General features: G+C 45.3%; 1 protein-coding gene and 2 pseudogenes across 1 annotated transcript; 2 read left to right on the forward strand and 1 right to left on the reverse strand.

The window, feature by feature from the left end:
- Positions 1-42,889: 42,889 nt before the first annotated feature.
- Positions 42,890-239,754, reverse strand: STARD4 (StAR related lipid transfer domain containing 4). The gene is made up of 6 exons (XM_086961013.1): positions 239,420-239,754; positions 200,399-200,514; positions 128,899-128,948; positions 106,375-106,501; positions 65,266-65,380; positions 42,890-48,297 (listed from the first exon to the last, which is right to left on the reverse strand). The coding sequence occupies exons 2-6, from the start codon at positions 200,501-200,503 to the stop codon at positions 48,071-48,073; spliced, it is 624 nt and encodes a 207-aa protein (XP_086817139.1). The 5' UTR covers positions 200,504-200,514; positions 239,420-239,754; the 3' UTR covers positions 42,890-48,070.
- LOC147726950 (5.8S ribosomal RNA) lies at positions 156,840-156,993 on the forward strand (annotated as a pseudogene).
- On the forward strand, positions 165,982-168,577 carry LOC147726951 (28S ribosomal RNA; annotated as a pseudogene).
- Positions 239,755-288,358: the final 48,604 nt, after the last annotated feature.

Genomic DNA, 288,358 nt, shown 5'->3' on the forward strand with positions numbered 1-288,358 from the left:
GACCAAGTGCCCTCTTGCTCTTACACTCATGGTCCTCCATGTGGTGTCTGGTGGGATAAATTCTAGTGTTCAGAAGAGAGTGGTTGTTCCACACTTTACACCCACCCATCATAGGCGTCATAATTCAGGTGATCGTGCTAATAAAAGGGTCCGGGGACACCTGCCCTGGGCCAGTAATCAGAACCCTACTACTGTGTACTGTTGGCCTGTAAGGCATGCCCCTGCAGTCACATGCTGTGGGCTTGCACATGATTGGCCAGAGGAAAAAAGGGCCTTCCCAACACCGAGTGACCGCCTCAGCACCTATGTCGCTTGCACGGGACAAGGAGACTGTGCCCCAGTACCCACAGCAACAAACCCGGAGCGAGTAGCCCCAGTTCTCCATCAGAGTGAGAAAAGTGCAGCGCGCCGACTACCAGGTGAACCCGCCAGTAGGTGAGTAAGATTAAGCTTGTACCAGTACTGAAAACCCCCCGGGGACTGAAGGCACCCACACCTACATCAGCAGCTCCTGCCCGTGCAAACACATGATGATGGAATGAGCTGCTGCCCTAGCTCGAGGGGGGGGAGACAATAGAGATCGGTTGCCCACCGTGCCTTCAACTGCCATCCGTCTGCAGAGCGCTCTTAGCCCGACTGAAATACCCAGTAGACAGGACATCATGGAGCCATGACACCACTAAAAGGACAAGGTACAGTCAAGACGTGCAGCGTACACAGTGCCAAGTATGGCAGAAACAAGCCCATGTGCCTTCCGTGGCACCTACGCTGCACCAGTGTTGCCCTGGTCCCAGAACAGAAGCCGAGAGGCGCTCCTCAGCCAATAGCAGCACCCTGCCAGCTTGTGAGGCAATCCGCAGCTGAGACAGCCCCCACCAGCAAGCAAGCCGCTCTGTTGATAAGGCAGTACTCAATGTTAAAAAACACGCTGCACCTTGCAGGGACTTTCCACCCCCCATGGCATTAGAAGTGACGCATACCTGCTGTCACGCCCGCAGTTTCACCATCTTGAAAAGGGGAGATGGGGTCCTGCAGCGAGTCCAGTGTGGCACCTCAACACAGCAGGCAGGCCTGAGCTTTTATAGGCCACCTGCAGCCATTGCCGGGAGCGCCACTTTAGACCTGTGCTGACCTCTACGGAATCCTGTGGCATCAGAATGCCTGGTATGATGGAGCAAGAGCGAGGCTCGAATCAAGACCCTCAGAGGACTGGATCAGTCCTGCTTTTGTACTGGTGTGTTGGGCCGTGGCCCTGTTGGGAGTTACGCAGTGACCCCTCAGCGCAGCCTACAAGAGGCCCGAACAGCCCACGCAGTTATGTAGCAATCCAGGGGCAAGGGCCTCAAGGGAATTCCGGTGAGAGTGAGAGGGAGAACCCAACAAGAGAAATGTGTCAGCAACAGCTCCTTGAAAGGCACTGGAAAGCAACCTCCACTCCAAGGAAGGCCCTTGTCCACCAAGGTCATCTTCCGCATTTGCAGGTTTGCCGTCCACTGGAGCCTGAGCATCTTCAAGAAGTTCTCCAAAGTGGACTCCACCACCACTCCAGATGCACCGCTATCTGAACTGGGTAAATAGACTCCAACACCGCGAGACCAGGCCGGTCTGAACTACATTGCTGAGGTGGACTAAAACCTTGCAGTGCGATCCAGATACCCAATGCTGCCCGGCATATGGCTAGAAGAGACTCCATGGTGCTGTGTATTGTTGTTTGGTTTCCCCATAAGTTAGACTTTTGTTTGGTTTCGTTTTCAATAAAGTTTGGAAGTGATGTAGTGCCCGGTGGGTCACGTTCTAGTGTTCAGCAGATGGATGTTGCACACTTTACACTCACCCATCACAGGTGTCACCAGCCAAGTGACCCTGGTAATAAAAGGGGCCGGGTGCACGTGCCCTGAGCCAGTTATCAGTACCCCACTAATATGTGTGCGAGCATTATTCCACAAGTATGTGGGCCTAGCACACACTACTTCACACCCCGCATCCCTGCCAAATCATGGGGGCCTTTCCCGACTGCCCACTGACTGCGGGGGACTGAACGCGTCAGAGCCAAGTCAGAGCCGCATCACAGCTGCTGTGCTTAAGAGCTTCTGGTTCGGCTCCACGGCCCCTCCTCTAGACTGGTCCTGGCATGAGGGAGCTGCACCGGCTATAGGGCCCCCTCCCTCAAGGTAAGCTGGGTCCAGGCAAAGGGGAAAGCAGGTGCAGTCAGGGCTGTTGGTGCCAAGTGTTGGGGGAGCGTGGTTGCCATTTTCGAGGGAGATATTGGTGAGTTGTAGAAGCGGGCACTCCAGTCGGTGGTGCGGCTTGATGCCCCACTCTCACCCCATGGTGCCTCTCCATTATATAAATGACCTCTCTGTAGCGCCCCAGTGAATCATTGAATGTACAGAGGTCCCCAAAACGTAAGCCTTCCAGCCCCTAGCACCACTGCACTGCAAGCAGCAATTGGGCAGACACAGAGGTACTGAGAGTCTTGGATAGAGTAGGACCAAGGTATTCATAGAAAGTCCGGGACTCAAAGTAAACACTTGACACAGCCCTTTATCACACACTGCAGGTGTGCTGGTGCCCCTCCTCCTCCATATGTAGCTCAGGGGAGGCGAGGCAGCACCCCACAGTCTATGACCCAGTCAATAGCCAAGGCATTGGGATAAAAGCCAACTGCGCCAAAGAGATCTTGGATACCTTGGGCCTCACAACTTACTCAATGATTCTTCAATCAGTGAGCTCGAAAGGTACTTAAGAAGTGACCATGCACAAGTACCTTAGGGCTCATTCGTACAGGAGTGTGTGGACGAGAACCCAGTGGAGAGCCCATGCTAATGAGCCAGCGACAAGGAGCAAATTGTACGACAGCCCAGTATTACATGGCATCAGGTAAAGTCTAACAAAGCACACTCCTCATACCAGCTTTACTGCACAGTCAAAGAAAGACAAAGCCATCAGTGCCGCCAGGGACCCAAGGAAAGTCAAGACCAACAGGTCTGCCAGGGTGCTCCCCCCCCAGACTCTGGAAACTCTCCTATAAAATCTTTGCCCAAAAGGGCCCTCTCACAGTGCTCAGAAAGAGGTCTCAGAAAGCAGCAACAAAGACAAAGGTGATTAAGGAAAAGGCAAAGTGAAGGCTGAAGCTGCAGCCAGGCACGACCCCACCTCCTCCCCACCCAAGTGACAACACAGGTTAGAACGAGCAGGACAGGAAGGGGTAATATGCTTAAAAGGTCAAATCTTCAAGCAGCCCAAGCAATAACGGAATACAAGATGTTGACATCATGGCCTACTTTAAGAAATTTCACAAGGTCCAACAAGCTGCGTGGAATGCCGAGCAACTGGGATTGCAGTCCTATGCCTCACATTCTACACAGTCGACCTTAAAGTGCCCTAACGAGGCTGGCCACTCCTGGGGCAGAAAAATGTCAACCTCCTGGCCAAAGCTTCAGGACGTCAATGGGTCACTTTCAATCATTGATCTATCTTCAACTTTAACTGACCCGCATTCAACATCGCAGTTGGGAAAGGAAGTTGCCAATGTACCCACGCACCAATCAGAATTTCAACTGAGCAACCTAGCCTATCGTAGGGAACTCACCACAGTGAAAATTCCTCACATGCCTCCAGGGCAGGATGACGAGGATGTTATGATGGTGACAGCTCCCCCAGATGAAGGGGTTCCCGTCAAAAAGCTAGAGGCAAGCCGGGTCCACCGAAAAGATGGACACTTACTACCAGGGACTCAAGTCAGTCCCAAAACTCTCCAATATCTTCAACTTTTGCGCCCTTTGAACTCTATGATTATTAAAATCTGCTGCAGTTTACCAATGCCTCCCTGCCAGTGGCCACAAATGCCCTCAATTGGCAATCACAAAAATTTGTAATACGAATGGAAACAATTCAAGTAATGGCCTTGGACATGATAAGAAAAATCGACACACTCTACGAAGCAACTGTGAACCTTTGTTTCTAATAGTATGATTGGTAAGATGCCACAACTCCGTGGTCACGTGGGGTATGTAGTCCCACTCTGAAGTGTAGAATGCAAGAAAACTGCACAATGCCACTATGTTGAGTGTGACAGATGCAACAATTTTATCCCTGCCAAAGCAAACCAAAGTTCTTAGGGTCAGATGCACAACATACTACCGTTCACTCCAGCCTCACTGAAGGAAGTCTATTAGCAGAGGTGTAGAGCGGGTCGACTTGCACCAGGGTGCGGTCATCGCACGGGCAACACAGCAGGTAGCTGCTGTCAGACTAGGGTGCTTGCGGGCTAGGAGGACAGGCTATGTAGCAGAGCCAATGCTAAGGATCCCCCCTCCACCACTGGACTGTCTGAGTATGTGAGTGCTGTGGGATTTGCAGTGTTACAGGTATTTTCCTGCCCATACATGGGCATAAGGGTACATTGCAGGAATCTGCATAAATAGAGTGGGGCCAAGACCTATAGAGCATCAAGGGTCACAGCTGGTTAGCAGGTACGTGGGTATATATGGTCGAGCTTTAGTTAAGCAAGCCTGGTTGTTGGCGTAAGTTGTCACTCCATATGGTTGCTGTGACTGCAATAGTGTGCGCTATGCGAGCAGTCTTGTCGCCATGGTTTATTAATCGCAAATGTCTGTGCACATGTCTGGTAAACCTCAACAAAGTAGGTGCACTCTGCTCCCAGGGCAGGTTACGGGTTGCTCAGTGATGCATGAAATGCCCCATCCGCATAGCCAGAGTATATAGACCGGTTGTGGAGGCGGTCTTCTTAACAAGCGTGCTGCTGTTCCATAAATTGGGGAAACAGGCCTTATAGAGCACTAAATGCTAGAAGGGCTGCAACTACAGGTTGTAGGAGGTGGGAGCCTCGGTGCACAGACATAATATCGACTCAAAAATATCGACTGGACATAATATCGACTTTTAAATATAGACTGGACAAAATATTGACAGGACAGAATATAGATGACCAAAATATCGTTTTTAAGGTAAGTGATATAATATCGACTGTTAAAAATATAGATAGTAAAAAATATCGATTTTTTAATAATATCTAATTTTTTATAGTGTATTTTTATGGTATAATATGTGTGAAAAGTGTGTATTTATGTTATAATTAATTTTTATTAATGATTTTTGTTTTTATAATCATTGCGTAATTTAATTCTGTAGCGGGTTGTGGGTTTATAGGGGAATAGGGTGGGAAGTATTTTAATTATAATTAATTAAATATATAAATGTATTTATTGATAGTAAATTTAAATTAATACTTAATTAATTTATAATAGTTAATTAATTACATTTTAATTGGTAATACATTTTAATTAATTGATTAATTGGTAATTATGTAAATTTTACTAAATTATTTTTGTAGCAGGTTGTGAGTTTATAGGGGAATTGGGTGGGAAGTGATTAAATTATAAATAATTAATTAATAACATTTATTTATATTTATTTAATTTCAAATAATTGTTAAATACTTTTTCATTATTAAATAATTAAAAGTAAATATTTTTATTAATTAGTATTAATAGGTGATCAGTAGAAATAATTATTGTTAATTAGTAAATATCATATATTAATTAATAAATTGTATACAAATATTATTTATTTTTAATTAATTATTAATAGATATTCAATAATACATTTTATAATTATTTATGAAGTATTTACTTTCCCTAATGTTTATTCTCTGGAGTGGGAATAGTAATTTTAACCCCTAGGCTATCCAACTTTTTCCCTACTGTTGCACCCACTGGAGTGGGAATAGTAATTTTAACCCATACGCTATCCAACGCTTTCCCGACTGTTGCACCCACTGGAGTGGGAATAGTAATTTTTACCCCTACGCTATCCAACGCTTTCCCTACTGTTGCACCCACTGGAGTGGGAATAGTAATTTTTACCCCTACGCTATCCAACGCTTTCCCTACTGTTGCACTCTTTGGAGTGGGAATAGTAATTTTAACCCCTATGCTATCCAACGCTTTCCCTACTGTTGCACCCACTGGAGTGGGAATAGTAATTTTCACCCCTACGCTATCCAACGCTTTCCCTACTGTTGCACTCTTTGGAGTTGGAATAGTAATTTTAACCCCTACGCTATCCAACGCTTTCCCTACTGTTGCACCCACTGGAGTGGGAATGGTAATTTAAACCCCTACGCTATCCAACCCTTTCTCTACTGTGGCACTCACTGGAGTGGGAATAGAAATTTTAACTCCTACGCTATCCAACGCTTTCCCTACTGTTGCACCCACTGGAGTGGGAATAGTAATTTAAACCCCTACGCTATCCAACACTTTCCCTACTGTTGCACTCACTGGAGTGGGAATAGTAATTTTAACCCCTACGCTATCCAATGCTTTCCCTACGTTTGCACTCTTTGGAGTGGGAATAGTATTTTTTACACTTTTGCTATCGTACGGTAATATAATAGTATCTTATTTAATTATAGTATGTTACTATATATCTATGTTTTAACAAATATGATTGTAAAAATGTATTTTTATTAATTTCATTTATTATTTAATTATTATAAGTTAATTTAAGTATTTTTAAGTATATTTTAGTAATTAAATTTTAATATTAATTTAATTTAACACTGTTTTTAATAAAGTCGATATTTTTTACAACTATATTATTGTAAACGATATTTTGTACTCGATATTTTTGTACTTACCTGTTTGTAGATACAAACTCGATATTTTGTCTGTAGATATTTTGTCCACGATATTTTTGCAAGTCGATATTTTGTCCCTCGATATTATTTCAGTGATCCGGGAGCCTCATTCAGCTTGCAGGGTAATTTAGCGACGTTTAAGAGAGCTCCCTCCTGGGAAGCCATCACCTTCTTGCAGTTCATGTGAGGCACAGGTACATTCCCAGAGAAGGATAACCCGCTCCATGCGTAAATTCACAGAGCAAGGGGCTTTGGCTTCAGCAGGCATGGGCTATGCCGGGCGAACACCAAAGGTTATTTTGACAAAGTTGGAGTGCACCTGGCGCAGGTGGGCATGAAACTGTTCTTACTAGACATGAATGAGGCCCAGGCAATTGCAGGTGGCAAGTGAGAATATAGCTGCGTTGGTGGGGGGCTCTTTAGGTAACTGGGCCACCTCCAGAGCTGTGGCGGAGTTACAGAGCGATCTGGAAGCAGTTTGGGTACAGAAGGATACCTCTACAAGAGCACAAATGGGGTACCAGAGCCAAATCCCAGGAGCCTAAGGGGAGGGTCCGGGAACAATGACGTCAGCGCCCCGTTAATCCTTCGGGTGGTTGTGGGCCTAAACAACTGGGGGCTTGCCTTGCTACGCTCCACCATGAAAGGAGCGTGAGTAATAAGGGACCAATGTGTCACGTGATCCAGTAAGGGGATCTCCCCTATAAGGGTAGCGCTGATTGGGTTTTCCACAGTGCTTGGCTCATCAGGCGGGCAAGGCAGCATAGGTTGGTACAGCTGCCTACCCTTGGATCGCCCGTAAGATAACCCCCCGTATTTGCATACTTTTGTATTGAATAAACCTGCAGCAATGTTTTCTCCACACAAAAAGTTGTGTTGTGTGTTTATTCATGCATGCCTATTCTGCTGTGGTGTTGGTGGGGTCTTGCGCCTATAATGGAACTATGCGGCTGCCCTCGGCCCCCGCAAGGGGCCACCTCAGAGGACGGCCCCCCCTTAGTTGCATTTGGGCGCTTCCCCACACCCACTCTCTACTGCAGGACTCCAGGAGTAGTCCCCTCACAGGGCGTGCCAGACACGTCATGTCCGGCGTGCCGGGGGATGGGGAGGATATTAAGGCCTCCCCCCTCCATTTTAGAGCCTCTTTGTTGCCTGTCACAGCGTCTCCCACCCTACCGCGTACCCGGCATGGGACAGGCAGGCGAACTACAGAGGACGTTGTAATGTTTTCTTTGTCGTTGCAGGTGGAGTTACAGGGTGATCTAGAAGCAGTTTGGGTACAGAAGGATACCTCTGCAAGAGCACAAATGGGGTGCCAGAGCCAAATCCCAGGAGCCTCAGGGGAGGGTCTGGGAACAATGACTTTGGCGCCCTGTTAGTCTTTCGGGCGGTTGTGGGCCTGAACAACCGGGGGCTTGCCTTGCTACGCTCCGCCCTGAAAGGGGCGTGAGTAATAAGGGACCAATGTGTCACGTGATCCAGTAAGGGGATCACCCCTAAAGGGGTAGCGCTGATTGGGATTTCCACAGTGCTTGGCTCATCAGGTCTGCAGGACAGCATAGGTTGGTACAGCTGCCTGCACTTCGATCGCCCGTACGATAACCCACCGTATTTGCATACTTTTGTATGGAATAAACCTGCAGCAATATTTTCTCCAAACAAAAAGTTGTGTTGTGTATTCATTCATGCATGCCTATTCTGCCGTGGTGTGGGTGGGGTCTTGTCCCTATAATGGAACTATGTGCGTGCCTTGACATTGAATACAAATTAGGTTCACTTCTATCTGTCTTAGTAGCTGACTTGAAAACAAAAAACGACAGACGGCTCTGCTCTTATACCACAGGGTCCAACAGGGGAGGTGTCCGCAAGACAGACAAAGGTCACTCGCCACTGAACCTTACTCCAAAAACATGTTCATCTACACAAACGGGAAATGAAGAAAGAGAGTCAGCCTAACCTAGCCCAGCATCATCCGATCATCAAACAATCAGTGACCCCTGAGGTTAACAAAGTAGCACTAGACAGCGAAGGGACACTCAACACGGACAGTACAGCACAGAGCTATGAGGTGGAAGAGGCCTCTCCTACAGCATCGAACCCCCTTATTTGGAGAGAGAAAACACACTTAAGGAATTGTCAGAAGCAGGAAAAAAAAGCTAACAATGAGAATAGTCGCACTGTTAACCCAGGAGGAGGCCTGCCCTGACAACGCCCGGAAAGAAGTGCAGCCACCAAGCATCCTTGGGCCAACCGCTCAGTTATGCCCAATAATCAAAATGGGAGCACAGCACCATGGTGCCACAAAAGAAGCAAATATGGCCGACAAAGCGGCAACTGGCCAGATCCATTCATCAGCTGTTCAGGATCAGAATGGCCACCACTCCTTGCCCAGGGAAGAGGTAAACACTCCCCTTGCACTAACAACTCAGCCAACCGACACCCAGGCGGCCCAGACCGACCACGGGGCTATCACCCCTCGATGATTATTGGAGAACTCCCGGACTCTGCAGATTGTTCGTCTCTGGGGCAGTACAAGAACGGGAAGCCCATACCCGTCCCCTGAAGCAATATAAGGGAAGCAACACGAGGCCAATTCAGATCAGCAACCCGAGGGCTCCTCCAATGCCATCTTTGAACAGTACATGCTCAGCAACGCTCGCCCAGAAACGTGAAGCAGAACAAACCAGCTTGGGAACAATGAAAGTCAGTAGAAGAGACTATGCAGTATGACCTGATGCACCAGGGAAGGACTCTGAGGCCGGCGAGGTGGGAATAAGAAATTGGGATGCACTGGATACAAGGGACTTATCGCAAAGAACGTCAGAACCTCTCTCACTAACGCAATTCATGCCCTCCCCCCAGGAAGACAATCTGGGGAACCAACAAGACGCCCCACGATTTGTGCAACATCAAGTATTAGCGCCATTGACGGAGGCCCTCCCCAGAGAATAATGTTCATCCTGCACTATACATCTAGCTGCAACATGGACATTCTCAAAAGAACAAACATTCTTACACTGCTACAACACATTCCAACTCTCACCCCATTACGGGTAACAACATAACCCAGATACAGTTCGACAGAACTCTCTCTGATACAGGGAAAGAGCCCACCATCCTAAGCTGGCAGGATGCCAACACATTCATAAAGGTGCTGAAGGAGAAAGCACAGTTCACGGAATAGGGAAGTCACATGAGGGCGATGGAAGGAGAAAAATACCTGCATTTACTATGAGCCCCACACAAACCTAGTCCCATGAAGGGTCTCAGAGAAGGGACAAAAAGGTATGAGGCCCCAAGCAACTATGCAAACCTACACATCCAGTGCAGGTCAAATGACCAGGAAGTGGCCGTGCACGTTTCACCACCAATGGCAGTGCATCCCTACACACACCGGATGCCACCTACTGGGGCTGGGTCACAGCAAGTCTTGGCCAAAGGAAACCAGTCTATTCCTAGCACAGGGAGACTGAAACTTAACCACATGGCAGGTCAAATAAATGCCATCAACGTGGTATCATGAATGTGGCAGTAATTACCATGGGCCATATTATCAAGAAATGGCGATACATTATCGCCGCTTTTATCGGCAGGAAAATACCGCTAAAGCAGCGATAATGGGCTTGATAATATGCCCTTGTGAATTCCCATAGAAGCCCAGATTAACACCAGAACCTGGGCTTCTATGGAAATTTACAAGGGCATATTATCAAGCCCATTATCGCCGCTTTAGCGGCAGTTTCCTGCCGATAAAAGCGGCAATAATGTATCGCCCTTTCTCGATAATATGGCCGCAAATTCTTACAAAGTGGGTCTCTTGCACTTCTTGATACAGCGGACATTATCTGCTACAGGAGACATGGGCACTCTCTCCAAAGCTGCTAGGCGGCTAGGCAGAATTCTACCAACCTGTAAAAAAAACACATCTTTTTGGTAGGCCATTGAACGGGATCTCACCATACAAACTCAGTAAATCTGACATACACGGACCTAAACAGCCAGTCAGAAATGTTTCACACAGGCATTACAAAAGGGATCACAGGTACTGGCGGCCGCCCAACCATACTCATAACCAATGTCTATTTCTACACTCATGGAATGCACACTTTAGAAACAATTGGATCAAATTATCCAGCAGCTCAAAAACACTAAAAGAAACAGAACCCTGGTTCAAAAATTATGTTACTGGGGGACTTCAATATACACTGAATGGGGGCAGAAGATGCAGGTCTCAAAGAGAACAATAAATCAGCAATGTTTAATGACTTCCTGCAATCTTATAATCTTAAATTAGCTCAGAAAATAGCGGTAGCAATTCACCCATGGGTAATTTATGCTCCCTCCTACAATAACCAACCCACCATCGAACAGCTCTTCCTCAGTCAGTGCCTAAGTAACGGCATTACTACCCACAAGGTGATCCAACAAAAGGAGAGTGACCACGTCGCTCTGTGGGTAAGGCTAGATGCCTCGGCCAAAACACAACATCGCCAAGCCCTGCTGGGATCAATAATGGTGAAGAACAATATAAACTCATGTGGAGGATCAAATGGACAGCAGCATCTAAAGGGAAGTTTGAAAGCTGGAAATCAAGCTGGTCCGGGCTGTCCTTCTCCCTCTACGGTTAGCACTCACACTAGTTCCAGTATAGGAAATTAAGAACAGCGGGCATCGCGCAGCATCTAAGATCCATACAGGCGGCACAGAGGAAACTGAATACCACCAGCTCAAGGGAACAGCTATGCTCGGCTGCGAGAAAACGCGAACTATGGAAGCACAGAAGGAAAGTACAGAAGGCCAAGTGGACGAAAATCTTTGGTCTGATAGCGGTGAATAAATATGAGCAATTCTGGCAACATATCAATGTCATATGCCATGGGGACATAAGTAGTGGGAATTCTGTTCAAGCAGGGGAATGAATTAAACATGTTATATCTCTTTACTCCGAGCCTAGAGGCAAACGCCACCCTACTTACCAAGCTTCGATTAAGGATGAAGATGCAACCAACAAAGCCATGAAATCATCTACTGGGGAATCCCGACCACAGAGCGAACTGGTTATCCGCAAAGTCCTGAAGAAGATCTAAAAGGACGGTGCTCCTGGCCCTAATGGTCTTCCCAGGTCATTATTCAGAGAAGAAACTCAGTTTTGGGCCTTGATTCTAGTGCCACTGTATGCCGAATGCAGGCTCTCTGGAAAGGTTCCTGAGTCTCAGCCCATATTTAAGAAGGGTGCCAACACTGAGCCAAGAAACTAGCAATTTATAGCCCTGTTGGTCATCGAGGGTAAACGATACACCAGCATACAGCTCCAGGAGCTAACACAATGGGAAGACCCAGGCGGCTTATCCCTTCTACCAAACAGGGTTGTGTGCGCGAGGATCAACCGTGGATAACACAGTCGCCCTCTCCTATCTTGCCCCTCAAGCAGCAACTCAGGCATCACTCCCCGTGTTTGCATGTTTCATCGACTACTCAGCAGCTTTTGATGGAGCGGTCCGGAACGCCTAATGGGAGAAACTGGAGAAGTGGAACCTCTGCCCCAAGCTGCTCCGAGCAATTCTGTCTTTATACACGAGGACCTGGGTTCGACTGAAACTCACAGGATAGACAGCAGAACAAAGGTAGTGATTTTTGTGAAACATCCAAAGAAGAGGCTCACTAGATGATGGCTGGGGCTACTGAGGCTGGACTGTGTGCAAAACTGTACTTATCTGAGAGCTTGGCTAAGCAAAACTATGACATCGGCCCTGCACCTAAACAAAATGAAAAGCAAGGCAGGAATAGTCATGTACAGTTTGTGCAAACTAAATGCCACCACCCTCGATAGCCCAACGACCACTGCCATACGGAGGGGTGGTGTCTGCCAAACTGCTCCCCGCACCCAGCAAACATTTCCAGGCATGCTGGCAACCACGCTAGAAAAGATCCAGTGCACAGCCTTCAAGAAGCTATTCCATCTACCACAGTACATGAAAAAACCTTGATTGGGTTGGAATTCGGGCTAGTTCAACAAAACCTTGAAATTATTACTTCCAGGCAATGGCGGCCGGACAACACCATGAAGGCATCCATATAAACAACTTCCTCAAGTGCTAACAACCCTTGGTCCACTAATCAAGCCGCAACAATGGAACATCTGCAACTTGCAGTAAAAAACTGGGACACACATACAATCAGCTATACAAGCATTAAAACTGCAATAAGGAAACAACTGTATCAGCACTCACGAGAACTGGCCACGGAAGCTCTCCTAGCCAAAGCCCCACAAGAGTGTCTAACGGCGCCACAACTGAACAACTCAGCCAAACTCCAATTCACCAGGCAGAAGGTAAACACGCACTAAAACAATTTCTGTCAGCCAGACTAGTTCTGCTTCCAATCCAATTGGACCCAACCTGGACAACACTTGAAATTGTCACCTGTTTTCGTCTGTGTAACTACAGAACGGAAACTAGCACATTTATTACTCTGTTGTCCCGCGTTGTTACACGCCCGTCGAACTTTACTGAGGCCTAGATTTCGACCAATTACAACAAAGGGGGCCCAGGAGCGCATGGCGGTCCAGCATACATGCTCCAAAAAGTGCTAGTAGGCAACCTTTAGAGCCTAACAAGGCTGGCCTGTTAGAGCAAGGAAATAACAAGGTACAGACATGATACAACCAGAGGTTGAATGGCATTGTAGATGGTACTGCATCTTAAAATCAAGAAAAGCATGCACTTCTGGCAAGTTTAGCACCGTGTGAAACACTTGTTGTGGTGGTGTAACATACATACATGGGTGAGACATACAGATTACAAATAAACCATAATAATGGCCACAAACATTTGTTTCACACGTGCTAAGCATGCCAGAAGTGCATGCTTTACTTGATTTTAAGATGCATTACCTTCTGCAATGTCATTCAACGTCTGTTCTTATCATGTCTGTACCTTGGTCTTCCCTTGCTCTAACAGATCAGCCCTATTGGGCTTTAAAGATCAGCCTAATCAGGTTCTGATGGTGTATTTATTAAGGATACTCCACTTATTGGACCACGTGCTCTACACTTATGGTTCCAAGCATTGTGTAGATTGTCACAGATCTGCTTTTTTTATGCCAGGCAGGGGCAGTCCTACTGTTCTTGATAAGATGCAGTTGGAAAGGAATGTGGCTATGCCAGGGGGTTACATCACAGAGTATTGGTGTGGGATTGACTGCAAAGTTCTAAAGTGGAGCAGTTGCTTCCAGCTGCCTGTTCTGGTGGGTCGCCATCCTGGAACAAAATACTTTATACTGAGAACATTGGTGATGCTGTCATCCTTACAAGTGCTGGCGAGGTGTCGTGGGCAAGGATATGAACCTGTCGTCCAACCAGAGTACTTTAATTGAAGCAGTTAATGTATACTCTGGCTACAAAGCAAGCAGGCCACATTATACAACAAAAGGACAATTACACTCACCCGGTGAAGGACACTGCAAGAGTTCGAGAAGCAGAGTGGCCAGCGGTATGAAAGATGGATCAGCTGGAAGACATGCTATGTTCAAGGGCCCCGGAGGTTAGCTTCAGAGGGTCACTGGAGCATTGTGGGTACCTGAAGAGTGACACAGCACTGACCTATGTTGATGAGACACGTTTGTCGGGTCTATACAAGAGAGTGCCTAGCCTCTGCCACATGCAAATGAAGCAGTTCGTGGTGTTGTGTGCTGTCCCTTTGTGAGTAGGGTGACTGGTTGTCCAACGTTGTACAGGCCAGAGAACACAGCCATGTTGAGTTAGGAAAAGATTCTATGAAGTTAACAGAGCCAAAGGTGAAGCACATACAAAATGTACTCTGAAATTTCAACAGACAAGTTGGGCTTGAAGCAGATGGATAGATTGCACGTCATTGAAATATTGGTTTGTTTCTTCATACATGGGACAACATAACGAGGGCTGTCAAAGTTGATACGTATACCGGGTTTTGAAACACGTCCTGTAGAGCATGTGCACCCTTAATATCAAAGTCTGAATACCGATGGTACTAAATATCGAAGCTAGAGTATCATGAGTAACATTATATTGAGGTAAGTACTATCATTGAAAAGTAGATTGTTTTCCTCTTTTATACAATTATATTGGTTTTAAATATCAAAAACGTAAATGTTTTATAATAATATTGTTGTTAAGTGCTTTTAATGTATTTATTTGTTATATTTATATTGTTAGATTGAATGTTAAATCTGTTTATATATTTTTTAATATGTACGTTTTTAAACTACATTAATAATGCCATTTTTTAAGTAATGTGTTTTATTAGTTGCTTTAACTGTTTATTAAATATAACTAATATTTTTGTTCATCTGTTTGTGATTATATTGTTATTTTTTAGTTTAAGAGGGACGTTTAAATATTAAGGGCGAGGGGCATATTACCAACAACTAGCGATAATTTTTGTCTCTAACTTGTTTAGAGACAAAACTTATCGCCGCACATCGGCGATTTTTATCGCAGATAAACCTTGCTATTAGCAAGGTTTATCGCAAATGCGATAAAAAACGGCCGCAATGCATGAATATCGCTGAAAAGTCAGCGATATTCATGCATTATCGAGCAAATGCTCTTAGCCATGTTATCCACCTCCCATTGGATAACATGGCTAAGAACTGCTCAGGGCAGGTGTTAGCTTTTGGAGATATTCGCGCTTAGCGCGAATATCTCCAAAAGTTGGTAATAGGAGATAGCGATGTTAGGGACTGTTTCCAGTCGCTAACATCTTGGCACGCCCACTTTGCATGTCATTAGTGATAAATATCACTGACATGCAAAGCGGGGCCCAAAATGGTCGCTATCTCCTTTTAGCTGTCACTAACTGGTGTTAGCGACAGCTTGGTAATAGGGAGATAATTTTATCTCCGCTTTCTTGCCTTTTAAAGCCAAAAAAGCGGAGATAAACCCCCTTGATAATATGCCCCCAGATTTTCAAAAAAAGCACGCAACGCAGCACAAAGAGGCTGTGCAGCATTGCGTGACAGCAAGGGAGCAGGAGAGCTCCATATCTACAGAGATATGGCTCTCTCCTCCCCTTTCCCTTGCACGGGCTCTGAGGTGCGGGCCAGAGTCTAGCATAGGTTTTGTACACAAAGGGTACCTTTCCTCTACAAAATACTTAGCCCAGACAAGTTTAAACACTTTCTGCACTTTGTATGTGTGCTGCACACCTCAGCACCCATGCAAAGTAGGAAAAGAAAGGAGAAAGGAAAACATTTCTCCTCTTAATGCCTCCTTTCAAATGGTGTTAACTTTTGGCACTAAACCCACCCTACAATTGTTTGTAGATAGGGTTTTGCATCAAAAGCATGGTTGGTTGCATATGAACGCCCATTTAATACCCATGTAACACTCCCTTGGCACTAAGTAACGCAAAGCAATGCTTCGCACTGCTTCACATTACTTGTAGGGTACTTTCCAGCTTAAAACATGTTTTGTGCTGGAAAGTAAATTGGTAAAAAAAACATTTTATTATTTATTTATTTATTTATTTTTTCCATTTGTATGGCGCACAGCTACCCAAAAAGGGTTTCCCGGCGCCGACAACAGGTTTGCTGACCACAAAATTTCGCTTAAGGGTTACAGAGAGTTATTTGTTAAAGAGCCAGGTCTTAATGCTCTTTCTGAAACTAGCATAATTTTGTGCTGGTTAGTGTCACAAAAGTGACGCTTACCAGCACAAAATGTTTGAAAATCTACTGCCTAAATATGTGGGTGTTTTTTAGGTTTTATATGATGATTAATGGGTGTTGCATTGTTTTAATAATAACATTTTATGGTGCAGGAATGGGTATTACATGGATTAGTGATTATGTTTTGGCGCAGGGATGAGTATTACACTGAGGTACTGAATATTTATTAGGGCACAGGATGGGTGTTGCAGAGGATTACTGATTCGATTTTAGGTCACAAGGATGAGTATAGCATTGGACTCCTGACTGCTTTTTAGGGTACAAGGACAGATGTTGCATTAAGTTACTTATTAGTTTTTAGGGCACCACAGTGGATATTGCCACCCACTGTTTATAATAAATATTTTGGGAGCATGCATGATTATTGCACTGGGTTACTGGTACGTTTTTAGGGCACAGGAATGGATGTTGCACCATTTTTGTAATTAGTTTTAGGGTAAAGGTGTGGGTATTGATTAGTGGTAATAAGGAGTTTTTAGGGCTCAGGCATGGTTAGAGAATATTGATAGCAAGGGGTTTTTATGACTCAGGGATGAGTCTGCGGGGTGGGTGCACTGCAGCATTACAAAAGGGACACAGATGCTCGTGCGCCCCCCTTCTGCGATAAACATAGGGCTGGCTCGCATACAGCATCTTTGCTATCTTAAGGGGGTCTTCCCTCATTTGCATGGGGGCATATACCCGTGTAAATAAGGGAAATACTTTGCCTATGTGCACACACCATAGTATGGATGCAAGGGGCCATCAGGAGGCACACTGACGTGGCACCACAAAGAGGTTAAGCAGCCAGTGCATCCTTCGAAGGCATCCTTTGAATTGTAATTCAATTTTCTCTGCCTTTTGGTTGGTCAAGATTTTTGCGTAGTGCTTAATTTGAGGTGGTGGTTTTTGTAGATGGCAGCTGCACTTAATTGTCACTGGCGCTTGTGACAGTCTGCCACAAGGTGGCACTGTCTAGCTAATTTAGAGATGACCACAGCAACAGTTCTGACTATTACCTCCTGCCGAAGCCATTCTTATAATTTTGGGGGCCTGAAATAGACCGAATTGTTACTCCTGTAGGAGTCTGATGGTTAGTAGGTGTGCTGTCACTATCACTGGCAGCATAGCAGAGGCAGTGTGTGGTTCGAACTGCAGTGACTCCTGATGAGAGTCATGGCATTGATTGTTTTACAAATTAAGCACACCTTGCATAAGTAATTTCTCTATGTCTGAACTTAATCGTTAATGTTTTTTGCTTGACAATAACCATTGTTCGAATTTGGTAAGAATTCTACAGGCCATTGATTTAATTGCTCTGTTTAGTACTCAGTGCCTAATGTTGGGTACAGTAAAACCTTTCACTTTCTGTATATTGTATTGCACGTTTTTGCGATCCAATGAAGTGAGCGATGGAAGGGTTTCCCAAACTGTCGCCTTATGAGATAGAAGTTGACTATTATATCCACCAGAGGATGAACTTGTTCTGGATGGGGTGGACTGCTGTCTTACACAGTCAAAAATTCTGTTTACTAAGATTTTATCCAATATTTTACGTTTAGATCCAGCATCAACATCGAGCGATATGATGCTATGTGCATTGCCTCCTTACTGGACATGGGCAACATGGCTTTACACAAGGAGGTAGGAGGGCAACAAGTTGATTGGGTTGTTGTGCACAGTTGTATCTGAAAGAGACCCAGTATGTGTTTATATATATAATAAAATAGGAGGCTATCAGAGCCAATGGTCTTTTCTTTGTCCAAAATCGCAACAACTACATCAAAGACTATTAGACATATTTATGACATTTGTGGCACGGGCAGAGTAGTGCTACTCCAGATTTATGAGTCCGCTCAGAGCCATGCAAAGTGGTTTTGCGTGGCTTCATAAATCTGACTTAGAGGATTGTATTGTGCATGTACCACATTGCATAGTGCAAACGCGATGCAAGGCTCCCATAAATATGCCTCCATGTTACTCTTCTCAAGCGCTCAGGAGGGTTTGAAGATGGAGATGGAAGGTCTCTCACTGGACAAGTGAACTGAGATAACACAGACTCAAGTACGGAGGCTGAGACTTATGAAAGAGCTGCCCAGTGTCAGTGACGGTACTCTGGAGAAAATATTGTTCTAATTTCTACCTAGGACTCAGCCAGTGAAGCACTGTCAGTCATAACTGTGGTCATTTCTGACATCATGCCAATGCAATAAAGGAGACGTTTCAGCAGCCAGCCTCATTCCTCCCCCCTCATTCTCTGCTGTCTTATAGGCCACAATTGATAAAATAAGAGGAGCAGTCTAGATTCTGCTATGATGTAGGCAATCTTATTTCAGATCTGTTATACAGTCAGGGACAGGTACATGTCCTACTCTCAAGCCCTTGATGCTGTTTTAAGGTTTATTTAAATCAGGGATTTTGATTTATGAGCCTCACTGCTACCTGCCAGTCTTCATCGTCCAACTCAAGCCCGACCCCCACCCACTTGTCCCTCAGTGCCCCAAGAGAGTCGAACCTATGATTGATCAATTTCATATAAATGAGAGAGATCGTCTTATCAGGCAAGTGCCCATCGAGTATCCTATCTTCCAGGGGAGAAGGCTCTGAGGGTTCAGCACCACCGGGTAGTGCTTACAGGAGAGCATGCCGAATCTGCGCGTATCGAAAATATTCAGCGGGTGCAAGCTTATATTCTTTCTGCATCTCTTCAAATGATTTAATATCCCCCTTCCCTCAGATATCCTTGACAGAGGAGATTCCAATGAGATCCCACCTGTCGAAGCCTTTTGTCTTCCAGAGCCTACCAAGGCTCCCAGAGTCCCACAGCGGGGTAGCCATAGTCACTCTATCTCTCCAGCCCACGGAGTTTGTTGCGACATGCCACACATGTACCAAATGTTTGGTAGGCCCTGTTAACTGCATTTTATTAGGCCGAGAATATAAGGCTCTATTTTAATTATTACCGGGAAGCAACCACCTGTCCATGGCGTATCGGGGATCGTCAATCCGGCCATACGTACCGTGGTTAATTGCAGCCAAATGTGCCGACCAGTAATAGCGTTTAATATTCGGCAGGGCGATTCCACCATCATACCATGAAAGAGTAAGCTTGTGCAATGCAATGCGTGGCCGCCCCTCCCAGAGCAAACTTCGCTGTAGCCCCTCAATCTCACGGAAATAGCTTGAGGGCACTACATCTAAGGAATTCTGTAAGGCGTATAGAAAGCATGGGAGAGCCATCATTTTAAACAATGTTGCCCTGCCTAATAATGACAGAGGAAGCTTCTTCCAATTAGATACGTCTCTCCCGAGCCGCTCAAGAGGAGGAAGAAGGTTAGGGGAATACCGAACCGACGGATCCAGACACACAAAAATTCCCAGATATTTGAAGCCGTCTTCACTAAGTTGTACAGGACAGCTCCTAGGGGGTACCATAGAGTCCCCGCTCAGCACAAATAAAACTGATTTGCTCCAATTAATAGAGAGACCAGAGTTGCGTCCAAATGAGGCAAGGACATCACAAACTACCATGAGAGACTTGCGCGGGGAGGTCAGATACAACAAAATATCATCCGCGTATAGGTAGTTACGATCCTCCCATTCAGGGGACCACCTCAGCCCCCTAATCGAGGGTTCCCAGCATATCCAGGCACCCAGAGGCTCTATTGCCAGCGCAAAAAGGGGAGGGGACAGCGGACAACCCTGCCGGGTACCACGCCCCAACAGAAAGGTGGCTGAAACTTTATTGTTCACTACTATTTGCGCCAAGGGTTCAGAATACAACAGGCGCAGACAGTCAATAAATCCAGGACCAAACCAAAACTTGGCCAACACCGCCCACAAATATGGCCATTCGACAGTGTCAAAAGCCATTGTTGCGTCTAGGGACGCAATTACAGCCGGCTCTCGTATCGTCCGTGCCCTGGCCAAAACCCCATGCAATCTGCGTAGATTCAGAGCTGTGTTTCTACGAGGCATAAAGCCAGATTGATCAGGGTGGACCAATTCAGTGATGACTTTTATCAGCCTGTTGGCCAATATCTTGGCCAGAATTTTGGGTTCTGCGTTCAGCAGGGAAATAGGCCTATATGAGGCACAGCTGGTCTTAACCTTACCCTCTTTATGTATCATAACTATTGAAGCCATCCTCTGGTGTCTCGGAAGGGTCCCCACCTCTCTGGACTCCAGAAACATTTCTCTTAAATAAGGTGCCAGGCGGTCTGGCCCAAGCTTATACAGTTCTATAGGGAGACCATTGGGGCCTGATGCCTTACCAGAGCGTATAGAACGGATAGCCATGGCGACCTCATCCACCGTAATGTCACTGTCCATGAAATTCTTATCTTCAGAGGAAAGATGTGGGAGCTGCAGATCACGGAGCAATCGGTGAGAGTCTGCCTCCAGTCTAGACGAGACCGAAGTATAGACAGTACAGAAGTGCTTGGCGAACTCGTCCGCTATACACTGAGGATCTATTACCTCCTCGCCCTCCTCAGTAATCAACTCAGGGACAAGACGGCAAGCCAGTTCCTTCCTATCCAGCCAAGTGATAAGTTTTCCTGCCTTGTCCCCTAGGTCATAGAGCCTACCTTGCTGTTCCCTACCAATGGCTCTCACCCTATCTGAGATTAGCGCCTTATAATCATGTTGTTTAAGGCTTAAATGATGGAGTCCGTCCTGCATCCCTTTTTGCTCCATTTCTCCTTCCAGTCGCTCTATCTCAGTCTCCACTTCCACCACCTCCCTCTGCTTCTCTCTCTTTATTCCTGCTATCAATGACACCGCCTGCCCCCTTACCACAGTCTTAAACGCCTCCCACAAGGATATGGATGAAGCAACAGACCCCTCATTTAGGACAAAGTATTCTTCTAGCTGGACCAGGAGTTCCTTACGAACCGTGGGGCACCGCAAATACCAAGGACTGATAGGGGCCACTCATCGTGCCGAGCCACGATGTACTATAACATGGACCCATAATGGAGAGTGGTCCGAAATCCCTCTGGCCAAATGGCTGACCTCCGCCACATACATGGATTCAGCTGCAGGGACTAGACAACAGTCCAGTCGCAACAGACTATTATGCGCCCCTGAATGGAATGTGTATTGCTTCTGGTTTGGGTGCCGCATCCTCCAACAGTTCACAAGACCCATTGCTTCCATAAAGTGAGGTAACCAGCACACCGCCCTCCCCTGAACTCAAGGGGGATATTTGTCCATATCTCCTGATACAACGGCGTTAAAGTCACCTCCCATCAGCAAAAGACCCACCGGGAGAGACAGGAGGACCGATCCCAGGTCTGCCAAAGTCAGGGCCTGAAGCCCAGGTGGAGCATATACGGAAAGAAAAGTGACTTGACGACCCTCCCATTGGCCCGATACCCCAACATATCTACCTCTTTCGTCCTCCCACACAGAGGTAACGGACAGCGGGAACGAGTTCCGCATCAACACACCCACTCCTCTCGACCCCGAGGTGAACCCCGAATGTGCGATCAATTTATAACCCATTCTGTGTATTGCCTTACATGAATTGCCAACCAAATGGGTTTCCTGGAGTAGTACCACATCAGGTGCCCGTCTCTTGAGAAACTGAAGGACTACACTACGTTTGATCTTGTCCCCAGCCCGTTAACATTCATGATCCTGATCGTCGGTAGAAGGGCGGATCTCTGGGGGGACAGGCGGTGGCCTTCGGAGCTTGGGTCGGCCCCTCTTCCGGTGACGGAATTAAAAAACCTGGGAGTGTGGATGGATCCCACTCTCTGTTTTGTGGGGCACACGAAGAAAATGGTTGCCTGTTGTTTTGGAATCCTCCGGGCTCTGCGACCAGTCCTGAAGTTCTTCGACCCTGCACCCGGCAGTTGGTAATACAGGCGACTGTTATATCGCGCCTGGATTATGCCAGCTCTCTCCTGATGGGGGCTAACCTGGCTGAAGTCACCCGCCTCCAACGCGTGCAGAACGCTGCCGCTAGAGCAATCGTTGGTCTTCCTAGATCCTGCCCCGTTTCCAGTACTTTGAAAGCGTTGCACTGGCTGCCAGTCAGGGCCAGAATTCAATTCAAGGTACTGTGCCTGGCCTTTAAGATTCTAAAGGGTACAGCTCCTCAAATTCTTACGGACCTCCTGTCCTGGTACGTCCCCACTCGGCCTCTGAGATCTTTGGGCCAAGCTCTTACTATCACCCCTCGATATAAGTTGTGCCGTGTTGGTGGTCGTTCCTTCCGGGTCAAAGCAGACGAACTGTGGAACTCTCTCCCGGTGGAAATTCGGCTGTTGGAGGATCTTTTCTCCTTCCGTAAGGCTATTAAAACCTTCTTATTTTAACCTGGTTCCTTCTCTTTAGCTGTTGTGTTTCCTGTGGCTGTTGCGTGTTACCTTGCCATGCGCCAGAACGCCCCTTAGCTGGGGCAGCTGTGCGCAGTACAAATTCACGTAACATAACATAACATAACTCAATACTCTTATTTCACTACCCCCCATCGCCTACCCAGCCCTGTTTACCTCCCCCCACTCGCTGCCCTTTTGACCAATACTTGATGCTGATGGAAACCATAAGTCTAACAACACTAAACATAAGCATGCCCCCCCAACTACCCCCCTCCCTGCTGCCCTGCCCACGGAACTCAAAACTGCCCGCTGAAAACTGCAGAGGGCCTGTCGCCACTAGCACTTCAAAGAAAGAAAAAAAAACTAGAGGAGGATCCCGTCCCTCCACCCCCGCCCAGAACCCCACCCAGCAACAATAAACCCCCTCCCCCGAGCCACGAATCCAACCATTCCGCAAAAGTCAGGATAGTCTCAGGTTCCACTCAGTCCTGGCTCAAGTTCCTGAGAAGGGCGTACAAGAGGTGCAAGAATATTCTCACTCCTGTTCCAGCCCCGTCTCCTCCTCTGCCCGACCCGACGACTCCGCTCCATCACCAGGGAGAGTGTCCAGTCAGTCAGGATTATCGAAAAACCATACCTTCCCACATGCCTCCACTCTCAAGCGCGCAGGAAACATCATGGCATATTTCAAGCCTCTATCACGTAGTTTCTTTTTAACTGCCAGAAAAGTCCGACGTTGCTTCTGTACTGTCTGCGTGAAGTCCAGGAAGAAGGTGATGGCAGCGTTTCAATCCGGACAGGACCACCAACTCTGGCTGTCTGCAGGATAAGGTCTCTGCCACGAAAGTTCAGTATCCTTGCGATCAGTGGGCGGGGCGGTGCCCCCGGCCTCGGCCGTCCCCCGGGCACCCTGTGCGCGCGCTCCACGGTGACAAGCTTACTCCACAAATAGGTCAGGTGTGGGCCCCTCTGATCTCTCCGGAACACCAATTATTCGTACGTTATTTCTGCGGGCCCTGCTTTCATACTCATCCAATTTGTGCTCTGCTTGCTCATGGGAGGTTCGGAACACTCGTACTTCCTGCTGGAGCTGGGTGACATCATCAACCAGACTAGATGTTTTAATGTCCAAGGCTTTGACCTTCTTATTGACCGTAGTCAGATCCGCCTGTATAAGATTAACTTCTATAGAGACCCTATCTAGCTTGGCATCCATAGTCTCCATTTGTTGACCCAAGGAGGACTTAACTCCGTCTATGGCACCCATAATGTCTTGTAGCGTGACTTCCCCTTCTTTGTAAGGTCTCGCCCCAGAGGCCACCATAGGGGACCCCGCTTTAGGCTGGGTATAGCGGTCCACCTTATTAGATTGTGTTAGTTCAGGGGCTCTCTGATCTCGAGGGGTTCTTCTCCCCATCCTGCCTGGCCGACATTTGATCTGCCGTTTACTTTCAGTTCAGCCAACCCATCAGGGGCTCCTCTGCAGACTCTCTCTGGATCTTCCGGGCGTCCCTGTGTACCAGGCCTAGCAGGGCCACTCCGCCACTAGTGCACTACAGGTCTGCGCAATTGACTCCGGGTCCCTCTTTATGTCGCCACTAGAAAGGGCAAGCTGAACAGCAGGATCCACCGAAGGGCTTATCAGGCACCCCCAGGTTCGCCTATTCCACCACAGAGCACAGGGATTCATTCAGGGGGGCTGCAGCCCTCGCAGCACACTACATCCACTGCCTCTATCGCGCTGCTATGCACCCTTCCCCAATGTCTTTCTCAGTAGATACCACTTCTGAGACCTCCCGACCGGCGGTCACTCAGCACAGGGGAGGGGCGGGGGGGAAAGCATCGGACCGCCTCACCCGCCAGTTAGTCCACAGCCTCAGCCAGCCTTCACGCCATTCCAGATTGGACACTTCTGTTTTCGGGTCCCTGGTGTTATTCAACTCCGGGGCGGCCGGCCTTTCAACTCCGGTCCCCGGTCTTTGCTGGTGGTAGGCCCCGAATTTCGAGCGGGCACAACTCCCGAACGGCGCCTCACCGAAGCTTCGGCCGAAGCCCCACCCGCACCGCTCCACCTCTGCCGCACTTTCCGAGGCTCGGGAGGCAAGATGGCATTCAGGATTTCGGGGCCGGCGGTCGCACCCGGTGGAGCCGAGAGTCTATGCGACCATCTTGTGCAGGCCCTTAGCTCCTCCCTGTTTTCACTGTTTTAATGTTTGATGTGTTGCACAAATACTTTACACATTGCTCTAAATTCAGCTTGACTGTCTTGTACCAAGCTACTCGGGGGAGCACAAGTTATTGGGGTTTGCTTGTGCCTTACACTGACTAAGATTGTGGTTACTGCTTGACCAGGGCTCATACTTAAGTCAACTATGAAATCAATTTCTAACAGTAATAAACATTAGTAGCACCAGATGGTAAAAAGCCTCAATGGCCCAGGCAGCAATGAACAACAATGGCCACAGGTAGTAATGAAGATCAGTGACTACATGCACTTACTTACTTATGCCTACTATTCTCCTGGGCCATCAACCAGGACTCACCAACCATCTCTGCCCTGGGCTTTTCTTTCAAGCTGACTCCAGGTGTAACCCATTTCCTTGCAGTCAGCCTTGAGGCCTCTAGGCCAGGTGTTTCTTGGCCTTCCTCTTTTCCTTTTCCCTTGAGGGTTCCAGGTCAGGGCTTGCCTGGTGGTGTTTGATGCAGGCTTGCAAAGGGTGTGGGCTGTCCAGCCTCAGTGTCTTTTCAGGATTTTTTCATGGGCAGGGAGCTGGAATGTCTGCTGCCATAGATCGTTGTTGCTGATGGTATTTGGCCAGCGGATTTGGAGGAATTATCTCAGACAGGTGTTGAAGAAGGTCCGGACTTTGTAAGTGGTGGTCACTGTTGTCTTCCAAGTTTCTACTCCATATAGGAGGGCCGATTTTACATTGGTGTTAAAAAGCCTGATCTTGGTTTGCAGCATTAGGTCCTTGGAGCTCCCGATCTTCTTTGGTCTGTGCCGCCCTGCTTATCTATGACACCGCACAGTTAGGTGAAGCCTCTACCTCTTCCAGTGCATCGCCTTCAAGAGTGAAGGCAATTGTGCTTGCCGTGTTGGCCTTCAGGATCTTGGTTTTTCGCCTATGAATAGTGAGACCAAGGTATCTTGTCTTGCATCTGCCGATGGGTATGTGAGAGTAGAGACAGGTCATCAGCAAAGTCCAGGTCGTCAAGCTGCGTCCAAGGTGTCCACTGGATCCCTTTTCTTCTGCTTGCTGTGAATGTCTTTATGATCTAGTCAATGGCCAGCAGGATGAGAAAAGGCGAGAGAAAACAACCCTGGTAGACACTGGCCCTCACTTGAAAGACTTCAGTGAGTTTTCCTCCGTAGACTATCTTGCGGGTCGTTTCCCGTAAAAATTCCTGGTGATTCTTGCAAGTTTATCTGGCACATCGTAGTGGCAGAGGAGTTTCCAAACAGTCTCTCCATCGATTGCTCAATGATGATGCGTAGTGTTGTAATTTGCTCTGTGCAAGAGCTATCTTTGCGGAGCTAGCTTGCTGGTCTCACAACAGAGCCTTGACTTATACCTTCATTCTGTTCAGGATGACTCTGTTGAACACTTTGCCTGTGGTTGATAGAAAAGTTATCGCTCTGTAGATTGTGCAGTTACTAAGGACATCCTTTCCTTCCAGTCTGAAGGCACCTTTTACTCTTCCTAGATCTTTCCAAACATGGGGTACAGCATGTCTACTAATGTTTCAATGTCCCTCTGCAGGAATTTTGTCAGGTCCTGCTGTCTTCACATTTCTCAGGTTTTTGATGGCTTGCCAAATTTCCTCTTTGGTTGGTCTGCTAAAGTCGAGTCGATTGGTAAGTCCTTGTCAGCAGTGCAGCAGGGGCCGGTTCAGCAGCTTTCACTTTGACATAGGGCAGCGCATCAAGTTGCCGTGCTCTGCTGCCCCATGCCAAAATGAGGCCCTGGATTTTAAAAACTACATTGCATGGTGCTTGCGAAATTTCTTTGGGCTTTATTCGAAGCAATTAATACACTGTGCACTGTTATACTTGTCTAGCACTTGCATGAGGGAGGAATGTGGAATCTTGTGTTGGCTTCCAGATTTCTGGGAGTGCGGTGTAGCTCCAGTGAAGTCAGATGAGGCTTGGCTGGCAGACACAACTACCGGATGTCGCAAGGGGAAAACCTATATAGTGAATAAAGCATATTCATCATTTTACCTGCAGTGCTGTCTCTTCTTCATCCACCTGCTTCAAGTATATGGCGATGAGTTGTACCAGCCACCTCTGCGACGAGCCGATAGCTACAAATTTGGCGTGCAGTCGATTCTACATCTACATGCTGAATTTTCACTCCTCAGACCAAAAATATTCAGCAGAAGTTCGCAACAGGAAGGACTTACATATCTAATGCAAGATTTGGGCATTTTGGGGACTGCAGTAAAACTGAACCACATGTGCAAGCCACAGGCTAGAGGGTGACCAATGAAGCAAAGCGCGAGCTCCCAGCGGAACGAGCAACCACTCCACTACATGCGACGCTGTCATCACGCTAACACATTTTATAAGCATACCTTCATCCCCCATCGAAATTCACATTTGGCAGCCCAACATGCAGGCCATTTTGTAAACTTTCCCAACCTCTGGAATTCCGGCATTACAACCTGCAGCCATTTTTCGTTGGTATACCCCAATCAATACTCTATTACAAGTGATCGTTCAGTGACTGGCACACTTACCCATCTGGTCACTTGTTCATTTTCAGGAATTCACACACCTGTTTCCGAGATCAACATTTCAGCATTAGACAGCTGACCTACACTTAAAGGAGCACAGTTATTATGCGAGTTGCAAATTACTCCTCAGTGATTCGCACACAGTAATTTGAAATTTTGCAAAATACAGCTTATCATTCTTGAGCACAAGCCTAATCTACATTGCAAGTTGTTACCTACCACTCGGTGACTCGCACACCATGCTCTAAGTTTAGGGTTAGTCACATTGAACCAGTGATTTGCACACTTACTTTTCGGGTAACTTCTTCATCAGTGACACACACTCACACCTATTCATTTTCAGTCATGCAATCACATGGTGCCTTTGTATCTCCCCCGATCTTTTAGTCCTGACCAGGACCTCTTTCCATTAAGTGGGAAGCCTGGCTAACCATGTTCCAAACATATCTAGAAGCCTTGGACGGAGAGAGATTTAGTGCTTCTCTGAAGGCAGCATTGCTTCTGAATAACTTAGGGAAAGAGGGCCAACACGTATGTAAGTATCTAGCACTTGCCTCTCAACCGAATGGTGACCCCATTAAGGATGTCTATGCAGAAGCAAAGAAAAAACAAGATTGCAGGTTTGCTAAGGAGGTAAATTTTGTTATGAACCGCTATAAATTCTTCACTCAGCAGCAAGTAGAGGGTCAATCGCTAGATGACTTTGTCTCCAAACTGAGAACTTTCACTGAAGTGTAAGTTTGAAGCCATGACAAACGAAATGGTTCGTAACCAGTTGATTATCCATTGTAGGTGCAAAAGGACCCAAGAACATCTGTGGGCAGCCAAAAATCCTTCTATCAATGATGCAATAGAATTGCCAAAGTAGTTGAGCAATCTCAGCTTTGCATGTGTGAATTGGAGAGATAAGAGAGTACAAGTATAGATGTTGCTACAGTCCCCAGGGATGATTCGGATGTGGTTGCAGTACTTAAATCTAAAATCAATGTGGAAAGATTCAAACTATCGTCTAGGTCATGTTATAGATGTGGTACAGCCTTTCATACTGCTGATTATCGCAAATGTGTGGCCTTAGATAAAACCTGTATAAAATGTGGTTGCAAAGGGCATTTTGCAGCAATATGCAAACAAGTAGGAAAATCGACAGTAGCCATTGTGAAGGATAGCAATTTTTCTGTAGGAAAAGAAGACAGTATTCTAAGTGTAGGTGGATCTGGAGATGAACTGGGAAGGAAAAATAGACCCAAGGGGAATTTTATGATCAATGGGAGAATAATACAGTTGATGGTAGACTCAGGTTCTATGTATACCATCATTCCTAAAGTGGAGTTTGACAAGCAGTGGTGGTTTGGAGTGGAGTTATCTCTGAAAGATTTTAATCCAGGGGGTACCAAGGGGATGTCATAGACCTTATGGGTTACATGGAAGCAACTATAGAATTCGGTGGGAGGACAATACAAGGAAAGGTTTATGTGGCAGTGGATGGTCCACCCATTTTTGGATGGATGCACCAATATGACCTATGTATAGTGGTCCCATTCAGGTGATGGTTGTTGAAGACTTTGGGTTAGGAAATATACTAGAAGAAGCTAAGGAAGCACTCAGGGAAGAGTTAGGATGTTTGGAAGGGTACATTCACAAAATAGTACTGAAACCTGGTGCAGTACCTGTGCAACACAAGGTGCATAGAATCCCTTTGGTGGCTCGAGAGGCTGTTAAAAAACTACAAAAATATATGGTATCATCTGGGGCAATAGAACCTATTGAAAGCTCAATGTGGGTATCTCCTGTTGTCATTACTGAAAACCCAGATGGCAAAGTTAGGTTTTGCAGTTACTTAAGGTCACTCAATTAAAATGTGGTGATGGCCACATATCCTTTACCAAATATAAATAAACTGATGTTGGCCTTGAATTTTGGGAAGTATTTCCTTAAATTAGACTTGAAGCACGCATATCACTAAATCAAACTGCATGAACAATCCAAGCCACAAACAGCGTTTATCACTATGGAGGGAGTTTTCCAGTGCACCATAATGCCTTTTGGACTGTGTTCCACAGCAAGCGTCTTTCAACACATGCTGAGTGTACTGTTTCAGGACATTTTTTTTTGTTTACATTTATATACCCGCGCACAGCTAGTGCTACCCACAAGGGTTTCCCGGTGCCATCAAGAAAACAGCAACGGGAGGAGGGACCTGTTAGCTGAAGAGCCATGTTTTAAGGGATCTGCGGAAAGAGAGAAGGTCTGGTTGCATGCGAAGGGACAATGGCAGGGCGTTCCATAAGGTGGGGCCGAGGTACGAATAGGGTCGCCCTTACATACGAGAAAGTCTAACTTTCGGAATTAGGAATTTCTCTTGGGTGGCGGATCTGAGAGTGCGAGAGGGAACATAAGGGCAAGCCAGATACTGCAAATAACGGGGGGACTTAGCATGCTTAATACGGAACATGTAAGTAAGGGCCTTGAACTTAACCCGTTTCTCCACTGGAAGCCAGTGGAGATCTACCAGCAGCCCGGATGTTGATGCAGTTTTGGGTGCTCGGCAGAGCAATCTAGCAGCAGAGTTGACATGACCAATATAGTTTATTTTCAAGATGACATTCTTGTGTTTGGAAGTACAGTTGAACAACATAATTTTATTCTGAGGCAAGCCCTGCATAAGATAAAAGAGGCGGGTTGTCACTTAGACGTGGGAAATGTAAATTCTTGGTTGACAGAGTGGAATATCTGGGTTATGACATATCCGCAGAAGGGGTTAGACCTAAGGAAAATTTGTTAGATGCCATCAAGTTAGCTCCTGCACCTAGTGACAAAGACCAGTTAAGAACTTTTTTAGGTCTCATCGAATATTATTCAAAATTTGTGCAGAGATTCTCTCAGAAAACTGAGATTATAAGGCTACTCTTAAAGAAAGGAACTGTCTTTGATTGGGGGAAGAGTCAACAATCTTGCTGTGATATGATTAAATTTGTGAAGCTGGTATTCTCACACATTTTGACACTAAGTTGAAATCTATTCTTACTGTGGGCGCCAATGCCACGGGTCGCTAGTTCTTGTAAGGCGCCACTCTGTACCACGTTTACTGCTTTTACCATTCATAATGTAACTCAGCATTTTTAAATTGAAATTTTAAAATTACTATTTGCCCTACCTACCTCCACTGAGCTCTTCACTATCCGGTCCGCCACGGTGTTCACGATTGAGCAGAGATAGCGTTTCTTTTTTCCTGTGATTGCGCTGTGACAGTCGCTGGCTTTGTGGTGCTGGTTGGTGGTCCAGCTCTATTCAGCACTTCCGGGGGAGCATATATATTGTATGGGAAACTGGATGCGCAGCGGACGCAAGTTCTTGTAAGGTTGTCACTCTGTACTACGTTTACTACTTTTACCATGTTTAATGTAACTCAGTATTTTGAAATTGAAATTTTAACATTACTATTTGCACTTTGCCCTACCTACCTGCATTGTGCTCTTCACTCTCCGGTCCGCCACAGTGCTCCTGATTGAGCAGAGTGTTTATTTTTTCTTGTGATTGCACTGTGACGGTCGCCGTCTTTGTGGTGGTGGTGGGCGGTCCAGCTTTATTCAGCACTTCCGGGGGAGAGCATATATATCATATAGGAAACCGGACGTGCAGTAGGCACAAGTTCTTGTAAGGTGCTGCTCTGTACTACGTTTACTGCTTTTACCATTTTTAATGTAACTCAGCATTTTTAAATAAAAATTTTAACATTATTATTTGCACTTTGCCTTACCTACCTGCACTGAGCTCTTCACTCTCTGGTCCGCCACGGTGCTCCTGATTGAGCGGAGAGAGTGTCTCTTTTTTCTTGTGATTGCGCTGTGACGGTCGCCGTCTTTCTGGTGGTGGTTGGCGGTCCAGCTCTATTGAGTACTTCCCGGGGGGAGCATATATATCGGATAGGAAACCGGACGCGTATTGCGTGCAAGTTCTTCTAAAGTGCTGCTCTGTATTACGTTTACTGCTTTTACCATTTTTAATGTAACTCAGCATTTTTAAATTGAACTTTGAACATTACTATTTGCACTTTGCCCTACCTACCTGCACTGAGCTCTTCACTCTCCGGTGCACCACGGTGCTCCCGATTGAGCAGAGAGAGTGTTTCTTTTTTCTTGTCACTGCACTGTGACAGTTGCCAGCTTTGTGGTGGTGGGTGGCTGTCCAGGTCTATTCAGCACTTCCGGGCGGAGCATATATATCGTATGGGAAAACGGATGCTCAGCAGACACAAGTTCTTGTAAGGCGCCGCTCTGTACTTCATTTACTGCTCTTACCATTTTTAATGTAACTCAGCATTTTTTAATTGAAATTTTAACATTACTATTTGCACTTTGCTTTACCTACCTACACTGAGCTCTTCACTCTCCGGTCCGCCGCGGTGCTCCCGATTGAGCGGAGAGAGTCTTTCTTTTTTCTTCTGATTGCGCCGTGATGGTCGCCATCTATGTGGTGGTGATTGGTGGTCCAGCTCTATTGAGCACTTCCCGGTGGGAGCATTTATGGCGTATGGGAAACTGGATGGGTAGTGGAAGCAAGTTCTTGAAAGGTGCCGCTCTGTACTACGTTTACTGCTTTTAGCAATTTTAATGTAACTCAGTATTTTTAAATTGAAATTTTAACATTACAATTTGCACTGTGCCCTATCTGCAATGAGCTCTTCACTCTCCAGTCCGCCACGGTGCTCACGATTGAGCAGAGATAGCGTTTCTTTTTTCCTGTGATTGCGCTGTGACAGTCGCTGGCTTTGTGGTGGTGGTTGGCGGTCCAGCTCTATTCAGCACTTCCGGGGGGGAGCATATATATTGTATGGGAAACCGGACGCGCAGCATACACAAGTTCTTGTAAGGCGCCGTTCTGTACTACATTTACTGCTTTTTACCATTTTTATTGTAACTCAGCATTTTTAAATTGAAATTTTAACATTACTATCTGTAATTTGCCCTACCTACCTACACTGAGCTCTTCACTCTCCGGTCCGCCACGGTGCTCCCCATTGAGCAGAGAAAGTGTTTCTTTTTTCTTGTGATTGCGCTGTGACGTCGCCGACTTTGTGATGGTGGTTGGCGGTCCAGCTCTATTCAGCACTTTCGGGGGGGGGGGGGGCATATATATCGTTTAGTAAACCGTATGCGCAGCGTACGCAAGTTTTTGTAAGGCGCCGCTCTGTACAACATTTACTGCTTATACCATTTTTAATGTAACTCACCATTTTTAAATTTAAATTTTAACATTACTATTTGAACTTTGCCCTACCTACCTGCACTGAGCTCTTCACTCTATGGTCCACCACGGTGCTCCTGATTGAGAGGAGAGAATTTTTCTTTTTTCTTGTGATTGCGTGGTGACGGTTGCCGTCTTTCTGGTGGTGGTCCAGCTCTATTCAGCACTTCCGGGTGGAGCATATGTATCGTATGGGAAACCAGACGCGTAGCGGACGCAAGTTCTTGTAAGGCGCCGCTCTGTACTATGTTTACTGCTTTTACAATTTTTAATCTAACTCAGCATTTTTAAATTGAAATTTTAACATTACGGTTTGCACTTTGCCCTACCTACCTGCACTGAGCTCTTCACTCTCCAGTCCGCCACAGTGCTCTCGATTGAGTGGAGAGAGTGTTTCTTTTTTCTTGTGATTGAGCTGTGACGGTCACTGTCTTTGTAGTGGTGGTTGGCGGTCCAGCTCTATTCAGCACTTCGGAGGGAATATATAAACATATAGATCATATGGGAAACCGGACGCGTACAGCTAGCGCACCGTGGCCGCACCAATGGTAAGCCCTTCTGCGCCCGTCCCGCTAAGGGATGCCGCCCAAATTTCCACTTATCCTAGGGAACGCCAGCATTACTGTGGTAGGGACCTGCATAAGCTAAATTTCTTTCGGACAAACAGGCACAAATATTGTATATGCCTAGATTTTAGCCAACTACCCTCAAAGACAGCGGAAAAATGCCCTATCTGTTGCTTCGTATTACAGCCGGACCTAGTACCCCATGTATCTTTCCCCTCCAACTCGCCACCAAAGCTAAAAGCGTTTAGAATAACTTGCTTCGCTCTCATTAACTCCCGGTCTCTCCCTAATCATAGGCTAGATATCGCTGGTTGATTGAGGCTCAGCGATTAGGTTTACTCTATATTACCGAAACTTTGGGTGACAAGACGGCAGGCCCGGATTTCTGCCTGGCTGTTCCTCAAGGTTTTATGGTATTTAGGAATGACAGGACGGAGAAAGAAGGGGGTAGAACTGCAATGATTTACCATGACACCTTAAAAGCATCCTTCCTGCAAGCCCATACCTAACCCAGACCGTGAAGCATTCTCTTTTAATTTAAAAATAGTTAACCACTTTGTTTTTATAGGGATCTTACTTTATCAGCCACCACGAAGTTAAATAGGATTTTTAAATACAATTATATCTCTGCTTGAATCGTGCGTGATGGAGAACTCAATACATCTCTTAGGTGAATTTAATTTTCATCTCGAAGATAGCTCGGACCCAAACACTGTCACCCTAATTGAACTCATGACTATGGCAGGTTTAAAACAAATAGTTACAGGCCCTACACATCAGGCCAGGCACACCCTTGGTGGCATTTTTACTAATAATGAGTTCATTTCAATCAAAGAGATTTTGCCTTTAACGTGGACGGATCCCTCAGCTATTTTTTTTGAGCAGCATAATCCTTCCATGGACAAAGTCGCCTGTCCGAAGCAACTTACTAGGACCTACTGTAGATGGAAACTTGTTGACAGTAATATGCTTAATGGTCAACTGTATAAAAGTCCAAATAAGCTTTCGGAAGATGTGGAAGTAGCCTCATTACAATTCTATAACTGTCTCTCACACGCGGCCGACAATTTAGCCCCTTATAAAAAACACAGCGAAAAGAAAAACACTTACCGCTCCATGGCTTTCGGAAACCCTCAGGGCTAAGAAACAAGAATGTAGATGACAGGAAAGACGCTGGAGACACTACAACCCCAGCAAATTCTCCACCTACAAATCTCTATTGGCTGAATATAAAAGCCTGATAAAGACAGAAAAGCGCTCCTACTTCACTAAACAAATTAAGGAGGCGAAAAACTCTACTAGGGAACTCTTTCAAGTAGTTTCGAAATTATCAGGACCTCTAGAAATAAACACAATTAAGCCATTACAAGAGTTTTGTGATTCCTTAGCGCAACACTTTTTGAAGAAAGTGGAGCAAATATATGTCATATTTGACCCTAATACTCACCCAAATGTATTTCAGCCAATGTTGCTTCTGCTGAGGCCTCGACCTTCTCCAAATTTGAACTAATCACAAACGAAAAGATCACCACCCTTATTCAGCAGGCCAAATCAGGCTCTCCCCTCCACATTTTCAACCAAGCTCCTGAGATGCTGGATCCCAGTCTTACCATCATCTTTAATACGATGTTTGCTCAGGGTATATTTCCCACCATTTGGAAAAGGGCATCCATTTGACCACTACTGAAAAAACCCAACCTTGATCCCACTGAACATAATAATAACAGATCTATTTCCTGTCTATCTGCAAAATTACTGGAGAAAGTTATGACTGAACAGCTAAGTCACTATCTTCAGAGTAACAACTGTCTAGATGAAACACAGTTTGGATTTAGGGCAGAACATAGTGCTGAATCAGCCGTAATTAAACCCACAGACGAAATCAGAACAACTCTGGATACGGGGGAGCTGCTGCTCTGATTTTGCTCGATTTATCGGCAGCTTTTGACACTGTCGACCACAATCTCTTACTAAATCGTCTAAATTCCATTTGCCTCTCTGACAAAGCGCTTACATTGGTTTTGTCCTTCCTATCAGCTCTGGGCTGCTACGAGTCTCCTCCCTTTGGCCTCCCATGCGGAGTCCCACAGGGCTCATCTTTGAGCCCCACACTCTTTAATATTTATGTATCTGAACTGGCGAAACTTATAAGATTCTACGGACTGGCTCTGACATCTTATGCAGATGATACACAAATTCTCCTGTTGGTATCAAAAAATACTTTACCACCAATGCAAAACTTCAAGGACTGCATGTCAGAGGTCAGCTCTTGGATGAGCTCTCATTGTCTGAGACTGAATTCAGACAAAACGAAAGTAGTCCTTTTTGGCAATTTTTCGCCAAACTGGTAACAGAGTTGGTGGCCTGATGAACTTGGGACGGCACCTATTCCAGCTAACAAGGCTAAGAACCTTGGTGTGATTATTGATAATAAACGGAACTTCGAGAAACAGGTTAATGCCGTCTCCTCATCGAGCTTTTTTTCTGCTTAAAACAATCCAAAAAATACTACCTTTTATTCCCACGGATAGTGGGAAAATGGTAATTTCTTCTTTGATTCTTGTAAAATTAGACTACTGTAATGAGCTCAAAATGGTCACCAAAAAAGTAGTACTTTTAAATCTCCGTGGTACACCACAGAACTTAGAGATCTTAGAAAATCCTGTAAAAGGTTGGAACGTATCTGGAGGAAAGACTGGTCAGTCAACAGCAAAGCCTTCTATCAGTCTGCCCTGAGACTATATAAAGCTGCAAGGCAGAAAACTAAGGCCACATTCTTTGAGAAAAAAATTAACTTATCTGCCAATTCCTCGAAGGAAACTTTTAAAATCGTTAAGCAACTTCTTAAAGTCCCAGCTCCAATGATTGATCAAGAATGTACTGAAGCAAGGTGTAACCAGTTAGCGGAGGTCTTTGACATCAAGATACAAGGAATTCTCAATAGTCTACCACAGACTGCCACCACAATAGGTGAAGACATCTCCCCAGCCCCGACCACTGGCCCCCGGTTGGACGCTCTCAGACGCATTACCAGGAGGATATTTGTAAGACGCTATCCTCCCTGAATAGTGGTTCTCCATCTGACCCAGCGCCTATGTACATCCTTAAACAAATTGCAGACACCATCGCCCCTCTCGCAACAGAGTTGTTAAACTCCTCATTCACCAACGGCGTGGTTCCACTCAGCTGCAAACAGGCTAGAATTAAGACACTCCTAAAGAAACCGGGGCTTGACACAGCTGATTTAGCCAATTTTCGCCCGATTTCTCGGTTACCTAGTCTGGGCAAAATTGCTGAAAAAAATAGTTAACCAACAGCTCTCAGGGTTCTTGGAAAGTAATGGGCTGCTGAGCGACTCTCAAACGGGCTTCCGCCCAAGACAGGGCACCGACACAGCCCTCACAGTGGTGGCTGAGGAGGCAAGGTGCATCTTAGATTCAGGGGGATCGGCAGTTCTGATCCTCCTGGATCTGAGCGCTGCATTTGATACGGTGGACCATGAAATAGTAGTCCACCGTCTTGCCAGACTGGGCATTGCAGGATCAGCCCTGAGATGGCTGGAATCCTTTTTGAATAAACGAGCATTCAGGATTTGGGAAAATTGTGTCATGTCCAAATCTACTCCCCTCCAGTGTGGAGTTCCCCAGGGCTCGTCTCTGAGCCCTACCTTGTTTAATGTTTATATGGCCCCACTGGAGGAGGTGGTAGCCCCTTTTGGGATTAAATCCGTCACCTACGCAGACGACACCCAATTAGTCTTCTTGTTGACGCAACAAGTGGGATGTTCGGATAACCTTTCGGCCTGCCTCACCGGAATCTGCTCCTGGATGACTGGCTCAAAGCTCAAATTGAACGGAGCTAAAACCGAGATCTTGATCCTGGGCCACCAATTTGCATCCCTGCCCAAAGCCTTTTGGCCGACCTGTATGGGCGAGCTGCCTCTACCAAAAGAGAAGATCAAAAGCCTAGGGGTCTGGTTTGAGCCCGAACTAACCTTTAGGACGCATGCCCAGAAAGTCGCGGGCGTGTGCTTCGGGCAGTACGGAAAGTTCTCCCTCTCCTGCCTTTTCAGTCCAGGAAACTACTAATCCAGGGATTAATTTTATCCAGACGGGATTACAGCAACGCCTTACTCTTGGCAGTGCCAGAAGCCACCATTAATATCTTGCAGCCGGTGCAGAACGCTGCAGCCAGGATGCTCGTGGGGGCTCCAAGAAGAGCGTCTGCCAAACCTGGCTTCCAGTTTGTGAGCGAATCGCATTCAAATCATCTTGCGTTGTCCACAAGACACTTCAAGGCAAAGGTCCCACGGCCCTAAGGAGCCTGATTTGTCCCTACAGACCCTCCCGGGCCCTCCGATCGGACTTTTCTGTAAATGTGGCAAAAAACTGGAACACTCTCCCTAGACATATTCGGACTGAACAATGCTATCTTAACTTCCGTAAGTCGCTTAAAACTTTTCTTTTCCCTAAAACTCCTTAACTTCTGGTCCCTTTTCAGTTTTCTGTTATCAGTTAGGTAGCGCTGGGACGCTCCAGGGCAGCCATGCGCTTTACAAATCTAATTTCATTTCATTCATTCATTTCTATCTTGACATGCCTGAGAAGCAACTCAACAAGTTGAAAATGATAAAAAAATGCGGCCGCTAGGCTTCTGTTTGGAATCCCCAGGCATCTTTCAGTTTGAAAACATTTGCATAAGTTGCATTGGCTCCCAGTTAAGAAGTGTATCATCTTTCAGGCCCTCTGCATTAAATGTTAAATGTTAAAATGGCGTATACTTGTAAAGCGCACAGCTGCCTCAGCAAAGGGGCGTCCCGGCACTGTATACCGCTGGAGAACCCATCCTGGCTTTCCCTGTGAGATGGTCCCTCCTGGGCATCTCCAAGGTGAAGACAAGCATCCCCAGCACTGTTGGGGCCGTTAGTAGAGATTAAGCAAGCTATTGCCCAGAGTTGCTGAGTGGGACCCATGGTTGGAATAGGCACCGAGGCGAGAATTATCGAGTCTGCTGACCGTGGCCCAAGACCCTGCCGCGTCAGGAATCGAACCCTGGTCCCGGGCCGACCTTTGCTTCTGGGTCTGCTGTCTCTAACCAGTGAGCCACACCATTACCTACAGAGCACTTAACAATTCCGGCCCCAAGTTCCTGAGACACCCACTCAATTGGTACATCTCCCAAAAAGGCATCTGCGATCTGAAGGAGCTATACTGCTAGCAATTCCGAGATTTTTCAAATCTAGCTGCGGTGGCAGAAACTTTAGGGCGGCAGCCCCCAAGCTCTGGAATTCATTCCCTTTCTCCATTAGAACACTTCCAACCTTATTTGCCTTCAGGAAGGCCTTGAAAACGTGGCTGTTTAAGAAATAGAGACCCATGCCTTACATGAACCTGCCTACTCCAACCCTCAGCGCCAAGACACCTTTAGATATTCGTGCGCTTAATAAATATATAAATATATTACATAACATAACATAATGGGTCTGGGAGCAGTGTTGGCACAAATGCATGGGAGTCACAAGAGGACCATAGCTTTTGCATCCTGAACTTCGACTAGTTCTGAGAGGAACTATTCTGTAATTGAGCGGGAGACTTTGGCAGCAGCATGGGCTTGTGAATATTTTAGGACTGATCTACGGGGTACAAATTTGTGTTACTATCAGATCATAAACCTCTGTTGAAACTGTTATTGCCAGGAGGCATGAGTAAATGCTCTGTCAGACTTGCCAGGTTAGTTGCTCAGTTACAAGAATACTGTTACAAACTAGAGCACATTCAGGAACGGAGACACATCCAAGCGGACTGTTTGTCCAGACTATCTCTGGAATGGCAAAAGGGGTATGGGCCCCTTGTCTTGCCTAAGGAGAGTGATGGTGCAGTGGCTGCAGTCCAGGCTGTTTTAAGTGCTATAGGTGCTCATGCTATCACAAAGCAAGAATGGATTTAAGAAATGGAATCGGATCTTACCCTGCAGGAGGTGAAGAAGTTGGTGATGCAAGGAAGCAGGAGAGAGAGCACTGTGTCTCGTGGGGTTAGGCTTTACGTAAAACTCTTGGATGAGTTGCCTGTGGTTGGTGATGCTGTGATAATGAGAGGTGAACATTTTGGGCCCCATTAGGATGGCGGGCGGATTGCCCCGGCCGGCCCGGCTGTGGTCACCACCGGCCCGGCAGGGGAAATATTCCCACCATCCTTGTAGTAAAGACCCCCGCCATATTATTATGGCTGGGGGGTCCGCGGCGGACGGAAAGGAAAAGGCTGCAATATGGTGGCAGTGTCTGTTTGACACCGTCAGCCATATTACTATGTGCAATTAGGAATGACTTTCCGTGGCGGCATTGCGAAGTCTGCTGGGGGGCTCGTTGTGGGCCCCCAAGGACTCCAGGGGGTGGGGGGTGAACATGGGGGGTACCTAAGGTACCCCCCTGCAGTTTTATGCTCAACATGGCAGGCACCGAGCTGTGCCTGCCATGTTGTGCAAGGAAGTGCACAACATGCCTCCCTAACATTGTGGCTGGCGGTGCTGAGTGCCGCTGTGGCGGGCGCATCCTAATAGCACCCACAGGACCCCCGCCCTTAGGGCGGGCGGTCCATTTTCACGACGGGATGGCGGGTGGACTTTGTCTAATGGGGCCCTTTGTTCCTCCCCAAGGATTGAGGAGTAAACTTATTGAGATAACACGAGGTGCATTTGGGACAAACCGAAAAAAAGAAAAGATTACGTGTAGATTGATAGATTACGAAGTGCAGTATGTGAAAAGAAAGTGAAAAACATTTCAAAGTAGGGGCGTAAGCAGATGTAGGGCGCATAGTGGACCGAGTGAAGCCGTTGTATACCATCTGCATGAATTGTATTGGTCCAATGTATGAGTTGAGGGAAGATTGTAGATTTGCCATGGCGGTTGTGGATGTGTACACCAATTGGCTAATTGTGAAATTTATGAAAAAGGTTACCATCAGAGCAACTGTAAGCACGTTGAAAGAGATTTTGGTATGAGAAAGGTGTGCCATCTGTGATCATTACAGATAATGGCACGCAACTTACCTTTCAAGAGATGCACGAATTTCTGGAGGCTTCTGAAGTTAAGCACAACCTTACCTCTCTTTTCACTCCCCAAGGGCAGGGCATGGTCAAAGGGGCCATGCATATGGTGTTAGTTAGCGGAAGAGATGTTGGCATTTTGGTTTCTGAGATGGTATGGGCCTATCGCACATGTGTACATGGGTGACAAGTAAAGTACCCTTTGAATTGATGCATGTGGAGAACACCAACTACAAAGTTGGTTCCCACGTGGATGAATGAAATAGTTCATGGGATAGATCATCAGGTCCCTGTTCAGGAGGATAGACTTGCTCTGCGCATTTGTTGATGTGATTGGATAAAACTGAGGAGTGGTAGGTGTGGGGGTGGCCTGTCTAAGTTTAGTGGTCCGTTCAGGGTAGCACAGGCTTTACGTCATGTAGTGGTGTTAAAGAATGGTGAGAGAAGGAACTATAGGAGGGTGGCGTTGTATCAAAAAAAGGGGAGTTGTGATACAGTTGTGGAAAACAATACTCATCCTTCTATAATGATCAGATCATGATGTCAGATGAGGAAATGATCCTTCCCTCCCTAATGAGCTGGGGCGCTAGTGCATTCCCTTTGGATAGGGGAGATACCAATGACAATGGGGGTCACAATGAAACCATAGTAGAGAGAACAAGAGGTGGCAGAGTTAGCCACCTTCCAGAATATTATGTTCTTACTTAAAATCCAGTCCTTACCTGTAATTTCAGGTTATTGTTTGGATTTTCCAATTTTTCATGCTTATGTTTCATGTGTTATTTAACTATTTATTTTTGTTTACTTGTATCATTTTTATCAATTTGGTTGTGATAAAGATAGGAGATGTGTTATACTTGTCTAGCACTTGTATCCAAGAGTAATGTGGAATCCGGTGTTAGGTTCCAGATTCCTGGGAGCGCTGTGTAGTTCCATTAAAGGCTTGGCTGGCAGAGGAACAACTACCGGATGTTGCAAGGGGAAAACCTATGAAGTGAATAAAGCATATTCACCATCTTACCAGCAGTGCTGTCTCTTCTTCATCTACTCGCTTCAAGATGAACCATGCAACTGTTCCAGAATTGAGAATAACTATTACTCCCAAATACACTTATGGAAATCTGTATAATTAAAAAGAGTAACACACTTTGCCTCGCCTTTATGGAAGGTTGCTTTCAGAAGTGTAATCCACTATCAGAGATGGTAAATTGTGGACACAAGATGTTTGGACCTGTTGTTTGGTGCTCCAACTGGCCCAGTGGGTTCTTCAGCACCAGAATACTAGTAATGCTGTACAGGTGTTTTACAAAACTGAAGCTTATTTTTCATTCACTGTTCAAGACCAAGCCGGATATTTAAAAATATCTTCTCTATCCCAGGTGCCAGAGATACGGGGCCCCCCTTAATAGGATTGTTGTCAAATATGCAGATGAGTTTTGGACACATGCGTCAAATTGATCTAAGTCTGACTGATTTTGACTAGGAAGAAACATTTGTGCACCTCAAGCCGTACTGATTTAGGAATGATAATTTCACAGTGGTATGTCTTACTCTCTTCTTAAATCAACATTGTAGTTCAAAGGAGGAGAAATCATTTGGATTTTTGAACGGATACAGTGAGTCATGGACACAGCTCCACTTCACAAACCATTTTGTGGGAACAAGCTAACTGACAGATGCAAAAAGATGAATTTAGAAATGAAATCGAAAATCTGGATTCATTCAGGATGTGAGGAATATTTCGAGCCCAAATTTAATTTGCAATGAAAAATCTACAGGTATGGCACATTTTCGGCTTCGGTAATTATTGCGTTAGGGAGGGAATTACAGATATTCAAAAAGGTGCCTATTGTGAATGTGGAGACTAACCCAAAACGTGTACCTTTGTGGGAACTAAGCAACATCCCCAATGCCTTTCACACCCCATTTACAAAAGATATGAAACGTTAATGCTAAAAAGCTACAGTACGTATGTAAATTAGATGTAACCATATTCCTCCATACCCTCTTCTGCGGGTTCTGGGCGTTGATTAAAGATTTCCTTTAACATAGAAAACTATTTCTGTGTTAAAAAAGTAAAATCTGCAAGCGTAGATTCCTGCCACACTGACTTTGCAGTGCTGACCATTTGGAGGAGTAAGTCAGAATTAGTATGACTCACAGATTTACAAAACTTTATAAAGAAGTAAGAAATGTATGAAAATCATAGGCAGAAATCTAAAATGCATACACGTACTCCTTTTTTGCTAATTTAGTCATTGCAACTAAGGATGTGAGCATATTGTAATGGATTTAAATATGATTATGCTTTGATGAAGGGAAAAATGCAATACAGCAACGATGGAGGCAGCGAATCATCTTAGCCGGGTCTGGTGGCTTAGTGGACTAAAGTATCCACTGTGGGGGCCTGTGTTTGTTCTCATGGTCATACGTTCAAATTCAGGAAGGCCCACCTAGCCCATTATCCTTCTGAGGTCGATAAAATGAGCACCGTTAGGCAACAATACAAATCTGTTATTCAGCAGCAATATAGCCTTGGGTGAACGTGCGCTTTCCACATTTATATTATATAGCACTTCTTGCACTGACAAAAGAAAAGAATGATATTTCAACTCACAGAACTGTCAAAATCAATGATGTATTTATTTTAGATAATGTGATTACATTTGTCATGAATTGAACAAAAACCTCTAAAGCCATAATAAATTAAATAAGTGCTGGTCTAGAGGGAAAATGCAGTACTGGTATTGTCTTACATAAAAGACGAAAGAGCACCCCCCCCCCCCCCCCCACACACACGCACAATACTGCCTCTTTAGTGGTATATAATGGGTGGAGCAGAAAACGTTGTGTAATCCGCAGATTTAGTAATATCCTTGTTACCCTGACATCTGCATCCTGGATTTAAACAATCACATGTTCGATAAAACCTCGAGTGACCTAACAAGAGGCTGAAGATACAAATGTTTTGTATAAATCCCCAGAACACAACATTACCAGGCCCTCATACATACAGTGCTCATTGCATATTTATTCATTTATTGATGTGGACCCATGTGCACAGTCACATATGCAAACGTTTGTGAACTGGTGCAAAGTGGAGGCTCTGATTTCTGTAGTGATGACGTAGAGGCTTGCAATGATTGTCACAGTTCATCATCAATCCACACCGACGTCATTACAATTGTAAAAAGGGGAGGATTTCACTCCTTGTCTGCAGGCCGCAGTCACGGAAACGGAAATATGGGAGGTTCAACAGAGCAAGGAGTGTGTCAGTTATCTGTTGGCCTGAAAGAGAGGGGGGAGGTACTGGTAGAGGAGAATAAGGTCCACTAATACGGTTGAAGTGCATTCCAATGGCACTTTCTTGTACTGGACTCTCAAATCCACAGATCTTCCTCCATCGCTCACACACACATACACAAATCTAAACGCACATACACACACCATCAAGCTCAGCTATTTACTTTCTTCTCTCTGTCACACATGGAGACACACAAACATATTTTCGTTCTCTCTTGCCCCTTCATTCCTCTCTGACACACAAGCACACACACAAGGTCCCTCTCATAAACTCTCTTCTGTCTCCACTCTCTTCTCCATCTCGCTCACACACATACACAAACTCGAGCTCCCTTGCATACTCCTCTCTCTCTCCAACACACAGATACATGCTCCCTCTGTAGCGCCTCTTTTTATCCATCATTCTCTCTCTCTCTTGCTACACTTAGCACCGATCACGTTCAGCCCTCAATACCTGAGAGCAAAAAGCACACCGACTAATTTGAATTAGCATATTAGATGAAACACGACTTGCCCCACATTACATGTCTGGTACCTGGTAATTGGGAATAATGTCCTGCCTGTGCATTTTATTACCCATTAGAGTGTGCACAACTAGAGAATTGATGGTGGTCAGGGCCTGAGCATTCAAATACTGCTCAGGGTATCTTCTGGCAAGGTACACCATTTGCTGCTATGGAAAATCATGAACTTTAACCAGCAAATCTGAATAAATGCCCAAAAGACAAAAAGGAAAACGAATATAAGAACCATGCGCTCATTACATCTAGCTAATTAATGATTGCATATTTACTTGGTCAGAAAGCAAAACGTGCAAGACGGGAGCCCAGACCTTACACAAATGCACTTCTAACAAACAATTACATACATTTTTCAAAACAGAAAAAAACGTGAGCCACTTATTTTGCATAAAAATGCAAGGCGAAACATGTGATGCTTTGCACGCAGAATCAAAACTGTCTCTCATTTGGGTACAGCACCAGGGAGTATTACTATTTTAAAAACTAATTACACAAAAAAGGTGATTTCAAATAGCATCCCTGCATCAGGGGGTTCGATTGAGATTTGGGTCACAATTTTAATAAACAGTACATTGCACTAAAGAAAGTACAGCTGGCCACGAGTGCTTACATGGGCAGCAAACCCAGAGGACACCCCAACCAGGGTGAACAAAACACACGTGTATCATAAAAGTAGGCCTGCGGCTAGGACAAAATTAAGGGATTAGATACACTACGGTGTGTTAAAAAAAATAGTGCAGGAGTGTTAATCTGGGTGTCGATGCTTGTGACATTTCTCTGGCCCTACGAATGTGTAAAGTTTGTTCCAGTGAGGTAAAACTCCAGAAGTAAACTAAACCTCAAACGGTAGTCACATGCTAGAATGTGGAGTGTTAATGTGGGATCAAGAATGTTGCGCTCAAAATATTCAACTTAACTTTAAATTGAAAACAGGTCGTCTTGTTGATATTTTTATACCAACTGCTTTGGTTATTTTCAGTTGCAGTGTGAAGTGAATGCTTCAAGAAAAGAGAAGATTTGGGGTGGGTGGTGCAGGTGGCAGTAAACATATGCACTATTGATGCTAAAGGCCCAACTTTAATCCAGTTAACCACCTCTGATAAAACTGAGACAAAAAAAAACTACAGAGACACCGGCTAACCTGGAAATGTGGCAAGTCCAGGCCTGCATTAGTTATCCTGCGTTTTGTAAACAACTGACATTAAATGGTGGAGTTGAAGGAAATGTGGGTAAGTGTACAAACTTGACTATGTCCTGTCATTTTGTACCAATTGTAATAAGTGTGATCAAGCGGAATGTACCCTTTGACGGTTTTTAGCCCTAGTGTAAAGGTCATATGTGGACAGATTTTTTTAGAGTAAAAATAAACAGGAATCTTTGTTGTCAGTTAACAAGGCTGTTCAAAGTGCGTGGAGAAGACATCCCTGTAAATGGGGTGTGTGCACTGGAGTGTAATGGAGTAGAGCACACACACATGTGACAGATGGGAAGGACAAATGGCAAGGCATTGCAATAAATGATGGACCTTCTGTTTTGGAAATTATACACAAGGAGTCTTGTAAAGTCAACAAGAGTTGGCGCATTTCTTTATATTCTGTAAAACAGAAAGTGTAGCACAGTAACTGTGACTGCACAACTAAGCCCATTTAGTGTGGGCTTTTCGGGGAAAAGCTTGTGCAAAATGACTCTAATAGTCTCTTGGTAGCACTTTGGTATCATCTCTTGTCTCTGAAACATCAGGAAGTAAGGAGATACTTCAGTTTATCAGTTCAAAAAGTTATGCATTTAGACCTGAATTATACCAGTATGGCGGGGGTCGATGAAACCCCCAGTGAACTACAAGTTAATCTGGGCAGGTTCGTCAGTTCTCCAGGAGTGCTTTATAGACACAATCTGACAGAAAACCCTTCAGAATGTATTTCGTTGTTGTTTTATGCATATTATAGTGCAGTAAGATAGTGATCTTGAAAAAAATAATGAATCTCAAACTAAAGCAGGTTTCCCAAGGAAAGGAAAACTTTCATGATTCTGATGGCTGCATCGTTTTAGATGATTGCTATCAATAAATAAACACGGATGGCATGTCCTTTGGACAGAAAAAATAAATACAAGATGTTAAAAAAAATCTACCATTGTCCTTTAAAGGAACTCATTTTCTTTCATTCTGTTCTCTTCCCTTTAAGCCCTTTATTCTTCTCGTCCCTTCTCTACAGTAGCCATTTCCTTCTGTTTGCTCCTCTTCCGTTTCCAAGTCGTTTCTTTATTTCCTTACCCTTTACTTTATTTTTTCTTCCTATCCTTTCCCCTTCCTTTTCTTCTCTTCCCTACCGTTCCCTCCAATTATGCATGAACGTAACTGAACGGGCCATGTCAATAGGACTTTGTAAAGGTGGTAAATTACCTGAGCTGTGGGCTGAGTCTGTAGGGTTGACGTAAGAAACATGTGTTGTGATAACTGAGAATATCATACTAAAATGGAATTAGATGCTTCAGAGTTGCATCACAACTCAAGACTATCTCCAAAGACAAGCCTTCAATGTATGCAATGAATAACCCCACTAGGGGGTGCAATGCAGCACCTTCCATTTTAGAAACAAAAATAGGTTCTTTGATTGTGTGCAAAATGTGTTAAAATTCTGTGAGAAGAAAGTTACCTGCTTTCTCCAATGCAACTCGAGAAATATGAACTTGATCATAGAAAATGTTAACAAAAATAAAAACATAAATTACAAACGGATTAAATAAACAATAAAATAACGTAGGTTATCCAAAATACGACCATTAAAAAACCTGGAATGACCACGATTTTCACAATACATTGGCATGCCGCAAATATTCAGGCGATTCTGAGTTGCAATAAGTTTCATCTAGATTTAGCCTCATTGCCTACATTTCCATATATTATGTTTTGAGAATCCCTTTTCACAGACAATCCCTCAATAAATTCAGATTGATTGCTGCACACAAATTTCCTAGTTACTCTAAAATATAATTGCATATGAAATGATAGACCGTTTAAATTATATTACATATACCACATAAGCTGCTTCCAGGGCAGAAGATGTGGGCTTTGACATCACAGGTTGTCAAACATTATCAGGGCATCTTTGCAGATGGATGAGAAGTGTGGCTCACTGGTTAGAGGAAGCAGACCTGGAAGCAGAGGTCAGCCTGGGAAGCAGAGGTCAGCCTGGGACCAGGGTTCAATTCCTGGCTCGGCGGGGTCTTGAGTCCTAAAATGTCCATGGACTCGACAATTCTCGCTCCGGTGCCTACTCGATTCACGGGTTTACACTCTGTGACTCTGGGCAATAGCTTGCTTAATCTCCACAACGGCCCCTCGCGGCGGGATGCCTGGCTTTCACCTTGCGGATACCCTGCCGGGGTTATCTCACAGGGAAATAACAGGACGGGTTCCCTAAGCAAGTGCTTAGAAACCGCTCGGTGATTTGCGCTATATAAATTCCTGTACATTTACATTTACAACCACCCAGACTCTGTCAAGGAAGGCAAGACTTAGTCAGATGTCTTCTTTAACAGTTATAAGTCAACACAGCTAATCACAACCTAGCTTCTGGGTAAGAGATTACACAAAATAGTTACTTTCATATTGCAAGCTTCACACTTTGGGTGAAATATTAGCTTTCGTGTGCAAACTATTTAAGTATCTTTTGTGTTCAGCCATGTTGAGCATATACCGTCAACAGCATACACTCCAGCTGAGAGTAGGTAAGTCTGTTTACCAGCAGCGTGAAGGAATGATCATAGAAAGTTCAACTTTCTGCATCTGCTAATACAAAAATATCATCTGTTACACACTAGTTTTCTGTGGAAATATTTTCGAATTCCACAAAAATAGCGGCAAGAGAGGACATTGAAGGCTTCCTAGTCCCCTGTAGCCCAAACTCCTTTAAGCTGCATCTGACTACTGGTAGGCAGTCCTGCAGGTGGCAGCAGTCGGAAATGCAGCCTGGTGTTGAGTTATGTCCTCAGACCCTTTCGTAGGTCGCAGAAGAAACTGACGAGAGAACTGGCCATAGCAGAATCGACGGCAGACTGAGGCAACATCCCGCGAAGGTCCGTCTGAATGTAACCGGTGAGTAGACTTTGATCTGGATTGCTTGCTAGTGGCACGCAGAACCAACCACAAGGATGATTGTATCCACGCACACAGTTAGGTTGCACAGTGCCGTATTCCACACTAATACCTGCAAAAAGAAAAACATGTATTACATTTAGATACTAAAAGAGAGGTGCTATTTGAAAGGTAGATCATGAACCAAAGAATATGTATACATGAATTTCATTAAAAACAATAAAACAATAGATTAATGCATGCATGCAAAATGGTTATCATATGATAGAGAAAAGGGGTGACATATCATTCTATCAATGTGAGCTGAACCCATGTATCTTGAATGTGATCATCAATAAAATGTAGAATAGTAGAGAGATGCATTTATTCAGTTACTTAATGCTACCTCTCTCCTAGGGCTTCTAATGGCTTAAAACAGGGATCTGCATAATTAGGATTGTACAAATGATGAACGTAAATTAGGCAAAGACCTAAAACTCCACCTATGCATTATTAAAAGCACCTTTTTTTACTTGGGCAATTTATAAACCAAGTATATTTCTTATTTGTGGCCAACTCCCAGGCACTACATGTAATTTGTGGAGAAGTGTGGCTCAATGATTAGAGCGGCAGACCCTGATGCAGAGATCTAGCCCGGGACCAGGGTTCAATTCCCCGCCTCGGCGGGTCTTGGGCTAAAAATTCCATGGACCTGATAATTCTGCCTCGGTGCCTATTCCAATCATGGAGTACCACTCTGCAACTCTGGGGAATAGCTTGCTTAATCTCCACAACGGGCCCCACAACGCTAAGGATGCCTGGCTTCCACCTTGGGGGTGCCCAGGAGTGGACACCTCACAGGGAAAGCCAGGATGGGTAGCAAAAGGTAGAGCTACACTGAGGGTATGTAATGTACGATTGCACGTCAGATAAACTAAGTGCTGAAAGTCAACAAAAAAGCAATTATGAAATAATAAATAAATACCTTTTGCTACACAGGTGAGAATAGACAAACATACCCACCATCAACAAGAAGGCGGGTATGTATACAAATGAGACTAAAGGGCAATGACATTAATACATGCAATGTAATACTACTTGATATATATTCTGGTCACTAAAAGAGATAATCTATCCTTTTTATTGATGAAAATTTGTCCTACAATTCATTAAAAACAGCCCTGAAGAAGACCTTAATAAAATCAAGAGTGAAGGTCCCACATCGACAAGGTCGAAACGCGTCGGCGATATTACATTGGTCATATAATTATAATTGAACGTTACAACAAGTTACGAATATCTGGTGGAAAAAAGATATATTCCCCGATACATGTACTATAAACTAAAAGCATAAGATACAGTTGTTGACTGCATTGCTTAAGGACCACGTATTAGACATGTGGATATGATCAAGAAAGCGGGTGATCTTGACAACACTAATTAAGTAGGACTATTTGTTTGTATATACATGAAGTAAGTTATGATCGAGAAAATGTGCGATCTTGCAAACCTCAGTTAAGTAAGATTTTGTGTTTGTATATACAAGAGTTGATTTCATATCACAATATTGACAACAAATGGATGTAGATATATGTACAGTATGAGTAATATGATGTAAATATTGTTAATGTATTGTATATAAGGTAAAAAAGGAAAAGTTGGTGTGTGATACAAAAATATATATACAAAAAAAAGTAGAAAAAATAGATTTGAATACACAGAGTCAATAAAAGGGACTTCTGTAAGAAAGATAATTGTGTAATTTATGGTGGCAGGGGTAACTCTTTTTGAAATACTTGCATATCTGATTCATGCCCCTGTTCTCCTTAAAGAATCATCCTCTTTAAATAGACAGGGTAACTATGACACCCTAAGTCTACTGACCGGGAATGTGCAAGGGCTCAATAACCCTCGCAAAACGCGACAGGTATTGGTCTACAGGCACAAATTAGAAATTTTCCTCTTGAAGGAGATACACATCGCAGCACTCACGCGTCCGGCAATGGCCTCCAAATAGAGCAGCCACCGCTCATTGTCTAATTATTCCATGCGTGTCTGTAGGAGGGCTGTTCTGCTTAGACACAGACGGCCCTTCAACTTTCCTACTTGGTTTGGACGGCATACTCTGCTCCGCTGGTGGAGTTTTTCACTCGATGCTCCTTTTGGAGAGCGGAGTTCAGCCAATTCCACCTACCGCCAGCGAGCCTGAGATTTTATGGGCGCTGCGCTCACTTGACCCTATGTGCTTCAGGTCCTTAATGCCTCTGCCATACAGTGGAACCATAGAGTTCTCATAAAGATTAAAGAACTGGACTGCTGACCTCTCTCGGACTGCCTCTGTCGGGTGCTCCTGCTGGAGGTCAGAGAGATTTTTTTTAATAGGCACTGTTGGAGCTCTGGGCAGAAGTGAGCACATCGTGGGGCACCGGAAATGGAGCAGGAAGCAGTGTGCTTCACGTCCTGTGCAGAGCAGGAGGGGACTGGGGCTTGCCCTGAGCCCTCAGACGCCAACATAAGGAACCGACTAGCACTGAGTCCCGGTGGCACTGAAAAACCAGACAATTGTGCGACAATGCCTGCCACATTACGTTCTCATTGGACGACGAGGCTAATGACGTTCTGAGGTCAGTGAAACCAGCGCTTGTGTCCATTTTATTATCATTTCCGATATAATTTTTTTCCTCGGCTGTCGAGGGGAGATGGGGGGCATAAGTGGGTTGGGGGTGAGGGTGGGCGGGGTTAAAAAAGGTTCATTGCACCACATTGGCAGGTCAAAATCACACGATAATGTATTTCCTTTGTTTAGATGTACAGACGTGAAGCTGACCTCTTTACTGTGCCAGTAATGAGTGTGTGCATCCCATTTGTTGGATTATGTTGAGCCTAAAATGTTAAATAATTAACATAAATGAATGCCACATCCTGCCCAGTGCGTGCACGGTGCACTTCGGCAATTACGCAGCTTTCCAAAATGTCGTTTTGTAATATAAGGGACATGGCTGGTTTGTTTTAATTTTCAGTAAGTTTCCAATAGTAGATAAGTAGGATAAAGAAAGACGAGTACCTGGAGGAGGAGGGCACGCAGAGTGTGGTGCTCTTGATCAGAGTTTGTTGTTCTCTTGGTGTCAGCGCTCTAAAGAAAGCTCCTACTCTGCATGGGGGAACGGTTCACAAGGTGCCTGAGAGCTGATGTAAACAGAGAGCATCATTTCTGGGTGATGTCAGTCTGGACGCAGCGTCAGAACTCATTACAAAGCAACAATACATTTGGGTAGGGCAGAGCAGAACTGCGTGGAATTCCACAGTTTTTATGCAACTCCGCGGAATTCTGCATAGTGCCACTCCATGAACTCCGCCCACCCCTACTTACTTCCTTCAATTATTAATAGGAGGCAAATGCATCATGCTATGATCCCAATATAGATGATCCAGATTTTACTGCATCCTTATGGAACAATACAATACTGTGGGAAACTTTAATCTGGTTCTAGAAAGCCACCTGCTCGAACACCGTGACACACACTCAGCCACGACTGCATCGGCCCACATAATAACTACCCAAGGTCTAAAAGACATCTGGAAAATGTGATCCCCTAATTCGAATGAGGGCACCCATGTCTCAACGGCACATGGAACATTGGCGAGATTGGACTACTGGCTAGATATACCAGACATATGTGGGTGAACAAAGGAAATTAAACACCACCAGTGCACACTCTCCGACCACTTGCCGACTAAGCTGATTATCACAACCTCCGCTCCAAAACACTTCGTATTCACATGATGGCTCCTGCCCCAATATCTCCTCAACACCACATTCGTTAAGGACGTAAAAAGCGAAATACTCAATTATTTCCAAACCAATGATGGGTCCATACAGTCATCTGGCAAACTGAGGGAAGCTTTTAAGGCTTACACAAGAGGAATCTGCATCACAAAGCAGCATGGCATCAACAATGCCACACGCAGCAGCTTTGTGCAACTTGAGGAAGAGTTTAAGGCTCTAGAGGGGCAATACATGATAGGGCCATAATCTGACAAACTTCACAAAATACAGACCAAACACTCGGAATACATCGAAACAGCAGAGTTAAAGGTAAAAAAATGCCCATAAATACACCAGGTCTAACACATACAGCGAGGCAGAGAGGCTGAGCAGTACTCTTGCTGTGATGTTATGGCCTGACAGACACATATCAACCATCATAAATGTGCGGAAGGAAGACGGTACTATGCTGTACTGCTCGGGCGCAATAATACCTGAACTAGCAGATTATTTATTACTCCATATTACACACATCACATGATGGTCTGATGCACATCGTCACACCCTAATATAACCTTTGATACACCCACTCTAAAATACAGACTATTTAAAACATAGGCACACCAATACCAGTTACTGCATACCCTCTCACGGATTCCAAGGTCTACACACACATCCACTCATTCGCCCTTACTGTCACTCATACATGCAATTACTCATCAGTACAGCACTATCATATGCACTCATACACCTATACAGACACTCACACACCGCCACTCATCGATAGAGTTACTCACAGACCTAGTCAATCATGCAAGGAATCAATCACACTCCCATTTACCCACCATAAAGTTATACACACACCACCTCACTTATTCATACAGATACTACCACATAATTAGTCCAGGAAGCGGACCCGCCAGAAGAGCAGCGCTCTAGTTGTTTGCTGGAGCTAACCAGGTCCCTCCCCCCCACCTCACTTTCTATATTAAGATCAAAATGGTGCCGGTTCCAGTGTTAGAGGACCGACATTAACGCTACTGAAAGGTGGGCTTCAAAGACCTGTAAACATTTTTAATTTTACCTGCCACTTGTTGTTTTTAAAGAAACCTCCATTTTAGGCTGCTCAGCATACTCGATCCAACTTTTGCGCTAACGCGGTGTCCAGGAAGCGGACCCGCCAGAAGAGTAGTGCTCTAGTTGTTTGCTGGAGCTAACCAGGTCCCCCCCCACCTCACTTCCTATATTAAGACAGATGCATCGTCCGCGCAGCGGGCGCGCCGGCAGTGCGCCAAAGGCGCGCCAAAGGCAAGCCCGTCTGTGCCTGTTCGCGCCCGGGCCGTGCCTACGGACAGAATTTCTGTGCAAACCACTAGGCACATATATACAAGAGAACAATTACTCAGTCTTAACCCTTCAGCATGTGCTCCGCACAATCTAATAGGTAATTCACAGGGCGCTTTAATTACTAAATGCAGCCGATGTGAATGGGCCACATCCCCATTAAACTCCATTCTTGTTGATGAGGCACAGGTTAGCAGAACGCCTTTAAAGTGTATTTTACTTAACACTAGATATATAGTAAAGCACAAATTCCAGCTCGAATGCATGATTCAAATGGAAAGACCTGATTTGGTCTTTCTTACTGAAACATGGGCCAACGAGAACAGTGATCCTGAATGGCAGATAACAGCTCCGACGGGTTATCTTGTAACCAATCATGATCGAGTAGGAGCCAAAGGTGGAGGAATTGCAATAATATATCGCAATGCTTTTTCGATTAAAATCAATCCTGAGACCATAGCTGATGCGGAGGCTATATCCTTCTCCATCAAACTGAATAAAGTAGAGATAGTCCCAGAACTACTCATTTATAGACCCCCTGGACCTAAAACAGTTTTTTTAAACGCTATATATAATTTTATGGAATCTTGTTTAGATACTGAGCACTTTACCATACTGGGGGACTTTAACTTCCATTTGGAGGATAAAAGCAACCCAGACACTATATGCTTGCTAGACAAATTAGCCAGCTTTGATTTCACTCAGATCATTAGCGAACCTACACGGACAGCAGGGCATACATTGGATGGGATATGCACTAATAATTCCGGCATATCAATTAGAAAAATCTGCATGTTACCATGGACTATTCATTCGGCGATTTACTTTGAGATACCACAAACAATACCCACTAAAAGACGTATCTCTTGCACTCCAGATAGTAAATACAGAATATGGAAGTCAGTGAGTGAAGCAAAGTTTGCACTAGCTCTCACAAAAAGACCTGAAATATCCAATGACTTTAAATCAAACCATTGATGATTTCTATAATTGGCTAACCACAGCAGCAAATAAAGTGGCACCTAAAGTGTCCAAGAAATCTACAGTTAAAAAGGATTCATCCCCATGGTATTCACCTACGTTAAAATCGATAAAAGATTAAATGCAGACAAAAAGAACGAATCTGGAGATCGAAAAACAACATTGACCATAAAAAAGAATATTGCGCAGCTTTGGAAGAATATAAAGCGGAAATCATTCAGGCAAAGGCCACATACTATACGATTAAAATCCAAGAAGCCGCAAATTCATCGAAATAATTATTTCAAACAGTTAATGCTCTGATGAGATGCCCACGGGACACTATGTTCATACCGGAACAAACATTTGTAGTAGAAATCACAATTTTCTTTCAAAATAAAGTGCAAACAGTATATGATAGCTTAGAAGAATCAACACACAACATAGGAGAACAAACTGCAGCCCAACCTGAAGCTAGGGTGGAACATGAAGGCTTACTATCCTTCTCCCCATTAACAGAAAAAAGGGTAGAGGAATTGCTATTAAGCATTATATTGGGCCCCCTTTGGACCCCTGTCCACCATATATATTGCATATGGCATCAGAAACCATCAGCTCTGCCTTAGCTCCATTAATGAATAATATTTTATCTGATGGAGTGTTCCCCACGACATGGAAGAAAGCGTGTATATGCCGACTTTTGAGAAAGACTAAATCGGACCCACGGGTTGAGTTGAACTACACACCTATTTCTTGTTTGCCTTTTGCAGAGAAAGTTCTGGAAAAGGCATCAAACATTGAATTGATGTCATTTTTGGAGATAAACAACCTGTTAGATACCACCCAACACGGTTTCCGCCCTAAACACGCTGCTGAAACTGCTCTAATCCTGGCAACAGAAGAAATACGTAGGGTAACCGATGAAGGGGGCAGTGCTGTACTGGTCCTGCTTGATTTAACAGCAGCCTTCGATACTGTTAACCATACTGTGCTTAAACAAAGGCTGCCGGATGCTGGTGTCAATGGTACAGCACTTTCTTTCCTATCATCCTTTTTGGCAGATAGGAAACAAATGATCCACTGGAATGGTCTTAGATCATAGGAATTCACCCCAACGGGAGGAGTCCCGCAGGGATCGGCTCTATCGCCAACATTATTCAATATATATGTTGCCCCTCTGGCCAGGATGGTAAAGAGCCATGGCTTTAAGTTGGTATTGTACGCTGACGATACACAACTTATACTATAGCTAGCTAAGGGTGCAGATTCACGAGCCATGGACTTCTGTAATTGCATTTCTTCCTTGATGAACAGGATGAATGTGAATTTTTTAAAGCTAAATGCTACTAAAACAGAAGTCCTGGAATTTGGCTCAAAAGATCAAATCTGGAACCAGGTATGGTGGCCTAGCACCGCTGGACTACCTCCGATACCAGTCTTAAAAGCCAGGAATTTAGGAGTAATGGTTGATAAAAATTTGACCTGGGCTCCAGAGATTAACCAGGTCACTTCAGCCTGCTTTTTCACTCTAAAAGGACTGAGGAAGATCCTTCCATATATTCCCTTTGCCTTTTAAGGAAAACGGTTGTTGTCTCAACCATATTGTCCAGAATTGATTACTGCAACGCCCTTTATCTTGGAATGGGTGTTGCTCAATTAAATAAACTTCAGGCTATTCAAAATGCTGCAGCCAGAGTGCTGCTTGGGTTGCCTAGACGCCACTTAACTTCAACAGCCATAAGAAATCTTCACTGGCTCCCAGTATGCAGACGAATAGAATTTAAGTCACTCTGTCTAGTTCATAAGGCCTTGTTTGGAGAGGGTGCTAAAGATGTACAAGCTCTCTTTTCGAATTATGTCCCGACTCGCACTTTAAGATCTTCTTCCCTTGGTCTTGTGCAAATTCCAAAGATAAAAAGAGCACGGTGTGGAGGAAAGCGTTTTTCATTTCTGGCGTCCAAACTCTGGAATACTCTTCTACCACATGAATCATTTTTCTCCCCAAGATAGAGAGTATTGTTAGAGTGGATCGGTCCTGAAGAATGCCTACATGGTTCTCATCTGAGGGTATAGAATAAGGCAGAAACCTGTGGAGCTCTAGTTTTGGGTTGAATAAACCATGGGGCACATTTTCAAAGGGATTGATTTACAGCTCTGACCCAAGTTCTGGTTTACAATCTGGTTTACTCAGCTCCTATAGGGTAGGACATATTGATAGAATATGGCTAGCATTTGTGACATTAGTAGCAAAGAAGAATCAGTCACTTAATCAGTGGGACATTGGGCTACATCTCCATATTACTTTCCTAGGAAGCAAATATTATAATAAATCCACAAGGATATGAGAGTATTGCATATGCATGAATTCTTAAATGGATGCAAAAGTATATTAGGCACAACTCTGCATACCATTGAAAGTGTATTCTTAAACTGCTCTCCAGTACATCTGATTTATAAGTGTGAAATTTAATTTAGTCTATAATTAATTGGCTCCAATAGGCAACATTGTGCTTCAAATTAAGGCATAGTTGCTGCAAATCATAACCCAATAACTGAAAACCAAATAACGCTGCACTGCATTCCTATTTATATCAGTAGTCTGGAAAACAATTATATAATGCTTATTGTAAGGATGCATGTGGGCTATTAACCACGCTACTTCCGATAAAACCTGGCTCAACAACATCACCCCGAATAACATCAACATGAATGGCTTCAACACCTAACTAGCAACCAATGGGAAGCCACATGGTTTACCCCTCAACAATTATTTCCCCCTAAAGAAACACCTTGCCATGAAGACCAAGATAACGTGGTATCAGCTCTACCTCTTGAAAAAAGTGAAAGCTTTCATCCCTCCAAGTGATTTCAGAACTGCTGTCAAAGCCTTTGAACTCTTATATTTGGAAAGAGGCAATGCCTTGCTCTATCACCTCGAAATGCCACACCAACCCCCCTGTAAGACATTCTGCATGCCATGGCGCTTCTCTTTGAAGATCTGAATATACTTTAACGAAACATCAAAAACATTATAAAACTCCCCTGGATTCCTTTTCAGGCTGTATCATCATCAGGACAAGCAGGATAATCTACAAAGCCTCTACAAATGGCATCCTACTTATCTCATTAAGAAACTAAACATCTCTGGTGGATCTTAACACACACTGAGCTAGGACATCAACAGGCTGGAGACAAAGAAATATAAGAAAGAAAAATAAACATGAAACAGACCATCTCTATCTATGCACTTGACCTGCTGGTAGGACGCATTCCCCCCCACACAGCTCCGCCTGTATGCCCTGACGATGCTAAAAGTTGAGGCCCTCCTCCACCCGCAGGTTACCACCTGCGCATCATCCTTGGTGGCCAGTGGAAGGCACTAGGTTTGTATCTTGTGCCCACTTTTGCCTCTGTCTCCCCCTCGCTGCCATTGTTTTGGCCACTGTTTTTACCTTCTGCTCGATTTGGTATCTTGTGCCCGTTTTGCCTTTTGTCTCCCCCTCACTGCCATTGTTTTGCCTGTTTTTTTCTTCTATTTAATTTTGCGTCTAGTGCCCGTTTTTCCCTTTGTCTCCCCCTCACTGCCATTGTTTGGCCCGCTTTTCTTCTGCTGATTTTTTGTAACTTGTGCCCATTTTTCTCCTCTGTCTCCCCCTCACTACCATTGTTTTGCCCGTTTTTCTTCGGTTTGATTTTTGCATCTTGTGCCCATTTTTTTGCTGTCTCCCCCTTTGCTGCCCCGTTCCCGCCGCTGCGTCCCCTGGGGTCCCGCCCCCTCTCTGCCATTCGCTGCTCCTGCCTCCCGCCTCCCAGCTGCTCCTCCCTCCCACATCCCTATATATGGTGGCCGCTATGCGGCCGAAGGCGCGAATAAGGCAAGCCCTTCTGCGCCCGTCCGTGCCCGGACCGCGCCCCTCGCCAGAACCCCTGCTCCCCGCACCGGCCACGATGACCACCAACGCTATGACGAAAGCACACGCCACGCTCTCAACCCCAAAGGACCCACACCTTCTTCAAGGCAGCCCCAAAACTCTCACACGGTCCCTTCACCTGTCGGTACTGCAGCTACACCAGCATCAGAGCCACCAAACAACCCGCCAAGAAAGACCTCAACCACCTCCGATGCAGCCTACTGAACACCCGCTCCGCACGCAAACACGCCATCGAGCTCTGGGACCTGCTTGATGCAACATCACCGGACGCCGCCTTCCTTACAGAGACCTGGATGAATGACTCCTCCGCACCCGACATAGCTATAGCCATCCCTGCCGGCTACAAGATCACCCGCAGAGACCGCACCAACGGAGTCGGAGGAGGAATCGCCATCGTCCACAAGAACAGCATCAGGGTCTCGCCCAGCACTGACGACACTTTCAGCTCCGCCGAACACCTGCATTTCAAGATCCACACAGACCCTAACACCACCCTCAGAGGCCCCCTCGTCTACAGACCCCCCGGACCCCGACCCCAGTTCAGCGGTTTCATAGCCGACTTCATCAGCACGCACGCCCTGACCTCCACCGACTACATCCTCTTCGGAGACCTGAACTTTCACCTGGAGAATAACAACGACAGCAACTCGACAACCCTGATCGATAACCTCGCCAACCACGGACTGAGACAACTCGTCACAATGCCCACCCACTCTGCAGGCCACACGCTTGACCCCATCTTCTCTGCAAGACCCCTGTCGCCTTCAGCCACACCACCAAACTCCTTTGGACCGACCACCTCTGCATCCACTTCTCTTTCCAGAAACCCACCATACACCACCTCACCCAACATATCCCCCGCTGTTGCTGGAGAAAAAATCACCGAAGACCAACTTCACGCAAACCTCTCTCTTAGCCCACCCACCGAACCCTCCAACACCGACGACGGTGCCCGCAACCTCAGACGCTGGATCGATGAATGCGCCAACACCATCGCCCCTCTGAAGAAACCCCCCCACCCCGCAGAGATACCAGCAAGAGGGCCAGCTGGTTCATCCCAGAACTCCTAGCCTCCAAGCGAGCCTGCCAAAAGCTAGAGAAGAAATGGCACAGCGAACAGACCCCCGAAATGCCACGCTGCCCACAAGTACACCACCCGCAACCACCACCACCTCATCAGGACAGCCAAGAGGACCTCCTTCAAGGACCGCCTCAACAACAACGCACACAATAGCAAGGAGCTCTTTAACATTGTGAAGAAACTCTCCAACCCCAGCTCCAACACCGACGACATCCCGCTGTCGCAAGCCCTGTGTGACTCCCTCGCCACTTTCTTCCATCGCAAGATAGCAGACATCCACGACAGCTTTAACACCCAGACAGCCCCAAATGACAGCAACACAACAATCTCTCCGCACACTATCGACAACAACCCCCTGCTAGCCTGGACCAGCGTGAGCAGCGATGAAACCATCAAGACCATGACCGCAATCCACTCCGGCTCCTCATCAGACCCATTTCCGCACCACATCTTCAACAAAGCCAGCAGCTCCATCGCACCCCACCTGCGCAACGTCATCCATCTCTCCCTCGAGACCGCAACCTTCCCAGAACGCTGGAAACACGCCGAGATCAACGCCCTACTCAAAAAACCCAAGGCTGACCCTAAAGACCTCAGGAACTTCCGGCCCATCTCTCTGCTCCGGTTCCCGGCCAAGGTCATCGAGAAGATCGTCAACAGACAGCTAATCCGATACCTCAAAGAAAACAGAATCCTGGACCCTTCCCAGTCAGGATTTCGCAGCAACCACAGCACCGAAACTGCCCTCATCGCTGCCACCGACAACATCAGGAAACTGCTGGACAACGGTGAGACCGCAGCCCTCATCCTCCTGGACCTCTCCACCGCCTTCGACACCGTCTGCCACCGCACACTACACACACGCCTCCACACCTTAGGGATCCGAGACAGAGTCCTGGAATGGACCACCTCCTTCCTCTCCGGCAGAACCCAGAGCGTCCGCTTACCCCCATTCCGATCTGAAGTCTCCGAGATCATCTGCGGCGTACCCCAGGGCTCCTCCTTCAGCCCGACACTGTTCAACATTTACATGGGCCCGCTCGCACATGGCGCCCGACAGCACGACCTCAACATAATCTCCTACGCCGACAACACTCAACTGATCCTCTCCCTCACCAAGGACCCCAACACCGCCAAAGGCAACCTCCACGAAGGAATGAAAGCCATCGCCGACTGAATGAAAACCAGCCGACTGTAGCTGAACACGGCCAAAACGGAAGTTCTCATCTTCGGCTCTAACCCCTCAGCCTGGGACGACTCCTGGTGGCCAACGGCACTTGGGGCAGCCCCGACACCCACCGACCACGCACGCAACCTAGGAATCATCCTCGACTCAACGCTCTCCATGACCAAGCAAGTCAAGGCCATCTCCTCCTCCTGTTTCAACACCCTCCCCATGCTCCACAAAATCTACAGGTGGATCTCAACAGAAACAAGAAGAACAGTCACCCAGGCCCTCGTCAGTAGTAGATTTGACTACGGAAACGCCCTCTACGCAGGAGCCCCGACCAAGCTCATCAAACGACTGCAACGCATCCACGCCACAGCCACATCACCCCCCCCACCTGAGAAACCTGCACTGGCTACCCGTCAACAAGACGATATCCTTCAAGCTCCTCATCCACGCACACAAGGCACTCCACAAGACCGGCCCAGCCTACCTCAACAAACGACTTTCCTTCTACATCCCCAATTGCCAGCTGCGCTCACCTCACACTCGCCACCATCCCGCGCTTCCGAAGGAAAACCACCTGCTGGAGGTCCTTCTCCCACCTCGCCGCCAAGACCTGGAACACCCTCCCACTGAACCTACGACAGACCCAAGACCTACTGACCTTCAGGAGGCTACTCATGACCTGGCTGGCTGTTCGATCAGTAGCACCCCCCCGCCCCAGCGCCCTGAGACCCTCACGGGTATGTAGTGCTCTCTACAAATGTTGTTGATTAATTGATGCACTCAGGATCTGGTACTATATCCCTATTACCTTCAGAACGCCTGACCTGCCTCCAATCCAGGAAAGAGCTGACGAATCACCACATCAAAGGATACCACTTTTCTCAACATTTTTGAAGACTCCTTTACATTTATTTTGGCAAAACTGGTGGAATAAAACCTGTAACATACTCTAAACATATATAGTGCGTATAGCTGTGATTAAATTACATATTGAAAATAATGCTAGAATTTATATTTATTATCAACATGTGTCTGTATTAAAGACAAAGAAGATATATGTGGCGTGTGGCAAACCTGTTTCAATCACGGTAAATGTGGTATATTTAATCCGTCTGGACTCTGAATGTTTATTTCTGGGTGCCAGTGGGTAGACCCCCTCAGACCCTGAGGGGTACGTACTTGAATCAACAAAAAGATGCAGTGTTGACCGAACAACACTGTTCCCTTAGTGGCACTCCTTGTGAGACCGTGTCTCTGATTGTAATTAATTGTATTCCATTTCGCTATAAACACAAGTTGTGGGTATTTAAAGTTAAATCATACGTTCTTTATTGTTCAAAAGTTCATAGTGGTTCGTTGAAATTCAAAGGATTCCTTTCATCCATGAGACAACAAATAATTATCGCTGGTTCATTTGATGAGGTATCAAATTGCGAAAGATACATCCCTATGTATTTCGGGACTCGTGCCCTTCATCAGGGGATTGGTGTACAATCTGAAAGTGGAAAAGGAAAAATGCTCAGGGGTGGGTACTCTGCCCCAAACTAGTACTGAAGTGAAGAAGTAAAAAGAACATGCAAAATAGTCATGAAGATCGTTGCTGTTGCGTGACCCATAACTGTGAATAGATCCGAAGTGCTCGTGAAACTCGCAGATTGTAAGTGATGGTTCTCACTAGGTTACAGGGTGAACAGTTAAATTGTAGACGAATGAAATGTTCAGTGCCGAAGGTGAAAAAAATGGTGTCGTACCTCACCAAGACTGGCGGTTAGCTAAAACGCTCGTACTCCGAAAATAAAAACGACCTTTCGTGATGTTAAGGATAGCTCGTGAACGGGATAAATAACGCATACAGATAAACAGTAGTTATGGCATGCGTGCACGGCGTGAAGCACAGATTCGGCTACAACAACCTCCAGCGTGTTATTAATCTTATCGCATGGATAGAAATGACGAGTCGATGAAAAAACTCCGGTATTCTCATTCAAACAAGTGTGCCGGGCATGGGCGTCTAAAATGTATGTAGCGTCGGTTTCATACAAAAATTCCCAATTTGATCAAAACACACACTATATTGAGAGCCTTTGGAACTGTTGGACGGATGAGGATGTTGAACTGGTCTCCCAGCAGCATAAACTGTTTTCCCCATCATGCCAAGGAAATTGTGAGAAGGCAAAAAGTGACAATAACATCATAAAACCTTTTCTTTGTGAGTAAAGCCTCAAACATAATGGTACAGTCTTGTGTCTCTCTCGCCCGAGGATAGGCTACCTATACACAATGGTGGAACCAACAATCTCTAATGGGGAGGTAGAACACACACTGGGCCTTATCACGATAAGGCTCAGAAAGCCTCCAAATACAGTTTCAAAACCGTCAGCCTCGCTACAATGAAGGCTGTCAGTTTTGAAACTGGCTGGACATTCCAGCTGGCTTCCGACAGGCTCAAGGAGCCAGTCGGCCAGTCAGAACCGGCACGCAATCCCTATGAATGGCGTTTCACGCCATCCGGATTACGATGTCGGTGTCCGGCAGGATTTCCATGCCCAGCTTTCTGACAGGGTTTGACTTTAAGGGCCCCTGGCAGGTGTCCTGTTTGCCAGCCGCCGCCGGTTGGGGGCCGAGGGGGCACCTAGGGTGCCCCCCTGTTCATACCTTCACCGTATGGCAGGCACCTCACGCGGTTCAGGGATGAACAATAACTCCCTTTTCTGTTTGGGAGCTTGTGCTGCGACTGGTTTCTGACCGCAGCACAAGCTCCCATCCAGAAAAGGGAGCTTGTGACCATAACATGTGGGGTCGCATCAAAATTCAGTGGTTGGGACCGCCGACCAGAGGTCGTCGGACCCGTATCTGGGACATTGAAATAAGGCCCAAAGTCTCTGGCTGATAAAGCAATAAGTAGCATATGAGAGTAAACTGCATAAGCTATTATATAGCAGCAAGTACTATGTTCTGGGGAACCTGGGCCTGCGGGAGTTGGATGCCAGAAGAGCCTGATGACTTAAAAGGGGAAAGCCAATGTGAACTCAGTCTACCTGTTGAAGAGGGACCCCAGATCCTGTACATCAACACCAAACTTAGGTGAACCATCAAGGGAAATATTTCACGGTTCCCCACAGCTCAAAATCAAAGGGATTGGTATTATGATACTTTATAAACACAGGTAAACTGAAGGCATGTACAGCTGTTTCAGAAAACTTCTGATGAAACTCTTTATCGTGTATTCGTTTTGAGCTCATAAAAAGATTAGGGATTGAGGACAAGCCACTGCATACTACATATTAATACATATATTGGTGTTGAGAGGCAGAGAAAACCTTTATGTAAAATCACGAAGAATCCCCAGAAACAAGCAAAAGCAAATGGCATTTAAGAGCAGAGCGGATACATTGCTCAGCTCCAGTAATTACCAACTTCTGAATGGGACCATATCAAGGGATTTGGACAGAGCCATATCCTCCAAGCTGTAGTATTTAGGTATACCCTGAACAAACTTTGGATTAATGGCGCTTGTTTCTGTGAAACTATTCCATGTCAGTACTTAGAAACTGGCTTAAGCACAAACACCAAACTGTAATAGTTTATATACTGTTTTATCCCCCTAAACAGGTATCAACTACAACCTGACACCTGAAACTTCTAAGTGATGTCCAATATTTCCCAAAGAATTGTTCCAATAACCTTGTTTAGAATTTGAAGACTGTTACTTAAGAAGGATTTTAATGCAATCTTGGCATGGAGAGAGTAGGAACTCGGCAAATGGTACGTCATCAGTGGACAGCGGATGAAGCCTGAGTGTAGTGCACAGGGTGTGTGATGGAAGAAAGAAAAAGAAAACAAATGAAAAGATTAACCAAAGAAAACAAAATGCTGCAGATTCAGGAGAGAGTTGAAAAATACCCATACACGAGCGTAATGATGAATACGGTCAAAGCAGTTAGGAGCAAAATGGGGAAAATAGTGAGGGCCATATATATCAAGGTTTTGCATCACCCTTGCAATACGCAAGGGGGCGAAGGGTAATGCACACCCTAAGTAAGATTTATCAGGCCACGCAAGGCTATCTTGCGTGACCCTGCATGGATTGATAAAAATGGAGTAACGCAAGCCAGTGCAAATCGCAGCCTTGTGTTACTTTGCCCCAGGGAGTTGTTCCATGGGTGGAGAGTGGGTGTTTCCAAACATCCACCCATCGATTTTGGCGCATTCCTATATTTACCTGGGAATGTATAACAAGGAAAGATATCTTTACTTCTCCCCATTTTTTCCCTCTTTCTATGAGTGCTGCATTCTGCAGCACACACAGAAAGAGAACAATACCTCAGGGGATTATTTTTGTGCAGGAAGGTGTCACTTCGTTCACAAAAACAATCCTGCCTTCAATACAGGCACCCTTGCACCATGATGCAAGCGTGCCAACGTTGGCGCCAGGCTGCTAATTGTGCACCAAGCAGGCAGAGGACAGGATAGATATGGAGCATTCCTGCCCTCCCTCTTTCACGCAGAGCAGCAAGGTGTCTTGCTGAGTTGCGCTGAGTGAAAGTTTGATAAATATGGCCCTGAGTATGTAACTAAGCGTGAGAGTGGTGGAACTGTGAATCTATACAATGTACCAGCTATACAAATCTTTGTTTTATTAACGCTTAATACACATTTTCCACTAATATATTCAGGTGATAGAATATCATTGGTTAGCAATAGTAGGGACTTAAAGGTTAAAGGAGTACTTGATTTAAAATGATTGAACTGCTGGTCACCTAACACAAAATAAGCTGCAGATAAACCAATCATTTAAAGGACTGCATGAAGGTAAACAATTCTCAATACTGAATAAGTACCGCATGATAAAAGGCCATCTTCATACTGCGTGGTGTAAGAGAAATCAATAAATTCTCGAGGGGAAATGATGTTCCAAAGCTGGCCAGCAGTAGTGTAACGCATCATGCAGCAACCCTGAATTGAAGAGAAGACAAAATGAGATGTAATATTTATTCAGTTTTATTGACGTTTTTAAGAACATTCATAACAAAAAGAAAATGTAGAACACACTTGCAAATTAAGTGTGTTTTTTCTTTATTTTCAACGAGATAAAAATCTTAACAAATATATGTCAACCATTGGTTATGTGTCTCATTTACATTTTGGATTAATAAAACCATTTTTTGTGTGTGTTTTTCATTTCCTTCCCTACAGAAAATCTTTTGCAAACCATAATGGTGATCTGCCAAGTTCGCTGTAATATTTCAATTTGAATAAAAATAATTCAAATCATAGCCCATCGTGGCGTTCTGTTGTTATCAGTGATGGAAGTATCTGGATGTAAATACGTCTGGGCATTTCATGAGCACCCCTGACAATCAGGTTGAATGCCAGCTGCACATATATATATATATATATATATGCAAAAAAGAGAATCTGAGAACTCCGGGTAGTTCTCAAGTTTAGGTGGAAAGCTGCTCCTGTATACAGCACCCTCAACACCAGCGACACTCTAGATCTACTCACCTCAAATGTCTGCTTTTCTATCAAAGTCTTTAAACATAGGATTAGCACAGTGCCATTCACGCAGAGATAGAAAGGGACAAAGTTGTTTGTCATTTCTACAGCAAAATCTTTAAGCATAGGACTAACACAGTGCTGTCCATATCAGGCTGTAAAATGACAAAGGCATTTTACCACTCCAGGCACAGTATTACAGCTTTGAATTGGTAAAATACCAACCAAGCCAACCTGAAATGTATAAAAGAAACCCCTGATGGGTTTCGCTCTCATTAGAGCCCTTCAGAGAGGTATAGCTTTGTCCAGACACAAGGGAGCACCCAGTATACGTCAAAACAATACCCTTTCAGGCATAGAGTGATGCATAAATTATGCAAAAAAGAAAAGCAGAGAACTCTGGGTAGTTCTCAAGTTTCTGTGGAAAGCAGCATCCTGTATAGGGCACCCTCAATACCAGCGACACTCTAGATCTGCTCACCTCAAATGTCTGCTTTCCTATAAAAGTCTTTAAGCATAGGATTAGCACAGTGCCCTCCACGGCAAGATAGAAAGGGACAAAGGGCCAGATGCATCAAAAGGTTTTGCCTATTCTGTGTCTATGGGAAAATGTGTTCATGCATATGGCCCAAAGTCTTTTGCCATTTCCACCTCAAAGTCTTTAAGCATAGGACTAGTACAGTGCTGTCCATGCCCAGCTGTAAAATGACAAAAACCTACTTACCTACTGGCGGTCACCAGTAGGTACTTACAGTTAGGATCATATTTCCATAGGAAAAGCGTTTTTTGACTTGCCTTTAATGCCAGTTGACAAATCTTCATTAAATTTTTCCAAAAAAGTGCGCCACTAATTCTAGTTCTATATAGAGAGGTGAATGAGAAAAAGAGGGGTCAAAAAAGTGTGTTTCCTATGTCAATTCCCATAGAGTCTTTAGACACGCCTGCCGCCTGAACCATTGGACGGAATTACACCGAATTCCGCAGAAAGGTCACTTTCAGGTTGAAGATTACGTTTTTTTGTTATCTGGTATAAATTTATTCAGTAGTTTGTGAGAAATTAAAAGATATTTACATTTGTATATCCACGATCGCGAAGCCTTCGCGAATAATGATGAGCTTGTGCAGAGATCTACAGAGCTCTGATTGGCTGCCAACATTTCAACCAGGAAGTGCTGACAGCTTTCTTCGGATTCAGCTACAGTCAAGCCCCAAAAAACACACAAAAAAATAGAAAAGGGGGCAGGGTAGGAATACTCTAACCCCCTGAGCCTTGGTCCTAGGGTCCCCAGGGGCCCAGCAGGGCAAAAAAGCATTTTTGATGTCATCAGTGATGTAATTTGATATGTCATCAGTGATGCGCTATGTGAAGTCATAAGCAGTACATTGCAGAAGCATAAGTTATTGTTAGCTCAGGGAACTATAACAGCTGAATTTAACTGTTTTCTTAAAACTAAAATCTGAGCCTAACTATAAAGTTTCTGTAACCTTTTGTTTTTTCAGTGAATTTCTAAGTTTGTTAATTCTATTTCCTAGCTATAACGTCCCTGTAAGCTTTGGTTTTATTCAGTGACTATATAGATATATATTACAGTTTACACAAATATATGCTCTCACAATTCATGTCATGATCTTCTGTTTAACAAGTGCAAGACACTGTACACTTGTAGTCTATAAAATTAAAGGTAAAACTAAAAAACTGTGAAGTACCTTTCTACTGTTTTATACATTTCACATGGCGCATATGACAAATGAACATACTGGGTCGAGGCACAAAGTTTTTTTATGTATTTAAGTGTGTGTTACACGGGAAGAAGAGTTTCTTACTTCTGTGCCAAGTGTGAATTACTCCTGAATATGTATTGACAAATTTCCTTGAATATTACATACATATTCATGAAAAAACATATCATAATTTCCAGGAATAAAACAAACTTTCACAAAGGAAACCAGCTTTGTGGTCTATGAACCTTCTATGGGTGAATGAGCAAGTCCCACCTCTAGCCCCACTGCGTTCATTGTTGAATTAAAACCTCACTTGCCTGCTTGCTACTGATTGTACAGATCTCTTTACCTTAGCTACCCCGTTAAATGAACATTTAGGGGGTTGCATCCTGGTCAGTTTGACTCTACACAAAAAGAAAACCCTGCAAGTATTCTTGGCCATGTTGCACAGTTTTCTGACTAAGTGTTTATAAACTAAACAAAGAAATTATTGAGGTCATCATACTAAATTCTCCCAATCAGAGATAATTAAAAAACGTGTTGTTAAGTCATTGAGGTTATTTGCAGCAAATGGTGTAGCATAAAATATATGTTTCCTTGAATACCTGCAGCACATACAATTCTGAAGTATTAAACAGTTCTATATCACATCTCCTGGCAAAATTATGATCTATGAGAAACCATTCTCATAACTGAGATTGGACAGTTCACTAATTTGGAATCACCCAACAAGGTGAATTTTTAAGTTCATGTAGCAGAAAGTATATCTCATGTGAAGTTCTCTACTAATGGCTCTGCTGGAATTAGTTCAAAATCTCAGAATTGAAAGAAATACTCAAATTCATCCGTTCAGCATAGAGGGGGAACCAAGCTTTGGTCCACGCAGAATTTCTGTATGCATCCTTCATATAACACCTTATTAAAGATTAATTACATTTATCCAGCTGAGTGAAGCTGTTAGTGGCAATCTGTTGGGCGCGGGAGGATCATTTCATACACACTCACACACACACACACCCCCCACACACACACAGTATTTTGTGTACATTAGGCGTAATACTGAGCAGGGCCATTGCTACTTTCACCAGGGGGTTGTGCTGGTAATTAAAGAACCCAAACTGGTCATTACCAGTAAGAAGCAGGCGTGTTTGTTTATTGATTCTGGTAGTTTGGCATATTGTTAAAGGTTAAAAAAAAAGCAAAACTGTCCACTTTAGGATAATTGAATAGATACATGAGATCACTATGCATCTATAAGAAAGCTATATAGCTGGTAGGTATATAGGCATTATAGTTAACGAATCATACATAATGAATGGCTTCATTAAATTTACCATTTTTCGCTAAATATAATTCGGCCTCAGAAACGAAAACAATTAAAAGAGTTTTACTTAGGATACTCTGTCTTTTATGTGTCCTAATACGATATATGGCACTTGGGTGTTTACACTTTGCACAGTTGCAACATTGAGGGTGTAAGGTACAATAGTAACTGCCTGAAAAGCAAATATTGCTTGAAATGTGGTCACTTGATGTCAGTCTTGTTTCCTATATGACCAACATTTAAAGGTGAGCTAAATGAGTGTGATAGCAGATCGACTCTTGGAGCCTGGGCCACTTTTATATTAGGGTCATTCACTCTCCATAGTCCACAAATCTATCTCTGCATAGGGAGTATAGTCCTCCAGCAGACATTTTCCCATTTCACATTTCACTGAGTGGTGTCTTGGAGAGATAAGAGTGACAAAGTAAACAAACGGCTGGAAGTTCCAACATACACATTCCTGCACATCATTTACATTGATTTTCAAATGATTCTTAGCATATTCCTAAGTGTTTTTTACAAGAACACTAAGAAATCCATAAGCGAAGAGGGGAACAGATCTATGCTAACAAGATAGCCTCATTGGAGTTTCTAAATGAAAGCAGTACGACTTACATGGACAACAATTAAAAAACAGATAATACAAACTACCACTAGAAAGTCCCCAATCTGTTATTTACAAAAGTGTCTGATGGGATATTAGGATGCAATTATCCTATAACATATTTACTTGCCCACTGAACATATAAAGGTATTTTGCATATTGCAACAACGTGTTACATTGGATTTGTCCTGTAGGTTCCAGACCATAAGGGTGAAGAAAACTACAGTAAGGTGGAGTATTATGTGTGGGCGTTAGACCTCACCATGTAATACTATCACAATACCCCAAAGAAGGCTCTTGGCTTCACACTAATAAAGCCATAGCTGAGGTGTTGTCTCGCCAGCAGCAAGATGGCTGCGCAGTAAGCGAGGTCCGCGGGCCGAGCCATCCCATCCATAAAAATCCGTCATCTGAGGGCACCATCTGGCTCCCTAAGCAGACGCCTGATACCACTTACCTGCACTGCTGCCTGAGGGGCCCTGAGCAGGGCCGGCCTTAGGCATGTGCAAGCTGTGCACCTGCACAGGGCCACCAAATCCCAGGGGCCACCACACCAATATATCTCCTTAATATATTTATCCTCTGAGGATGGATACATATTTGTGTGGCGGCCCCTGGCAGGGATTTGGCGGCCTCTGGCTCAGTTCCACTTCTAAACACCCTGACCCCCCCCCTCTTTACTGGCCTCCGCGCTCTGCCCCACCCGGACCCCCTCTTCCGGGCCCCCTACCTACGCTCCCTGCCCAGGGCCACCATGACCCTAGAGCCGCCCCTGCCCTGAGGCGTCTGTGTCCGGGTGTCCACCCCTCTGGCTGCCCTGGGCAGCTGTGTGGGCCTGGCCGGCGGGGCCTGCCCTGTCAATGCTGCTCCGGGCGACTTCTGGTGCGTTCCTGGGCTCAGTCGGGTCCGGCACGCCGAAAGGTCTTCTCTGCGCTCCGGACTGGGTGCGGCCCCCCTGACGTCGCGGGCCTGGTGCAGGCACGTTGGTCACGGCCTGGGTGTGTGTGTGGAATGGGGGCCTCCCGCTGCTTCGGCGCCCGACCGGGCCTTGGCTGGCCTGCAGTCCCGGTCCTGTGGCTGCGCGGGGCCTGGCTGTGGGCGCCCCTTTGGACATGGAGTTGGCAGCAGTGACGGGCCTCGCTCTTGGAGAAAAGGAATTGAAGTGGCTGCGCTCCCGTAGAGGCCTTCCTCGGACCTGCTGATCTGCTCCTCCCCCGCCTACTACTTGTGAGTGCTGGGCGATTGATGCATCTGGACATAAGCGGCCCGCCTCCCTGCGTCTGAGGCTCGAGAAAGGGGCAGTGAGCTGTGAGGCCACAGCAATATTTTCCTGCCTGCTTGATGGTGCCTGGTACAGGCCTGATCTGATTGCCTGTATTTTCCTGCTGCCTGCTCCCCTAAATCACACTTAATTTGGCCCGCATTCGAGGGGGCTCGCTCCTGGGACTTTCTTGTCCCCTTGCCTGATGCGGGGACGCCCCGGTATGGCCGGCCTCCCTGGTGACTTGGATTTGCATGAGCAATTGTTGCTCGGCTGGGGTGCGGCCTGTGCTTGGCCTATGGGAGTGCGGTGGGGTTCGCTCTACCCAGATTTTGACCATTTCCTCTTCTTGCCAGTGCCTTTTCTCTGCCCTTAGGCTGCTGGTCTCAGTCTCGCTAGTGATGCTCTCTGAGGCTCACCTGTGCAATTGTTAAGCTCCTCAGAGCATTGCTGCCTTTCACCCTTATCTGCTTTCCAGGACTGGTTCTCTCCCGGGCTGGGAGCCTCCTCCACTAGTGGTAGCCTATTAACCCTTCAGCCCTCTCTTCGTCTTGGGTGTCACTATGGGTTAAACCGACACCAGGCAGCCCAAGATCACCTTCACCGTGCGTGGTGCAGGCAGAGATGTTGAGGCCCCCCGACGCCGGTAGGCAGTCCACACAGACCGACCCCCTTGGTGCCATCCTTCTGGACATGCAATCAAGCTTGAAGTCAAAAGACGCAAACATTGACCACCTGACTTCCTGCCTGGACCAGGTAAAGCAGAGGGTGGACTCCCATGACACCTGCATAGTCCAGCTCGAGACTAGGGATTCGGATGTCGATGACGCCGGAGCCGAGGATGCGCAGAAACTCCTAAAGACGGACAAAATACTTGACATTATCCATGCTAAGAATTAGGACCTTGAAGCGCGCTCCCAAAGGAACAACATCCGGATCGTTGGCCTGCCGGAGTTCACTGCAAATGGTAAGATGGAGGACTATCTGGAGACTCTACTTCACAACCTTTTTAGCCCGGCCCTGTCCACTCATTTCATCGCGGAGTGTGCGCACAGGGCACTTGATCCCCGGCCCCCTCCAGGGCCCCCAGCGAGGCCTGTCATTGCCCGTTTTCTGAACTATCATGACTGTGACTCTATACTGCGCAGGGCCCGGGAGATGGAGAGATTAATCATCAAGGCAATGTCCTATCCTTTTACCCTGACTTTACCCTGTCTGTCCAGGCTGCTCACAGGGAAGTCCTCCCTGTCAAATGTATCCTGCAGCAGCTTCACAACCTACGCCATGCTCTACCCTGCTAAGCTTCGTAACGACTGTAGGGAAAAGCCAAGATTCTTCACTGATCCGAAAGCGGCCCTTACTTTTGACAAGCAACTACAGAAATCGCCTGCAGGTAACTGCTGTACCATCTCCGAGGACAGCCGCTTGAGCGACAGCAATTGACTCCTACTGTAGCAGGGTTTCCGTTCTCCCACAGAACTGTGCACAGAGATCTAGAACCTGGGTGAGTTAGGGTGACCCAAAACTCACCTTAGTATCAGAAATCCCCTTACCGAGCTAGCTACAGTGTCTCATTGGCTCTAATAAACTCCTAATGACTTAGACAATCCAGAACATGAACTTAGGGTACCTCAGGTATCGTGGAACACATGAAAACTCTTTCGTTATATAATCATTACAAACCAAAACTGGGAGTCAAAGAACACATGTGCAAGTTTGAAATGTTTATTTTTCAATGCAAGGTTCTTAAACGCAGTATCTTATATAATACCAGCATACATATTATAAAAACCAGAGTTATCAGCATAGTCACTAATCCATAGTAAGCAAAGGTGATAGCATATTATAATACAAACTCTATAGAAATCTGTATCACCTATATTTCGCGCACCCTATTAGCATACTAGATTATATCTAAGAAGGTCTCATTTGGGTTTTTACCAGGGCGGGCCCATACCTCTAAATGTCAGTAGGAGAAGATCACATCAACAGCTACCAGCTCTCTGCATGCGAAGCATCAAGTGTGTTTTTTCATTCCCCGTAACTCTATCTTAAACCCGCGTAGAGCCCAATGTTGGCAGCAACATTATTTGTGTTATGTCTAATGTGGTGCGAGGATCAGGCCTTCAGCAACCTTGTGTTAGGTTATTCTTAGAGGGTGCAGTTCTCAGTGTGCAGACAGTTGTACCAAGTGTACCAAGTGTACCAAGCACAACTGATATCAGAGCAATAACATATAATTCTCAAATAAATCACATCTTTCGTCTAGGTTGAAAGCTACAATAACAATTAGTTGTCGTGTGCAAACTGAAGCCGAAGGAAAATATGTTGTTTAAACATTTAATAAACTCATGCTAACTTAACACAATATATAGAAACGCAGTAACCATATGACACCCCCCCAATGATCCGAGGACGGTCAAAAAGGAAAAAAACAAGCCAATAATATAAGAAAGGCAAAACATGAAAGCAGAGTTCAACAATATTGAGCCACGCTAAATGTATGTAGATGTATATAAAAATCCATAATACAAAATATGTATGAATGCCTATAGTGGCCACACAAAAATATAAAAAATCTTGAACTTGAGGCCAATTATAAAATCATAGGCCCAGAACATATAAAAGCCGAATGTTCGTAACAGAAAAGGCACCATTCAGAATTATTAAAAAGTCACGTGCCATAATAGTAAAAGTCTCCAAAGCCACTCATGGGTGGATAGAACATGCAAATTAGGTAGCCACAGCTTCCAGCATGAAATCACTGTCATCATCCGAAAACAGTTCAGCCATCCAATTAAGCAATGGGAAAGAACATACGTGCTCCTCCAGCACCGAATCCTCTAGCAACATCAGAGGACAACTCAGTGGGTTCTCGAGAACGCTATGTGCCAGAAAGTCATGCGCCGCTGCGGGTATGTCCCACTGACCCATTAGTCCATGCATCGCTGCCACGGCCATAACCCTTTTGCCAGAACAAACCAACTCGTGAGCAACTACGGGGCTCATCAGCTGATCAAAATCGACGTCAGGAGAAGTCGTCAAGCAGAGACACAAATCAATGGCCCAGTCGAAATCACAGCTCAGGCAATGAAACACAGGCTGGACACATGTGAAATAGGAAAATCGAAATGATAATCCAAAAGCCGTGCTTAAAGTCGCATGCGGCAAGGTGCCATAGTAATCAAGCATCCGGTTGCGAAACAGTGTCAGAAGGGGCTGAGCGGCTTCTTGCGCAGGATGGGCACCATGTTTTATAAAGCAAAATATCACCAAAACGCCTGCAGCCAAAGCCAGCAAAACAGGGAATCCGCCAAACAAACTTGCGAATATAAAATGAAAGAACGCAGGGATAATACCAAATACTTTTTCAAACGTAGTCACGAGACCACTGCTAACCAATTTAAAAAAAATGTGCGAGTCCAGACGTGGAGGAGGCATTAAAGATTTGATGAACCAGCTCGCAGAAATGAAACGGCAAGTCAGTATTTAAAAGTGCCTGCACCTCTGTGCGTGTGTTAGCTATGTGAAGGACATAAGTTTCACGGCCCGAGCTCAGGGCCACTTCTTTTTGAGACAAAAGGGCTCTTATTCGGCTCAAACCGTTGAACTCCGCTCTCAAGGTTGGGATGCGCGGCCAGATGGAAACATCTGAATTCCCATGCGTGGGTGGATATAACACGTTCTTGCAACACACCACACGTTCTGATACAGTAACCACATAGGCGATACCGACCATTAACCCACAACACTCCTCGTTATTCAAAAGTAAATAACTACCGTTAGTCAATAAAGTGAATGTGGGAACTATTGCAGGAACCGGTGTGCCTTTTAAAACACAGGCTAAATTTGGCCGGTCCTGATTACAAGAACCATGCAACTGGATGTGTCTGCATATCAGTGAACGGTCAGGCAACTGAGTGCATTCTTCACCATTCAGATTCACTTCCTTCCCTTCCTTCAGACATCTGTATGTGTATGGTAAAGACCATGTCTCATGTAGGAAAGCACTTCCTAGTGGTTCATATCGCCCTATAGCAATATATCGCATACAATTCATAAATTTATACAGAGCAAATGGTAAAGTAATAATACCACGGATAAGCCATGTAGCAGCACCTGCCTCAGCTACAGAAAAGGGCAAAGATTCTAATTTTTCAATGTGTAACATAGAAAATGATGCATCTCGCATGGAAAGCATGCGCTGCTTGTCAGTCAAATTAAATGGGGCAAATAGTGATGAGACGTTCATGTAACTCCAAGGCACTCGACCAGCTTTCAGAGTCTGTAGTGTCCAAGCAAACTGCATAACAGAACGCAATTGATTTTGACCATGATACAATACGGACACTTCATCATGCACAATGTCAACAACAGAAGAAACAATATTGTTCAACGTGTAAATTCGGGAAGAAAGCATGTTAATACTGTTATTGACAACTGCAAGTACTTTTTCCAAATTTGCTTGGTCAATTGCCCTTAGGCGCTTAGCAGCCTCAATTTGAGAAACTTTCCAAATTTCATTGTAAACCGCATAAATCCACCGTTTAGATCTACCCTTAGCCGGGCCTTTTATAAAATCATTTAAATCCACATTTTCAGTTAATTGAGACAGATGTAGTTTAACTGCAGCTAACGTGGAATGTTGTAACCAATTCTGACACAGTTTCCCCACAGAGTAAGTGGTGACAGTATAATCAGTTTCAAAACGGGGATCTGGTCTGACTTGTGTGAACCCTTCAGCCAACCCCAGAAAGCGACGTTGGCAAGAATCAGCACTTCTTTGCCACAACAGCCAACCCTTTGGATCCAAACTGGATACATTAAAGGACGAATTGTGTAATAGAGACTGTATCTCACAAATAGACAAATCAGAAAAATTACCCCAACCTGAATATTCTTCTAATTCGGGGATAATTGGTGTATTTAATTTTTTAGAAGAAGCCAATTCAAAGCATGTTGTTTGGGAAATAGTAGAATTTAAAAACAACATGTGATTCGGGATGAGACATGCACGGTGCAAAGCCTCAGTGCCTTGTACCTGCCAATCTTTGGTACCCCAAACCGATTTAAGGTCAATTATTTCCTTCCAGAACTCGTAGCCATCTACAGCCAACTTGTCTAGAAAGGACTTCGAATACAGCAACTTTGTATCGGTAAGTCTAACTTTGGACATGGACTTTTGTGTCATTCTGAAGTAAAATGACTCAGGATTCGATTGATTAAAATCTGTAAAATAACTGTATTTTTTCAGAAATGTACTGGAGATTCCTATTAAAGGAGGTGGGCAGTGCTTCCACTGCGTGTAATTCACAGCAACCCTCCTGGAATTCGTCTTATGGAGAAAGTGATTACCATAATGTTGGAAGCAAAGCAAATCACCATAATTAACAGAATCTAAATATAAGTCTTCAGCATCAAAAGCTGCATTATATTTTAAATCAGAGAATAATGCTTCTACGGCCTGAATATCCCAATCATCAGAACGTATATTTTGTTTAATCACATCCCCCATGTTTACTCTAAGCACATTCGGAACATTAATCACTTCAGTGGGGCCATGTATTTGAAATCTAACCGCATCCCACACAATCCCATCATGGACAGGCCAAGCAGTAATGTTGACTGTATTCAATTCTCGTTTCAGTCTGTGTGCTGAATGTGAGGAGGAAAGAGGGGCCAATGTTCCATTAAGGTACCGAATTCCTGTTCTTTCTTTGACATAATGACCATCGATCAGGAGGAAAAAATAAAACACAAAACCAATTGACATTAAAAGATAAAACGAAAATAGGATCAACCAAATGTATGTCCAAGGGGGAATTAAAAAATGTTTTTTAAATAAAGTGGCATATTTCGCAATAGTTGAGGGTTTCTTTGAAAGTTCCGAAACAGAGTCAAAAGAGAATCTGGACTGGTCGGCCAAACGAGTCTGCAAATCAGGCATTGATAAATCAGCAGGATAGGTGTAGTTCAGCTCATCAATGTTAGTAACAGGAATAGTATTTAATAAAGGACTGGAAATTGCAGGCATCTCGAGGGACACCTCCGGTTCTGCACCAGAAGTAATAGCCAGCACAGAGTGCCTCACCATGGAAGGACAGGATACAGCCGGTGTCATGCTATGAAGAATCGGCCACCCTGTGTGTCTTGACATTGTCAATTGAGATACATCTGTTTTCCTTACGACCTGGAAGTGGTGGTAAAATGACTGTTCTTGTGCCCTTCACTCCAAGAACTCGAACCGGTGCACGATATGAGGGACCAAACTCTTTCTTGTTATCGATCTTCTCCCGAACCAGTTCTCCAACTTGGGGTAGCCAGCCAACTACCGGGATCTGCAACGCATCATCCGATGTGGAGGGCAAATGTTCCTTAGCTAGACTGTCTCTGGTCTTTTGTAGATCCTGTAAAACACTGCAATGTTCATCTACGTCAAAGGCCGCGGCCTGGGCCTTGCAGTCTAGACCGTCGAGGTCAGGTACATACATCTTGATACCAAAGAGCATTTCGTACGGGGTCCGCCCACCCAGAGACCTTCTAGGGAGATTATTAAGCGCACGCCATTGAGGTGGGCCAACCAGTTTCTGCCAGTGCCTATAACTCGAGCTGTCAAAGATTGCTTTAAGTCACGGTTCATTCGTTCCACTACACTATTACCCTCGGGTCTGTACGGACTCGAAAATTTGACTTGGACCCCCAACGAAACCATAGCACCTTATACGCCTTAGAGGCGAAAGCCGGACCCTGATCCGAATGGAAGGTACCACAGGCAAAAATCCCTATAAAGACTCGCAAATCCTTGATGACAGTCCGTGAATCAGCGCTCCGATGTGGCCATACCCACACAAAGCGTGTGCATGAATCAACTGCTACCAAGATGTACTTGTATGCAGTATCAGAAGAAAATGGACCGCAGTGATCCAAATAAACGCATCCAAGCGGTTTATTAGAGATGTACAACTGTGTCTGAGGCGGACGCGCAGCAGTTGAAGGTTTAATCTGCTGACAAATGTCACATTGAAGGACATAATCGCGCGTCTGTTTGTACAGTACCCGCCACCGGAACCTTTGTTGTAGCTGAGTTACAGTGGCTGAGACGCCCGCATGCGCAGACGCCACACCTTCATGAGCCGCTGTAATCAAAGCAGCCCTGCGATCCGAGTTGGGAACTAGACGTTCGCCAACATCAGGAATTTTCACATAAGGAACCTTATCGGGACTTAAGTGGTATGTGTATTTAGAAGGGAACCCCGCAGGATATTTACTTCCCTTCTCGGTGGCAGCAACAGCTGCCAAGATGTCATCATCTATCTTGCTCTTGGACCTTGTGACTGCTGCAACTAAGTATTTTGATACCGCTGACTTCGCTGCTTCATCAGCAAGTGAATTACCAACAGCGTGGACCCCCACGCGCTGATGGCCGAGAGTATGAATCACAAACACGAGTGGCAACTTCTCTTTAAGTTCCGCCACTCGGACCCAGATCATTTTATGTTTTATTGTGCTACCTTTGGAATCACGAAATTAATTCTGAATCCAAAAGAACAAGTTTTCATTGTAAGACTGGACACAGTAGTAAGAGTCACTTACGATCAAAGTCGTCACACTAGGATCCGCGTACTCCAATGCAAGCATCAGAGCACGAAGCTCTGCTAATTGTGCGGTGCAGTCCCCAAGCGTCTGCGTGTGCACGACACTGGACTTGAACTCATCGTTCATCATGGCATTGACCACAATGGCGCATGCGGAAACGTAGGCATGTTTAGAGCCATGCGCAACCTGCGCCGAACCATCAGTGTAAATGATGCAATGGAAATCCTCCAACGGCCGCATTGCTAAAGGAGCAGGATGAACAAATTCATACTGTAAATACTCCTGCGACCGTAAAGTGGCGTCAAAAATAAACGTGACATCCTGGGATGTCAAGGATGCGGCCCACTGAATCCACCTAAGGTGCAAAGCTTTGGAATTAGGTACACTGGCTTTCGTAACTGCCTCCAAGGCAGGACACGGGGTAACAACCAACATGCGTTTTCCTTGTGACAGGGCACGTTCCTTAAGGATTGCCATCTGTACAGCCGTTAAAACTTTCTCCACAGTGGAAAAACGTAGTTCAGCCGAAGTGTACAAGTGTGACTTGTAAGCAATAGGTACTGTATCCCCTTCATTAAAGGTCAGGTACGTGAAACCCACCGTCCCCGGGATAATTCTTATCACCAGGTTGGTCTGGTTATCACGAGTCTGTAAGTATTCAGAAGCGAGCAAATCAGCCTGCAATGACTGCAGAATGGCTGAATGCTGAGGCAGCCAGCATGATTTGGAAAAAGATGGTTGTATCAAAGCATACAAAGGCTTGATACGCTGGGCATATTCCGGAATGTAAGTCCTCCCGAAATTCAAAAAGCCCAGTAAAGATTGTAATTTTTTCAGTGTTGCCGGAGAACGCAACTGTGCGCATTTCTCCAGGAAGTGAGGTGCCAACCCCTTCCCCTCGTTGTTAAGCTCGGAGCCGAGAAACAACACTGTGTACTCTGCAATGTGTGATTTTGCAAAGTTAAACTTGTAACCTATGTCTGCAAAGATACAAATTATGCTATTAACTCGACACAGATGCTCCCAAAGATCGTCGTCTGTGAGATAAATGTCATCCACATACGAACAAGCAACTGGGTCGAATCCCTCCAAAAGAGAGACTATGCGGGCGGAGAATACTCCAGGACTATTCTTATAGCCCATCGGGAGACGACGAAACATTTTTTGCACACCGCCGCAAGTAAAGCTGGTCCATTGGGAACTTAGACCATCTAATCCATGGGCATAAAAACCATTGGAAATGTCAAGCGTGGTTTTGAACCGTTTACGCTCAAGACTATTCACTAAAGCAGAGCCATGAATATTCTGTACTGCGCAGTTACGGCAATGCGAGTTTAAATGCCTATAATCCGAAACCAAACGATATGAGCCGTCCGGCTTGTTCACAGTAAAAAGGGGGTTATTCATCGGTGACACACACGTTTCAATTACACCTTGATATTCCAATTGTTCAAGGATAGCCGCGACGGAAGCTTTGGCTTCACGCCGTATGGGATATTGAGGTTGAGGCTGCGGCTGAGACCGTAAAGGAATCTCGTGGCTTGGAGACAATTTATCCCAGCCACACTGATTGCGGTACACAGCCGGCGCAAGGGCCAGAGCCCATTCTTCTGCAAAATGCAGCGCTTCCACTCTTGATACAGTGTGCGCGAAACTGGGGAGGATCACCTCCTCCCCTCGCAGAGCTGCGAGAATAAAAGGTGGGGGCCAGTCAGCCTCCGAAAGCAAAATGTCATACGTAGACGAAAGATTTTCCCAAAATACCCCTTTTACAGTTCGCTGCATGTCACCTTCGATTGACAGGACAATTTCAAAAAGACGTTCAGGGGGAGCAACATGCGTATCAGCCGTTTCAATTACAACATAAGTGTCAGTCGCTGTCACCTTCAACAGTGGACGGAGGGCCTCTCTCAAAATGGTAATCTCCGCCGCGCTGTCCAGCAAGGTCAGAGCCCACGTCAGATTCCGAAGCCGCGTTCTCACTATCTGGGGCATATCGTTGCGCTGTCAAGGCGGCGACTTTCTTCGTGGCAAACTGTGGTCTCTTGGGCGTAGTGCCTTCCTGCCGGTCTCCACCGTTACGCGGGTGGGGCTGACCACGCCCTTGCTGGCGACCCCGGCCCCTGCCGCCCCCTCCACCACCGGTTGACGGAGCCGATGAGTCCTGAAAGGAACGAGGAGAGCGTTGGTCAGAAGCCTGAAACCTTTCAGGTGATTTAATCATCGCGCAATTGCGCAAATCATAAACTCGATCCGACTGCGCAGGCAACGGAGACGCAGGAGTAGAAACCTGTGTTTGTTGTTGTTGTTGCTTACCCTGATTCTGCTTTTTAGGCCAATTCTGTTTCTTGGACTTTGGTTGACCACTAGTTTCCGAAGACTGACCCTGGGGCTGCTTTTTCTCTTTATCAGAAAAAGTCTTAAGACCCTTTGCATTGCGGCCAACCGTTTTATAAGCCGCCACAATTATCCTTGCTAACTGACGGGGTTTCTCGGCCTCGGGAATTAACGCTAAAGCGTTAACAACCTGAAAGGTCACTGCATCCCCCTTGACATTCGCAAGGATCAGATCGCAAACTATATCAAAGGTGCCACACAGGCGCATACCCAACTCAACCGCCGACTCCGGTCCGTGATCATCTTGAACACGTTTAAGGACCGCAGACAGATTAGTCACAGACGGGGTGCCATAGCACCTCGAATAGACCGCTGCAAAAGTCTTACCCCAGGTCTCACAGTCAACAAGTTCAGGGGCCAAATCTTTCGGTAAACTAAGTGTAAGAATCCTGTGTTTTTCACCAGATTCGTATTAGGAAACACAGCTTCCAGCTGGCCGAATTTCTCCGCAAGCCAGAAAGGAAAATCATCCTTATCCTGGGGCTTCTTGCCCATTACGGAATTCACCATGACAGGATTGATTTTTAAACCAGCCTGCTCTGCTCGAAGCTGCGCAACCCTAGGGGCCGCGTCCTGAACATTACGGCTTGTGTAATGAACAAGCGCTCTAATCACTGACACTGCGACCTCATGAAGTCGCCGCAGATCAGCCACGTTACAAGTGGCGCGATTAGGGTGAGGAGTGAATCCAGCCAAAGCGGGCCAATTAGTGCCCGGAATGGACAAAGGACCCAACCTCGGACCGGTTAAAGCGTGTGGTAGGGCGCCACCAAACCAAACTCCATGCTGCCAAACATCAATAGGAACCTCCAGTGCCCTGTACGGAGCATACGCAGCCGGTACAGCTGAAGCAGTGTATGAATGGAACACACCAGAATTAGCGTCCACCGCCGGAAATGTCACCCAGGAATAAAATAGTTCGTACGGGTAAGCATGTTCCGCACTCACTACCAGAACCACAGCCAAGCCTTCCACAGGGACATTAAAAGCCCGCAAGTGGTCCCGCACCGCAACGCGACTATGCTGCGGGATGTCCACGGCTTGTGCCATGTCAGCACAGGAAAATGAAAAGAAACAAAGAATACTATGTAGCACAACTGGGTAGTAATTCAAGGAAACCGTTTTAGATGAATTCAAGCTTGAAAAGACCTATTTCAAAAATAGGTTGGTTGTCCGACACCACCGTTTTCCGGAAACGGGAATGAAGGGGTTAAGGTTTGAATGATATACTACTCGAGTGTCATGATATAAGGCCAACAACGTATGGGCGCCATGTAGCAGGGTTTCCGTTCTCCCACAGAACTGTGCACAGAGATCTAGAACCTGGGTGAGTTAGGGTGACCCAAAACTCACCTTAGTATCAGAAATCCCCTTACCGAGCTAGCTACAGTGTCTCATTTGTTCTAATAAACTCCTAATGACTTAGACAATCCAGAACATGAACTTAGGGTACCTCGGGTATCGTGGAACACATGAACACTCTTTCGTTATATAATCATTACAAACCAAAACTGGGAGTCAAAGAACACACGTGCAAGTTTGAAATGTTTATTTTTCAATGCAAGGTTCTCAAACGCAGTATCCTATATAATACCAGCATACATATTATAAAAATCAGAGTTATCAGCATAGTCACTAATCCATAGTAAGCAAAAGGTGATAGCATATTATAATACAAACTCTATAGAAATCTGTATCACCTATATTTCGCGCACCCTATTTAGCATACTAGATTATATCTAAGAAGGTCTCATTTAGGTTTTTACCAGGGCGGGCCCATACCTCTAAATGTCAGTAGGAGAAGATCACATCAACAGCTACCAGCTCTCTGCATGCGAAGCATCAAGTGTGTTTTTTCATTCCCCGTAACTCTATCTTAAACCCGCGTAGAGCCCAATGTTGGCAGCAACATTATTTGTGTTATGTCTAATGTGGTGCGAGGATCAGGCCTTCAGCAACCTTGTGTTAGGTTATTTTTAGAGGGTGCAGTTCTCAGTGTGCAGACAGTTGTACCAAGTGTACCAGGCACAACTGATATCAGAGCAATAACATATTATTCTCAAATAAATCACATCTTTCGTCTAGGTTGAAAGCTACAATAACAATTAGTTGTCGTGTGCAAACTGAAGCCGAAGGAAAATATGTCGTTTAAACATTTAATAAACTCATGCTAACTTAACACAATATATAGAAACGCAGTAACCATATGACACTACATGATACAACTTCACCCCTTACCTATGCATCACTCTTGGCACTCACTTCATGTACACTGCTAGATGTAGTGTTACGTGCATCCTATCTCATGTACCTATTTGCACATTGTATTGTGTTCGCAAGATGTATAATCATTTTTTATTTTTGCTGGGTAACATTTTCTACTGGAGCACTGGTCCCTCTTGGTATAACTCACTCACCCTGCCTTAACAGTGCGGCATGCACTCTGACACATGTACTGTTTCTAAGTTACCTCCCTCTAGTAAACCAAATAAGTCAATCATGGACACCAATCAATATATACACTTTTCACAGGGAGCACTTGCACTGTGGCACTGATTGGCAGTGGCACAGTCCCCTGAGCAGCTAACACCAGCAAAACACACGAGGCACATCAGCAAAAAGTGGAAGGGAGACTCACGCCAAGGTGCCAGGTCTAACAGGGAGTTGGAGTAGGTGGATGGTGGGTACAGGTTTCTTATTTTGGGGTTCGCATCAGATAACCTTTCCATGTACTCTGCTGCTTTGTTTTTCTTGTACTGTTTATGGCATGTCATCACACACACGCACTTTATGACAGCTCACACTGTAAGGCACAGGTTCTCCTTGGTCAGACTTTAGACCGCTGGCGCAGTCTCATCATTTCCCCCATGACTGCTCTATGGCTGATACCACCTTTGTGACATGGAATATTAGGGGCCTGAATGAATATCGCAAAGCATGTCTCATGCACGCACATCTCGACAGACACAAGGTGGACGTTTGCTCTTTTCAGGAGATGCATCTCCTTCCTGCTACCTCATCCAGGCTGCGCTCTCGCCATTGGGGGGAATCCTACAATGCTTTCTACTCTAACTACGCGTTAGGCACCACCATCCTCTTCAGGAGTGGCTCCCCAGGCAAGGCACCCACTCCTTCATAGACACTATCCTTGACAGTACCTTCTATAACCAGCCATTGATACTTGGGGCGCTCTATGGCCCCGATACTGATGACCCCAGCTTTCTCACTCAGGTCTGGGAAATCATATCGTCTCTGGGGCCTGATTCCCTGATTTGGGGGGTGATTTTAACATTGCACCTTCGCCGACCCGTAGGCCACTGCTACCCTCCATTCAATCCTGGAGGACAGCTCCCTGTCAAATGCCTGGCGGCATGCGTCCCCAGGTGTGCGCGAAGGCTCTAGTATCTCCGACTCGCATGGAACATGGTCCCGCATGGACCTATGGCTTACCACCCGAGACGTCGCATCCTGGACCACTTCAGTAGATCACCTGGCCCTTACATTGTTCGATCACGCCCTGTGCAACTGTGCCGGCGCTTTCCGCTCACCCTGCGTCGCATGGTGCCTGCTCCCCAACTCCCTCTGACACCGCGTTCCGGAAAGATATCCGGGGTGCCGTTATTGAATACATCAAGCGCAACACTGGCTCCGTTGAGTCACCCTCAACACACTGGGAGGCCTTCAAGGTCGTAATCAGGGGGTAATTCATTGCAAAACAGTACGGGGTGTTAAAATCCATTAGGGGCACCCTTGAGTGTCTGGAAAAAGACACAAAACCCTACACCTGATGCATTCCCAGGATCCCAACCCAGCCACTCTGGCCTCCATTAGGTTCAAGCTCACTGAGTTTCATGAGGAGGCGGACAGGGAGGTGGCATTCCTTGGTAGGGAGGCCTGCGCTCGCCGTTATGGGGAGGGCAATCGGTCCGGCAGCACCCTAGCGAATCTTCTCAGGCAGCCAAATGCATCCTCCTACATTAGGGCACTCTGCGACGAGTCCGCTGGGCGAACTACCTCCCCATGGACATTATCGAGAGGATCTCTGCTTTCTACTCAGACAGTTGTACCAAGTGTACCAAGTGTACCAAGCACAACTGATATCAGAGCAATAACATATAATTCTCAAATAAATCACATCTTTCGTCTAGGTTGAAAGCTACAATAACAATTAGTTGTCGTGTGCAAACTGAAGCCGAAGGAAAATATGTTGTTTAAACATTTAATAAACTCATGCTAACTTAACACAATATATAGAAACGCAGTAACCATATGACACCCCCCCAATGATCCGAGGACGGTCAAAAAGGAAAAAAACAAGCCAATAATATAAGAAAGGCAAAACATGAAAGCAGAGTTCAACAATATTGAGCCACGCTAAATGTATGTAGATGTATATAAAAATCCATAATACAAAATATGTATGAATGCCTATAGTGGCCACACAAAAATATAAAAAATCTTGAACTTGAGGCCAATTATAAAATCATAGGCCCAGAACATATAAAAGCCGAATGTTCGTAACAGAAAAGGCACCATTCAGAATTATTAAAAAGTCACGTGCCATAATAGTAAAAGTCTCCAAAGCCACTCATGGGTGGATAGAATATGCAAATTAGGTAGCCACAGCTTCCAGCATGAAATCACTGTCATCATCCGAAAACAGTTCAGCCATCCAATTAAGCAATGGGAAAGAACATACGTGCTCCTCCAGCACCGAATCCTCTAGCAACATCAGAGGACAACTCAGTGGGTTCTCGAGAACGCTATGTGCCAGAAAGTCATGCGCCGCTGCGGGTATGTCCCACTGACCCATTAGTCCATGCATCGCTGCCACGGCCATAACCCTTTCGCCAGAACAAACCAACTCGTGAGCAACTACGGGGCTCATCAGCTGATCAAAATCGACGTCAGGAGAAGTCGTCAAGCAGAGACACAAATCAATGGCCCAGTCGAAATCACAGCTCAGGCAATGAAACACAGGCTGGACACATGTGAAATAGGAAAATCGAAATGATAATCCAAAAGCCGTGCTTAAAGTCGCATGCGGCAAGGTGCCATAGTAATCAAGCATCCGGTTGCGAAACAGTGTCAGAAGGGGCTGAGCGGCTTCTTGCGCAGGATGGGCACCATGTTTTATAAAGCAAAATATCACCAAAACGCCTGCAGCCAAAGCCAGCAAAACAGGGAATCCGCCAAACAAACTTGCGAATATAAAATGAAAGAACGCAGGGATAATACCAAATACTTTTTCAAACGTAGTCACGAGACCACTGCTAACCAATTTAAAAAAAATGTGCGAGTCCAGACGTGGAGGAGGCATTAAAGATTTGATGAACCAGCTCGCAGAAATGAAACGGCAAGTCAGTATTTAAAAGTGCCTGCACCTCTGTGCGTGTGTTAGCTATGTGAAGGACATAAGTTTCACGGCCCGAGCTCAGGGCCACTTCTTTTTGAGACAAAAGGTCTCTTATTCGGCTCAAACCGTTGAACTCCGCTCTCAAGGTTGGGATGCGCGGCCAGATGGAAACATCTGAATTCCCATGCGTGGGTGGATATAACACGTTCTTGCAACACACCACACGTTCTGATACAGTAACCACATAGGCGATACCGACCATTAACCCACAACACTCCTCGTTATTCAAAAGTAAATAACTACCGTTAGTCAATAAAGTGAATGTGGGAACTATTGCAGGAACCGGTGTGCCTTTTAAAACACAGGCTAAATTTGGCCGGTCCTGATTACAAGAACCATGCAACTGGATGTGTCTGCATATCAGTGAACGGTCAGGCAACTGAGTGCATTCTTCACCATTCAGATTCACTTCCTTCCCTTCCTTCAGACATCTGTATGTGTATGGTAAAGACCATGTCTCATGTAGGAAAGCACTTCCTAGTGGTTCATATCGCCCTATAGCAATATATCGCATACAATTCATAAATTTATACAGAGCAAATGGTAAAGTAATAATACCATGGATAAGCCATGTAGCAGCACCTGCCTCAGCTACAGAAAAGGGCAAAGATTCTAATTTTTCAATGTGTAACATAGAAAATGATGCATCTCGCATGGAAAGCATGCGCTGCTTGTCAGTCAAATTAAATGGGGCAAATAGTGATGAGACGTTCATGTAACTCCAAGGCACTCGACCAGCTTTCAGAGTCTGTAGTGTCCAAGCAAACTGCATAACAGAACGCAATTGATTTTGACCATGATACAATACGGACACTTCATCATGCACAATGTCAACAACAGAAGAAACAATATTGTTCAACGTGTAAATTCGGGAAGAAAGCATGTTAATACTGTTATTGACAACTGCAAGTACTTTTTCCAAATTTGCTTGGTCAATTGCCCTTAGGCGCTTAGCAGCCTCAATTTGAGAAACTTTCCAAATTTCATTGTAAACCGCATAAATCCACCGTTTAGATCTACCCTTAGCCGGGCCTTTTATAAAATCATTTAAATCCACATTTTCAGTTAATTGAGACAGATGTAGTTTAACTGCAGCTAACGTGGAATGTTGTAACCAATTCTGACACAGTTTCCCCACAGAGTAAGTGGTGACAGTATAATCAGTTTCAAAACGGGGATCTGGTCTGACTTGTGTGAACCCTTCAGCCAACCCCAGAAAGCGACGTTGGCAAGAATCAGCACTTCTTTGCCACAACAGCCAACCCTTTGGATCCAAACTGGATACATTAAAGGACGAATTGTGTAATAGAGACTGTATCTCACAAATAGACAAATCAGAAAAATTACCCCAACCTGAATATTCTTCTAATTCGGGGATAATTGGTGTATTTAATTTTTTAGAAGAAGCCAATTCAAAGCATGTTGTTTGGGAAATAGTGGAATTTAAAAACAACATGTGATTCGGGATGAGACATGCACGGTGCAAAGCCTCAGTGCCTTGTACCTGCCAATCTTTGGTACCCCAAACCGATTTAAGGTCAATTATTTCCTTCCAGAACTCATAGCCATCTACAGCCAACTTGTCTAGAAAGGACTTCGAATACAGCAACTTTGTATCGGTAAGTCTAACTTTGGACATGGACTTTTGTGTCATTCTGAAGTAAAATGACTCAGGATTCGATTGATTAAAATCTGTAAAATAACTGTATTTTTTCAGAAATGTACTGGAGATTCCTATTAAAGGAGGTGGGCAGTGCTTCCACTGCGTGTAATTCACAGCAACCCTCCTGGAATTCGTCTTATGGAGAAAGTGATTACCATAATGTTGGAAGCAAAGCAAATCACCATAATTAACAGAATCTAAATATAAGTCTTCAGCATCAAAAGCTGCATTATATTTTAAATCAGAGAATAATGCTTCTACGGCCTGAATATCCCAATCATCAGAACGTATATTTTGTTTAATCACATCCCCCATGTTTACTCTAAGCACATTCGGAACATTAATCACTTCAGTGGGGCCATGTATTTGAAATCTAACCGCATCCCACACAATCCCATCATGGACAGGCCAAGCAGTAATGTTGACTGTATTCAATTCTCGTTTCAGTCTGTGTGCTGAATGTGAGGAGGAAAGAGGGGCCAATGTTCCATTAAGGTACCGAATTCCTGTTCTTTCTTTGACATAATGACCATCGATCAGGAGGAAAAAATAAAACACAAAACCAATTGACATTAAAAGATAAAACGAAAATAGGATCAACCAAATGTATGTCCAAGGGGGAATTAAAAAATGTTTTTTAAATAAAGTGGCATATTTCGCAATAGTTGAGGGTTTCTTTGAAAGTTCCGAAACAGAGTCAAAAGAGAATCTGGACTGGTCGGCCAAACGAGTCTGCAAATCAGGCATTGATAAATCAGCAGGATAGGTGTAGTTCAGCTCATCAATGTTAGTAACAGGAATAGTATTTAATAAAGGACTGGAAATTGCAGGCATCTCGAGGGACACCTCCGGTTCTGCACCAGAAGTAATAGCCAGCACAGAGTGCCTCACCATGGAAGGACAGGATACAGCCGGTGTCATGCTATGAAGAATCGGCCACCCTGTGTGTCTTGACATTGTCAATTGAGATACATCTGTTTTCCTTACGACCTGGAAGTGGTGGTAAAATGACTGTTCTTGTGCCCTTCACTCCAAGAACTCGAACCGGTGCACGATATGAGGGACCAAACTCTTTCTTGTTATCGATCTTCTCCCGAACCAGTTCTCCAACTTGGGGTAGCCAGCCAACTACCGGGATCTGCAACGCATCATCCGATGTGGAGGGCAAATGTTCCTTAGCTAGACTGTCTCTGGTCTTTTGTAGATCCTGTAAAACACTGCAATGTTCATCTACGTCAAAGGCCGCGGCCTGGGCCTTGCAGTCTAGACCGTCGAGGTCAGGTACATACATCTTGATACCAAAGAGCATTTCGTACGGGGTCCGCCCACCCAGAGACCTTCTAGGGAGATTATTAAGCGCACGCCATTGAGGTGGGCCAACCAGTTTCTGCCAGTGCCTATAACTCGAGCTGTCAAAGATTGCTTTAAGTCACGGTTCATTCGTTCCACTACACTATTACCCTCGGGTCTGTACGGACTCGAAAATTTGACTTGGACCCCCAACGAAACCATAGCACCTTATACGCCTTAGAGGCGAAAGCCGGACCCTGATCCGAATGGAAGGTACCACAGGCAAAAATCCCTATAAAGACTCGCAAATCCTTGATGACAGTCCGTGAATCAGCGCTCCGATGTGGCCATACCCACACAAAGCGTGTGCATGAATCAACTGCTACCAAGATGTACTTGTATGCAGTATCAGAAGAAAATGGACCGCAGTGATCCAAATAAACGCATCCAAGCGGTTTATTAGAGATGTACAACTGTGTCTGAGGCGGACGCGCAGCAGTTGAAGGTTTAATCTGCTGACAAATGTCACATTGAAGGACATAATCGCGCGTCTGTTTGTACAGTCCCCGCCACCGGAACCTTTGTTGTAGCTGAGTTACAGTGGCTGAGACGCCCGCATGCGCAGACGCCACACCTTCATGAGCCGCTGTAATCAAAGCAGCCCTGCGATCCGAGTTGGGAACTAGACGTTCGCCAACATCAGGAATTTTCACATAAGGAACCTTATCGGGACTTAAGTGGTATGTGTATTTAGAAGGGAACCCCGCAGGATATTTACTTCCCTTCTCGGTGGCAGCAACAGCTGCCAAGATGTCATCATCTATCTTGCTCTTGGACCTTGTGACTGCTGCAACTAAGTATTTTGATACCGCTGACTTCGCTGCTTCATCAGCAAGTGAATTACCAACAGCGTGGACCCCCACGCGCTGATGGCCGAGAGTATGAATCACAAACACGAGTGGCAACTTCTCTTTAAGTTCCGCCACTCGGACCCAGATCATTTTATGTTTTATTGTGCTACCTTTGGAATCACGAAATTAATTCTGAATCCAAAAGAACAAGTTTTCATTGTAAGACTGGACACAGTAGTAAGAGTCACTTACGATCAAAGTCGTCACACTAGGATCCGCGTACTCCAATGCAAGCATCAGAGCACGAAGCTCTGCTAATTGTGCGGTGCAGTCCCCAAGCGTCTGCGTGTGCACGACACTGGACTTGAACTCATCGTTCATCATGGCATTGACCACAATGGCGCATGCGGAAACGTAGGCATGTTTAGAGCCATGCGCAACCTGCGCCGAACCATCAGTGTAAATGATGCAATGGAAATCCTCCAACGGCCGCATTGCTAAAGGAGCAGGATGAACAAATTCATACTGTAAATACTCCTGCGACCGTAAAGTGGCGTCAAAAATAAACGTGACATCCTGGGATGTCAAGGATGCGGCCCACTGAATCCACCTAAGGTGCAAAGCTTTGGAATTAGGTACACTGGCTTTCGTAACTGCCTCCAAGGCAGGACACGGGGTAACAACCAACATGCGTTTTCCTTGTGACAGGGCACGTTCCTTAAGGATTGCCATCTGTACAGCCGTTAAAACTTTCTCCACAGTGGAAAAACGTAGTTCAGCCGAAGTGTACAAGTGTGACTTGTAAGCAATAGGTACTGTATCCCCTTCATTAAAGGTCAGGTACGTGAAACCCACCGTCCCCGGGATAATTCTTATCACCAGGTTGGTCTGGTTATCACGAGTCTGTAAGTATTCAGAAGCGAGCAAATCAGCCTGCAATGACTGCAGAATGGCTGAATGCTGAGGCAGCCAGCATGATTTGGAAAAAGATGGTTGTATCAAAGCATACAAAGGCTTGATACGCTGGGCATATTCCGGAATGTAAGTCCTCCCGAAATTCAAAAAGCCCAGTAAAGATTGTAATTTTTTCAGTGTTGCCGGAGAACGCAACTGTGCGCATTTCTCCAGGAAGTGAGGTGCCAACCCCTTCCCCTCGTTGTTAAGCTCGGAGCCGAGAAACAACACTGTGTACTCTGCAATGTGTGATTTTGCAAAGTTAAACTTGTAACCTATGTCTGCAAAGATACAAATTATGCTATTAACTGGACACAGATGCTCCCAAAGATCGTCGTCTGTGAGATAAATGTCATCCACATACGAACAAGCAACTGGGTCGAATCCCTCCAAAAGAGAGACTATGCGGGCGGAGAATACTCCAGGACTATTCTTATAGCCCATCGGGAGACGACGAAACATTTTTTGCACACCGCCGCAAGTAAAGCTGGTCCATTGGGAACTTAGGCCATCTAATCCATGGGCATAAAAACCATTGGAAATGTCAAGCGTGGTTTTGAACCGTTTACGCTCAAGACTATTCACTAAAGCAGAGCCATGAATATTCTGTACTGCGCAGTTACGGCAATGCGAGTTTAAATGCCTATAATCCGAAACCAAACGATATGAGCCGTCCGGCTTGTTCACAGTAAAAAGGGGGTTATTCATCGGTGACACACACGTTTCAATTACACCTTGATATTCCAATTGTTCAAGGATAGCCGCGACGGAAGCTTTGGCTTCACGCCGTATGGGATATTGAGGTTGAGGCTGCGGCTGAGACCGTAAAGGAATCTCGTGGCTTGGAGACAATTTATCCCAGCCACACTGATTGCGGTACACAGCCGGCGCAAGGGCCAGAGCCCACTCTTCTGCAAAATGCAGCGCTTCCACTCTTGATACAGTGTGCGCGAAACTGGGGAGGATCACCTCCTCCCCTCGCAGAGCTGCGAGAATAAAAGGTGGGGGCCAGTCAGCCTCCGAAAGCAAAATGTCATACGTAGACGAAAGATTTTCCCAAAATACCCCTTTTACAGTTCGCTGCATGTCACCTTCGATTGACAGGACAATTTCAAAAAGACGTTCAGGGGGAGCAACATGCGTATCAGCCGTTTCAATTACAACATAAGTGTCAGTCGCTGTCACCTTCAACAGTGGACGGAGGGCCTCTCTCAAAATGGTAATCTCCGCCGCGCTGTCCAGCAAGGTCAGAGCCCACGTCAGATTCCGAAGCCGCGTTCTCACTATCTGGGGCATATCGTTGCGCTGTCAAGGCGGCGACTTTCTTCGTGGCAAACTGTGGTCTCTTGGGCGTAGTGCCTTCCTGCCGGTCTCCACCGTTACGCGGGTGGGGCTGACCACGCCCTTGCTGGCGACCCCGGCCCCTGCCGCCCCCTCCACCACCGGTTGACGGAGCCGATTAGTCCTGAAAGGAACGAGGAGAGCGTTGGTCAGAAGCCTGAAACCTTTCAGGTGATTTAATCATCGCGCAATTGCGCAAATCATAAACTCGATCCGACTGCGCAGGCAACGGAGACGCAGGAGTAGAAACCTGTGTTTGTTGTTGTTGTTGCTTACCCTGATTCTGCTTTTTAGGCCAATTCTGTTTCTTGGACTTTGGTTGACCACTAGTTTCCGAAGACTGACCCTGGGGCTGCTTTTTCTCTTTATCAGAAAAAGTCTTAAGACCCTTTGCATTGCGGCCAACCGTTTTATAAGCCGCCACAATTATCCTTGCTAACTGACGGGGTTTCTCGGCCTCGGGAATTAACGCTAAAGCGTTAACAACCTGAAAGGTCACTGCATCCCCCTTGACATTCGCAAGGATCAGATCGCAAACTATATCAAAGGTGCCACACAGGCGCATACCCAACTCAACCGCCGACTCCGGTCCGTGATCATCTTGAACACGTTTAAGGACCGCAGACAGATTAGTCACAGACGGGGTGCCATAGCACCTCGAATAGACCGCTGCAAAAGTCTTACCCCAGGTCTCACAGTCAACAAGTTCAGGGGCCAAATCTTTCGGTAAACTAAGTGTAAGAATCCTGTGTTTTTCACCAGGATTCGTATTAGGAAACACAGCTTCCAGCTGGCCGAATTTCTCCGCAAGCCAGAAAGGAAAATCATCCTTATCCTGGGGCTTCTTGCCCATTACGGAATTCACCATGACAGGATTGATTTTTAAACCAGCCTGCTCTGCTCGAAGCTGCGCAACCCTAGGGGCAGCGTCCTGAACATTACGGCTTGTGTAATGAACAAGCGCTCTAATCACTGACACTGCGACCTCATGAAGTCGCCGCAGATCAGCCACGTTACAAGTGGCGCGATTAGGGTGAGGAGTGAATCCAGCCAAAGCGGGCCAATTAGTGCCCGGAATGGACAAAGGACCCAACCTCGGAGCGGTTAAAGCGTGTGGTAGGGCGCCACCAAACCAAACTCCATGCTGCCAAACATCAATAGGAACCTCCAGTGCCCTGTACGGAGCATACGCAGCCGGTACATCTGAAGCAGTGTATGAATGGAACACACCAGAATTAGCGTCCACCGCCGGAAATGTCACCCAGGAATAAAATAGTTCGTACGGGTAAGCATGTTCCGCACTCACTACCAGAACCACAGCCAAGCCTTCCACAGGGACATTAAAAGCCCGCAAGTGGTCCCGCACCGCAACGCGACTATGCTGCGGGATGTCCACGGCTTGTGCCATGTCAGCACAGGAAAATGAAAAGAAACAAAGAATACTATGTAGCACAACTGGGTACTAATTCAAGGAAACCGTTTTAGATGAATTCAAGCTTGAAAAGACCTATTTCAAAAATAGGTTGGTTGTCCGACACCACCGTTTTCCGGAAACGGGAATGAAGGGGTTAAGGTTTGAATGATATACTACTCGAGTGTCATGATATAAGGCCAACAACGTATGGGCGCCATGTAGCAGGGTTTCCGTTCTCCCACAGAACTGTGCACAGAGATCTAGAACCTGGGTGAGTTAGGGTGACCCAAAACTCACCTTAGTATCAGAAATCCCCTTACCGAGCTAGCTACAGTGTCTCATTTGTTCTAATAAACTCCTAATGACTTAGACAATCCAGAACATGAACTTAGGGTACCTCGGGTATCGTGGAACACATGAACACTCTTTCGTTATATAATCATTACAAACCAAAACTGGGAGTCAAAGAACACACGTGCAAGTTTGAAATGTTTATTTTTCAATGCAAGGTTCTCAAACGCAGTATCTTATATAATACCAGCATACATATTATAAAAATCAGAGTTATCAGCATAGTCACTAATCCATAGTAAGCAAAAGGTGATAGCATATTATAATACAAACTCTATAGAAATCTGTATCACCTATATTTCGCGCACCCTATTTAGCATACTAGATTATATCTAAGAAGGTCTCATTTAGGTTTTTACCAGGGCGGGCCCATACCTCTAAATGTCAGTAGGAGAAGATCACATCAACAGCTACCAGCTCTCTGCATGCGAAGCATCAAGTGTGTTTTTTCATTCCCCGTAACTCTATCTTAAACCCGCGTAGAGCCCAATGTTGGCAGCAACATTATTTGTGTTATGTCTAATGTGGTGCGAGGATCAGGCCTTCAGCAACCTTGTGTTAGGTTATTTTTAGAGGGTGCAGTTCTCAGTGTGCAGACAGTTGTACCAAGTGTACCAGGCACAACTGATATCAGAGCAATAACATATTATTCTCAAATAAATCACATCTTTCGTCTAGGTTGAAAGCTACAATAACAATTAGTTGTCGTGTGCAAACTGAAGCCGAAGGAAAATATGTCGTTTAAACATTTAATAAACTCATGCTAACTTAACACAATATATAGAAACGCAGTAACCATATGACACTACATGATACAACTTCACCCCTTACCTATGCATCACTCTTGGCACTCACTTCATGTACACTGCTAGATGTAGTGTTACTTGCATCCTATCTCATGTACCTATTTGCACATTGTATTGTGTTCGCAAGATGTATAATCATTTTTTATTTTTGCTGGGTAACATTTTCTACTGGAGCACTGGTCCCTCTTGGTATAACTCACTCACCCTGCCTTAACAGTGCGGCATGCACTCTGACACATGTACTGTTTCTAAGTTACCTCCCTCTAGTAAACCAAATAAGTCAATCATGGACACCAATCAATATATACACTTTTCACAGGGAGCACTTGCACTGTGGCACTGATTGGCAGTGGCACAGTCCCCTGAGCAGCTAACACCAGCAAAACACACGAGGCACATCAGCAAAAAGTGGAAGGGAGACTCACGCCAAGGTGCCAGGTCTAACAGGGAGTTGGAGTAGGTGGATGGTGGGTACGGGTTTCTTATTTTGGGGTTCGCATCAGATAACCTTTCCATGTAGTCTGCTGCTTTGTTTTTCTTGTACTGTTTATGGCATGTCATCACACACACGCACTTTATGACAGCTCACACTGTAAGGCACAGGTTCTCCTTGGTCAGACTTTAGACCGCTGGCGCAGTCTCATCATTTCCCCCATGACTGCTCTATGGCTGATACCACCTTTGTGACATGGAATATTAGGGGCCTGAATGAATATCGCAAAGCATGTCTCATGCACGCACATCTCGACAGACACAAGGTGGACGTTTGCTCTTTTCAGGAGATGCATCTCCTTCCTGCTACCTCATCCAGGCTGCGCTCTCGCCATTGGGGGGAATCCTACAATGCTTTCTACTCTAACTACGCGTTAGGCACCACCATCCTCTTCAGGAGTGGCTCCCCAGGCAAGGCACCCACTCCTTCATAGACACTATCCTTGACAGTACCTTCTATAACCAGCCATTGATACTTGGGGCGCTCTATGGCCCCGATACTGATGACCCCAGCTTTCTCACTCAGGTCTGGGAAATCATATCGTCTCTGGGGCCTGATTCCCTGATTTGGGGGGTGATTTTAACATTGCACCTTCGCCGACCCGTAGGCCACTGCTACCCTCCATTCAATCCTGGAGGACAGCTCCCTGTCAAATGCCTGGCGGCATGCGTCCCCAGGTGTGCGCGAAGGCTCTAGTATCTCCGACTCGCATGGAACATGGTCCCGCATGGACCTATGGCTTACCACCCGAGACGTCGCATCCTGGACCACTTCAGTAGATCACCTGGCCCTTACATTGTTCGATCACGCCCTGTGCAACTGTGCCGGCGCTTTCCGCTCACCCTGCGTCGCATGGTGCCTGCTCCCCAACTCCCTCTGACACCGCGTTCCGGAAAGATATCCGGGGTGCCGTTATTGAATACATCAAGCGCAACACTGGCTCCGTTGAGTCACCCTCAACACACTGGGAGGCCTTCAAGGTCGTAATCAGGGGGTAATTCATTGCAAAACAGTACGGGGTGTTAAAATCCATTAGGGGCACCCTTGAGTGTCTGGAAAAAGACACAAAACCCTACACCTGATGCATTCCCAGGATCCCAACCCAGCCACTCTGGCCTCCATTAGGTTCAAGCTCACTGAGTTTCATGAGGAGGCGGACAGGGAGGTGGCATTCCTTGGTAGGGAGGCCTGCGCTCGCCGTTATGGGGAGGGCAATCGGTCCGGCAGCACCCTAGCGAATCTTCTCAGGCAGCCAAATGCATCCTCCTACATTAGGGCACTCTGCGACGAGTCCGCTGGGCGAACTACCTCCCCATGGACATTATCGAGAGGATCTCTGCTTTCTACTCACAATTGTACAGTCTGCATCTAGGGAATCCGTTGATCAATATTTTGACTCCATTGAGCTGTTATGGCTTGGCAACAGTCACTGGGAATATTTGGATGAACCATTCACAACGAGGAAATGTCAAAGGTCATCTCAGGTCTCCCGGGCGACAAGGCCCCGGGCTCAGATGGGCTCACCCCACATTTTATAAAGAATACGCGTCCCTCCTTGTACCACACATGACTGAGATGTATAATGAGTCCCAGGACCTGAGTAGGTTTCCCCATCTCAACGCAAAGCCATGATCACTCTTTTATTAAAGCCGGATAAACTCCAGAGAGCTGTGATTCCTATTGTCTGTTATCTTTAATTAATACTGACAATAACGTTTATGCTAAACTTCTGGCCAATCGCCTCCTCCTGCTGATGCCCTTAATAGCTCGCCCTGATCAATCGGGGTTCATCCCGGGACATGCCACCTCACATAATTTGCACACCATTTTTTCAGTCCTTCACCATATCAATCCTTCTTTGCCTGCTGTGGCTGCCCCCTGGATGCCACTAAGGTTTTCAACACTCTTGAGTCGCATTTCCTTTTCTATCTTCCACCTTACCTGGGCTTTAGTCTCGGTTGTGTGCAAAAATTCAGCTCCTCTATACACTCCCAACGGCACGTATTAGGGTCAATGGGCAGGTGACTGATCCCATTGCAATCACAAGGGGCATCATACAGGGTTGTTCTCTGTCCCCCGTGTATTTTGCTATTGCAATGGAACCTCTGGCAGCATGCCTATGCCAACAGCACACTTAGCGTGGCATTGGCTTCATGCCTCGCGCTCTGGTCACATCCATGTATGCTGACGATGTTATGATATATATCCGCGAGCCATTAGAGAATCTGGCTACCATGACTAGGGAGGTTATCCGTTTCAGCTGCCTGTCCGGAGTTCCAGATCAATTGGGGCAAGTCCGTCCTGTTCCCACTTACAGATGCCACGCAACTGTTCCCCACGACGATCCATTTATTTGGGCTACTGGTCCTACCATATGCCTGGGCGAATGGCTGACCAGAGATATTGATGAATTGTGGAGATCCAACTTCGGTAAAGCAATGGAATGGCTGGAGACCAGGATGCAAACATGGCGAAAACTTCCTATCTCGTTGGCGGGGCGCATTGCCATTGCAAAAATGATTGTGCTTCCCAAATTCCTGCACTTGTTCATAAACATTACTATCCAACTCGCATCGCGATTATAAAAAAAACTGAAATCCAGCATTATTACCTTAATCTGGGCGGGATAACAGCCGTGCATCGCCTATGACGTCTTTACACTACGCCTAGTGAGGGGTGGAATGGGTGCCCCCAATCTCCGACTTTACGCGCTATGTGCCCAAGCTAGTTTCCTCCATCTTTGGATTCACCCAACACCTTTTCAGCCGCATGTCACGGTCGAAGAGGCAAGACAGACACGGTGGAGTGTGTACGCTGGGCTTGGGACGGGCTACGCAAATACACTGAATCAAAAACACTTTTCGCACCCTCAATGCAGCTCGCTAGCAACCCGGCATTACCCCCACTGCAGACACTGGGCATGGCTCGTCGAGCAGCAGATCTAGATATCCACACTAATGCTGACATCTACCCCAGTGTGAAAAAACTAATTCCCTCTGACATCATAGATCCAAACTTTCTTTTTCTCCAGTTGGATTTTTTATTTATCTCTGGACTATATTAAATATAGGAGACGGTTTTTGTGGCTTTTCAAAAAAACACATTCGCCCTTCGCAGGACAAACTAGACAACGTCGGGGCTTTAGCCTCACGTACTACCCGCCGTAAAGAAGTTCCACGTCTTGCTATGACCAGAAAATATTAAAATTGGTATCACAAGTCCCGGACTTGGACATGATAGAGCCTACTGTGCATGGCCCTATACCTAGGTTCAAGACAGTGGTGCAACCTCTCATTGGCGTAAAACACTAGGGTACCTTGAGTAGTCCCTGTACCTTGTTTATTAAGAAATGAGTAGGACTATCCTTTGCCTGGTGAAATGTACAGTTTCTGGTGCTTTGTAGTACCAATAGGTTTCATGTTTGTAAATTGTACAGATGTTTGTTTATTCTAAATCTTGTTCATATACAAAAAGTATGCTTTTTTGTTAACAATTCATATAAAAAATAAGGCAAGAAGGTAATTGTCTAGTTTGTCCTGCGAAGGGAGAATTTGTTTTGGGAAAAGCCACAAAAAATGTCTCCTATATTTAATTATAATCCAGAGATAAATACAAAATCCAACTGGAGAAAAAGAAAGTTTGGATCTATGGTGTCAGAGGTAATTTGGTTTTGCACATATGTTAGGATTCCCACCTCTGTTATTCCTGAACCGAATGACTCCCCTGTTTTTTACCTGACATCTACCCCAGTAACACCTTTCTCACACTGCCGGAGGATGCTTTACATCTAGATAAACTGCTCTATTACAAGATCAGGGCCACCTGCAAAAACGACAACCCAACCTTTCCAGTAGCTCCCCAGCCCAACACTGCGCTTGAACATCTACACTCCTCTAAGTCTCCGCGTAAAATAGTCACTAGGCTTTACGCCCTAACACTGGCTGCATCCCCCATAGACACTAAGCGCGCTCGCAACGCGTGGAGCATGGAACTGGCTAGTGAACTCTCAATACAGCTGTAGCCAAACCAAACAACTCTCTCTCCCAACTATCGCCTACAGCTTATTCACTTTTAATACATACATTGTTCTTACCGCACAGCCGTCAGGCTGCATAAGATGGGCCTGGTAGACTGCTCCAGGCGCGGACTTCGCGCACCTGGCCTGGATGTGTCCCAAGGTTTCAGACTTTTGGCTAGAGATATGATCCATAGTTAGCGATATCACTCAGGAACGCATCGTACCTGACCCCATGCTGTGCCTCCTGGGACATGTCAGAGACATTTCAGACGCTAATCTTAAGCTTGTCGCAATGCTACTGGTGCTCGCCAAGAGATGGCTGACAATTCATTGGGGCCGGAGTCCCCAGTCAGATCCATTTTACCTGTCCTGTGTAGTCTGGGTGCAGAGTTGTGCTGGTTGTCCGTGGTGCTGAACTGAAGATAGGGGGATGCTGGTTTTACTGCTTACACAGTGCTGCACGAACACAAAATGCAAAAACACTACAGATGCACAGCTGCTGACATCAGATTAAGGTTGCATGGTGTTCCCTGTAGATGGGCGTCAAGTGTGGGGGTTAATTGTCGGAATGGCAATGGTAAGCCAAATGAAAAGGTACTGGCACCTCACTGGGTCCTGGAGAGCAAGGTTGCGTCCTGAAATTTCGTGGCAGGCAAGACTACAACTCCCACAATGCACTCGACCCCCTGGATATGGGCTATCCTACAGAGGGCCTAATGACCAGCAATTCTTTGGATCCGGTGAGTGCTTTTAACTGCAGTTTGCAGGGGACTTGTGCCACTAGTCCATGGGAGTCTGAGGGTGTTTCTGGTTTCCACAGCAGTCCCTCTCTCTGGGAGTGGTGCGTTTTAGCCAAGAACGAGGCTCGATCACGCAGTCCCAAGTCTGTTGCCACAGGCACAGAGTATCTCTCTTTTGCTTTGGGGCTGTAAGGAAAGTCCAGTCATCGACGACATGGGTCTCCTCTTGGTCCTTCTTTGAAGTACGTTGTCTAGAACTAATGTTCTGGTGTCAGAGGGGGTGGTCACTTAAATCCTAGATTTAGGGGAGCTAGCAGTGTGGGAGCTAGTAGCTAATGGGCAGCTAGTCCATGCAGCTACTCCGACCCTGAGGTGACCACATCCGGGCTGTATGTCATCTTTTCTACCTAAAACCTTCTATCTATTCTGCCATACCTAATGATGAACAAAAGTCAAATTGTGGTGTGCAGACCAGGCTGCTCACCCTAGACGGGTGGCTAGCCTTCTGGGGTTGTACACCTTATTGCATAGTTAATTTCCCGCATGCCTGGGTGCAAATGTGCCTGGTGCTGAAGGAGGGCTGTTTCCTCCACTGGGAGTATGCCCTCGTGCATAACATGGGCGTTGCAGCCCTTGAAGCCCACTGCCTTGATGTGCCTTTTCACTAGCCTGCTTGGGAGGAGGGAGGTGTGACCTCCTTCCTGCCCAAGCTTTTGTTCTTGACTCCTGGGAGTGATCACACTGCCTGGCAGGAGGTCAGAATCCTGTCTTGGCGCATCAGGAGGCACGGGAAAGTGTGGGTCTACCAGTCAGAGCACAGAGAAACTGGGGAAACCAGGTGGGCAATCTCTAAAATTGCCACCAGGGTGCATTCCACGTCACCCAGGGCATGTGATTCATGGCACCGGTTTGATACCAAACATGACATATTTTGGCTGTACCATAATGGAGCTGCGAACCTTGAGAATGCCCGGGTGGCAGCCCATGTGAACCTATAGACAGCTAACACTTACAGTAGTTTCCAATGGGGATCACCATTATAGGCGTAACACAAAATGGTGCAGCTCCCAGAATGGTGACCTCAGTGCAGGGTACTTAGTTTGTGGATGTGGGCATCTCACAAAATGTGACTGACTAGTCTCACACACCACCTGGTGTCATGCTTCATCATTGACCAGTCCTTTCCCTCCAGAAACTCGGTTTGGTGAAGGGCGGGCATACACCTGACGACAGGGTTGCACTTCTAAACTGAGTGCGGGCCTGTGGAAAGTGAGTGAGGTTTAAAAACCATATAGTTACCCTATTCATTTTAATGTGGCAGGCTACTATACAGTATTAAAAAACAAGTGAACTGTGAAATCTGGAAATTATTATCCCCTCACCGTTGTAGGTGCAGTGGACATGTTTCTGCCGGGTGGCCCGAAAGGGCCAATGCTAAGCATAAAGTGGAATGTGGAATGAAGGGCTCCGTTCTTACCAACCTCTTGGTGATAAGATGCCACTGGGCGGGCTGACCTGTGTCACACTCCACTAAGTAAAAGGCTCACTTTGAGACCCTAGGACATGAAACTAATTGCCCCATGGAAGGAGGGCTAAAAGGGTAGACACCTGTAGTCAAACATACGTCAAGGTGCGACTCCCGTGGGTGCACTTATGCATGTACCTCTCTCCTCCACAACGTGATCACCATTATAGGATCATATAGGCTTGCACTTATTTGTCCTCACATTTAATATACTGCACCCTGACTCCTGAGCTGAGGAGGCCCGCCTTAGGGGTGCCTGAAATGTATTAAAGATAGTGCATTTAAATGATGGCACTATCTTGCTTTCTTTATGCTCTTCACAACACACCGTTCCCTCTGTCAGCGTCCTATTTTCGGGAAATCTAGAATACCATTGAAGCGTTGCTTTGGGATGGGGGCCTAACCCGAATAGCCACTAAAAAACTGACGAGAGGCAGCCATGATAGTGGACTAGCCTTCCCAGATATACAGAAGTACTATTGGATGGCACAGCTTACTAGTATTAATCAATAGGTCCATCTCCGGCTGGATTAGCCGGCACTTCGGTTGGACAGGCAGGCAATGTGGCTGGGGGGATTCCTCTGGGCGCTCTACGGGGGGATACGTACCGCCTTACTTCCTAATTCAACCTCCACTACAGTCGGTCTTTGGCATGCAGCGTCGAGGTCTTTGGGTTGGAGTGGGAGACTTACCCAAGCTACACCCTTGTGGAACACTGTGCAGCTAGGCACTGTAAGAGCCCAGATGGGCTTTTATAAAGAAAACCTAATTTGGCATTTCACGGGTGGGGGACCTGTGGAAGCAGGGCAGAGTAGTTTTGTTTGTTGACCTGCAAACCAACTACCAATTGGCACCGACTGAACTTACCATGACCTGCAAATCCGGCATATACTTAAGAAGGCATTGCCAAGGGGTGAGGATCTCCCTGATTCATCACCATTAGGGGATAGGTTATTAGCTGACCACATGCCTAAGCAGGTTACCTCCCTCACTTATTGTACACTAATTAATAATACTCCTGATATTCCTGACTCAGTTTAGGGAGTTGTGGGATCACAACCTCGAGGACTAAGAGGGCGATGAGTGGCCTGAGGCATCAGCATCCCCCTGGAAGGTGGCCATATAATCCAGATTTTGACAGGCTCGATTAAACATTTTGCACCAATGTTATTGTGCATATACCACTATGGTGAAGCTGGGTAGTGCAGTGGATGCACTGTCACAGGAAATGTGGTCAAAATTGCATGTTTTTTCACATGCTCTGGAACTGTCCTGCAATCCATAAATACTGGTTAGAAGTGACTGCGTGACTGCATGCATGAATGGCGTGTGTGGAAGTGACATGGAGGCTACTGCGACGTGATGCTGGCTGAATATTTGGGATGCAACTGACATTCCTCGAATGGATAAACTGTGGATAACATTGGGATTAGTGATGGCAAAGTGCAACATAGAGCGGTTGTGGAGGGCTGAACAAGCACGGCAGCTCAAGGACTGGAGGAGAGACACATGGATTGTAGCCTGCTAGCAGAGACGGTGGTTTATGAGGGTGGAGGGTGCCCAAAGAAATGGGGCAAAATTTGAGTACTGGGATGGGTTGCCCCCCCTGCACCCCCCCCCCCCAGAGCATTTTAGATATTATTCCTGTGTTTCAGGGACAACAAGATTCATCTGAGGCCTACTGTCAAGTTGGATGTGGGAGGGGATCAGTTGGGGAGGTGGCTGGAGACACACATCTGTATAAAGATGTAATGGAGCTGCAGTATGCTGTCTTTTCTTTATATTCATTGTCAATATTCTATGACATGCTTTTAAACAGTAAAATCCGTTTTTTTTCATTAGTGCATTTGACTGTTACACACATGGTGAGGGCACAGCTGTTTTCGAGCAGTTTGCACTGCTCTTCCTGTCTTCAATGGCAGGCCTGCTGTCATTAGTTTTCCTGGGTCACCCAGGGTGGCCAAAACTGTACTGCAACCCTGGGGACCTCTTTACCACCTATGCCCTGGGTACCCCTGGTACCATATACTATCGCCTTATAAGGGGGTAACATATTTATCAATTTGGAATTTACAAGTCGAACATAACAATTTTGGGAGGGAACACAGGCACTGGGGTCTGGGCAGCAGACTCCAATGCACTACCAGAGCCATAACCTACAGCTGTAGCCAGACCCATGGGCTAAGTTTGCAGGACTTGCCATGTTATATGTATAGAAAAAGCAGCATTGTTGAGGGCCGCTCACACAAGCCAGAGAGACATTTCCTGAGAGAGGAAAATGTAAGTGTAACTACAAGGAGGTCTTAAAAGGAGTTTGGTCCATATCTTTTGATGACTTCCAATGCCTAATGGAATGTAATACAATGAAGGAGTATGCACCAGCACAGGCGGATAGGGAAAAATTACTCTGCATACTATATACCATAGTTGGAGGGTGTGGAGGGGTGAAGCCTGCAAGTGCTGAGCATGAATGATAATGTTAAGACGCTGCCATAGATTGTCTTCACTCTCATTTAAGTTGTTTCTTTGTTGTAGGTCGGCATGACCAATTTTTTTCCTATATAATTGTGTTTCTCAGTTTAGGATGTACTCATTTACCGGCAGCGAGGTTTGGTGGGTCCCTGCTGGGTGCCAAGAATGAGTTAGCGTTTAGCTGCTGCTTCCGAGCGGATGTTTACCCCTTAAATGAAAATGTGATCAGACACCTTAAAACCCAGCTACATTTTTATTCTTGATACTTTTGCGCTCCACTCTGCAGAAATGTAGAGAAAACAGTTTAAATAAAATTGACTTCAACTTAAGCACGATAGAATAGCGCTTCTCTAAAGTGAAATTGAATTTTTTATCCTTACAAATGATCCTTCTCGTCCCAAAAATGTTCTATTTGTTTATTGAGTTTTTAAAAGAAAGTGACAAGCAATAATAGAAGCATCGCCAATCTCGGCGACAACAATTACATGGCACATTAAAAGTTTTATGCCACAGACACTCTAGCACAAGTCTTCAACATCACTTAATGTATCTGTCATAGAGTATATTCTAGTATTCCAAACTCAAGAGTCAACACAGCACACTGGGCTAATAGAAACAGGAGCTAATACTGAAGGCAACAATCGCCCTTTAGTGCTGCAGCAGTGCACCAGCTCCTTGCAAGAGTCAGACATTGTGTAATTGCGGCATCACAAGGCTATCAGATGGTGCCGGAGTCAGTGGTACCATCTCCCACCAGCCTATTCAGCTCCTGGTCCCACTCAGGACATTTGATCAGATACGCACTAAGGGTCAGATGTACTAAGGTTTTTTGCAGCCCCAATTGGGTTTTAGACCCTTATGCGCCCGTAAAAATCCTGTGGCCCATTTACTAATACTATTTTGCGAGTCGCAAATGCGACACAATTTGCTACTCTCAAATTGGTGGATCGTACATCTGGCCTTAATTGTCCCCCACATATCCCTCGTGCGGGATCTGATCAGCATTAGTGTCCAATATTCATCTCGCTGCCAGTAAGCAACATCTTTCAGCTAAGTTTCCACCAGAGGAGGAGTACCACAGCCCCAATGCATAGCCACATGGCGCTTGGCCAACAGCAACATCAAAGCAGTAGGTTTAGGCATACGAGGCGGGACATCCAACATATCCCAAAAGCACAACCAGGGGGCAATGCCAAAAGGTATAGCCTGTTACTTTGTCGATGCAAGTACAGACTAGTGCCCAGAATCCAGCCACAGCAGGACATGTCCAGGACAACTGCAAAAAGTTTACGTCAGTATCTCCAGAGTGCTCCAACATCATGAGTCATGCAACAAACCCAATTTACATAGCACTTCAGGGGTACACTACATTTTGTGGTGGTTTTTGGCAAGTATCAGGTGCAGCCTATAGTTTGGGACAAGGTTCCAGTCTGGGCACAGCAGAAACGCCACTGCTCATTGGAGAGTTCAGAGTCGAGGTCTGTCTGTCATGCACGTTTTGCCCCTGGACTGACCACTGGCACTTTCGCCTTCACAGTAGAGTACAAGCGAGTGATCATTCATTTGGGCGAGTCAGAGGAGAGGACAAGGTCCAGAGTATGCAGTAGGGGAGGTGGCTTTGGGAATGTGTTGTGCAGTTTCCTACACAGTGTCTCAGATGTTTACACACTTGTGGGTCTGTCGTGAGCAGCAGTATCGGGTTGCGAGCAAGGGATAAGTGGCTGGAATATAGAGTCCATTTCTGCCTGGCATCACAACCGATCCCAAGCCCATACCATGGTGCCAACAGTGTCGATCATCGCCTTGAGGCATTTCTGGGAGGAACCGATAACAGTGTTCACCGGGTGCGGGCTAGCAAAGTCACAACTACAATATGTGGTAGGAATGGCAACGGGTGGACCCAATGGTGCGGAACTGGGTCTGCGCGGAATAGAAATAGAGTTTAAAGTCAGGGGCACACAGTCTGACTCGCTCAAAATGCATGGGTGAGAACCTCCCAGGCAAGCCTCGGCAGATGTCCTACCCAAGCGAGACTGTACTGACCCATTTCTCCAGGTATTTGTCAGTATCAGCCCAACTTAGCAGCAATTCCATATCAACTTTAAACTTGCTAGAGGTCGAGGTCAAGGAGAAGTAGAAGTGGAACGTTACTTAATCAAACAAACAAATTTACAAAGATCGAAGGTTGTGTTTGCACTTAGATAAGATGTTACCTGTTCAAACTCTTCAACAATGTCCATTGTAGTCATTAAACTGTCCCACTCGAGTCGATATGGCCCTGGGCGAATGTAATCCACTATTTTGTTAGTGACATCATCCACTACTCCTTGAGTTTTGTAGCTGAATAAACAAAAACAATATTAAAAACTGCAACATAGTTGGCATATATAAGCATTCTACATACTGTCTAGTTGATTCCTACCATTAACCAAAGAAATAAGAATTAAACATCACAAACAATTCGGGAAAATTTGATAAATCCTTTTGATCCTCGAATACGGTTCTCACTTTATGTTCCACGATTTCAAATCAACTCATAATCTCTGTCCAAAACCTCAAAGCAGACGGCAAGTTATTCAGGGGTGTCCTACCATCCTGGCAACCACAGAATCTGGGTATGCAATACTTTCACTTTTCCTGCGTTAATGATAATAATTATGGTCTCGTGGTTACTAGATGACTCAGTGGACTGCCTATAAGTGTAGTGACCGGTTGGTCACATGCTAGTGTTTCTATGTAAGGTTTTTTTTAAAAATATATTTTTTATTTGCATTTTAAAATTGTATACATACCACATCAAGGCTTATATCCACATTATATATTATTGTACACATGTCATGTTTCGGCTTATACATAATAATGTTTCATGCCCATATAATTTCAGCCGACAACATCATAAGACATTATGTAATATCTCTCTGTAAGTTGCCAACAAATTTTGCTACATTTTATAGAGATAAATAGAAAACATCAACCAGTAAACACAACCCCCTCCCTCCCTCCTTCCCTTTCCTTTCAGATAGATCAAATCCACTTATTACGAGTATTATTGTTATCTATGTTATTCGGGAGTCAGAGCGTGGCTATCCTGAGTTCCACTAGGATCAACTACTTGATTGGTTTCTCTCACAGTGTTTTGTTGTGTGGTCTGTCCCTGATCTTTCTAAGATATGTTATCATGGATTCCAAAGATAGTCTGCAGTCTTCCGCTTTCTCGTCCTTCCCCACAAATTTCATCCGGACCAGCTCCGCTGTCGCCCACTCATTCGTATCCCGTAACCAGTCTGAATAGTTCGGAGGGCGTGGCTGCATCCAAGCGATCACAATACGTCTTTTGGCCAGCACCAGTCCCAGTTTCACAAAACTTCTGCTCTGCTTCTTATTTTTGGCCGTGGGTAGCAGGCCCAGCAATACTATTTTGATGTCTCGGGAGATGGTCCAGCCCGTGGCCTCCCCCAACAGTGCTAAAACCCGGTCCCAATAGAACTGCAGCGTGGGACAAAGCCAGTTCATATGGATGAAGTCCACCTCTCGTGTGTTACATTCAGGGCAACAGTCCGCCCATTTGGGGTATATTATATGTAGTCTACGAGGGGTTAAGTATACCTGATTTATAACGTTGTAGTGTAGTAATTTGAAGGGAGTGTTTGCACTAACCTTGTGCACCCCTGCGTGTATCTTACGCCAATCAGCCTCTGTCAGGGGCTCTTCCAGTAACGTCTCCCATTTCTGGTGTAGACCCAACGGTTCACTCGGGAGGTCCTCTCTAAGTGCCCTACACAAATGGGAAATGAGTCGTTTTCCCTGTGCCATCTCTATCATTGTCCTGAAGACATTTGTTACAGGTGGCTCATCCAGGAAATGACGCCATAGCTCCTGTGCGACACTTGATATTATACCATCTTGTAAAAATTGACCAGGCCCTAGCCCGAACTCGTTTTGTTCTTCTTCACGAGTTAAAAAGTGTCTTTCGGTATAGAGATCGCCCATCAGTTGGCATCCTCCGTCCCTCCAGCAGCCCACCGACATAGAGTCAGCAATCGCAGCAAATGGTCAGACTGCCCATAGGGGCATCTATGGATCATTTGAGGCATGCTGGACTATCCATCTTACCGCTTGTTCCCACAGTAATGCCACATGTCATATGTAAATGCCATTTGTAAAGCGCACAGCTACCTCCAACGGAGGTGTCCCGGCACTGTCCGTATACCACTTAGGAACCCTTCCTGGTTTTTCCCTGTGAAATGTCCACTCCTGGGCACCCCCAAGGTGAAGCCAGGCATCCCAGCGCTGTTGGGGCCGTTGTGGAGATTAAGCAAGCTATTGCCCAGAGTTGCAGAGTGGGACCCATGATTAGAATAGGCACCGAGGCGAGAATTATCAGGTCCGAGGAAATTGAGCCCAAGACCCGCTGAGGCGGGTATTGAACCCTGGTCCTGGACCAGACCTCTGCATCAGGGTCTGCCGCTCTAACCATTTGAGCCACACTTCTCCACTTATATCACATATCACATATGGATGTTTATTAGGGATCAATAATTTCATCATTAACAGATCCGTCAACATGTTCCCTCCATATGTCCCGGCCAGTAGGACTTTCTCCCAGTTATCTTCATCATCCAACCAATGAACAGCGTATTGAAGTTAGGATGCCATGTAGTACATCTCCAACCGTGGGACCTCCAGCCCTCCTCTTTCCCATGTTCTCTACAACGTCGTAAGTCGAACCCTCTGTTGTTTATTCCCCCACAAGAGAGTACCAAGTTGAGCCTCCAAAGTAGTAAAGTAGGATTTTGGTATCACATAGTATGAATGTTGCAATTTAAATAGGCCCCGTAGCAAAATAATCATTTTGATAATTGCTATACGACCCATTAGTGAGAGTGGTAAGTCAGCTCAGAAGCGGATCGAGCTCCTTAGTCCTCAAGGACACTACCTATATTGCCTGCATGGAATGCATCAGCAGAGTTGGCCAGACGTATACCTAGGTTTCTCTCTCCTTCCGCAGCCCATGGCAAGTCTATTACTGGTCTCAATTCTGGCATGAGCCCAGCCAGCCTGCCCATCGGTATCACCTTGGACTTACCGGGATTAATATGTAGCCCGAGACTTTACCAAACTGCTGCAATTCCTACAGTAGTACCGGAATGGAGCTTTCCGGCTGATGCAAGTGGACCAAAATGGCGTCTGCGAACAGGGAAATCGCATGATTGGTGTTACCTAGCTGTATTCCCCACTCGTCCATAACCGTTCTCACCCGAACCGCCAAAGGTTTCAACGTAATTGCAAAAAGCAAGGGCGAGAGCGAGCATCCCTGCCTTGTTCCTCTCCCCAGTTATATCTGTCTCGACACAGTCCTGCCCACTTGTATCCTGGCCAACGGGGCTGCATAGAGCAACTGAACCAATTTAAGATATTGTTTGTCCACTCCTATACGTTCAAGAGTCTGTCATATATAGGGCCATTCCACTGAGTCGAACGCTTGCTCGATATCAAGGGATTCTATCACTTTGTCAGAGTCCTCCAGGCAAGGGGCATGCCACTCATGTGCCAGGCGTTGTAAGTTATATGAAGTATTCTGTATGGGAATAAACCCTGCCTGGTGAATGGTGATCAAGCACCTCATCAGTGGAAGAAGGCGTTCTGCTGTGATTCCACTTAATAGTTTTACATCTATATTCAGTAAAGATATGGGTCTATATGAACCCAGTAAATCAGGGTCTTTGTCCTTTTTTGAGATCATAGCGACTAGGGCTTTGCTCATGGTAGTCGGAAGAGAACCCGTCTGCAGTGCTTCATTATAAACTTCCAACCATCAATCCCTTAGAAGTAGTGTAAAACATTTATAGAACAAAGGGGCATATTAGCAAGAACCTCGTTAAAATGATCACCATTTTAGTGGCAGGAAACTATTGCTTCTATTGGAATTCTATAACGCATATTAGCAAGCCCATTATCGCCGTTTTAGCGGCAGTTTCCTGCCGCTAAAACAGCGATAATTTTAACGAGGTTCTTCCTAATATGCCCCAAAGTGCCTTCAGACCCGTCCGGCGTGAGGTGAACTTGCAGGGTTGGAAGAGGAACAATGGGGACGATGCCTTCGTGATGAAATTAGATATAAAGTGCTGGGTCTGGTGCACGGGTATTGAGTGAGCGAGGCGCAATGCACAGATCCCCTGAACCCGAGTCCACCCCGCGTCTGAAGTGCCTGTGTGCAGCGAAGCGAGGTCACTGACACCGTGATCCCTGTGTAGCTGCAGTGAGGCATCCCCAATGGCAGGTAAGGTTCCGCAATTGAAGCCTGTTCGTGTCATGTGTATGACTGCACCGATCTGGGGCAGTAGGTAGCAGCAGAGGATGGCGGCCCGACGACGTTTGGAGGAGCTCTGCACGGCGTGAAAAATTAGGTGCTGCAATGAAGCGATGGTTTCCTGCGTGACGTGCGCTGGGTCGGACCACTGAGGAAGCCGAGCTGCAGGCGGTGGAGCAGCTCCTGCGAATCGAGCCTGACGGTGGCAGCTATAACACCGCAAGTAAGAAGTGTAGGGCTAGATGCAGGGCCATGCCAGCATGAAGTGAGGCCCCGGTGCGGCCTGTGAAGGTGGAGAGAGAGCCGCCAGAGAAGGAAAGAGCTCTGACAGCAGCACACTGAGACGGAGAGTGAAGAGTGGTGGCTGCTTGTTAAAAAATTAAACAAAAGGAGAAGAGTACACTAGAACGGACAGCAGCACAGGAACACCAGCTGCAGAGCACAGTTAATGGAGGAGATGCAACTGTGTTAGACTAAGGCCGGTGTCTGCAGCAGCGGGGGGAGAGAACGTGGATTGGCCCCGCTGCTTCCATGGTGAGTGTACCCCCTGCAGATGTTTGTACAGAGCAGGTCAGGAAAGGCAGCATGTCCTGCTGCATGAAAGGGACTGCCACGTAAGGTGCCTGCAGCACCACCTAGTGGCCGTCCCCACTACACTGCACCCAGCCTGTTCGCTGGACTAAAGAAAGACTGGGTCCCCTGAGGTACATGGCTCCTAAGAACACAGAACTCTAGATTGCACAAGACTATTTGTAGAGGATGTGCTGAACAACCATGGGGAAACACTGCTGGGGCCTCTAAATAGTGCGGCAGCACCACCTAATGGCCATAGGTGGCTACTGCATCAGACAGTTGTGAACAGTGTATGGAGGACCAGCACACAGAGCAGAGAAGGTGTCTGTGGCCTAGAGCTGAAGTGGTGGTGGCACCCAGGGACATGAACTGGTAGGGAGAGGCTATGTATCCCCATACCGAGAACCACTGTCAATGTAGCAAGAGATGGGTGTTTGTTCCCAGAGACTGCGCAGAGTGCATTTCGTTAGAGTACAGAGTCACCCATTGGTAAGGAAAGTCCCTGATGAAAGGAGACAGGTCCTAGTGATGAACACGCTCTAACACAAGTCGGGAGCATGGGATCGCAAGGCGTCAGTGGAGAGCACCCAAGAAAAGAAAGAAAGGGCATGAGGTCAGAGTGGCGTTGAGGTATGCGTTTGGAGATCGGACAGCACAGACATGAGGCTGGGAATGAGAGCCCAGCGAGGAAGAAAACCCATGTTGTCACAGGGTGTGACAGACTCTGCAAAGTTTGCCTAAGTGGAGGCAGGAGCGAGCGCTACTATAGAGTAGCCTTGAGGAGCAAGGAGTGCATCCGCAAGGGAAGAAGGGAACTGTGAGAGGTCCATGAGGAGGAGACCTGGGAGAGGTCAATGAAGAGTTGACCTGTGAGAGATCCATGAAGAGGAGACCTGGGAGAGGTCCACGAAGAGGAGACCAGTGAGAGGTCCATGAAGAGAAGACCTGTGTGAGGTCCATGGAAAGAGGCTAGTCCTACAGAGAGGACAGGACTCGACCAGGGAGGTCCCTGTGAAAAGAAGATCACAGCAAGAGGCCTGGTCAGGGAAGAAAGAAGAGAAGAGAGTCAGTCCTAGGGGGGTTGGACTCGACCAGGAAGGTCACGTCACATGGAGAGGTCTGGAGGAATAGGACAAGAAGGGAAGGAAAGAAGATGAAAGTGGAGAAGAAAGGTGTGGCATGTGGCCACAGCACTAGAGAGCAAAGAAAAGAAGAAGAATAGAATGGTGTGTAGTAGACACCTGACACACTGCAAAGTACAGAATAAGAACTGTGAGTGTTATCGCAATAAATGGCATCCCTAAGAACATCCAAGGAGCACTGGACATCTGGAGTGGAGCCCAATGCATATGGAACACCCAGAGGTCAATGAGGCATATTTGGTGCCTTGGGAGGCTGGCCACCCAGGAACCAGCTGTGCATCGTGTGCACTGGTGAACCTAACACCTACTGGTGTGAGCAATATCGACCATTGGAACATCCACACTTGGGATTGCACTTGAGGCTTGGACGTGGCCCTGTTGGGAGTTCTTGAGTGACCCCTTAGAGATGCCTATGAGAGGCCTTCACAGCCCACGCAGTTCCCTGGCAATCCAGGGGCAAGGGCCTCAAGGGATTCCTGTGAGAGGGGAGTTTCGCAAAGCGGGATGTCTCTGCAGCCGCTCCACGACAGGTATCAGGAAGCAACGCACAAAGACAGGGTCACCCGAAAGATTGTATCGTAGATACCTGTGCACCAGAGTCCAGATGACAGGAGTACACCGACCCTGGAAACATCAGTCCTTGAGGCAGAGCGAACCACTTGACGGTGGGACTGGTGGCGTTGGCTACATGACCTTATGGTGTGGCATGGGATGGATACCACGCAGTCCAAACAGTCCTGTGGAAGCCTGGTGAAGAGAACCTCAGGGGACTCCCGTGAGAGGGGAATCCTGGTAAGAGAAGGAAATCCAGGTGAGAGAGGGAAGCCGGAAGTTGTTCCACTATAGGACAGATGGAAGCACTGCAGCATCCGAGGAAAAATCTTTAACAGTCGCTGGACTTTATCTGTCTTTGGTGGCTTGCTATCCGTGGAGCCAGGGCACTTTTGAAGACGTAGCAGCCACAAACTTCACTGTTATTCCAAATATACCCTCACAGCGAACATTGTAAATAGACTTTCACACAGTGAGTCCAAGTGGTACAGGACCCACAGTACCCAGGTAGACTGTGACAACTTGGACTGGCAAGCAAGAAAACTGGACTTCAGTTAACACTACCATTCGTGCCCAGAGTAGGTTGTTTAAAACGACAGAGGCGTGCCGTGATGCCTGGTGGTCCCAGCGGCACCTGTCCACTTATCCTGTCCTGCAAGTAACCTGAATAGACTCAGTGAAGTTTTTGTTTTGTCATTTTTTTCTCTCCCACAGGTTGTTGTCCCATTTTTAATAAAGGCTGGGAGGGATGTAGTGACCGGTTGGGTACGTTCTAGTGTTTCTAAGTAATGTGCTTCCACCAGCCACTCCTAGAGGACTGGCTTCCACACTCACCCTACACCCATCCATCACAAGTGTCACGGGTCATGTGCCCTTGGCCAGTCCAGAATGTATGGCACTGTGTCTGCGTGGTCATTATGCCTGATTGGGGGCCTAGGGCCACAACCCTTACAATAAGAAAGAATCTGTTCTATGTCTTTCACTCGAAACCATGGTCTATCCATGGGCAAGTCCGCAATTTTTATTTTGGCTATATTAGCTCGCCTTTTCCCTGCACGTTTTTACTAAACCTCAAGTGTACTGTCCGAAAGGAAATCACATAAGATATTTAATGAGGGCGGGCAGGACTGGCCAATCCTATCTATCCTCATCCTGACCTGTTTTGCTAGAGACAGAAATCCGGAACCATTTCATTGTGAATTCACTTTTTCAGAGTCAACGAGTCATCTTTGGTAACTTTTATGAGGGTGAACTTAGTATTGGAATTCACACAGTTGAGCCAGTGAACTGAACCAGTTCTAGGTCAAGAGCCTGTAGTTATTTTACCTGTGTTAGCTATGGGTACTCGTTGGAAAATGCAAATGATAACAATGCACAGAAAATTATTTAGTGAGGCAACAAAACAGATATTAGTCCCAATCCGACATAATATTCTACTAGGCATTTTTTGAAGTCGAACATAATTTTCCTTACTAACAGCAGAATATTCTGTGCCCCTGGCTATTTTGCTATTGAACCATTAGATCTTGACATGGACAGGTTTCAGCACCGGTATGCGCTGCATAAAATGGCAGATGGACAGTAGTGCATCCCAACTTCTGTTGAGCAGGACTAACACGAAGCTGGGACACCAGGCCGACCCTGGAAACAATGGTTTCATTTAGAGTTCGGCTGACACAGTACTTTGGAAGCATATCGTGGAACAACCTGTGCATCAAAATGACGGTCTGTCGCGTTTATTTGAGTCGGTCAGACGGTCACATATGTTTTCGTTGGCAGAGGCCCCACTGGCTGCGCCGGCAGATATCTTACGCCAATGACCGACTTGATTTGGGGTCATCGGTGTAAGAACCTCAGACCGTTCACCATGGGCATCCGCAGAAATCTTTCCAGGGGGGGGCAAAATGTTAACGTCATCACCATCCTCCGACATGAGGTGTGCCAGGTGGGGCACAAGAAACACTGGGGCACAGGAGAAGCCATGAGGAGCAGTGAGCAGGCTGCATATGTTCTCATACACCATAGGGTTATTATGCCGCAGCCATCTCTTTCTTTTGTGGCTTTTGGTAGATATCATTCGCACCTTCTAGCAATTGGCATCAGAAAACGTACCGCATTACGCTGCAGCCCTATTTTTGCTGCATAATTTAGTTAATACTGTGACATAATTTTATCCTCCAATGCTGCATAATTCCGTGGCACCAAAGCAGACAGCACACATTAAAAGTGCTTGTGCATGAAGCAGAGACCCTAAAGCTTGCAAATTAAGTTTGGTGTGCGTGCAAATCCTGCATTGCCGATCCCTGGTGAGTTGCACTACTTCTGCAGAAACAAGGCCAACTGAGGTACCAATGGGTGAGGCGGACTAGCTCAGGGTCCTGTGACCTCAGTGATTCTGTCGCTCTAACGTGTGCTGCTTCGTAGGCCTGCCCAGAAGACTGAAGGTGAACTTTTGTATGGATTGTGGGGGACAGACCTTCAAGGTTAACCCACTCTTGCCACAGCTAGGGACATGCTGGTGCTAAGACACCAGGGCTTCTAAGGGCTAGCGGGGCCTACTAAGGTCTAGCATGGGAATGTGCTCCCTTAGGAGAGAAGGCTGAACCTGGATCCCCAGTTCCAAATTCGGCAGCTCTGGCCATAGTGCCACATCTTCTCCCCCACTGAACACCATACTCTTCCACTAAGAGAACCTTTAGATGCAATCCAATTATGTTGCGCTATAAACGCCTGGAAACAACTCAATTCAAATTATGCACTAGACAAGAGTAATATTCTGTCTGAAAAAAACTGTAACAACCTCCTGGAAAAAGCAAACACATACAGGGAATGCAGGACTGAGTAAAGTATGTGAAATATAAGCAGGAACAACATGCTTACCTTAATGCTTGTGCACTCGTTATTCAGAAATTAATGAGTGTTTTTGCCTGAAAAGCTAAGGACATGACTACAGGGCCCGGAGGGGACCCATTTCAATGTCCATTGCTTAAATCCTTACAAAACATAAGGAGTATGGTTTTAAAATACCACATTCGTGAACATAAAGCTGCAGTACACTACCAATTTCATAAACTAATAAAAGGAAAACTGCTGAAAAGGATCACATGAAACATTTTCTACACCATGCATCAATCTCTAAATCAGGCTGTGGGCTGCTGGGACATCAGAGTAAGAAGTGTTTGTGAGGCCTTGCTCCACCCTTTTCTTATTACTGACCAGGAAACTTCTAACACCCTCTTCTGCAGCAATCCTTCACTTTGTCATTCAGTGTTCTGTTTCTCGGTTTGCCACACCCTGCTCTCCCCTTTTGTTTACTTCCCTACCTTTTCCAAACTCTTGTTTCACCCTTCTTTCCAATTAGTTTGTCCTCACTTAATCTTTTCCTTTGTTGTTTCCCTCTCTTTCTCCTTCTCCCTTAATATGCTTATCTAGACTTATTTCCCTCCCCCTCCACTCTAGCCTCTTCTTCTCTTTTCTCTTGTCAATCATTTCTCCCTCTTTCCTCTTCCCCTCTACATCTGTCTCTACTCCCCACGCCGTCTCTTATTTCCTTTCTCTTTCTTTTTTCTTTCCTTTCCTCTCGCCTCTCTTTTTGCCCCAACATAGGTTAATTAATTATTTCACTGAAACTTTGTCAAAATCGAATTTTCCTTTTACCCATTTCTAGTCATATTTTTCTTCAAATGTAAAGTTATCTGATATAACTTTACATTTGAAAAAAAATGACCAGAAATGGATAAAAGGAAAATTCGATTTTGACAAAGTGTGTTTTATTTTTGAAGTTCCATTTGTCTTCGAGGTGCACAGCCCCCTCCCCATTTCATAAAGATATGGAATTTTACTAGAATGAAACTCCCAATCTACATATGGTATCTATAGCAGGTATGCCACTGCACAGTATTTTAAACCAAGACAGCTGGCATTAGCCCCCCGCCCCCCAAACTCCTCCTGCAGCTTTGCTACCGATCGTTGTGGCCTGCTGCGCGGGACTAAAGCCAACGTCCCCTGTACTGCTCAAAAGCATCAGCAGCTCCCCGAGGACTCCATCACCTCCTGAGACCTGGGGTGGGAGGAGATGCACCATGCTGTGCCTCCACTGTCGGTCCATTGTCATTCTGCCCATGACAATGGAACGCCCCGACTGTGGCTTGCTAAAAGTCACAGCCAATCTGTATCATTCGGATTGTGCGCCAGCAGGAAAGTCGGCGCCGGTATGTGGACCTGGTTTTCCACTTCTGGATGGCCTTGGGTGGGCCTGGCCTACCTTCTAGAACCGAGCCTGGATCCAGGGGGGGGGACAAGCGCCCCTCCTTGCCCCCCCTCCGGACGCCCATGCCGTTCACCCAGGTTAGGGCAGAAGCTCCGATGGACTTTTTTCAGTTCAAGACTGCAGAGAGCCATCCGGGCCTCTCTATACATTGTATCTATATTCACATGCATCCCCACACCCCCGGGGCGGGCTCGATCCGGGGTATATAATAAAGAAGCGGAAGACCACTCGGGGTCTTTCCGGCACCCTGCAACTGTGTGTACCTGCTGTCCTTTTGTCCTCCGATACTTCCACGTGCGAGGCCCAGCTCTCGCACCTCACATTGGCAACAAGGTCGGTACTGACCTCACGCGTGCCTTGCCTTGTCTCCTGCCTGGAGCACTGGCACGCCTCCTGCACCTGCATGTCGGCGCACTGCCTACGCCGAAAGGAGATCAATGCGGAGCCCACCCGCTTCGGCTGGAGGCCCATCTGATTCGTGACATCGCTCGCGCGACGGCTCGAGACCCGCCCAGGCGTCTCCCTCTAGGGAGCGCCTTCAGCTGGTGGGACTCCCCGCGCGCGCATGGTGGGTGAGTGACTCGTCTTGCAGCCCCGCCTGCACCGACAATCCGCAGCCTGCACGGCCTTGGCCCCGCGTGCTCCCTTCGGGACACACAGCCCCAGGCGTGCAAAACACGCACGCTGCCTCAAGAGGGAGACGTGAAGAAGAGCGACGATGCACGTCAGCTCAATACTAATTTCGGCCAGCCCCGTCTCTTTCCCAGCCAGCGTGAGACATCGCCCTTCGGCCCCCAGCCTCAGACACGGCAAACAACCATTGGCCACGGCAAAAGTGAATAGGGACTTCGTGCAAAAGCGGCTCGTTGAATCACCGGAGCTGCACCTCGTGGATGCACTGTAGTGCTGCACCACGTTCCTCTGGCCAAGCCCCGCCTGCACCAATTACCTGTAAACCTGCACGCTGGTAGAAAAAGGGGACAGAAGGCAGTCAAGAGAAGCCAGAGGCCTACACAAAAGGGAGAGCACTACTCGGCCTGCCACACTTCAGGAGACCGCAACACAACTTGCGAGGGGGAACAACATGACAGATCCAGGGCCAGGGGCGGCAGCGCCCGTACTACCACCACCTGGCCCTGCAGGAACCGCCCAGAACCAAGCCGCAGTTACAGGCCCCCAAATGGCCAGCCATGACCACACAGGCGTTGCACCTCGTCCTCCGTTCAGCGAGTCCGCTGACCCTGCGATGGCAGCGCCGAGGTGGAAAGCGTGGCTTGGGAGACTCAACCTATACTTCAAGGGAACCCGCGAAACAGACGGAACGGTCAAAAGATCCCTCCTCATCCTATGCGGAGGCCCTGAAATATACGACCTCTTCGAAGCACTCCCTAACACTGGACGGGAGGACGACTATGAGGCGGCAGTCGACGCGCTCAATGCTCACTTCGACCCCCAACTAAACAATGATTTTGAGAAGTTCAAGTTTAAGAGGGTGTGGCAAACAGAGTCTGAGTCGGTTGACATGTACTATGCAAGGCTGCGCCGGCTGGCCAGCAGCTGCCCATTCCTCAATCCTAGGGAAGAGATAAGAGACCAAATCATCGTGGGGTGTCGATCAAAACTGCTGAGGAAACTCATCCTCAGACAGTCTGGGATTACATTAGATGAAATACTCATTCTTGCCCGTTCGCACGAGCTGTCGGATGCGCGGGCCGAAGATATGGAGGCTGCACTACGCTCCCCGATGGCACTTCCCGCAGTGTCCAAAATGGCGCCAATCAAGGAAGAAAGAGTAGATGCGATACAAAGAAGACCACAGCCCAACCGTCCGCGACAATGGCCATCCAGAGGCACGCGGTGCGCCTACTGCGGGGAAGATCACCCGACGACCGCAACATGCAGTGCAAAAGGAAAAACCTGTCTAAAGTGTGGCCGACTGAACCACTTTGAAGCGGTGTGCCAAGGAGGGAAGTACAGGCCAAACGCTCCAAGATCCCGCGCAGGATATGGACCCATGCCACTAACACAGCGTGTCAGGCAACTGTATCTGGAGTCCGAACGTCCACCCCGACAACCAAGCTCAGGAAAGAAAGCCACGGTATGAGGATGACGATGATGATGAAGTGTATGCCATCTCATACGTTAGCCGGGTTTCCACGAAGAGGAGACCACCACCCATGTGCACCGTCTCCGTCGAAGGCACCGAAATGCGAGCACTCATAGACACAGGGGCGTCTGTAAACGTCATGGAGTCAGAACAATATGAACAAATGTCACCCAAACCTGCACCTGCACCCTCAAGTGCACGCATCTAAACTTAGGGAGGCACAGACCCGCTGCCACTGCAAGGAGTCATCAGCACCACCATTGTGAACGGGGAATACTCGACAGAAGCTCGCTTCCATATTACTGAAGGAAAGAAAGGCACTCTCCTGAGCTGCCACACAGCCGAAGACCTAGGGCTGGTATTCTTCACAAATCAAGTACATCAGTCACACGTGGACAATATGCTGCAAGAATTCCCAGCACTGTTCATCAGTTTGGGGAAACTGAAGGGAAAGAAAGTTTGTCTACACATAGACACCTACGTGCGCCCAGTCGCTCTCAGACACCGGCGAGTTCCATTCAACCTCCGGCCACAGGTGGAGGCTGAACTCAAAAGGCTAGAAGATCTCGGAGTCATAGAAAAGGTGTCAGGTCCGACCCCATGGGTGTCTCCGCTGGTTGTAGCACTTAAGCCCAAACAGCCAGGCGCGATCAGGCTGTGCGTCGATATGAGGCTCCCCAATGCCACCGTGAAGAGAGAACACCATATTACCCCGACTATGGATGGCATCGTTGCAGACCTGAATGGGGCGAAGTGGTTTTCCAAGTTGGACCTCAACTCGGGGTACCACCAACTGGAATTAGAACCCGAGAGTCGCTGTATAACCACTTTTTTGACCCATGTAGGGCTCCGACGATACCGGAGGCTGAGTTTCAGCGTATCCTCAGCCGCAGAAGTGTTCCAGAACGCAATACGGGAGGTGTTGTCAGGGCTGAGTGGGGTAATCAACCTGAGCAACGATATACTCATCTACTCCAACACTCTCGAGGAACACCACACCCATCTGAGAGCCAGGCTACAGAGGCTGGTGGAACATGGGCTGACCCTGCATCGGTCCACTTGTTCGTTTTACCAAGAATCCATCGACTTCTTTGGATACACGCTCACACGAGAAGGGCTGAAGGTTGACCAGAGGAAGGCATAAGCAATCCGGACCGCGAGCACCCCGCGAAACCCCTCCGAGGTGCGAAGCTTTCTTGGCATGGCCACTTACTGTGGCCGGTTTATTCCTAATTTAGCGGCTCTGGCAGAACCATTGAGGGCACTCACTCGACAAGATCACGAGTGGGAGTGGACCTGCACAGCTAACCAGGCGTTCCAGGACATTAAAGCAAGCCTTCTTGACAAGACGGTAATGGCATACTTCCAGCCACGCCGGAAAACAGAACTGATCGTGGATGCCAGCCCGGTGGGCCTGGGAGCCGTGCTGCTGCAAGAGTATGACGGAGATGAGTGGAAACCAGTTGCATACACGAGTAAAGCCCTGACTGACACGGGGACTCGGTATGCTCAGATCGAGCGAGAGGCCCTGGCGATAAAGTGGGCGTGCCAACACTTTCATTTATACCTATGTGGACAGGAGTTTACCGTAGTGACAGATCACAAGCCACTGCTGCCTCTATTCATGGGATCATCCAGACTCACGCCCCCACGGATAGAACGATTTGCCGTTCAATTGCAAGGATACAACTTCAAACTCTTGTTCTGACCGGGGGCACACAATCTTGCAGACTATCTCACCCGGCATCCGGACCTGACGAAGCAAGCTCTCCCCCTCGCCGATGGACCGGGGGTGGAGGAGTTTATCCACATGATATCACAAGCAGCCTGCCTGGACACAATGACGCTGCAGGAGATAGACGAGGCCACCGCCAATGATGAAACACTATCCCGGGTCAAGCGTGCTCTCGAGGAGAATCGCTGGACTCGTTTCCTAGACGGGATCCAGAGGCTGAGGCCGGAAGTCAGCCATGCCCGGCAACAAATCTGGCAAGTCTGAAATGAACTGAGCGTAGGAGTCGTAGGAGTCGTGCTCCGAGGGCATCTGATTGTCGTGCCCGAGAGCCTTCAACGACACATGTTGACAATCGCCCACACGGACCACCAGGGAATGGCCAAGACCAAGGCAAGGCTGAGGAACAAAGTCTGGTTCCCCGCCATGGACAACATGGTAGACGAGATGGTATGCTCCTGCCATGCCTGCACCATCACAGGAGGAGACCCGGCGCCAGCGCCGGTCATCACGTTCATCATAAAGAAGCAAGTGTCACCAGTCAGGATCCTGAACAAGATTACACTCAGGAATATATAATAAAGAAGCAGAAGACCGCTCGGGGTCTTTCCGACAACCTGCCACCCCCCCTCAACCCCCCCCCCACCACGTCCTGGAGAGAGAACTCTGAGTGTCAGAATCATTGGTATTTTTACTACTGCTTTGAGACTTTGTTTTGAAAAACAAACTAGTTTGCTGAGCAGCTGCATGAAGCCATGAACCATTGCAGGCAGATCTACAAACGTCTGCCCCCTGGCGGACAGCGGTCAACTTGCCACAACCGTTAAGGAGGCCCTATGAGCCTTCTATGTTATAGCCTGGGGCACTCACCTAGGTTCACAATAAATAATGTGCCCTGAATGTGCACACAGACAAAATACAAAGTGCACAGATGCATCCTATGAACAGAGGAATTCTTACATTCTAACGCAGCCAGTCTCCTTGACCACACTTACGTCATTTACATTGCAGCTGTGTCTTATTCAGTTTCCTGTGAAAGTGAGGGCAGGTCGATAAAGGACGTTCGGGTGCAAATCTACTTACCACCATCCCTCTCTAAAGCCATTGTTATGTTTAGAGGACCAATGCAAGCACGTTGATCTTTCTGCCTCTGATACACAGTAGACAACAGAGCACACACCCTCGGTTATTCACATGTGTCGTCTCTGCATTGATAATTAATTAAAATGTATAAATAATATTATGCAGCTGCCACAAGCCCATTAACTTAGCACACAAGCATAGTAATAAAACTATTAAAACATCTTTAAGTGTCTATATACTTGTAACTATTCTAGAAACAAATTCCATCTCAGAATTGTTCAGAACATGCACTGTCTTTATACAGTTGGCGGAAAACCACACCTGCGTGGCGTGGCACAGCTGGCATTGCCAAGCTCCCTCCCTATAACCTCCCATGAGAATTACACAGGTGCCCACGGCTTTGTCAGACGCTCTGGGAAAGCGGATGTTGACACAGAATGGTGGGTATGCAGATGGCCTCACACCCTCCTTACAACGCTGCGCCCCTCAAAAGAGCCGTCCCCCCTCCCAGCCACTAACCATGCTTCTATTTAAAGGCCCGTCCCCTCTGACCCAGGAGAAAGGATACCCTGCCCAACATGCATCAGTGAACCTGGCGCCTGCTTCTGCAAACCGTGACTGCAGTCGAGCATAACATGAGCCTGGCTCGGTGCACACGTGCAGCATTCAGCACTGCCTGGAGGAAATGCACGGCCCCGCAGTTCTACAGGGAATTATGCAGCCTCTTGTGTTTCGGTGCCCTTTTGTAACATGCACACAACACTTTGCCCTTGTAACACACGGTTGCTACCTCTCACATGTTTTTACCTTTGATACTTGCACGAGTGCCACCTTGCCTACGTAACGCCTGTTCTTGTGCCTAGCACTTATTGCAGTATCATACCTCAAATTATACTCTGTTTTCTCTTATAACTGCACACTTGTCACTTTTCCTCTTGTGCACTTTTGACTACCTCATGTATTTTTGGTTGTTCACAATTTTTACTACCTCAAGTATTTTGTTTGCTCACAATTGTCACTATTACCTTTACTACCTCATGTATTTTTGGTTGGTCACAATTTTTACTACCTCAAGTATTTTGTTTGCTCACAATTGTCACTATTACCTTTACTACCTCATGTATTTTTGGTTGCTCACAATTTTTACTACCTCATGTTTTTGTTTGCTCACAATTGTCACTATTACCTTATATAAGTAACGTATGTTTTAGTAATCTGCTCTTTTGTAATGTTTCTCATTATGTTTCATTTCTGTTCCTAATGTGAAGCGCTCTGACGCCTTCGGGTAAAGTCCGCGCTATATAAAAATGCATAAATAAATAAATAAATAAATAAAAAGTTAACCATTCCCTCTCCAGCCCATACATGGTCTTGCTGTGAAAAAACAGCACACGAGCCCGTTACTGAGCTACACTTCCCATGCAGACAGTGTACTTAATTGTTAGCATGGGAGTGAAGCGCTCTCTAGTAACAAGCCGGGATACTGCAATCTCTGCTCACATGCATAGTATTCCTTAGTTGCAACCCAGTGAAAACTAGCCACATTTGCTGGCCCGTCTTTCTGGACGCACCTGCTATGCAGTGTGTTGGTAATTGACCATTAAAGGTCTAAAAATGTTCGGGGAATTTTATGGTGTGACAGACATCAGCCCTGCCTATCAGATTTACAGAGAAAAACGGTGCATCAGAAAAATGCAGAATTAAGAGAATACATTAACCACTGCCTGTAGGACTGTACTAAACATGTAATACTTTATTTTCAGCAAATGTCTATTGGTGTGTTTTTAGTATCAGTAAATGGTGAATATAGGTGTGCTCTTTCTCCGTTACTTTTCATTTCACGATTTCTAGGGGACGATCCCCTGTCACAAGAGTAGGTCATTTTATATACATGGGGGAGGATTTACCACTTTTTCACGCAGCGCAGTGCAGCAGCCGCAAATGCTGTGCTGCGTGAAAAAGAGAGTGTCAAACCTACTGAAAAATAGCACTCCCCTCCCCTTTCCCTAGCACTGGCGCTGAAATCAGGTGCTGTGTGCAATTGAGACACCTTTGCGCCATGAGGCAGGGGTGTCTCCATGGGTCGAGCATTGATTGTGAACTGGAAGGGTGCCCTTCCATTACAAAATCCTATCCAGAGACCGACTTAAACCATTTTCCCTCTTTGTATGTGTGCTGTACAGTGCAGCACACATACAACATCTAATCAGGCTTCCAAACTTTGGAACTCACTGCCTGCTGAACTTCGCTCACAAGCCTCCAAACTGAGGTTCAGAAAAATCCCTGAAAACATGGCTGTTTTCCCTACCCTGATCTGCCTCACATCCCCTTCTAATCTACAGCGCCAAGACGCCGCGGCATTCGAGCGCTTAATAAAAACTTCAGTCAGTCAGTCAGTCGAAAGGAGAGGCGAAATTAAAGCATTTGTTCTTCCTTGCACCACTTCAAAAGGGCACAGTTTTCTGATGCCACACCCTGCCCACTTGAATTAGTAAATTGTGTTTAGCGTCAGAAACCTTGGGTGGTTGCATGGACACACCCATGCTCCACCCATCGTACGCCCCCTTAGTGCTAAGTAAGGCAAATTGCATTGTTTTCGCATTATTTACAACGCTAGGCAAGTTTGGCGCTGGAAAGTAAATCAGGAAAAAAAAAGATTTTGCGCCCTTTTTGCGTCACAACTCGAAATAAAATCTTAGTAAATCTCCCCAGAATGTACTGCACATAATTTATCTGGGTATAATGCCAACAAGCATCAATTATAGACGCAGTAGGGTAAAATAAGTAAATGAGCGTCCACACTGGAAGTAGATCACTGTTAGAAGCAGAAGAGGCCTTCCATACCTATGGATTGCAGTGAAAACAGTTTAAATGGGCGCCCTGGCTGCCAACGCCTTTGAAGTTAACACCCTAATTATAATCACATTAAAAATGATCACATTTGATAAGAACAGTGTTGCAGCCTGACACACTGCAGTGTCACACTCTAGTTCACAAAGACCTATTTCCAAATTGTCGAAATTGACATTATCCTGCATAAGTCCATAAACTATTCATATGTAACCATAGAGGGCAGTGTGTAATGCTACTGTTGCCTTACGATATCACAGTGTTGTCAGTTATTTACATTTCATCAAGTAAGCCCATTAAAAAATGTAACATAGGGATATGTACGTGAAGAGAATCACACAAGTTCTAGGTGAACCCCTGCTAGGATTGGAACCCAGGTTGACAAATGCTAAAAGCAACAACTTACCTCTGATTGTGAATGTGCGCTAAATCCGTTTCTGAGCATATGCAATGATCTGGGCGGTTCACTGATGATGTATCACATGCAGAGGAAAATGTCATTTGAGAAAGGGGGGCAAAGTACTGCTTCTGAAGAGATGATATTCAAGTATCTTCCAATGCTGTTGGGAATTTCACTGAAAAGCAAAAATCTAAATACCGGAACGCCCCTCTGTTGGCATGGTGAGAGAAAAACACCCATCTAGGGCCCTTAATTCCTATCCAGATCGCCTTCATTTACATAGGGCCACTTTAATTACAGGATTCAGTTCTCACTGTAATTTTTATATATTTGTAAATTTGCTGGATTTACCATAAAATCCTTCATCTGCTGCATAATCTTTTAAATTGCACAAACACATTTTGCAGCTCAAATATGTGATTCAATCCAGCTCCTACCAATCAGGAACTGGCCACTTGTTAATTGTTTTCATGCATTAAATCAGTCGAAGTGCCTTAAATTGGTGTTAGTATTCTTCATATACTGGGAAAACTTGATTACCAGCGTGATGAGTTTTTATGTTCTGTCCTTAGCAAGGAAGAACAACTTTGTATTTGCAACTCGGTCTAAAACATTATCACTTCTTTGTACTGATAAATGTATTGGCATTGCAGTGAAACTATATTGGCGTTGCTGATGATAATTCAAGTTCCCATCACAATGTTCTCAAAGCAGCAGCTATTTTGAGTCTTAAATGATTCACAATGAGATGCTGACAAAATAAAAAAGCAATACACAGCTGTCCCCCAAGGCTGTTTCTTGTAGAAAAAGAGTGTTTAGAAAACAGCGACTTGAGCACAGAAACACTGAGATATGAGAGTCAAGATCTGAAACAGGGTTGGCCAGCACAGGATTTGAGGACACCTTTTAGTGCAGAGAGTGTATACATGCAGGGCTGTGTTATACCTAGTGCAAAACTATTACGTTTTACACATACTACTTTACTGAGGTAGGCAGAGAGCACAGAATGTAATAAAATGGTATTTAAGAAAGTCCATGAAAGATCAGATCATTACATGTTGTTGAATATCATCTTCTGTGGCAACTGTTTATATTTTTCTTTCTTTAAGAACACATGAATATTTCAAGTATTTTCAGTGTACCAATAACCAAATGAGCTGAGATGGCATAACAGCTGGACAATAATATCAGAGAATGTGTAGAGCACTTTAATTGCCCTTGACCAATACGAACCCCCATTAATCAGAGGGGAAATACAAAAAAGATAAAACGAAAAAGAAAGACACAGCGCACCAGAGGGCACCTGACGCATCCCCTAATCCTATGATGACCACCACACTCCATTTGTTTAGTGTCATATGTTACAACAGATAGAAGCAAGGAAGTAAATGTAACGTAATGTATAAATATGTACTGACCCTCAAGTAGCCACCTAGCGGAGGCTGGGGGCATTGTATCAAAAGGCTAACCTGTGAAATCTATATGTTTCATGTATATGTGTTTGTGTGTATATGTTTAGAAAAAAGACCTAATATAAAAAAAATATATATAAAGAAAGTATGACATAGTTTTAGGTCATAAGTCAAGACAGAGCAGAAACATAGCTTGCAGGGATGTGAAAGGATGAGCAGTTTGTAAATATCTGGAAAGCCAAAGAGCGATTTGTATTAAATCCCCCATAGAGCAGGAGCCATTAAGTGGTTAATGATATGATAACTTTGATTTTTTGAATGTTTCTTGGGTTAAAAACATTAATTTAAATCAGAATAACCACAGTATGCTCTCTATGGTTGCAAGACTTCAACATTTTGTATGTATGCTTTATTGCTAAAGCACAAACTTAGCAGGCTACATGGGGAGGAGTGCAGGGGAAGGAGGTAAAGTTAGTGAACAGAGTGAGAATTCACCTTACTTGAGATAGCATGCTTGAACAGGTAACTTTTTAATGTCTTCCTGAATTGTAAAAAGATTGGTGTTATTCTGAAGTCGCAGGATATGTTGTTCAGATCCTTGGCACATAATCTGAGAAGGGGTTTCTTGTTTTCTCTTTCCTGCAGTGTTTAGTCTCTAATCTGGTGATGTCGAAGCTTCTCATATGGCGTGAACTATAGATATTGTTAGTTTGCTGACGAGTTTGGTGTAGAGGGCCTTGTAAGTGATGCAGCTGATCTTGAAGATGATTAGGACTTGCAGGGGGAGCCAGAGTAGGGCACACAGTGATGTGGTAGGATTTCTTTATCCCCTTGATGAAACAAGCTTCTGCGGGAGGGATACTTTTCAGAGCAACAAGGATAGCTTCTGGGATGTCACTGAGCAGGGCGTTGTCTCCATCTAAGCAGGAGAGGACTATAGCTAGAACTGTCATTCTGAAATCTTCTCTTCCGAGAAGGGGTTCATTTTTTCAAGAGTCAGGCTGTTTTGGTCTTTTTGTTAATGTGTAAGAGGTTTGAGTCAAAGGTGATTTCAAGGAATTTGGCCTATTCTGTTAGTGGGGCTGTGACGTCCAATAGATTTAAGAAGTAGAGCTATGACTGAATCCAAGAAAGTTTGACTTTTTGCAAACAGGAGGCATTTGATATTTGTGAGAGTTAGCATCAGGTAATTTGTTGCCATTCAGGGGGCTGGATGCTTTAGCGGTATGCTTTGAGTCTCTGCATGTCATTGGCTGAGGAGATATTGAGCCAGAGTTGGGTGTTGTCAGCAAACTACTGGATTTGAATGTTGCTGTCTGCAAGTTTGGCTCCCAAAGTTTCCATATGAAGGTCGAAAATGATGGGTGACAGGAAAGAGCCCCCGGACTCCAAAGATGACGGGAAGCCCGTGCACATTTTCAGGATGTGAATCAATGCTGGATGGTTGATGGTGTTGAAAGCTATGGATATGTCAAGCACGACCCGGAGGTAAAGATAATTTTTATAATTGCAGAAGACAATGTCATTGACTACCTGGAGTGGGCCCGTTTCAAAACTGCAGCATGGTCTGGAGCCTCATTGAGAGTCCTGAAGTAAGTTAATGTGCTCCTGTAGCTAGGTGGTGACTGCATTCTCAATGATTTTTTCCAACACATGGGAGGTGGATTTTAGCATGGCCGATAGCATGGTCAGATGGAACTATTGTAGCCTTTTTCAGCATGGGCAGGATGTGTCCAGTCTTGAGATCTTCGGGGATGGTGCCCTGGGTTAGCAAGATGTTGATAATGTGGAGAAACCCTTTAAATTATTAATGCTGTGTCAGCTGAGCTGCTCTTCCCTAAAACGTTTTTGTGCTTCCTTGTCCTAACTCCTATCCCACTACCCCCGGCTGAGGGGTGGCAACAAGCCATCATTAGAAAATTCCATTGTTTTTTATGTGATTATTTTAAGAGGTACTGATTTTAAAGAATTACCACTGCTTTAATAGTTTTTTCAGCATCACTCCAGCCAGCCAGGTACTGTTAACAAATATATACAAATACATTCGCAACTTTCTAGGATATTTACAATGGTCAGTTTAAAGCAAGATAGAAAATGCCTTTACAAGTTTGATTGGTCAAAAATACAATGCACTTTGCAGTCATGCATTTCTGCAATATTATAGAAGAAAACGACTTTAGCAATTTAATCAATTGCAAGCATTGACGACTGAGAAACGCCTTCAAATTATTCTTGATAGTCCAAAGGAATTAAACAAAAACACTTTGCAATTAATAGCACTTCGAAAAGAGGAAGCATTTACTTACAGGTAACCACTAAATTCTTCTGATGGCTTCCTCCAAACTGTTACATCACTCTAAAAATAGGACAATGTGAGATTAAAATGTCATAAATACACGTTGCTAACTCTACATTTGGGAGAACACAGGGGTACGTATTTAGTCACAACATTCTCACGTCCATTGAAAGAACAAGTAATAAAACAAAACACTTTTATACAGCCTAATAAAGGGCTAAAAATACTAACACGCTAGTACCTTTTGTTAGATCACTTTCCATTTCGTCTATATGCAGACGTCTTTTTAAGGCAAGGCGCAGCAACAAGTAAATTAGTCCACACGAGGCCGCATCTTGAGAATTAGGTCAAGTTATGTTCCTATTTACTATTTTCCAAGAAGCTCACGTCTAGTGATAGCTCACACTTTGGACTTTAGCACGAGATAAGAAATCGCCCGGTGTTCTGATAAGAAGCAGCACAGACTGTCTTGTTATTTTTCTCAAGTACTATTATGGACGAAGGTCAAGGAGAAACTTTCCCAAAACACCAATGATGATTTTTGTTCACAGGAATGTTAAATAAATCTGAGGAAAACTGAAAATGTGAATGTTTTTATTTGTGCACCAACTGATGAAGTATGTGAACAATGTTTGCTCGTAGAACAAAAGTTAATGTTTAATGTTCCTATGTTTGAACATGTCTCCAAACTAACAACACGCACTGGCAAAGCCAATAGGTCTTGCATTTGTTATCTATTAGATTTGCCAGTAGTTTTTAGTTCCACTGCACAGACAGCATCAGCGTCATGCTGCGCAGCATGGTTGAAGTAAAAATAAAAAGCACAAGCCTTTGACGCAGCTGCCAATGTTATTTTGCAGGTGTGCGCAACAAACAAGTGCATGCGTACAAAATGAATGGTGCTTTGTTTTTCTTTTTAGTTCCCGATTCAAGTTGAAAATGTAACTAAAAAGAAAATAAACATGAAAGTAGCAGGAAAGGATGGAAGGGGTTCAAGGAAAGTAACACTGAGTGTATGTGGGGGACGCAGGGCCGGACTGGCCGTAGCGGGCACAGGGCATTTCCCCGATGGGCCGTCAGGATAGGGGTTGGTTTTGGGCCCCGAGTGGGCCGTTTTTGTTACAGGGCCGTTTTTGCAGCATAGCAGCAATACAGCCCCTGTAACTAAATCACCCAAAACCGGCCCTGGCAAACAGCTCAGCCACACCCGCAACCCCCAAAGCTGAGCACTTTGCCAGGGCTAGTTTTGGTTCCCTGGGGGGAAAGCATTGATGGGGAAAATCACATGGCTGAGGACAATAGGAAAGAGGGCAGGGAGAATCAGCTAGGCAACAGACAGCAACACAGAGCAGGGGAAAAGCGTACTTGAGGGAGACAGCTCGAAATAACACACACTCCAATAAAGTGCTTCACACAAAAGAAAATAGTGATTGAAAAGCAAGCAGTGGAAGCAGTGATGCCAACAATCAAATGATGGATGGAGTGCTGAATAAATCATGCATTTACTCCGAGTGAAAAGATCTGGATTAAATCCTTAGTTCTTTTGCTCACCATGCCACCACACTTTAGACCAATCCATATGCAAATCAGTCTTGACCCTGGTCATCATGCGAACAGTCCAGCCAAACAGCCAAGCCAGGTCCTCCCTGGACCGGAAAAAAGCATCCTGGGACTGGTTTTGGGGTATTACCCCTCATCATACTGAATACAAAGGAGGCATAAGGAGTGACAAATGGTAAGCAATAGGCGGGCTCCAAGTTCTTTATGTTCTTGATAAGCCATAATATGCCTCACAACAGACAGTAGGCTCAACCTAAAAACAGACTTTCTTTTAACTACCCCTACTGAGAAACCTGAAAACTTGTATTATGTTACCAACTTCAGGCCAGAACTGCAATCTCTAGTCTTGTCTCCCCTAGACTGAGGAAATGTGGTATGTCTAAAAAACATAATGAACACGCCCTTGTTTAATATAATTGGTACTCATGCAAAGCGCTCCAATACCATTGGGTTGAGTATGTGCTATTTAAACAGCTGCGGCTGATCAGTACCTAGATTCGAGAAATCAGATCATATTACATTGGCTCCATCTGAAAATTAGAATTAAACAAAAAAAGACTTCGGAGGGCCCAGATTTATTATTCCCACTCCAACATACGCAGAAGAGGGTAAAGTGCTGGATTTTCCAGGGGGCAATTTACTATTCCCACTACAATGTGAGCAACAGCAGGGAACCTTTTGGGCGTTGGTGGTATTACATTTACTATTCCCATCCACCCTGAGCAATGGTAGAGAACACATTGGACTTTGGTGGAGCCTGATGTACTATTTCCACTTCAACCTGATCAACAGTATGCTAAGTGTTTGACTTTGGGGGGGTCTGATACACTATTCCCACTCCAACATGCGCAATGGTAAGTAAAGTTTGGGGCTTTTGAGGGGTTATATATGGTATTCCCATTCTGACATAAATTAAATACTACTACATTTAAGAAAACAATACCAAAGAACTAAAAATTATATTCTTGCCTGCTATATTGTGTCCCATGATAGTCTTGGCATCACAGTATTTTTGATACGATAGTTGCTTATTACGACATTTGATAAAATACCTTTTTTTTTAAAAACAAATTGTATTGCATTTAACAATCACACACTGTAAACATTAGTCAGGAAATTCTTCCTGATTAGTCGATGAACAAAAAAAAATTACATTGTGCAGGACAGCATGTATCAATACTTTCTGGTCTTGGTGCAGATGTATGGATATGACCATGGCAGCCGAAAAAACTACGTACATCCATAGAGGGTGCTCCAAAAAATGGGAAAGAATGTGGCGTGAGTGGAATAGCTTTAGGGGAGGTATATGCGCACCTCCGACCATACGTTCGGTATCAGACGAGGAGGAGTGATGGAGAAGTGGGTTATTCAGTACAAACTGTCTAAAGTACGTCAGATGAATAATGTATTTACGTTACTGAGAGAAAAGGATGGAAATTGTATCAGCATATTCGTGTTTAAATGTCGATATTGCAAGTCTATACTCAATAAAAATGTTTGAAAAAAAGAAAATACTTTCTGTTCTTGTCACCTCCTTTGTTAACTCTCCCCTCCTTCCCCCTTCTGCAGGTCGCCCTGTGCCTTAGGATTGTAACAGGATTACTCCTACTCTTACCCCGCATTCCCTCTTATTCGTAGCCACTCTCATCTCACAAGTTCAGCCTGATGGCTACCCTCAGTTCATCTGAATTTACACCCGACAGTCCACCCCCAGGTCCGTGAAGTATTGGCTCCCAGGTGGAGATCACATCAGTGGTGTGGATTCTCCGGATTCTGGCTCTGGGTCTTTCATACTATTCACCAGTGCCTCCAAGGGACAAACTACCTATTAATGCACTGCAGAGCTAGCAACTTCACACAACAAATGGAAAGCTTTTGGCGCCTTGACAAAAGGTCGTAATGATTGGAAAAAAACAAATTCTGCAGACCAATCAGTACAAAAATTAAATTTGCAATAAGGACCAGCAGAGCAATATTAAAGTACTTGAAAGCCCTTTCGCAACATGTTTTAAAGGCCACTTCACTACATAGTTTTACGTCAACTAACAGTTACAAGGATTTACAAATGCAACAGACTTTGTCTACCCCAACCCTCTCTCCGATACACTGTCTTTGGCAAACATATGACCTTGGTTCTGGATAAGCTAGGCAAACAGTCTTTATTTCCTAGCATCCATCTCCTCAGGAAGTGACTACACTGCATTTCCCAGCATCCATCGCTGTAGGAAATTACATCAATAGATTCCCTGCTAAACCCATCTTAAAAATCAAAAATTCACACAACTGGACTTCAATTCTCGGTAGTCGACTTCACAGGAAATGACATTACTACAATTCCTAGCACCCACATACTAATATCCATCTCTGCGGGAAGTAACATCAATTCCTGCATTCACTCTGCTTCAACCCACTGGTAAGAGCATTCTACCACCTGAGTGATACAAGATAAAGGAGGACACAGACTAAAGAGTTTCTGTTTGGGCATGTTAACCCCAGGAAGGGGCTTGGGCCTGCAACCATTATCCATTCCAACCTAAAAGGTAGGACCTCATCACTTGACACTTCCAATCCCCAATTCAAGGCTATCCTGAGCATGAAGTCAGAAGTATCAATGGTGTTCAACGACGTAAAGGAAAACAACAATATTTAATTACTTGGCTAGGATATGGACCTACTAATGATCTGCGGGAGCCAGGATTAGCAATCCACACCCCTAAATTAATTTATCATTTTCATCTTCTTCAGAGAACCGATTTCCAAACTATCCCTCGAAATGAGCTGTAGGGGGGTTTACTGTCATAAGCAGTTCTCTTGGGGTCCTTCTCAGTTGATTATGGACCTGGCTCATGGGAATACTGAACGTTTATGGCCATGCACATTTAGGCGAGTCACGCTTGTGGAAATGCCAAAAGGTGCAATGGAAGTAAGGCAAGGTTTGTTTTAGATGCATGCTTGTGAAATATAAAAGATAAGTCTTGCCAGAGTGGGATCAAATCTCAGCAACTATTTTGTTTTGGAGGCTGTAAAAAGAAACCACGCCCAACCCACACTGCTTATAATTCACAGTTTTTCTGCAAGCACAGAGCATTTTCTCTGTGCAGTGGAATCCCGCATATTCCTTAGAACCAAGGTGATGCCAATTGGCAGAAAGTGTATTTGAAGCATCCCAGACTTCCTCTTATGATGCAAGCTGAGGTGCTAAATTAAATCTTGGACTGAAATAAAGTTCTTCAGTCTAATGAACCCCTTCATCGTGAGGATAAATGATTTGTTTCTGCAGTATACAGACTGAGATCATGGCGGTATCTGCCTGACAAACTTTAGAACATTCTTTTGAGATTGGGAAGATTTTGAATACCATTTTATTATACGTTTTGTAAAGAACAATGCAACTGTGGTTCAGTTGAATAGTTGAAGCACTAGATTCTCTTTAGAAAGAAAGAGAGAGTAATCATAGCATTCAGAGACTTACCAAGATTCAAGTTTTGTTTGATAACATCAGATTCTTGCAAAATAACAAGTGATTATTACAGTATTATGAAGTCTTTGAAGAGGTTAAATGTGCTACTGTTACATGATAAAAGTCAAAGTTGATTGTTTCTTTGAAATGGGTAGGCAACCTTTTATTAAGTCCGCTCAGCAAAGTAATTAGGAAAAACTTGTATTTAATTCACAGGTAAAGACATTTTGTTGTGTTTTGTTGATTTCATAACAATATTCAATTCTCACTTTCTGGCCCTCTTTTTCTAAGTCTCATTCCCTGCATTACACTCATTCAAAAGCCCTACTCTTATCTGGCTATTCCAAACCTTTGTTATTTGTAAAGCAAAGTAAGAAGGTGGGCATTTTGAGGGCACTGCTCCCGGGGAATCAGAATTCTAGCAACGTGGTTCAGCATGTCACCCAATAAGTACAAACCAAACACCACATCCTGGACCTCTACTCGACATCACCAACCATCTATTGCAAATCTCCCATACCTGTGGATTGGACCAACCACCTAACCATCCCAATTATCCTGCTCAGCATTAAACCAATACATTCAACCAACACACCGATCAACAAAAAAGAGAAAAACTGTTCTCCAGATCCTTCAAAGACTTCCTCTATAGACAAACTAAATCTCAAATAATTTCTCAACCTGTCACCTTCTCATCTTTCATCAATATGCTTCTCCCCGATGTCAGTGCATTTCTGGGAAACATGTAAGAACCAATGGTACAATTAAAGCACAAATATGCAAGTCGAAAACGTTAGCACACGGATACTCCAAAGACCTTTCCACCTGCAAGTGCTTCATCCGCAGACAGGAAAGAAGGTGGAAGAAAAACATAACTCTTGAAGATCTCTCATCATTTAATTAATTCTGTGTAACACACAGACAGCTCATTAGATTGTCAAGGTGACACTAACCTGGCAACCTGGACCGAATAGTCCCTGAACTCACAGATGACCAAGCAAAGAATATCTATACCAGCCATCAGACCAGGAGAAGGAGAATGGGACAAGACAGAGAAACACATAGACAGTGGATATCTTCATGTTGCTTATTCTTACTGCCAGACTCAAAATGCGTTGTAGAGGCATGGATAACTACAACAAGAAATAATGATTGTAGTTTTTGATAAATATTGCAAGTTACTATTTCTACTATGTCATCTTATATACTTCATAAAAATCTTTGTATTGCCCACTCTCTGTAGTTGCTGACAACACTATGGATTTTTAGAGCTAAAAGAGATAATCTGTGTAAAAAATGTACAGAATAACCCGCACTGTAATGTGCATTTATATATCTATAACTACCTTCCACAAGATAGAAATCAAGTCTGTGATATGAGTGATTTTTAATTTACAAAGCTCATCATTGGTAGTAGAATCAAAATGTATTAATATTAGACTTTCTGCTCATGACCATTTGTGATCCAACTGACATAAACAAAGTCTGTACAAAGAAAAGATTCACTGGACCCCTCCCCGAATAGGTGCAACAGAGCTCATAGGATTGTAGAATCATGGGATGACTTCAGTAGTAAACTGCAAATCTAAGTCCAAAGCCTTGGTCTCTTTTTTCCAGAATACATCTCTAAGAAAATGGCCTTGATAACTCTGAATGACAGTACAAAGGTATTCAAACTCCTGGCAATAAGTTTCCATCTGTAGCAAAAAGGTACAATGACCGCCTAGCAAGGCACACTCTGAAAGATGTACTCAATAGTTTTAAAGTGGCAGCCACTATCCCAATTATCAAAGAAGTCCCATGGTGCTCTGGCAAAAGTATTAATTCCACTTGGGTGTTTCATGCAATGTAAGTGTTGCAGCTGAAAAGCCCCACACCAAGCGGTGCCCACACATTGCACACACTGCTAACCTCCTGTGTAGTGAAAGACTCAAACACCGATGAAGTTCGGAGGAGAGAGTTTTTTACGCCCGCCATACACAGGTGATCGCAGATCATGAGACACATAAGCCAAGTACTGTACACCGTACTCCATCACTGAAGCTACCAACAGAAGCAGAACACTTTTCAAAACAATGAAGCACTGTATCACCCCCCTGCCTGACCCGTTAATCCCACACTCCAATACATGTGTAATGCTATCAATCACTTCTTCAATGCTAATATACTGAAGATCCAAGCACATCAACAACAACAAACCTGCTTCTTGTTTGACATCCATTCTTCCTTGCTACATCCCACAATAGTAATCCTTCGAAAGACTCTCAAACAACTTGCTGAGATCCTTAACTCCCTCAAAGTCAACATCCAAGAAGATGATATGAAGACTGGCTGGTACTAGCTCTCTTTACTAAAGATAGTGAAACCTTACCTTCCAGAAAGCGAGAACCAAACTGCCATTCAACCCTTCAAACTCAGGCATCTGGATTGTGGCAATGGCAATGCCCTTCTCCACAATGCCCCAACTTAAGAGCATGCTTCATGCAGCAACATGCCTCATCAAGGAAGAATAAATATGACCACATCACCTCCAACCTGATGGAACTCCACTGGCTGTCCTGTTATCTGCGCCATTGTTAAAACCCGCTTTCATGGATGTCAGCTCACCAAAACACCAGGGGTAGCACTATTGTTCACATAAACACACTCTCACTGACCAGCACGCACACAACATACATTTAAAAACATTTTTTTATGTACCTCAGCTGCCATCGAGAGTCATATTCCAGCTAACTGTACTACATTTTCTATTACACTAATAGTGAATAATATATTATTATTCACTATTGCGTCATAGAAAAGTGACAGAAAACAAATAAAGTGGAACCCAACCAATGTCCATAAGGACGAGTTGCCACTATGTTACTAGCACTGATTTTGCCACCTTTGAGACCAGGGTCGCAAAGGAAGTGCCAGAAGTCACAAGAGCCAAGCCAGGGGTCGCAGCTGCAACCCCTGCCAACCCCTAAATGACATCCATGTCAGATTTATCTTCATCATCATCTACAATGGACCATATTTAGTACTCAGCTGTCCTCTATAAAAATATATATATAACGATTTTGGTAAATGTAGCATTAATAAATGTAACAGTTTATTACAGTTTCTTACTATAACGTCACTTTCAACTTTGTTTTATTAGTGAAAACATTATATATTATTTATATATATAATGTTTTCTCTAAGGAAATCAAAGGTTGTGCAGCCTACAAGTCGCCACGCCCACTGGGGCAGGTACATAAACTGTGATTTGAAGGCGCATGATGTCCCGCTTCACTTTGAGAAATGCCTATGATGAAGGGAGGGATTCCCGGAACGCGTCGGCTACATGAAATGATGAAAGATCATGATGCTGCTGCCTTCAATAACAAAATAAAACAATACAAAATTATCTACTTCTGTTGTTCTGACTTGTTATTTAGCGGCTGGCCCGGCCGCGGAAGAGCCCCGCCGCATGTATAACTGACCCGATGACGCTACATGGCTGCTTGCATCAAAAGGGAAGTAGACGTTTTATTGATGGCACAAGTGAGCAGCTCATTGTGAGTGGGACCTGACATCAACCCACATGGGATTTTCATTTTTAAACACAAGTGAACACGGACAACTCTCTGAAGTAATACTACTGGGCAACTACAGGTACCAGCAGGCTGCACAAGTTGCCACGCCCACTGGGGCAGGTACATAAACTGTGATTTGAAGGCGCAAGATGTCCCGCTTCACTTTGAGAAATGCCTATGATGAAGGGAGGGATTCCCGAAACGCGTCGGCTACATGAAATGATGAAAGACCCCCGCCCATGATGCTGCTGCCTTCAATAACGGAATAAAACAATACAAAATTATCTACCTGTTTTGGCTCTTCCATGGGGGCAACTCCTTTTTGACTTGATATATATATATATATAATATTGTTTAAAAAAAGCAAAGGTTAGACTGACGTTATAGTCAGGAATTGTAAAAAACATATTACTCACATGTTCACTGGATCTCCAGTACTGATTTCTTTTATAGAGTCGCATGCTTGAATCTTCCCCATCGTCATTGTGGAAGTTCCACGTTAACAGTAAAATAGCTGAATCAAAGTTTAACATTCAATTGCCATAGAAATTAAGTAGCCTTTAGCAACCTATTATCATTGTTTTAAAACATCCACATTTCAGCCAATCAGAGCATAGACCATAGAGTCAAATGGAGGGTGAACCTGAAAGGGGAGGTGGGTGGGCCGTGTGTGAATCTATAAAAGATATCAATACTGGAGAACCACAGTGTACTGGTAAGTAACTTGTTTTTTCTCCAGTATTATATTTCTTATAGATTAGCATGCTTGAATCAGAATAGTAAGCAGATATCAAATGTCAGCAGCGGCGGGTAAGGTGAACCATCACAAGATGTGACCCAAACCATAAAATGCAATCAATAGTCCTAAAATGCAGACATTATAAACCTATATAAACAAAAATACATATATACCTAAATCAGAAGGTATTCGAAAGGTACTAATCACTGATCATAAAACTATAGTATATGAAGAAATAGACACTATGAAGTTCATACATTATGCGACCAGATGTCGCATAGCAGCTTGTCCAACCGCTACATCCGCCTTCTGCCATGCATCCAGTCAGTAATGCTTTGTGAAGGTATGGACGTTCGTCTATGTCACTGCCCTGCAGATGTTGGGCAAGGGCTGAGGAAGCAGCTACCTTGCGTGTGAAATGAGCTGCGACCTTGGTGACCAGAGGGAGGCCAACCCTCTCATGACAGAAGAGTAAAGTCGATGAGACCCAGCGAGCAATCAATGCCCGCGTCAAAGCCAGACCAATCCTGGGGGCAGAGAAGGCAATGAGCAACTGAGTAGATTTTCAGAAAGACTGAGTACTTTGCAAGTAGAACTTTAAACAGCGTTTAATGTCCAGTGAATGAGGGCTCTTTCAACCGGTGAAGATGGAGCAGGAAAATAGGAGGGTAGAATCTCTGGTTCATTTAGATTAAATATGAAAGGTACCTTAGGAATAAAAGAAGGTACGAAGAATTAATCTATCCTGATGAAACTGCAGTTAAGGCTCTGGTGCCGGAAATACCTGGATTTCACTAATGGCTCTAGCTGACGTGATAGCCAACTGGAGAATGTTGGACTTGGCTCTTTTTGCAGGGTCATCCCTGAACTTTTTGCCTTCCTTCTGTATTTGGTCTGACCGGTTTTTGTTGGTTTTATGTCTCTGGGCACTTTACTACTGCTGATATGTGCTAAAGTGCATACGCTCTCCCTATTGTAAATTAATGTATGGATTAGTGATTCCATGATTGGCTGATTTGGTTAACTTGTCAGGCCCTAGTACAGTGCACTGAGTGTGCCCAGGGCTTGTAAACCAAATGCTGCTAGTGGGCTTGCAGCACTGGTTGTGCCACCCACAGAAGCAGCCTGTAAAAGTGTGTCTAATGCCTGCCATTGCAGAGCCTGTGTGCAGTCTGGTACTGCCATGCTGACTGGGCAATCCCTAAACCTTCCCTTTTCTTCATAACAGACACCCTTATGGTAGGCCCAAGGGCAGGGTGCATTGTAAGTATAAGGTAGGACATGCCCTGGTGTGTGTGGCATGTCCTAATAGTGAATTACAGCCATTTTCGTTTTTCACTATTGCAAAGCTACCTATTCTCCATAGGACAGAATAGGAAGTTAGATTACTACATCTTATAATCCTAACTGACTCAGGAAACATGATAGAAATTCGAGTTTAGTATGCCTGAACTCAGAATGATAAAATACATCTTTTAGTGAAGTTGATTTTAACATTCTGTGTTTGAAAATACCACTTTTAGAAAGTAGGTATTTTCTTGTTTCACTATCCAAGCCTGCCTCTGCTAGATTCTGTAGCTGTCGCATTGCACCGCATCACAAGATGCGCCTTGCATGCACTGAGAAGCGTGCTGCCGTCGAAGCCGCTGCAGCTGTCGCATCGAGTGGAAGCGTCTTGCATCGTTGGAGAAGAGTGTCGCCACCAAAGCCGTTGTCGTTGCATGATGGAACAAGGGTCGCCGCTGCAGCTGACGCATCGAGACGAGACCTCTCACAACATCGGAGGAGCATGTCGCATCGCGAAGGAAGTGCCAGCTTTATTTCTTTGCACCTGATCTTTGCCGCATCTCCATCTCTGCAACCCTTTCATTGTAGAAGCGTGACGCATCCTAAGGTACATTGACTCAAACTGTTGCATTTTAAGATCTGAAGGGAACTAAGCTAATTCTACCATTTTAAGTACAGTATTGTAGATTTTTGTCATTTGTGGTCTTGTGTTAAATCTATATAAAGAATACTTATTTTTAATATAAAACTTTTGTGGTGTCCATCTGTAGTGTTGTCACTTGATTACAGTATGTGTTCACAAATGCTTTACACACTGCCTCTGAGATAAGCCTGTCTGCTCGTGCCAAGCTACCAAGGGGGTGAGCAGGGGTTATTTTAGGAGTGTATCCCCTTACCCTGACTAGAGGCAAGGGTCCTTATTTGTCACAAGTACCTACCTGTGCCAACTAGGGACCCCCAAATCTAACAGAGAAGTATTGTAATTATACACAAAGCAGTCCACATGTGTAGCCTCGTCCCCAAAGACATCCCGGACTCTTTAAAATCGCGCTGGCAGCGAACTTCACTCTTTCCGGGCTACTTATCTACCACCCACCTGGTCCATCAAAAATCTTTAGAGAAGCCCTGGCTAATGCTATTACCGCATTAGACCTTCAGACAGCCAACTTTAATGTTACAGGTGACCTGAATCTCCATTTAGAGTTGCAGGAATCACCTGACAGTCTCAGTTTTCTCAGGGACATGGCCAAATGGTCCAATTGGTCCCAGGATCAACCCACATTGCAGGGCATCTCCTCGATCCGATTTTCTCAAATCACCAGTCTCTGGAGGTTCAGGCACCCCTTCCTATGCCCTGGAGAGATCACTTTCCCATCTCCAGGTGGCTAGCGCCAGCCGGCCCCAAACCACAGTCATACCACAACCCGTGACTCAAGCGCCCCTGGCATAAACTGGACTAGGCCGCTGTCTTTGAGCACTCAGCCTACGGAAAAGTCAGTGAATATGGACGAGGCAAATGTGCTATTTCAGGGGTGGGTTACCCAAGCCCCTGGACACCTGTATCCTGTTAAAATTTACACACTCAAAAAGGGCACAAGCTAACGTCTGGTTTAATCAGTCTCTGACAGTAGCCAGCAAGAACTGCTAGGTCCTGGAGAGAGCCTGGAGCCGATTCTATGACCCCCAGGCTAAAACATAGTACAGAAGTGCGATCAAGGCATACCACAAATTGGTCCGCAAGACTAGGGCAGCACACTACTCTAACCTTATCACCACAAGTAATAACCCTACTAAAACCATATTCTCTCTTTTGAAGCACCTGGTAAAACCCCCCTCTGCTTCGGGCAGTATCATATCCTCTAGTCTGCAATGTGAAGTTCTGGCCAAATTCTTTATGGAGAAGATGGAACGCATCAACAGTAGTTTCCACCCAAGTGACACCTCCTGTGGCACATGGAGGAACGTGTCCGCAGGCCCCGCGACCTATTCTCTCGCCTCCCTCCCTTCTATTTCTTTTAAAGCTATGGAAGCACTGTTTGTCGAAGTAAAATCAGGGTCTCCAGATTATCCCATGAAACCCAACGCTTTTAGAAAACTCCAACAGTATCTCCTGCCTGAGTGTTTGGAGCTTATTAACCTATCTCTATACTCTGATGTGGTCTCCAAGTCCTGGAAACACGCCAAGTTTGTCCCCCTACTGACCAACACTAGATGTGTCCAAGCCTGAAAACTTCAGACCGATTTCGCTGCCCTCGTTCCTATCCAAAATCATGCAATCACATGTTAATTCAATCCTAACTCATTACTTGGAAGTAAACTCAATACTACACACATCCCAAAACGGGCTCCGCCTCGGCATAGTACCGAGTCCGCTCTGCTGACGGTCATAGAACAGCTCGGACCTCCTTAGATGCCGGTAGAACTACAGCGCTAATTCTGCTGGATCTGAGTGCGGCATTTGACATGGTCTCCCACGAGATCCTGCTCTATTGCCTGGAGGAGATCGGTGTCAACAATAAAGCCCTTTCCTGCTTCTAGTCTTTTTTGGCCTGTCTGACATTCCAAGTAACTGCCCCTCCTTTCTCCTCCCATACACACCCATTATGCTATGGAGTTCCCCTGGGGTCAGCATTAAGCCCTAACTTATTTCATGTCTATGTGAGACCGTTGGCGCTGATGGCCAAAACCCAAGGCATCTCCCTGGTGTCATACGCAGATGACACCCAGCTGGTGATCATCTTTTCCAACAATCCCAACCAGGATGCGGCAAAATTCAAAGGGGATTTAATAGCCATCTCTGAGTGGATGAATGCTAACTATTCGCAGCTAAACTCAGCCAAATCCAAGATCCTTCTGGTAGGCAGGGATTCCCATCTCTGGGATAATGAATGGTGGCCTCCTGCTCTTGGAGTGCCCCCCTAACCCAAACCTGTGGTGAAGAACTTTGGTATTGTGATGGATAAAGAACTCACTTTTGAGGCCCATGCCAAATCAGTGGCAGGGAAATGTTTCGGACTGCTGCGAGGTCTATAGCCAATACTTGGGCTCTTTGATTCTCAAACTGGGCAGTTGATCATCCATGCGTCCATCCTGGCCAGATTGGACTAATGTAACGTGTTACTTCTGGGTTCCAACAAATCCGTGATCAAAAGTTTGCAGTGCATTCAGAACCCTGCTGCCCGTGCTATCTTCGCCCTCCCTAAACACTGTCATGTTTCCAACCTCCTCTACCGCCTACAATGACTACCACTTCAACAAAGAGTTTGCTTCAAAGCGCTGTGTATTACTCATAAGATTCTCTCAGGCATCAGCCCAGAAATCTTGAGTGATTTATGCTCCTATTATGTACCTATACAGTGCTGTGGTCGGAAGACCTGCTCCTTGCTAGAATCCCACGAATACAGAGGGCCAGATCGGGTAGTCAATATTTTAAGCTGTTGGCTCCCGCCTTATGGAACTCCCTCCCTCTCAACATTCGCAGCAACCCTGGTCACCTAACCTTCAGAAGCCCGGTGAAGACCTGGCTTTTTTCCCACTGCTACTTCTCGCTTTTCCTCCCCACTTTGTGTTCAACTTCAACGCTGGGACGTCCCCATGCTGGGGCAGCCATGAGCTATACAAATACTATAACATAACATAACATAACAAAGCAACTTTCCATGAAAAGTACTTTAAATCACATTTGTGTATTGGCTCAAACGGAGACTCATAAGCTGTGACACTGTGACAGGACAAGGTTAAGTTGCCATAGCACTGAGGAGGTCTTATCGGAGGGTAGGCCCTAAAGAGACTCTCCATAAACTCCTTCATTAGCTTGTTAACCCACAAGGACAAGTGACCAGAAAGTCGTCTGTATATGGATATTGCTACCAAGTGCACCCTGATGGACGTATGTGCCAGGCCAGATTTGGCGAGAGACAATAAATAGGGCTAAACGTCCTCAGGAGGCGATGAAAAAGGATCACAAGAGTGCTCAACACACCATGAGCAAAATCGTATTTATTTGGCCGAGAAGCACTCGATTGTAAAAGGAGCTTGGGCTTTCTGCAGTATTGATTGGCATTCTTCAGAATTTGCTAGCTCTCCGAATTCCGTGTGATGAGGAGCCAAGCTGACAAGTGAAGCATGTGAATTTAAGGGTGAACCACTTAGCACAGAGAGGAGATATTCATTTGGCTGGAACAGGATTGGAGAGGACCCTGATATGCGAAACAGGTCTGTGAATCAGTACAGCAGTGGCCACGCCGGGGCGATAAGGACGATGAGGCAAGGCTCCGGAATGAGAGGAAACGGAGGGAAGGCGTAAACAACGTTCTCTCCCAAGAGAAATGGAAGGCGTTTCCTAGAGATCCTGGCTGAGGAAATCTGCTGGTGTAATTGAGAGACGTGGCAAACAGATCTACGGTTGGAAATTCCTTACGGCGAAAAAACCCTTGCAGCTGAACCTCGTTAAGCTTCCACTTGTGACATTGTTTGCTGTCTCTGCTGAGGTAGTCAGCCCATTCGTTTTGGACTGCTGGTACATGTTGAACCTGTATTGATATCTCTTGTGCTATCAGCCATTCCCAGGTCTGCTGAGCCAGGACTGAGAAGGCATGAGATCTTGTCCCACCTTGTTTTGGCAGATAGAAGTTGGTGGTGGTGTTGTCTGTACGAATGAGGATCAACAATATTCTGATCCTTGGCAAGAAAGCCTGGAGGCCCAGAAAAACTGCTTTTAGTTACAACAAATTTATATGACACTGCGCTTCCTGAGCTGACCACCTTCTGTGAATCTGTAACTCCTGTAGGTGGGCTCCCCACCCATCCATGAAAGTGTCCAGCGTCATTACGAACTTAGGTTTTGTTGTAAGGAAGGGCAGACCTTGAGAAAGATGGTCTTTGACTGCCCGCCAGGACATCACTGAGGTCTTCTCTGATGTTATTGAAACAATGTCTTCTAATGAGCCGCGAGATTGAGTCCACTGAGCATCAAGCTGCTACTGAAGAGGTCTCATCTGCAGGCGACAGTGTGGGATGAGTGGGATTCAGGATGACATCATTCCTAACATTGGTTTGTATGTCCTTACTGAAACACAATTTTTTGTAGATAGGGATTGCACTGTTTTTTTCGAGGCGTGAAATCCTTTCTTTTGTGGAGAAGGCTTTTGAACGCGTGGTATCCTGAGTTGCTCCTAGGAACACCAATGACCTGGAAGGAATAAGAGAGGACTTTCCCCATTGAGTTAGAGACATAGGGAGCGAAAGAGCTGAACACAAGCGTCCGTAGATCTTCTGGCGGCCTGGAAGGATGGAGCCTTGATCAACCAGTCGTCCAAGTAAGGGAACACCTGGTGACAAGATCACCAGAGAAAGGCCGTCAGTGGCGACCACGAGTTGTAATTCTATGCTGCCGGCGTATGGCGCGTCATTCCCTAGCTGTCGGTAGCAGACTCACAGTCCATCTACTGCCATCTGCTCACTACGAACTGAGTGCCCTACCTCGTACTTTACAGAATACATCGATTGTCGAACACTGCTTTCTCCAGAAGCCTATCGCTAAGCAGACAAACCATCACAGGTTCATCCCAGCTCTTGATATGCTTACAAATACAAGGAGCTGATTGTGTGTTTTTCATCCTTGCGGTGACTTGCCATCCTGTATACCAGCAATTGCCTCTTTTGACCCCTTTCAAACAGGCATTCTATTTCGCATGCATACATTTTAAGTCCTGATGATGGTCCCCAAGTTCCAAAGAGTGATCAAAACGTTGTCGACCAAAGAGTACCATGACTATTCTATATGTGATTTATTGAATTTACGAATAGCATGTGTACGAAGAAAATGTGTTGCTAATTCAGTAATCATATAACCACACTACAAATTTTTCGCTTTTTCAGCTGTATGAATTTTCCTGTTTTTCTTCTAAAAGCTGCAATGGCTTTCCGTGTTTTGTGAACATTTATTAAAGCAACTGAATATATGATCCTATTTCAGGTTGTCATAGAAATCATTTGTTTTCTATATGAATTACAAAAAAACTTTTCTGTCACATCCTTGTGTTCCCTTGTTTATGATAACATGCCACTGGCACCAAGCACTTGGTGAAGTCACTTGGAGCTGACTTTAACCCGAAGGTTAGTACTTTGAACTGCCAATGGCACCCTGCCACCTCGAACCTGAGGGAGCATTGATGCTTCGGATGCAGGGGAATATGGAAATACGCATCTAGAAGATTGAGGGAGGACATATAATCCACCGCATTCATGAGAAGCGAAATCTCCTGGAGCAACAACATCCTGAAGGATTGACGCTTGATGATCTTGTTCAGCAACCTGAGTTCCATTATATGTCTCTATTTTCCTGTATTTTTCTTTATTAAATAGAAATGAGAGTAGAACCCTAGATTGTGCTGACTGTGCGGCACTTCTTTGAATGCTTGTTTGGAGAGGAGCAATATGATTTCCCGCTTGAGAACTGCCAGATGATGATGAGAAGTTCTTCGTGGAGGTAAATACGGAGGCTGTTGAACAATTTCCAGGGTGTGACCATGGCGGAATACGTCTAAAATCCATTTGTCGGAACATATGGGCTTCCATTGATTAAAGAAATTGGAGCAAGCGGGCCAAATTGAAGTGGGACTACGGTAGCAGGGGCATATGAATCCTTATTGCCTCTTGCTGGGGTCATGAGCTCTTCCTCTTGACGCTAGGCGTCAAAGTGGCGATGCTCTAGGGTAGGCTGGTGTGAAGGTTTGACGAAAGGGCTGTGCAGAGTACTGAGATCGATATCCATGTTGGTAATAGGGTTGAAAACGTAGCTGAGGTTGAGAGAGATATTCACCTTTACTTCTTCCTTGAAAAGAAGAAAACTTCTTTTGCTGCAGATTCGTCAGCGACTTAGCTGTGTCTGATATTATCAACTGCAGCACGTCTTCTACGTGTTTGCTAAAAAGGGATTCGTCATTCAATGGCATATCCAACACCTTGACCTGAACCTCAGAGTGAAATGTTGTAGCCTTTAGCCACCCCTGTCGCCTCAACACCGCCGCTCCCGCCATCCATCTGAAGGTGGTCGATGTATGTCTAGAGCCACATCGATGATCCCGGAAGAGGCTCTCTTCCACTCCGATAGAACATCCTGTGCCTCATTCTTCTTGGCCTCGAGAAGATACTCCAATAAGGAAGAGATGATGGACACATCTGTCTATCATATCTCCCAAAGATAGCTATGGCATTGGAGGCCCTGATGGCGGTGGCTGCCAATGCGGAGAACCTTTTCCCGATGTTGTCCAGACGGTGCCCTTCCTGGTCAGGTGGAACTGCACACGGTAAAGAAGTATTTTTAGATCTTCTTTGAGCAACCTGCAAATTACCAGAATCAGGCTGAAGATGACCAATAAGGCACACAGGAGAGTCTTCAGGTGCCTTGTACTTTTTATCTAGTTTCGAAACCACCACAGGGATAGAGGCTGGTGTTTTCATTAACTTCAGCCTCTCTTGCCATAAGTAGCCCACAATGGGTATAGCCTGGGTGGAGGGTTGCGTAGAAGGTTTAAAATCATACAAGAAACACCCCATCTACTTAGCAGGTGAAGGGAAATCGAAGCGCCTTGAAGCATGTTCCAGTAGATTGTGGAAACTGCTGATATCTGCAGGTGGAGAGTCGGCTATAGGCGAAGTAGGCAAGGGAGGAGTAGGAGCCACATATTCGTCCCATTCATCATGGACATCCGGATCCAACTACAGCTCCCTTTCTTCTAGCAGTTGATCAGCGTGTCCTGCACCTGAACAGGAATTTTCAAAGGGGGTGGAACATTTTTCATTCTTGTAAGTGGAGGCAGAGGCACAGCCAGCGGCACAGGAACTCCTGTTGGTTGCGAAGCAGGGTTCACCTCAGGAAATCGCTTACGGTAGTCATGAAGCATCATTCGAAGGTTGGAAACCAACGAAATGGGAATATTTTTGGAAGGCATGATCCTCCTGTTCCTCAAATGGGTAGTGCTCTTGAAATGCCTCCAAGCATTGAACGCTGGGACGCCCTGCATCAGAAAAGGAATATTTACCCTCCGAATAAGTAGAAGGGTCATCTAGCGCCTTGTTCTCACACATGGCTGAGCGAGCTGCAAGGGGCTATATGCAGGGCCAAACAGACAATCTTCCTCAGATTCCTGGAAATCCAAGAGACGAGTAAGAGGCAATGGAGATATTTTTTTTAAGTCCTGTGGTTGAGATGGTATCGCCTTTGAAAGCACAACGCCCTTTTCCCTCGTCGACGGCTAGTTGACAGGATCGCCAACGCTGTTGTACATGTAAATGTCCAGCATTTGTAAAGCGCGAATAATTACCTGAAGGTTTCAAGGTGCTGGGGGCCATCAGGAAGATTAAGCGAGCTATTGCCCAGAGTCACATGGTGCTGGGCAGACCCCTGCCGCAGGGGCCAGGGATCGAACCATGATCCCAGCATCCAGCGTCCAATGGAAGAACCGTCTGCTTCAGCTGAAGAGAGAGACTTGCCGACGGTGAGGTGACGAGCTGGACCATCGATGGAGGTGGTCTTACATCAGTCAAGGATGGTGGCACCACCACTTCCGTCTTGAACGACGAAGCTGCCATCGTCGTCTTGACCCTCTACGTAGTCAAAGTCACTGACGAGACCGTCAACCGAGCACCTGATCCTGTGGAAACAGAGGCCGTAGAAGGCGATTTCTTCATCGACAGAGTCGTCAACGAGCGGATTTTCGTGCATGGAGCATCCCTGAAGAGAGTATGAGGCACTGACGGTGGAGCAGAGCCAGCTCTTTGATGAGAGGAAGAGGGACCAGGCTGATCTTTCCTCTCTTTTCTTCAGGCCTCTCCTTACTTTGAGGTCCAGATTTTTCAGGATCTCTATGTGAAGAGGAAGACGCTTCTTTCTTTCTTTTCTTATAGGAGGTATGGGGATTCTCCTCACCTTCAGAGTCAGAGTCCTTAGCAAACCTTTTTCTTTACGGCCAGAGAAGCAACCCACCCTCACAGTCCTCGAGAGTTCTTGTGGAAAATGTATAACGGTACTTGCAATCTCTGGGCTTGTGGTCACGATACAGACAATAAAGGCACTTTTTATGTGAGCCCTCAGAATACAGTCTGGCCTTTCCACAAGTCTTTCAGAACCTAAACAACTCTTTTTAAGACTCAGACATAATGAAGAAAAATATTTACTCACACTCCTGGACTGTATGTAAGAGGAAGAGATGAAGCGAAGAACTGAACTGCAAGCTGGAAATTCAAAAGGGCAATAGTAGAAACACTGTGATTGAGCAGAGCTAAGGGAGAATCCCTAACACACGACATGTGGTAAGAAATCAACGGTATGGTGGCCCTGCTGGGGATGGAGACTCTATGGTCTATGCTCTGATTAGCAAAATTTTGGATGTTTTAAAACAATGATAATAGGTTGCTAAGGCTACTGAATTTTTATGGCAAGTGAATGTTTAACTTTGATACTGCTATTTTATTGTTATCGTGGGACTCCCACCATGACGATGGGGAAGATTCAGGCATGTGAATCAATAAAAGATACAATACTGGAGAATAATCAGTTACATTTGTTAATATGCTACATTTACAAAAATCTTAGAAAGTCACTGGAAAAAAACAAAGGTTAAAGGGATATTACAGTTAGGTGAAAATGCATGCAAAAACAAACTATTTTAAACAAAAAACAAGCATTAAAATGTACTAGTGTTGGTTATCTCAACTAACTATAACTCATGCTCTAGAGCATGGGTACTCACAAACTTTCTCTAGGGGGCCAAATTTACAGTGTGGTTTATGTCCGAGGGCCGCACTGGTGGGGGCGGGGTCAGTGGGGGAAGGGGCGGGGCTAGAGCAACAAGAAAAAAACTGTGACCATGAGGTTGATCACAGGTCCCCGCAGCGGACGCCTTCGTCCACTGAGCCACCAGACCGGCATACACACATCTCTCTCTCTCTCTCGTTCTTTCTCTCCCTCACTCTCTCTCCCTCTGTCTCCCTGTCTTCATCTGTCTCCCTCACTCTGACTGTATCGCTCCCTCTCTCCCTCTGTCTCACTCCCTCTCTCCCTCTGTCTCACTCCCTCTCTCCCTCTGTCTCACTCTTTCTCTCCCTCTGTCCTGCTCACTCCCTCTCTCCCTCTGTCTCACTCACTCTGAATGTCTCACTCTCTATATCTCCCTCTCCTTCTGTCTACCTCTCCATCTGTCTTCCTCTCCCTCACTCTGTTTCCCTCTCCCTCAGTTTTCCTCTCCCTCAGTTTTCCTCTCCCTCACTCTGTTTACCTCTCCCTCAGTTTCCCTCTCTCACACTCTGTTTCCCTCACCCTCAGTTTCCCTCTCTCACTCAGTTTCCCTCTCTCTCCCTCAGTTTCCCTCTCTCTCCCTCAGTTTCCCTCTCCCTCAGTTTCCCTCTCCCTCAGTTTCCCTCTCCCTCACTGTTTCCCTCTCCCTCCTTCCCTCTGTCTCCCTCTCTCCCTCCTTCCCTCTGTCTCCCTCTCTCCTTCCTTCCCTCTGTCTCCCTCTCTCCTTCCCTCTCCCTCCTTCCCTTTCCCTCCTTCCCTTTCCCTCTTTCCCTCGGTCTCCCTCTCCCTCACTCTGTCTCCCTCCCTCACTATGTCTCCCTCCCTCACTCTGTCTCCCTCCCTCACTCTTAGCGGGCTCCCTCACTCTCCTTCCCTCTCCCTCCTTCCCTCTCCCTCCCTCCCTCACTCTCCTTCCCTCACTCTCTCCTTCCCTCACTCTCTCCCTACCTCACTCTCTCCTTCCCTCGCTCTCTCCTTCCCTCGCTCTCTCCTTCCCTTGCTCTCTCCTTCCCTCGCTCTCTCCTTCCCTCGCCCTCCCTCTCCCCTCGCCCTCACTCTCTCCTTCCCTCACTCTCTCCTCCCTCACTCGCTCCTCCCTCACTCTCTCCTCCCTCACTCTATCCTCCCTCGCTCTTCTCCCTCCCTCTCCCTCCCTCTCCCTCGCTCTCCCTCGCTCTCCCTCGCTCTCCCTCCCTCGCTCTCCTTCCCTCGCTCTCCTTCCCTCTCTCTCCTTCCCTCCTTCCCTCCCCCTCCTTCCATCCCCCTCCTTCCCTCTCCCTCCTTCCCTCACTCTCCCTCACTCTCTCCTTCCCTCACTCTCCCTCCCTCGCTCTCCTTCCCTCGCTCTCCTTCCCTCTCTCTCCTTCCCTCGCTCTCTCCTTCCCTCACTCTCCTTCCCTCTCTCCTTCCCTCCCTCACTCTCCCTCCCTCACTCTCCCTCACTCTCTCTCTCTCTCCCTCGCTCTCTCCCTCCCTTACTCTCTCCCTTCCTCGCTCTCTCCTTCCCTCACTCTCTCCTTCCCTTGCTCTCTCCTTCCCTCGCCCTCCCTCTCCCCTCGCCCTCACTCTCTCCTTCCCTCACTCTCTCCTTCCCTTGCTCTCTCCTTCCCTCGCCCTCCCTCTCCCCTCGCCCTCACTCTCTCCTTCCCTCACTCTCTCCTTCCCTTGCTCTCTCCTTCCCTCGCCCTCCCTCTCCCCTCGCCCTCACTCTCTCCTTCCCTCACTCTCTCCTTCCCTCTCTCCTTCCTCCCCTCCTTCCCTCCCCCTCCTTCCCTCTCCCTCACTCTCCCTCACTCTCTCCTTCCCTCACTCTCCCTCCCTCGCTCTCCTTCCCTCGCTCTCCTTCCCTCTCTCTCCTTCCCTCGCTCTCTCCTTCCCTCACTCTCCTTCCCTCTCTCCTTCCCTCCCTCACTCTCCCTCCCTCACTCTCCCTCGCTCTCTCCCTCCCTTACTCTCTCCCTTCCTCGCTCTCTCCTTCCCTCACTCTCTCCTTCCCTTGCTCTCTCTCCCTCGTCCTCCCTCTCCCTCGACCTCCCTCTCCCTCGCTCTCTCCTTCCCTCGCTCTCTCCCTCCCTCGCTCTCTCCTTCCCTCGCTCTCTCCCTCCCTCGCTCTCTCCCTCCCTCGCTCTCTCCTTCCCTTGCTCTCCCTCCCTCTCCCTCCTCTCCCTCGACCTCCCTCTCCCTCACTCTCTCCCTTCCTCGCTCTCTCCTTCCCTCACTCTCTCCTTCCCTTGCTCTCTCTTCCTCGTCCTCCCTCTCCCTCGACCTCCCTCTCCCTCGCTCTCTCCTTCCCTCGCTCTCTCCCTCCCTCGCTCTCTCCTTCCCTCGCTCTCTCCTACCCTTGCTCTCCCTCCCTCTCCCTCGTCCTCCCTCTCCCTCGACCTCCCTCTCCCTCACTCTCTCCTTCCCTCGCTCTCTCCTTCCCTCGCTCTCTCCTTCCCTCATTCTCCTTCCCTCTCCCTCCCTCACTCTCCTTCCCTCACTCTCCTTCCCTCACTCTCCTTCCCTCACTCTTTCCTTCCCTCACTCTCTCCTTCCCTCACTCTCTCCTTCCCTTGCTCTCCCTCCCTCTCCCTCGTCCTCCCTCTCTCCTTCCCTCGCTCTACCTCTCCCTCGCCCTCTCCTGCCATCACTCTCCTGCCATCACTCTCCCTCACTCTCCTTCCCTCCCTCTCCCTCCCTGTCTCTCGCCCTCCCCTTCCCTCCCTGTCTCCCTCCCTCCACCTTGCCCGTGTGTGCCCGGGCTGAGACAGCTTCTGGGCAGGCACACCCACAAACACAGCCTCACCGGAGCACTTCACACGTCTTCAAAAGACACTTCTTATGTTAATGAGGCTTTGTCACCTCTTAGCCCCCCTGCAGCCCCACTCTGACTACGAAGGGAATCGCCCGGCCCCCACAGAGCAGCAGCAGTCTGAGTCGCGCTGCCGCAGGGGTTTTTGCTGACACTGTAAAAAAATAAAATAATTTAAACACGGGTACATGTCTGCAAGGTCCGCGGGCCGCCAGGGAAGGCTTGCCGGGCCGCCCCTGGCCCGCGGGCCGTACTATGAGTACCCGTGCTCTAGAGTATCTATACCTCGCACCCCAGCCATGCACAGGGTTGTCATGAGTTATGCTGCAGTGATGTTAACAGTGGTGTCATAGGACATGCCATAGATGATGTAATATGAGAGGTAATTAGTAGTACATGGTGAGGGCATGAGTAACATGTCTGTGGCCAGACCATTCGCCCAACCCCCAAATGGTGTCCATTGATGTTACAAAAAAAAATTGGTTATTTTAAGTCAGGAAGACTTACTGACTTTGTCAAGCGGTTACAACACCAAGATATAAAAAGTGGGCCTACTAGCTTTATCAAGGAGTAGAAATGTCATCATATGAAAAGCAGATCTATTATCCTTGTCCAACAATCACCAATAATAATAATCAAATGTATATTTTTCTATATCATACAATATAATGTATAATAAAAGTAATTTTAAAAAATGTTTAAAAAAGTTTCATTTAAAAAATCAACACGTCGCTTAGCCTGCCATTTTCAGCCCATTAAATGCAATCATCAATACAACTACATGAGGGCCTTGCCTGCAACCTAAGAGCACAGAGCTCCAGCTATGAATGCTTTTAGAAAAATATGGTAAATTCTTCTGGGGTCATGGATTTAATAACCCAAGAGACTTATTGTTTTTTGGGATGTTGCTGGAGGATGTTGCACTTTCTGCAGCTCCCCACAATATAAAAAAATGTTTGGTGGTGTCCCTGCCTCTTCTAGGGGCACCACCAGCAAAAACATGTTTGGTTAAAAGAAAAACCCTATGGCATTTTACGGCGCTCCTTGCTGGAGCATTGAATAATAAATGAGTGGCTTTGGCGATCATTTATTATTCACTTATACTTTCTTCAAAAAGTATTTTTGTGGGTGTCCCGGTGCCCACCCGGGACACCCACAACTTAAATTGTGGTTGAGGGCACAAGCAGAGACCTAGGACCCTCGCAGTTTCAGCTGGCTCCTCTGGAGGGAGATAGACATTTTTTAAATTTTAGGTGGATGCCCGAGTGCCCGAGTGCCCACCTGGGGTACCCACAGATCCATTTTTCTTGAGGGTCGGGGGTGGGGGTAGGGCACCAAGGCCCCTGCGGCCCCAGGAGGCTCCTCTGGCTGGAGACGGACATTTTTTTAATTTTAGGTGTATGCTCCAGGGCACTTACAATGCAGGGGACCTTGGGGGCTGTGTGGCCTTGGGGCTGGGTGCTGGTGGGAGCCGATTCAATTTCTTTGCTCCTGCCTTGGTGGAAATTGCATTTTTTACCTGCTCCCACCAGGCAAAACCAAACATCTGTGTCTTGTCCCTCAATCCCCTCCTCAAATAAGACACTGGGCCCCAGGGATCAGGTCCCTGGGGCCTTTTTTATGGCCTGAAGCGGGGCGCCCAAGAACCCCTCCCCAAATAAGAGAATAGGCCCCAGTGAATGAGGTCCCTGGGGTCATTAAATGGCTCAGCAAGGGGGGTCTCAAGCCTCCCTATCCAAACAAATACATAGGGCCTCAGGCCCTGGGGGATGGGGTCCCAGTGGCTCAAGAAGGGGTGCTTAATGTCCCTAACCCTTACAAAAAATGATGACCTGAGACCCTAGGCCCTGGCCCACCCGAGTGTCTTTTAATTAAAAAAAGGCAGGAGGATCCTTTTTTTTTAACCCCTTGGCTGCTGGGGTAATTTTCATGCTGTGCTGGGGGGCGGGGCGGCGCGCACAGCGCCCCGCTGCTCATGACGAGCTCAGCTCGTCATGAGCTACAGTGCTCCTGTGCTCATGACGAGCTGAGCTCGTCACGGCCACACTCGTTTCAATAGACCGTTCAGCACAGCAACGGAATTATCCCAGCGTGCGAGCGTTCTAATGGCCATGACGAGCTCAGCTCGTCATGAGCACCGGAGCACTGTAGCTCATGACGAGCTGAGCTCGTCATGAGCATGCAAGGGGTTAAACATTTTACCATGGTGAAGCTGTACTACTGTGATGCTGCAATTAAAAAAAAAAAACAGATTAGGCCTCATGGCAGAGAGACCCCCTCCCCCCACAAGGCCTAGAGGTTGAGGGTATCCCTACCCTACCCTCGTATGTTGTTTTTTCCAGGACACAGGGACTAAAAATGGCTTCCAAACATATTTCTTGATGTGAGGCAAGAAACACAATCTTTTCTTTTGATCTGCTGGTTCACAGTTCTTCTGCAGCCTGATACATCTATACATTTTGAACCTTAGTTTCTCAAAAGCTACTGAATGGATTTACACAAAATCACAAAAACAATGCTTTCAGGGTAAAGATCTAGCACTCTTCCAAATTTGGTGTAATTCCATTCAACTATTTTGATTGTTTACATTCCTGTGGGAAACTGCATGGAGAAAACGAGTTTTGTAACCCCCTTTTTTTCTCACCTCCCACTTGACGAGTCACCCCTAAACTTTCCAGCAAAACGCTGAGGGAAAGTTTTATAAAGATTCGGCAAGTGGTGTTCACGTTTTTTTTTAATCTATCCTTATTGAGTTTTTGTTCACGAATAGTATTCCCTAACCCGGGCTGGAGCTGGCATTGTGGAACTCTGCTCCGCTCCGCCACCCGCCTCCACAGAAGCAGGGCCTGGGGCCTTGGCTCCGGCGGGCCCCGGGGTGCAGGAACCCACGTCCTGCAGCAAGCCTAGGGTCTGTGTGCCCAGGATGGGGTCCCTCATGCCCGGGCAGGCTCCCAGATCCCCCAGGCCTGGCTGGGTTGAGAAGCAGGGCCTGGGGCCTGGGCTTTGGGCAGGGCCTGGGGTGTGGGCGCCCCCATCCTGCCGAGGGTCCGTCTGCCCGGGACGGGGGTCCCTGGTGCCCGGGGAGGCTCCCAGGCCTGACTGGGTTGAGAAGCAGGTAACCGGTTCCAGGGTCTGGGCTTCGGCGGGCCCTGGGGTGCGGGAGTCAACGTCCTGCGGCCAGCCGAGAGTCCGGGTGCCCATCACGGGGATCCATCGGGCCAGGGCAGGCCTCCCCGCTTCTCCTGCATGTCAAGGTACCTGCGGGCTCCGGGTCAGAGTTCTGTCAGGGGCCCCCCTCCCATCCCAGTGCCCGAGACCCAACTAAGGGCTCTGATGAGCCCCCACGAAACAGAGCCCTCAAGCCCTTCAAGGGCAGGCAGGAGCCCTTCCTTTAAGGTGCAGGGAGGGCTGATGGGCGTCCTTCTGGTTCGGCCATCTGGTCGTGCCTTTTCCCCCTCGGCCATCTGGTCGTGTGCAATGCCTTCCAATGGGGCCACCAGATGGCCAGGCTGCCCTGGAAGTCCACATGAGGGCTCGTTTGCCTCCCCGATCCCAGCTAGGGCTCCGGGAGGTCAGGTTGGCTGCGTCTTGCGTCCCCTTCATCACTCGGTGTACATGAGTTACCAGACAAGGGGGTACCCTTCCTCCGGAATACTAGGGATAGGGTACACCGGGACCCCTTATGGGCTGGTCTCTATCAGCCGTCGAGGGCAGGGCAAACCCCCCCCCCCTCCTGTCCAGGGCTCCTTCCTCAGGCCTGCCGCGTGGCAAAGTGCCTGGGACAGGTTCCAACCGGCCCGAGCAGTCCTCCCTTGGGCGTCCGGGCCCGAGAGCTCTGGTCGGGCGCTCCCCACAATGGGCTCCGTCCTCCATAGGCCTGGGGCCTGTTGGGCGTTCCCCAGCTCAGCTTGGTTTCAGGAGCTCCGGCAGGGGTCCTTGGTGGCCCTGGGGTGGAGGGTGCCCTCCCCACCCCGGGCTCCATCCTCGGACCTGCCGTGTGGCAGGGCACCCAGGACCCGGGCCTTGGGGAGGCCTCTCCTGCGTGTGCTGTCCCAGGACCTCCGGTATTGCCCAGGGGACCAGGCTCCACCCCCCTGCTCCGCTATGGTCCTAGGACGGGGGTCCGTTGGACCCAGGCAGACCTCCCTCCAGCTTCGCCCACCTGTCATGGTGCCTGGAGGTCCATTGGGGACCCCCATCTGCAGCCCCGGGCCCGAGGCCCACCCAGGGTCTCTGAGCCCCCGGGACGCAGTGCCCGCAAGCCCTCCAAAGGGCAGGCAGAAGCCCTCCCGCGAAGGCTTGGGGGAGGCAGATTGGCGTACTTCGGGCCCGGCCATCTCGTCACACCTTTTATCCTCGGCCATCTGGTCGCGAGCAATGCTTTTCAGCGGGGAGACCAGATGGCCGGGCTGCCCTGGAAGTCCCAATGAGGGCTAGTTTGCCTCCCCGATCCCAGCCAGAGCTCCAGGAGGTCGGGTGCGTCTGCGCCTTGGGTCCCCTCAGTCTTGCGGTGCGTATGGGTTACCAGAAATGGAGAGTACCCTTCCTCCGGATTACTAGGAACAGGGTACTCCGGAACCCCTCTTGGCCTAGCGGTCCTTAGCCGGCAGCCGAATGGACCAGGACGTTCCCCCAGCCCGGGGCTCCGTCCCCTGGCCAAACGTTTGGCGTAGTGCAGGGGATGCAAATGACCCCTTCCTCCCGCCTCTTCTGGGCCCGCAGCTTGGCAAACGTTTTCGAAAAGTTGCCTGCGACTCTTGGCTGTAGATCACTGGACTAGCGTGTTGATTAAGAATGCAGCTAGCTGTTACAATTAGTGTGAATTACAGGACACATTGATCATCAACACTTTGAAAGCACCTTGCCGCCATAGTTTCCTCCCAGGGCTACGCCTGCCTGAAGGTTGCTCAATCATCAATCGCCCCGGGGCTTCCCCAGGATGCGACTGGGGCCATCGCAGGGTTAGCTCCGCTTTCCTTTGTCCCCCTACAAGGTCAGACCCCTGATCGCCCATGGCAGGGTCCCTGACCGGATCCTGTCACAGAGGTTATGTTATGTTATGTTGTATATGATTTGTAGCGCGCACAACTACTCAGGAGTATCCTGGCGCAGATGGACTGAGGCCGAGAGAGCACAAATAAAATTAGGTAGAGGGGTTGTAGAGAGGAGTTTTGAGAAGTTTCTTGAAAATGCGAAGGTCCTGAGTATGTCGCAAAAAGCCGGGAAGGCTGTTCCATAGAATGACCACCTTTACTGACCAAGATTGGCCGCCCATCGTAGAGCGATGAACCGAGGAATGGCCAGTAGGCGAAGAGAGGAGGAGCGGAGCGAGCGGCCAGGCCTGTAAAAGGCCACGCGCTTCCTAATGTACAAAGGTCCAGAGTCATGCAAGGCTTTATGGGCCATGGTCAAGATTTTAAATTGAACCCGCTGGGCCACAGGTAACCAATGAAGGTCACGTAAATGTAGCCTCACACTGGATCATTTGGCGATGTTGAATAGGAGTCTGGCCACCGAATTTTGAATCAGTTGGAGTTTATTCATGAGATAGCCAGGGATGCCAATAAATAGGGCATTGGCATAATCAAGCCTGGAAAGGATAAGTGCCCGAGCCACCATTTCCTTTGCTTGCTGTGGTAACAAAGGGAAGAACTTCCTAAAAATCTTAAGAGTGCCGAAGCAGATACCAGTAGGTTTTTTAATATGCCGAAGATCTTCCCCGAACCATATCCCTAAGTTCTTGTCCGGACTACCCACTGGCTGTGGGCATGGGAAGTCTGGTGGCCACAATGCCTCTCTAAACAGTTAGCGGAAATTGCCATACAGCAGTATCTCTGATTTTTCTTCAACACACTTGCGATGCGCCTTGGTCAGCCAGGTAAACACAGCAGATAAGCACCTCTGCGCATCACCGGTGCCCAATTCAGATTCTTTCCATGTAAATAGGAGCTGTGTATCATCGGCATATGCCATGATTTTGGCACCCAGCCCCTCTGCCAGGGCAATCAACGGGGTCATATAGACATTAAAAAGTAGCAGGCTCAAAGTAGAGCCCTGCAGGACTCCAGTTGATATCTTCCTGGCAGAGTAAGAGAAAGGAGACATCCAGACCTGTTGGGAGCACTCCTCCAGAAAGGATCCCAGCTAAGCCCACACCGCCCCAGAGATGCCGATGGAAGAGAGCCGATCAAGGAGAAGCTGGTGAGGTACCATATCGAAGGCGGCAGAGAGGTCCGATAAAATCAGAGCCGATCTGCCGCCCCCGTCCAGGCACTCCCTAATTGCTTACACTACCTCAACCAATGCCGTTTCCGTGCTGAAAGATGTTCTAAAACCAGACTGGGCTGGGTGGAGCGCCCCAGATGTTTCAACAAAAGCCTCAAGTTGATGGAATACCACCTTTTCTCATACTTTTGCCAGTGCCGGCAGTATGGAGTTAGGCCGATAATTAGAAGGCAGCAAAGGATCAGCAGTTGCTTTTTTAAGAAGCGGGAGAAGTTTAGCCCATTTCCATTGGGTGGAAACCTTTGCAGAGTAAAGTGAGCGGTTAATAATAGAAGTAACTTCAAGACAAACACTCCCAGCTACCCCCGCTACAGCTCTAGCTGGACATGGGTCCGATGGAGAGCCCGACTTTAGAAATTTGAGGATGGCAAGAATGTCAGAGTCTTCTGCTGGCAAGAACTGGGAAAATAGGGGGCGGGTAGAAATGTTAGACTGGAAAGCTGCAGGTGATGAGGTTGGCTGTTCCCTTACCACCGACCCTAAGCTGTCTTGAATGGATTGAATTTTGCTGATAAAAAAGGAGGAGAGCTCCTCACACCACTGAGGGGAGGCTGGCAGAGTTTTTTTTTCCGCGCTAGGAGGCATAAAACTTCTGACGATTGAAAAGATCTCCTTACTATTATTATTAGCTTTCAGAATTCGCTCTGCGTAAAAATCACTTTTAGCTTTCTTGACAGCAGCATAATAAACCCTCTGAGCTGCCCGAAGCACTAATTTAGCCGCCGGACAGTAGGCAGCGCGCCACTGGCGTTCTAGTTTTTTACAGCCCAATTTTAGGTGCACAGAGAACCATGGATTCGAGGGGGACGATCTATGATGACAAGTAGCTGAGAGTTTGGTGGAGGATTCAACCCCCTGACCAATCCAGGTGTTAAAACAATCCACCGCCTCTCCAAAGTCATCTGCAGTAACCAAAGGGGTGTTAAGCAAGGCCTCGGAAAAGGCTGGAATGTTAATGCTCCGCCTAATGGGGATGAGGGACGAAGGTAGGGTAGAAGAGGGAGACCCCATATCCCAGGAAAACCTGATAAAACAATGATCGGACCATGTCACTGGGAGGGGGTCCCGGATATGCAAATCAAAATTCGATCAAACCAAATCAATCAAATGGCCCCCCGAATTAGTGGATCCCTTTACCCACAGGGTCAGTTGCATGAGGTCAAGTAGATCCAGCAGAGCAGCTGAGTCAGAAACCTCTGGTGTGTCTAAGTGAATATTAAAGTCACCCAGGAAAAGAAATTTAGAAAAGCGCAACACACGCGGGGCAATGATGTCTCCAAGAGTCTCCAAGAACGCTCCAGGAGGGCCAGGCGGCCGATACAACAATATGCCCCCGAGTAAAGTGGGGTGACAGGGTGAAAGTGAAGTCCAGCGCCTCCACCTCTGTCAGTTTACTGACGGTAGAGCAGGTGAAGGCCCAGGCCTCCCGGAATATAACTGCTGTTCCTCCCCCTCTTCCCATTGTGCAGTCTGCGCGAATTATGTGGAACCCTCGGGGAACGGCAAGTTCAATTACCGGTGCACATGAGTCCCCCAACCAAGATTCAGTGATAAACAGAGCATCAGGTTTATTGTCTAACATAAGCTCATGGATATTAAGAGCATGTTTAACCATTGAACGAGCGTTGATGAGGCCAGCAAAAATCTCATGTCCCTTATCAACTAGACTACCCCCACCAAGTAGCATGGCGTCAAAACAAAAGTTACAGGTGGGGCACCTGCTGGAGAGGTTAGGCAGCACATCCCACTGACTATTACCTGCACAGGGACATGGGTTCAGTGCCAGCAATTCCTCTCGGCCATAAGTCTGTTTACCCCACAGGTCAGCTGGCCACACACCCGCAGCATAGCCAGGGGCCACGGGCACTCCCGGGTCGCGGGCGGGCTTGCCTTAGGCGTGCCTGCTGCGTACGTCCTCTGTGCGTCCGAGGAATCGTGGGCAATTTATGTAACTTCCCTCCCCCAGCTAGAGCGTTAACCTGCGTCCCAAAGTGGATCCGGGTCACCCAAGATGGTGCCCTGCCCTCCACTCAATCGGCACTGGAAGCCGCGGTGGACCAGGGCAGGGACAGCGCACCTCCTTGGCTCAAAAACAAGGGTAAGTGTGAGCCAAGTATCAGGGAAGCAACTCTGCGTTATAGCAGCAAATAAACCAAAGATCAGCTCAACGGAGCAGCAATGTGGAGGAAGGTAAAAAGATACGGTATTAAAACAGATAAAGATACACAAACTCGAATGTAGTCTCAAATAAACATTAAGCGTGGAAGGAGAATTGGGGGCGTGGCCGAACGAGCAGCGAGATGGCCGCTTAACTAGCGAGCTCCGCCGGTTGCATCTGAAATCCTGACTTAATCCTGGCTGTTTTTGGAAGCATATGCCAAATTCCAGTGCGAAACGGCTCCCTGAGACCTGGGGCGTACTCGACCCGAAATTCATCCTCTGAACCCGCGAAGAACTGATTCTATAGGCCCCGGAGCTTTAGACCGGGACAGGGTCGTGCTGCGGCCCGAATGCGCTGGAGGTCAGACCGGGTGTCTGCCATCACGTGAGTCCAGGGATTATCGGGCCTGGCGGGCTGGAGAGCGAGACCGCGGGAACCTGCCCACTACATGCACACAGGGAGGCGATGTAAAATCATTGCTGTGGCCGTAAGATAACTAGATAGGCATATTCCCTCTATGGCATAACAGGAATGGTGCGCAAATCCGAGGCTGGACTGGAGACATTGGGACGGTGGGGTGCCGCCATTTTGGATTGGGCTTCACTGTCATGAATGCTGGAGAGCATGCGACATGACTGAGCGCCTTAGTCAACTGGGCACAAGGTGTAATACATAAACGGCCAGACTGCATTATTTGTAAAACTATCCCTCGACGCTGGGTGCCGGGGCGGCTGGGCATCGCCGCTGTCGAGGCTGCGCACGTATGGTGCTGGAGAGGTGCGCGCCAAACCCGACCGAGTGAGCTGGAGATTTGGAGTTGGCGCTGCAGGGGGAGTCAGTCTTTACCCCACTGCTGGGAAGCCTTTTCCTTTATGGTGAGCGCTACTCTAATCCCCTGCAAAGAAACTGCGCTATCCTCTACAGGGCGCTGCGGGTATCGGGGCTGCCCTGCGCCCGGCTGCTCACTGGAGCTCACTGACACTGCTGCGGGGCCTGCGGACCTTCGGCCCGGGTGTCATCTAACACGCTGTGGCCTTTCCATCCTGTCGCACAACTGAGGCGAGATAACTTGGGCCTCCCTGCTGTGTAGGCACATTACAAAGGTATTTACCCATTGGCGACCGCAGGGATGAGATGAACGCTATCTCAGTGCGGTAGGAGGTCTCTGACCTGCCTGTGGACCCCGGGGCGCGCTGCGTCCCGCTCTGCACCCCTGGGAGCGTGAAGATTGGAGGGGTGCACTAAATCATGAGGAAAGGGGACCCCCGCCAGCCAAAGCTCACATTCGAGCGGCGGCGAGACAATTACATCCACACGCCAGCCAGGCACTAAGGGACATAATTAATGAAGGCTCGCTCGCGGGACGTATGGAGATCTTGGAACGCAGGTAGCAGGGTGGGAACATGCATTTCGGCGCATCACGCGCCTGGTCAAGACTAGACTTTTGGCTTGTATCTCAGGACGTAGCCACTTGGACTGTTAATGTTGGGATTTTGGCCCGCTCCCTCTCAGACCATGCTCCCTGCCTCTTAGAGCTAGAAATTCCAGGGGGCCCCGCTAGGGCTTTTATATGGCGACTCCCACCGCATGCACTTCAAGACATGGCATTTACTGAAGAAATTAGGAAAGACATTACAGATTATTTTGCTAACAATGAAGGCTCAGTTGCTACTGAATCGGTGCTATGGGACGCATTTAATGTAGTAATAAGGGGGCAATGCATAGCGCGCAGGGCGGGTGTTTTAAAAGCCATTAGAAACACAATAGCTGGGATTGAAAGTGAGCTAAAAGCTCTCGAGCTATCATTCTGCGCTAACCCCACACCGGATCTAGCCACACAGATAAAACGTAAACTATTAGACTTTGCCGAGGAAGCCCAACGCGAGCTAAAGTTCTTGGGTAAACAAGCTGAGGCTCGGAGATATGGAGAGGGAGATCGACCCAGCAGAACTCTTGCTAGTATGATAAGACAATATGAAACACCTACGCAAGTGCACACGCTCAGGGATGCTGAAGGGGTCGTGACAGTGGGACAAAGTGAGATACTGCAGGCGTTCACTAACTACTATTCCCGGTTATATGAGTCCACACATGCTATATCGCAAGACACTCTGGAGACATTTTTGGAATCCATAGCACTTATATGGTTTAACGATACACACAGGCAATACATGGACCGACCCGTCACCGTACAGGACATAGCCACAACTATTAAAGCCCTCCCACTGAATAAAGCGCCGGGACCGGATGGTCTCACAGCTGCGTTTTACAAAACATATGTAGATGAACTGCCCCCACGACTACATACGGTATTTGCTGAGGCGCTAGAGGTGGGTACACTGCCAGAATCTATGGGAGAAGCCCTTATCATAACGTTGTTGAAACCAGATAAGGACAGTCAAAGCCTAGATTCATACAGGCCTCTGTCACTGATCAATGTAGATGTAAAAATGTATGCGAAAATAATAGCGGATAGGCTCCAACCCTTGCTCCCAATGGTGGCCTTACCGGGCCAATCAGCTTTTATACCTGGTCGAGCCACCACACACAACTTGAGAACTGTGTTCTCCACACTCCATTACCTACATCCAGATGTACAAGCTGCAGTAATATTTCTAGATGCCACGAACGCTTTTGACTCTCTCGAATGGCCTTATCTTTTTGCTATACTGGAGCGCATGGGTTTTGGCCGGCTTTTCATCAACCAAATTTGCTTACTATACACTGCTCCTAAGGCCACGGTGAGAGAATATGGCATGATATCTGACCCGTTCCCTATCTCTAGAGGTACGAGGCAGGGATGCCCTCTGTGCCCTCTCTTGTTCGCAATTGCCATGGAACCGTTAGCGGCCAGAATTAGACAACAACACACTGCCAGAGGTATAAGATTCAGCTCCCGTAATTTACTAATCTCGCTATACGCTGACGACGTAACTCTGTATGTGCTTAACCCGGCAGTGAACCTCAATCCACTTTTAAGGGAATTTGTTAACTTTGGTGGACTATCAGGTATCTCTATAAATTGGACCAAGTCAGTTATGTTCCCACTAACTGATAACACCTCTGAGGTGCATTCTGACTATCCCTTGCGATGGGAAGCAGAAGAGGTCAAATATCTAGGCATCTGGGTCAGCCGTAAACTCCAAAACTTGTGGACTCTGAATTTTGGCAGAGCGATATCATGGCTCGAAAGTAAAGTGGCGATATGGTCAAAACTCCCTCTCTCGTTGGCTGGCAGAATTGCATTGGTAAAAATGATTGTATTGCCCACATTTCTCTATCTATTTGCTAACATACCTATTCCACTGACACAACAGTTCTTCACTTGTTTGTGCTCCCATTTGCTGACACTGGTGTGGGCAGGGTGCCAGGCTAGACTTTCATGGGCACTGTTAACATTGCCGCTGAGGCAGGGAGGCATGGGTGCCCCGGACATGCAATTGTATGCGCTGTGTCGCAGGCCTAATATTTGCATTTCTGGGCCTATCCTACACCCTTTCAACCGCATGTGGCGGTCGAGCTAGACATGGTGGCTCCGCTACCCCTGGAGGTGGCGTTATACCGAAAAGCGCCCAGACCAACGCAAGACATTGACTCAGCCAACATGCTTCGTTGGACGTGGCGTGAGCTGCAGAGACGGGCTGATCTACCCCTGTTGTACGCGCCTGCTATTCCCCTTAAACAGAACCCCATGCTCCCATGCCTGGAAGTGGGAGGTGGAGATGTATCTATTGCCGGATCCACACTACACACATTTGCAGATTTATATCCGGATGGCACGTTCCGGGATCTACAGATTGCGGAAGATGGCCAGTCGTTGTCTTTCAAAGACAGGTTTGAATACCACAAACTAAAATCTACGTGTAAGGCATTGTGGGATCATTTCCCTGAGGAGTCGCCACACCTACATGCACTCCAGAACATATTAGCCAGGGTGTCCCGTAAGAAACTGGTGTCACGCTTATACAACTCCATGCAAGAGCAATTCCCTATTGTGGTGCCCAAATCTTTGCAATTATGGAACAAAGAGCTTGAGACGCCCCTGACTGAGGAACATTGGACGTTCTGCTGTAGACAGCTGTTGGAACTCTCCCCAAACTATAAACTTCGACTCATACACTTTAAGTTCCTCCACAGGTTCTACCGCACTCCACTAGCTTTACATTCCATGAGTATCAGGGAAGATGACGAATGCTGGAAATGTGGGGAGGAGGGTGCTTCCTTTCTGCATGTAGCCTGGAATTGATCTGCTCTGTTTGACTAATGGTCAGAAGTGTTTGCTGCTATCAACCAAATTCTGCATAGAACAGACGTTCCTTCCCCGCTCCTCAGCATCCTGGGGTGGGTAGCGAGCACGGAGCCCAAAAGTCGTAAGTTGCATGCTATATTGCTACTATATGCTAAGCGGCAGGTGGCGATGAAATGGGGGCGCAAAGTCCGGCCTAAATTTGCAGACTGGCTATCTGATGTAACATATGGCCATACACAATTAAGTACATATTGGGATCTAATGCCGACCGCCTCGCGGCCAAGGGATATCTGGGAGCCGTTCTTGCAGTGGTCACGTGACAGAGAGGGGTCCCCCCCATCTGAGCCTACTAGCCCAAAGACATAGATCCGAATTGTCGAGTTGAGATTGCCTTAAAGTTGGATCTGTGCAGCTATACCACTTTAACACCAAAATGGGAATATGATAAGATTTGCCAAGCCTAGAATAGTATGCGCTCCGCCTCAGCATTTGGTTGATGGCGGATGTGGTATTTATTAACCTGTGTCTGCTGAAGGGGGTATATGATTTGTTCGCCAATAGTAGATTGACTCCATGTGATATGCTTTTTTATTCTGACTCTGTAGAAGCATGCTAAAATGTCAGATTTGATTCATGTATGTACTGACGATAGCCTTGTTAGTTGTTGTTATATAAAAAAATCTTATCCTTCCGAAATATATGGCAGCAGAGCCTATAATGTTTGATTCAACAGACAGACATGTGAAAATGCAATATGTAACTGCTGTATTTTTCTATGCAATCTTGAATAAACACATTTTTTTTAAAAAGCGTGGAAGCAGAATTAGCTGAGAGCCCCAACAGCCAGAGCCCAAGCGGGATTCGCGCAGGTACTGCCACTACCTGCTCTAGCCGCCAGCACACCTAGCCCCGCTTCCATGCCTCAGAGGGGAGAAGGGGGCTGGTAAACGTTCCGCCCAGGGCTCATCCCTGGGTGCCTGGCTGCGTGCCGCACGTGGCTGCCTGTGGTGTCCCACCGGCTGCCGACGCGCACGTGCCTCGGGCGCCCACCTATGCGGCCGGCTTCCCGGGGAGGGGAACCCCCTCCAGATCTGATCCAGGGACAGAAGGTGCACGCTGCCAGGATGCCAGGCCCCTGCTTTTGCAGGGGCCTGCCTTCCCTGATGGCTCCCTCTGACACTTCGGCAGTTTTCAGACTATGACCTCAGATCAGATGTGGCGTCCAACCGAATTTAAGCATATTGCTAAGCGGAGAAAAAGAAACTAACCAGTAATGGAGAGTAAAGAGGGAAGAGCCCAGCGCCGAATCCCCGCCTGGGGCGGGCACGGGAAATGGGGTGTACAGAAGATCAACTCCCCGATGTCGCTCAGGGGGCCCAAGTCCTTCTGATCGAGGCTCACCCTGCGGACGTAGTTAGGCCGGTAGCGGCTCCTGGCACCCCGGGATCGGTTCTTCTCAGAGTCAGGTTGCTTGGGAATGCAGCCCAAAGCGGGTCTCAAACTCCATCTAAGGCTAAATAAGGGCATGAGACTGATAGCCAACAAATACCATAAGGGAAAGTTGAAAAGAACTTTGAAAAGAGAGTTCAAGAGGGTGTAAAACTGTTGAGAGGTAAACGGGTGGAGTCCGTGCAGTCTGCCCGGAGGATTCAAAACGGCAAGAAGGTCGATGGCCCGGGAGTTCTGGATCCCCTCCGCTAGACCGCTGCCCTGGCCCTACCCGGTGCCCGCAGGGCACATTTCCTCCATGGCAGCGCACGGCGTACAGCTCCAGGTCGGCTGGGAAGGCTTTGGGGTGGCAGGGTGTTACAGCCCCCTGGCAGCAGCTTTGCCGTGTCCGCGGCCCGAGGGAGTTTCGGCCACCTCCGTGCCCTCCTGCCCCTCGGGCTTGCCGGGGTGGGAAGGGGGGACAGGCCCTTACCGCTTCACACCGGTGGGTAGGGAGGCCCTCGCAGAGCGCCACGGGTCTGCGGCGATGTCAGGTACCCACCCGACCTGTCTTGAAACACGGACCAAGGATTCTAACACATATGCGAGTTGGAGGGCAGAGCGAATCCCTGTGGCGCAATGAAAGTGTGGGCTGGGGCGCCCCAGCCGAGGTGGGATCCCGCTGCGCTTCCAGCAGGGGCGCCCCATGGCTCGTCTCACCCGTTCCGTCGGGGAGGTTGAGCATGAGTGTGTGTGTGATAGGGCCCGAAAGATGGTGAACTATGGCTAGGCAGGGCGAAGTCAGAGTAAACTCTGGTGGAGGTCGGTAGCTTTCCTGACGTGCAAATCGGTCATCCAACCTTGGTACTGGGGCGAATGACTAATCGAATCATCTAGTAGCTGGTTCCCTCTGAAGTTTCCCTCAGGATAGCTAGCTCTCGGAGCCCGCACTTCTAGCTTGTAAAGCAAATGATTAGGGTTCTTGGTGCCGAAATGATCTCAACCTATTCTTAAACTTTAAATGGGTAAGAAGCCTGGATTGCTGGCATGGAGCCGGGCATGGAATGCGAGTGCCTAGTGGGCCACTTTTGGTAACCAGAACTGGCGCTGCGGGAGGAACCGAACTATGGTTAAGGCGCCCTGATGCCAACGCTCATCAGACCCCAGAAAAGGTGTTGGCCGATATAGACAGCAGGATGGTGGCCATGGAAGTCGGAATCTGCTAAGGAGTGTGTAACAACTCACCTGGCAAATCAACTAGCCATGAAAATGGATGGCGCTGGCGTGTTGGGCCCATACCCGGCTGTCGCCGGTGCTGAGAGGTGCTGGGGCTAAGCTGCGATGAGTAGGAAGGTCGCTGTGGTGCGTACAGAAGCCAGGGGCGAGGGCCCGGGTGGACCTGCCGCCGGTGCAGATCTTAGTGGTAGTAGCAAATATTCAAACAAGAAGTGGAGAAGGGTTCCATGTGAACAGCAATCGAACATGGGTCAGTCGGTCCTAAGAGTTGGGTGAGCGCCGTTTGGAAGGGACGGGCGATGGCCTCAATTGCCCTTGGCTGATCAAATGGGAGTTGGGTTCAAATCCCCAAACCCGGAGTGGCGGAAACGGGTGCCCTCGCGGCGCTCAGTGCGGTAACACTTACAATCCCGGAGAAACCGGCGGGTCCCCCAGGGAGAGTTCTCTTTTCTTTGTGAAGGGCTGGGCGCCCTGGAATGGGTTTGCCCCAAGAGAGGAGCCAGAGTCTTCAAAAGCTTTGCCTTTCTGGCGGCGTCCGGTGCGCTCTTGCTGGTCCTTGAAAATCCGGGGGAGATGGTGTACGGGCCATACCCATATCCGCAGCAGGTATCCAAGGTGAACAGCCTCTGGCATGTTGGAACAATGTAGATAAGGGAAGTCGTCAAGTCAGATCTGTAACTCGGGATAAGGATTGGCACTGAGGGCTGGGTCGGTCGGGCTGAAGTGCAAACGGGGCTGGGCGCGCGCCACAGCTGGAGGGGGCTGCCATCCGGGACGGCGGCGACTCTGGATGCGAGCCAGGCCCTTCCTGTGGATCGCCCCAGCTGAGATGGTCGCCTTTCCCTGTGCCCCCTCCTATAATTGTGAAGCAGAATTCATCAATCGTTGGATTGTTCACCTACTAAAAGGGAACGTGAGTTGGATTTAGACCGTCGCAAAACAGGTTAGTTTTACCCTACTGATGATGTGTAGTTTCAATAGAAATCCTGCTCAGTACGAGAGGAACCGCAGGTTCAGACATCTGGTGTATGTGCTTGACTAAGGAGCCAATGGGGCGAAGCTACCATCTGTAGGATTATGACTGAACGCCTCTAAGTCAGATTCCCCCCTAAACCGTAACGATACCGCAGTGCCGTGGAGCCTCGGTTGGCCTGGGATAGCCAGCCTCTTTCGGGGGCCGGTGTGTAAAGCCGCTCACTTGGGGACTGGAGCGCAGATGGAAGGGGGCCACCTCCATCATCCTTAGTGCACCGCATGTTCGTGGGACGGGAGCTTTTTCCTGAGGCCCACTGGAGGGCTACAAACATTGTTAAGTGTATAGGGAAATTTAAATGATAACATCTACACGGACCCTACTGAAGGGTGTAATTTTGGACTACAATACCCAGCACACCATGCACTGGAGGGTGGTTGCATTTAAAAAGAGAAAATTGAGATTGCAGTCTGTTCCGTGGTTTGGCTTTTCCCCTGCCCTATGATTAAGATGCAGGAGCATCGAAACGCGTAAGGGACTGTTGAACTGTTTGGGAAAGTGAGCTGTTTTTTAAATATGAAGGAGTTTACCTGTTCTTCTTTGGAGTGGCGTCTTCAAGCTCGGGGGCAACTTTGGGACATATATGTATATATACATATATATATATATATGGATATACATATATGTATATATGTGTGTATGTATATATATATATATATATATATATATATATATATATCCAACAAAGAAATTGCACCAAACGCTTGGAGGTCCTCACACAGCGCGTTTATTAATACAGTATCCTCAGCAGCGTTGCACCACCCCGTTCAACGCGAGCAGTATATGCCATTACATTTCCGACGCGTTTCGGGCGTCACCTTGCCCTTCATCCAGGAAAATGGCTTGTGGGGAGAGGCAGTGTGGGCTTTAATTTAAAGTTCTTAAGTCCCGCCCCTGGCGCTGTGCAGTATAGTACTTGTAGTTCATACAGTCTCTTTAGTAGTTTACTCACTGCCACTTTCTCCTCCAGATTTTCGTAATCCCTTCGTGGGTTGCTCGGGATATGCAGGGTGAGGCAGCCGCTTTACTTCGCTGTAGGAAACCCTTACGTTGTTCCTCTTCGTGATATTCAAGGTAACATCACAGGAGCCGCTCATCCGCGGCGGGGACTCTCCGCGACCCTGGTGCGGGCCGCAATATTTCCAACAAAGAAATTGCACCAAACGCTTGGAGGTCCTCACACAGCGCGTTTATTAATACAGTATCCTCAGCAGCGTTGCACCACCCCGTTCAACGCGAGCAGTATATGCCATTACATTTCCGACGCGTTTCGGGCGTCACCTTGCCCTTCATCCAGGAAAATGGCTTGTGGGGAGAGGCAGTGTGGGCTTTAATTTAAAGTTCTTAAGTCCCGCCCCTGGCGCTGTGCAGTATAGTACTTGTAGTTCATACAGTCTCTTTAGTAGTTTACTCACTGCCACTTTCTCCTCCAGATTTTCGTAATCCCTTCGTGGGTTGCTCGGGATATGCAGGGTGAGGCAGCCGCTTTACTTCGCTGTAGGAAACCCTTACGTTGTTCCTCTTCGTGATATTCAAGGTAACATCACAGGAGCCGCTCATCCGCGGCGGGGACTCTCCGCGACCCTGGTGCGGGCCGCAATATTTCCAACAAAGAAATTGCACCAAACGCTTGGAGGTCCTCACACAGCGCGTTTATTAATACAGTATCCTCAGCAGCGTTGCACCACCCCGTTCAACGCGAGCAGTATATGCCATTACATTTCCGACGCGTTTCGGGCGTCACCTTGCCCTTCATCCAGGAAAATGGCTTGTGGGGAGAGGCAGTGTGGGCTTTAATTTAAAGTTCTTAAGTCCCGCCCCTGGCGCTGTGCAGTATAGTACTTGTAGTTCATACAGTCTCTTTAGTAGTTTACTCACTGCCACTTTCTCCTCCAGATTTTCGTAATCCCTTCGTGGGTTGCTCGGGATATGCAGGGTGAGGCAGCCGCTTTACTTCGCTGTAGGAAACCCTTACGTTGTTCCTCTTCGTGATATTCAAGGTAACATCACAGGAGCCGCTCATCCGCGGCGGGGACTCTCCGCGACCCTGGTGCGGGCCGCAATATTTCCAACAAAGAAATTGCACCAAACGCTTGGAGGTCCTCACACAGCGCGTTTATTAATACAGTATCCTCAGCAGCGTTGCACCACCCCGTTCAACGCGAGCAGTATATGCCATTACATTTCCGACGCGTTTCGGGCGTCACCTTGCCCTTCATCCAGGAAAATGGCTTGTGGGGAGAGGCAGTGTGGGCTTTAATTTAAAGTTCTTAAGTCCCGCCCCTGGCGCTGTGCAGTATAGTACTTGTAGTTCATACAGTCTCTTTAGTAGTTTACTCACTGCCACTTTCTCCTCCAGATTTTCGTAATCCCTTCGTGGGTTGCTCGGGATATGCAGGGTGAGGCAGCCGCTTTACTTCGCTGTAGGAAACCCTTACGTTGTTCCTCTTCGTGATATTCAAGGTAACATCACAGGAGCCGCTCATCCGCGGCGGGGACTCTCCGCGACCCTGGTGCGGGCCGCAATATTTCCAACAAAGAAATTGCACCAAACGCTTGGAGGTCCTCACACAGCGCGTTTATTAATACAGTATCCTCAGCAGCGTTGCACCACCCCGTTCAACGCGAGCAGTATATGCCATTACATTTCCGACGCGTTTCGGGCGTCACCTTGCCCTTCATCCAGGAAAATGGCTTGTGGGGAGAGGCAGTGTGGGCTTTAATTTAAAGTTCTTAAGTCCCGCCCCTGGCGCTGTGCAGTATAGTACTTGTAGTTCATACAGTCTCTTTAGTAGTTTACTCACTGCCACTTTCTCCTCCAGATTTTCGTAATCCCTTCGTGGGTTGCTCGGGATATGCAGGGTGAGGCAGCCGCTTTACTTCGCTGTAGGAAACCCTTACGTTGTTCCTCTTCGTGAGGAACAACGTAAGGGTTTCCTACAGCGAAGTAAAGCGGCTGCCTCACCCTGCATATCCCGAGAGCCATTTTCCTGGATGAAGGGCAAGGTGACGCCCGAAACGCGTCGGAAATGTAATGGCATATACTGCTCGCGTTGAACGGGGTGGTGCAACGCTGCTGAGGATACTGTATTAATAAACGCGCTGTGTGAGGACCTCCAAGCGTTTGGTGCAATTTCTTTGTTGGATATATATATATATATATATATATATATGACAGCAGCAATCCTTCAGCACCCGAACACAGGAAATGAAGGGACGGACCACAGGAATCAGGCAGGAAGGTCTTTTTTATTAACGCCCTGCTCCGCGTTTCAAGCACAGCCGTGCTCTTGCTCAAAGCAAAGTTTTTAGCAGCAAATGAGGTATTTTAAACTTAGTTTCAAACTGCCCGCCCACAGTGCACACATCACGTGATATGCTTTAAGCAAAAAACATAGAAAACATACTTGTGCTTTTGCCTCTTATCATGAAAGTGCAGTACTGTCTATATATACCTTCGTAATTTTGTAAGTCATACAGAAATGTAAACAATTTACTCATTTAAACAATGGACTAATGTAGCTTATCATACTCCTGATCGGCTTCAATGTCAGTTTGCTATAAATCACTGAATAAATTCAGTATCTCTCGTGCAAAAAATTGCTATAAATAATACTGGGCATCTCTATTTTATCAAAGTAATTTCATAATATGTATATATTTTGCTAATCTGTCAAAATTTCATTTACTATATATGAATAATTCTAAAACCATAAATATATCAATCATAATAAAATTCTTATAAGCAGATATATCTAGCATAATGACTCTTACTATGAGTCTGTACACATTAAAATGAAATAACTTATTGCACAACAATGTTCTTTCCTTACATTTAAAGAAAGTCCAAAATTTCATTTGAGAATTATTCTAACTGCATAAATGCATTATACTGCTTAATACCTATACCTGCTCGAGGCTGCTTAAAGTGCTTATGAAATATAAAGTGCTTGAAGTGAAGTGCAGAAATATATCCTTAAAAAATACCCATACATTTGTTATAATAGTTTTTTTGTTTGAGAAGTTTTGTTCCCTCTCACTTTACATTGTAGCGAAAAGAGAGTTTTAATTTTTGTGATCTTTCTTAGTTACTTTATAATTCATTATACGTATAAGACATCTAGCTAAAAACCTCTGGAATATCTCATGTGCGTGCTCATGCTTATATTGATTTCTTCACTTATATATAGTTCACAGACAGTAATGCAGATCTTCTGTACTATTGAGCCCATTCGGTTTTTGCTGTCTAACTCAATTATAGTTTGAGTTTCCAATCTCCTTAACAGCTTCTCCCTGTCTCCCCCTCTGCGTAAGGGCGCTACTGCATTTATGACAAAATAGGACAAACAACTTAGATCATTATTATGTGTTGTTTTAAAATGTCTTGCCTTTGAATTAGCAGGGTCGTTGTTGACAATTGCCCTGAGATGCTGCAATATCCTGGCATGCACCTGCAGCTTCGTACTACCCACGTAGCGTAGCCCACAGGTGCATGCCAGAACATAAACAGCATACTCAGGCCGGCATCCATAGCTTCCCTTAATAGCTATACTTTTGTCAGAAAATTGGGTTTTATAATGGGTTGTATTTGTATCAAATCTGCATGCTCTGCATGACGAGCATTTGTAAAAACCCTTCCTCTGCAGAAAATTTGCCCCCTCAGTTTTGATTTCAGGGCTTGATCTGACCATTGGTTTCTCATTGATCTTGCCCGCCTAAAGGTGATAGGTAGCGACACGGGTAATCTGCTAGCTAATACACCGTCAGTCATGACAATCGGCCAATTCTTTTTGACAATGGATTTAATTTTTCGTTCTTACTTGCTGAATGCAGTTATTAACCGTGGGCATTTCTTGTCACTAATGGCAGACACATTTTTTGGAATCAACAAAGATTCCCTTGAACAATCCTCTGTTTTCTTAAGAGCTCTAGCTAGCATGTTTTTTGAGTACCCTCAATCACCGAGTCGCTCCATCATTTCCTTTACGCATATTTCATAATTTTCTTGGCTGCTGCAAATGCGTTTTAATCTATGCAGCTCTCCTACTGGGATGCTTTCAATTGTGTGCCGAGGATGACTGCTGCCAGCATGTAGAATGCTATTCCCAGCTGTCTTTTTTCTGAAAAGGGTTGTTTCTAACTTATTATCAACAACTAACACCAGCACATCTAAAAACTCTATCATAGATGTACTGATATTTGATGTGAAGTATAAATTACTGTCATTCATATTCAAGCTTGCTACAAATTCTTCTGCACTTGTGATGTCACCCTCCCATATTGCAAAGACATCATCAATGAAGCGAAGCCAATGTATGACTTTGTTTGTATTTGGGATGCCCTCCAGGATCTGTTCCTCCCACCAGCCCACGTGCAAGCACGCGTAACTGGGGGGGGAAACAAGATCCCATGGCTACTCCTCGCTCCTGCTTCCAAAATTCCTTGTTGAACAGAAAATAATTGTTAAGACACCACTCTATCAGCTCACATATTATCTTGTTATGGCTGTAATACTCACAGGATTTAGTTCCCAAAAAGTGTCTGACTGCACGTAAACCTGCATCATGATCAATACTGGTGTACAGTGATTCGATGTCCAATGTTATTAGACACCTGAGGAAAATGGAATTTTATATGGCCTATGTGTCCCCTACGTGTACCCCAACGTGTAGTATATGTGCATGACATCCATGCATTTTCCCTCTATGGCCGAAATGATGACGCCTATGCATTTGCGTCCACCGTTAACATGTCTGTTATTAGGCCCTCCATGAATACAACGTTAATTCTGCACTGAGGCCTACATTGCCAATGCATTTACATGGTACATGTTTAAACATCGAGAAGCACACGTTTTTGTGGCCCAGCCGAGCCAGGCCCTGAATTCAGGCTCCGAGCCTCTTCTGTCTCTGAAAACTGCAGTTTAGGTATGCATCCCTGACCTCTCCCTCACTCCCTGCCCAGCCGAGAGGTGCCCGGCCTGGCCTGTCTGCCAAGACGGTATTTTGCCTACAGTTATCTGTTCAGCCTCCGCAAAAACACATTCCAGTCTAGTGAAATAGGTAAACATTTCCCGCCTGCAGAGCATAGGGCCTAGCCTTCCTGTCTCCATGCAAGTGATTTACTGAACCCGTTGCCATAGAAGGTCCATGCCCCCCGTAATGCACGAAGAAATATATGCACACACTAGCGTTTAGTGATGTACAGCCTTTACTCGAGAAACCTTTACTTCAGACAATACATCATCCAAACATAAGATATCAGATATGCCAAAGGTACAGGTCGTTCTGACATCCCAGATTCCAGACTCCTCTACTAGTGCTAAAAGTCAACCCCCAGCTCTCCCCAGTTACACGTCAATTTCACGTTATGACCAGCTACGCGCACATGCAGGGGAAAGGTTTCTACTGACCGTGCAGACCTCCTCTATGCATCCACCCACCTGTGACACTCCTATGACTCATCAAGTAAACACCCACGTGTACGCCTCCTTACACGCCTTCTTTCACGCCCATGTAGTCTTATCTCTCTCTTTTTTTTCACTTGCTCCGCCTACAGTGTTCCGCCTACTGTATTCATTGCAATTATGTGGTTTTACTATATACAATGTGTGATGTTAATAAAACATTAGATATCCCTTCCTGAACCTTAGTGGTGATGGAACCCGATTCTCCCCTGGCTCGAGCCATTGAAATAAAGCCCTTTTGAACTCGGACACCACGGACTCTGCCTCTCATTTTATGAGCTATCCTTATTGATATTAATGTATAGAAAAATGTCCAGGTAATTTTATTTACGACATTCTGGCGCCCGAATAGGGACTAGTCCCCTTCCCCACGCGCCGGCGATGTAAGCGCAGCCCCCTGACCCCTTCTATAGCCGTGACGGACCCAGTCTGTGCACATCCGCGGGTTTTCCTGCTAGCTCCCTCAGGCCCACGGAGGAGACGGAGACTGCGACGAGGCATCCACACGAGGCGGTGAGGATTGCGGACCATCCCGACCAGAGCCCAAGCCGAGAGAGCAAGGTCTGAGGTATTCCGAGGCCCACCTGTTCCGAGGCGCATGCGCAGCAGAAGCAGCAGTAGCAGTACCAGAAGCCGTAGCAGTCCAGTCCAGTATTGAGTTTCCGAGGCCTTCAGTTTTGCTTCCCGGTGAGTACCATTGTTGGGAACGCATATAGACGGGTTCATTACTTTGAGCCCTGTCAAGACGGGTCTGGGTACACAGACCCGGTATAGACGGGTCCATTTCGGTGGATGCGGTAAAGACGTGTCTCTTTATGAGACCAGTATGACTGTTCTGTCTTAGCAGTGCATCCAGTAAACGAGGTCTATTTTAGGATTGTGCTATTCCATGTAATAGGTAGTATCTGTTCTCAATGTTTTAATGTCGTGGTATGCATGATTGTTTACAGTCTATTATTGTGCTCATTGTGTTTTCGTTCAAACTAGTTTCAACATGCCACTGTTTTTGAAATTACGTCAGATAGGGACCAGGAAAGGGATACTCGAAGAGGCAGTACCCGTCCCGCCAAGGGACACTCCTGGACACTTTATGTACCACAAGCATGGCTTAGATGCCATACTGTACTTAGATTTATGGGTAGACTACACAAAGGATCTGGAAGAGAAATATAGATGGCCTGTCTCAGGGACATGGGATGCGGATTGCATCATGAGAGTAGAGAAAGTACTGTGGAAAAAGAAAGCCAGACAATCCCAGAAAGATGCCATAGAATTGTGGCGTAAAGAAGCGCATAGGAGAACAGAGAAAGAAATTCAGAAAGCAGAGAGAAGTAGAGAAGCATCGGAAAGAGCCAAAGAAAAAGAACTACTAGAAGAAGGTGAACGGGTTAAAGCAGAACAATTAGACAGACAAAGAAATGCTCTTATTAAAGGCATGTACCCCCTCCTCGCCGAGGGCCTACCTAAAGTGACCCCGGAAGAACCCAGTAACTTGCCACCACCACTGATCCCGACTAAACTCCGTAGTCATAAACAGACCGCAGCGGACATTTTCTTTTCCTCCTATTTAGATGACGCTGCTCCAACATATGTAAATGTAAATGTACCTCCTCCAAACCCTGTCGTTCCTGTCAACCTAACTACTCCTCCTACTGATCCTCCTGCCACCGTCCCTGCCAATCCTTTTGGAACGCAACCACCCGTAACACAAGTTCAACCCGCATTACCAGCGACAGCGTTGGCAGTAAAACCTGATTCAAGCCAAGGCGATTCCAGTCTAGGAGCAGCGGGAGGGGGTCCCTCCACACCACCTCCATTAAAACGATCATCACTACGAGATTTAGCGCTACAACACACGCCAAAACCAGCGACATACGCAACCCTTAGACAGTACCTTACCGATTGTATATATGACCCAGTACCAGGTGAGGGTTCAATGCTTATATACTCAATACGATTAAGACGCGTTGCAGACTATTTGATTATTTTACCAGACATGAAGGAACACTTAGACAAAATCTACCACTTCATTAGAACAGGGGAGGGACCGGAAAGTATTCACGAGGCCATGGCAAATAGAAAAGTGGAGCTTCAACGCATGCTCTTACAGTTTTTGATTAATTGTTTAATCAGGGAACGAGACCAGCCAGATAAGGAGGTAACTAAAGGTATGACGAACTGGAGTGACAATATAGCTATGGGTAAACATGATAAACAGAGTAGTGTAGAAAGCATGTACAGGAGAATTTGTAAAGAAATTCTTGATATACACAAGGAAGCTGAGAAAGAAGACGATGAAGTCTCAGAGGACGATGATTTAGTAGCTGAGGACCCAAGTAAAATACATTACGTAGGTAGGGCAAGCCCGTTTGACAGACCCATACGTCTAGATTGCAATAAACGTTCTCTCTCTCCAATACCAGAACGATATTCTGGCAATTTCCAGTCACTCGAACACATATTCCAAGCCACCGACCAAGCACTGAAAAAACGAGTAGGGAGTCGCGAACTTAGTACTATGCATGAACAGGAACTAGCCCGATCAGCAGTTCAATGGGCTTGTAATTCTAACATATATAAAGATGATATAGTAGCACAGACATTTTTAAGTCTTCCTCCGGAAGAACAGCGTTTAGCTGGTATTTACATGACTCAGCACCTCATTACACTGTACGAAAGTCAGCATTCTGATCCAGGTCCCCTATATAAATTATTGGACGACTTACTCCTGGAAAGATGGAGAGGCCTAGGTACCGAATTAATTAAAGTCATACTAGAACAACGACATAAGTACATGACTTTCCTGACCCCGCATTTTGTTCCCGCTCCACACCGAGAAAGAAAGACCTTTTACATAGACAGACAGAATCCCTTACGAGAGGTTCATCCCGTTAGAACTGACGGGGGTGCGCTTCAACGAGTATTCGTTTACACACCCTTGACGAAAATGGAATTATTAGAAATGAAAAAATTACTACCCTGTCACGATAAAGACCCGGCAGGGTTCCACCGTGAATTAAAAGACATGCTCCATATGGGGGAGTATACATACGCCGATATCATTAAAATGTTGAAAGTACTGTTACCAGCAGGTATTTATGAAAAACTTAAAGAAAAAGAATGGGAGGTGGGAGAGAAAAAGATTAACTGGACAGAATTAGAAGACGAAGATAAAAGAAGAGCCCCAGGTATTGGTCTTTCGGAAAAAGCTAAAGAATTACCCGAGCTACTGATACAGGTCTTGCCGAGATTATTGACTACTAAAAAGGAAGATTGGGATGCCATTTCAGCCTGCAAACAGAAACAAGATGAAGATACTAGTGATTTTTATTCTAGATTTGAAAAATGTTTTCTTATTAATAGTGGCCTGAAGACAAGTAGTGAATCGTACCCACATCTTTTTGTGACCAAATTGGTAGAGAATTCCTCACCCCAGATCAAAAATAGAATACTGAAAGTTGAGAGTACCTGGCAAGCTAATAGTCCTTCCCAAATGTTACAAATGTTACAGTACCACCAGAACAGAATTAGAGAAGAACAAGAACACGAAAAGAGACGCATGAAAGACACGAAAATGAAAGTACTAGTAGCTCAATCAGTTCCAGCCGAGGGCCAGAGAAAGGGCACGGCACCTGTCAAGGGGAACTGTAACTACTGCAAACAGCCAGGTCACTATATAAATTAATGTGCTGTCCTGAAACATAATATAGCTACAGGCAAGACGAAAGAAAGACCGAGTCCTCCCAGACAGGAACACGTCCCGCAGAACACGCAACCTCCACAGAACGCACAACAGACAGTAGCTGTACCCCAACCCATTGCTGCCACACAACATGTCACACAACAAATGTACCAGTATGCTCAGTCAGATTACCCAGATTATCAACAGTATTCATGAGACAGCCTAGAGAGGGAGGTTGGCTTGCCCCTTATTGAGGTTCCTGTAGATCAAGAGGGTCCCTATGTGCATAGTCATGTATTGGGAAAGGACAGAAAATTTCTGATTGATACAGGGGCGAGCAGAACTACCATCAGTCACAACGAGGTTCCAGGGGCACCCCTCTCAGGCTCACAGAATATTTCCCTGGGATTTTCAGGAAAGCCTATTGTTAACGAAGTGTCAAAGCCAGTTTCCCTAGGAGTTGGTCCATTGTCTCGTACTACAGACTTGTTGCTTACGAAATCATGTCCAGAAAACTTGCTTGGTATAAAAACATTTAAAGAACTAGGAGCAGTGATTTGTTGTTCATCCGGAAGGAGTGAGATTGTTTTTACGTGATTTTAAAGGACATTATGTGTTAAGAGATTTTGATCCCAGACTTCAGAATGTACCACAGCACTTATGGGCGAAAGGTCCGACTGATGTAGGTTACATGCACATTACACCATACCGTGTCACACTCAAGCGAGGAGTTGTACTGCCACAAATCCGACAATACAAGTTACCACCTGATGCTGTAATTGCATTACTGAAAATTGTTGACAAACTCATTGCACAAGGAGTGGTTGTAGAAACCGACTCCAATGTATGCAATTCCCCTATCATTCCGATTCTCAAACGAACTGACCCGAATGCACCACCGGTTTACAGATTAGTGATTGACCTCCGAGAATTGAACAAATGTATAATACCCCAGTACCCAGTGGTCCCAGACATTTCTTCACTATTGACTGCCATTGATTCCGAAGCGACGTTCTTTACTGTAATTGATCTCAAGAACGCCTTCTTTAGTGTCCCAATCCATCCGGAAAGCCAATACCTTTTCGGATTCTGTTTAAATGGCCGAAGCTTCAAATTTGCAAGGGCTCCTCAAGGGTTCATAGAAAGCCCTAGTATTTACAGTCAAGCATTGAAAAGACAACTAGACAGTATTCACATGCCTACTGACACTGCACTGCTCCAATACGTTGATGATCTTTTGATCACAGCATGGACAGAACGAGTCTGTGAACGTGCATCACTGACAGTCTTATGCTTCCTGGCAGAGAAGGGGCATAAGGTGTCCCCTTCAAAGCTGCAATTCTGTGTCCAGCAAGTTGTATACCTTGGTCACTTGCTGTCCAAGAGGGGTAGACAGCTGACACCTGACCGCATTCAGTTAATTGCACATCTTCCACAGCCCAAGACACAAAAGGAAGTACGGGCCTTTATTGGCCTCACTTCTTACTGCAGACAATGGATTCCCCAGTATGCATTTCTAGCCAAACCACTCATACAGTTGACAACACAGGAGGCAGCGACTTCGACTGTCCTCCCTTGGACTCAGGAACATACACTTGCTTTTGATGAACTGAAGAAAGCTTTATGTCAAGCACCTGTTCTAGCGACACCATGTTACAGCAAACCTTTTACACTTTTTGTTACTGAACGCGATGGCACAGCATTATCTGTTCTCACACAAGACCAGGCAGGAAAACACAAGCCTTGTGCTTACTTTTCTAGTACATTGGATCCAGTGGCCCAGGCTCTGCCTGCGTGCCTGAAATCAGTTGCAGCAACAGCTCTAGCAATCAGACAAAGCGATTCCATAGTGTTAGGACATCCCCTGACAGTACATGTTCCACACTCAGTGGAAGTTCTCCTGAATCGGACACAGACACAGCACCTGACTATAGCAAGACTGACAGGGTATGAACTGACATTGTTCCAGCCACACATAGAGATCAGACGTTGTAACACTCTTAACCCAGCTACACTTTTGCCCTCAAGTACATCAGACCCTGCACCACATGACTGTGTGGAAGTGATTAACACAGTGACGAAGCCCAGACAAGACTTGACAGACATTGCATTACCCGACCCAGACCTGAGACTTTATGTGGATGGTTCATGTATGAGAACAAGCACAGGAGAGTTAGTGGCCGCATATGCAGTGACCACTGATACTGAAGTCATAGAAACACGACGAATTGACACCTTGTCTGCCCAAGCAGCAGAGCTCATCGCTCTGACCCAAGCCTGCATACGAGCCAAGAACCTGAAAGTAAACATATACACAGATTCACAGTATGCCTTCGGAGTCGTTCACGACTTCGGTGTCCTCTGGCAAGAGAGAGGTTTTCTGACCTCCCAGGGTGGCAAAATACAGCACGGTCCCCTCATTCAAGCTCTGTTAGATGCAATACACTTGCCCACAGCAATAGCCATCATGAAGTGCAAGGCACATACTAAGGTCACAGATACTATTTCCCAGGGTAATGACCTGGCAGACCGAACAGCTAAACTTACAGCTCAGACTCCAACAGACATTCCAGCTGACACGACAAAGACTGATGTATCATCACTGACGAATTGCATGACAGTCAGGGATCCCTCACAAGATATACTCGACATACAGACACATGCCACTCCAGACGAAATCAAGAAATGGACTGAACAAGGAGGGGTCCAGACAGATCAGGGATGGATGACAAAAGGCAAAGCTACATGGTTTCTCCCCGACTCCATGGTTCAAGTCATCATAAATACAGCACATAGTCCAGCACACTTAGGAGAAAAAGCTATGTTAGACAGTATACAGAACATCTGGTTCAACAAGCATTTACGTGCAGCAGCGAAACAGAAAGTGCGTACCTGCATGATCTGTTGTCAGTTCAATCCAGGAAAAGGCATTCCCGTGGAACAAGGTGGATTTCATCCTCCTGACCACCCTTTTGAAGTCCTCCAGATGGATTATATTCAGATGGACCGATGTCGAGGATTCAAGTATGTCCTCGTAATTGTATGTGCCCTATCTAGATGGACAGAAGCGTACCCGGTCCCAGATTACACTGCTGTGACCACTGCCAAGCAGTTGGTTCGTGAATTTTTCCCACGATACGGCTTGCCCCGTGTCGTTTACTCAGATAATGGACAGCCATTCTCTTCTGAACTCATGAAACAAGTATCTCTTCTGTTAGGGTACCAGTGGAAATTCCATTGCGTACGACACCCCGAGGCAGCAGGCCTCGTAGAGCGACACAATCAGACTCTAAAAACACGGCTAGCGAAGGTCTGTGCAGAAAAAGGAGTGGATTGGATGGTAGCCTTGCCGGTTGCCCTCTTTTATATGCGAATGGTAGCTCATTCCAGAACCGGACTATCCCCATACGAGGTGGTCTTTGGTAGACCGCCGAATATGTGGGGTACGCCTATGCCACATAAAATTACCGATGTTCACAGTAATATGCTGACAGATTACCTGGCTTCCTTGATGTCTGCCCTACTCTCTTGTCGTTCACAGGTTGCCGCCGCTTTCCCAGACAACACCCAAGTTAAGGACCACGTCATCGTCCCTGGAGACCTAGTCCTTGTGAGAAATTTTGACCGGTCAAGCCCCCTGGAGCCACGTTGGAAGTCGCCGAAGCTTGTGCTATTGACCACGAGGACGGCTATTAAAGTGGAAGGACGTAAGGGCTGGATTCATGCCCACCATGTTAAAAGATTCCATGGACTTGGCGCGATAAAGAAATCTGAGGACTGTTCCGTGAAGGAATCTGAGAACTGTTCCGACACTGACATTAAACTCCCTTTGCTAGAAAAGACTCCGCAACAGGAGTACAGGTCTAAATTACGGTCTAGTAAGTCAGACAGCGTTTAATTGTTTAAGTCCCCCTCGGGTGAAGCGGTTAGACAGGTTCCTGACATGTATCAGATCGTAGACCCAAATAGCCAGAGAGATAGACAGAAAGATATGAAAGACAAATACTGCAAATCCTTACGCAGTCGATGCATAGTTACTCTGATCATTATGTTTTTTCTAAGTATATCGATTATATGTATAAGCTTGACGCTGCATGTTTTCTTTCCTCCTCTTGGTTCACATATACATTCTTCTTTCAATGACACTGTAGAGCACACATTCAGCGACCTGCCACCTCATGAATTGTCATATCGACTAGCACTGCGCAACAACACTTTTATTCGTATGTTACATCATTCTCACCAGACTAACAATGTAACGAATTGCTGGGTATGTGGCCGACTCCCACCTTATCAGAAAATGAAGGGAGCTCTGCCCCTCTTTCCTTATCCGTTCTCACACAATGGTTCGTGCGGAGCTTGGTTTGCTTTAATGTCATCACTAGACAGTAAGTCCACAGTTTCCCAGGGCGATTGGATATGGGGAGATCTGAATACAGTTATGAATAAGGCATGTTTTCCAGATGAGGACGGTCTTCCCCAAAGGATAGGGACCGACCTAGAAAATGAAGTGTACGAATTAGGGAATTTTTCTCTTAACCTCATGATTTTGAACGTCCAGTCCGAGACCAATACTGACTCACCGTTTATAACAGTCTTACCAGTGAAAGGTGAATTATGTGTTAGAAAGAATGGTTCAGTACACCTTGGACACAGTGATTGTAATACTGTGGTCCAATTCAGTGATAAAGGAAAGTCTACTTTCAAAGCTTCCCGCCATTCCTATTTCATTTGTGGTCAGACAGCTTATGTACGTCTGGGGTGGAACGTGTTATATTGCGTTCCTACTGCCACCTGTTTTCCTAGCTCCATCCCATTATCATCGAGATTCCCAACTAGTACATGTCAGACACAAGAGGGAGATCGAATCCCCAATTGTCGATCAGACTGAGACAACATGGGAACAATATACAGATTTCAATAAAGGATTCTTTTTCTTCGTGGGTCCTGCCCAAAACAGTAAATTAATACGCAAATTAACAAGAACCCTTGAAGCAGTAGTGAACGAGACTACTTCTGCCTTAGGAAACTTAACCGAAGAGCAGTCTGCTATGAGACTTGGTGTTCTTCAGAACCGCCTTGTTCTTGACGTCATCCTGGCCGATAGGGGCGGAGCTTGTAGAGTGATCGGCTCCAGTTGTTGTATGTTTATTCCTAATAACGCACCATCAGTGTATGCAGCAATAACAAGACTTCATAAGATAGCTCACCAGATTCACCAGAATCCAGGCACCTGGACTTGGTCCGGCTGGCTCTGGAGTGTGATATCAGCCTGGGGATGGAAAGTATTGTCATTCCTAGGAATCATACTGCTAATAGTATTCAGTTGCTGTCTCTGTCTGCAATGTGGCCCAGCGATTTGCGGCTTGTGTGCCACTGCTTGTATTCCCCGTCCACGTTCACGTTCCCGTGCACGAATGAAAAAAGACGAGCAAATGATGCTGTATGAACAAATAGATGGTCTCATGAAGATAGATGTATCCTGAAGGGAACGTAGGGGACAAGGAGGGAATGAGGAAAATGGAATTTTATATGGCCTATTTGTCCCCTACGTGTACCCCAGCGTGTAGTATATGTGCATGACATCCATGCATTTTCCCTCTATGGCCGAAATGATGACGCCTATGCATTTGCGTCCACCGTTAACATGTCTGTTATTAGGCCCTCCATGAATACAACGTTAATTCTGCACTGAGGCCTACGTTGCCAATGCATTTACATGGTACACGTTTAAACATCGAGAAGCACACGTTTTTGTGGCCCAGCCGAGCCAGGCCCTGAATTCAGGCTCCGAGCCTCTTCTGTCTCTGAAAACTGCAGTTTAGGTATGCATCCCTGACCTCTCCCTCACTCCCTGCCCAGCCGAGAGGTGCCCGGCCTGGCCTGTCTGCCAAGACGGTATTTTGCCTACAGTTATCTGTTCAGCCTCCGCAAAAACACATTCCAGTCTAGTGAAATAGGTAAACATTTCCCGCCTGCAGAGCATAGGGCCTAGCCTTCCTGTCTCCATGCAAGTGATTTACTGAACCCGTTGCCATAGTAGGTCCATGCCTCCCCGTAATGCACGAAGAAATATATGCACACACTAGCGTTTAGTGATGTACAGCCTTTACTCGAGAAACCTTTACTTCAGACAATACATCATCCAAACATAAGATATCAGATATGCCAAAGGTACAGGTCGTTCTGACATCCCAGATTCCAGACTCCTCTACTAGTGCTAAAAGTCAACCCCCAGCTCTCCCCAGTTACACGTCAATTTCACGTCATGACCAGTTACGCGCACATGCAGGGGAAAGTTTTCTACTGACCGTGCAGACCTCCTCTATGCATCCACCCACCTGTGACACTCCTATGACTCATCAAGTAAACACCCACGTGTACGCCTCCTTACACGCCTTCTTTCACGCCCATGTAGTCTTATCTCTCTCTTTTTTTTCACTTGCTCCGCCTACAGTGTTCCGCCTACTGTATTCATTGCAATTATGTGGTTTTACTATATATAATGTGTGATGTTAATAAAACGTTAGATATCCCTTCCTGAACCTTAGTGGTGATGGAACCCGATTCTCCCCTGGCTCGAGCCATTGAAATAAAGCCCTTTTGAACTCGGACACCACAGACTCTGCCTCTCATTTTATGAGCTATCCTTATTGATATTAATGTATAGAAAAATGTCCAGGTAATTTTATTTACGACACACCAAACACTGTTCCATTTAATTTTACTAAGCTTGTTGAGAAAATCAACTTTATCTTTTATATAACTTCTGAGATTTTTTACATGATCTTGGAGGTAAAAATCTATGTATTGGGACACATGTTCCGCTACACTGTTTATTGCGGAAATAATGGGCCTACCTGGAACAGGCTGTACCATTTAGTGAATTTACGGTATTAAATATAGGACAGGAGTAACAGGATTTTCTACATGTAAAAACTTGAATTCTGTTAAAGAAATCAGTCCATTCCTCTTGTATTCATGCAGTAACTTCTTTATTTGATCCTTTGATTTCTTGTACTCCAGTCCATTGGATTTCGCATAACACCGTATGTCTCCCAGTTGTCGCATGGCTTCTTTCAAATATTCATTTCTGGGCCACAGGACTATATTACCTCCCTTGTCCGAGTTATTAATTATGATTTCCTGATCTTTCGATAATTTCACAATAAGCTTATCATATTGATCCATCTTGTAGTTCTTTCTGAATTTTTGTCTTTGCACCATTCGATTTAGTTTCTTAAGGTCCTCCACAATACATTCATGGAAGATGTCTATTGCGTCTTTGGGCATGTTGGGGGTGTAGACACTTTTGGATTTAAAAGGACTTTCTCCAGCTCCCTTTTGTTTGATTTCAATTGCTCCAAGACATACTTGTGTACTTATTGCATCTTCCTCTCGTGGATTACCGCAAGTTTCACTGGACCCTGCCAGATCATTGAGGGTCAAAAGATCTTGTGCATCACGTGCTTGAATTTGTTGTAGTGGGGGGTCTTCAACCACGCTAGTGATGGCTGGATTATTGTTACTTCTTTCTTTAATAGTGAACACTTTTTTAAATTTAAATTTTCTGATAAAACTGAAGACATCAATCCTAGTATTCGCATAATTAAAAGAACTCTCCGGACAGTAGCTCAAACCCAAAGCAAGAAGTTGTTCCTCAGCAGCCATTAATATAGTTGTTGATAGATTTGTGACTGTTAAATCTAGTGTTTTTTCTTTTTGTGCCACTGAGTTTTCTTTTGCTGTGTGTTTTTGCTTTTTCCTTCTTGCCCTTCGTCTGGCGTTCCTCTTTTTCTTGAGCATTCTTTATTTTTGGACGCAAAGTTTTCAGTCTGTCCTCGACTAAAAAATCGAGCTCTTCGCTTAGATTTAAAACAAGATTGCTTCCCATACTGGATAAACTGCTACTTTCTGTACTTGTAGCAGTGGATAAACTGGATAAAGATATATTATCACTATCTGGATCCATGTTATGCTCCATTCCTGATGTGCTATATATATATTGCTTAGATATTTGGGATGTGATATTCTCTACTACAATCTTTAGCTTGCCATATTGCATATGTAAAAATGAAATGTAGTTCTCTGTTTTACAAGAGTAAAGCACCTCAACTAGTTCTAGGAATCCCAGTCTTAACAAATCAAATGTCTCTGTCTTGGGAGGGTGCAGTCTACAGCTGAAGTTTTTTCATTTACAGCTCTACAGTGCGGGGGCTTTGAAGAGTAAATTCATTTTATTATACTTCTGGAAGTGCAATATTACAATATTCAATTTTATTTGTTAAAAGGACTTTTAAGTTCAGTATTGGCAATAAACATTGGCACAGTCAAAACATCAGCTAATGCCTTTGTAAGGCAAGACCCACTGGCTCTGCCAATTCTTGTTTCTCATAGCAAACCACAAAAATGCCTCCTCCATATCCAACAGACGAGATATATCTTTTGTGAGTGGGCCAGTTTGTCATTGTATGTTCTTTAAGGTTTAAACAACCCAAAGCTGAGCAGGTCAAGCTGCAATGGGACCAGGCCAGTAAATGCACCTGCATAATGATGAGACTGGTTTACAATCACTGCTCAGACTTCAGAAGTGAGAGAGGGCCCTACCAGGTTGGTGTCCCTTACCATGCAGATCCAATGCAAATGCCTGCTTCATTTGTATGGACATCTAGCCTTACCAATGGGTAGAAAATGGGTACGGATAGGTAGCGTGCAAGACGCACTCTCTACAAACTGTGGCCCGACACCAATGAGCGCGACTCCGTTACTTTCAGTGGGGATATTATGCCTCCCCTCTATGTTTGGTTTATTAACCCAAGGTACATGATATACTTTTGTGATTAATGTAGGGTATGGTTTTAATCGGTGAGTAGCCAAAATATTGTTTTTAATATATCGAAAATGACATAATATCGATGTTTAAATATCGATAGTAAAAAATATTGATGTTTTAAATATCGATTGCAATAATATCGTTTTAGGTATGTGTGTTGCTATAACGATGTGAAAAATATCGAATGTAAAAATGTCGTTGTGTAAAAATGTCAATAATATGTAGTATTTTGTCAGTTTTAGTATATAATGTAATATTTGTTTAAGTGCTTTAATATGTAATTTTAAATTTATTGTATATTTAAAAAAATGTTTATATGTGTTTTAAATTTCATATATATTTTTAGGAGCGGGATATTGGGTTTATAGGGGATAGGGGTGGGGAGTGTTTTAAATATATATTTTTGAAATGTAATATTTTTTATAATTTCTAATAAATTTTACAATTTACTTTGTATTTTTTATAAATAAAAATAAAGAAAAATAATTTTAGGTGTGAGATATTGGGTTTATAGGTGTTAAGGGTGGGAAGTTTTGAAAAAATATATATTCAAAATACAATATTTTTATTAAAATTTTATAGATTATGAAAATTAAATAAAAATATTAAAATAATACGGGTACGACACGCAACATCCTATTGGAACTCAAGGTTCGGGACGATGGACTACTCGATGTAATACATGCGATGGCCAAGACTAGTATTCAACAGTGATTCCATTCATAATCACCTTTTAAAGTTACTACTACCCGTGCATCCACATCGTGAAGTAAATGGCGCATGAAATTGCAAGTGATCACCTTGGACAACACCGGATGTACCTGGTAATGTTAACAGATTTTACTGGGGTGTCGTTCTGAAGAATTTCTTCGTTACTGTGGCGCCGATCCCTGCCTGTGGTCATCTATAGTTGGAGCCGCAGAACGTGGGATCAGTGAGACATCATTTTCAGCCTTCATATAGTTGTCATTAGTCTCTGGAACGGAACTTGACATTCTAAGATTTCCAGAGCGTGGGACCAGTGAGATCCCATTTTCAGCCTACTCACAGTCGTCATTAGCCTCTGGAACGGAACCTGATACTATAGATTTCCAGGATTACACGAAAGACGGCAGGCCGTATTTATTGTTCCGTCTACAACTGAAATAATGATATCAGCGTAAAAGCTTTCTGATTTGGTAATTGTGATCAGACCGATTGCTACTTATTGCGCCCTGAGGAATCTCTCAGTGTGAGAGCAAAACGCGCTGGCTGATACTGTGATCTGATTGATTTTAAAAGCAAAACAATTGTTTCAATAAAGAAGTGACTTTTCCACATATCTTTGGCTTCCTGGACTTTGTGAGCTGTGCACCCCCAACGTAGTTTAACTAATTTGGAAAATTAGTTTAGGAGTGGGATTTTTTGTTTATAGGTGTTGGGAGTGGGAAGTGTTTTAAAAATAGATAATGTAAATATTAATTTATAAAAATGTTGCCGAAAATGTAATTCAAATGTAATAATTATTTTAACATTAATTTAAAAAAAAGAAAAAGAATTCATGTGTTTTGTTTTGATTCCAGCACCTACTCCAATTTAATGTAGACTGGAGTTTGAATAGTAAACTATATTTAATTAGTGTCCAGCACCTACCCCAATGTAATGTAGACTGGAGTGCAAATAGTAAACTATATTTAATTAGTGTCCAGCACCTACATCAATTTAATGTAGACTGGAGTGGGAATAGTAAATTATATTTAATTAGTGTCCAGCACCTACCCCAATTTAATGTAGACTGGAGTGGGAATAGTAAATTATATTTAATTAGAATTCAGCACCTACCCCAATTTAATGTAGACTGGAGTGGGAATAGTAAATTATATTTAATTAGTGTCCAGAACCTACCCCAATTTAATGTAGACTGGAGTGGGAATAGTACATTATATTGAATTAGTGTCCAGCACCTACACCAATTTAATGTAGACTGGAGTGGGAATAGTATATTATATTTAATTAGTGTCCAGCACCTACCCCAATTTAATGTAGACTGGAGTGGGAATAGTAAATTATATTTAATTAGTGTCCAGCACCTACCCCAATTTATTTTACACTGGAGTGGAAATAGTAAATTATATTTAATTAGTGTCCAGCACCTACACCAATTTAATGTAGACTGGAGTGGGAATGGTAAATTATATTTAATTAGTGTCCAGCACCTACCCCAATGTAATGTAGACTGGAGTGGGAATAGTAAATTATATTTAATTAGTATTCAGCACCTACCCCCAATTTAATGTAGACTGGAGTGGGAATAGTAAATTTTATTTAACTAGTGTCCAGCACCTACCCCAATTTAATGTAGACTGGAGTGGGAATAGTATATTATATTTAATTAGTGTCCCGCACCTACCCCAATTTAATGTAGACTGGAGTGGGAATGGTAAATTATATTTAATTAGTGTCCAGCACCTACCCCAATTTAATGTAGACTGGAATGGGAATAGTAAATTATATTTAATTAGTATTCAGCACCTACCCCAATTTAATGTAGACTGGAGTGGGAATAGTAAATTATATTTAACTAGTGTCCAGCACCTACCCCAATTTAATGTAGACTGGAGTGGGAATAGTATATTATATTTAATTAGTGTCCAGCACCTACCCCAATTTAATGTAGAATGGAGTGGGAATAGTAAATTATATTTAATTAGTGTCCAGCACCTACCCCAATTTATTTTACACTGGAGTGGGAATAGTAAATTATATTTAATTAGTGTCCAGCACCTACTCCAATCTAGGGGCCCATTAGGATAGCAGGCGGATTATCCCAGCTAGGCTGGCGATAGCCACCGCCGGCCTGGCGGGGGCAATCTGCCCGCCATCGGCACAGAAATGACGGAAAGACCGTCCGCCGCTTTTCCACCTCGGTCGCCCTGCGACCGGGGCGGAAAAGGTCTAATATGGTGGCAGTGTCTGGGACGCCCTAATGGCGGTCGGTCCCGTTGTCCGACAGGATGACGGGCGGACAAAGTACACCTGTCATCCTAATAGGCTCCTTAATGTAGACTGGAGTGGGAATAGTAAATTATATTTAATTAGTGTCCAGCACCTACCCCAATTTAATGTAGACTGGAGTGGAAATAGTAAAATATGTTTAATTAGTGTCCAGCACCTACCCCAATTTGATGTAGACTGGAGTTGGAATAGTATATTATATATAATCAGTGTCCATATTATGTATGTATATTGTATCTAATGTAAAGAGAAAAGTACACTTTTATTGAAATAGTATTGTATTTTTTACTAGTCAAGTAACATTTCAATAAATTAAATTATATATTTTTTACGTTAACCTTATTATTATGCTTTGGGTCTTTTATTTTGTAACCGCGTTAGGTCGTTTTGTGTCAATTGTGTTGAAGAGAAGCTCGCGGTTGGGAGACACTTCACGTTGCTAAAGGTAAGGTTTGTTTTATATGCTTTACGTGTGTTTTATATTAATTTTGATATTAGTTTGATACTGTTTAGTGTAGTTATAAGTTAGTTGTTCGAATTTGGCTTTGTTATATGTTGTAATTACTTGTGGTGCTTTTACGTATTGATACGTTTGTCTAGGCCTGCTTCAAGAGTTAGTATTTCAGTGTTTAAAGTATATTCAAATGAAATGTAAAGTTAATATTATTGTCAGTAAGTGTTTATGTGTTGTTTTATGTGGGTGAGAATGTATGTTATTTTGTTTTGTGTGTTTTTACTTTCAGGAGTTCTTTGTATCGGAACAAGTCATTTTTTTTTTTAAAGCAATGTGTGTTAGTTTTATTAACTAATGTATTTTTAACACTTCTTTATATTATTCGGTTTTCCTGGAGCATTTTTTATTCTTTTAAATATTTTCAGATTTTTGATGGATTTCGGAAGGACTTTCATTACGTGGATTATTCTTTTTGGGTACAGTTGTATTTTTTCGTTTTTTTGGGGGTAACATAATTTTTTCGTTCATGGATTATTTTGGTAGAACATGTATTTTTCAGTCTTTGGCATACATTCTGTAAGTTGTTTATTTCTATTTATTGTGGGTGGGTAATGATTTTATTGTTATTTTATTACAAATAACATTGTGTGTATATATGTTTATGAATTATTAAAAATATATTGCACACAATAATTATTTTTGGAATAAAATATTTTAATTTTATGTTAATTTCATTGTTGGATATATTTTTTTAGGAACCAGCTGGTGGTACTGATTTAAAGGAGAGTTTTGGCTATTATGTTTAAGTATTATATTCCTTTTGTACTAGGGTACAATTTTACCTTTTGTTCTAAATATTTGTGCATTTGTTTTGTTTTGTTTGGATGTTTTGGGTGTTAATTGAGGTATGGATTGTTCCATTTGGAACTCTTGGTAGCTTTGTTCCTTTTGTAGGCTTTGTATAAATTTTTCTAAACTAGGTTTTGTTCTGCCTGTTGATTGAAGGAAGGCATTATGTCAAACTTTGACTGCATTGTTTGTTTTGGATTTTGCCATTCAATGTACTTCTATATACATTCCACCAGAGTATTAAAAATTTAGGATTTCTTCTGTGGCCAGATCTGTGGAGTCTCCCCACCCATGTATCCTCAAAATAGTCCAATAGTGGACTTAGTTTAGCTTCATTTTGTTTATAAAAGTTACTGTCAATTAAGATGTTGTAGTGTTCTAAATTGTCTATTTCTGGGACATAGGCAAGCTCAGTTAATTTTTTTTATCTGATAAGCAAAATATGCATTTGAGGCAGATTCTATGATTAGTGTTGTTTTCTACAAATTTCTCCATAGGCACTGGTTGAAATGATAATAACAGCCCTGGATGCAGGTATGGGGATGTATTTTTAAGATTGTACTAAGCATTGATGGTTCAAAATCTAATATTATTCTTTCAGGGAAATAGTCTTTTGTTTTCTGTTTTATTGTGCTTAATAATTCCATGTATGTGGAATTATTTTTATTTGGTTATAGTGCGTAAAGTAATGGTATGTTGCAATTTTGATATAGGCCGTGTATTATATATAATTGGAAAAAAGGTTTGGGACAAATATTAAAAGTCCCATCCATCATCCAATGTTGGCTTCCCTGTAGTGTTATTAGGTTGTTAGAAGTGCCAAATATTATTAGTCTTTTGTCATTGCTTTTGTTATCATGAATGACAAATGGTTGTTTGTTTAAACTTATTCTTTGTTCAGGACTTAGAATGACTTCACTATATGGGAATTGGAGGGGCAGTGGTAGTTGTTTCTTGCATGATGCGTGAAATTGTTCTTTTTAGTAAAGCTACACTTGGCATTTGTGTGGTGGCTGTCTTTTGGATTTTGGGAATTTGTTCTTTTAAAAAACATGTGTTGCCTTTTGGGAACCTATGCTGGCTTCTTTTATATTTTCTAATGCAGATCTTACTTCAATTTCTGTTACGTTCGGTGGGTGGTTATGCTCCCTGGTATAAAGTACAGTTGTTTCCCTAGCTGTTGCTCTCCCGTAACATTTATTTGAGTAATATTTACAACATTCCCAGTTCACTTTTAACCAAAATTGTTTGTCGTGTGTATAAGTGTACCCAATATAACACAGTAACATTTTTCCCTTCTGGCTGGTTATGAATTCAGCTCCTTCAGTCATTTTACTGTATGTTAATTTATAAAAAAAAAGTTTTATAGTTATTTAAAATGTTGTTCTATGCATTTCAATTCAAATATAAAAACATTTTATATTATATACTTACATTGATGGTAATGCTGTTTTAGAATTTGCTGGTGTTTCCTTTTTAGTTGTATTTTCTTTCTGTATTAAAAGTACATTTGTTTGTATTAATTGTTCTTATATTTGTTATAGTTGACAGTTAGTGCTTTTGCTATTACTTTTAACTTTGGCTAATTTGATCTATTCTTTTATAATGGTTTGGTAAATACTTTGGGGCCCATTAGGATGGCGGGCAGATTACCCCAGCCAGGCTGGCGGTAGCCACCGCCAGCCTGGCGGGGGCAATCTGCCCGCCATCCGCACCTAAATTCCCCCCGCCATATTAGGATGGCGAGGGGAGGCGGCGGACGGAAAGACCATCCGCTGCTTTTCCGCCCGGTCGCCTTGCGGCTGGGGCGGAAAACGTTTAATATGGTGGTGGTGTCTATTAGACACCGTCAGCCATATTAGCATGGTCCAAAACAGATGCGGAAAGGCATGCGGTCTTCACTTCGGGGGCCCCCTGCGGGCCCCCAGAGTGAAGGACAGGTGGGGGGTGCACACAGGGGGGGTACCTGTGGTACCTCCCTGCATTTGCATTAACAAAGGAGCAGGCACCGCGCAGTGCCTGCCCCTTTGTTAATGCAAATGCATATATGCATTTTTAGCAATTTGGTGGGCGGTGCTGAGAGCACCGCCCGCTACAATGCTAAAAATGCTGTATGCGCCCTCCACAGTGGCGGGCGCATCCTAATCCCCCCCACGGAACCCCCGCTCTTATGGCGGGCGGTCCCAAACTCTGAAAGGATGGCGGGCGGACTAAGTCCACCCGCCATCCTAATGACCCCCTAAGTTATTTGTATCCTTTTTGGAGTTTTCTGTTGGTTGTTTGTTGTTTGTAGATTAAGCTGTAGTGGGAAGAGAAAATAAAAAGAAAAGATTCATTACTATTTAGATGATTTTTGAGCTTTTTGAACATTTTAGCTGTTAGTATTATTAAGTTTAATTTAATTACTTACTTTCAATGCAGTTTCTTTTCTGTTATATGTTATATGTTGTAATTGAAGTCCTCCAAGTTTTCTCTCCTGTAGTTTTCTTTTTTTTGGGTGTGGATTGTGTTTGATTTTTAACTGTTTCTATACTGTTTTTGAAGTTGCAATTAGTATGTTATTGGTTAATTTGAATTTGCAGTGTTTTTATTGGTTAGTTTGTATAGTTTTAATTTTTTTTGAGGTGGTTAGTTTCCAAATAAGGAAAACGCTAATTAGTAGTATGGTATGTATAGTTAAATTAATTTATTTAAAAGGTTTTTGTTATATTTATTATATAATAAAAAAAATGTGGCATTGTTATATATAATGTTAATATTTATGTAGTAGTTTTTGTAGTGATATTTTTATTATTTATGTGTTACTTAATTTTTAATGTAGTAGAAGGGTTTATATAACTTAATTTTTATTTTAGTTATTTATAGTAATGAAATATTATTTTTGTCATTTTATATTTGCATTTATTCCTATAGTATCTCGTCAATATTTTAAAATGTCCGATATTAGTGTTGTCGATAATGTTGTTTTCGATATTTTTTACTTTGTGTATCTTTTGTAATGGTGGTCGATATTTTGTTATTTCGATATGTATGTCATCGATATTAGTGGTATCGATATTTATGTATGTCGATATTGTGTATCCGATATTTTTGTAATTTTGTAGGTAAGTATAGGAGTTTGTACCTTCTTATATCAAGCCCATAGGCACTAAATATGACCATTTCAAAATCCCTCCAAAAAGAAAAAAAACCCTGCAAACCCACCAACTCAGGCCAGTACTCTCAGGCTAGTTCAGAATTAACTTTGCTCCACAAATTGGAGGGATTTCCTTTACCACCTTAATCTAAATCAGGCCTTTAGTCATTTCTTTAAACTTTTTGTACGTGTTCCCATTTAGTTAATTTGCATTCCATAGTAGCATGTTATCTGTTGCTCTCTTTGCCTTTCATCAACTTTTATTTCACTGCTTTCTCCTTCATTTTATACTTTTTCCATTTTAAGAGCATGAATTGGGCCTCATATCTTTTCTTGGTATTGGTTATCTGAGTTGTAGATCCTTGCACCGCCAATAACCTTCTACCAAGTAAGTCTTGTGTTTGGTCCATGCTGCTAAAGGTTGAGCCAAGGATACTTTTAAAAAGTCTCTGGTTACCCTGAAGAGAGTATCCTTGGCAAGACTGTTGTGGAAGCTTAGACATACCTCCATCTTGCTATCATCCCCTAGTCTCTAAGGAGTAATTTCTTGCATTTAAGAACATATACATTTTGCAAATTGGTTTTGTTTGAAGTCTCCAAAGTTCCAGCAAAAAAATTCTAGAAACAAATTGATTTTTTAGATAGCTGCTAAGAAACCTTATTTGAAACCTGACTGCTTGTCTGCTTTCCTTCCTTTTTGATGGATGTGGTTAAAGAGTTCCGCTGGCATCAGATAACATTAAAACGTCCTCTATGCAAATGAAAGCAAGATGAAAATAGAGAAAATACAGCATCCGACTTATCATTAGCAAAGCACAGATGTGCAATTTGCACACCGGCTTGTTTGCATGTAGGAATGCAATTTGAAATGTGAACTATGTACCAATATGTTGTATCACAAATTATACATTTGTGGGAGGTGGATCAAAAAACGATCCGTCTAATGAATATTAGTTAGTCATTCGCAATTGGCAACGCCCAATGAGTGATTCCCTGCAAATGCAGGGATGAAGTTCAAGTTCAAGTTCAGGAATTTTTATAGCGCACTACTTACCCAGAGGGTCTCAAGGCGCTTGGGGGAGGTTTGTGTATTACTTATCAAATAGCCAGGTTTTAAGTTGCTCTCTGAAGGAAAGGTGCTTCTGTGTAAGGCCGAGGTGAGTGGGGAGAGAATTCCAGGTTTTAGCTGCTAAGTAGGAGAAGGATCTTCCTCCCATGGTGGATCTGTGGATTTGCGGAATTGCGGCGAGGGCTTGATTGGATGATCGTAGTTGGCGGGTGGGTGTGTAGAAGGACAGACGTGTGTTGAGGCATTCGGGTCCTAGGTCGTAGAATGCCTTTTGAGCGTGGGTGAGGAGACGGAACGATAATCTCTTGTTGACGGGGAGCCAGTGGAGGTCTTTCAGGTGATCGGTAATGTGAGCTTGACGGGGGATGTCCAATATGAGTCTGGCTGAGGCGTTTTGGATGCGTTGGAGTTTTTTCTGTAGTTTGGCTGTGGTTCCGGCGTAGAGGGTGTTTCCATAGTCCAGTCGGCTAGTGACCAGTGCGTGGGTGACAGTCTTTCTTGTTTCGGTGGGGATCCAACGGAAGATTTTTTTGAGCATGCGAAGTACCTTGAAGCATGAGGATGAGACGGCGTTGACTTGTTTGGTCATTGAGAGGGAGGAATCTAGGATGAAGCCCAGGTTACGTGCGTGGTTTGTAGGTATAGGTGCTGTACCCAGGGCCGGTGGCCACAATGAGTTGTCCCAAGCAGAAGGGGATGATCCTAAGATGAGAACTTCCGTTTTGTCCGAGTTTAGTTTTAGGCGGCTGTTCTTCATCCATTCGGCTACTTCTTTCATTCCTTCGTGTAGATTAGTTTTGGCGGTGTTAGGGTCTTTGGTGAGGGAGAGGATCAGCTGGGTGTCGTCTGCGTAGGAGATGATGTTGAGGTTGTGTTGTCCCGTGATGGGTGCGAGGGGACTCATGTAAACGTTGAAGAGGGTGGGACTGAGTGATGATCCTTGTGGTCTCCGCAGATGACTTCGGTGGCCTCTGATTTGAATGGGGGGAGGCGGACTCTCTGGGTTCTCCCAGCGAGGAACGAGGTGATCCAGTCCAAAGCTTTTCCATGTATTCCGACGTTGCTGAGGCGTTGTATGAGGGTGCTGTGACAGACTGTGTCGAATGCGGCGGAGAGGTCAAGTAGGATGAGGGCAACTGTTTCTCCGTTGTCCAGTAGCGTTCGGATGTCGTCTGTAGCTGCGATGAGGGCAGTTTCGGTGCTGTGTTTGGCTCGGAAGCCGGACTGTGAGGAGTCGAGGGAATTGTTGGATTCAAGGAAGGCGGCGAGCTGACTGTTGACGGCTTTCTCAATGACTTTGGCAGGGAATGGGAGGAGTGAGATGGGGCGGTAGTTCTTAAGTTCAGATGGGTCTGCTGTGGGTTTCTTCAGGAGGGCGCTGAGTTCGGCATGTTTCCAGCTTTCTGGGAAGGTAGCGGAGTTGAAGGAGCAGTTGATGACATCGCGGAGATGGGGTGCGATGATGGAGTCTGCTTTGTTGAAAATGTAGTGGGGACAAGGGTCGGTTGGCGATCCTGAGTGGATGGAGTTCATCAGGCGGATGGTGTCTTCAGTAGTGATTGGGTTCCAGGCGCGAAGGTTGTGAGAGTTCTGTTTTGGTTCGGGGGTGGGTGGAGAGGACTGTTCTTTGGACTGGTTTTCAAAGCTGTTATGTATGTCGGCGATTTTGTTGTGGAAGAAAGAGGATAAGGAGTCGCAGAGGTCTTGGGAGGGAGTGATGTCGTTCGTGCCGGCGGTGGGGTTGGTAAATTCTTTGACGATGTTGAATAGTTCCTTGCTGTTGTGGGCGTTGTTGTCGAGTCGGTCCTTGAATGCTGATTTCTTGGTGGATCGGATCAATTGGTGGTGTTTGCGGGTGGCGGCCTTGAAGGTGGTCAGGTTGTTAGTGGTTGGGTTTTTTCTCCAGGTTTTCTCGAGAGTACAACATAACTTCTTGGATTTCTTAAGGTCATCGTTGAACCAGGGGGCCTTTTTGCTACCTAGTTTGATTTGGAGGTTTTTCAAGGATGCTAGTTCGTCAGCGCTGTGGGTGATCCATTGTGTGAGTTTGGTGGCGGCTTGGTTTGGGTCCGATGATATGGCAGGAGGGTTTTGGTTAAGCGATGTGAAGAGTTGTTCGGTGGTGATTTTGTTCCAGTTTCTTCGAGGAGCAGGTTGTGGGGGGTTGTGGGTCAAGGTCTTTTTGTAGTAGAAGTGAACGCAGCTGTGGTCCGTCCAATGGAGAGCTGTGGTGTGGTCGAAGGAGATATGTTTGCTGGAGGTGAAGATGGGGTCGAGCGTGTGTCCGGCAAGGTGGGTGGGGGTGTCAACAAGTTGTTTGAGTCTGAGATTGGCCAGGTTGTCCAGAAGGGTGGTGGTGTTGCTGTCGTTTTTCTTTTCCAGGTGGAAGTTGAGGTCTCCCAGTAGGATGTAGTTCTCGGAGTTGAGGGCATGTGGGCTGATGAAGTCAGTGATGTCTTCGTTGAATTGTGTGCGGGTTCCTAGTGGTCAATAGATGAGGGTGCCTCTAAGTGTGGTCCTGGGGTCGGTGTGGATCTGGAAATGGAGGTGTTCGGCGGTAGCGAGGTTATCGTCGGAGCTGGTCGTGATTCGGATGGTGTTCTTATGGACGATGGCGATGCCTCCTGTTTGGTTGGTGCGGTCTTTTCGGATGATTTTGTAAGCGTCCGGGATGGCTATGGCGATGTCGGGCGCTGATGAGGTGTTCATCCAGGTTTCTGTAAGGAAGGCGATGTCCGGCGATGCCGTGTCGAGTAGGTCCCAAAGTTCAGTGGCGTGTCTGTGGACCGAGCGGGTGTTCAGCAGGATGCACTTCAGGTGGTTAGGGTCAGAGTTGATTTTGGGGGAAGTGGAATTGGTGTGGTTCCTGATGCAGGTGAACTTGCAGGGGCGGCAGGTGAATGGTCCATGGGTGAGTCCTGGGGTAGCTTTGCAGCATTGTGGTGTACGATCGGGGTTGAGGGCAAAGAGGGTTGCGGCGTCGTACGTTATGCGGGTGGAGAGGGGTTTGCGGGGTCTGGTCCTGGGCGCGGTCCAGGCGCGGATGGGCGTAGACGGGCTTACCTTTGGCGCACCTTCGGCGCGCATAGGGCGCGACCGCTGCACGTGACGGCTGCGCGCACAAGCATCTGACATATGTGGATAGTGGAAGGGGGAGGGGCGAGGGAGGGTCAGCTGGGAGGCGGGAGCGGGTTGGAGATCCGGGTAGGGAGGCACAAACAACAACAACAACTAAGACAAAATGGCAGCGACCCAAAATTGCTACAGGATTGGGGCACAGGCAGCGGCACAATCAGGCAGAATTAATAACTTAAGCAGCACAGCACAATTGAGAACAATCAGGCACAATCGGCACAATTGAGAACAGACTTACAGCGCACTTAGGCAGTCTCGCGCTTCCAAATGATTACGCTTAGCGCTAATGCAAACAGTCAGGTAACCTAGCGCTACGTAACAATATACTATACGATCTCTGGTAATGGCAATAGCGGTAGTGAGGCGAGCTGGCAGGCAGCGGTGTGGCTGTATAGCGCTACGATACCACTTAGAGACGGGGAGCAGCGTTTCTGCTGGAAGCAGGGCGGTCACAGCGTAACACACGGGGATCGAGGCTGATAAGTATCAGTGGGAGGGAGGGTCAGCTGGGAGGTGGGAGCGGGCGGAGATCCGGGTAGGGAGGCTCAAACAACAACAACAACTAAGACAAAATGGCAGCGAGCCAAAATCGCTACAGGATTGGGGCACAGGCAGCGGCACAATCAGGCAGAATTAATAACTTAAGGGAAAACAAGATCTCTGTCTCTTCGTTAACATTAAGAAAAAAAATGGAAATAAATCTATATTTTAAAGCAGACTGTGTCCACACACGGGACTGGTGCTGTGGTAAGAAGAAAGTTTCTCATTTGGGAAGACATGGAGGAGAGCAGCAAGTGGTACCCAAGAACATTTCTCGGTATGTGAATCAGATATCACCCCCTTTGAGGCATACATATGAAATATATGGTTTGCGACTAAAGGTGCAGTTGCAAACCATTGATATATGCCCCTCTATTTTGCAAATAGGAGGGGGATGCCCCTTTCGTGTCCCATGCCAATTGCTATTGTGGCAGGGTTGCAGCACCCCTTATTACAAGTTGGAAAGGTTTTTCCAACTGTTTTTGCAAAAAGTTAAAAGGTATTCTGCAATCACTAACCCCGTGATTATGCAAAATGCAAGCTTTGTGACTGCAAAGTACCTTCTTATATCAAGCCCATAGGCAATAAATATGACCATTTCAAGATCCCTCCGAAAAGAAAAAAAAACCTGCAAACCCTCCAACTAGAAGCCCTTTTGATTAGTAAGCATCCCAAGAAAAAGATTTCCAGCAACAATAGTTTAACTTTAAAACCTTTGCTTTGCTACTAATCCATCGGGAGAAAAAACACAAAAGTATTACCGCTTTTTTCGCTACTCGCCATTCGCTGTCTTCAATGCTGTGGTATTGCACAAGAGTTTTTTCCAATTTAGCAGAGAGAGAAGTCGCATCGGGGAGGACTTCCATGCTTATTCAATCTAGACAAAACAACAAATTAAATGTAAGCACTGTACAATCAATGTAGCACAAAGAAGCAAAACTGGGCTTTAATATTTCAATATTTGAATCAAGCACATATATTCATGCTGAAGTAGCTCTAAAATGTTTCCCTTTTATGTATTATGAAATAATGTTTTCACGGTTTTAATGTACTAAGTTACAGAGTTCCAGGGAACAAAAGAACTGTAGAGAGCTAGTGCCCCTGATCTTGGACAGTAAAACTAGATTACAAAATGGTCGTAGTTTGGTTAACAGCTGAAGAAAAGTGATACGTTTGAAGCAATAGATGCGATAAGACCCACGTGCAGCAGAAATGCTCAGAGAGAAGGCTGGGGATGAAAGGTAACAACAACTACACCAGATTATCTACTTGAAAATACAGCTGGCACGTGATAGTGTAAAACTAGGATGAGACATAGTGAGGAGGGAATATATTTAAAGCTGTCTGCATTAAAACAGAAGGATTGAAGGGTGAAGTCAAGGTTAGGTAAAAGAGACTGTTAGGATAGAGTTTAGGGCCAAGATTTAGTAAGATTTTGCGTCGGGGTTGCATCACTATTATGGCACACCCCAATCCAAAATCCTTTTTGGTATTTAACAAACTACGCAAAGCCCCATTCTGCGGCTTTGTGTTGTTTAGTTAATACAAAGTAACGCAATGCGGTGCATAGCACTACCTTGCATTACTCTGTGTTGGGTTGGCATTACATGGATGGAGCATGGGTGTTCCCATGCATCCACCCATGTATTTTGACGTAAACCCAGATTTACAAAGACTTGTAAACCTGGGCTTGTGTTAAAGTTGTGCGCCTACTCAACAGGCGTAACATGGGAAATATCTTTATTTCTGTTCGTACCATCCTCTTTCCCTGTGTGCTTCATTGTACAGCACATATAGAAAATGGAATATGCCTCTTCTGTTGTTGTGCAGGGAGGTATTCCCCCTGCAAAAAACAAACCTGTTGGTACCACCGGCACCCTGCATTGATGCTAGGCAGCACATAGTGTGCCAGCACTTGGGCAGAGCAGAAGGGCACCATATCTTAGTAGATATGGTGCATATCTGTTTCACACGACGCAGCACAGCAAGTTAGTGTGCTGTGTTAGGCTGCGTAAAAGAAAAGTAAATCTGGCCCTCATTGAGCAAAGTCGGGAAGGGGGAAAAAGTGGTCAAGGAACTGGCATCAAAACTAACATGCCACAGGAAATAAAAGCGCCCAAGATAAATACTGTAGAAGACAATTCAATTTTTTAGAAGTCAACAATTTCAGATTAGTCAAAATTAAAAAATAACTGCATCAATAAAAGCTGAATCATTTGCAGTGTGTGCTGCAGAATTAAAAACATTATTTCACTGACCAGCCCCCCTCGATAATTAACTCAACCAATCGCTTCCTCTTTTGAGACTCTTACCATTTCATCTACTCTCTCGCACCCTCTTACCTCATATCTACACTCATAACCTCCATCCATACGCTTTTATCCCCTGCCCAAAAGTTTTAACCCCGTTTCAGCTACCCTTGCCCTCTAATTGCACTCTTCCACCTCCAACACACCAGATAAATAGCATAGTGGCATCCTTGACTGCATATAATCAGGTACCTACTCCAAAGAGAAAAATATGTATTAAATGATATTCAGAACTCAACTCAAGCTTCCAGCACCAGTACTCTATTAAAAAGTCCACATCAATGACCGGCCACAAGAAGGCGCCCTACTGTTATTACAGCCTGGGCTGGAGAGGGGCTTTAAAGTGAAAAATATATATTTTCCTGTACATGAATTTCCAGCTGCAAACTATGTAACACAACTTTAAATAAAGCAATGTTTAAATATGCACTAACTTGACAACACTCCGAACGTGCATTAAATTACTTTTTAAACCCTTAGAAATCATTCTACTCTCAACTTCCTAAAGTAAGGAGTAAAATGTTTGAGTTTCGAAATATTAATTGGTCTCTTATCCCTTTTCCAGAATAATACCATGCACTTTCCCATGCCCCACATCCACTTTCTCATGCCCCACATAACTACCCAACACACTCACTCTCATGCCCAGATCTACTATCACATGTCAGCCACTCTCTGACTTTCTCCATCCTGCCACCACCACCCTTACACTTGTAGAATCAAAAGAAAAATCAAGCAGTACCATATTTCTGCAAAATGAACAATAGCATGTGGCTTTAATGAATATCATCTTTTAGAACGAAGACCTTTGTGTTTAATTTTCTTATTTGATCCTTGTAGGAAAGTGCCCCTTGGTTCCCACCCACTTTTTGCCTGACATACTATGCACTTTTGACTTGGTGTGCCCTGGGCCCCTGCCAATCAGGTTCCCAGGGCATGTGTTCTTTCCCAAAGCTGTATCCACAATTGGCACATCCCTGGTCATGGGTAAGCCCCTAGTGAAATGTACCACAGGTACCAAGGGCACTGACACCAGGGAAGACCTCTAAGGGCTGCAGCACTTATTGTGCCACCCTTAGAGTCCCTGTACCTTAATGCCCACACACTGCCATTGCACGCTGTGTGTTTTGGTGCAGAGAAAAGCACCTGTGTGCCATACCTACAACATACTGCCTGGGGCCTGGGTAAGTCACCCCTCTAGCAGGGTGCCCTCGCCCCAGGCGAGGGAACAGTGGCATAGGCACTGTACCCCTACAGTGTGTAATTCCATTATTAGACATTGTAAGTGTAGTAAAGCCATAAAGAGTATATGCTCTGGGAGTTTCGAACTCCACAGCCCCATAATGGCTTTACTAAAACTAGGGGTGGGAGTACATTTCAGTTCCGCCCACAGAATGTGCAGAAATTTGCACCTTCAGCCGTCCGCAAAGAAGGCGGAAAACGGGGAGAATTCCCGCACATTCACGGGTTGAACGGAAGTTGGCTGCCCGCCCGCCTCCCGCCCGCCTCCCACTTCCCGCCCGCCTTATTAAATTATATTTAAAGGCTAAAATACAACTTAAATAAAACCATTGCGACTTCATCTTGGAAACTGCGCATGCGCGGGAGCCTGCACATGCGCAGTCCTGACAGTTTCCAAGATGAAGCCGCAATGGGGACGTTTGCGGCGCAATAAGGTAAGTTTTATTTAAGTTGTATTTTAGCCTTTAAATATAATTTAATAAGGGGGGCGGGCAGGCGGGCTCGCGTAACGGAAATATCGCGGAGAGGCATGGAGATTGGTTCAATCTCTCTGCCTCTACGCGATAGTCCTTTCCGTGACTTCCGGCCACCCCTAACTAAAACCTGGGAAGTTTGGTAGCAAACTCCTCAGCACATTAAACCCACACTGATGTTCCATTTGCCCTCGCCAGTTAGGTTACTGTACCCCTGGGTAGAGAGCCTCCGTTCTGGGTCCAGAAACAATGCCCATCCAGGGCAGAGATGTCATGCCTCCTCCCCCAGGATGGGCTGTGGCCTTTTGTTTATCCCCCAGCAACTGGCTCTCACCGGTTTGGCCCCCCACGTTGGGCTGGAGAATCAATAGGAAATAAACAAGCTCTAAGGAGAGGTGTGTCCACCTTTGCCAATCCCACCCCTCAGGTGGGGGAGGCGAGGTGAAGCAGACATCGCAATCCCCTCCATCTTGAAGATTAGGGGAACCCGCCAATTAGGGAGAGGCTCATGCCTGCTCCCACTGGAGGGTGGCATAATAGGGGTATATCCACCTCAAGTAAGGGACCATTGGTCTTGAACTACAGACCCCTTTAACACTACAAAATGTTGTATTTAGGGGCAACCCTGAACCTTACCACTTCAGATTCGAGGAAGAAAGAAGAAGGACCGAAGAGCCGTGCTGACCCAGGAAGAAGAAGAAATCTAATGCCTTTGCCCCATCCTTACCGGCCTGTCACGACTCCGACCTGCCTACTGCGAAGAAACCGGTGTATCCAGCTACCCCCTAGAGCCCAGAGAACTTGCTCTGCACTCATCTTGCAGTCTCTGACCCCGGATTTGCTCAACAAAGACTCCAAAACCAGATCCCGGACCCAGGCGCCAACAGCCAAGTTTGAGTGGCTCAACACCACGAGGACCTTTTTTATACTTACCCAATTGGTTTGGATTCCGTCTCTGAGTGTGTGTAATCAGTTCTTGAGTGGGTGAATACAATAAATGCTTAGCACACCCACTGGATAAGCTTAACTGCCCCCCCACACTACCACAAAGAGAGCTGTTAGTACTTACCTAATTTATCCTCTGCCATACCTCTGGGGACTCCCTGGACTCTGTGCACACTATACCTTACTTTAGTATAGTATATACATAGCCAGCTTCCTACAGTCCTCCGTTCACTTCAAAGCATTCAATGAATTGTCATTATGGGTTCTTAAAATGAAGGGTCTTTCCTACTTTCTGGTAAGGGTAGCTGATATTACATATATGTAGTGTTCTGCACTGCCCAGGTGACTTTTGTCAGATGAATATAGACGTAATATCTTTTTATATAGCAGATCATAGCACAATGGTGCGACTGTAAGCATTATTACAAAAGGTTCTTAACTGTTGCCCAGTTTAATGGTACTGTGATCATATTTGTTAACTTCACATTACTGTAGATGTCAAAAGTAAACATTAACTCACGACTTTGTATTTAAGGCTGTTTAAATGAGTAGGTCTTTGAAAAAATAAACGTTTGCTATACGTCCTCAATCAAATCACCAAGCTGTTATTTACCCTCTGCTCATGTGCCTACGTACATACAACTACCTGGTACAGGCCAAGATGCTTGTTGTTGACCAACAGACTCAAAGGCCTGTGAAAAAAATAGACATGTGAAAATGCTATGTTTTCCATAACCTTGTCTCACACTTTCAGCAATGTGCTTTCCCTGGCAACACGGGCACTATCTCAAATATGTAACTGCCACCATTAGAAAGTAAATACTTTGCTGTTCTCACCTATGGGTGAAATGTTGTGCCTGTGTCTTTTGACTTTGTTCATCCCCATATTAGGATGTTTCGAGCACAGGGATTCCATACCTACTAAACAAGCAATGTCAAACCCAACAGATTTCAGTAACAATCCTATTAGCTTTGCAAATGCTTTTTTTTATCATAGAAAGCCAATGTGAATGCACATCTGCTATGGCTATCTTGGAATGCACCAAAAATGCACTAAAAGTCAGTTGCCATGGATTAATATGCATCGCTGGTGACCATCTTGAATGCATTTTGTTATATTTTAACAAATGTCTGCACTTCTACAGAGACTATATTTAAGTGCTTTTTGCTTTACTTCAACAAATCTTATTAAAATATGTCCACTGTGGAAGCGGACCATTTTTCTCTGCCATTCACTGCAAATCTAGATTTGGCGTCAGCAGCAGAATTGTATTTTATTCATTCAAATCATTGTTAGACCGAAATGTTCATGGGTTGGAAAAACACAAGAACTGGGAGGAAAGCCATTGAATCAGGAATAGGGAAGTGAGGCAGAATACAGAGCCATCCAGTTGTGATCAATGGCTTACCCAAAGCCACTCTAAGTATATGCAATGTACTGGAAACAAAAGACCTCAAACAAGCAACTAAAGAGGCCTGTAGCTGACCCCTGAAAACCGCTAGTAGCAGTCAAGGCGCAAAGAATAATTTCAAAGAGCACCCAGGAAGCCTTCAGGTTTTAGACTTGCACATCTGAGCTGAAAAAGGGAAATTAATATGCAATCAAATCCCATCAACCTTGGTCAGTGAATGGGCGTGTGTGTGTATGCATGTGTGGCTCTGCTCCGGCTAATGTGATGAAGTAAGGACACAGGTGGCTCTGTTCACAAAACCATGCATGTTATTAGTCTGTACTTCTGTAAACGTCTACTCCTCATTCTATTTATCTGTGTTCAGAATACTCGTTTAGCCAGGGCATCCCTTGACATTGGACGGAGAGGGCCACCTTTTGAGGATCTCTGGTGCAGACATGGATGAGGGTCAAGCTGTTTACTCATACAAAACGTATACTTTCTCTACGGCATGCTAACATGTATGGGGAATCTTTGCAGCATACCGCAGTACAAAACTGTGTTTGCCGCTTGAAGTTTGGAGGCATCTTCTATTCATTGACACTAGAAGAGCTGACAGGGGTAGCTGATGTGGGAGACAAGATGGCGGTTGGTTGAGGCCGTAGCTTGCACCACTTACCCGAGGCCCACAGGGAAAAACAAAGAAAGAAACTATGCCGAGAGCATTTTAAGGAGTTGCTTTCAAGCCTGATCGCACACAGGGTATTGAGAACACCTGCATCATAGAAAAGAAGCTGCCACGAGGCCCAGGGACATGAGATGCTTCGCGAACGGGAACGAGAACTAGACACTGGGGCGTACCTGCTGTGCGGCGGCTACGTCGGCTTCGCTACCTCCGCTGGCTCCGCGGAATCTGCAGAGGCAGAGTCTCCAATTGGCGGCCTGCATTGGGATGGCGCTGCTCGGCTCACACAGGCTGAAAGACCTGGTACGGATGCTGGGTTGGAAATCGGCGTTTCAGGCGCTCCCACTGCTGCTGGTCACAGGACTCCAGTGGTCGGGGCAAAAAGGTACCCCCTCGGCCAGTACAGTATGTGGGGCCGTTTCTGTTGCAACAGCGGCATCAGAAGGACATTCTAATGTTTTATTTTGCTCAGTGGAAGCACAGATTGTGAAGGCTGTGAAGACGGCACAAGTAGGAACAGCAGGAACAGAGCAGAAAAGCCTGAGGAAAGTAAAGGGTGATTGTGCAGGTTCTGGAACTAAGGCTGAGGGGCTGCAGTGCTCAAAAGATAATAGAGCATCTTGGGACATAGAACATATAGAGCGGCAGAGCAGGAGAACTAGAATGGCTCCGAAAGTGGCGGCAGCATCAGTTAAGGCTAAAACTAGACTAGCCTCAAAAAACCTCACAGCTAAATCACCTGCGGATCAGATGTTGAATAAAACACCAGCATCATCAAGTCTGCACTGAGGGGGAGACACTGGCACCGGAACCGTGAATAAGTCAGGCTCAGCGGTCAAACCCCTCTCGGAGAAGAAAAAAAAAGGAATGGTGACAAGGCAGACCGGCCAGACAGTAGTAGATCTCTTGAGGGCCAACAGCTCCAGGGAGGCAGCAGGAGCAGCAGCGAAGGTGAAGGCACACCTGCTTTACAGAATGGTAGCCCCATATCCCGAGAAGAAGTACATCTCAAACAGTCTGAACAAAATAACCAGGCTTTGGGGAGGGGGAGGGGGATGTTGGAGGTGAACCCAGTGACAGACCTAGGGGTAACCCAGCGGAGACTGAGGGCAACGGTATGGACGCGGGGAATGGATGTCCCATCCCGGATAGTGCTGCAGGCGGAAACAGAAAAGAAGCAGGGGAGCTCCTGCATTGGAAACCTGGAGAAGGATTTGGAAAAAGAGCTGGACTGCTACTCTGTTTCGGATGGGGGGGAATGGACGGATGAGGCCACAGTCAGCACTAACCCGGAATCGAGCGATAGTGAGCAGGAGATTTCAGAAGATGGAGGACCCAGCACTATCCAGAAGAGGAGTGGTCCTCAGGATAAAGAACTTTCATGGGACTATAGTGCTTCAGTACAGCTGACAGGTACTCCAGAGGTAGTAGCTGAAGCCAGCTCATCACCCAAACTTGATGCCATCATGCAGGCAATATGCGCCCATCGCGAAGAAGCTAGACAAGACAGCCGTAAGGCCCAAGCCTCGATGAGGAAACTGCAGGGTGTGGTGCGAAAACTGTCTAAGACGTGCAGTACATTCGGGGAACGAGTATCAGAGTTGGAAACACGAATGGGCGCGACAGAGAGTGAGTTGGGTAGCACCCAGGAGATGGTTAAGTCCCAGGAAGCACAGTTAACTGATATCCTGTGGAAACTGAAAGACCACGAGAACAGCCAACGACAAAACAACTTGCAGGTTTTTGGGGTACCCGATGGGGCAGAGGGAGAGGAGATCCGCGGATATGTTATCAAACTTTTTAGCAACTCACTCCCAGAACTTACTGATTGGAACTGGTCTCTGGAAATTCAGCGTGCACACAGGGTACCCTTTGTGCAAAAGCTTCCAGTTAGGGCAGGGTCATAACCCTGAGCTATACTGGTGTATATCGGTAGCTTCCTGTTAAGACAGGCAGTATTTGAAAAAGCAAGGCCCGAGGCTAAACGTTCCAGAGATGGGGTGTCATATTTTGTCAGGCCTGCTTTCTGCCACACCAGGGTCGAAAGACGGTGGAGGTTGAGGCAGATGATCAGGCCTTTCCAGGATAGGAAGGCCCAGGCTTTCTTAAACAATCCTGCAAAATTGAAGGTGATTTGGAATGGGCAAACCAGGTTTTTTCAGTCAGAAATAAAAGCCAAGGAGTACCTTGATAGCCTAGCATGAGAGAGAGAGATGATATAGGCGATCAGACGGAAAAGGCTGGGGGAAAAAAATAAACCTTGGTCCACGGTCTTATGGTGTTTATCGTGGAGTTCCCTTCCACCTAATGGATGGATACCATAGTTTTTGCTTATAGGCAGGGGTGAGGGGGAAAAACACAAAGGAGTAAAATTAAAATAAAGATTTGCAGAAATGGGCTGTACATGGGCACTCGGGTTGGTGCGAAGCACTCATCACACACAGACGAATGTCTGAGAGTCTCTCAGATGGGAGGAGGCAAAGAGGGGAGGGGAGAGAGGGAGAGGGAGAGGGGTTTGGGGTTAAGATTCGGAGAAAATGAATACAGAGAAGACGTGTAAGTAATTGTCAGATAAATACCTTACAAAACAAATTAATAAATCAGTAATCTTAATGGTAACGAAGTTTGAAAGTAACATTATTGCACATCATAGAAAGGGTTGGGAAAGGTTAAGCTAAACTAGGATGGCGAGAATAAGAATTTGTTCGATTAATGTGGCAGGGTTGAACGATTGAGCTAAAAGGGGAAAGCTATCGGAGTTGGTGAAAGTGAATACATTGGATGCCATCTGTTTTCAGGAGACCAATCTTCCCTGGGGGAAAAGGCATTTACTGAATGTGCAGGGCTATAATGTATTATCAGTTACAGCGCAAACGTCGAATGTTCGGGGGTAGCCATTTTGGCTAAAACATCACTGGGACCAGTGAAGCGTAAAGCGGCTGATAAGTATGGAAGGTGGGCCATAGCACTGCTGGAAATAGGTGTTACCATATGTTCAGTATATGGGTTGAATTATGATGCCCCTCAAATCTTCGAAGATCTTGAGGTGGAATTGGCTAATTGGCCTACACCGCTAGTGTTTTGTGGAGATATGAACATTGCTTTGGATACTGTATCTGCCACTAATAATCTAGTGAGGTATCAAGAGCGTAAACCATAGCTCTATGGAGCACTTACATCCCTGAGAAGGAGTCATGGGCTAGTGGATATGTGGCAGGCAAAAAAACTTTCTCCTGGTTCTGGCAGTACATTATGTTCATGTCTCCATAGGAAATATGTAAGGATAGATTATTTTTTTTGTAAACAAGGACTTGTTAGTAAAGCTGATATACAAATCCTACCTAAGATCATATCAGACCACAATCCATTAGTCCTGGGGGTGGAAACATCAGGTGGAAGTCAGGACAGGGAACGGTGGACGTTTGATAAGAAGCTACTTGTCGATAAGCTTTACATCGAGCATATACGCAAAACGAGCATATAAGCAAATGGGCGGTAGAATACTTTGATATTAACAGATACAGTGCCTCAAGAATAATAATTTGGGATGCCTTTAAGGCTGGCATAAGGGGAGAAACCATTGCATATGAGGCCAGGAAAAGAGCAAAGTGTAATGAGAAGAACAAGGAGTTAATGAGAAGATTGAAGGCAGCAGTAGACAAGTATGTGTGTACGATAAGGCAGGGGGAGGCAGTAAGGGAGCACCAGGAGCAGGAGCAGGAACAGATCTTGGTTCTCAAGGGAGAGATGAACGGGTGGCTCGCAGAAAGCGCAGCAGAGGAATATCAAACTAGTCATAATCGGCTATATGAGAGTGGTGAATCAGTAGGAAGGATGTTAGCCCTCCACACGAGACAAAAACAAGTGCAGAATCATATTGCAACTATTAAAGTGGGGGGTGCGGAATTTACCAACTCAGAGGATATAGCCAATGCCTTTCAAGAATACTATCAAATAATATACGCTGAGGAAGGCGAGAGAGGAAATGTTACGCTGGAAGATGTAAGACAGGTCGTCTCAAAAGAGGAATTGGGGGAGGTATTAGATGAGGAACAGAAAAATGAACTAGAAGCAGATATTACACAGAGTGAGACTGAAAAGGCACTGTTATCCCTCGCTGCAGGAAAAGCTACAGGCCCTGACTAAATAACCCTTGAGTTGAATAAAGCATTGGGCATTTAATAATACCTCTCTTATTAGACCTGTTTAAGGGGATTCAGTATAATGACACTATCCTAGAATCATGGCGAGAGAATAGAATTATCATCTTTCCAAAGAAGGGGAAACCACCTGAGAATCCAGGGTCATATAGACCGATCTCCTTAATTAACTCGGATATAAAAATATACTCAAAAATCTTGGCAACGAGGTTAGGAGGAATCATTGTCCGTCTCGGCTCCCCGTGGCAGCATGGTTTTATACCAGGAAGAAAAACAACTGACCATGTTCGGAGAACAATCTCCTTGTTTGTTATCATGTCAGTAACTGGGGGACAGAAGGCCATGGTCCTCCTAGGTGCAGAGAAGGCATTCGATCGAGCTACATGGGCATATCTGTGGGGGATTCTAGAACTAAAATAATTTGGCCAGGGGTTTATAGGATCAATTAGAGCCATGCACAGTGGACCTAAAGCCCGGGTTCAGGTAATGGGCAGGGAGTTAGGGAAAGTACTGATAGGTAGGGATACCCGGCAGGGATGCCCCTGCTCACCTATTTTATTAGCTCTATATATAAGCCCACTTCTGGAAAAATTGCTCCGAACTGATAAAATTAAACCAGTTTTGACAAGGGGTTATCAAACAAAAGTCTTAGCCTATGCGGATGACGTAGCGATCTTAACAACGGACCCCGGGGAAGCCATCGAGGAGATCACACAGGTAACAGGGATGTTCGGGAAAATATCAGGACATAGTTTGAACGAGGAGAAAACTATTGTGGTCTGTATGCAGAACTTGGAATATGAGGACGAAAGGAGAGCGGATTCTGCAGTATATCTAGGGGTACATGTTTTGGCAGATGTGGATAACATATTAAAGGCGAATTATAACCCACTCATTAAATCTGTAGCATCGGAGTTGGTAAGGATAGATGGCCTACATTTGTCAATTATAGGAAGCGGAAATCTTTTGAAAATGAGCATACTACCTAAATTTCTCTATCTGTTTAGTTCAATTCCGGTAGTAATTGATGACAGTATGCTTAAAAATATGAACTCGATGTTTTCAAATTTAATTTGGCAGTATGGTAAGCTATGGAGGTCATTGAAATTAATGGCATTGACGCAAGAGCGAGGGGGATTGGTTATACTGAATATTATATTATATTTCTGGGCTGCCTTTTTACATTAAATATCATACTTACTGAAGGTGGGTGAAATGGAGTGTCATAATACAGGGCAAAGAATACCAACAATATTCGAGCTAGCGTAGGAAAGGATGCAGCAGGATTACTGTTAAAACAAGTTGAGTACGGGTATTACTGTAGAGTGCGGTTTAAGATCATAAGGAGTGCAGGGCATATGTGGAAGCAAATATCTAAATGTATGGGAATTCCTCATGCGACACAGTATTCACCCCTGTGGTGTGACTCCAATTTTTTTAAATCCGCCTTTGATTTAGTGGGGCGGGAGTGGGAGGCTAAGGGTATAATTATTTTGGAGATTTTTTGGAGGGGAACAAACACCCGCAATTTCTGGATTTACAACATAGGTTTGGGATACATAATAATCAGGTCTTTAAATTCTTACAGATTAGGAGTATATTAATGGCATACAGGCCAACGATAATGATTGAGAAAATTCCTCTAATGGAGTTAATTAGCAACAGTCTTTGTAGAATAGGATCAGCATATAATCTTTTGTTTGCAAAAATGCCTGATGACCTGGAGAAAACTGAAACATCCTGGGCAGGAAAATCGAGTAACCCAGATTTAGACATCTGTAGAACCTTGGAGCTGTTGGCAGAAACCTTCCTATCCTCTAGTTTAAAAGCACAGCTGTAAAAGACGGTATTTAATCTATATTTTACACCGGCAAAACTGTTTGCATGGGGAAAGTGGAAAAATGATCAGTGACCGAGGTGTGAGGAAGGACGAGCTACATTAAAGCATATGTTTTTCGATTGTGTTCAACTGACCTCTTTAAAATCAGGGATATTGGGTTCCTGGAGAAACATATTTGGTAGGGACTTTGATCTTACGCCCACACTGGTAATTCTGGGTCATGATAGTTCACTCAGCTGCAATAAGGAACAAGAATATTGCTTGTTTATAGGCACAGCAATATTTCAAATCATGCTGGCAGCACGATGGAAGGATAAGGAACCACCGACATTTCAGATGTGGCCAGCACGGCTACTAGGAGTTTGGAAACTCTTTATACATGTAGAGGTAGAAACGCAAGAAAGCGGGGGGAAAAATGTGGGCATGTATTGGGAAGTGGAGTGGGGAGGTGGCGGGCGGGGGTCAACATAGTTTACTGTATGCAACATGAAGTATGAAAACTGTGTTAGGCCATATATTATATATAGAGTACGGAAATGGGCATTATAGGAGTGCATGTTTTATATTTTATGTTTTTCTCCTCCTCTCCTAGGTAGGCAGTGGGGAAATGTGCATTGTATCACTATAATTTGCAGATTCTGGGTTTCTCGCTCTGAAGTATGGTGCTTCTGGCTTATGTTTTGTATTATTAAGATGTCTTCTCTGGTGTGAATAAATATAATTAAAAAAAAATTAAAAGTGCTGACAGGAATGTCACTCCTGCAATTTTGTTTTTGCAAATAATGACAGTCCTTCACCTTGTTCCTCTCTCATAAGGCCTCCTACTTATCGAGCCCTCATTACGCCATTTCCGTAAACGTTCTTCTACATTTTGGCATTCCTTTGATGCAGTTTATGATAGGACATTAATATTCTGTAGCTGACTGGTGCTGTCATACTGAAACTCACTGTGCCAACTTAATGGGGAAAACTAAAAAGTTTGAAGCTGCATACTACTACTACTACAGCTGTATCTTCCAAAGGCTTTGTAGTTGACAATCACAACTCTTTCTCCGTCTTGGACAATGGGATAGAAGGTTCCTTGCGAGCTTCTTGCGTTGCTACTTCATCAGCATCCTCTTCTTTCTCAGTGAGTACCAATTTAACTTCCACTCTCAAAACACCCTTAAAATGAAACTAAATATCCCTACTAATACAATAGCAGAAAAAGATTCTCTCTCTGCCATAAAGACTCCTACTGCTATTTTCATAGAGCTTTTACTCAATGACATTCGGGCCCGTAAGCGTTATATGAAAGAAACCAATTAGAAATGTTAACTTTTAAATGCTAAATGGACTCTTATGGAAGTTCAAGACACTCCACAGGCTACTCAATGGCTGCAATCTGAAGTGTTGCAACTGAAAAAACATGCAGAGGATTTTCAAAGTCGGAAAAAACAAGAAATTATCTTTGCATTTATGGTCTGGCGGAAGGAGTGGAAGGCTCAGACCCCATCTTCTTCTTTCAAACCTTCACCCCCAAAGTTCTAGACATCCCAGATTGCACTTAGTTAAAAATGCGAAGAGCACACACACTTGGTCACCCTCCTTCCCCTCCATAATTTTCATATAAACCTAGAGGTGTCATCCTCTTCTTCTTGTAGCATACTGATCTCGAAATTATCCTAAGTAGTTAAAATCAAAGGCTGCATTATATGGTCTGGTTCTAATTAATTATTTCACTGAGGACTTTGCTAACTCTACAGCTGACATGCATAAGAAGTTCCTTGCTATACAGCCATCCCTTCGTTCCATGAATGCCAGATTTCTTTCCCCCCTTTGTTTAAAGTGACATATAAGAATAAGGCTACCACTTATGAGGATCCCTCCCATTTGCAACAATTTATAGACAGCTGTAAAGGAGAAGCCATGGACATCCTAAAATATGTTGTCACTTGACTCATTGTAATTCTATTCTACTGTTTCTGAATATTTTACTTAGACTTATCATAAAAATGCATAGCTCTTGTCTTCTTAAGTTATGGGCTTATGTTTTGTTAATGTGGAATAGCCTTCCCCTTAGGCTCCGTCTGAAAATCTCGGAGGTGGTTTTCCGCAAAGAGCTGAAAACACACTTACTTCTCAGAGGATAGGTTTAGACTGGTTTGGGTGTGGAGGGACATGATGGCATAGGAAGCTGGCTGGCCAATACTTTAGCGCGGGGACACACTGGTCAGTGTAACCAGGCGCTTTACAAGCTTATTTTAATTAATAATTAATTAAATAATTAATGTGATCTTGTTTCCCTCTAGGTTCTTCTGCTATATGTAGATGAGTTCACAAAATAGAATTTCTGTGTAGCCTGATACCTCCCTCCTGTTGGCTGTTCTTGGCTCCACTTGCATCCTCTTCCTCATGTGGCTTCACCACACTCAATTGATTGTCCGTTTTGTAGGTATGTATTTTTTGGCATTTTTGTTACTATTTACTCCACGTTATATGTTATTTGTCTTCCTTTTTCTACTTCTTGTTTTCCTTGTTTTCCCTTTGTGTTTACGTTCTCCATTCTGCACTTTATCCAATTTTCTTCTATATATTTTCTTACTACTCTTTCTCATTGTTTACTCTTTACAATAGCTAATTACTATTTTGCTATTGGTGATGTCTATTATTGTTTTGTACAACGAATTTATGACAGAATATCGCCGGAAATAATATCGACCTACAGAACATCGACGCTGGAATATCGAAGGCAAGAATATCGACACCCTATCTACAACATGGTAAGTACAAGAATATTGAAACCAAAATATCAATGTTAAAAATATCATTTTTTTCTGTTAGAAAAAGTAAAATAAAGTAAATAATACTTATAAATAAAAGAAACATATTTAAACATGTTTAATAATGTTTAAAATTAATAAATAATATATATTGAATAATATAACTTTAATTAAAAATAAACATAACATATAATATATACTTACCTAATAATACATTGTATTAATTATTTTAATTACTTATAAATTATTAAAGTATACTATAAATTACAAAAATATCTACACACATAATATAATAACATAAATACAAATAAACAAATATTTTTAATAAATTAAAAAATTAAATATACTTTCAATATTTTTAAACTTAATTAAATACAACAGTATCTAAAATAATAACATATTAAATACATAAATAAATAAAACTACTATTTAAAGTCCAAAAAAACTACAGTAATGAAAACATTGGATAGGGTAGAATGTAAAATTACTATTCCCACTCCTGAAAATTAAACAGTAGGGAAGCGTTAAATAGCGTAAGGGTAAAAATTACTATTCCACTCCAGAGAGTGAAAAAGTAGGGAAAACGTTGGATAGTGTAAGGGTAAAAATTACTATTCCCACTCCAGAGAGTGCAACAGTAGGGAAAGCGTTGGATAGCGTAGGGGTAAAAATTACTATTACGACTACAGAGAGTGCAACCGTAGGGAAAGCGTTGGATAGCATAGGGGTAAAAATTACTTTTCCAACTCCAGAGAGTGAAACAGTGGGGAAAACTTTGGATAGCGTAGGGGTAAAAATTACTATTCCCACTCCAGAGAGTGCAACAGTAGGGAAAGCGTTAGATAGCGTAGGGGTAAAAATTACTATTCCCACTCCAGAGAGTGCAACAGTAGGGAAAGCTTTGGATAGCGGGTGGGCAAAAATTACTATTCCAATGCCATAGAGTTAAACAGTAGGGAAAACGTTGGATAGCGTAGGGGTCAAAATTACTATTTCCACTCCAGAAAGTGCAACAGTACGGAAAGCGTTGGATAGCATAGGGGTAAAAATTACTATTCCAACTCCAGAGGGTGTAACAGTAGGGAAAACATTGGATAGTGTAGGGGTAAAAATTACTCCTCCAACTCCAGAGGGTGTAACAGTAGGGAAAACATTGGATAGCTTAGGGATCAAAATTACTATTCCAACTCCAGAGGGTGTAACAGTAAGGAAAGCGTTGGATAGCGTAGGGGTAAAAATTACTATTCCAACTCCAGAGGGTGCAACAGTAGGGAAAGCGTTGGATAGCGTAGTGGTAAAAATTACTATTCCAACTCCAGAGGGTGTAACAGTAGGGAAAGCGTTGGATAGCGTAGTGGTAAAAATTACTATTCCAACTCCAGAGGGTGTAACAGTAGGGAAAACATTGGATAGCGTAGGGATAAAAATTACAATTCCAACTCCAGAGTGTGTAATAGTAAGGAAAGCTTTGGATAGCGTAGGGGTAAAAATTACTATTCCAATTCCAGAGGGTGCAACAGTAGGGAAAGCGTTGGATAGTGTAGGGGTAAAAACTTACTATTCCAACTCCAAAGGATGCAACAGTAGGGAAAGCGTTGGATAGCGTAGGGGCAAAAATTACTATTCCAACTCCAGAGCGTGCAACAGTAGGGAAAGCGTTGGATAGCGTAGAATTTAAATATAACATACTTATAAATAATTTTTATATTTGAAATAATGTATAATTAAATTTTTAAATAAATCTACATAATTTACAAACAATTAATAATTATTAAAAGCAATTACATTTGAATAATTAATTCACAATAAATTAACAACAAATACCAATAAATATTAATTATTAAATATTACTCACCAAATAATAAATATTAAACAATAAAATATTTTTAGTTACAAAACAATTATTTAAAAATAATTCACAATTAAAAATTATTACACAATAAAATTAGTTTTTATACCAAATAATATTTTTTATAAAACGTTGATTACCAATTAATTACAAATATTTTCCAAATAATAAGAAATAATTACCAATTAAAAATATTAATTGCCAATTAACAAAATTATTTAACAATTAAATAATTAATTACCAATTACAAAAATTGTTTCCCAATTACAAACATGAATTACCAATTACAAAAATGAAATAACAAAACATTATTTACCAATTAAAAAAATAAATTATCAATTTAAATAATTAATTGCCAATTAATAATTAATTATAATAACATAATTATCCATAACAAAAAAATTATAAATTAATTAATTACAATTAAATTACTTCCCACCCAATTCCCCTATAATCCCACAACCCGCTACAGAAATAAAAACTAAAATTAATTAAAATTAATTTATAATTCCTAAAAATTATTAATTAATTAAGTATATTTTAATTACTTCCCACCCTATTCCCCTATAAACCCACAACCCGCTCCAGTACAAAAACATAAAATGTACTTAAAAATACCATTATTAATATATCAAAATAATACACATATAATTTTTAAAAAATTAAATACTTAACAAAAACATATTACACATTCATAATTAAATACATAAAAATAATAGAAATATCAATATTAGTAACATTGAAATTAGTTACATCGATATATATGCTATCGATATTACTAACTTCGATATTACTTACATCGATATATAAATAATTTCGATATTACTTACCCAAGGGTCGATATTCTGTCCAACGATATTCCTGACATCGAAATTCTGTACCTTCGATATTTTCAACTCGATATTTGTGTAGGTCGACAATTAGGAATCGATATTTAGACTGTGTACCTTGAAGAACATGTTACATATCATCAACCTTTCCTTCCAATATGATGAGAGTATTTCATAGAATGTTGAAGGTTTGGGTTCCCCAATACAAAGACAAAGGGTGTTATCTCATTTGTCTAAACTGAAAGTTATGTTACTGATATTGTTATGTTACAGAAAAGATATATATTGGGCAAAAGGAATTGGGACATCCTCACAAAATAAATTGGCGCTCCGCTCATAACTGCCAACACCTCCATCTATCTCGCAGGGGCCAAAATCAAACCGCACGTCTCTTTCTCAAAGTACGATAAAACCCGGGATACGTGCCATTGCCCCCTCTCTTTCTCTCGTAGTGCTAATTGACAAAAGAACACGGAGTCGGATGTTCGCACAGTGCGCCATTCTCTCTCTCTCTGTGGTCAAGTGTATTAAGTTCTGCCGTGCAACAGGAAGACATCGATCTTCAAACAAGGGCTGCACACATAAATCGTGACAAATCTGCCCTCCGTGACTCTTCTTCCCTCCCTGTATCTGCCTCACTGTACTTACTAATTAAATGATTAAACGCCTTGGGCTGCAGGCTGTCAAGATGGCAATGGACACTGGTGGGGTTTTGAGCAAGGTGTTTCTTTTCCAGTATGAAGCTTAGTTTCATTAGTCTCTTTTAATCATAGTCTCTCCACAAAGTTGTTGATTCTTTTCAGTAGTTCCAGTTTCTCTTGTCTTTGTAGGTGCCTTATTCCTTTCTATTTTCTGCACGCTGTAGGTTCTTTTCAGGTCCTCCAATCGTCGCTAAAAATGTTGTAAATAAAAGCCCTTGAGCCAGGAGTATAAATAGGTTATCTTTATTCAAGTTGAGTTGCAGGTCAAGTTCTTAAGATGTAAATATGAAAACCCCACCAGGAGTGACCTCCCTGTCACTCAGCCTGCCTGCCACCAACTGCCAGTTAACACACAGGCCAACCCCTCAACATTCCACAATGTCACCAAGCATTCTAGCAGTGACACCATGTGAGCCACAGGGAAATCCCAGCCAGGGAAAAGAGACATATATCAAATATAACAAACGTTTTGTCGAAAATGTGGTTGTCTTTGCAAAACAGAACTTTTCGCAACAATAGATATAATAACTTCATATCGGGGAGGCCTGGCCAGTCAGGAAACCACCCTGGCCTATGGCAGGTAATGAGTCATGTTTGGACACAAAGCAGGTGGACAATCTTGGCATCAGGAATAGAAGTGCAGGCGAATTCAGGATGGAATTGGAAGACTTTGGCTCAAACCAAGGCTGGGGTACCGCGGTATACAGAAAATAACTCAGGACATCCGCTACAGTGACTGTCCAAAGCCTCCCATGGTAGTCCATTACATTGCCCTGGGGATGTCGTGGGGTGTGACTGCGCCAGTGGACCAAGGTATGGCAGATTGCTCTGGGGATGTCGGGGATAGTGACGGCTCAAGGGGACCAAGGTATGGCCCTGTTGTCCAGGCCCATCTCCCGTTGGGTGCCAGGGGGATCCCTTCTTTGGGGTGGCTCTGGTATAGATGTTTTGAGGTCGAGATTTCATGTTGGACCAGGCTACCTCTATCTTGAAGGAGAAGGTGAGTTTGCCTTGTGATGTGCAAGTTGTAGGGGGGGGGGGATCACAGACCCAAGACCTTTGTATTGTCGATGCACTAGGTGCCTGGGGGGTGGTCATGGTTTCGAGAGCTATTGTTATGAAATTCTATGTTCGTTATTCTAATTAAGTGCTGTACATATTGTAAATAATATGCAAGAATGCTAATGTTTTTTAATGTAATACAAATGGTTTTAATATTGTGTGTGGGTTGTAATAAATATGGTCAGAGAATCGTTATGCTTTATAAAGCCAAAATGTTGTTAGCTTATCTCTACCACTTACAGGGAAGAATGTTTGCGGCAGCTTGGTGACATTCGATCTTACCGACTGCTGACAGAGGATCCAACTGGGAGATTGCCTAACATTATTAGACAAATAGTAGAAGAAGCTGTGTCCGAGGGCTGGATTAACACCAATGAAGCTGCCTTTTTACGCACACCACATCCGGTGATGCCATATTTTTCTGTACTACCAAAAATCCATAAAGTACAACGGCCACCTCCTGGGCGCCCCATAATTTCAGGGATTGGTTCTTTACTTGAACCCTTATCGACATTTGTCGATATATTTTTAAGACCTATGGTCAAGCTTATGCCAACATACCTCCAAGATACCAAAGACCTTTTGAGAATTCTACCAGAGATCGAGTTTGATACCTCGACCGACTTATTGGTATCTTTCGACGTCGAGTCATTGTATACCTCGATCCCCCAAAATGAGACTCTGGAGGTCATTGAAGAATTACTACGAGCACAAGACCTGGATTCTATTACACCTGTCTCCCTGATAATGAACTTGGCCTCGCTGGCTATGAAAGAAAATTTCTTTCAATTTGAAGAAAAGGTTTACCTGCAAATATCAGGGACTAGTATGGGCAGTATTTTTGCCCCCAGTCTAGCGAACCTATACATGCACAAATTCGAGCAAGACTGCGTATTACACACCACTAACCCGTACCTTGCCTCGGTGCGAGTGTGGAAGTGCTACATTGATGATATTCTGGTGGTGTGGCGAGGGACGAAAGCAGAATTAACATCTTTCCACAAGTGGTTAAATGAACGAAACACCTTTCTACGGTTCACTGTAGAATATGACCAACATTCGCTAGCCTTCCTTGACCTTTTGATCACGGTATCCCCTGAAGGTCTAAGATCAGAGCTTTATAGGAAGCCAATGTCCCGTAATTCGCTATTGCAGTATGACAGCTGTCTTCTGAAAGCATTACGCGACAATTTGCCGTTTGGCCAATTTCTACGTATTCAGCGTAATTGCTCTACCAAAGAGACTTTCCTAAAACATGCCAAGACTCTTGAGAAACAACTAAGTCAGAGAAATTACCCCAAGAAATTAATACGGAGGTCCATGAAAAGAGCGGCCAATAACAACTGGGAGTCACTGCTCGAACCAGTTTACCCTAAAGAAAAGAATGAACGGATCACCTGTGTGAATACCTTCAGCACCAAGTCCAATGCTATTCAACGTATTGTGAGAAAACACTGGAGGATCCTCAATACGGGCACTGATAATTTACAACAGCCCCTGTTTGCGTTTAAAAGAGGTACAAGCATCAGGGACCAACTGGTACATACCAGACCGCCCACCAAACTGCGTCATCAAGTAGGCACACTATGGGACATGCCACCTGTGGTAGGACATCATCCTTGTGGCAATTGTGCAGCTGGTCCACAAACTAGACGTTCCACAAGTGTCGACATCGGAACTAGCCGCCCCTGGGAACAGAGGCGATTTACCAACTGTAGTAGCAACAACTTAGTCTACATGATTTCGTGTCCCTGTCATCTGAGGTACGTCGGGATGACGACAAGAAAGATCCGTGTCAGAATTTCTGAACACAAGAGTACCATTGGGTGTAAAAAACAAGCAACCCGACTTACCAATCATTTCTTAGAAGTAGGGCACAAACCCACCGATTTTGAGTGGACTGTATTGGAGTAACCACACAATCCAGCTCATGTGACTGACATATCTAAATACCTTTTCAAACTTGAACAAAAGTGGGAGTACAAATTAAATTCTGATAAGTCAGGCTTGAATGAGGACATTCCATGAATGTCGCTCTAGTGTCATTCTGGGCATCAATCATTAGGTTCACTTACCTGTGCCAGTTCATAATTATATTTCTCCTTTAACCTCTGAATGGAGCAAATTGGTGTCTCTGTTTATGAACCACAATGTTCATACATTAGACATACTTTGATTCTAAACTAGTTCATCTAAACCATGATTGACATACCTTGCTTTGGTCACACAGATCATATAGTGTATACCAAATGAGTACTTGGACATCTAAGATTTGACCTAACGATAATTTCTTTTATATTGTTACCATCCATAATTATATATCAGACCCTGGGGTTAGCACTGAGCAGGGCATAACATAGTTCGAGGGTATCTTTGGTGAGTTTTACTGCCCCGGGCTTGAATCGCACCATGGTTACCCCTATTGCCTCTATTAATTTTATTTGCTAAATATAAAGGGTCGTTACCTTCGTTATTCTCTCGCATATGGGTTGAGAACCTAGACCCATTAGAGAGAAATAACCCCTCCTAAACTGGTTTAGAGCTTAAACATGGGCGTCATAATCCTGTCACACTGATCAAAATATATTTGTGGTCTTATTACTGACCCGCGATTAAAGATATGTAAAAGCGACACATTTGATTTGCTACTATAAGCCCCAGTTACACTGGGTTTCAATGACAGAGGCGGCGCACATTTTCCTAGAAATCATATTAAGGAGGAAGATATGCGTCTGCTCTTTCTAAATCTAGGTCAGAACGATCTAACGAAGGACCAATGAATAAGCAAGTCAATACTAAACAAGGGTACCGCCCGTGGTATTACGTCGCACTCTCCCGACGTGATCACGTTTTAATCATTATGCATGCCGTGGTGTAGATTGCCTCGCTACTACATGCCCCAGATACACAAGGGGTTTGGTGGCGTAGGCGATGCACATCCACACCTAGTAGGAGGATGGGCGTATGCTGATTTCAAATCTCCAGTTCAGGTCATGACGATTGATTGAATCGCCAATGAATACGCATTCCAGCTTTTTGACATCGCCCGTGATATTACGTCGCACCCTTCCGACGTAACCACAGTTCAATCAGAATGCACGCCTTGGCGAACAAAGACGGCCTCCAGCACTGTCCCGGTACCTCCCCAAACAGCCCGGTTGGCTGTGAGGAGTACCGACGGACAGGTAAGCGCCGCAAGTAGAGCTGTAGTTAACGTGTGTCTAATTCTTTTGCTACTTTGTTGCAACTATGGGCTTAGTTATTTTCATTATGGGCTTAGCGATCCGACTACGGAGATTATCTTGCCAGGGATAGAATGGCTTAGACGGAAATTTGTGTACCCACTTCCTGGTCCGGTGTCGGCTCTCGCTACCTCGAGGGAGTGCTTCTCCCTGAGATTGAATCTATCTAGTACACTGTTTTCGATCTTTTTACCGATACGATCATAGAGCCATCTCCTTTCTGGCAGTGGCAACGTAAACTAGACACTTACTTGTTTACAGTGCCAGCAGGTTGTGGAACATTATAAATAACGACTTGCTTACAAACATTTTTGTCAACCTCTTTTCAAATCAAGAGGATCTAACACACATCGCTTATAAGATCGTATTTATCCACTTTGAACAACGCCTTGTACTATTAACAACGCAAACATTTAGTTGAATAAACTGAACTCAACTATGTTTAAGCGAGTAAGTTCGAATCATGAGCAGAGAATTAAGAGACACCAGAAAGGATTAACTACATACTATCCATATACCTGTCAGCAGTTTCTTACAACCATCCTGCTGCACTTCACATTGAAAATTATTTTTTTTGCAACTCTAAGTTATGGAGGGAATGATCTATTTTTAACCTGTACAATACGGTTCAGCTGTCGCTTAATCATCAGACTTTTGCATATATTTTCTTTTCTTTTCAAAATACAGAGCGGTGCCCCATCATCCTGAGCTGTAGCCAGGTGAGGAGAGGCACGTTCCTCTTTCATTCAAGGTGAGCTAGAGGTTCTCCCACCAGTTTTTCGGTGGAAAGAGCGGAATTATAATCCCCTGCATGATAACTTAACTAATGAAAATACTGTTATCTTGTTCTCTTTGTTTATCTGTGTTGTATCACAAACAAGAACCCAGGAGGTCTATAAGCCATACACTATACTGCCCATTTGTTCCACAGTGCGGGCCTCGTGTACCTGAGCACGGTCCAGGTGAGGTGAGGTCCAGTCCCCTGTCATTCCGGGTGAGCAATAACGTTTTTTCATGTTATTATTGGTACTAGATAAGAATAAGAGCATGTGTGGTTGTTGGAATTATGCAAAAAGGCTTCTATTAATTAAGAAGAGTGATGTACACACGTTTTTCCAGATCACGTTGAATATCCAGTGACAAGGAGGATCAGTACTTGAATGTAGGTACAGGTTGTATCGTTCCTACAGGTTTTGTTTATATTCTTTTCACCGATTAGCTGGGTGTTTTATTTGTATTCACACACATACAACAGTAGCAACTATTGTAAGAACAGTGGCCCTGATGAAAGCCAAGGGACGTCTTGCCCGGTAGGCAGAAACATGTTGGCCCTATTTTCGACAGTCATTTGTTTTATACTGTCTTTTGCGCTGTTCCTGATTTTTAATTGGGGGATGTGCCATGTTCTGATTAAAGAGTTGTTTAGACACATCACCCTATTTTATATTCACCACTTTTTCTGTAGGTTGCACTGTATCTTCATCACTTTTCATCAACCATCATAAACTGGCCAACAATTGTAAAAAAAAAAAAACAATATGGGTGCTAACAGTTCATGGGCGCTCCACAATTGATACAAGGGATAGTAAATTCAAAACACAAAATCAACGGTTGGTGCTTCTAGTGGGAGGGCGTGCATCCTACACCCTAAACTTCTGAAAAAACTTTTTTCAGAAACAAAATGTGTCAATACCCTCTGAGCACACAAATACTAATAACTGTAAGTCTCAATTTGTAATATAATACTGCAAGTTATAGATAACTGGCAAGTCACAATGTGTCTAATGAATTCAAGTCCATTCATAAGTCGTCGTAGTCACTTGTATCTTCAATTGTAATTTATTCCAATACAATGTAACTGTACATTCTGTACAACAGTCCAGTGTAAAGATGGTACATCTGCCGTACATCAGCCAACACGAGTTTCGTCGTGTATTTATACAACACTTAGACTTCCTCAGGGCTGTAACCAAAACATAAACAATGCCCATATTTAAAATAAGAACTCAATATATCTTAGAGATGAAGAAAAATGATAGTAATCTCCACCAAGAAAATATTATGTCATGCATACCTAATAGTAGAGTAGGTACTCTTAGTGAGAAACACAGAGGTTAGAAAACCCATTTAAATATAGTGGAAACCTTATAACCCATGCGCTATCAGTAAAATATTAGTAAGCTCATATTTACCTCGAACTAAATCCTGTATCATGGAATATATGAGTTCCTTGTCCTATTCCAGATTGATCACTATAAGTGAACATAAATCAAAGTCACCAAACGTATCAAATATGCTCCTGACATCTCGTAATCTCAGTGACCTCAGAGAAACTTTATCAGAAGCCTAACACCCCTACTTGGGAAAACCTAAGTATCGAACGACCTAAGATGCCTATCATTGAAAAACAACCTGTAACTATCAATGAATATATCAATTCATATAATCGGTAAGTTAGTAGATACCTAAGTATCAGCTAGACCATATTGAAACGCGCTCCACTAGTTATTATTCTAGATTATATATGTACAGTAACACTCACCAATATAAACAAATTCTTCACTCTGGATGCAATCTCTCCTAAGCTGTATCTATAAAGACAAGACAGGCTGTGATACCTATTGCCACTCGTTGCTACTACACTATATAGACTCAAATTACGTAAAGCTGACTCACTTGAAGTAACAAATCACACGTAGTACGTCTTCAACTGTGTGATAAACGATGACTGTCAAATGTTACTAAAATGCAAGGTAAGCATTATTAACTGATATCAGGTAAAACACATACTACTATGACGTACATTGCATTTCTTAACAAAATATCCGGTAACACTAGTATCCAGGGAATTAATACTGTAAAGGTAAGAGATAATATTATCTATTCATATCATGTCAGCTCTTAACGGTGAACTCACAGGACTGCCTATCAAACTGGTAGCAAAGCTTACCGTGTGTGTGTGTAACACTACGAAATTATCCTTAGTCAATCTGACGCTCCTCAACGTAGAATATAATATATACGTGATATTATGATGAAGATGGAGGGCTATATTATCCGAAAGTATCTGTAACGATCGAAAACCAAAATTCACTTAAATGGTTCTCAGAGAGTACTATGAATGCTAATAAATCGCAACTCTTCTTACCCAATCTTAATATCGTTGGATCCTGACGTTTCTTCACCAAATCGTCTCCCTCCTGAAAGAGAGGAGACTAGTATTTATATATACCCTCAACATAGGCTTAGAATACACGATCCAAAATCCAAATTCGCGTACACATACCTCCGAGTCGGCAGCGAGAATCCACGCTGCTCTGTGGCGTTCTGTTTAGTCGCCATATTGGAATACCTATTTATCGTAAATAATAATTGGCGCCATCTTATAATGGTGTAAATCATAGTAGTAAGTTAAAGTATTTAATAATCTCGAAAGTCGCAAGCACTAGCTTGATATCTATTTAATCAGAACGATGTACTTCTTTATTAATCCAATTTATCGCAACATATTGTATTTAACGGTTCTGAGCGTTCTATTAGGGTGCCGTATCGGAGTATCTAATATCGTAAACGATAATCATCTTGTAGTAATAGAAGCAAGCATTGGCTTGTCTATAATGAACATCATATTGTTTCATTAGTAATAATTGTCTCAGTATAATATGTATGACGGTCCAGTACGCTTGAAAAGTATAACGATAATCGGCGCCATCTTGTAGTAATAGACTACAGTATTGGGTTATAATATCCTGTTAACCCAAAGATCCCAAGCATTAGCTTGTTTATAATGGACTTCGTATTGTTACATTAATAATAGTTGTCTCAGTATGTTATGCATAGCGATCCAGTACGCTCGAAGAGTATGACTAACCGTGTACGCTTAATATATACCTAATAATTCATCTTGAGTCCGAGTAGAGTCAAAGACAACAAAACCCCTCATCTATCATCATTAGTAATACGCGCACTATAGGTCCAAAGAATCCTCAGGGCTACTACAATATGTCTGGTATACTAGGTATTAGTAAAGATCTAAGTTAAATGGTAAAGAAAAAGAAAGAAAAAAGTGTCCGTGTGTGCCATATAGCCTCGGTACAAATACAGTACTAACATACATATTACCAATGCTAGATAGTATAAACTGCTACAATAAGTTCTAATAAGAGATTCATCCTTGTAATGCACATTGTTCTCAATTGTTCGACAATCAAACAGCCATAAGGGATAACATTAAATTTCCATTGGTAGCACATAAAAGAAGTATACATGTTATACTCAAAATTGAAAATTGTTAAACAATATATCAACCATGTTCCATACAATTATTCAAAATAATCTGCTAAAGTCATACTGCAGTACATTCCAATCATAGTGTTTGAATAATAAAAGAAAACAAAACACTAAACAATTGTAGGTTCATTCCACTGTGGACTGCACCCAGTATTAACGATCTACTGTGTGGCGTGGGGTCTAGATGATCTAGGGACCCGCCAGGCCACGGTGTGGACGGCCAAATGATAGGACGGATCACTTGGTTTGTTTGATGGTTATCCACAAAGTTCATGCACTGGATTTGGTTGACCAGTCTGTGATCGTTGTTCTAGACATTTTTCTAGATATTACTTTTCCCACTTCCCACACATGTCTCCTCTGTTATTCTTTGTTTGACCTTTAGTAGTTATTATATGGTGACTGCAGCACTAACTGACATAGTAGTAGATTCTGTCAGCATAGCCAGTATAGTGTATGGCTTATAGACCTCCTGGGTTCTTGTTTGTGATTTACATGATGTTGCTGGGGAAATGAACCAGTAGTAGGTCTTTAATCTTTTCCCTCTGAACCTCCCCTCCCTGTATGTTTTTTGTATCTGTGTTGTATGTCTTTGTTTTTGTTTGGGTGTCTTCCACGCCTGGAAACATATCCTCTACACAGGAGGACAGGAAGGACTAAACAGGTGATATCCTTTTCATTTATTTTAGTCCTTGTTCTACATTAACAAGCAGTAGCAAAGTCAATAGTAGTCCTGATGAAGCAGTAGATGCCTTAATGGATCAGTCAATCTGCAGAAACATGTCGACCAGAAACATCTAGTCAGTAGCTATTTGTTAAACCTACTGATTATTTGCACTTAGATTGCTTTTAAATATTGGAAGTGCACAGTTATTGAATAAAGTGTTGTTTACGTTCACTCTCCAATTTTATAGAGCACTTTTTTTTTATTAACTGAATTTTTTCATGCACTGCTTTCAGTTACCATAAAACACTAGCTGTTAATCGCCCGAGTCCAAACATTCACACTAAGTCTAATCACTTTCACTCCTCATCTTTGGTGAAGTGGCAACAACATGGACTCCCCACTCTGTGAAGTGGTCCAAATGATGAAAAGGGCGGTACAGTTTGTGAGTAACTGATGTATATTTTTTCACACTGTGAAGCATCACATTGTATGCCTTGTTTATACACATGCCGGACACCTTTTACTGAGACATACACAGATTACATAGATTCTTTTCAGAGTAGACCCACAGTTACTTTCTTGTAGTTTATATGTTCTGTTTAGGGGGCTGTAACTGTGCTTTGGTCTTTAAATATTCCCTTGGACCCTCCCCTTATCCGTAGTTGTTGTTGTTAGCTTATCTCTGTCATTTTGGGGGAAGATTCTCATCTCACCTGGGGGGGCGGGTAGGGGGATGAGGCCTCATGGGTGGATAGGAATAGGTTTTGGTACGGTACCACACCTGTACATCTGCCTTGAACACTGGTGGGGAAAATTGTGCAGGCCAACGCAGTAGTAGTCACCTGCACTGTGAGTAACTCCTAGGACACAAAGGCAGCAGGAAACGCAGGCGCTGAACAAGAAAAAAGGAATGGCCAATCGGGGATGTGTACTAGTGTGAAATTGAAGATGTAAATGAGCATGGATTACAACTTTTACTTGTAAGGTAGAGAAAGGCCACATTCATGAAGCTGCAGAGTGCTGGCAGACGGATTCAGGTCATATATTGAAGACTGACCTTGGCATAGGGTGACCAGGCGTCCCGGATTTGACCCGAGGGTCCCGGTGTTTTAGCAGCTGTCCAGCAGATTTCAGGAATTTTAGCTCATGTCCCGGTTTTTAAAGAGGGTAGACTGAAAATGACAGTATGCGCTTTTCTATGTTTCACAAACCAGTTGTTTCAAGAAAGCAATTTAATTAACAGGCGAGCTACTGGGTTTGAAAATTGCATTTTATGCAGGGCACCAGTCAGGGGTACACGCAGGTGCATGGCATCCATCCACTATTTTTTCGGGGTGGATGCTGTCCCCCCTGCCAAGAAGTTGGGCCCCACAGAAATATGCAGAACTGGTCCCGGTGTAATATCCAGACACCGGGACACATTAAGCAGGGCCTGTACGTTGTCTACTTTCATTCCCAGCAGCTACCTGCAGGCAGCGAGGGTGCTTCTTTTTCACCTCCAGCTGGGCACAGATAAAGACAGAAATTAAGGGGCCATCAGACCTCCTGTTTTTTTAATATCCTTACTGGAGGTGGCCTGGAACCTCGCACTCAAATGTAAATGCCACAGAGGGGAAACAAAGGCACATAGCTTGTTATCTCTTCACAGGTACTTAAGAGAGGCTAGCTTTTGCCTTTGTTCAGTCCCTGTATAGTAGAGATGCTTGCACTGTAAGAATGTCAACTGTTGGTCTGTGCTGGTATGTACACAAATAATTTCAATAGCACTATTTTATTTCTTTTAAAGCACTACACAACCCAATGCAGGGTGTCGGAGCTCTTTACGTAACATACACATTATGCATTGACAATAAATTATGTACAAGATGAGTTACACGAGGCACGGTTATAAGTTTTAGGAGTCACATGTCTGTCATAGCTCACTGTGTTATATTACAAGGCTTACAATTTATGAACTGCAAGTAACAAAAGGATCTCTGTGTTTAAAGAAGTAACCCACTTTACTATCTACATAAAATAAAAATCTGTAATCTGTATGTAACGTGATGTGATTTGCAAGAGACACATTAACAGTTTACTACTTTGATTCAAATCTGAGACTTCTCAAAACCCATATCAGTCAAACAAATGTGTTCACCTCCAGAGTTATCTTAACCATTATTACTATTCCCTTAGATTTACTGGGCATCTTTACAGCAGATGCCTTAACCAATTCAATATTATTTTAAAACGTGGACTTTGCAACCAATGAAGCAGAACAGATCTACTGCCATGCTTCTCCTTGTTGCCAATTTCTTTGTGGCAGGGTTTGAAAAAATAAATATATTAGTTGAGGCCCAGATTTTGCGTTGAGATTGGCCAACTTTTTTGGCACAACCCTGACGCCAAATCTCATTTGTTAAATCTAATAATGAGCTTAATTGTACTCATGATATACTTGATAAAAATATGTTTGAGGTCTTAATGTCTGATGTCACTTCTTGTGGTGTCACTTCCAGCGAGGTCACTTCCTGTGATGGCACGCATCATGATTTCACTTGCATAGTGCCTAACCTGGTCAGTCCCCCACTTCTTTTTTTAGAACTTGTGCCCTGATTTTATGTAGGTTCTTACTGCCTGTTCTGTAGTTTTCTGCTGAGGAGTGCTGTCAATGTGTGTGCTTGCTTGAAGTAAAAGTGTAGTCCTTCTTCTATTTTTGTGAATTGTCCCGGTGTTTGGTTTTAAAATTCTGCTCACCCTAGCTTTGCAGGTACCGGACCCATTCATAAATGTCACATAATCCTTCCTATCTTGACACCTCCCCACCTGGCGGGTTTGCATCTTGAAGTATCTTGCTCCATGTGCTTCAAGAGGTTAAAATCAAGGCCTACGCTAAGCGTAAAGATGCAAGCCGCAAGGAGCTGGCTGCTGCGAGAGGCACTATATTACAATGCACGCTTACAGGAGCAGCACAAAGCCGAAGCCTCGGTATTGCCTCTTTACCATTTACAGCTTCTAGTCTGCAAACTACAATCCAGGTCTGCTAACTCAAAGCAACATCAATGCAGCGAGTGGGTGTCTACTAGTCCAGATAACTAACTGCTGATGGCCCGTATATGGCCCGAGGAAAATAAACTCTGGATAACAAACAGACCATAGTGCACCCTCCATAACCGCCATAGATAAGGGTGTGAAATTCTGAACGACTGCAGTATACGACTTTTGTAATCTTCAATATACTCTGCCAAAGTACCACATTACTTGCAAGTCCGAGTTCAAAAGAATCTTTCTGTGGTAAAGCACGACAACATCTTTTGCATGAGACGTGTGAAGTGCAATTGCAAATCAGCAAATGTATAGATTCTCCTTAAAGAATATCTCTGAAATCACATTTCCATTTTGGATTCTGCACTGTCCTGACACCTTCTCCCCTCATCATTTGACTGCTCTCGGCGGCGATGTAGATTTCGTGCTGCGCCTGCGCATTATAAATAAGGCTCCCTGTTACCGATTTTTACAGATGAATACAGACAGAAAACCATTTGTTTTGTTGTCTGTATTTAATTTTAAATGTGGATAACAACGGAAATTGGGTTGTTTTTGAGTGATTCTAAATGCTGTCAATCATGACTGTCGGGTCAATAGCTGTGCAGATTGACAGGCAAGGGGATTACAAAAATATAGGGATTTTAGTAAAGAGCCTTAAACAGCAGTAGATTTGCACAACCTTGATACTAAAATGTACATATTTTCGTATAAGTGCATATTTACCATCTCAGTGTGTATATATCATTGAAACCAGTCAGGTATTCAGGCAAGAGTGCACATTAACTGGTTAAATAAATGCAGAAATATACACATTTCAGCTTCATTTTTCCAAAACCTAAAACAGATATGATGGACAGGTAAAATTAGCAAAAAATAAATACGGAAAAATACAGACTGAAATTACCAAAATATAAATACCATAAAATCGGGAGCCCTAATTATAAAATAGCAATTCCATCTGACCTTCCAGTGCTCCAGTGGGCTCATGGTACATGTGTGTCACATGCCAGGAGCGGTGTCACATTTTATTAGGGCTTGTAGGCGAGTTGAAAATTATGTTTCGAATACCTTCAGGCTGAAGGTAACATTCCTTTCTAACACAGTTTCACTGATTGCACAGAAAATCGCGGACTCAGTCGACTTTCTTGGAAATGCTTAGAATATCAGTCAGACAATTATGAGTGTTAGTAATCATTACACAGCTGTAGTCTGTAATGCTTATAAAATGCACGGAATCATTGTTTCTATTGTAAACACACAAAGGAGGTCAATCGCAAAGATTAAGAAGTACACTGGGGCTGGTTCACAAATGTACACATTTAACCACGTAAAACAGTACATTTGCAAGTTACTTGGTTTGGAGTTTTTGGGAATTTAGTTATGTCCATACAACAATATACGCACATATAACAATGATGTTTGTTTTCAATGGCAATGAACGTATGGACATATAACAATGATGACTGTCAATGATCATGTACGGTCATTTCTCAATGTGGCCAAAGGTAAGCAGTGTTGCCATTAGTTGTTTAGCTATATGTAGAAACTGCGTGCATGTTTGTGAATGGTCAAAATACTACTAAATTGAAGGTGGGACCCAAATTTGTGTTGCAAGTCAATGGCCTCTCCTTTGACTTTCCCTTTGAAATGCCAGCTCTTGCAAATCCAGTCAATGGGGGAATTTACTAAGATGTGACGCGAAGCAGCGTCGAAGGGATAATAAAATAAATCAGCATATGCATTAATATATAACACTGTTTTTTTCATCCCCAGCACTGATGCACTTTTGGCTGTCATGAGTCAAAACATACACTGCTGCTTCATAGTGCAAGTGTGTAAGAACCCCTTTCAGAGGGCAATGGGGCACGCAGGGTATACTGACCCCAACCTTGGTGGTTCAGGCCTTTTACTCCTATTGTTCCTGGGCCTGACCTTCCATGGATATCGCTCCACTGGGCCAAGTACCCTTCTGCACTTGACTCTCAGTGGTAGCTGTAGCGGAACAGTCAAGGCTCCCTAGAGGGGATGTAGATAAAGGTCAGTAGATACAGGTCAGTGGACATGACTCATAGCTCAAAATGCAAACAGTACAAATAATAAATCAATGTCCAGCTAAACACTTGCTTTTATAAGAAAAATAGTTATTTCTAACTCTACATGGGCAAATAAATGTGACATTCAAATGCAACAACACAATCCTCCTTGAGGTTGGGGCTCTAGAAGTTGCCAGGCGAATCCCGGTTCCACCCTCCTTCGTGTAACATATTCAGGGTAATTCCCCATTCACAGGTGGCCGCATTAGAGAATGCAAACTACAAGGCTGTACTCAAGAGTTCTCCCTTTTGACCCTGTAGGATCTTTGTCAAAGTGTCTATCGTGCCACAGCACTGTTATCACCGAGTTCCCCCAGGGCCCAAGTAGCCCAGTTCATGTCTTACCCGCTCGGGCAGCACAGAGTTCAGCAATGCAGTGGATGCCTTTAAAAATGCACCCACGAGTCCTGCTCAGTTTGAAGAGGTTAGGCTGCTCGCAGCCCATGCGGCAGCACTCAGCACCAAAGGCCCTTTTGCCTGATAGGCTCTGCCATCAGTCTCCTAGACGTTGGAGGAGCTCTCTGCACGCGAAGATGTGATAAGTTGACTTTACTCAACGGAGAAGGAATATGTTCTTCAGCTCCTGACTGGAGACAGCGAGAGTGTGACAGCGTCCACAGCATCTCCGGCAATCCTCAGTGGTGAGTTGGGGGCAGTTCCCTCGCAGTGTGGGTCCAACCGGCAGGTCGTAGGCTCAGACTCTCCTTCGGTGATGGCCACATTGGTACATGAAGCTCTTGCTGGCATATGGGGTTGCCCCGGTATGGGGTCATCCGGGCGCAGGTTCTCCCAGCACAAGTGCCCTGGTCCAGACACTCACAAATCTTGGCCCTTCTTGAAGTGGTAACTTTACAAGTGGCCCCTTCTGACATACGGGGTCACTGCAGCGCAGCAGTATGGACATAGCAAGAACCGTACGGTGCTCAAAACATGGCTCAGTCTACAGGAGACCTCTCCTGGCATACGGGGGTCACTGAAAACAATCTTGCACACAGGCCGTGGTCCCATCGGTTCTTAGTCGAATCCTCACACCTTGCACTGGCAGTCCTCACAACAGGGCTCCCCACTGCACCTTGCTTCCTCTAATGCTCAAAAGGCACACTAGTCTTGGCAAGCAGGAAGGGCTTGTACTGGGGAGGCGGGATTCCCCTATTTGCACATGGGTCAATCCACCTCTAACTGAAGGAGCACCAACTCTTAAAGGTGGGCTCACTGCTCCAGTATGGAAAACAGGAAGCTGGTTCCATATCAGCAAAGGCTGCGTTTTCAATAACGCAGCTTCAAAATCATACAAGATAAACATCGAGATTTACACTGCCAACCGCACCGCAAAATCTACTGAAATGATCAGACTGCCATTATCGAAGGCCTTTCTACTAACCCTTTGGAGCGAGTATTACCATTGAACTCTGCGACTGATGCTTAACAGGCACTTAAACCAGCAGGCCTTCTCATTGCACCATTGCGTGATTTATTTGACTTTTCGTGACATTTGCTTCTATAGTGAATTTACATTGAACCCCAATGTTACATGTGTAGCAGCTGGCACGTTGTCATGTTCAAGGTGAGCCAGGCTGGCCCTATATCATGATATTGATATAGTAAATGTCTGACAGTAATATTATGTCATATGCGCCGCAGACTATTCTCTCGGCAAGCTGTTAGACAGGAAACTGGATGGAGCTTTTGCATGATAAATGACTGGCCTGAATGCCCACGCTTAGCATTCAATAGCGAGATATAAATAGGTGTGGATCAAGTATATGATTCAGGGTCGTTTACAAATTAGGTATAATATTCCTCAGTGGTGATTTCTATTGTTTAGTTGAGCGGTGTTGTGTGAAGAGGGCAACATTCAGACTCTGGAACTGGGTCCTATATCAGTGCAGTGGCAAGGGTTTCATGGGCCCTTGTTCAAGTTAGAAAAATGGACCCCTTCCTCTGATCTAGATGGAAAAAAAATAGATATTGCTTAGGTGCAGTGGGCCATTCAAACCCCTGGACCAAGGTGCCACTGCACTTGGTGCGCAATTAATAGGTGTGTCCATGGAATGATCATATTTGCCACTAGCCGGAAACTAATGATTAAGGGCCCGATGTAGGTAATTCTAATTTACCACTTCTTAAATACCGAATCATACCGATTCGGGGGGGAAATGTAGGTAAATCAGAATCGTTAAATACCGAATCGGTAAGATTCGGTATTTACCGATTCTGTAAATACCGAATCGGTATCCCCCATTGATTCCTATGGGCCTTGAAGCCCATAGGAATCAATGTGGAATACCGAATCGGTATTTATCAATTCTGTAAATTCCGAATTTTGCAAGGGTGCAGGGGGTGTCACTTTGACACCCTCTGGCACCCCAATTCCGGACTTGTGTGCCATGTGGCACACAGACATGCCCTAAGGGCATGTCTGTGTGTCACATTGCACAGGTGTGCATGCACAGATGTGCATGCACACCTGTATTCGGTATTTTACCACCCAATAGTATTGGGTGGTAAAATACCGAATCTGACTGGCCTTTGGGACTCAGAATAGTCCCACCTACATATGGAAGTTACCGAATTGGTAAAAATACCGATTCGGTATTTTACCGACTCAGTAAATTTACCGATTCGGTAAATTTACCGAATCGGTAAAATAGGCCACCTACATCAGGAATGACCATTTACCGGTCGGTAACGGCCGAAATCGGCCGTTACCGGTCAGTAAATGGCCACCTACATCTGCCCCAGATGCTATATGTGGCGCAGTCTATCCCTTTTTCAAATTTTTTTTTGCATATTTGTATATAGCGCGAACTCGACCCGAAGGTATTGGAGCGCTTTACATGAGCACCGCATTTACATTACACATTCAGGCACGGGAGATTAAGGGCCAGATGTAGGTAGCCTAATACCGGTCGGTAACGGCCGAAATTACCGAATTTTGGCCGTTACCGACCGGTATTAGGCTTTTTAGATGTAGGAGGCCAAATTGGAGGATTCGGTAATTTACTGAATCAGTAATTTAAGGAATCTGTAAATTACCGAATCCTTAAGATACCGATTCAGTAATTTGCCGAATCCCTAATGTAGGGAGCACTCAAGTGAGTGCATTCTTCATTTAAGGATTTGTTATTTACCACCAACTACAAGTTGGTGGTAAATATCGAAAACCATTAAAAAAGCAATTTTAGGCTTTTTTAACAGTGCCATGTGGCAGACATACTGTGTGCCCCATGTGCACCCATGCACTATTCAGGGGTGCAACAGGGTGTCAATGTGACACCCTGCCACCCTTGTAAGTCTTCCCCTTGTTACAGATTCAGTATTTACCGAATCGGTAATTCCTATGCACTCCTATGGGCCTCCAGGCCCATAGGAATGAATGAGAATTACCGTTTCGGTAAATACCGAATCGGTAAATTCCGCATATTACTGAGTCGTAATATTTACCGAATCATTAGCTACATCACATTTACCGATTCCTAAATACCGAATCGGTCAAATTCGGTATTTTGGAATCGGTAATATGTGATTACCTACATCTGGCCCTAAGTGATTTGCCCAGAATCACAGGATGTGGACGCAACCTTGAGGCTCGAACCCTGGTTTCCTGGTATACACTGCAAAAGTATGACCTTTGCATGATAATGCAACTGGACCTGATGAACAAGACTTGCTATGCGCGCCCAGGATGAGTCTGGCCGTGGTGATTTATTGATGTAGAAGTTGTGCATCGTCGTTCGTTCGGGGACTGCAAAGTGGGGTGTTATAGGAACCACAGGTGGCAGCTTGGATTGATGATGGTACGACAGTGGCGGTTTCTCACCAAGGGCGTCGGGGCTCCGCCCCCGTTACATTGAAACAAGTGCTCACTGCTCAAATTGTAATTAATGTAAAAAAATACCCGTGTTTTTAGGTCTTCTCCTTCAATATAATAATTATTAGTGAACACAGACAGGGCACTGTCTGCCCCAGAAGCCCCACTCACCGTATTGCCTGCGCTGTGACAGTGGGCGTACTGAAGTCTGGGTGTCACGTGAGGTGACTGATGCTCCTTGCAGTGTTTGCCGGCTGAGAACCTCACAGCCCTGAAGGCTGTGATGTCATCAGCTCGGCAAAGACTGAGCTTCAAGGCCAGTCTCCACCCCCTGAAGGCGTGAAGGTAGAGTTAGCCCCGGGCGTTTTAACTCCAAGCCCCGGATCGCTAGACCTCCACGTCAATCAGGGAGTGGAGACTGTCACCCAGCCCTTTTCCAACTCATTACAGGGCGTGGTGGGACCCACCCTGTGACGAGTTGGGAAAGGGGAGTGGCAGGCGGGAAGCAGAGGATTCGAGTCTGCGCAGACTCGACATCACACTGCTTCCCGCGTTGTGTGTGTCTGCACTCTGTGGAGTTACTCTCTGGAAGAAGCAAAGGAAGCCATTTACACCGTTATCAACTACAGCACGAGATAGACGGGCACGGACTGCAGAGATGACTCTGACTCGAGTCCCGAGACAGTCCAGCTCCAGGCTGTAGAAGTAGGTCGTCAGGAGTGAGTGAGTTGACCAGGCAGCGCAGGTAAGGCCCAAGCGGGCATTAATTAAAATAAATTGTCGATCCTGGCTTGCACCCGGCCCTGAAACAAATATGCAGTTTCTGGCCCTCAGATTTTCCACAGTGATAGCACGTAACTTAATGAATGGGGATAGAGGCATGGGGAGGGACAAGAGTGATAGATGCAGCAGCAGGTTAAAGGCTACGGCGTGCGCGGGCAGCTGCGGGTGAAAGCAAGGACAAAGAATGGAAAAGAAGATCGGACGGGGGGGGTGCTTTAATTTATTAATCATTCATGGGCTAAAAACGGACTGATGTGTGAAGGGTTGCTGTGGCAGACAAAAGAGCGGGAAAAAATGAAGTCCCTGAAATATCTGATTCATTCAGTGTGTGCGCGCTTAATGTGTGAGATTGCTTTACATACTGATGTTAAAGCTGTGAATAAATATGTTTTCAAAAGTGCAATGGTGGGCGCTAAATGTGGGCCACTATTATTTTAGTACCGGTTCTATTTTCTTCCCAAGTCCAACCCTGTGTATTATTATTTGAGACTATAAATGTTTTTTTTTTACTCACAGATTTGTAGTAAACTCCTTCCTCATAATTACACAAAAATGGGTGCAACCACACTCATGGTATGCTGCTAAGGCTATTATCAGAAGCTAGTTTCAAATGTTCCTCTTTCCTGGAACCAAAGACAGCATCTCGGAGCTGGCTGTATATATGCCTCACTTTAAGAATAATCGTAGCAGCATTGCATGAATTATCTTGCAATTTCTGAAAGTTTTTCTTTTTGTTTTGTGATCTGCAGTGTACTCTCCAAAAACGTTTTGCACATTTTTTGTACTTTTTTGTTTAACACTCAACAAAAAATAGCATATTTCCAGCCAATTCTTTGTATACAGTTACACGCATAGTTTATTTAGAAAGCAGCAGAAAACAGTAATGTGCAAGTTGTAGGAATATAAGTATACCCCATGTCACCAGTGACAGTGTTGTAAACCTCCGCTTTCATTTAACAACTAATACATTCAAGAGTGTAGTCTTCTATCTCATCACTGCTACTGAAATACCAGATTACTGTAGTTTGTAAATAAAAGCCCATGATCTGAGCACTGTGTTTTTGGTGACATATAGTTTCATGGTGGCCCTAATTAGGCATCTATATAACCACATGCACTTTACTCTTCACAGTCAAAAAGGAGTTGAGGGTTGGTCTAGGCTAATTATTAATTTGCTTAGGCCAACCCTCACCTCGTTTTTGACTGTGAAGATTAAAGTGCATGTGTTCTCAAATTTGCTTGAAAATACACTATTTGCCCACTTATTTTTCAAAATTTTCACATGGGGAGAACCCCCGAGCCCTCCATAGGCAATTCGGGCTTGCTTGCTACCCTCTCTCGCCGCGGTGTGCTCCACCACTAATTTTACGCCTCACCAGTTTCAAATGTCACCAGCCGCCACTGTGGTACGAGCTAACGACTAGCTCCAAGACATGATGCTGATGAAATGTTACATCCCTCTCTGGCCTCCCCGCTGGGTCTGATGCTAAAGATACAGTACACGTGGCACCAACTGGTCCTGGTATCATAAGTTGCTCTGTGGTTTGTGCCCCCATTCGCCCCGCCCCCTGCGGTGGCGCGAGCCAGGCATGTGTCTAAAGAGGTGCTCTGGTTACATACCTGTCCTTGCTGATCTTCCCTCTCTGCGGCTCGCGGAGTTACTGTAGCTAGGATGGTATGTCCACGACTAACGCAGGAGCAACTCCGGGTTCCTCTCTCGTCTGGCGGGTCGTTCTCCCCTGTTCTGTGTTTCAAACGTGAGACCCCTGTGGTGCGAAGATGTAAAGGAGGCGAGTGGGTGTCTCTCACTCTAACAAGCTGTTTGTCACGGTTCATGGGTGTCCCGTGTTGTGAAACCCTTGGAACACAGGCACAGCAAGCTCACGAGACATAGCTGCTGTCAGCAACAAAACGCGCCGCCAGATGTCACTCCAACTCCCACCATCCAATGGCAACGGCGCGCATCAACAGGGAGGCGGGAGAATTCTTGTGTAACCGTGACGAACGTCTCTAATTGGTTACTGTACAGCCCAGACGTTGTATTTATACTTCCCTGACAAGGGAAGTGGGCGAGGCTAGAGAGGAAGCAGGGGCGGGGGCGGGGTCTAAGTGGACCGTTCAGCTGAATGAACATGAGGCCATTCTACGTCATTCCACGGGAATCTGGGACTGAACATGCAGTGCCCTGATCGACCTTACTTAGTCATTTATTAATAACCGTCCTCTCATATAGTTACTATTGGGCGGACCTCGCACGTATAAGCAATACGATACATTTCTGGATCTGACTCCTATTTTAGCATAGCGGCATCCGTTCTCTGGTTGTATTGGTGCACACTCAGTAAGGATAGCTTTGGAATAGAAATCCTAAAATATTTGATAAGCACGAGATAGGACAAGTCGCACCTGCTAATAGTATGAACACAACAAATAAGAAAGGGAGTTAGAGGAACTTTAGCTAGGCTCGCCCTCCAAAAATAAAGTCAAAACAAAGGTCTCCGTTTCCAGATACCTAAGAGCCTTGCTAGATCGCAGTCAGCACACACTGGGGTTGACTGTGGAAATATGTTATTGCGCTCTAGCTCGCGTATGGGCGTAGCCACGCTAGCGTAAGCAGACCGCGAACGGCACTTCCTTAAAAACAAACCTGAAACCCTCAGTCCGATAACATCCGGACCGGAGGGACACAAGTAGGTGCCTAAATGTAGGAGGTATCCGGTGCACAAGTAAGTCAAAACGGGGCCGCGAAGACCATCAATGGTTCAGTTTAACATTGCTAATCAGCCCGCAGTTTGGTTATTTACAAACTCCGCTTTTCTCTCACCACAGTTGCTATGATATCGAACCCCTCCGACTCCATTGGGCCCAGTTAGGTCTCAGGAAATGTATGTATGAGTGTGAATGACAGATGAATGCTTGGGTGTGTCACTAAGAGAGGTGCGTTTTTAATCACGTTACAATGCACGAAATGAATCACGTTTTGTGCATGAATACAACCACGGTCAACATGTCCGTTTATAGATCACAGGAAATCATCACATTTTCTGCTTGCAAACTATGTGTGATAAGATATGGGGGTATTCACCCCGTGAATTTTCAAGTTGTCTTTTATTTTTCAGAAACCACGTGTTTTTTGGAACAAAATACGTAGGTATCATTGCATGCACTTAATAGAGTTTGCTGCAGTTAAGAGTTAATAAAAAAATTTTAATATCTCATTGGAGAGTTAAGGAGTGGCGAACACAGGGCTGGTCCCTGTGTAGTCCCGAAGAAGTGCTTGGGGTATGCACGAAACATGTCGACTATAGGAGTTGATAGGTACATCTGGACACATTAAGTTTAGGGCAGCCGATCTTTCCACCCCGTTTTTAATGTTACCACCTAGAGGCAAGAATAAAGTTTATTGAAAACCTACTGGGCAGGTATTTTTAACACATATCACATAGTCCACTCCCCACAATTACACATGCACCACACATAGTCTCAAAAAGTGCTCCTACGTAACTTCGCAAGTCGCAGCACGCCCCAGCCCGTAGAGGACTGGGATGGCCCCAATGATGAAGCATGTCACCGTGGGGCAACCCCGGTGAGTGAGGGGACACCTAAAAAAGGAGCAATTCTCCTTTTTTGTACACAATAACATATTTCCACAGTCAACCCCAGTGTGTGCTGCCTGCGATCTAGCAAGGCTCTTAGGTATCTGGAAACGGAGACCTTTGTTTTGAATAGTATGAACACCCCATAGAATTTTTAATTGTGAATGTCTTGAATCATTTTTCAAAAGACATTTTTAGTGTAAAGCAGTGTTGCTTCTCGAGACATATTAGGCCCTCTCTACACAGGCCGTGGGAAGCACCCAGTGCATGGTACAGTAATATCGCAACCTAGCAGGTGTTTCACTATAATAGAATGGGAAATTACTGCGAGTATTGGTGTTTCTGTCCTCTGCGTCCATCAAGGGGGAACCCTTCAGTGTCATTTCACACGTTACCATAAGATAAACAGAGGGTTGAAGTATTTTTCATTTTCTTAGGCTTTGGGTTTTTGTAAAATAGTTAGGTCTATGTATATGACATAGGAATGACGTCCTTGTACATGTGTATGTTTTTATATTAGCAATAGAAATTTACATAGCACATTCTGCAACATTAGATAGATCCAAAAGACCAGAGCCACAGGAAGATCTATCTCCTACCTCACCTCCAAGACCTGGAACATCCTGCCTCTCCACCTCACGCAATCCCTGTCCCTGGCCCAATTCAGGAAAGACCCCAAGACTTGGCTTTTTGACTGAACCCCAGCGCCCAGACAGATCAGCAGCCCCCGCCTCACCCCTCCAGTGCCTTAAAACCCTCACAGGTGAGTAAACTCAAATTGATTAATAGATTGATTAATTATTGGTTATTGTTAGTGATTCAGCGCTGGACCTATGATCTTACAATTTGTTATCTGACAGACATTTTTCGCTGACTGAGAGGTAAAGGGAGTTAGCATTTAATCGAACCATCACATTAACAGTCTAAGCCATCTGGCTACACAATAAGAACCAGGAATCAGTGACTATAGATATGAAGGTTTATTACAAGTTATCAGTCAAGTGAAGGTAAATACATCTCAACACCATAACAACTGGATAACCCAACCTCCTGAAGAAGTTCAGGCGTAACAGAATAAGGCTGACAAGAAGTTCGGTCACAGCAACACAAAAGATCAAATACAGAATTTGATGCTCAGAGAAGAGTTTCTGGTTCTCTGTTCTATAAACGGATGAAAGCTAAAATCACCCATATTAAATACAAACTACAGAGGATGTCTTAAAACCAATAATGATCTCAAAATTCGTGGAAATGCAGAAAAATGTGAAAATGCAGGACAGTGTGGGAAGGAGTCAGCATTTCAAAAGCTCGGTCAAGAGTTTTCTTGGGACAGGAAAAGGAGTGTGTTGCAGTGGAAGTAGGTTTTCTTTTGGAGAAGTGTGGCTCAGGGGCTTGAGTTCGGCCCGGGACCAGGGTTCAATTCCCTGCCTCGGCAGGTGTTGGGCTCAAAATTCCACGGACACGTTAATTCTCGCTCCGGTGCCTTCTCGACTCACGGGTTCACACTCTGCGACTCTGGGCAATAGCTTGCTTAATCTCCACAACGGCCCCTCGCAGTGGGATGCCTGGCTTTCACCTTGTGGATACCCTGCCAGGGTTATCTCACAGGGGAATACCAGGACGGGTTCCCTAAGCAAGCGCTGAGATGCCCCAGGGTAAGTCGTGCGCTATATAAGTTTCATTCATTTCATTTCATTTCATTTCTTTTCCTTTACTTATTTCTAACAACAACATATCATACTCACCTCGGCTACAGCAAACAAAACAAAATCACAAAGCTTGGCCCATATAAACTCTACCACACCAAATTCTATCTAATCACAAAAACATCAGGGTCCTCCAAATTGATCTTTTAATTGAGCTAATATGGACTCGGATAATTAGAGCCGAATGGCCACTTCATGAGGACCTGGAATAAAGAAGTGCCTTCCTAACAGACATAATCCACATAAATATTCAATAACTAGACATTAATAAATGACATACGCATGAAATCTATAACAAGCAAATCTTTATCTAAGCTTTAAGTCGAATGGTCAAGGTACTAAAATACATTTGTAATCATTTAATGTCAGTTATCGATTTAGTACAGGTAAAATACAATACATCACAGTTCAGAGCCAAATACATATCAAAATAACAATACCTGGTAAGAGAGAGAAAGAGAGCATAACAAAACTTCAGTATACAAGCATGAATCCTTCAAACTAAAGAATCGGTTGCAGATTATCAGGAAGAGGGGACTTAAGGTGAGTCCTAGAGTGATGCTAGAGCACAGGATGCAATAGCCGGAGTCATTAAGGCCTTCAGTCCAAAGGTTTTGCCTGCTTGACCTCACCAACTGACAAAGTGCAGGAAACAGGAGATTTCAGATCAGGGGAATCAGAATTCAGTTTGACAGCATGTCAGGCAAATAGGAAATTCAAAGATAGCTGGCCACAGTCCTTTTCCCACCGGACAATTATACTTCCAATTGTTCATAGATCCTTCTCACAAAAGTATCTTTTGCACAGTTTGCATGATTTCCATTGGTCAAAGTCTATGGTCTTTCCATGGGGTGATCGTCACCTTACCAAAATGATCCTGAAATTAAACGTAATACCAGTGTCCGATGTTCATCATTTTACTAAAAGTTCAATTTCATTCCTCCTCGGAACTAGGAAATTAATTTGTGTCATATCATGTCTGTTCCCAAGTGCTCTCTTCTGAGCTTGTAACAAGGTCAACACAATTTTGTACTAGCAGAGAGGGTGTCCTTTATTAAAAAAAATAGAAAAAGAATACTTCAGCGAGAGTTCTCACAGCTAGCAGTGAAGTCATCTCAGTATAGCCTAGTCTTATTCGAAGGAAATAATGAAAAATTCATTTTAAAGCCTGCACAAAAGTCTAAAAAACATTATTAGCTTCTGAAAGGTACTAATCTTTTACATATTTAGTTGAATAAAGATGAATCTACTTCATTTATGATTATACTCTTCATAGAAATTAATATTCAAACACATGTTTGTATTCTATCGAGCATCAACTCATTTGTGAATCATTTAGAAATGAAACATGCACATTTTCTCTCAACATTTTGAAATTTCAGTTTTTCATGATGGTACTGCTAAGTGAGCAGAAATCATTTTATTTCACCTTCAACTTAGGTTAATCCATTTTATCTACTAAATGAGCACTTCATTCTAGCATTTTCATAATCATATTTGTTAAAGGCTGCAAAATTACATCACACATTATGGCATTTATAGGCTTTTCATAGCACATTATTGATCATGAATTCGTTAACATTATTAGTTTCTTTCTCTCCAATGAATTATTTCTATCTCAAACTGGTTTGTGACCATACTGCATGCTTTTACAATGCATATTGAACTCCCATGGTTTATCAAGTCACATTGTTAGTCATATTTCTTAAGTATGTATTAGTATCACACTATCAAATAAGCAGGAATTGATTGAGACAAATCATGCTCATATAATTACGCTCCATCAATTCCCCCTCTGATGGTGAATTAAGCCATCACACAATCTTATTTGATAATCTAATAACAATCTGATAACTCTTAGAATGCACTTGTGTTCATTTGTTTCAGTCTAACACCTTCCATTTCCTTTACAACATCATAATAAGTACTTTTCCTGTCTTCTAATTCTATTTCAATCCTTTTTCATTTGTTTCTACTTTGCATTTACAATGTCTGTATATCAGTACTAAAATCAATATGTTGATAGCGATAGCTATTAATGGGGTTAATATATTCCCAATTAATCTCCTCCCCAGTGCTGCAAATGTAAATGTAAATGCAGTATACTTGTAAAGCGCACAGCTGCCCCAGCAATGGGGCGTCCTGGCGCTTTATAATGCTGTGGAACCCTTCCTGGCTCTCCCTGTGAGATGCCCCTCCTAGGAACCCCCAAGGTGAAGCCAGGCATCCCAGTGTTGTTGGGGCCATTGTGGAGATTAAGCAAGCTATTGCCCAGAGTTGCAGCGTGGGACCCATGATTAGAGTAGGCGCTGAGGCGAGAATTATTGAGTCCGCGGACATTGAGCCCAAGACCCTGTCGCGTCGGGACTTGAACATTGGTCCCGGGCCTGATCTCTGCTTCAGAGTCTGCCGCTCTAACCAGTGAGACACACTTCTCCAACTTCCAACTGAGGAAAATCCTTTTCCAATTTTCTCCCATGCACCATCAGCTTTTAGTTCAGTTAGATCATTGCTTAAGTTTGTAATGTTGCTTATATATTTCTCAAAGTCTTTGATTTTATCTGGGGTATAAGTGCAACATTGTTGAATTTTCAGCATGCGACAGACTCCGCCTTCTTTTGCCAATAACACATCTAACGCTAGTCTATTCTGCAAAACCATAGATCTAATCGCAACCATTTCAGTATCAATCACTAAGAAACCACCAGCGGTATCTGTTGATAATGGATCTACCACTGTAGACAGTTTTCTGATTTTATGCATGTTCAATATTACCCTTACTGAGGGAATATTTACACCAAATACATCACCAATAATCTCTGCAGCACTTATTCCCCTTTTGTTATGTGTTAATTTCTTTTCATTGCGTTCATGATGATCATTCACGTGATAAATTTTAGGAAAGACAATACCCATGTAACAGCATCCATACCAATATTTAGGCAATTTATAATAAGCATTTCTCCCACACACGTAAAACAGTCCCGGGAATACTGGATTAGTGCCACCCTTTAATCCCCAACCTCTTGTAATTAGGAAAGTATGTTCACACTTACTGGAACCAGTGAATTAATTTTTATATTCAGTCTTTTGTCTTAGTATGTAAGGCTTTCCCTTGTGTTGCCAATCCTGAGACGTTGCAGTGTAAGTCTCACCCTTTTTTGTAATCACCTTCCCTATGAGTCCATGGAGGTGTTCTAACTTTCTGTTCAGCAGCTTTTCTTTTTCTTTCTTCTCGTCTATCTTCTATGGTACTAATACATTATTTTTCTACACTATGTAAGATGCACATCAAATTGTTTCTATGCGCATGTACAATATCTATTGACTTTATAGTATGAAAGAATTCTCCCATTACCTCAGGATTTTTCGCACTTGTCAATATTAAGATTTTTCTTAATAGGAATTTCTGAAAACACTAGGTCGAAATTTGAATATTAATACTGAAACTGCTCTTTGCCATAGAATAAGATGATTAGTACATTACAAGAGTCACCATAAGTTAAAGGAAGATGATGGTAAGTCACCCCTTCAGACACAGACAAGAGTAATTGCATGCACGCATAACAGTCTATTCCATCCATTGTGTCAACACACTCTTACAATAGTTTGGTAAATATGTTTGAAGAAAAGTAATTAATTGAATTATCTTGGTGTACGTCACTACTTGTTAGCTCCTTAATGTCTACATCTACTCTGGGGACTCTTGTTATTTCAGCTTTTATACTCACATATAAATTAGTAGATTTAACAGAATAAACATATTGAGGTAGAACTAGAATGGTCAACAATGAGAAAAGTATTAGGAAAAGAATGCACAAAAGCAAACCCTTATACGCTTTTGCCTAGGTGAAGCAACCTTATTCGGATCTCGAATCTCAGAACCAGAGACATCCATTTTAAATATATTTTCTATATTAATACTTTGATAAGCAGCAGGTTTTGCGTTTTCCAGCGAACACTTATATCAGCGTCTTGTCACAGCCTTTTTTTCTTCTGTTTTTTCTTTTCAGCACCTTTTCTTTCCCACACAGTCAGATTAGGGTGGTTTATAAAGAGTATTGTCTTTGGAACAGAATGTGATGAACTCTTTCTCCCAATCGTTTGCTGCAGCTAGATATATCCATTCTGGTGATGTGTATCTTTGATTTAGAACTGGTGCTCTTTTTGTTCTGTGCCCTGTATTTTCTTCTCCATCTGTATCACTTTGTTCAGACTGACTGGAGACTGACTCGAGACTTCGATTATAGAGGATGGGATTTTTCCCACAGTCAAAATGTTTTTTAGTCGTTCAGTTCTTCTTGGGCATTGGTCACCTTTTTGCGCTCAATTTTCGGGCACACTGTTTATTTCACTTGTGTCAATACTTCGCATGGCTGAATCCCTTTCTTTCTGTCCCTTGTTACCTACAGGGTTCCACTTTCTTTCACTTTCAACAGTGTTTCGAGACCCAGTAGCTGGTGACCACTCCACTTTGTGCTCAGTCTGTTCAGGCTGCCTCTCTTCTACCACCGGTTCACCTGCAACCGACTCTGCACCTTCAAGTGGACTTGACAAGTGTGGGCTGCATGAACCCAATTAGGTAGGCCACAACATTTAACTACAATTGTTTTTACAAGAACCACTTGGTAAGGCCCACACCAATGAGGTTCCAAACAGGACTTTCTCACATGTTTCTTTACAAGCACCCAATCACCTGGGCACAAGTCATGTTTTTGCTCCTGTTGGACAGTAGTGGCGACATCTTCAACCTGATGATACACAGAACGCACTACATCAGCCAATCCTTTACAATAATCAAGCACCAAATCATCAGATATGTTCACAAGCTGATTCGCTGGGACTATAGGCTGTCTCATAGCCCTCCCTGTATTTATATCAAAGGGGACAATCCTGTTCTTTTGTCTGGGATACTTCGCAAACTCACCAACACCAAAGGAAATGCATCAGACCATTTTAGTGACGTAGACGCAAATACCTATGCCAATTGTGATCTTATTGTGCCATTATTTTGCTCGACCACACCTGATGCCTCAGGTCGATAAGCACAATGCAACTTTTGTTCAATTTGTAAAGCAGCACAGAGCACTCGCAGCACTTCATTATTGAAGTGTGTTCCTCTATCTGATTCCAACAAGACTGGAAATCCAAATCTTGGGATTAGTTCTCTAAACAACAGTTTAGCAACAGGTAGGCTGTCATTTCATTGCATAGGGTATGCTTCCACCCAATGTGAAAACAGGCACACAATCACAATAATTCATTACAAGGAGGCATTTCTATGAAATCCAACTGCATGCGGGTAGGACCTCCCGACCTTCCAGTTTGACCCATGCTAACTACTGTTTTCCTTCCTGAATGTTGCTGCTGACATGTTGTACATCTCTATTCCTAAAGACAGTGGTCCCTTGACAGTTACAAAATTGGAGCAACCAATAAACATAAGCTAAATAGACTATATGTTCTTTGTCCAGCCGGACAGAATTTTAATGATTAGATAAGTGCATAAAAGGAGATTCATTTGCAATTTCAAGTGGAACACAACCTGCGTCTAACTTACAAACATAGACAGACAACACGAATGAGGGAAGGTTTTTTCAGGCAAGGAAAATAGTCTGCATATCATACAATTTAACAGACTTAAATCACATATAAAGTACCATTGTGCAATGTAATCCACAGTGTTTAAATACATATGGTACATGGGGTGTTGACGACGATTTGATCCCTAGGGCAAAAAAATCATGGGATCATCTTCGGGACATTGATAATTTACATGCCTGCGTAGGAGAAATTCAAGACATTCAATTGGTTCATTTCTAGATACATGTAAGCGAATTTAAAACAGAATTAGGAAGCACAAATGAGGGAAAAAAGAGAAAGGAAAGGGCATTAATTATAGTGGGCAGACCATGCACGTGAGTGATACTGAGGTAGTGACATGAGCAAATTATTCTGGTTTTCTAGGCTGTGTGCAAAATGAAGGCTTAAAAGGTAATAAATAAAAGGAGTAAAGAAATAACAGGATTAAAGGCATGTGACGATCAATACGTGAAGTCAACGGAAGGAATTCAAGGTAGCTGGATTCAGACTTGTGCACCTTGTTACAGTCACATTTTCTGCACCCATTATCACTTGCCCATATTTTGTTAAGCCACTACTTGCAAGATGCTGTGTGCGCGTTCTCATTAACAAAATTTCAACTGAATGTGGCACATACACTTTCAATGGATGACCCATTATAATTGTCTCACACTGCTCCAAAGTCACACATTGCTGCAACAGCTTTTAAACATCCAGGCTAGGCAGCAGCCAGAGGATACAATGTGACTGAAAAATAGGGAACAGGACGGCATGCTGTTCCGTGCATTTGCATCAGAACTGAAAATGCACATCCGTTTAATTTACTGCTAAATAGAGTGAAACTCCTATTAAAGTCAGGCATTCCCAATGCTGGAGCTTGACTCAAACTGTCTTGCAGTTCAAGAAATGAACACATGCATTCTCCATCCATATGTAAAGGATCTGACACCTCTTTGTGTGTCATTCTTTGCAAAGACTTGGTTATCAGCTTGGTATCCACTGCCTGCAATATCCAACCATTCCCAAGAACATTTGAACTTCCTTTTGTGTACTCAGCAGATTCATCTACAATATGGCATTGATCCGATCTTGAGACACTTTTCTGACTCCTTTTTCAATGTGATGTCCCAAATAAAGAACCTCTCCCTGATGAAATTGTAAGTTTGCTGGCAACACTTTATGCCCACTTACTGCCAAATGGCCCAGTAGAGCAATCGTATCACTAACACAAACCTCTTTGGTTCCTGATGCAACCAACAAATCTTCAATGTACTGCACCAGTACAGTGTGATTAGGCATCACCAATGACTTCAAATTTCTTTTCAAAATATGATTGAAGATTGCGAGGCTTTCAGTATACCCTGTAGAATTCGGTACCATGCCAAGACACGGTCTCCGAACTGGAATGCAAATAAACATTGGCTGTCCGGATGCAAGGAAATCAGAAAAAAGCTTGACACAAATCAATCACTGAGAACCTTTCTTCTTCACATGGAATCTGATATAGAATCAAGCTGGGTTCGGCACTACTGGAGAACAAAGTATCACAATCTGATTCATTTTTCGAAAGTCTTGAACTATTCTATATTTGCCGTTGAGTATTCGTATGCCTGTGATGAGCGAATTACATGGACTCCCTAAATTTGCTCTCAGACTACCTTGTTCAATCATGGTCTCAATCAGAAGGGTTATTCCAGCAACTGTCATAGGACTCAAATTATATGCTGGAGTTCTCTGGAATTTTGCGTTTGGTTTTACAGTAATTCAAATTGGAGCAACTCCTCTCATCAGACCAATGTCTTTACTCAAAAAATCCCACACCTCAGGCAGAACTGCACCTTTCAATTCAGCTGGCAACTCATTCTCTGTAAATAAAGGATATAAGCTATTCACTTCCAACTCTTGTCGAGCCATTTTAAACAACACATGTTCGTCTTTCGTATGGAATTCTATCCCATATTGTGTACAATAAATGGAACAGTTCATTTTCACAACAAGTCTCGTCCTAGCAGGTTAACTGGACTGGTATCATACACCACAAACTTTTGTAAATCTTTAAAACCACCAATTTGTACTTTTAAAGGTTTAGTCAATAAGGTCGAGATCAATTTATTCGATACTCATACAACTTGGACATTTTCTCCCGAGAGGGCTGGGTTGGGAATTTCCACAGTTCTCACAGTGGAACAGGCAGCACCAGTGACTACAAGGAACAACATAGATTTTCCATTTACCTCGCCATCCCCATAGGGACCACTCTGGTCTACCTCTTAGGATGCACCAAGCACACATTCCTCCTCCCCCCTCAGGCACCATTATTGAGATGCATCTGAATGTCTCCCATTCATCTATAACAGATATTGTGAAGACACCTGCATATTTGAATTTTTTGGATCATTTGTATGATAACCCATATATTTGTATTGTACTTTTGCACCTGACCATTCATATTTTGGATAGGAGCTTGAGGTATCCTCTGACCCTGTCCTCTTCCTACTGACATCGGCGGATTCTGATTCTGCTGATTCATTATTTCATTACCTATTTGCGACTGCCTCAATCCATCTACTCGTGGGATTATCATCTGTATACCTTCTATATTTGTCAGAATATTTCTTTTTTTTGATGAACAAATGTTTGTTTTTATTGATTGACAAAATAAAGAACATACACCAGCCTTACAGTCCAACACCGTGAAATTCCAGGACAGAAAAGGAAAGCAGCACCACAAGATTTAAAGGCAATAGTAAAAAACATAGTAGTATAAAACTGGACTTCCCTTTGTGACTACTCCACCTCCCCCAACCATTTCCCCCAAATCCTGCGGTACTTCCTAGGAAATCCACGAGCCTCGTACATGACCTTCTCCTGCGTGGCACACCAATCCACTCCAGTCCTCCAGCGCCCAACGCACTGAGGATCGGAGAGCTTTCAGTAAGCCGCAATATCTCTTTTTGCAACCACCATTGCCGTTGTGTAAAATTATTTTTTGTTCCGTGACCCACCCAGCCCATCAGTGATAACCAGGAGCGTGTGCTTTGGGTCATGGGGGACCTCCCACCCCAAAACGTCAATGAGTTCCTCCTCAATCTCCCCCCAGAACCGCTCCAAGCGGGGACATACATATGGAAGAAATCTGTGGGGTCGTGACCGCACCTGGCATAAGCAGAGGTTGGGCCAGTGGCCCGGTGAAGGCGCATCGGGGTGAGATATGCAGCATGTAAATAGTATAATTGCACTAAGCGCAATCTAGCCAAGGTCGTGACCATGCCAGAAGCCATAAGGGCGTCACGCCAGTCCTCCTCGTCTAAGGTGCCTACCCATCCCTCCCATTGGTCCAAGGAAGCGGGGACATTATTGATCAGTGTACGGTAGATGCGGGAGATGCTACCCCCCAGGTCACCAAATATTATCTGGGCCTCCGGCGGACTGTGAGAAGGAAGGCGCATGCCAGTCGCAAGGTGGGTGTGAAGGGCATGCCGTAGCTGCAAATACCTATAGAATTGTGACCGGTGTAAGGAATACCTGCTTTGAAGGTCATCGAAGGTCCTCATGTGATCCCCCACCCATACATCGCCTAGCTGCGAAACGCCTATCAAATCCCAGGCTTTAAACCCCTGTAATGAGTTGACTTCTTTGAGCCAGGTCCCTTGCCACAAGGGTGTGCCTCGGGTTAATTTGTGTGTCCATGTGGTATGTCGCAGTGCAGCCCGCCAGGCCAGCAGCACAGAGTGTGTCACCTCTGGCAAGTGGGAGGGAATAGGGGCCCCATACAGCATAGCCTGGATCTTGGCGAAGCCCAACTGCCTGCTCTTTAGCCTGTATGCCGGGTCCGTCCAACCCCCATTGAACCAATCATGTATGGAGAGAGGCTGAGCGGCCAAATAATATAAATAGAGGTGGATCATCCCCAGTCCCCCGTCGAATGAGGGGATCCTACACACGTTGAGTGCCAACCGGGCCCTACCTCTTCCCCATAAAATCTTACTGGCTATGCTATCCAATTCAAGGAACCAGTCTCTGGGGAAGCCGTTGGGGATATTTTATAATACATAGAGGAAACGGGGAGCACCATCATTTTAAATAGGGCGACCGTCCCCAGGGGATTCTGGGGCAATGACTGCCACTTCTGGAGGTCTGCCTTAAGCCGCTTCACCAGTGGGGCCATGTTGAGGGCCCAGCTGAGCTCATGGAGCAAGGTCATCCATATCCCCAAATATTTGAAGGATTGACGGCGAAGAGAAATGTTGGATTGCCAGTCAAAACATTCGCGGGACAGGTGTAGGTGAACCTAGGCCGACTTATCCGGGTTAAGCCTGAGACTCGAAGCCCGTTCAAAGAGGTGTAGAATACGGAGGCAATGAGGGCCTGACCCGGCAGGATCTGCCAAATAGATGAGGACGTCATCTGCATAGAGTGCAATTTTATCTGGTTCGGCGTTGGGCCACTCCCATCCCCTTATTCTCTCGCACAACCGCATCATGGACGCCAGGGGCTCCATCACCAAGGCGAAAAGCAGGGGGCATAGGGGACAACCCTGTCTCATTCCTCTACGAACCGGGAAGGGCTCTGACAGAACCCCGTTCACCAAGACGCGTGCTCAGAGGGAGGCGTAAAGAACTTTAACCATGGCGCAAAAACGGGGACAGAGTCCCATCATAGCAAGGACGTCCTCTAAGAACTCCCAGTCCACCGAATCGAAGGCCTTTTCAAAGTCCACCAGAAGAATCGCAAGGTAGGGAGTAAGTAGATGACAGTGTGCAGGGCGACTTACAGTCTGTGAAGACAATGCCTAGTGCCACGTGAGGGCAAAAATCTGCTATGGTCGGGGTGAACCAGCTTGAACAAGTGGGGTTCGAGTCATTTGGCAAGGATCGTGGTGAACAGTTTATTCTCAGTGTTGATGAGGGAGATGGGACTGTAGTCCACACACCGTGGCGAGGGTGGTTGAGATTTGGGAAGAACCACGATGGTGGCCAGATCCGTCTCCTGCGGAAAGGAGCCCTTTTCAACAGCCTCCCGAAACAGCCCGGCCAAATGCGGAGTGAGACTGTCTCGATAATACATGTAGTATTCTTGAAGGAAGCCGTCTGGGACCAGTGTCTTACTGGAGGAAACAAGGGCAATCACTCCCTCTATCTCCTCACGCGTGATGGGACGCTCAAGTTGTTTCTGGCTATTGGGATCTAGGCTGGGAGGGGGCCACCCTCGACCTCCAACTTACTAGCAAGTGAAAGGGATGGGGGTCTGGCCATGTATAGTTGCTGGTAATAGGAAGCGAAGGCACTGGCCATGCCGTCTGGGGAACGGAACAACGAGCCATCCTGCGCCATGACCTCAGGAAAATATGCCGTTTGCCCTAGGGTATGTGGCAAGGCAATTTAGGAGTGAACCATTCTTGTCGCCCAAGCTATACACCCTGGCCACGGATGAACGCCAAAGGAGTTTGGCTGCCTCCAGCGACAACTGCCTGATTTCTGACCGGAGCCGGGCAAGGAGTCTGGCTTCAGGGGCGTCTGAAGGCTGAGCAGAGGCCCGCTCGAGGCGCAAGGCTTGCGCCTCATGACTGGTAATTTGTTCTGCTTAGGCCTCTCGCTGACATTTGAGCTGCCCCTTGGCGAACCCCCTAATCGTTGCCTTGCCCGCCTACAATAGAACGGCCGGGGAGGAGACAGATCAGTAATTAGAGAGGAAATATTGTTTAAGTTCCTGACTCACTGCCTTCTGGAACTCCTTCTCTTGTAGAAACCAGGCGTTAAGTCTACATGTCTGCCTCATGAAGGTTGGGGGAGAGCCCGTGCAAATCAGCACCGGGGAGTGGTCCGAGATATCACGTGGGAGGATGGCGACGTCCTAGAATGTGAGGCAATCTGTTGATGGAACGAAAATGGCTTCAATACATGCTTGCGGTGGTGCGCTGCCGAAGTGTGTGTGAACTGCTTAGAATGTGGGAGCCATGTACGCCAAGCATCACATAGGCCCAGGGACTCAGACCAGGTCCTCAATTGCTTTGCCTGTGTAATTCTACTGGAGGGAGGGGGACCGGTCGTGTCAAGGTCAGGCGCAGAGACCGCGTTGAAATCCCCCCTGGGATAAGTGGGGTTCAATGGTAAATACGCCAGGAGATCTGTAGATTTAGCTAAAGTCGCCACCAGCATTGAAGGAGGAGAATAGAGCGATACAAGGTTGATGGGGCTCCCGTGTAATTTACAGCTGATGGCCACAAATGTACCCTGGGTATCAATGGTTGTCTGCACAATGACAAGGGGAAGAGAGTGTTTCAATAGGATCGCCACCCCTCAGGATCCCCAAGTGAACCCAGAATGCCACGCCCTATTGTATCCATAGCGCGCTAGGAAGGGGCAATGATTACCCTGCAAATGCGTCTCCTGCAATAGTAATATGTCTACTCCAAGGCGGTGCGCGTAGCACAGGGCAGCTATCCACTTGAAACGGTCCAGGAGGCCATTAACGTTCGAAAACAAGGTGCTTAGAGAAGTATTCAATAGATCTGGCATGGTGACATGGTGGAATGGCATGGCAAATGGGTCCCAGAGGGGGAGCCCACATCAAAAAGGAGCTTGTGAGGGTGTAGTGTAGCGTCCAAAGGGAAGTCTATGTACGCTGCCGGATGCGAGTCCGGGCACGATATGAGTGTTGGTGGAATGCAGAGAAGTGCCCCGCAGGGGTGTGTCAGGCGTATTGGTGAATACAGCCACCTCTACAGGAAGTCCACCGCACGGCCCTGCTCTGCCCCTTCCAGAAAGCCTACCAGGCGGAGGTTGTTGTGCCAGGATATGTTTTCGATTAAGAAAAGGGGGTGGTGATGAACAGAGTGTCTGAATTGAGCAGACCACTCTTACCCAGTCCAAAGATCAGGGCTTGATCCATCACCGTTATTTATCTCACTGCCCCATCCCAGCTCAGAACCTGGCTATATGCAAATCAGTCTGTCCCTGGCCCAGTGCATCATGGGAACAGGGCAGACTAAACTACCAAGCCAATTCTTCACCAGAAAGGAGACAAGCTACCGGGGACCGGTTTCTGGCATTTCAGCCGTCTTCGGCCCGGCTTGCTTGAATCCTAATGGAGCAGTGAGAAAGGGACTCATGTCTGAGTATACCCTGCCACACCTATAGTGGCCAAAATCGATTAAGAAAAGGGGGTGGTGATGAACAGAGTGTCTGAATTGAGCAGACCACTCTTACCCAGTCCAAAGATCAGGGCTTGATCCATCACCGTTATTTATCTCACTGCCCCATCCCAGCTCAGAACCTGGCTATATGCAAATCAGTCTGTCCCTGGCTCAGTGCATCATGGGAACAGGGCAGACTAAACTACCAAGCCAATTCTTCACCAGAAAGGAGACAAGCTACCGGGGACCGGTTTCTGGCATTTCAGCCGTCTTCGGCCCGGCTTGCTTGAATCCTAATGGAGCAGTGAGAAAGGGACTCATGTCTGAGTATACCCTGCCACACCTATAGTGGCCAAAATCGATTAAGAAAAGGGGGTGGTGATGAACAGAGTGTCTGAATTGAGCAGACCACTCTTACCCAGTCCAAAGATCAGGGCTTGATCCATCACCGTTATTTATCTCACTGCCCCATCCCAGCTCAGAACCTGGCTATATGCAAATCAGTCTGTCCCTGGCCCAGTGCATCATGGGAACAGGGCAGACTAAACTACCAAGCCAATTCTTCACCAGAAAGGAGACAAGCTACCGGGGACCGGTTTCTGGCACTTCAGCCGTCTTCGGCCCGGCTTGCTTGAATCCTAATGGAGCAGTGAGAAAGGGACTCATGTCTGAGTATACCCTGCCACACCTATAGTGGCCAAAATCGATTAAGAAAAGGGGGTGGTGATGAACAGAGTGTCTGAATTGAGCAGACCACTCTTACCCAGTCCAAAGATCAGGGCTTGATCCATCACCGTTATTTATCTCACTGCCCCATCCCAGCTCAGAACCTGGCTATATGCAAATCAGTCTGTCCCTGGCCCAGTGCATCATGGGAACAGGGCAGACTAAACTACCAAGCCAATTCTTCACCAGAAAGGAGACAAGCTACCGGGGACCGGTTTCTGGCATTTCAGCCGTCTTCGGCCCGGCTTGCTTGAATCCTAATGGAGCAGTGAGAAAGGGACTCATGTCTGAGTATACCCTGCCACACCTATAGTGGCCAAAATCGATTAAGAAAAGGGGGTGGTGATGAACAGAGTGTCTGAATTGAGCAGACCACTCTTACCCAGTCCAAAGATCAGGGCTTGATCCATCACCGTTATTTATCTCACTGCCCCATCCCAGCTCAGAACCTGGCTATATGCAAATCAGTCTGTCCCTGGCCCAGTGCATCATGGGAACAGGGCAGACTAAACTACCAAGCCAATTCTTCACCAGAAAGGAGACAAGCTACCGGGGACCGGTTTCTGGCATTTCAGCCGTCTTCGGCCCGGCTTGCTTGAATCCTAATGGAGCAGTGAGAAAGGGACTCATGTCTGAGTATACCCTGCCACACCTATAGTGGCCAAAATCGATTAAGAAAAGGGGGTAGTGATGAACAGAGTGTCTGAATTGAGCAGACCACTCTTACCCAGTCCAAAGATCAGGGCTTGATCCATCACCGTTATTTATCTCACTGCCCCATCCCAGCTCAGAACCTGGCTATATGCAAATCAGTCTGTCCCTGGCCCAGTGCATCATGGGAACAGGGCAGACTAAACTACCAAGCCAATTCTTCACCAGAAAGGAGACAAGCTACCGGGGACCGGTTTCTGGCATTTCAGCCGTCTTCGGCCCGGCTTGCTTGAATCCTAATGGAGCAGTGAGAAAGGGACTCATGTCTGAGTATACCCTGCCACACCTATAGTGGCCAAAAACGATTCAGAAAAGGGGGTGGTGATGAACAGAGTGTCTGAATTGAGCAGACCACTCTTACCCAGTCCAAAGATCAGGGCTTGATCCATCACCGTTATTTATCTCACTGCCCCATCCCAGCTCAGAACCTGGCTATATGCAAATCAGTCTGTCCCTGGCCCAGTGCATCACTGGAACAGGGCAGACTAAACTACCAAGCCCCCTTTTCTGAATCATTTTGTCCACCATCAGCGTGGAAGGGTATACTCAGATGTGAGACCCTTGCTCATTGCACCATCAGGATTCAAGCAAACCGGGCCGAAGACGGCTGTAATGCCAGAAACCGGTCCCCGGGAGCTTGTTTCCTTCCCAGTGTAAGAATTGGCTTTTGTAGTTTGGTTTGCCCTGTTCCCATCATGCACTGGGACAGGAACAGACTAATTTGCATACAGCCAGGTTCTGAAACTGGGATGGTGCAGTGAGCTAAAAAACGGTGTTGGATCTAGCCCTGATCTCTTGACTGGGTGAGAGCTTTCTGCTTAATTCAGAGACTCTGTCCCTCACCACCCCTTGTTGTAAATATTTTTGTCCACCCTAAGCGTGGAAGGGTATTCTCAGATGTGAGACCCTTGCTCATTGCACCATCAGGATTCAAGCAAACCGGGCCGAAGACGGCTGTAATGCCAGAAACCGGTCCCCGGGAGCTTGTTTCCTTCCCAGTGTAAGAATTGGCTTTTGTAGTTTGGTTTGCCCTGTTCCCATCATGCACTGGGACAGGAACAGACTAATTTGCATACAGCCAGGTTCTGAAACTGGGATGGTGCAGTGAGCTAAAAAACGGTGTTGGATCTAGCCCTGATCTCTTGACTGGGTGAGAGCTTTCTGCTTAATTCAGAGACTCTGTCCCTCACCACCCCTTGTTGTAAATATTTTTGTCCACCCTAAGCGTGGAAGGGTATTCTCAGATGTGAGACCCTTGCTCATTGCACCATCAGGATTCAAGCAAACCGGGCCGAAGACGGCTGTAATGCCAGAAACCGGTCCCCGGGAGCTTGTTTCCTTCCCAGTGTAAGAATTGGCTTTTGTAGTTTGGTTTGCCCTGTTCCCATCATGCACTGGGACAGGAACAGACTAATTTGCATACAGCCAGGTTCTGAAACTGGGATGGTGCAGTGAGCTAAAAAACGGTGTTGGATCTAGCCCTGATCTCTTGACTGGGTGAGAGCTTTCTGCTTAATTCAGAGACTCTGTCCCTCACCACCCCTGGTTGTAAATATTTTTGTCCACCCTAAGCGTGGAAGGGTATTCTCAGATGTGAGACCCTTGCTCATTGCACCATCAGGATTCAAGCAAACCGGGCCGAAGACGGCTGTAATGCCAGAAACCGGTCCCCGGGAGCTTGTTTCCTTCCCAGTGTAAGAATTGGCTTTTGTAGTTTGGTTTGCCCTGTTCCCATCATGCACTGGGACAGGAACAGACTAATTTGCATACAGCCAGGTTCTGAAACTGGGATGGTGCAGTGAGCTAAAAAACGGTGTTGGATCTAGCCCTGATCTCTTGACTGGGTGAGAGCTTTCTGCTTAATTCAGAGACTCTGTCCCTCACCACCCCTTGTTGTAAATATTTTTGTCCACCCTAAGCGTGGAAGGGTATTCTCAGATGTGAGACCCTTGCTCATTGCACCATCAGGATTCAAGCAAATCGGGTCGAAGACGGCTGTAATGCCAGAAACCGGTCCCCGGGAGCTTGTTTCCTTCCCAGTGTAAGAATTGGCTTTTGTAGTTTGGTTTGCCCTGTTCCCATCATGCACTGGGACAGGAACAGACTAATTTGCATACAGCCAGGTTCTGAAACTGGGATGGTGCAGTGAGCTAAAAAACGGTGTTGGATCTAGCCCTGATCTCTTGACTGGGTGAGAGCTTTCTGCTTAATTCAGAGACTCTGTCCCTCACCACCCCTTGTTGTAAATATTTTTGTCCACCCTAAGCGTGGAAGGGTATTCTCAGATGTGAGACCCTTGCTCATTGCACCATCAGGATTCAAGCAAACCGGGCCGAAGACGGCTGTAATGCCAGAAACCGGTCCCCGGGAGCTTGTTTCCTTCCCAGTGTAAGAATTGGCTTTTGTAGTTTGGTTTGCCCTGTTCCCATCATGCACTGGGACAGGAACAGACTAATTTGCATACAGCCAGGTTCTGAAACTGGGATGGTGCAGTGAGCTAAAAAACGGTGTTGGATCTAGCCCTGATCTCTTGACTGGGTGAGAGCTTTCTGCTTAATTCAGAGACTCTGTCCCTCACCACCCCTTGTTGTAAATATTTTTGTCCACCCTAAGCGTGGAAGGGTATTCTCAGATGTGAGACCCTTGCTCATTGCACCATCAGGATTCAAGCAAACCGGGCCGAAGACGGCTGTAATGCCAGAAACCGGTCCCCGGGAGCTTGTTTCCTTCCCAGTGTAAGAATTGGCTTTTGTAGTTTGGTTTGCCCTGTTCCCATCATGCACTGGGACAGGAACAGACTAATTTGCATACAGCCAGGTTCTGAAACTGGGATGGTGCAGTGAGCTAAAAAACGGTGTTGGATCTAGCCTTGATCTCTTGACTGGGTAAGAGCTTTCTGCTTAATTCAGAGACTCTGTCCCTCACCACCCCTTGTTGTAAATATTTTTGTCCACCCTAAGCGTGGAAGGGTATTCTCAGATGTGAGACCCTTGCTCATTGCACCATCAGGATTCAAGCAAACCGGGCCGAAGACGGCTGTAATGCCAGAAACCGGTCCCCGGGAGCTTGTTTCCTTCCCAGTGTAAGAATTGGCTTTTGTAGTTTGGTTTGCCCTGTTCCCATCATGCACTGGGACAGGAACAGACTAATTTGCATACAGCCAGGTTCTGAAACTGGGATGGTGCAGTGAGCTAAAAAACGGTGTTGGATCTAGCCCTGATCTCTTGACTGGGTGAGAGCTTTCTGCTTAATTCAGAGACTCTGTCCCTCACCACCCCTTGTTGTAAATATTTTTGTCCACCCTAAGCGTGGAAGGGTATTCTCAGATGTGAGACCCTTGCTCATTGCACCATCAGGATTCAAGCAAACCGGGCCGAAGACGGCTGTAATGCCAGAAACCGGTCCCCGGGAGCTTGTTTCCTTCCCAGTGTAAGAATTGGCTTTTGTAGTTTGGTTTGCCCTGTTCCCATCATGCACTGGGACAGGAACAGACTAATTTGCATACAGCCAGGTTCTGAAACTGGGATGGTGCAGTGAGCTAAAAAACGGTGTTGGATCTAGCCCTGATCTCTTGACTGGGTGAGAGCTTTCTGCTTAATTCAGAGACTCTGTCCCTCACCACCCCTTGTTGTAAATATTTTTGTCCACCCTAAGCGTGGAAGGGTATTCTCAGATGTGAGACCCTTGCTCATTGCACCATCAGGATTCAAGCAAACCGGGCCGAAGACGGCTGTAATGCCAGAAACCGGTCCCCGGGAGCTTGTTTCCTTCCCAGTGTAAGAATTGGCTTTTGTAGTTTGGTTTGCCCTGTTCCCATCATGCACTGGGACAGGAACAGACTAATTTGCATACAGCCAGGTTCTGAAACTGGGATGGTGCAGTGAGCTAAAAAACGGTGTTGGATCTAGCCCTGATCTCTTGACTGGGTGAGAGCTTTCTGCTTAATTCAGAGACTCTGTCCCTCACCACCCCTTGTTGTAAATATTTTTGTCCACCCTAAGCGTGGAAGGGTATTCTCAGATGTGAGACCCTTGCTCATTGCACCATCAGGATTCAAGCAAACCGGGCCGAAGACGGCTGTAATGCCAGAAACCGGTCCCCGGGAGCTTGTTTCCTTCCCAGTGTAAGAATTGGCTTTTGTAGTTTGGTTTGCCCTGTTCCCATCATGCACTGGGACAGGAACAGACTAATTTGCATACAGCCAGGTTCTGAAACTGGGATGGTGCAGTGAGCTAAAAAACGGTGTTGGATCTAGCCCTGATCTCTTGACTGGGTGAGAGCTTTCTGCTTAATTCAGAGACTCTGTCCCTCACCACCCCTTGTTGTAAATATTTTTGTCCACCCTAAGCGTGGAAGGGTATTCTCAGATGTGAGACCCTTGCTCATTGCACCATCAGGATTCAAGCAAACCGGGCCGAAGACGGCTGTAATGCCAGAAACCGGTCCCCGGGAGCTTGTTTCCTTCCCAGTGTAAGAATTGGCTTTTGTAGTTTGGTTTGCCCTGTTCCCATCATGCACTGGGACAGGAACAGACTAATTTGCATACAGCCAGGTTCTGAAACTGGGATGGTGCAGTGAGCTAAAAAACGGTGTTGGATCTAGCCCTGATCTCTTGACTGGGTGAGAGCTTTCTGCTTAATTCAGAGACTCTGTCCCTCACCACCCCTTGTTGTAAATATTTTTGTCCACCCTAAGCGTGGAAGGGTATTCTCAGATGTGAGACCCTTGCTCATTGCACCATCAGGATTCAAGCAAACCGGGCCGAAGACGGCTGTAATGCCAGAAACCGGTCCCCGGGAGCTTGTTTCCTTCCCAGTGTAAGAATTGGCTTTTGTAGTTTGGTTTGCCCTGTTCCCATCATGCACTGGGACAGGAACAGACTAATTTGCATACAGCCAGGTTCTGGAACTGGGATGGTGCAGTGAGCTAAAAAACGGTGTTGGATCTAGCCCTGATCTCTTGACTGGGTGAGAGCTTTCTGCTTAATTCAGAGACTCTGTCCCTCACCACCCCTTGTTGTAAATATTTTTGTCCACCCTAAGCGTGGAAGGGTATTCTCAGATGTGAGACCCTTGCTCATTGCACCATCAGGATTCAAGCAAACCGGGTCGAAGACGGCTGTAATGCCAGAAACCGGTCCCCGGGAGCTTGTTTCCTTCCCAGTGTAAGAATTGGCTTTTGTAGTTTGGTTTGCCCTGTTCCCATCATGCACTGGGACAGGAACAGACTAATTTGCATACAGCCAGGTTCTGAAACTGGGATGGTGCAGTGAGCTAAAAAACGGTGTTGGATCTAGCCCTGATCTCTTGACTGGGTGAGAGCTTTCTGCTTAATTCAGAGACTCTGTCCCTCACCACCCCTTGTTGTAAATATTTTTGTCCACCCTAAGCGTGGAAGGGTATTCTCAGATGTGAGACCCTTGCTCATTGCACCATCAGGATTCAAGCAAACCGGGCCGAAGACGGCTGTAATGCCAGAAACCGGTCCCCGGGAGCTTGTTTCCTTCCCAGTGTAAGAATTGGCTTTTGTAGTTTGGTTTGCCCTGTTCCCATCATGCACTGGGACAGGAACAGACTAATTTGCATACAGCCAGGTTCTGAAACTGGGATGGTGCAGTGAGCTAAAAAACGGTGTTGGATCTAGCCCTGATCTCTTGACTGGGTGAGAGCTTTCTGCTTAATTCAGAGACTCTGTCCCTCACCACCCCTTGTTGTAAATATTTTTGTCCACCCTAAGCGTGGAAGGGTATTCTCAGATGTGAGACCCTTGCTCATTGCACCATCAGGATTCAAGCAAACCGGGCCGAAGACGGCTGTAATGCCAGAAACCGGTCCCCGGGAGCTTGTTTCCTTCCCAGTGTAAGAATTGGCTTTTGTAGTTTGGTTTGCCCTGTTCCCATCATGCACTGGGACAGGAACAGACTAATTTGCATACAGCCAGGTTCTGAAACTGGGATGGTGCAGTGAGCTAAAAAACGGTGTTGGATCTAGCCCTGATCTCTTGACTGGGTGAGAGCTTTCTGCTTAATTCAGAGACTCTGTCCCTCACCACCCCTTGTTGTAAATATTTTTGTCCACCCTAAGCGTGGAAGGGTATTCTCAGATGTGAGACCCTTGCTCATTGCACCATCAGGATTCAAGCAAACCGGGCCGAAGACGGCTGTAATGCCAGAAACCGGTCCCCGGGAGCTTGTTTCCTTCCCAGTGTAAGAATTGGCTTTTGTAGTTTGGTTTGCCCTGTTCCCATCATGCACTGGGACAGGAACAGACTAATTTGCATACAGCCAGGTTCTGAAACTGGGATGGTGCAGTGAGCTAAAAAACGGTGTTGGATCTAGCCCTGATCTCTTGACTGGGTGAGAGCTTTCTGCTTAATTCAGAGACTCTGTCCCTCACCACCCCTTGTTGTAAATATTTTTGTCCACCCTAAGCGTGGAAGGGTATTCTCAGATGTGAGACCCTTGCTCATTGCACCATCAGGATTCAAGCAAACCGGGCCGAAGACGGCTGTAATGCCAGAAACCGGTCCCCGGGAGCTTGTTTCCTTCCCAGTGTAAGAATTGGCTTTTGTAGTTTGGTTTGCCCTGTTCCCATCATGCACTGGGACAGGAACAGACTAATTTGCATACAGCCAGGTTCTGAAACTGGGATGGTGCAGTGAGCTAAAAAACGGTGCTGGATCTAGCCCTGATCTCTTGACTGGGTGAGAGCTTTCTGCTTAATTCAGAGACTCTGTCCCTCACCACCCCTTGTTGTAAATATTTTTGTCCACCCTAAGCGTGGAAGGGTATTCTCAGATGTGAGACCCTTGCTCATTGCACCATCAGGATTCAAGCAAACCGGGCCGAAGACGGCTGTAATGCCAGAAACCGGTCCCCGGGAGCTTGTTTCCTTCCCAGTGTAAGAATTGGCTTTTGTAGTTTGGTTTGCCCTGTTCCCATCATGCACTGGGACAGGAACAGACTAATTTGCATACAGCCAGGTTCTGAAACTGGGATGGTGCAGTGAGCTAAAAAACGGTGTTGGATCTAGCCCTGATCTCTTGACTGGGTGAGAGCTTTCTGCTTAATTCAGAGACTCTGTCCCTCACCACCCCTTGTTGTAAATATTTTTGTCCACCCTAAGCGTGGAAGGGTATTCTCAGATGTGAGACCCTTGCTCATTGCACCATCAGGATTCAAGCAAACCGGGCCGAAGACGGCTGTAATGCCAGAAACCGGTCCCCGGGAGCTTGTTTCCTTCCCAGTGTAAGAATTGGCTTTTGTAGTTTGGTTTGCCCTGTTCCCATCATGCACTGGGACAGGAACAGACTAATTTGCATACAGCCAGGTTCTGAAACTGGGATGGTGCAGTGAGCTAAAAAACGGTGTTGGATCTAGCCCTGATCTCTTGACTGGGTGAGAGCTTTCTGCTTAATTCAGAGACTCTGTCCCTCACCACCCCTTGTTGTAAATATTTTTGTCCACCCTAAGCGTGGAAGGGTATTCTCAGATGTGAGACCCTTGCTCATTGCACCATCAGGATTCAAGCAAACCGGGCCGAAGACGGCTGTAATGCCAGAAACCGGTCCCCGGGAGCTTGTTTCCTTCCCAGTGTAAGAATTGGCTTTTGTAGTTTGGTTTGCCCTGTTCCCATCATGCACTGGGACAGGAACAGACTAATTTGCATACAGCCAGGTTCTGAAACTGGGATGGTGCAGTGAGCTAAAAAACGGTGTTGGATCTAGCCCTGATCTCTTGACTGGGTGAGAGCTTTCTGCTTAATTCAGAGACTCTGTCCCTCACCACCCCTTGTTGTAAATATTTTTGTCCACCCTAAGCGTGGAAGGGTATTCTCAGATGTGAGACCCTTGCTCATTGCACCATCAGGATTCAAGCAAACCGGGCCGAAGACGGCTGTAATGCCAGAAACCGGTCCCCGGGAGCTTGTTTCCTTCCCAGTGTAAGAATTGGCTTTTGTAGTTTGGTTTGCCCTGTTCCCATCATGCACTGGGACAGGAACAGACTAATTTGCATACAGCCAGGTTCTGAAACTGGGATGGTGCAGTGAGCTAAAAAACGGTGTTGGATCTAGCCCTGATCTCTTGACTGGGTGAGAGCTTTCTGCTTAATTCAGAGACTCTGTCCCTCACCACCCCTTGTTGTAAATATTTTTGTCCACCCTAAGCGTGGAAGGGTATTCTCAGATGTGAGACCCTTGCTCATTGCACCATCAGGATTCAAGCAAACCGGGCCGAAGACGGCTGTAATGCCAGAAACCGGTCCCCGGGAGCTTGTTTCCTTCCCAGTGTAAGAATTGGCTTTTGTAGTTTGGTTTGCCCTGTTCCCATCATGCACTGGGACAGGAACAGACTAATTTGCATACAGCCAGGTTCTGAAACTGGGATGGTGCAGTGAGCTAAAAAACGGTGTTGGATCTAGCCCTGATCTCTTGACTGGGTGAGAGCTTTCTGCTTAATTCAGAGACTCTGTCCCTCACCACCCCTTGTTGTAAATATTTTTGTCCACCCTAAGCGTGGAAGGGTATTCTCAGATGTGAGACCCTTGCTCATTGCACCATCAGGATTCAAGCAAACCGGGCCGAAGACGGCTGTAATGCCAGAAACCGGTCCCCGGGAGCTTGTTTCCTTCCCAGTGTAAGAATTGGCTTTTGTAGTTTGGTTTGCCCTGTTCCCATCATGCACTGGGACAGGAACAGACTAATTTGCATACAGCCAGGTTCTGAAACTGGGATGGTGCAGTGAGCTAAAAAACGGTGTTGGATCTAGCCCTGATCTCTTGACTGGGTGAGAGCTTTCTGCTTAATTCAGAGACTCTGTCCCTCACCACCCCTTGTTGTAAATATTTTTGTCCACCCTAAGCGTGGAAGGGTATTCTCAGATGTGAGACCCTTGCTCATTGCACCATCAGGATTCAAGCAAACCGGGCCGAAGACGGCTGTAATGCCAGAAACCGGTCCCCGGGAGCTTGTTTCCTTCCCAGTGTAAGAATTGGCTTTTGTAGTTTGGTTTGCCCTGTTCCCATCATGCACTGGGACAGGAACAGACTAATTTGCATACAGCCAGGTTCTGAAACTGGGATGGTGCAGTGAGCTAAAAAACGGTGTTGGATCTAGCCCTGATCTCTTGACTGGGTGAGAGCTTTCTGCTTAATTCAGAGACTCTGTCCCTCACCACCCCTTGTTGTAAATAGGATATGTTTTCAGCATCCTCTGCCCGACGATGCAACTCCTGAGTGTGCGACTGGAGACGGGCCACTCGCCCCTTAAGTTACTGGACGTCATCCTCCACAGTGGAGATACGGGTCTCAGTCTCTTTAATCCGAGCAGTGGCGTTTCGGAGGTCCTGTCGAATGAGAGTCATGTCTACTCGCACTTCTGCGATCTTGCCCTCCACCGAGGTCTGTGAGGCACGGATAGCCTGGAAGATGGTGGCCAAATCCGCCGATGGAGGAGCCTCCTGTTCAGTCACACCTCCGGTTGCCCCCGCCTCCAAGGTGGTGAAGCGGTCCATTTTCGTGTGGGTGGCAGGGGTCTTCGCCGACACGTTCTGCCCATGGCGACCCCCAGGAAATAACGGTCTCAAAGTCCCCACAAATAGGCCCCACAGTGGGAGGTTTGCAAGCCAGCACAGGCGGGCCGGGGGTCAGCAGGAGCAACGAGCAGACGTTAAGACTCAGTGCGGATCAAACTGCTGTCGCCCGACAAGTGTGGCCATAGTAGAAGGAGAAGAAAGGAGCAGGGCAGCAATACAGGGCCGCGAACATATTCCCCCCAGGGTCACCAGGCACTCGGCCGTGGCGGCAACACAGAGTAGCTGTGGAGGTCTGGGGTAACATTACTGAGTCCGGAATCTACTGCGATACGTGGCTGATCTTGATCGGCAACCCCTTTCCGTTACAGTTGCCTCCATGTAATTGCAGAATACGTCTTACTAGTGGTGATACCACTCCCTGCCCTCCTATGCAACAGACACTAGAATAAGAGTAAGCCGCCTCCCATCTACCATTATATGTTTGTTTGTTTTCCATGTTATGTGTGAGTAAGTCCTTGTGTGTCCCTTGATTTTTACAGGTAATCTATGCACATCTAAAAACGACCCTCGCAAACACAATAGTAGGGATGCGAGAGTTAGATATCACGCCACTATAATTACTACGAGTGTGCGAGATTGGAATAAAAGTAGTGAATGCCACTGAGCACGCACCTTTTGATAAGTATGCGTGAGTTGGCAAAATAGCATGCCCCCAGTGGGCCTAAGAACAACACGACTATATCACGCTGATACCAACACAATTTCCTAATGAGAGTGACATGAAGCATGATGACACAGAGACACGACACTGCACAACGTAACAGGCATGTAATATTGATCACGTCTGATGGATGTTCGTTTCTCTCTTTCCTCCCCACAGGTCTTTTTGATTTGTACTTCACATGCTCACCCACTGACGTTAGAGCTTTTCACCATTAGCGAGTTTTGCTAACTTGGTCACGAGGAATTAGGATTGGGTGCGCCTTTTAGAGGGCACACACCGTCCACTTCCTAGTTTTTGGTCCTGACGAAAACCTGGCATATTCCATCTTAGGTTGAAACATGTAGACCAGTACACATACAGAGATACTTCTGGCCGTAACTACCCTCATAGTATCTCGCCACACTTTTTTAATATTGTCCAGTTGCTTGTAAATAAAGTTTATCTCCCCACTAAGTTAAACCAGGACAATTTTTAACACACTTTTTCTGCACTTACACTCACAACCTGCTCCACTGTATTTCAGGTGTTGTAGCACACCCTGGTGACGCTAGGCCGCCAGGGTGGACCCCGATGATGAAGCATGTCACCACTAGGCTGGTGAGTGAGGGGTTTTTAACAAAAGGATACATTCTTTCCTTTTGTCAGTCACACACCCCATTAGGAATTCTCTTGATTCTCTACGGTGGTACTCCTCTCTTTGTGTTTTTTAGCCAGAGAGGGGAGGCCCAGCAGGCCCGCCACCACAACCACTTCATGGGATGGGTTCACCTCCACCGCAGGAGGCGTGTCGGAAGTGGGGGGAGGAGGAGGGGGGATGGAAGAGGAGCCATGTTAACCAGGGGCCCGACGGCCCGCCTGCCGCCCAATCGATGGCCGAATCCTCACCCAAACCCAGATGCCTCAGCACCCCCACTCCCTACCTCCAGGCCAGTTCGTAGGAGCGCTCTGCCCGCCGCAGACCACCCACTGGCAGCCAAAGGTACCCGCAGGAGCGGCTCAGGCCTCGGGCTCAGCAAGGGCGATTAGGTTGTGTGCAGGCCTCTCCCACGAAGATTTCACAAGCTCCCCACTCCCAGTGGGCCTCAAAGCAGATGAAGTCCCTTGAGTTCAGTGGTTGCCGCCCCCAGCAGGTGGCAGCCCACAATACAGGTGAAGTCTGTCCGGGCCTCAGGGGCAACTCAAGACCACGGCTCCAGCAACTCGCACAGCAGGCGGAGGCCCACAGCACCAATGGTGTCCGCCCAGGCCCGAGGGGGCAACGATGTAATGCCGCTCTCAACAGTCTGCACAGCTGGCCGAAGTCTACAGCACCGGCACCACCAAACCAAGGGCTGGGCTGACCCAGGCCCCCCGCCGCAGTGGGCTGCGACAGCGATGGGGCCACCGACGCCAGCACCGTCAGTCCGGGCCTCGGGGGGCAGAAGGGGGGGCTCTCACCTTCAGCCGCACACACCGCCAATGGGGGCCTAGCCACGCCGACCCGGCCCTCAGGGAGGAACAATAGCTCTTCTCCCCCAGTGGGCCGCACCAAGAACACAGGATCGCAGCACCGGCGAAGTCAGGCCAGGCCTCGGGGGCAGCAGAGGAGGCTCTGTCACCCTCGGGCCCTGTCACACAGGTCTGACAGGGTCACAGCAAGCGGCCGGCAGGCATAGAGGCACCCCGCGGAGCTGCATCATAGCGAGGCAGAACAGGACCCGACTCGGAAGGGCAAGCAAGCCCGGGACGAAGGCGCTGCAGGCTGTCAGGTGCCACCAATCTTCCACCCCTCACTCAGCGACAGATATCGCTGCTGTCTCTCACCGGCAACTTAGCATGCGAGGATCCAGGGCAGCCAGGTCCTTCAGGAGGGGAGATCAGCCAAGTCAGGCGATAAAGGAGGGGGCACCAGCCACATCAGGAGCCTCCTGTTCAGCCAAGCGGCGCTGATAATGTGCATTGGGCAGATGACGGGCACGGGATCACAGCGGCAATTGCCACCATTTTGAGGGGTGCCGCGCGGCTTGTCCAGGAGACCAGGGCAGCCTACACGGTCCCAAGTCAGCTCCCAGTGCCCCAAATAGAGTTCTAGAGGTCCCCAGGCAGCAAGGTACGTAGCGCGAGGTGTCAGGCGATCCCGATAGCAGTGGATGGCAGAGCGGATGACCGGAGCACCGCCATCTTGATGCTCATAACCACGCCCCTGTCAGAATATTTCTACACTCGCGCCTCAAATGCCTGAACTTGCCGCACCCATGACACAGAAACTTGTTCTTCATTTCTTCTAGATTACCTCCTCGACCTTTCCCTTGTGGCATAAAATTTTGCTCAGGATTTATCATCACACCTTTCATTCCAGTAGTAGTCTGACCATTTCCCTGAAATGCTCCTGAAAAATCTGTATTCATACTCATATAGCCCCTTTTCTTTGCTATTTTCGTCTGAGCCAACATCAGTTTTTCTTTCAACTTTTTGTAACGCAAATTAATGCCATCTCCACAATATTTTGCATAGCAAAGTATGTCATCTATTGCCTTACTCTGCCAACAGATCAAATGCTGCTAAATCATGGCACTTAATTCTGGTCTCAAACTGTACACAAACCGATACACGAAATGTCCCATATCTTTCTCAGAGACATTCTCAATCTCACTATACTTTTTAAATGCCTGTAAAAGCCTGTCATAATATGCATGAACTGACTCCTTCAATTCTTGAGTAGTTCTATCTATTTTTACCCAATCTGTATCTTTTGGCAACCTTTTCCCTTTCAGATAAGTAACAACCTGATAATATTTTTTCATGACTTCATCTGACGGATATCCTGTTTTTGATTCTCTCAGAACTCCTCTTTCGGCCAATATAAAGCAATTTTGCATTCAACCCACAAATTAGTCGGGACTACAATGTCAAACAAAGCTTCCAGATCTTTCAACAAGACTTTTGAAACCTTAACAAATCTTTCCACTTGCTTGTTCAACTCAACGGGGTTTTATCTCAACCTGGGAAAATCAATTGTTAATGACAATGTATCCTGTCTAAACCATGGACCATGAATTAATCCTCCTCCTGCTACCTTTCTCATGGGTCATACCGTTGCATTTCCTTCCCCCTTTTCTGTATCCCTCGCAGGATACAGAGGTAAACGTATTGTTGCATCCTCTTTGTTTTTAGCCCATCTGCCTTCCCATCTATCCACTGCACCCCAACGTCTTAGAGTGTTAATCAAATCTTTCATCTGTAATCGTTTTACTGAGACATTTACATTTTCTAAATCCTTGTCACTAAAATCCAATTAATATGTCTTTTGTAAAGCCTTGGACCTTTCCATGTCAACTCCATAATTTTGTGCAATCTCAGCAAATTTCTCATGTGTGTCTCTCGCTTTCCGAGTAATTAAAAAGAGTAGTTCTTTGATCCAATATTTGGCTAATCATTCAGTATTAATGGTTCCCAATATCATTTCTTCTTTCTACTTTTAATTTGATTTGCTCACATCAATGCCAAATCCTGAGCAGAATTACTCTGTGTGCTACAACCAGGTGCAATTTCCCTTATCCATTCATCAAATTCTTCTGGGGAAGGTCCTAAGGATGTATCCCGTTCTGATCTTTGCAATCCCTCACTAGTTTCACCCGTCTTTGTGACGGTGACAACAGTCTTTCCATCTGCAACATCCTTCTCGAATCCATTTGTGAACCTCTCTTTGGGGTTTCAATCCACCTATCTGTAGTTCGAATCATTGGCTCAACTCTCCTTCCGTGTTTGAATTTCACCTACTATTCCTTTTCAACCCACTCTTTTTATTTCCATTTTTTTTCTGCCATTCCCTGATCTCTCACAGTTCTTTCCGAAACAGTATGATTTTCACACATATTTCTATTGGGGATTGTTATCTTGTGGAACTCCTTGTCCATCATTATATAATGGAACAATGGGACCTATAGTTACTCGAATGTATAAAGCATCTGGATGATTTACCAGTATTATTCTCGGCAATCCTTCTCTATCTGGGGTCTGATTCTGATTCAAACATTTCTTCTTATGTACTGAATCTAAGCTTATTAGAGGGGCATTCGGATGTAATACACAAAGGGACTTGTCTCTACATTGTTCTGTTCCTCATAATGGTGGAGGTCTATTCAGTAATAATTCTTTCAAAAATTCATCTTTTACATCATCAGTTAAATGCACCTCTAGACCTCAGCTCCTCAATATGTTTCTTCTTTTCTTTGCATTTCTCTCCTACATTGGTCTCGGCTACCATTACAGGATACATTCGTTCCCCCTCAGCTACATTCTTTCTCCACATCTTTTTTTGTGCATCCCATTTTGCTTCAGCATATCGACTTACAAAATTCCTGTACCTACTCTGATTGTTCTCCTTTTCTCTATTGGAGGCTTCATGATCCCATTCCTCAAGAGCTTCATATTGCATAGGTCTAGAATTTGGTCTCAAATAATTTTTTTGATTTCTTAGATTTTCCCAAACTTAGGTATTAAAGGTTCCAAATTCTGGAAGGGCTAAGTCACCATCTCTCTCAGTATATTTCATCCAGTTCTCCAACCAAGTACTCGTATGATATCCCTTTTCTAAAGACATAAGCGAAGTAGGGGTTCCTTCTGGAGCCACAGGATTTCCTTCCATAATTGGTATTGGCTCATCTTTAAAAAACAAAGTTTTCAACAGTTTAAGAAACTTAATTATTCTTCAACACTAAATCAAAACCTTTGTGAAAAATCTTCACCAATTTATCTTCCGTATTATGATTCTGTACCACCAATCAACTGTCGTTGTCGTCCACCAATGCCAGCGCAGCTTCTCACCGTCTGACCAATACTAGGGCGGCACCTGATGACGTCAGTCAAACTCCTCACTGTGACAGATCCTCCCTTTACAATGTCATTCGTCATCTTTTATGAAGTCTTTTTAACAAACAAAACAACATAAAAAAACTTTGTCTGGTCAACTAAAAGAAACCGTTAGAACCATACAATCTGAGAATTTTCTTTCGCTTCTAGCAAAATCTTAACTAACGCGTTTTCGCCCTCACTAAGTGATTTCATCAAATGTGCTTTCCGAAGAAACCTCAATAATTTTCACTTGTCACGCTTCAAGTTTCCCTATGTTAGCACTGGCAAGGCCCTATGCGCAGTGCTTCCTTCCACAGTAAGCATGGGCTGAAAATTTGTTCCGCTCGCGGAATTTGCAGATTTTCTGCTTTTCGCAATCCGCGAATCTCGCAAAATCGTGGGAAAATCCGCAAATCAGCGGGGACGAATTTTCAGCCAAGCACTTACAGGGTTACAGCAGCTGGTGCAAAAGTTGAAGCTAATTTTTTGTAACCTTTTACAAAAGGGTTACAAAGAAATTAACTTCAACTTGGGCACCTGCTGCTGTAAGCCTGTAAGTGCTTCCTGGCGCCTCGTTGCCTACTTGCAACTATTCTCTGACCCTGCTCTGACACTTGAAGCAGGGTCAGAGAATAGTTACAAGTAGGCAATGAGGCGCCTGCCACGAAAATTAAACCTCAACAGGAAACACTGACAGATATAAAAACAAGCATTTGCAATGCAATATGTCTCGCATTAGGAAAGTTTGAGCTATTGGTCTTGTAAATGACAATTTTTTTCTTTATGTGTTGGTTTTGAAAATAGCTAAATTAATAGCTTTGTCATTTACAATGCCAATAGTTATAACTTTTGCAAATGTGAGACCTATAGCATTTGTAATGCAACATGTTTTGTATTTACGTGACATAGCTGTATTGATATTACAAATTACAATGGCTTTTAATTTTTTTAAATAATTAATACTTACATAAAAGTGATTTTAATTTATAATGGCAATAGCTTAAACTTTTGTAAATAACTTTTGTGAAGATTATGTTCAGTGTATTTTATTGTGACGAAAATCCAAGAACAGAAGTGAAATATTAACATCTTATTGTGACATTTCTAATAAAGTTTGAAACATTGAGAGAACATATTTGAACCAGTTGTTGTTGAATGGTTGCGCAGATTGATGCTGGGGTGGCGCTGAGTGGTGCTGTGGTGGTGCTGAGTGGTGCTGTGGTGATGCTGAGTGGTGCTGTGGTGGTGCTGAGTGATACTGGGATGGTGCTGAGTGATGCTGGGGTGGTGCTGAGTGGTGCTGAGTGATGCTGTGGTGCTGCTGAGTGATGCTGTGGTGGTGCTGAATGGTGCTGTGGTGGTGCTGAGTGATAATGTTGTGGTGCTGAGTGATGCTGTGGTGGCACTGAGTGGTGCTGTGGTAGTGCTGATTGGTGCTGTGGTGGTGCTGAGTGATGCTTTTGTGGTGCTGAGTGATGCTGTGGTGGTGCTGAGTGGTGCTGTGGTGGTGCTGAGTGACAATGCGGTGGCCCTGAGTGACGCTGTGGTGGAGCTGAGTGATGCTGTGGTGGCGCTGAGTGGTGCTGTGGTGGTGCTGAGTGATAATGTGATGGTGCTGAGTGATAATGTGGTGGTGCTGAGTGATGCTGGGGTAGCGCTGAGTGATGATGTTGTGATGCAGAGGGCAGAAAGGCACAAAATGCAGTCTAACAGAGGGCAGAAGGGCATAAAAAACCAGTCTAACAGAGGACAGAAGGGCAGAAAAGCAAGGGAAAATGAGTCTAACAGAGGGCAGAAGGGCACAAAAAACTAGTCTAACTGGGCAGAAAGGCACAAAAACGAGTCTAACAGAGGGCAGAAGGGCACAAAAACAAGGGAATAACAGAGGGCAGAAGGGCACAAAAAACGAGTCTAACAGGGGGCAGAAGGGCAGAAAAACAAGGGAAAAACTAGTCTAACAGAGGGCAGAAGGGCACAAAAGCAAGGGAAAAACTAGTCTAACAGAGGGCAGAAGGGCACAAAAAACGAGTCTAACAGGGGCCAGAATGAATCCCGCCCTGCGTGTTTGTCCACGAAGATGCCTCCTTTTTGTGCAATCAACTGGAGTACTTTCTACTGTCTAATCAGTAAGTGGTCCCTCGTTGGCTAAATGTATAGGGGCAGATTTACAATGACTGGCGCATCCCCAGTTATTGTGCGTCACAGCTCCGCCACCCATGGTGCGCCGCATTTACAATGCAGCGCACCATGTGGCAAAAACGGCACAGATGCGTCACGCATCTGTGCCGTAAAAGCAGCGCATTGCTGGAGCTGCGTCGCGCTTGCGATGCAGCTCCAGCAATGTTCTGGGGGGCCCTATCTCCCCAATGCTGCATCAAGCCTTGCGCCTCCTTCAAGCAGGCGCAGGGTTTTGACGCAGCACTGGCCTAAAAGTGCCTGAGTGAATTCTTGTAGATTTCACTCAGCCACTTTTAGAAGGCGTTCCTGCGCAGGAACGCCCTCCCCTGCACCGGAACGTCTCCTGATGGCGCAGGGCTTTAAAACGTGACGCATCTCTCAGATGCGTCACGTTGTTAATGCCCAGCACCATGGCGCATCTTTTGTAATGCCGCTGCATCACAAAAGGTCTCGGTAGAGGGTGGGAGTGGTGAACCAGAGGGTGGCAGTGATGAACCAGAGGGTGACAGTGATGAACCAGAGGGTGGCAGGAGTGAACCAGAGGGTGACAGTGCTGAACCAGAGGGTGGCAGTGCTGAACCAGAGGGTGGCAGGGGTGAACCAGAGGGTGGCAGTGATGAACCAGATGGTGGCAGGGGTGAACCAGAGGGTGGCAGTGGTGAACCAGAGGGTGGCATGGGTGAACCAGAGGGTGGCAGTTGTGAACCAGAGAGTCGCAGTGGTGAACCAGAGGGTGGCAGTGCTGAACCAGAGGGTGACAGTGGTTAACCAGAGGGTGGCAATGGTGAACCAGAGGTGCTGTGATGAACCAGAGGGTGGCAGTCGTGAACCAAAGGGTGGCAGTGGTAAACCAGAGGGTGACAGTGCTGTACCAGAGGGTGGCAGGGGTGAACCAGAGGGTGCTGTGATAAACCAGAGGGCGGCAGTGGTGAGCCAGAGGGTGGCAGGGGTGAACCAGAGGGTGGCAGTGGTGAACCAGAGGGTGGCAGTGGTGAACCAGAGGGTGACAGTGGTTAACCAGAGGGTGGCAGTGGTGAACCAGAGGAGCTGTGATGAACCAGAGGGTGGCAGTCGTGAACCAGAGGGTGGCAGTGCTGTACCAGAATTCGCGGAACTCGATTTTGCGCAAATTCGCAGAACGCAAATTCGCTAATTTCGCCCATACTTATTTCACAGCAGACAAACACTCTTAGTATGTGCCATACTAAAACTGTACAATGAGCAAAAGAAGGCATTGGGTCCTAGAACTGACCAGCCTGGACCTCAACAATCGTAAAACAGAACAAAGTGGCTAGTCAGGTTTGTTTTGTAATTAGTTAGGACACACTCAGCCAGTTTGTGCTGCGTGAACCACAAGTTTTGTATTACAAAAAATGTATTTTCATTTTTAGTTAAGTTTCATAGATTTGTCCGTATGTCTTCAAAGGAATATTTTGTCAAGACAGTCGAATCAACAACAGACAATTATGTGCGCAATATATACATGTGTAAAACATGTTCACAATATATACTCAAAGTTCAAGACACCAACATACAAATTGTTACAATAATGGACAGGCGGAAATCAGAATACAATGAAACTGCCGGCAGTTTCATTGTATTCTGATTTCCGCCTGTCCATTGGTATATAAGTTAAAGGACTGGTTCTTTTTGTGTAATGCTCTCTTTTTGTGTAATGCTTCCTATGTTTCAATTTGCATTGTCTCTAATAATTATGTAATAATTTGTATGTTGGTGTCTTGAACTTTGAGTATCTATTGTGAACATTTTTTACACATGTATATATTGCGCACATAATTGTCTGTTGTTGATTCGACTGTCTTGACAAAATATTCCTTTGAAGACATACGGACAAATCTATGAAACTTAACTAAAAATGAAAATATTTTTTTTGTGATACTAAAACTGTAGGCTTTATCCCGGGATCCTTGGTCATCGATGGACCCACTTACTTCCATTAAGGTCAACAACGGACCACAATTTAAAATACAAATAGAACAAACCTTTTCTGTAGTCGGTCACAAGTCCATTTTTAACGTTTCGAGTAGTCAAACCTTACCATTATTTTGAACCCTTCAGTGTAAACATCACTAACTATTACCTTTACCTTAGTCTCTTCATTACCCAGTATATTTAGTCAAATAAACTATCCAATAATGCTACCAGAAAACTGTTGCAGCAGAAGTGGGTTTTCTTTTCCCACTACTTATTTCTGACAACAACATATCATACTCACCTTAGCTACCACAAACAAAACAACATCACAGAGTTTGACCCAAATAAACTCTACAACACCAAATTCTATCTAATCACAAAACCATCTGGGTAGTCCAATGGATCTTTTAATTGAGCTAATAGGGACTCAGATAATTAGAGATGAATGCCACTTCTTCATGAGGACCAGGAATAAAGAAGTGCCTTCCTAACAGACATAATTCACATAAATATTCAATGACTATAAACTAATAAATGACATACACATGAATATTTATAACAAGCAAATCTTTATCTAAGCTTCAAGTCGAATGGTCAAGGCACAAAAATATATTTGGAATAATTTAATATCAGTTATCGATTTAGTACAGGTAAATCACAATACATCACAGTTCAGAGCCAAATACATATCTAAACAATACCTGGTGAGAGAGAGCATAACACAATTTCAGAATACAAGCATGAATCATACAAACCAAATAATTGATTGCAGATTATCAGGAACAGGGTCCTCAAGGTAAGCCCTAGAGTGACGCTAGAGCACATGGTGCAATAGCCGGAGTTATGAAACCCTTCAGTCGAAGGTTTTTGCCTGCTCGACTTCACATGCTGACAAAGAGCAGGATACAGGAGAGTTCAGTTCAAGGGAATAAGAGTTCAGTCCGACAGCATGTCAGGCAAATAGGAAACCTCCAAGATAGCTGGACACAGTCCTTTTTCCACATTGACAATTATACTTCCAATTGTTCATATTTCCTTCCCACAAAAGTATCTTTTGCGCAGTTTGCATGATTTCCATTGGCCAAAGTCTATGGTCTATCCATGGGGTGATCGTCACCTTACCAAAATGATCCCGAAAATATACGTAATACCAGTGTCCGATGTTCATAATTTTACTAAAAATAAAGTAAGGGAATGCAATAGTTACCAGCTTTGCGAGTGAATACCAGGTCCAATGCACCTGGTATTCTTCGACACCATAAGATGCAGGTCTTTGCTGACGGGATCGTAGAGTGCGTTGTTACTCACGACAAACAGGCGGCATGGCAACTAGCCGATGCCCTACCCCAGCTCTAATTCCCTTACTTTTAGCACCAGTATTGTCATAGTGTAAGAGTTTAGATACTTTCTCTGAGACTATTGGTCCTGATAAATTGCAACAAGACCCGCTAGGGGCTGCCATAGGCAAGACACATGTCGATCTTTCACACCACACATGCCCTTTAGGACCATTACATCCGGTTAGTGATCATTGTTTTTAGTTAGGTTAGAAAACCCTAGGAATAACATTTTGACAATAGGGTCTCCCTAAACCTATTTTAGACACCACTTCACACTCACTACACTACCTATTCCTCACACCCACATGCACCAAATGGCTTCATCAAAAAGATCTCCACCAAAGAGCATTGCAGCGTCAGCCCGACGAGGAGCAGGCCCAAATGAAGAAGCATGACATCCTTCCGGTGTGTTAGGGCACTTTTTCTCAGAACAAAAAAGGTTTGTCAAAAGTGCGCTATGGCACCCAAAAACTGTATGAAGACTTGTTCAGATTGATTGTACTTTGCAACCGTCCCCTGAACCGCTTCGGTAACTGTGCTACCGGCCAACGTGTTTAATTAAACCGATGTTTCTGTTTTACCAAACGCTTCATGTCTTTTGTTTTTTTCAAGGTAAATTCATATTCAAGAAACATTTTGTTAGCCAGATAGGAGATATTGGTACCTCAGACCCAATTCCAGCTGAAGGAGAGGGACCCCGCCCAGATGGATTAAAATCGTCTCAGCAAGGAAGGTGAGCAGTTGCCGCAATTGACTGGAAGTTCTGCTGAATGTGCAAGGCAGAGGTCTGTCCTGAAGCTGCTGTCAGAGGATAAGAGACCACATATGATCCCTAGTCCCCAGCATTTGGTATATGGCAAACTAGGAAGATGCACAAAAAGTTAACCTAGGAGTCCTGCCACTGACAGAAATCTGACATGTGACCTATTTTATATGTCCAAATTGAGTAGTAGCAAGGTTGCCAGTAAGGCGTTCCCGCAGAGGTAACCTTTTTTCGATAGCAAGGTAGGAAGGGTGAATATTGGTTGTTGCTTGGACTGCTGGGCTTAATGCAGATGGTATGTTTGTCCCCTCGGTGAGATACAGGGTTCTTAGATTTGGGGGTCGCTAGTAGGCAGAGATAGGTACCTTTGTCCAAATAGGGAGACTTGCGTCTAGTCAGGGTAAGGGGGTACACTCCTAAAAAATATCCCTGCTCCCCCCCTTGGTAGCTTGGCACAAGCAGACAGGCTTATCTAGAGGGAGTGTGTAAAGCATGTGTGAACACATACAGTAACCCAGGGGCATATTATCAACAAAGTGGCGAAGAGAGGCGTTAGCCATCTTGGCTTAACGCCTCTCTTCGCCACTTCGGAAACGCTAGGCTGCACCATATTACCAAGGATATGGTGCAGCCTAGAGTTTCCCCCTGTGATGGTGGTAGGTTTTACAACTTATCGCCAGCGCAGGTACCCTTGCACCTGAGTGCCAGTGTGTCTGCGAGCAGGGAGCTTTGCTTATGTTCAGGAAGGAGTTCCTTCCTGCACATAAACAAACCTTAAATGCCATTTTGTAACTTACATGTGTGCTGCTTTATGCATTTTTAAAAAGAGATTTGTTTATGTACAGGAAGCGACACCTTCCTGTACATAAATAAACCTTGGCGTTTTGCTTTTTCCAGTGTGCTGCATAAGGCAGCACACATGAAAAAAGCAAAAACGAGGAGAAATGAAGCATTGCTCCTCGTTTCGCCACCTTAACGCCAGGGTTTTTGTGCTCTTAAATTTGGCGCTGCCACCTATTATCGCCAAGCTCGATAATAGGTGGCAGCATCAAAGTGAATAGGTGTTGCGGTGGAGCGCCCACCGCAACACTCACTGCACGCCCCCTTTCACGATGAGTTTATCATGAAAGGGGCCCTATTACCAAGGCAGCGTTAAGTCAATTAATGTGGCTTTAAGCCACGTTAATTGACTTAACACTGCCTTGATAATAGGGCGATGCAAATATCATTGCGTTATCGGCAGAAAAGTGCCGATAAGGTGGCGATAAGGGGCTTGATAATATGCCTCCCAGTGACAAAACTACAGATGGACACCACGCAAGTAGTAGTATAAAAATAAGTATTTTTAAATAGACTTAACACAAGACCACAAACGACAAAAATCCACAATACTGTACTTTAAAAAAGGTAGAAATAGCTCAGTTCTTTTAAAATGTAAAATGCAACACTTTCAGTTCAATGGATCTTAGGATGCGAAACACTATACAGGGAAAGTGCTGCAGGGAAAGTGATGCTTTAGTTCCTTACACGCAAGAACGATAATGTGTCGGGTCCCTACTGATGCGCAGGGGATGTGTCGGTTCTTCTCTGCGAGGGGAGGTGATGCGTCGGTTTCTTACTGCGCTTCCGTGCCGTTGCGACCAGCAGCCCCGTGATGCGATGAATATCTGGTGCAATGAAACAAAGATAGCGGCTTCTCTTAGATGCGACACGATGCGTGTACACCCGACTGCCATGCGGTGACGCAACAATTCTTCTGAGCCGTGACAGGCCCTGCGACACGCTTCCCGGTAATGCGGCGGCGTCTGGTGTGACGTCGATCCTTCTCTCCGGCGATGCAAGGCACTTCGGCGATAATGCGACAGTTGCAGTGGTGGAGACACGCTTCTCTGTGGATGCAGCGGCGTCTGATTCGACGTCGATCCTTTTCTCCAGCGGTGCGACAATAGCGGCTGTGGCGGCGACAAGCTTCTTCTTTGTGAGACACGCTTCCAGCTACTTGCGACAAGCAGTTCCTCAGAAAACCCAGCACTACTGCAGGCACTTCCGAAGAACTCTTGGAGAGCTGCTGGTTGAAGTCTGTTGTCCCTGAGACTTCAGCAGAAGGAAAGCTCTATCTCAAGCCCTTGGAGATACTTCACAAGTTGAATAATAGTAACACAAAGTCCTTTCTCCTCTCTTTGGCAGTCAGGAAACCACTGCAGGCCAATCCCTCACGCTTAGGGATAGTCTCTCCTCAGTCTCTCTGGTTCCTCTTCTCAGCAAAGCTTTCTTCTTGTTTCACAAAAAGTTCTGAGGTCTGGGTTCCCCTTTTTATACACAGTTTCTCTTTGTTCTCTGAAGGCAGAGAGGACTTTGCCTAATCTAAACCAGTTCTGGTCTGTCCTGGAGCACTCTGTTTACATGACTCCTTCTTTCCTTTCACAGTGCAGGGCAGGGACATCAGACGCACCACAGGAGGAGGAGCCAGCATTGTGGAGAGAAGGCACAGCCCTGTTCAGATCCCAGGTGCAACTCCTCCCTCCCATCTCTATGCAGATCTCTCTATTCAGCACTGTGCTGACTCAACCTGTCATCTGGAATCCCCCAGCCCCTGTCACTCAAAGTCCAGACAAGGAATACACAACCTAGCAGAGGCAGGCTTAGATGGTTAGTCAAGAAAATACTTGTTTTCTAAAAGTGGTATTTTCAAACACAGAATGTTAAAACCAACTTCACTAAAAGATGTATTTTATCATTCTGAGTGCAGGCATACTAAACTCGAATTTCTACCTAGTTCCCTGAATCAGTTAGTATTATAAGATGTAATAATCAAACTGCCCATTCTGGGCTATGAGGAACAGGTAGCCTTCCAATAGTGAAACAAAATTCAAATATTTTATTTTATTTTATTTGAATATGGTTTTGGAACTCCATGGAGATCCACATATTACAATAATACAAATTAAACATAATAAAATAACGCCACATGTTATCAACCTATTTAACAGTGATTTGCCATTCGTCTAATACAATTCTAAGAAACATTTAAAAAAGTTAAAAATTCTATTACAGAAAATTTCATTCGGGGGACAGATGATTGCATTAATCAAAGATTTAGCAGTTAAAATACCAAATTGGATACATACGGGCTTTACCCACTGCCGACGCTGCGCCATTAGAGCTGGGCAAACTATCAAGACGTGTAGGGAGTCTTGGACTGAACTGTTACAAAAATTACATATATTGGTAGTGCCGTACCATTTAGCTAGCAGATTATTCAATGGAAGTATATCATGCCTAAGGAGTAGCCAGAAGCGGCGCAAGCCATGAGGCATATTCCAAGTGACGTAAGGTTGTATTTGTTTTACCATACAAGAATCAACAGCTTGGTTTGTCCCCCTTTTTTGTAAGGTCAGGGTACGGTCCCTTTCATAGCTCAACTTCCAGGTGGCATGCTTTAATGTGAGCTTTAGTTGTTGAGTAGAAAGGGCTAGGAGGGAAACTTCCTCCAGATTCAAGAGTTTGAGGGCCTTCCTATAATTCCTTATAAGCAAAGAGTACTCTTTTAATGGGCCCATCAACTCTTTTTTAATTAGGGATCTTAATGATGCCGGCTTTCCCTTGATCAGACATATTACCCAGCGAATGACTCCTGCCAGCGCCTGTGCCCAGCTGCTTCTTAGCCCGAGTTCCAGACGAAGAGCTGCAGTGCTACAGCTATTATTAGCTGATATTAAGCTTCTCAAGAGGGATCCCTCAACTGTATCTAAGAAGCCCCATTCAGCTAATTCAATAAACTCTATACCATAAAGCAAAGTTGGGGGGATTTTTGCCCGGAATGCCTCCAATAGGTAATCAAAGTGCCTTTTACCAGTCGACTTATATAGTGCTCTTAAGCCATTTCCCTGTGTTTTTGCCTTGTGGGTGCTATTTTCAATATGGGATTTATTGATTAGATTACTGTTCACAACCTTGCCCAAGAATACGTAGGATACTACTCTTTCTAATTTCTTTCCTCCCAATTCCCAGCTGATGTTTTCTAATCTTAGTTTTTTCCTCCCCTCCATACACATTACCTTACTTTTAGAGATGTTTATTTTCAGGTAATGCTCTTCGGAAAATGCATGTAATAATTGGAGACGATTGTTAAGTCCCTTTGGGGTGAGGTCTAAGATCAATATATCATCCGCATACATTAGGCAAGAGATGTATGAGTCTCCCAAGCGAGGGGCAATACCGTCACCTGCAGATATTATACGGGGAAGATCACTTACATATAGGGAAAATAACAGAGGGGCAAGGAGACAACCCTGTTTGAGGCCATTTGCAGATGGTATGAGCTGGGATAGGCCTCTTTCCCCCCCCCAATAATACTCTGCACCATGTGTTGTCGTGTAGGTCTTGAACCAATCCTAAAAGACCATGCGGCATGCCAAGATCGTGTAGCTTTCTCCACAGTAGCTGTCGGTCGACCTTATCGAAAGCCGTGGAGAAATCTATGAATGCCACATAGACTCTCCCCTTTCTGGCTCCGATATATTTATCTGTTATCACCTGGAGGGCTGTCAAGTTATCCAGGGTACCGTGGTTTTTCCTAAAGCCTGTCTGCTCAAGTGGAAGAACAGCCGAGTGCTCCACCCAGATATTTATCCGCTTGAGCAGACACCTTGTGAAGACTTTGCCGACTGCATCCAGTAATGCAATCTGGCGGTAATTCTGGGGGGATAGACGATCACCTTTTTTAAACAACGGTACCAGGATGCTTCCCTTCCAGGAGGGTAACACCTTACCTCTTGATAGACAAATGTTAAAAACTGGACAGAGAAGCTTGCACCATTTAGCCCTGTTCTGTTTCAATACATTGATGGGCACCTCATCCGGGCCCATTGCCCCGGAAAAACGCATTTCACTAATTGCCAAATCTATGTCCTTTTCTGTGAATGGTTCTAATGGTACCCTCGTATCTATTTGCCATGTTTGAGAATTCGCTTCGTTGTTACTAGCGTAGAGGTTGATGACAAACTCCCTCCATATTTGTTCCTCAATGGCAATGGGGGCAGGACTTGTTCTCATTCCGCACCCTTCACCTACGAGGGACCAGAATTGCCTCATTTCCCCGTGGATAGCTGCTTCTCTTAGTTTTACCCATAAGGAATCCTCCTTTTCTTTGCGTAATCTAGTCAATAACCTTCTCCTTTTCCTTTTTAACTTAGTTATTTTTTGTGCTGTATCCAGTAATCTGTTCAGATATTGGGCCCTAACTAGTTTGTTTATTTCTATATTTAAAGATCTCAAAGGGCTGGGGGAAATCCTAATAGTTTTTTTCTTATTGAGTGTTTTTGTCTCTGCTACCACTGAATTCATAAAAACACAGAAGTTTTCAATTTCAGAACCATTCCAGGACGGAAGATCGGAGATTGCTGCGTCCAGCATTACCTCCAAATTTCGATGCGCCTTCGCGTTCCAAAAACACCTTCCTGTTTTGGAATGGAAATTTGTTTGGTCATTGTTCAGTGACCATTGATCACAACTTGGGGGCTTTATATTTAACCAAACGGAGAGAATTTTATGATCACTTAGTGGGGTATTAATTACCTTAAGAGCCTTCAGCAGCACGAATGAGTGAAACCCCGTTATTACGTAGTCTAAAATCGATTTCCCTCTATATGATTTGTGTGTGAAATTAGCCGGGGAATCTGATGGGAGTCTCCCATTAACTATGAGCCCGTCTATTTCTACCAACTCCTTTAGAATTATTTTACCCCGTTTATTTGTTTTTATGCTTTCAGGGAATATTGCCCGGGGAATACAAAGTGTTTCCTCTCTTGATTTATCACTGAATAAGTTTAAGCTTAGATTGGAAATCTTACTATTTAGATCCCCAACTAGAATTATGTCTGACATCGGATCTTTCTCCCTGATAGCCTGGACATGCAAGAAAACCTTTTTAAGTATTGCATTAAAGCCTGTTTCTGGAGGAATATAAGCATTAATCAGGACCAGACGGTTGGTAGTTTTAGAATTATCAAGCCCAAGTATAGTTACTGTTTGGAACAAATTACTAGGGTCCAGATAATGTTCATAGTTCCAATTTATTTTATTTGATAAAAGGCAGGCTATCCCCCCACTCGCATGACCTTTTTTGTTCAAGATAGCCCTGCCTTCTAAGACATAGTAGTCCTTCCCTAGTTGGATTTTATCAGGGCACCATGTCTCTTGGAGACATATTATGTTTTGCTCCAGAGATAAAAGAAAAGCCAGTTTCTCTGGACTATTTTTTATGCCCGCTGCATTCCAAGAGATTATGGAAAGTTTTGTGCTAAAGATCCTGATTATTTAAGTGATTGTTTGAGGTTTTTTCTGCCAAGACTCGGGGGAGCCAATTCCATTGGGCACTTTCGATTCCTGAGATTGGTTGGTAAGATAGCGGAGGAGGGGCAAGATAGGACACCATACGGGAGTCCTTAGACTTACATATTTTTAGCTCTGTTAGTTCCCCAGGTTTATTTATACGCCCTGTGGCTGCATGCAACAGGGAGAATGGGTGTTTCTGGGAGGATTTGGAAGAAACTTTATTTTGACCTGAACGACCCAAAATCGGAATGACGTCTATCCCTCTGCTCTGCAAATCTTCTGAACGTTGTAGAATAAGGTTGGCTACTAACTTAGAGTAGAACCTCACCCTAGTTGTCATCCCCACTTCTGATTGTAATATTTGTACTCTATCTAAGTCAGCCGATTGTATCAATTTCAAGTTGGCCGATTCTTGAAAATATTTGAGTAAGAGGGATCTGTTCAAAATACATTCGGTATCGAACAGGGGAGAGAATTCCACCCATAGAGTATCTATACCTTTTTCTTTAGGCTCAGCCGGTGTAATTCCTTTTGCTACTATTCCCGAGAAAGATGGCGCCAAGGGATTGAGTATTGCGCCCGCTTTGCTCGAGGGTTTATGATCTTGACCCAAAAATGTGGGAGTATTGGACCCTGTTACGTCCCTAGCAACGAAAGCTTGTTGGGAGGTTATATTTGAGTCTACTTTTAATAAGAGGGGGGGAGCGGGATTCAGGGATATTGCGGGCATAATCACAGGTAGGGGTGCGAAGTTTCCCATGTTATTCTTGGGTTCAGTATTATTCTCCTTTTCAGCTACCGCCTGAATGTGGGGAACCCCATTATTTGAGGATAAATTAAGGTGTTTTCTAAAGAGGATTTTCCTCCGCCTATTTTTTTCTATCCGTCTCAGCAATTTTCTTTTGTTTTTTCCCTTCTTCTTTAAATCCTGTAACTTCCCTTTGTTGCCGTTTTCTTCTGAAGCCTCACCCACTTCTATATCTCCCTCACCCAATTGCTTCTTAAAGATTGGAAAAAGGTCAGTCCCTAGTTTTGGGGGGGGATTTTCAGAGGGTTTTACTTCTATATCGTTGACACTTAGATTTCCTTCTTCAGGTACTTCAATCACAGTTTTATTACTTTTGGACTGCTGATCTTTTATATCTACCCCATTTAGTGCTGGAGGAGAAGAGGACTGCACTTGCACTATATCCTTCTCTTTTTGAGTGGCCAATAAGACCTTTAGAATCTTGGTCACTGTATCCAAGACACAATCCGATCCCCCCACAAATTTTTCCAAAAGATGTAGGATGGATGACAATAAATGTTCTAATGAAAGTAGGGAGTCAGAAATAGGATTGTCTTTTCCCTGACATTGTAGTGCCTCCATCCCAGTCAAGTTTAGATTAGGACTAATGGAAAAATTTGAATGCGAGGATTTGGAAGGGGTACTACTGTACAACTTCAAGCCAGCGTGGGTCGATGTTAGCGGAGTTTTTAGATCCATCTCTGCTTTGGCCGGGTCGTTTTCTATATATCTTTGACATAGGTCATTATCCAACAACAATGGAGACAGACCATTGTTAAAGGAAACTTTTGTCAAAGAAGTGTTTAAAGTATGGTTGGTGATCACTGGCGGATTTTCCCCTATATGCATATTATCCTCTTCTATACCATCCCTAGTTTTTATAATTACTTCTGGTTCTAATTCAGTGTTATTTTTCGCTGTGGAGAATACGGGAGGAGAGAAAACGCTCTCGACAGTCAGGGGAACTACTTTTGATTCTGTTATACTGGTAACCGCAATTTCCTTTCTGTTTTCAAACAATTCTCTTGGTGAGTTGGACAATGTATCCGTGGGAGTAACACCAGATTCTATAAGGACCACTGATTTGTTATCCTCCATTGCAGCTTTAGTCTTGCCCTTTTCCCACAAGTTAAAAATCTGACAAGTACTCTTCAGATTGGAGGCCTGACCAAGCTTGTTTCGGAGGGGGTTCGATCTGGTTTTAGAATTTGATCTTCCTACCAATATTCTCCCAGACCTCAATTTCTTTGTCATCATCCCACTCCGGTAATATCAGAAAGGGGGCTGGGGAGATATAAGTGGAATTAGTTTACCAGATTATAAGCCTCAAATGATCAATGTAGCTATCTATCATTTGTGAAGGAAATGGATGGTTTGAATCTAAGGCGCACAAAAGAAAAGTACAGATCCTAAATAGCCGAAATAGTTTATGGGGCTATTAAGGGGGTAACTGTTAGGGACAGGGCCTAGCCTAGCCTTCTCGTGCCTCTGAGGGCCTCAGAGGGCCCGCCCTTGTCCCGGGCTTCTCCCGGGCGCTACCCGCGCGCTACCGCGCAGCGGTCTGCTACACTCTATATATAAGTTACAAGGTGATAGGGGCGTGGCCTCCAGGGAGAGCGTCACCAGGTGGAGTAGGTGATTGAGGCTGCTGGGACTCTTGGGAGTTTGAGTCCAGCAGTGCCTACGCTCGCAGCCCTGATTTGCCTACAGCCCAGGAAAGGTGATAGCAGTGTCCAGCTGTGAAGCGGGACCCGCGGAGCGGGTCCGGCGAAGAGTAGCCCCTTTCAGAGCGCTTCCAACGGACAGTGCCGCGCTTCCACAGTCCACCGGCACCAAACACAGTCACAGGTCAGCAGGTCTAAAGGATGAGAAATCCGCTGGTTAGGGCAGATCCGGGGCCTTTTCTCCACACAGCAGCAGGGGGCGTGGCCTCCAGGGAGAGCGTCACCAGGTGGAGTAGGTGATTGAGGCTGCTGGGACTCTTGGGAGTTTGAGTCCAGCAGTGCCTACGCTCGCAGCCCTGATTTGCCTACAGCCCAGGAAAGGTGATAGCAGTGTCCAGCTGTGAAGCGGGACCCGCGGAGCGGGTCCGGCGAAGAGTAGCGCCTTTCAGAGCGCTTCCAACGGACAGTGCCGCGCTTCCACAGTCCACCGGCACCAAACACAGTCACAGGTCAGCAGGTCTAAAGGATGAGAAATCACAAACACAAAAATGGCTGTAATTCACTTTTAGGACATGCCACACACATCAGTGCTTGTCCTACCTTTTACCTATAATGCACCCTGCCCGTGGGCCTACATAGGGGTGACTAATATGCAGAAAAGGTAAGGTTTAGGGACTGGCAAGTGAGTGCACTTGCCCAGTCAACATGGCAGTACCAGACTGCACGCAGGTCTGCAATAGCAGACCCGAGACACACTTTTACAGGCTGCTTCTGTGGGTGGCACAACCAGCGCTGCAAGCCCACCAGCAGCATTTGGTTTACAAACCCTTGGTACCCCCAGTGCACTGTACTAGGGTCTGTCAAGTAAACCAAACCAACCAATCATGGAATCACTAATCTATACATCAATTGACCCTTGGGAGCACTTGCACTGTGGCACTGGACAGTAGTGGCACACTGCCCAAAGAATCTATAACCAGCAAAAACACATGAGGCAACAGCAAAAAATGG

The sequence above is a fragment of the Lissotriton vulgaris genome, chromosome 3_1 (genome assembly GCF_964263255.1).
Source record: "Lissotriton vulgaris chromosome 3_1, aLisVul1.2, whole genome shotgun sequence".
NCBI classification, from domain to species: domain Eukaryota; kingdom Metazoa; phylum Chordata; class Amphibia; order Caudata; family Salamandridae; genus Lissotriton; species Lissotriton vulgaris.

Bases quoted from the DNA above. Each gene is read 5' to 3' on its own strand.
- STARD4 (XM_086961013.1), bottom strand. From the start codon at position 200,503: ATGGAAGTCCTCCCCGATGCGACTTCTCTCTCTGCTAAATTGGAAAAA. The intron at 128,949-200,398 runs GTAATACTTTTG...TCCTATTTTTAG, and splicing joins GGCGAGTAGCGAAAAAAGCG to AGTGATGTAACAGTTTGGAG. The intron at 106,502-128,898 runs GTAAGTAAATGC...TTGTTTATTCAG, and splicing joins GAAGAATTTAGTGGTTACCT to CTACAAAACTCAAGGAGTAG.